At 41.6% G+C, this 288,358-nt stretch overlaps 2 long non-coding RNA genes across 5 annotated transcripts; one reads left to right on the top strand and one right to left on the bottom strand.

Annotated features, from left to right (window-relative positions):
* Positions 1-11,715: 11,715 nt before the first annotated feature.
* On the top strand, positions 11,716-13,477 carry LOC139061825 (uncharacterized). Of its 4 annotated transcripts, none has more exons than XR_011515566.1 (3): positions 11,716-12,595; positions 12,736-12,916; positions 13,126-13,477. It is a non-coding gene; the product is annotated as an uncharacterized lncRNA (long non-coding RNA). The 4 variants fall into 4 exon arrangements; XR_011515626.1 differs by having other exon boundaries at positions 13,254-13,477; XR_011515518.1 differs by having other exon boundaries at positions 11,716-12,916.
* Positions 13,478-13,678: 201 nt separating this feature from the next.
* LOC139061700 (uncharacterized) lies at positions 13,679-14,641 on the bottom strand. Its single transcript, XR_011515479.1, has 2 exons — positions 14,175-14,641; positions 13,679-13,826 (listed from the first exon to the last, which is right to left on the bottom strand). It is a non-coding gene; the product is annotated as an uncharacterized lncRNA (long non-coding RNA).
* Positions 14,642-288,358: the final 273,717 nt, after the last annotated feature.

The following is a 288,358-nucleotide window of genomic DNA, read 5'->3' on the forward strand; positions in this document are numbered from 1 at the left end:
TTTAAATGGCACCCAGAATTATATTGCACGAAGCACAATTTCACATCATTCTGGGTTCATTTGTGTGAAAACAAGGTCCAATCAGGCTGAAACGTTACAGGAAGGTAGAATCTATTGAGTTGTAAGTTATCTGAACGTTTCAAGATGATCGCACATTCCTATAGGGGGTCAAACCATGTCTCAAAGGTCACCGGGCCTGGTGTCATTTTAAAGAAGCAGTCCAGTTACACATTTGTGGGCTTATAACTTGGCTTCTGAATGTCCTAGAGAGATCAGGTTTGTTTTAGTGTACTCCAATCAACAGCCCCTACAACCACAAAAAGAAATGGAGTCATTAGCACTTAAGGTTTTTAAATGGCACCCAGAATTATGTTGCACGAAGCACAATTTCACATCATTCTGGGTTCATTTGTGTGAAAACAAGGTCCAATCAGGCTGAAACGTTACAGGGAGGTAGAATCTATTGAGTTGTAAGTGATCTGAACGTTTCAAGATGATAGCACATTCCTATAGGGGGTCAAACCATGTCCCAAAGGTCACCGGGCCTGGTGTCACTTTAAAGAAGTAGTCCAGTTACACCTTTGTGGGCTTATAACTTGGCTTCTGAATGTCCTAGAGAGGTTAGGTTTGTTTTACTGTACTCCAATCAACAGCCCCTACAACCACAAAAAACAATGGAGTCATTAGAACTTATGGTTTTTAAATGGCACCTAGAATTATGCTGCACTAAGCACAATTTCACATCATTCTGGGTTCATTTGTGTGAAAACAAGGTCCAATCAGGCTGAAACGTTACAGGAAGGTAGAATCTATTGAGTTGTAAGTGATCTGAACGTTTCATGATGATAGCACTTTCCTAAGGGGGTCAAACCATGTCCCAAAGGTCACCGGATCTGGTGTCAATTTAAAGAAGTAGTCCAGTTACACATTTGTGGGCTTATAACTTGGCTTCTGAATGTCCTAGAGAGATCAGGTTTGTTTTAGTGTACTCCAACCAAACAGCCCCTACAACCACAAAAGGAATGGAGTCATTAGCACTTATGGTTTTTAAATGGCACCCAGAATTATGTTGCACGAAGCACAATTTCACATCATTCTGGGTCCATTTGTGTGAAAACAAGGTCCAATCAGGCTGAAACGTTACAAGAAGGTAGAATCTATTGAGTTGTAAGTGATCTGAACGTTTCATGATGATCGCACATTCCTATAGGGGGTCAAACCATGTCCCAAAGGTCACCGGGCCTGGAGTCACTTTAAAGAAGTAGTCCAGTTACACCTTTGTGGGCTTATAACTTGGCTTCTGAATGTCCTAGAGAGATCAGGTTTGTTTTAGCGTACTCCAATCAACAGCCCCTACAACCTCAAAAAGGAATGGAGTCATTAGCACTTAAGGTTTGTAAATGGCACCCAGAATTATGTTGCACGAAGCACAATTTCACATCATTCTGGGTCCATTTGTGTGAAAACAAGGTCCAATCAGGCTGAAACACTACAATAAGGTAGAATCTATTGAGTTGTAAGTGATCTGAACGTTTCAAGATGATCGCACATTCCTACAGGGGGTCAAACCATGTCCCAAAGGTCACCGGATCTGGTGTCAATTTAAAGAAGTAGTCCAGTTACACATTTGTGGGCTTATAACTTGGCTTCTGAATGTCCTAGAGAGGTTAGGTTTGTTTTAGTGTACTCCAATCAACAGCCCCTACAACCACAAAAAGGAATGGAGTCATTAGCACTTATGGTTTGTAAATGGCACCCAGAATTATGTTGCACGAAGCACAATTTCACATCATTCTGGGTTCATTTGTGTGAAAACAAGGTCCAATCAGGCTGAAACGTTACAGGAAGGTAGAATCTATTGAGTTGTAAGTGATCTGAACGTTTCATGATGATAGCACTTTCCTAAGGGGGTCAAACCATGTCCCAAAGGTCACCGGATCTGGTGTCAATTTAAAGAAGTAGTTCAGTTACACATTTGTGGGCTTATAACTTGGCTTCTGAATGTCCTAGAGAGATCAGGTTTGTTTTAGTGTACTCCAATCAACAGCCCCTACAACCACAAAAATGAATGGAGTCATTAGCACTTATGGTTTGTAAATGGCACCCAGAATTATGTTGCACGAAGCACAATTTCACATCATTCTGGGTCCATTTGTGTGAAAACAAGGTCCAATCAGGCTGAAACGTTACAGGAAGGTAGAATCTATTGAGTTGTAAGTGATCTGAATGTTTCATGATGATAGCACTTTCCTAAGGGGGTCAAACCATGTCCCAAAGGTCACCGGATCTGGTGTCACTTTAAAGAAGTAGTCCAGTTACACCTTTGTGGGCTTATAACTTGGCTTCTGAATGTCCTAGAGAGATCAGGTTTGTTTTAGTGTACTCCAATCAACAGCCCCTACAACCTCAAAAAGGAATGGAGTCATTAGCACTTAAGGTTTGTAAATGGCACCCAGAATTATGTTGCACGAAGCACAATTTCACATCATTCTGGGTCCATTTGTGTGAAAACAAGGTCCAATCAGGCTGAAACGCTACAATAAGGTAGAATCTATTGAGTTGTAAGTGATCTGAACGTTTCAAGATGATCGCACATTCCTACAGGGGGTCAAACCATGTCCCAAAGGTCACCGGATCTGGTGTCAATTTAAAGAAGTAGTCCAGTTACACATTTGTGGGCTTATAACTTGGCTTCTGAATGTCCTAGAGAGGTTAGGTTTGTTTTAGTGTACTCCAATCAACAGCCCCTACAACCACAAAAAGGAATGGAGTCATTAGCACTTATGGTTTGTAAATGGCACCCAGAATTATGTTGCACGAAGCACAATTTCACATCATTCTGGGTTCATTTGTGTGAAAACAAGGTCCAATCAGGCTGAAACGTTACAGGAAGGTAGAATCTATTGAGTTGTAAGTGATCTGAACGTTTCATGATGATAGCACTTTCCTAAGGGGGTCAAACCATGTCCCAAAGGTCACCGGATCTGGTGTCAATTTAAAGAAGTAGTTCAGTTACACATTTGTGGGCTTATAACTTGGCTTCTGAATGTCCTAGAGAGATCAGGTTTGTTTTAGTGTACTCCAATCAACAGCCCCTACAACCACAAAAATGAATGGAGTCATTAGCACTTATGGTTTGTAAATGGCACCCAGAATTATGTTGCACGAAGCACAATTTCACATCATTCTGGGTCCATTTGTGTGAAAACAAGGTCCAATCAGGCTGAAACGTTACAGGAAGGTAGAATCTATTGAGTTGTAAGTGATCTGAATGTTTCATGATGATAGCACTTTCCTAAGGGGGTCAAACCATGTCCCAAAGGTCACCGGATCTGGTGTCAATTTAAAGAAGTAGTTCAGTTACACATTTGTGGGCTTATAACTTGGCTTCTGAATGTCCTAGAGAGATCAGGTTTGTTTTAGTGTACTCCAATCAACAGCCCCTACAACCACAAAAAGGAATAAGGTCATTAGCACTTATGATTTGTAAATGGCACCCAGAATTATGTTGCACGAAGCACAATTCACATCATTCTGGGTCCATTTGTGTGAAAACAAGGTCCATTCAGGCTGAAACATTACAAGAAGGTAGAATCTATTGAGTTGTAATTGAACTGAACGTTTCATGATGATCGCACATTCCTATAGGGGGTCAAACCATGTCCCAAAGGTCACCGGGCCTGGTGTCACTTCAAAGAAGTAGTCCAGTTACACCTTTCTGGGCTTATAACTTGGCTTCTGAATGTCCTAGAGAGATCATGTTTATTTTAGTATACTCCAATCAACAGCCCCTACAACCACAAAAAGGAATGGAGTCATTAGCACTTATGGTTTTTAAATGGCACCCAGAATTATGCTGCACTAAGCACAATTTCACATCATTCTGGGTTCATGTGTAAGAAAACAAGGTCCAATCAGGCTGAAACGTTACAGGAAGGTAGAATCTATTGAGTTGTAAGTGATCTGAACGTTTCATGATGATAGCACTTTCCTAAGGGGGTCAAACCATGTCCCAAAGGTCACCGGATCTAGTGTCAATTTAAAGAAGTAGTCCAGTTACACCTTTGTGGGCTTATAACTTGGCTTCTGAATGTCCTAGAGAGATCAGGTTTGTTTTAATGTACTCCACCCAACAGCCCCTACAACCACAAAAAGGAATCGAGTCATTAGCACTTATGGTTTGTAAATGGCACCCAGAATTATGTTGCACGAAGCACAATTTCACATCATTCTGGGTCCATTTGTGTGAAAACAAGGTCCAATCAGGCTGAAACGCTACAAGAAGGTAGAATATATTGAGTTGTAAGTGATCTGAACGTTTCAAGATGATCGCACATTCCTATAGGGGGTAAAACCATGTCCCAAAGGTCACCGGGCCTGGTGTCACTTTAAATAAGTTGTCCAGTTACACCTATGTGGGCTTATAACTTGGCTTCTGAATGTCCTAGAGAGATCAGGTTTGTTTTAGTGTACTCCAATCAACAGCCCCTACAACCACAAAAAGGAATGGAGTCATTAGCACTTATGGTTTGTAAATGGCACCCAGAATTATGATGCACGAAGCACAATTTCACATCATTCTGGGTCCATTTGCTTGAAAACAAGGTCCAATCAGGATGAAACGCTACAGGAAGGTAGAATCTATTGAGTTGTAAGTGATCTGAACGTTTCAAGATGATCGCACATTCCTATAGGGGGTCAAACCATGTCCCAAAGGTCACCGGGCCTGGTGTCACTTTAAATAAGTTGTCCAGTTACACCTTTGTGGGCTTATAACTTGGCTTCTGAATGTCCTAGAGAGATCAGGTTTGTTTTAGTGTACTCCAATCAACAGCCCCTACAACCACAAAAAGGAATGGAGTCATTAGCACTTATGGTTTGTAAATGGCACCCAGAATTATGATGCACGAAGCACAATTTCACATCATTCTGGGTCCATTTGCTTGAAAACAAGGTCCAATCAGGATTAAACGCTACAGGAAGGTAGAATCTATTGAGTTGTAAGTGATCTGAACGTTTCATGATGATAGCACTTTCCTAAGGGGGTCAAACCATGTCACAAAGGTCACCAGATCTGGTGTCAATTTAAATAAGTAGTCCAGTTACACATTTGTGGGCTTATAACTTGGCTTCTGAATGTCCTAGAGAGATCAGGTTTGTTTTAATGTACTCCAATCAACAGCCCCTACAACCACAAAAAGGAATGGAGTCATTAGCACTTATGGTTTGTAAATGGCACCCAGAATTATGTTGCACGAAGCACAATTTCACATCATTCTGGGTTCATTTGTGTGAAAACAAGGTCCAATCAGGCTGAAACGTTACAGGAAGGTAGAATCTATTGAGTTGCAAGTGATCTGAACATTTCATGATGATAGCACTTTCCTAAGGGGGTCAAACCATGTCCCAAAGGTCACCAGATCTGGTGTCACTTTAAAGAAGTAGTCCAGTTACACATTTGTGGGCTTATAACTTGGCTTCTGAATGTCCTAGAGAGATCAGGTTTGTTTTAATGTACTCCAATCAACAGCCCCTACAACCACAAAAAGGAATGGAGTCATTAGCACTTATGGTTTGTAAATGGCACCCAGAATTATGCTGCACGAAGCACAATTTCACATCATTCTGGGTCCATTTGTGTGAAAACAAGGTCCAATCAGGATGAAACGCTACAGGAAGGTAGAATCTATTGAGTTGTAAGTGATCTGAACGTTTCATGATGATAGCTCTTTCCTAAGGGGGTCAAACCATGTCCCAAAGGTCACCGGATCTGGTGTCAATTTAAAGAAGTAGTCCAGTTACACATTTGTGGGCTTATAACTTGGCTTCTGAATATCCTAGAGAGATCAGGTTTGTTTTAGTGTACTCCAATCAACAGCCCCTACAACCTCAAAAAGGAATAAAGTCATTAGCACTTATGGTTTTTAAATGGCACCCAGAATTATGTTGCACGAAGCACAATTTCACATCATTCTGGGTTCATTTGTGTGAAAACAAGGTCCAATCAGGCTGAAATGTTACAGGAAGGTAGAATCTATTGAGTTGTAAGTGATCTGAACGTTTCATGATGATAGCACTTTCCTAAGGGGGTCAAACCATGTCCCAAAGGTCACCGGATCTGGTGTCAATTTAAAGAAGTAGTCCAGTTCCACCTTTATGGACTTATAACTTGGCTTCTGAATGTCCTAGAGAGATCAGGTTTGTTTTAGTATACTCCAATCAACAGCCCTTACATCCACAAAAAGGAATGGAGTCATTGGCACTTATGGTTTTTAAATGGAACCCAGAATTATGCTGCACGAAGCACAATTTCACATCATTCTGGGTTCATTTGTGTGAAAACAAGGTCCAATCAGGCTGAAACGTTACAGGAAGGTAGAATCTATTGAGTTGTAAGTGATCTGAACGTTTCAAGATGATCGCACATTCCTATAGGGGGTCAAACCATGTCCCAAAGGTCACCGGGCCTGGTGTCACTTTAAAGAAGCAGTCCAGTTACACCTTTGTGGGCTTATAACTTGGCTTCTGAATGTCCTAGAGAGGTTAGGTTTGTTTGAGTGTACTCCAATCAACAGCCCCTACAACCACAAAAAGGAATGGAGTCATTAGCACTTAAGGTTTGTAAATGGCACCCAGAATTATGTTGCACGAAGCACAATTTCACATCATTCTGGGTCCATTTGTGTGAAAACAAGGTCCAATCAGGCTGAAACGCTACAAGAAGGTAGAATCTATTGAGTTGTAAGTGATCTGAACGTTTCATGATGATAGCACTTTCCTAAGGGGGTCAAACCATGTCCCAAAGGTCACCGGATCTGGTGTCAATTTAAAGTAGTCCAGTTACACCTTTGTGGGCTTATAACTTGGCTTCTGAATGTCCTAGAGAGATCAGGTTTGTTTTAGTATACTCCAATCAACAGCCCCTACAACCACAAAAAGGAATGGAGTCATTAGCACTTATGGTTTGTAAATGGCACCCAGAATTATGTTGCACGAAGCACAATTTCACATCATTCTGGGTTCATTTGTGTGAAAACAAGGTCCAATCAGGCTGAAATGTTACAGGAAGGTAGAATCTATTGAGTTGTAAGTGATCTGAACGTTTCAAGATGATCCCACATTCCTATAGGGGGTCAAGCCATGTCCCAAATTTCACCGGGCCTGGTGTCACTTTAAAGAAGCAGTCCAGTTACACCTTTGTGGGCTTATAACTTGGCTTCTGAATGTCCTAGAGAGGTTAGGTTTGTTTTAATGTACTCCAATCAACAGCCCCTACAACCACAAAAGTGAATGGAGTCGTTAGCACTTAAGGTTTGTAAATGGCACCCAGAATTATGTTGCACGAAGCACAATTTCACATCATTCTGGGTCCATTTGTGTGAAAACAAGGTCCAATCAGGCTGAAACGCTACAACATGGTAGAATCTATTGAGTTGTAAGTGATCTGAACGTTTCATGATGATAGCACTTTCCTAAGGGGGTCAAACCATGTCCCAAAGGTCACCGGATCTGGTGTCAATTTAAAGAAGTAGTCCAGTTACACATTTGTGGGCTTATAACGTGGCTTCTGAATGTCCTAGAGAGATCAGTTTTTTTTAATGTACTCCAATCAACAGCCCCTACAACCACAAAAAGGAATGGAGTCATTAGCACTTATGGTTTTTAAATGGCACCCAGAATTATGTTGCACGAAGCACAATTTCACATCATTCTGGGTTCATTTGTGTGAAAACAAGGTCCAATCAGGCTGAAATGTTACAGGAAGGTAGAATCTATTGAGTTGTAAGTGATCTGAACGTTTCAAGATGATCCCACATTCCTCTAGGGGGTCAAGCCATGTCCCAAATTTCACCGAGCCTGGTGTCACTTTAAAGAAGCAGTCCAGTTACACCTTTGTGGGCTTATAACTTGGCTTCTGAATGTCCTAGAGAGGTTAGGTTTGTTTTAATGTACTCCAATCAACAGCCCCTACAACCACAAACGTGAATGGAGTCATTAGCACTTAAGGTTTGTAAATGGCACCCAGAATTATGTTGCACGAAGCACAATTTCACATCATTCTGGGTCCATTTGTGTGAAAACAAGGTCCAATCAGGCTGAAACGCTACAACAAGGTAGAATCTATTGAGTTGTAAGTGATCTGAACGTTTCATGATGATAGCACTTTCCTAAGGGGGTCAAACCATGTCCCAAAGGTCACCGGATCTGGTGTCAATTTAAAGAAGTAGTCCACTTACACCTTTGTGGGCTTATAACTTGGCTTCTGAATGTCCTAGAGAGATCAGGTTTGTTTTAGTATACTCCAATCAACAGCCCCTACAACCACAAAAAGGAATGGAGTCATTAGCACTTATGGTTTTTAAATGGCACCCAGAATTATGTAGCACGAAGCACAATTTCACATCATTCTGGGTTCATTTGTGTGAAAACAAGGTCCAATCAGGCTGAAATGTAACAGGAAGGTAGAATCTATTGAGTTGTAAGTGATCTGAACGTTTCATGATGATAGCACTTTCCTAAGGGGGTGAAACCATGTCCCAAAGGTCACCGGGCCTGGTGTCACTTTAAAGAAGTAGTCCAGTTACACCTTTGTGGGCTTATAACTTGGCTTCTGAATGTCCTAGAGAGGTTAGGTTTGTTTTAGTGTTCTCCAATCAACAGCCCCTACAACCACAAAAAGGAATGGAGTCATTAGCACTCATGGTTTGTAAATGGCACCCAGAATTATGTTGCACGAAGCACAATTTCACATCATTCTGGGTTCATTTGTGTGAAAACAAGGTCCAATCAGGCTGAAAGAATCTATTGAGTTGTAAGTGATCTGAACGTTTCATGATGATAGCACTTTCCTAAGGGGGTCAAACCATGTCCCAAAGGTCACCGGGCCTGGTGTCACTTTAAAGAAGTAGTCCAGTTACACCTTTGTGGGCTTATAACTTGGTTTCTGAATGTCCTAGAGAGGTTAGGTTTGTTTTAGTGTACTCCAATCAACAGCCCTTACAACCACAAAAAGGAATGGAGTCATTGGCACTTATGGTTTTTAAATGGCACCCAGAATTATGTTGCACGAAGCACAATTTCACATCATTCTGGGTTCATTTGTGTGAAAACAAGGTCCAATCAGGCTGAAACGTTACAGGAAGGTAGAATCTATTGAGTTGTAAGTGATCTGAATGTTTCAAGATGATCGCACTTTCCTATAGGGGTTCAAACCATGTTCCAAAGGTCACCGGGCCTGGTGTCACTTTAAAGAAGCAGTCCAGTTACACCTTTGTGGGCTTATAACTTGGCTTCTGAATGTCCTAGAGAGGTTAGGTTTGTTTGAGTGTACTCCAATCAACAGCCCCTACAACCACAAAAAGGAATGGAGTCATTAGCACTTAAGGTTTGTAAATGGCACCCAGAATTATGTTGCACGAAGCACAATTTCACATCATTCTGGGTCCATTTGTGTGAAAACAAGGTCCAATCAGGCTGAAACGCTACAAGAAGGTAGAATCTATTGAGTTGTAAGTTATCTGAACGTTTCATGATGATAGCACTTTCCTAAGGGGGTCAAACCATGTCCCAAAGGTCACCGGATCTGGTGTCAATTTAAAGTAGTCCAGTTACACCTTTGTGGGCTTATAACTTGGCTTCTGAATGTCCTAGAGAGATCAGGTTTGTTTTAGTATACTCCAATCAACAGCCCCTACAACCACAAAAAGGAATGGAGTCATTAGCACTTATGGTTTGTAAATGGCACCCAGAATTATGTTGCAAGAAGCACAATTTCACATCATTCTGGGTTCATTTGTGTGAAAACAAGGTCCAATCAGGCTGAAATGTTACAGGAAGGTAGAATCTATTGAGTTGTAAGTGATCTGAACGTTTCATCATGATAGCACTTTCCTAAGGGGGTCAAACCATGTCCCAAAGGTCACCGGATCTGGTGTCAATTTAAAGAAGTAGTCCAGTTACACATTTGTGGGCTCATAACGTGGCTTCTGAATGTCCTAGAGAGATCAGGTTTTTTTTAATGTACTCCAATCAACAGCCCCTACAACCACAAAAAGGAATGGAGTCATTAGCACTTATGGTTTGTAAATGGCACCCAGAATTATGTTGCACGAAGCACAATTTCACATCATTCTGGGTTCATTTGTGTGAAAACAAGGTCCAATCAGGCTGAAATGTTACAGGAAGGTAGAATCTATTGAGTTGTAAGTGATCTGAACGTTTCAAGATGATCCCACATTCCTATAGGGGGTCAAGCCATGTCCCAAATTTCACCGGGCCTGGTGTCACTTTAAAGAAGCAGTCCAGTTACACCTTTGTGGGCTTATAACTTGGCTTCTGAATGTCCTAGAGAGGTTAGGTTTGTTTAAATGTACTCCAATCAACAGCCCCTACAACCACAAAAGTGAATGGAGTCATTAGCACTTAAGGTTTGTAAATGGCACCCAGAATTATGTTGCACGAAGCACAATTTCACATCATTCTGGGTCAATTTGTGTGAAAACAAGGTCCAATCAGGCTGAAACGCTACAACAAGGTAGAATCTATTGAGTTGTAAGTGATCTGAACGTTTCATGATGATAGCACTTTCCTAAGGGGGTCAAACCATGTCCCAAAGGTCACCGGATCTGGTGTCAATTTAAAGAAGTAGTCCACTTACACCTTTGTGGGCTTATAACTTGGCTTCTGAATGTCCTAGAGAGATCAGGTTTGTTTTAGTATACTCCAATCAACAGCCCCTACAACCACAAAAAGGAATGGAGTCATTAGCACTTATGGTTTTTATATGGCACCCAGAATTATGTTGCACGACGCACAATTTCACATCATTCTGGGTTCATTTGTGTGAAAACAAGGTCCAATCAGGCTGAAATGTAACAGGAAGGTAGAATCTATTGAGTTGTAAGTTATCTGAACGTTTCATGAATATAGCACTTTCCTAAGGGGGTCAAACCATGTCCCAAAGGTCACCGGGCCTGGTGTCACTTTAAAGAAGCAGTCCAGTTACACCTTTGTGGGCTTATAACTTGGCTTCTGAATGTCCTAGAGAGGTTAGGTTTGTTTTAGTGTTCTCCAATCAACAGCCCCTACAACCACAAAAAGGAATGGAGTCATTAGCACTCATGGTTTGTAAATGGCACCCAGAATTATGTTGCACGAAGCACAATTTCACATCATTCTGGGTTCATTTGTGTGAAAACAAGGTTCAATCAGGCTGAAAGAATCTATTGAGTTGTAAGTGATCTGAACGTTTCATGATGATAGCACTTTCCTAAGGGGGTCAAACCATGTCCCAAAGGTCACCGGGCCTGGTGTCACTTTAAAGAAGTAGTCCAGTTACACCTTTGTGGGCTTATAACTTGGTTTCTGAATGTCCTAGAGAGGTTAGGTTTGTTTTAGTGTACTCCAATCAACAGCCCCTACAACCACAAAAAGGAATGGAGTCATTAGCACTTAAAGAGCAAGTAACGTCTAAATTAACTTTTTTTTGCTGATGAACTGTATAAATGAGTGTCTAATAGTGTTTTAAATGTGTGCATTCTTTATTTTAGCATTTTGGTGCATTTTCTTTAAAAATTAAAAATTCTGTCTAAAAACCACAGTAATGCGCCACCTTCAGCTGAAAACATAGAATTTGAGTCATTTTGAATAAATTTTAGCCAATGGCTAAAAAGTAAAGTACTACGTAAACCAGTAGAGTACTACGTAGCAGGTCCGTGCCAAAGTTATAAAAGCAACGAGCGTCTCGGCCACGCCCTGTGGCGAGTGGGAGTTGGATTTGCAAGCGAGTGTAGGAGGTCAGCGGTAGTTCAGCATTAGCATATAGCATTAGCATATCCTAGTCTTTAGCATATCTTTTAGTGTTATAAATACTTATTTAGTGTTAGCTTGGCTGTTGTATATTATAGTTTAGTTAGTGTTTGGCTGTTAGTGTAATTGGGAAAGTATTTCGGGTTTAGTGTTCCATATCGTCTTAGTATTGGTGAGTAGGTGTAGTGTAGTATGGTTGCGGTGACTCTGTGGGCATTTTACCCGCGATTCTGCACGTCTCCGTTTGAAGAGGGAGGCTGCCCACCGTGGCTCTTCCGCGATTTAGATGCAGCCCACCGACTCTGCTCCCCCACCACGGCGGGCTCCAGTCTGAGGTGAGTCAGCTAAATAAACGTTTTAACATCTTCTAAAGACAATTCCCTACCTAAATGCAAAGTCTGAGAGACGTGGTTCACTTCCTTTAGCTAGTCAGTCGGCAATTCTGCAACAGTGACTCTAACTGACGCAGCACTTGTTGACAGCATTACAGCGTGAAATCCAGCTTGTGACCCGGTTCTGTGAGGAATTCTGTTCAGGAGGTCGCATTTCAGGCTCTCCACATCATATGTGACTGACTTTTACGTTATAACAACGATCACACACTAGGAATGTTATAAAGCGCCTATATAGGAGATTCTTTTGTATATTATCTGACTATAAACTCCAACAACAATGTGCTTCTATTTTTTTTTTCAGGCTAAATCTGCCCAAGACACTGGCTGTCAGACTGATTTAGCTGCATGAATGTACTTGTCCAGGCTGATGTGAAACCTTCCCTGTAGCAAAGGTGAATTATTTTTAATAATCTTCTATGCAAACATTTTATTATCACCTTCTAGTTTTAATTTGTTTTACAGATTATTTTTACACGTGATTTTATGCTCTTTTAAACATTTATAAATGTGCTGCTTCTTTGTTTTTACATAGCCAGCCAGAATGGAGTTCACAGCCGCAGTGTGTCTGGTGACCCACGGGGACCATGATGAAAATTCATCTTCCAGAAGGTCCCAGAGCGTCCAGACCCCCTGAAAAGACCAAGGTGTGAGGTGTCTGCTGTTGATTCCAGCTTCCACCTCAGTGACAGTGCAAGCTCAGTGAACTGTTCAAGGTAAAAAAAAAAAATTAAAACATTTCAGAATTTTTAAGATATTAACAATTAAATAAGTATGTGATTACATCATGACAGAGGCTACTGATTCTGCCCCCGTGACACTTGGTGGTGACGTGTAAGCTGATTCTCCAGGAAAATAACTTTTACATTAAATATTTTGTTTTTGCTATCAAAAGTAAATTAACTAATAACCTGCATTATTGCAGGACATTCAGCAAAATATGGACTACACCATGAGGCAGGCACATGTTAATACTCTATAAGAGCACATAAGGTGAGCAACACCACATATTGTACACTGTCCTGAATTTGTTTTCTTTCTGCATCTCATTAGCCTGGCTGATCACCTGATAACTCCTGTCATCTGGTTGTGACAGCATGAGGATGTCCTCACACACCTGTAACCTATCAGCTCATCTGGCAGAATAGAGAGAGAAGAGACAACACCACATCTCCTGTTCCTGGAAAGCCTTCAGCCTTCCTTCGATGACTGAGAACCTCCATCAGCTCTGTCTCCTGTCTGCCTACAATTATTATAATAAATATTGTGTTTGACAAGTTTTTTGTGCTGCCAAATATCTCATTTAGATTCCAGTTTTGATATTTTAATGGATATTTATAAATTACATTGAATATCACATTTTTGTTGCATGTTTAACTAGCTATTGTGATTAATTAAACTAGCACCTCACTGTTAAAAGCTCGTTCTAATTTCAAGCATGTTTAAGTATTTATGGACATGAACAAAAACAGGAAAAATATAAATTGAGATTTATTTAATTAATATAACAAATAAGGGGGAAAGAGTCATTGAAAGGCACATTCTTCTGGAAGTTCCTGATCCTGAGGACACCAGCAGAGGAGACCAGCTGCAGACACCAGAGACCAGCTGCAGACACCAGAGGACCTAGAACCGAGAGAGCAGCTGTTATTAGTAAATAAATAAAGAAATCAGGGCAGTTTTAGTGGGCTGAACACATTACAGAATAATTTTCTCATGGGGTATTTTCATAACTTTATATGCAGCAGACTGTACCTTGAGCCCAGGGCTACCGGAGAGCTATCCAGCATGTTTCAGTGGATTTTCCTGCTTTAACAGGTTAGATTAGCTGTTAAGCAGCTCAGCTATTTGTTGCTGATTAAAACCAGGTGTGCTGAAGCAGATAAACCTCTAAAACATGCTGAATACTAGCTTTTTGGGGCCGTGGAGACAAACCCTGCAGCTAATCCAATGCTATGGCTAACGGCTACTTACCTTTCAGAGGTGATTCTGTTGGGTCGGTTCTGGGAGTTTCAGGCAACTCACAAGCTCAAAACAATAAGACTCAGGTCCGCTTGTCTCCTCCAAATAGACTTGGTCCCTTTCTTCTCGGGTGTCTGTAAGGAGGGGGAGAAACGTCCTCCACTTCTATCAACTGCTCAGAGTAAAGGGAGCTAGCTTCGTCTAGTTAGCCATCGTCTTCGTCACTGCCGTGGCTCCGCCCTCTCGGTCCTCCAGGCAACGCCTACTAATGTTGCATTTTTTAAAATTGATACGTGGGTGGAGAAGGACTCCGAGGCTCAATTGACCCGCTCTTTAAGGTTTGTAAATGGCACCCAGAATTATGTTGCACGAAGCACAATTTCACATCATTCTGGGTCCATTTGTGTGAAAACAAGGTCCAATCAGGCTGAAATGTTACAGGAAGGTAGAATCTATAGAGTTGTAAGTGATCTGAACGTTTCATGATGAAAGCACTTTCCTAAGGGGGTCAAACCATGTCCCAAAGGTCACCGGATCTGGTGTCAATTTAAAGAAGTAGTCCAGTTACACCTTTGTGGGCTTATAACTTGGCTTCTGAATGTCCAAGAGAGATCAGGTTTGTTTTAGTATACTCCAATCAACAGCCCCTACAACCACAAAAAGGAATGGAGTCATTAGCACTTATGGTGTTTAAATGGCACCCAGAATTATGTTGCACGAAGCACAATTTCACATCATTCTGGGTTCATTTGTGTGAAAACAAGGTCCAATCAGGCTCAAACGCTACAAGAAGGTAGAATCTATTGAGTTGTAAGTGATCTGAACGTTTCATGATGATAGCACTTTCCTAAGGGGGTCAAACCATGTCCCAAAGGTCACCGGGCCTGGTGTCACTTTAAAGAAGTAGTCCAGTTACACCTTTGTGGGCTTATAACTTGGCTTCTGAATGTCCTAGAGAGATCAAGTTTGTTTAAATGTACTCCAATCAACAGCCCCTACAACCACAAAAAGGAATGGAGTCACTTGCACTTATGGTTTGTAAATGGCACCCAGACTTATGTTGCACGAAGCACAATTTCACATCATTCTGGGAACATTTGTGTGAAAACAAGGTCCAATCAGGCTAAAACGCTACAAGAAGGTAGAATCTATTGAGTTGTAAGTAATCTGAACGTTTCAAGATGATCGCACATTCCTATAGGGGGTAAAACCATGTCCCAAAGGTCACCGGGCCTGGTGTCACTTTAAAGAAGTAGTCCAGTTACACCTTTGTGGGCTTATAACTTGGCTTCTGAATGTCCTAGAGAGGTTAGGTTTGTTTTAGTGTACTCCAATCAACAGCCTCTACAACCACAAAAAGGAATGTAGTCATTAGCACTTATGGTTTGTAAATGGCACCCATAATTATGTTGCACGAAGCACAATTTCACATCATTCTGGGTTCATTTGTGTGAAAACAAGGTCCAATCAGGCTGAAATGTTACAGGAAGGTAGAATCTATTGAGTTGTAAGTGATCTGAACGTTTCATGATGATAGCACTTTCCTAAGGGGGTCAAACCATGTCCCAAAGGTCACCGGATCTGGTGTCAATTTAAAGAAGTAGTCCAGTTACACCTTTGTGGGCTTATAATTTGGCTTCTGAATGTCCTAGAGAGATCAGGTTTGTTTTAGTATACTCCAATCAACAGCCCCTACAACCACAAAAAGGAATGGAGTCATTAGCACTTATGGTGTTTAAATGGCACCCAGAATTATGTTGCACGAAGCACAATTTCACATCATTCTGGGTTCATTTGTGTGAAAACAAGGTCCAATCAGGCTGAAACGCTACAAGAAGGTAGAATCTATTGTGTTGTAAGTGATCTGAACGTTTCATGATGATAGCACTTTCCTAAGGGGGTCAAACCATGTCCCAAAGGTCACCGGGCCTGGTGTCACTTTAAAGAAGTAGTCCAGTTACACCTTTGTGGGCTTATAACTTGGCTTCTGAATGTCCTAGAGAGATCAGGTTTGTTTAAATGTACTCCAATTAACAGCCCCTACAACCACAAAAAGGAATGGAGTCATTAGCACTTATGGTTTGTAAATGGCACCCAGAATTATGTTGCACGATGCACAATTTCACATCATTCTGGGAACATTTGTGTGAAAACAAGGTCCAATCAGGCTGAAACGCTACAAGCAGGTAGAATCTATTGAGTTGTAAGAGATCTGAACGTTTCAAGATGATCGCACATTCCTATAGGGGGTAAAACCATGTCCCAAAGGTCACCGGGCCTGGTGTCACTTTAAAGAAGTAGTCCAGTTACACCTTTGTGGGCCTATAACTAGGCTTCTGAATGTCCTAGAGAGGTTAGGTTTGTTTTAAAGTACTCCAATCAACAGCCCCTACAACCACAAAAAGGAATGGAGTCATTAGCACTTATGGTTTGTAAATGGCACCCAGAATTATGTTGCACGAAGCACAATTTCACATCATTCTGGGTTCATTTGTGTGAAAACAAGGTCCAATCAGGCTGAAACGTTACAGGAAGGTAGAATCTATTGAGTTGTAAGTGATTTGAACGTTTCATGATGACAGGACTTTCCTAAGGGGGTCAAACCATGTCCCAGAGGTCACCGGATCTGGTGTCAATTTAAAGAAGTAGTCCAGTTACACATTTGTGGGCTTATAACTTGGCTTCTGAATGTCCTAGAGAGATCAGGTTTGTTTTAGTGTACTCCAATCAACATCTCCTACAACCTCAAAAAGGAATGGAGTCATTAGCACTTATGGTTTTTAAATGGCACCCAGAATTATGCTGCACTAAGCACAATTTCACAACATTCTGGGTTCATTTGTGTGAAAACAAGGTCCAATCAGGCTGAAACGTTACAGGAAGGTAGAATCTATCGAGTTGTAAGTGATTTGAACGTTTCATGATGATAGCACTTTCCTAACGGGGTCAAACCATGTCCCAGAGGTCACCGGATCTGGTGTCAATTTAAAGAAGTATTCCAGTTACACATTTGTGGGCTTATAACTTGGCTTCTGAATGTCCTAGAGAGATCAGGTTTGTATTAATGTACTCCAACCAACAGCCCCTACAACCACAAAAAGGAATGGAGTCATTAGCACTTATGGTTTGTAAATGGCACCCAGAATTATGTTGCACGAAGCACAATTTCACATCATTCTGGGTCCATGTGTGTGAAAACAAGGTCCAATCAGGCTGAAACGTTACAAGAAGATAGAATATATTGAGTTGTAAGTGATCTGAACGTTTCATGATGATCGCACATTCCTATAGGGGGTCAAACCATGTCCCAAAGGTCACCGGGCCTGGTGTCACTTTAAAGAGGTAGTCCAGTTACACCTTTGAGGGCTTATAACTTGGCTTCTGAATATCCTAGAGAGATCAGGTTTATTTTAGTGTACTCCAATCAACAGCCCCTACAACCTCAAAAAGGAATGGAGTCATTAGCACTTATGGTTTGTAAATGGCACCCAGAATTATGTTGCACGAAGCACAATTTCACATGATTCTGGGTTCATTTGTGTGAAAACAAGGTCCAATCAGGCTGAAATGTTACAGGAAGGTAGAATCTATTGAGTTGTAAGTGATCTGAACGTTTCATGATGATAGCACTTTCCTAAGGGGGTCAAACCATGTCCCAAAGGTCACCGGATCTGGTGTCAATTTAAAGAAGTATTCCAGTTACACCTTTGTGGGCTTATAACTTGGCTTCTGAATGTCCAAGAGAGATCAGGTTTGTTTTAGTATACTCCAATCATGAGCCCCTACAACCACAAAAAGGAATGGAGGCATTGGCACTTATGGTTTTTAAATGGCACCCAGAATTATGTTGCATGAAGCACACTTTCACATCATTCTGGGTTCATTTGTGTGAAAACAAGGTCCAATCAGGCTGAAACGTTACAGGAAGGTAAAATCTATTGAGTTGTAAGTGATCTGAACGTTTCAAGATGATCGCACATTCCTATAGGGGGTCAAACCATGTCCCAAAGGTCACCGGGCCTGGTGTCACTTTAAAGAAGCAGTCCAGTTACACCTTTGTGGGCTTATAACTTGGCTTCTGAATGTCCTAGAGAGGTTAGGTTTGTTTTAGTGTTCTCCAATCAACAGTCCCTACAACCACAAAAAGGAATGGAGTCATTAGCACTTATGGTTTGTAAATGGCACCCAGAATTATGTTGCACGAAGCACAATTTCACATCATTCTGGGTCCATTTGTGTGAAAACAAGGTCCAATCAGGCTGAAACGTTACAGGAAGGTAGAATCTATTGAGTTGTAAGCAATCTGAACATTTCATGATGATATCACTTTCCTAAGGGGGTCAAACCATGTCCCAAAGGTCACCGGATCTGGTGTCAATTTAAAGAAGTAGTCCAGTTACACATTTGTGGGCTTATAACTTGGCTTCTGAATGTCCTAGAGAGATCCGGTTTGTTTTAATGTACTCCAACCAACAGCCCCTACAACCACAAAAAGGAATGGAGTCATTAGCACTTATGGTTTGTAAATGGCACCCAGAATTATGCTGCACTAAGCACAATTTCACATCATTCTGGGTTCATTTGTGTGAAAACAAGGTCCAATCAGGCTGAAACGTTACAAGAAGGTAGAATCTATTGAGTTGTAAGTGATCTGAACGTTTCATGATGATCGCACATTCCTATAGGGGGTCAAACCATGTCCCAAAGGTCACCGGGCCTGGTGTCACTTTAAAGAAGTAGTCCATTTACACCTTTGAGGGCTTATAACTTGGCTTCTGAATGTCCAAGAGAGATCAGGTTTGTTTTAGTGTACTCCAATCAACAGCCCCTACAATCTCAAAAAGGAATGGAGTCATTAGCACTTATGGTTTTTAAATGGCACCCAGAATTATGTTGCACGAAGCACAATTTCACATCATTCTGGGTTCATTTGTGTGAAAACAAGGTCCAATCAGGCTGAAATGTTACAGGAAGGTAGAATCTATTGAGTTGTAAGTGATCTGAAGGTTTCATGATGATAGCACTTTCCTAAGGGGGTCAAACCATGTCTCAAAGGTCACCGGATCTGGTGTCAATTTAAAGAAGTAGTCCAGTTACACCTTTGTGGGCTTATAACTTGGCTTCTGAATGTCCTAGAGAGATCAGGTTTGTTTTAGTATACTCCAATCAACAGCCCCTACAACCCAAAAAGGAATGGAGTCATTAGCACTTATGGTTTTTAAATGACACCCAGAATTATGTTGCACGAAGCACAATTTCATATCATTCTGGGTTCATTTGTGTGAAAACAAGGTCCAATCAGGCTGAAACGTTACAGGAAGGTAGAAACTATTGAGTTGTAAGTGATCTGAACGTTTCAAGATGATCGCACATTCCTATAGGCGGTCAAACCATGTCCCAAAGGTCACCGGGTCTGGTGTCACCTTAAAGAAGTAGTCCAGTTACACCTTTGTGGGCTTATAACTTGGCTTCTGAATGTCCTATAGAGGTTAGGTTTGTTTTAGTGTACTCCAATCAACAGCACCTACAACCACAAAAAGGAATGGAGTCATTAGCACTTATGGTTTGTAAATTGCACCCAGAATTATGCTGCACAAAGCACAATTTCACATCATTCTGGGTTCATTTGTGTGAAAACAAGGTCCAATAAGGCTGAAACGTTACAAGAAGGTAGAATCTATTGAGTTGTAAGTGATCTGAACGTTTCATGATGATAGCACTTTCCTAAGGGGGTCAAACCATGTCCCAAAGGTCACCGGATCTGGTGTCAAGTTAAAGAAGTAGTCCAGTTACACATTTGTGGGCTTATAACTTGGCTTCTGAATGTCCTAGAGAGATCAGGTTTGTTTTAATGTACTCCAACCACCAGCCCCTACAACCACAAAAAGGAATGGAGTCATTAGCACTTATGGTTTGTAAATGGCACCCAGAATTATGTTGCACGAAGCACAATTTCACATCATTCTGGGTTCATTTGTGTGAAAACAAGGTCCAATCAGGCTGAAACGTTACAGGAAGGTAGAATCTATTGAGTTGTAAGTGATCTGAACGTTTCAAGATGATCGCACATTCCTATAGGGGGTCAAACCAATTCCCAAAGGTCACCGGGCCTGGTGTCATTTTAAAGAAGCAGTCCAGTTACACATTTGTGGGCTTATAACTTGGCTTCTAAATGTCCTAGAGAGATCAGGTTTGTTTTAGTGTACTCCAATCAACAGCCCCTACAACCACAAAAAGGAATGGAGTCATTAGCACTTAAGGTTTTTAAATGGCACCCAGAATTATGTTGCACGAAGCACAATTTCACATCATTCTGGGTTCATTTGTGTGAAAACAAGGTCCAATCAGGCTGAAACGTTACATGAAGGTAGAATCTATTGAGTTGTAAGTGATCTGAACGTTTCAAGATGATAGCACATTCCTATAGGGGGTCAAACCATGTCCCAAAGGTCACCGGGCCTGGTGTCACTTTAAAGAAGTAGTTCAGTTACACCTTTGTGGGCTTATAACTTGGCTTCTGAATGTCCTAGAGAGGTTAGGTTTGTTTTAGTGTACCCAATCAACAGCCCCTACAACCACAAAAAACAATGGAGTCATTAGAACTTATGGTTTTTAAATGGCACCTAGAATTATGCTGCACTAAGCACAATTTCACATCATTCTGGGTTCATTTGTGTGAAAACAAGGTCCAATCAGGCTGAAACGTTACAGGAAGGTAGAATCTATTGAGTTGTAAGTGATCTGAACGTTTCATGATGAGAGCACTTTCCTAAGGGGGTCAAACCATGTCCCAAAGGTCACCGGATCTGGTGTCAATTTAAAGAAGTAGTCCAGTTACACATTTGTGGGCTTATAACTTGGCTTCTGAATGTCCTAGAGAGATCAGGTTTGTTTTAGTGTACTCCAACCAACAGCCCCTACAACCACAAAAAGGAATGGAGTCATTAGCACTTATGGTTTTTAAATGGCACCCAGTATTATGTTGCACGAAGCACAATTTCACATCATTCTGGGTCCATTTGTGTGAAAACAAGGTCCAATCAGGCTGAAACGTTACAAGAAGGTAGAATCTATTGAGTTGTAAGTGATCTGAACGTTTCATGATGATCGCACATTCCTATAGGGGGTCAAACCATGTCCCAAAGGTCACCAGGCCTGGAGTCACTTTAAAGAAGTAGTCCAGTTACACCTTTGAGGGCTTATAACTTGGCTTCTGAATGTCCTAGAGAGATCAGGTTTGTTTTAGTGTACTCCAATCAACAGCCCCTACAACCACAAAAAGGAATGGAGTCATTAGCACTTAAGGTTTGTAAATGGCACCCAGAATTATGTTGCACGAAGCACAATTTCACATCATTCTGGGTCCATTTGTGTGAAAACAAGGTCCAATCAGGCTGAAACGCTACAATAAGGTAGAATCTATTGAGTTGTAAGTGATCTGAACGTTTCAAGATGATCGCACATTCCTACAGGGGGTCAAACCATGTCCCAAAGGTCACCGGATCTGGTGTCAATTTAAAGAAGTAGTCCAGTTACACATTTGTGGGCTTATAACTTGGCTTCTGAATGTCCTAGAGAGGTTAGGTTTGTTTTAGTGTACTCCAATCAACAGCCCCTACAACCACAAAAAGGAATGGAGTCATTAGCACTTATGGTTTGTAAATGGCACCCAGAATTATGTTGCACAAAGCACAATTTCACATCATTCTGGGTTCATTTGTGTGAAAACAAAGTCCAATCAGGCTGAAACGTTACAGGAAGGTAGAATCTATTGAGTTGTAAGTGATCTGAACGTTTCATGATGATAGCACTTTCCTAAGGGGGTCAAACCATGTCCCAAAGGTCACCGGATCTGGTGTCAATTTAAAGAAGTAGTTCAGTTACACATTTGTGGGCTTATAACTTGGCTTCTGAATGTCCTAGAGAGATCAGGTTTGTTTTAGTGTACTCCAATCAACAGCCCCTACAACCACAAAAATGAATGGAGTCATTAGCACTTATGGTTTGTAAATGGCACCCAGAATTATGTTGCACGAAGCACAATTTCACATCATTCTGGGTCCATTTGTGTGAAAACAAGGTCCAATCAGGCTGAAACGTTACAGGAAGGTAGAATCTATTGAGTTGTAAGTGATCTGAATGTTTCATGATGATAGCACTTTCCTAAGGGGGTCAAACCATGTCCCAAAGGTCACCGGATCTGGTGTCAATTTAAAGAAGTAGTTCAGTTACACATTTGTGGGCTTATAACTTGGCTTCTGAATGTCCTAGAGAGATCAGGTTTGTTTTAGTGTACTCCAATCAACAACCCCTACAACCACAAAAAGGAATGGAGTCATTAGCACTTATGGTTTCTAAATGGCCCAGAATTATGCTGCACGAAGCACAATTTCACATCATTCTGGGTTCATTTGTGTGAAAACAAGGTCCAATCAGGCTGAATGGTTACAGGAAGGTAGAATCTATTGAGTTGTAAGTGATCTGAACGTTGCATGATGATAGCACTTTCCTAAGGGGGTCAAACCATGTCCCAAAGGTCACCGGATCTGGTGTCAATTTAAAGAAGTAGTCCAGTTACACCTTTGTGGGCTTATAACTTGGCTTCTGAATGTCCTAGAGAGATCAGGTTTGTTTTAATGTACTCCAACCAACAGCCCCTACAACCACAAAAAGGAATGGAGTCATTAGCACTTATGGTTTGTAAATGGCACCCAGAATTATGTTGCACGAAGCACAATTTCACATCATTCTGGGTCCATTTGTGTGAAAACAAGGTCCAATCAGGCTGAAACGCTACAAGAAGGTAGAATCTATTGAGTTGTAAGTGATTTGAACGTTTCAAGATGATCGCACATTCCTATAGGGGGTAAAACCATGTCCCAAAGGTCACCGGGCCTGGTGTCACTTTAAATAAGTTGTCCAGTTACACCTTTGTGGGCTTATAACTTGGCTTCTGAATGTCCTGGAGAGATCAGGTTTGTTTTAGTGTACTCCAATCAACAGCCCCTACAACCACAAAAAGGAATGGAGTCATTAGCACTTATGGTTTGTAAATTGCACCCAGAATTATGATGCACGAAGCACAATTTCACATCATTCTGGGTCCATTTGTGTGAAAACAAGGTCCAATCAGGATGAAACGCTACAGGAAGGTAGAATCTATTGAGTTGTAAGTGATCTGAACGTTTCATGATGATAGCTCTTTCCTAAGGGGGTCAAACCATGTCCCAAAGGTCACCGGATCTGGTGTCAATTTAAAGAAGTAGTCCAGTTACACATTTGTGGGCTTATAACTTGGCTTCTGAATGTCCTAGAGAGATCAGGTTTGTTTTAGTGTACTCCAATCAACAGCCCCTACAACCACAAAAAGGAATGGAGTCATTAGCACTTATGGTTTTTAAATGGCACCCAGAATTATGTTGCACGAAGCACAATTTCACATCATTCTGGGTTAATTGTGTGAAAACAAGGTCCAATCAGGCTGAAATGTTACAGGAAGGTAGAATCTATTGAGTTGTAAGTGAGCTGAACGTTTCAAGATGATCGCACATTCCTAAAGGGGGTCAAACCATGTCCCAAAGGTCACCGGGCCTGGTGTCACTTTAAAGAAGTAGTCCAGTTACACCTTTGTGGGCTTATAACTTGGCTTCTGAATGTCCTAGAGAGGTTAGGTTTGTTTTATTGTTCTCCAATCAACAGCCCCTACAACCACAAAAAGGAATGGAGTCATTAGCACTTATGGTTTGTAAATGGCACCCAGAATTATGTTGCACGAAGCACAATTTCACATCATTCTGGGTTCATTTGTGTGAAAACAAGGTCCAATCAGACTGAAACGTTACAGGAAGGTAGAATCTATTGAGTTGTAAGTGATCTGAACGTTTCATGATGATAGCACTTTCCTAAGGAGGTCAAACCATGTCACAAAGGTCACCAGATCTGGTGTCAATTTAAAGAAGTAGTCCAGTTACACATTTGTGGGCTTATAACTTGGCTTCTGAATGTCCTAGAGAGATCAGGCTTGTTTTAATGTACTCGAACCAACAGCCCCTACAACCACAAAAAGAAATGGAGTCATTAGCACTTATGGTTTGTAAATGGCACCCAGAATTATGTTGCACGAAGCACAATTTCACATCATTCTGGGTCCATTTGTGTGAAAACAAGGTCCATTCAGGCAGAAACATTACAAGAAGGTAGAATCTATTGAGTTGTAAGTGATCTGAACGTTTCATGATGATCGCACATTCCTATAGGGGGTCAAACCATGTCCCAAAGGTCACCGGGCCTGGTGTCACTTTAAAGAAGTAGTCCAGTTACACCTTTCTGGGCTTATAACTTGGCTTCTGAATGTCCTAGAGAGATCAGGTTTGTTTTAGTATACTCCAATCAACAGCCCCTACAACCACAAAAAGGAATGGAGTCATTAGCACTTATGGTTTTTAAATGGCACCCAGAATTATGCTGCACTAAGCACAATTTCACATCATTCTGGGTTCATTTGTGTGAAAACAAGGTCCAATCAGGCTGAAACGTTACAGGAAGGTAGAATCTATTGAGTTGTAAATGATCTGAACGTTTCATGATGATAGCACTTTCCTAAGGGGGTCAAACCATGTCCCAAAGGTCACCGGATCTAGTGTCAATTTAAAGAAGTAGTTCAGTTACACATTTGTGGGCTTATAACTTGGCTTCTGAATGTCCTAGAGAGATCAGGTTTGTTTTAGTGTACTCCAATCAACAGCCCCTACAACCACAAAAATGAATGAAGTCATTAGCACTTATGGTTTGTAAATGGCACCCAGAATTATGTTGCACGAAGCACAATTTCACATCATTCTGGGTCCATTTGTGTGAAAACAAGGTCCAATCAGGCTGAAACGTTACAGGAAGGTAGAATATATTGAGTTGTAAGTGATCTGAATGTTTCATGATGATAGCACTTTCCTAAGGGGGTCAAACCATGTCCCAAAGGTCACCGGATCTGGTGTCAATTTAAAGTAGTAGTTCAGTTACACATTTGTGGGCTTATAACTTGGCTTCTGAATGTCCTAGAGAGATCAGGTTTGTTTTAGTGTACTCCAATCAACAGCCCCTACAACCACAAAAAGGAATGGAGTCATTAGCACTTAAGGTTTGTAAATGGCACCCAGAATTATGTTGCACGAAGCACAATTTCACATCATTCTGGGTTCATTTGTGTGAAAACAAGGTCCAATCAGGCTGAAACGCTACAAGAAGGTAGATTCTATTGAGTTGTAAGTGATCTGAACGTTTCAAGATGATCACACATTCCTATAGGGGGTCAAACCATGTCCCAAAGGTCACCGGGCCTGGTGTCACTTTAAAGAAGTAGTCCAGTTACACCTTTGTGGGCTAATAACTTGGCTTCTGAATGTCCTAGAGAGGTTAGGTTTGTTTTAGTGTTCTCCAATCAACAGCCCCTACAACCACAAAAAGGAATGGAGTCATTAGCACTTATGGTTTGTAAATGGCACCCAGAATTATGTTGCACGAAGCACAATTTCACATCATTCTGGGTCCATTTGTGTGAAAACAAGGTCCAATCAGGCTTAATGGTTACAGGAAGGTAGAATCTATTGAGTTGTAAGTGATCTGAACGTTGCATGATGATAGCACTTTCCTAAGGGGGTCAAACCATGTCCCAAAGGTCACCAGATCTGGTGTCAATTTAAAGAAGTAGTCCAGATACACATTTGTGGGCTTATAACTTGGCTTCTGAATGTCCTAGAGAGATCAGGTTTGTTTTAATGTACTCCAACCAACAGCCCCTACAACCACAAAAAGGAATAAAGTCATTAGCACTTATGGTTTGTAAATGGCACCCAGAATTATGTTGCACGAAGCACAATTCACATCATTCTGGGTCCATTTGTGTGAAAACAAGGTCCATTCAGGCTGAAACATTACAAGAAGGTAGAATCTATTGAGTTGTAATTGATCTGAACGTTTCATGATGATCGCACATTCCTATAGGGGGTCAAACCATGTCCCAAAGGTCACCGGGCCTGGTGTCACTTTAAAGAAGTAGTCCAGTTTCACCTTTCTGGGCTTATAACTTGGCATCTGAATGTCCTAGAGAGATCAGGTTTGTTTTAGTATACTCCAATCAACAGCCCCTACAACCACAAAAAGGAATGGAGTCATTAGCACTTATGGCTTTTAAATGGCACCCAGAATTATGCTGCACTAAGCACAATTTCACATCATTCTGGGTTCATGTGTGTGAAAACAAGGTCCAATCAGGCTGAAACGTTACAGGAAGGTAGAATCTATTGAGTTGTAAGTGATCTGAACGTTTCATGATGATAGCACTTTCCTAAGGGGGTCAAACCATGTCCCAAAGGTCACCGGATCTGATGTCAATTTAAAGAAGTAGTCCAGTTACACCTTTGTGGGCTTATAACTTGGCTTCTGAATGTCCTAGAGAGATCAGGTTTGTTTTAATGTACTCCAACCAACAGCCCCTACAACCACAAAAAGGAATAAAGTCATTAGCACTTATGGTTTGTAAATGGCACCCGGAATTATGTTGCACGAAGCACAATTTCACATCATTCTGGGTCCATTTGTGTGAAAACAAGGTCCAATCAGGCTGAAACGCTACAAGAAGGTAGAATCTATTGAGTTGTAAGTGATCTGAACGTTTCAAGATGATCGCACATTCCTATAGGGGGTAAAACCATGTCCCAAAGGTCACCGGGCCTAGTGTCACTTTAAATAAGTTGTCCAGTTACACCTTTGTGGGCTTATAACTTGGCTTCTGAATGTCCTAGAGAGATCAGGTTTGTTTTAGTGTACTCCAATCAACAGCCCCTACAACCACAAAAAGGAATGGAGTCATTAGCACTTATGGTTTGTAAATGGCACCCAGAATTATGATGCACGAAGCACAATTTCACATCATTCTGGGTCCATTTGTGTGAAAACAAGGTCCAATCAGGATGAAACGCTACAGGAAGGTAGAATCTATTGAGTTGTAAGTGATCTGAACGTTTCATGATGATAGCTCTTTCCTAAGGGGGTCAAACCATGTCCCAAAGGTCACCGGATCTGGTGTCAATTTAAAGAAGTAGTCCAGTTACACATTTGTGGGCTTATAACTTGGCTTCTGAATGTCCTAGAGAGATCAGATTTGTTTTAGTGTACTCCAATCAACAGCCCCTACAACCACAAAAAGGAATGGAGTCATTAGCACTTATGGTTTTTAAATGGCACCCAGAATTATGTTGCACGAAGCACAATTTCACATCATTCTGGGTTAATTTGTGTGAAAACAAGGTCCAATCAGGCTGAAATGTTACAGGAAGGTAGAATCTATTGAGTTGTAAGTGAGTTGAACGTTTCAAGATGATCGCACATTCCTATAGGGGGTCAAACCATGTCCCAAAGGTCACCGGGCCTGGTGTCACTTTAAAGAAGTAGTCCAGTTACACCTATGTGGGCTTATAACTTGGCTTCTGAATGTCCTAGAGAGGTTAGGTTTGTTTAAGTGTTCTCCAATCAACAGCCCCTACAACCACAAAAAGGAATGGAGTCATTAGCACTTATGGTTTGTAAATGGCACCCAGAATTATGTTGCACGAAGCACAATTTCACATCATTCTGGGTTCATTTGTGTGAAAACAAGGTCCAATCAGACTGAAACGTTACAGGAAGGTAGAATCTATTGAGTCGTAAGTGATCTGAACGTTTCCCGATGATAGCACTTTCCTAAGGGGGTCAAACCATGTCACAAAGGTCACCAGATCTGGTGTCAATTTAAAGAAGTAGTCCAGTTACACATTTGTGGGCTTATAACTTGGCTTCTGAATGTCCTAGAGAGATCAGGTTTGTTTTAATGTACTCCAACCAACAGCCCCTACAACCACAAAAAGGAATGGAGTCATTAGCACTTATGGTTTGTAAATGGCACCCAGAATTATGTTGCACGAAGCACAATTTCACATCATTCTGGGTCCATTTGTGTGAAAACAAGGTCCATTCAGGCAGAAACATTACAAGAAGGTAGAATCTATTGAGTTGTAAGTGATCTGAACATTTCATGATGATCGCACATTCCTATAGGGGGTCAAACCATGTCCCAAAGGTCACCGGGCCTGGTGTCACTTTAAAGAAGTAGTCCAGTTACACATTTCTGGGCTTATAACTTGGCTTCTGAATGTCCTAGAGAGATCAGGTTTGTTTTAGTATACTCCAATCAACAGCCCGTACAACCACAAAAAGGAATGGAGTCATTAGCACTTATGGTTTTTAAATGGCACCCAGATTTATGCTGCACTAAGCACAATTTCACATCATTCTGGGTTCATTTGTGTGAAAACAAGGTCCAATCAGGCTGAAACGTTACAGGAAGGTAGAATCTATTGAGTTGTAAGTGATCTGAACGTTTCATGATGATAGCACTTTCCTAAGGGGGTCAAACCATGTCCCAAAGGTCACCGGATCTGGTGTCAATTTAAAGAAGTAGTCCAGTTACACCTTTGTGGGCTTATAACTTGGCTTCTGAATGTCCTAGAGAGATCAGGTTTGTTTTAATGTACTCCAACCAACAGCCCCTACAACCACAAAAAGCAATGGAGTCATTAGCACTTATGGTTTGTAAATGGCACCCAGAATTATGTTGCACGAAGCACAATTTCACATCATTCCGGGTCCATTTGTGTGAAAACAAGGTCCAATCAGGCTGAAACGCTACAAGAAGGTAGAATATATTGAGTTGTAAGTGATCTGAATGTTTCAAGATGATCGCACATTCCTATAGGGGGTAAAACCATGTCCCAAAGGTCACCGGGCCTGGTGTCACTTTAAAGAAGTAGTCCAGTTACACCTTTGTGGGCTTATAACTTGGCTTCTGAATGTCCTAGAGAGGTTAGGTTTCTTTTATTGTACTCCAATCAACAGCCCCCACAACCACAAAAAGTAATGGAGTCATTAGCACTTATGGTTTGTAAATGGCACCCAGAATTATGTTGCACGAAGCACAATTTCACATCATTCTGGGTTCATTTGTGTGAAAACAAGGTCCAGTCAGGCTGAAACGTTACAGGAAGGTAGAATCTATTGAGTTGCAAGTGATCTGAACATTTCATGATAATAGCACTTTCCAAAGGGGGTCAAACCATGTCCCAAAGGTCACCAGATCTGGTGTCACTTTAAAGAAGTAGTCCAGTTACACATTTGTGGGCTTATAACTTGGCTTCTGAATGTCCTAGAGAGATCAGGTTTTTTTAATGTACTCCAATCAACAGCCCCTACAACCACAAAAAGGAATGGAGTCATTAGCACTTATGGTTTGTAAATGGCACCCAGAATTATGCTGCACGAAGCACAATTTCACATCATTCTGGGTCCATTTGTGTGAAAACAAGGTCCAATCAGGATGAAACGCTACAGGAAGGTAGAATCTATTGAGTTGTAAGTGATCTGAACGTTTCATGATGATAGCTCTTTCCTAAGGGGGTCAAACCATGTCCCAAAGGTCACCGGGCCTGGTGTCACTTTAAAGAAGCAGTCCAGTTACACCTTTGAGGGCTTATAACTTGGCTTCTGAATGTCCTAGAGAGATCAGGTTTGTTTTAGTGTACTCCAACCAACAGCCCCTACAACCACAAAAAGGAATAGAGTCATTAGCACTTATGGTTTTTAAATGGCACCCAGAATTATGTTGCACGAAGCACAATTTCACATCATTCTGGGTTCATTTGTGTGAAAACAAGGTCCAATCAGGCTGAAATGTTACAGGAAGGTAGAATCTATTGAGTTGTAAGTGATCTGAACGTTTCATGATGATAGCACTTTCCTAAGGGGGTCAAACCATGTCCCAAAGGTCACCGGATCTGGTGTCAATTTAAAGAAGTAGTCCAGTTACACCTTTGTGGACTTATAACTTGGCTTCTGAATGTCCTAGAGAGATCAGGTTTGTTTTAGTATACTCCAATCAACAGCCCTTACAACCACAAAAAGGAATGGAGTCATTGGCACTTATGGTTTTTAAATGGCACCCAGAATTATGTTGCACGAAGCACAATTTCACATCATTCTGGGTTCATTTGTGTGAAAACAAGGTCCAATCAGGCTGAAACGTTACAGGAAGGTAGAATCTATTGAGTTGTAAGTGATCTGAACGTTTCAAGATGATCGCACATTCCTATAGGGGGTAAAACCATGTCCCAAAGGTCACCGGGCCTGGTGTCACTTTAAAGAAGCAGTCCAGTTACACCTTTGTGGGCTTATAACTTGGCTTCTGAATGTCCTAGAGAGGTTAGGTTTGTTTGAGTGTACTCCAATCAACAGCCCCTACAACCACAAAAAGGAATGGAGTCATTAGCACTTAAGGTTTGTAAATGGCACCCAGAATTATGTTGCACGAAGAACAATTTCACATCATTCTGGGTCCATTTGTGTGAAAACAAGGTCCAATCAGGCTGAAACGTTACAGGAAGGTAGAATCTATTGAGTTGTAAGTGATCTGAACGTTTCATGATGATAGCACTTTCCTAAGGGGGTCAAACCATGTCCCAAAGGTCACCGGATCTGGTGTCAATTTAAAGTAATCCAGTTACACCTTTGTGGGCTTATAACTTGGCTTCTGAATGTCCTAGAGAGATCAGGTTTGTTTTAGTATACTCCAATCAACAGCCCCTACAACCACAAAAAGGAATGGAGTCATTAGCACTTATGGTTTGTAAATGGCACCCAGAATTATGTTGCACGAAGCACAATTTCACATCATTATGGGTTCATTTGTGTGAAAACAAGGTCCAATCAGGCTGAAATGTTACAGGAAGGTAGAATCTATTGAGTTGTAAGTGATCTGAACGTTTCATCATGATAGCACTTTCCTAAGGGGGTCAAACCATGTCCCAAAGGTCACCGGATCTGGTGTCAATTTAAAGTAGTCCAGTTACACATTTGTGGGCTTATAACGTGGCTTCTGAATGTCCTAGAGAGATCAGGTTTTTTTTAATGTAGTCAAATCAACAGCCCCTACAACCACAAAAAGGAATGGAGTCATTAGCACTTATGGTTTGTAAATGGCACCCAGAATTATGTTGCATGAAGCACAATTTCACATCATTCTGGGTTCATTTGTGTGAAAACAAGGTCCAATCAGGCTGAAATGTTACAGGAAGGTAGAATCTATTGAGTTGTAAGTGATCTGAACGTTTCAAGATGATCCCACATTCCTATAGGGGGTCAAGCCATGTCCCAAATTTCACCGGGCCTGGTGTCACTTTAAAGAAGCAGTCCAGTTACACCTTTGTGGGCTTATAACTTGGCTTCTGAATGTCCTAGAGAGGTTAGGTTTGTTTTAGTGTACTCCAATCAACAGCCCCTACAACCACAAAAGTGAATGGAGTCATTAGCACTTAAGGTTTGTAAATGGCACCCAGAATTATGTTGCACAAAGCACAATTTCACATCATTCTGGGTTCATTTGTGTGAAAACAAGGTCCAATCGGGCTGAAAGAATCTATTGAGTTGTAAGTGATCTGAACGTTTCATGATGATAGCACTTTCCTAAGGGGGTCAAACCATGTCCCAAAGGTCACCGGGCCTGGTGTCACTTTAAAGAAGTAGTCCAGTTACACATTTGTGGGCTTATAACTTGGCTTCTGAATGTCCTAGAGAGGTTAGGTTTGTTTTAGTGTACTCCAATCAACAGCCCCTACAACCACAAAAAGGAATGGAGTCATTAGCACTTAAGGTTTGTAAATGGCACCCAGAATTATGTTGCACGAAGCACAATTTCACATCATTCTGGGTCCATTTGTGTGAAAACAAGGTCCAATCAGGCTGAAATGCTACAAGAAGGTAGAATCTATTGAGTTGTAAGTGATCTGAACGTTTCAAGATGATCGCACATTCCTATAGGGGGTAAAGCCATGTCCCAAAGGTCACCGGGCCTGATGTCACTTTAAAGAAGTAGTCCAGTTACACCTTTGAGGGCTTATACCTTGGCTTCTGAATGTCCTAGAGAGATCAGGTTTGTTTTAGTGTACTCCAATCAACAGCCCCTACAACCACAAAAAGGAATGGAGTCATTAGCACTTAAGGTTTGTAAATGTCACCCAGAATTATGTTGCACGAAGCACAATTTCACATCATTCTGGGTTCATTTGTGTGAAAACAAGGTCTAATCAGGCTGAAACGCTACAAGAAGGTAGAATCTATTGAGTTGTAAGTGATCTGAACGTTTCAAGATGATCACACATTCCTATAGGGGGTCAAACCATGTCCCAAAGGTCACCGGGCCTGGTGTCACTTTAAAGAAGTAGTCCAGTTACACCTTTGTGGGCTAATAACTTGGCTTCTGAATGTCCTAGAGAGGTCAGGGTTTGTTTTAGTGTTCTCCAATCAACAGCCCCTACAACCACAAAAAGGAATGGAGTCATTAGCACTTATGGTTTGTAAATGGCACCCAGAATTATGTTGCACGAAGCACAATTTCACATCATTCTGGGTCCATTTGTGTGAAAACAAGGTCCAATCAGGCTGAATTGTTACAGGAAGGTAGAATCTATTGAGTTGTAAGTGATCTGAACGTTGCATGATGATAGCACTTTCCTAAGGGGGTCAAACCATGTCCCAAAGGTCACCGGATCTGGTGTCAATTTAAAGAAGTAGTCCAGTTACACCTTTGTGGGCTTATAACTTGGCTTCTGAATGTCCTAGAGAGATCAGGTTTGTTTTAATGTACTCCAACCAACAGCCCCTACAACCACAAAAAGGAATGGAGTCATTAGCACTTATGGTTTGTAAATGGCACCCAGAATTATGTTGCACGAAGCACAATTTCACATCATTCTGGGTCCATTTGTGTGAAAACAAGGTCCAATCAGGCTGAAACGCTACAAGAAGGTAGAATCTATTGAGTTGTAAGTGATCTGAACGTTTAAAGATGATCGCACATTCCTATAGGGGGTAAAACCATGTCCCAAAGGTCACCGGGCCTGGTGTCACTTTAAATAAGTTGTCCAGTTAAGCCTTTGTGGGCTTATAACTTGGCTTCTGAATGTCCTAGAGAGATCAGGTTTGTTTTAGTGTACTCCAATCAACAGCCCCTACAACCACAAAAAGGAATGGAGTCATTAGCACTTATGGTTTGTAAATGGCACCCAGAATTATGATGCACGAAGCACAATTTCACATCATTCTGGGTCCATTTGTGTGAAAACAAGGTCCAATCAGGATGAAACGCTACAGGAAGGTAGAATCTATTGAGTTGTAAGTGATCTGAACGTTTCATGATGATAGCTCTTTCCTAAGGGGGTCAAACCATGTCCCAAAGGTCACCGGATCTGGTGTCAATTTAAAGAAGTAGTCCAGTTACACATTTGTGGGCATATAACTTGGCTTCTGAATGTCCTAGAGAGATCAGGTTTGTTTTAGTGTACTCCAATCAACAGCCCCTACAACCACAAAAAGGAATGGAGTCATTAGCACTTATGGTTTTTAAATGGCACCCAGAATTATGTTGCACGAAGCACAATTTCACATCATTCTGGGTTAATTTGTGTGAAAACAAGGTCCAATCAGGCTGAAATGTTACAGGAAGGTAGAATCTATTGAGTTGTAAGTGAGCTGAACGTTTCAAGATGATCGCACATTCCTAAAGGGGGTCAAACCATGTCCCAAATGTCACCGGGCCTGGTGTCACTTTAAAGAAGTAGTCCAGTTACACCTTTGTGGGCTTATAACTTGGCTTCTGAATGTCCTAGAGAGGTTAGGTTTGTTTTAGTGTTCTCCAATCAACAGCCCCTACAACCACAAAAAGGAATGGAGTCATTAGCACTTATGGTTTGTAAATGGCACCCAGAATTATGTTGCACGAAGCACAATTTCACATCATTCTGGGTTCATTTGTGTGAAAACAAGGTCAAATCAGACTGAAACGTTACAGGAAGGTAGAATCTATTGAGTTGTAAGTGATCTGAACGTTTCATGATGATAGCACTTTCCTAAGGAGGTCAAACCATGTCACAAAGGTCACCAGATCTGGTGTCAATTTAAAGAAGTAGTCCAGTTACACATTTGTGGGCTTATAACTTGGCTTCTGAATGTCCTAGAGAGATCAGGTTTGTTTTAATGTACTCCAACCAACAGCCCCTACAACCACAAAAAGGAATGGAGTCATTAGCACTTATGGTTTGTAAATGGCACCCAGAATTATGTTGCACGAAGCACAATTTCACATCATTCTGGGTCCATTTGTGTGAAAACAAGGTCCATTCAGGCAGAAACATTACAAGAAGGTAGAATCTATTGAGTTGTAAGTGATCTGAACGTTTCATGATGATCGCACATTCCTATAGGGGGTCAAACCATGTCCCAAAGGTCACCGGGCCTGGTGTCACTTTAAAGAAGTAGTCCAGTTACACCTTTCTGGGCTTATAACTTGGCTTCTGAATGTCCTAGAGAGATCAGGTTTGTTTTAGTATACTCCAATCAACAGCCCCTACAACCACAAAAAGGAATGGAGTCATTAGCACTTATGGTTTTTAAATGGCACCCAGAATTATGCTGCACTAAGCACAATTTCACATCATTCTGGGTTCATTTGTGTGAAAACAAGGTCCAATCAGGCTGAAACGTTACAGGAAGGTAGAATCTATTGAGTTGTAAGTGATCTGAACGTTTCATGATGATAGCACTTTCCTAAGGGGGTCAAACCATGTCCCAAAGGTCACCGGATCTGGTGTCAATTTAAAGAAGTAGTTCAGTTACACATTTGTGGGCTTAAAACTTGGCTTCTGAATGTCCTAGAGAGATCAGGTTTGTTTTAGTGTACTCCAATCAACAGCCCCTACAACCACAAAAAGGAATGGAGTCATTAGCACTTAAGGTTTGTAAATGGCACCCAGAATTATGTTGCACGAAGCACAATTTCACATCATTCTGGGTTCATTTGTGTGAAAACAAGGTCCAATCAGGCTGAAACGCTACAAGAAGGTAGAATCTATTGAGTTGTAAGTGATCTGAACGTTTCAAGATGATCGCACATTCCTATAGGGGGTAAAACCATGTCCCAAAGGTCACCGGGCCTAGTGTCACTTTAAATAAGTTGTCCAGTTACACCTTTGTGGGCTTATAACTTGGCTTCTGAATGTCCTAGAGAGATCAGGTTTTTTTTAGTGTACTCCAATCAACAGCCCCTACAACCACAAAAAGGAATGGAGTCATTAGCACTTATGGTTTGTAAATGGCACCCAGAATTATGATGCACGAAGCACAATTTCACATCATTCTGGGTCCATTTGTGTGAAAACAAGGTCCAATCAGGATGAAACACTACAGGAAGGTAGAATCTATTGAGTTGTAAGTGATCTGAACGTTTCATGATGATAGCTCTTTCCTAAGGGGGTCAAACCATGTCCCAAAGGTCACCGGATCTGGTGTCAATTTAAAGAAGTAGTCCAGTTACACATTTGTGGGCTTATAACTTGGCTTCTGAATGTCCTAGAGAGATCAGATTTGTTTTAGTGTACTCCAATCAACAGCCCCTACAACCACAAAAAGGAATGGAGTCATTAGCACTTATGGTTTTTAAATGGCACCCAGAATTATGTTGCACGAAGCACAATTTCACATCATTCTGGGTTAATTTGTGTGAAAACAAGGTCCAATCAGGCTGAAATGTTACAGGAAGGTAGAATTTATTGAGTTGTAAGTGAGTTGAACGTTTCAAGATGATCGCACATTCCTATAGGGGGTCAAACCATGTCCCAAAGGTCACCGGGCCTGGTGTCACTTTAAAGAAGTAGTCCAGTTACACCTATGTGGGCTTATAACTTGGCTTCTGAATGTCCTAGAGAGGTTAGGTTTGTTTAAGTGTTCTCCAATCAACAGCCCCTACAACCACAAAAAGGAATGGAGTCATTAGCACTTATGGTTTGTAAATGGCACCCAGAATTATGTTGCACGAAGCACAATTTCACATCATTCTGGGTTCATTTGTGTGAAAACAAGGTCCAATCAGACTGAAACGTTACAGGAAGGTAGAATCTATTGAGTCGTAAGTGATCTGAACGTTTCCCGATGATAGCACTTTCCTAAGGGGGTCAAACCATGTCACAAAGGTCACCAGATCTGGTGTCAATTTAAAGAAGTAGTCCAGTTACACATTTGTGGGCTTATAACTTGGCTTCTGAATGTCCTAGAGAGATCAGGTTTGTTTTAATGTACTCCAACCAACAGCCCCTACAACCACAAAAAGGAATGGAGTCATTAGCACTTATGGTTTGTAAATGGCACCCAGAATTATGTTGCACGAAGCACAATTTCACATCATTCTGGGTCCATTTGTGTGAAAACAAGGTCCATTCAGGCAGAAACATTACAAGAAGGTAGAATCTATTGAGTTGTAAGTGATCTGAACGTTTCATGATGATCGCACATTCCTATAGGGGGTCAAACCATGTCCCAAAGGTCACCGGGCCTGGTGTCACTTTAAAGAAGTAGTCCAGTTACACCTTTCTGGGCTTATAACTTGGCTTCTGAATGTCCTAGAGAGATCAGGTTTGTTTTAGTATACTCCAATCAACAGCCCCTACAACCACAAAAAGGAATGGAGTCATTAGCACTTATGGTTTTTAAATGGCACCCAGATTTATGCTGCACTAAGCACAATTTCACATCATTCTGGGTTCATTTGTGTGAAAACAAGGTCCAATCAGGCTGAAACGTTACAGGAAGGTAGAATCTATTGAGTTGTAAGTGATCTGAACGTTTCATGATGATAGCACTTTCCTAAGGGGGTCAAACCATGTCCCAAAGGTCACCGGATCTGGTGTCAATTTAAAGAAGTAGTCCAGTTACACCTTTGTGGGCTTATAACTTGGCTTCTGAATGTCCTAGAGAGATCAGGTTTGTTTTAATGTACTCCAACCAACAGCCCCTACAACCACAAAAAGCAATGGAGTCATTAGCACTTATGGTTTGTAAATGGCACCCAGAATTATGTTGCACGAAGCACAATTTCACATCATTCTGGGTTCATTTGTGTGAAAACAAGGTCCAGTCAGGCTGAAACGTTACAGGAAGGTAGAATCTATTGAGTTGCAAGTGATCTGAACATTTCATGATAATAGCACTTTCCAAAGGGGGTCAAACCATGTCCCAAAGGTCACCAGATCTGGTGTCACTTTAAAGAAGTAGTCCAGTTACACATTTGTGGGCTTATAACTTGGCTTCTGAATGTCCTAGAGAGATCAGGTTTGTTTTAATGTACTCCAATCAACAGCCCCTACAACCACGAAAAGGAATGGAGTCATTAGCACTTATGGTTTGTAAATGGCACCCAGAATTATGCTGCACGAAGCACAATTTCACATCATTCTGGGTTCATTTGTGTGAAAACAAGGTCCAATCAGGATGAAACGCTACAGGAAGGTAGAATCTATTGAGTTGTAAGTGATCTGAACGTTTCATGATGATAGCTCTTTCCTAAGGGGGTCAAACCATGTCCCAAAGGTCACCGGATCTGGTGTCAATTTAAAGTAATCCAGTTACACATTTGTGGGCTTATAACTTGGCTTCTGAATGTCCTAGAGAGATCAGGTTTGTTTTAGTGTACTCCAATCAACAGCCCCTACAACCTCAAAAAGGAATAGAGTCATTAGCACTTATGGTTTTTAAATGGCACCCAGAATTATGTTGCACGAAGCACAATTTCACATCATTCTGGGTTCATTTGTGTGAAAACAAGGTCCAATCAGGCTGAAATGTTACAGGAAGGTAGAATCTATTGAGTTGTAAGTGATCTGAACGTTTCATGATGATAGCACTTTCCTAAGGGGGTCAAACCATGTCCCAAAGGTCACCGGATCTGGTGTCAATTTAAAGAAGTAGTCCAGTTACACCTTTGTGGACTTATAACTTGGCTTCTGAATGTCCTAGAGAGATCAGGTTTGTTTTAGTATACTCCAATCAACAGCCCTTACAACCACAAAAAGGAATGGAGTCATTGGCACTTATGGTTTTTAAATGGCACCCAGAATTATGTTGCACGAAGCACAATTTCACATCATTCTGGGTTCATTTGTGTGAAAACAAGGTCCAATCAGGCTGAAACGTTACAGGAAGGTAGAATCTATTGAGTTTTAAGTGATCTGAACGTTTCAAGATGATCGCACATTCCTATAGGGGGTAAAACCATGTCCCAAAGGTCACCGGGCCTGGTGTCACTTTAAAGAAGCAGTCCAGTTACACCTTTGTGGGCTTATAACTTGGCTTCTGAATGTCCTAGAGAGGTTAGGTTTGTTTGAGTGTACTCCAGTCAACAGCCCCTACAACCACAAAAAGGAATGGAGTCATTAGCACTTAAGGTTTGTAAATGGCACCCAGAATTATGTTGCACGAAGAACAATTTCACATCATTCTGGGTCCATTTGTGTGAAAACAAGGTCCAATCAGGCTGAAACGTTACAGGAAGGTAGAATCTATTGAGTTGTAAGTGATCTGAACGTTTCATGATGATAGCACTTTCCTAAGGGGGTCAAACCATGTCCCAAAGGTCACCGGATCTGGTGTCAATTTAAAGTAATCCAGTTACACCTTTGTGGGCTTATAACTTGGCTTCTGAATGTCCTAGAGAGACCAGGTTTGTTTTAGTATACTCCAATCAACAGCCCCTACAACCACAAAAAGGAATGGAGTCATTAGCACTTATGGTTTGTAAATGGCACCCAGAATTATGTTGCACGAAGCACAATTTCACATCATTCTGGGTTCATTTGTGTGAAAACAAGGTCCAATCAGGCTGAAATGTTACAGGAAGGTAGAATCTATTGAGTTGTAAGTGATCTGAACGTTTCATCATGATAGCACTTTCCTAAGGGGGTCAAACCATGTCCCAAAGGTCACCGGATCTGGTGTCAATTTAAAGTAGTCCAGTTACACATTTGTGGGCTTATAACGTGGCTTCTGAATGTCCTAGAGAGATCAGGTTTTTTTTAATGTAGTCAAATCAACAGCCCCTACAACCACAAAAAGGAATGGAGTCATTAGCACTTATGGTTTGTAAATGGCACCCAGAATTATGTTGCATGAAGCACAATTTCACATCATTCTGGGTTCATTTGTGTGAAAACAAGGTCCAATCAGGCTGAAATGTTACAGGAAGGTAGAATCTATTGAGTTGTAAGTGATCTGAACGTTTCAAGATGATCCCACATTCCTATAGGGGGTCAAGCCATGTCCCAAATTTCACCGGGCCTGGTGTCACTTTAAAGAAGCAGTCCAGTTACACCTTTGTGGGCTTATAACTTGGCTTCTGAATGTCCTAGAGAGGTTAGGTTTGTTTTAGTGTACTCCAATCAACAGCCCCTACAACCACAAAAGTGAATGGAGTCATTAGCACTTATGGTTTGTAAATGGCACCCAGAATTATGTTGCACAAAGCACAATTTCACATCATTCTGGGTCCATTTGTGTGAAAACAAGGTCCAATCAGGCTGAAACGCTACAACAAGGTAGAATCTATTGAGTTGTAAGTGATCTGAACGTTTCATGATGATAGCACTTTCCTAAGGGGGTCAAACCATGTCCCAAAGGTCACCGGGCCTGGTGTCACTTTAAAGAAGCAGTCCAGTTACACCTTTGTGGGCTTATAACTTGGCTTCTGAATGTCCTAGAGAGGTTAGGTTTGTTTTAGTGTTCTCCAATCAACAGCCCCTACAACCACAAAAAGGAATGGAGTCATTAGCACTCATGGTTTGTAAATGGCACCCAGAATTATGTTGCACGAAGCACAATTTCACATCATTCTGGGTTCATTTGTGTGAAAACAAGGTCCCATCGGGCTGAAAGAATCTATTGAGTTGTAAGTGATCTGAACGTTTCATGATGATAGCACTTTCCTAAGGGGGTCAAACCATGTCCCAAAGGTCACCGGGCCTGGTGTCACTTTAAAGAAGTAGTCCAGTTACACATTTGTGGGCTTATAACTTGGCTTCTGAATGTCCTAGAGAGGTTAGGTTTGTTTTAGTGTACTCCAATCAACAGCCCCTACAACCACAAAAAGGAATGGAGTCATTAGCACTTAAGGTTTGTAAATGGCACCCAGAATTATGTTGCACGAAGCACAATTTCACATCATTCTGGGTCCATTTGTGTGAAAACAAGGTCCAATCAGGCTGAAACGCTACAAGAAGGTAGAATCTATTGAGTTGTAAGTGATCTGAACGTTTCAAGATGATCGCACATTCCTATAGGGGGTAAAGCCATGTCCCAAAGGTCACCGGGCCTGATGTCACTTTAAAGAAGTAGTCCAGTTACACCTTTGAGGGCTTATACCTTGGCTTCTGAATGTCCTAGAGAGATCAGGTTTGTTTTAGTGTACTCCAATCAACAGCCCCTACAACCACAAAAAGGAATGGAGTCATTAGCACTTAAGGTTTGTAAATGGCACCCAGAATTATGTTGCACGAAGCACAATTTCACATCATTCTGGGTTCATTTGTGTGAAAACAAGGTCTAATCAGGCTGAAACGCTACAAGAAGGTAGAATCTATTGAGTTGTAAGTCATCTGAACGTTTCAAGATGATCACACATTCCTATAGGGGGTCAAACCATGTCCCAAAGGTCACCGGGCCTGGTGTCACTTTAAAGAAGTAGTCCAGTTACACCTTTGTGGGCTAATAACTTGGCTTCTGAATGTCCTAGAGAGGTCAGGGTTTGTTTTAGTGTTCTCCAATCAACAGCCCCTACAACCACAAAAAGGAATGGAGTCATTAGCACTTATGGTTTGTAAATGGCACCCAGAATTATGTTGCGCGAAGCACAATTTCACATCATTCTGGGTCCATTTGTGTGAAAACAAGGTCCAATCAGGCTGAATGGTTACAGGAAGGTAGAATCTATTGAGTTGTAAGTGATCTGAACGTTGCATGATGATAGCACTTTCCTAAGGGGGTCAAACCATGTCCCAAAGGTCACCGGATCTGGTGTCAATTTAAAGAAGTAGTCCAGTTACACCTTTGTGGGCTTATAACTTGGCTTCTGAATGTCCTAGAGAGATCAGGTTTGTTTTAATGTACTCCAACCAACAGCCCCTACAACCACAAAAAGGAATGGAGTCATTAGCACTTATGGTTTGTAAATGGCACCCAGAATTATGTTGCACGAAGCACAATTTCACATCATTCTGGGTCCATTTGTGTGAAAACAAGGTCCAATCAGGCTGAAACGCTACAAGAAGGTAGAATCTATTGAGTTGTAAGTGATCTGAACGTTTAAAGATGATCGCACATTCCTATAGGGGGTAAAACCATGTCCCAAAGGTCACCGGGCCTGGTGTCACTTTAAATAAGTTGTCCAGTTACACCTTTGTGGGCTTATAACTTGGCTTCTGAATGTCCTAGAGAGATCAGGTTTGTTTTAGTGTACTCCAATCAACAGCCCCTACAACCACAAAAAGGAATGGAGTCATTAGCACTTATGGTTTGTAAATGGCACCCAGAATTATGATGCACGAAGCACAATTTCACATCATTCTGGGTCCATTTGTGTGAAAACAAGGTCCAATCAGGATGAAACGCTACAGGAAGGTAGAATCTATTGAGTTGTAAGTGATCTGAACGTTTCATGATGATAGCTCTTTCCTAAGGGGGTCAAACCATGTCCCAAAGGTCACCGGATCTGGTGTCAATTTAAAGAAGTAGTCCAGTTACACATTTGTGGGCTTATAACTTGGCTTCTGAATGTCCTAGAGAGATCAGGTTTGTTTTAGTGTACTCCAATCAACAGCCCCTACAACCACAAAAAGGAATGGAGTCATTAGCACTTAAGGTTTGTAAATGGCACCCAGAATTATGTTGCACGAAGCACAATTTCACATCATTCTGGGTCCATTTGTGTGAAAACAAGGTCCAATCAGGCTGAAACGCTACAAGAAGGTAGAATCTATTGAGTTGTAAGTGATCTGAACGTTTCAAGATGATCGCACATTCCTATAGGGGGTAAAGCCATGTCCCAAAGGTCACCGGGCCTGATGTCACTTTAAAGAAGTAGTCCAGTTACACCTTTGAGGGCTTATACCTTGGCTTCTGAATGTCCTAGAGAGATCAGGTTTGTTTTAGTGTACTCCAATCAACAGCCCCTACAACCACAAAAAGGAATGGAGTCATTAGCACTTAAGGTTTGTAAATGGCACCCAGAATTATGTTGCACGAAGCACAATTTCACATCATTCTGGGTTCATTTGTGTGAAAACAAGGTCTAATCAGGCTGAAACGCTACAAGAAGGTAGAATCTATTGAGTTGTAAGTGATCTGAACGTTTCAAGATGATCACACATTCCTATAGGGGGTCAAACCATGTCCCAAAGGTCACCGGGCCTGGTGTCACTTTAAAGAAGTAGTCCAGTTACACCTTTGTGGGCTAATAACTTGGCTTCTGAATGTCCTAGAGAGGTCAGGGTTTGTTTTAGTGTTCTCCAATCAACAGCCCCTACAACCACAAAAAGGAATGGAGTCATTAGCACTTATGGTTTGTAAATGGCACCCAGAATTATGTTGCACGAAGCACAATTTCACATCATTCTGGGTCCATTTGTGTGAAAACAAGGTCCAATCAGGCTGAATGGTTACAGGAAGGTAGAATCTATTGAGTTGTAAGTGATATGAACGTTGCATGATGATAGCACTTTCCTAAGGGGGTCAAACCATGTCCCAAAGGTCACCGGATCTGGTGTCAATTTAAAGAAGTAGTCCAGTTACACCTTTGTGGGCTTATAACTTGGCTTCTGAATGTCCTAGAGAGATCAGGTTTGTTTTAATGTACTCCAACCAACAGCCCCTACAACCACAAAAAGGAATGGAGTCATTAGCACTTATGGTTTGTAAATGGCACCCAGAATTATGTTGCACGAAGCACAATTTCACATCATTCTGGGTCCATTTGTGTGAAAACAAGGTCCAATCAGGCTGAAACGCTACAAGAAGGTAGAATCTATTGAGTTGTAAGTGATCTGAACGTTTAAAGATGATCGCACATTCCTATAGGGGGTAAAACCATGTCCCAAAGGTCACCGGGCCTGGTGTCACTTTAAATAAGTTGTCCAGTTACACCTTTGTGGGCTTATAACTTGGCTTCTGAATGTCCTAGAGAGATCAGGTTTGTTTTAGTGTACTCCAATCAACAGCCCCTACAACCACAAAAAGGAATGGAGTCATTAGCACTTATGGTTTGTAAATGGCACCCAGAATTATGATGCACGAAGCACAATTTCACATCATTCTGGGTCCATTTGTGTGAAAACAAGGTCCAATCAGGATGAAACGCTACAGGAAGGTAGAATCTATTGAGTTGTAAGTGATCTGAACGTTTCATGATGATAGCTCTTTCCTAAGGGGGTCAAACCATGTCCCAAAGGTCACCGGATCTGGTGTCAATTTAAAGAAGTAGTCCAGTTACACATTTGTGGGCTTATAACTTGGCTTCTGAATGTCCTAGAGAGATCAGGTTTGTTTTAGTGTACTCCAATCAACAGCCCCTACAACCACAAAAAGGAATGGAGTCATTAGCACTTATGGTTTTTAAATGGCACCCAGAATTATGTTGCACGAAGCACAATTTCACATCATTCTGGGTTAATTTGTGTGAAAACAAGGTCCAATCAGGCTGAAATGTTACAGGAAGGTAGAATCTATTGAGTTGTAAGTGAGCTGAACGTTTCAAGATGATCGCACATTCCTAAAGGGGGTCAAACCATGTCCCAAAGGTCACCGGGCCTGGTGTCACTTTAAAGAAGTAGTCCAGTTACACCTTTGTGGGCTTATAACTTGGCTTCTGAATGTCCTAGAGAGGTTAGGTTTGTTTTAGTGTTCTCCAATCAACAGCCCCTACAACCACAAAAAGGAATGGAGTCATTAGCACTTATGGTTTGTAAATGGCACCCAGAATTATGTTGCACGAAGCACAATTTCACATCATTCTGGGTTCATTTGTGTGAAAACAAGGTCAAATCAGACTGAAACGTTACAAGAAGGTAGAATCTATTGAGTTGTAAGTGATCTGAACGTTTCATGATGATAGCACTTTCCTAAGGAGGTCAAACCATGTCACAAAGGTCACCAGATCTGGTGTCAATTTAAAGAAGTAGTCCAGTTACACATTTGTGGGCTTATAACTTGGCTTCTGAATGTCCTAGAGAGATCAGGTTTGTTTTAATGTACTCCAACCAACAGCCCCTACAACCACAAAAAGGAATGGAGTCATTAGCACTTATGGTTTGTAAATGGCACCCAGAATTATGTTGCACGAAGCACAATTTCACATCATTCTGGGTCCATTTGTGTGAAAACAAGGTCCATTCAGGCAGAAACATTACAAGAAGGTAGATTCTATTGAGTTGTAAGTGATCTGAACGTTTCAAGATGATCACACATTCCTATAGGTGGTCAAACCATGTCCCAAAGGTCACCGGGCCTGGTGTCACTTTAAAGAAGTAGTCCAGTTACACCTTTGTGGGCTAATAACTTGGCTTCTGAATGTCCTAGAGAGGTTAGGTTTGTTTTAGTGTTCTCCAATCAACAGCCCCTACAACCACAAAAAGGAATGGAGTCATTAGCACTTATGGTTTGTAAATGGCACCCAGAATTATGTTGCACGAAGCACAATTTCACATCATTCTGGGTCCATTTGTGTGAAAACAAGGTCCAATCAGGCTGAATGGTTACAGGAAGGTAGAATCTATTGAGTTGTAAGTGATCTGAACGTTGCATGATGATAGCACTTTCCTAAGGGGGTCAAACCATGTCCCAAAGGTCACCAGATCTGGTGTCAATTTAAAGAAGTAGTCCAGATACACATTTGTGGGCTTATAACTTGGCTTCTGAATGTCCTAGAGAGATCAGGTTTGTTTTAATGTACTCCAACCAACAGCCCCTACAACCACAAAAAGGAATAAAGTCATTAGCACTTATGGTTTGTAAATGGCACCCAGAATTATGTTGCACGAAGCACAATTCACATCATTCTGGGTCCATTTGTGTGAAAACAAGGTCCATTCAGGCTGAAACATTACAAGAAGGTAGAATCTATTGAGTTGTAATTGATCTGAACGTTTCATGATGATCGCATATTCCTATAGGGGGTCAAACCATGTCCCAAAGGTCACCGGGCCTGGTGTCACTTTAAAGAAGTAGTCCAGTTACACCTTTCTGGGCTTATAACTTGGCTTCTGAATGTCCTAGAGAGATCAGGTTTGTTTTAGTATACTCCAATCAAGAGCCCCTACAACCACAAAAAGGAATGGAGTCATTAGCACTTATGGCTTTTAAATGGCACCCAGAATTATGCTGCACTAAGCACAATTTCACATCATTCTGGGTTCATGTGTGTGAAAACAAGGTCCAATCAGGCTGAAACGTTACAGGAAGGTAGAATCTATTGAGTTGTAAGTGATCTGAACGTTTCATGATGATAGCACTTTCCTAAGGGGGTCAAACCATGTCCCAAAGGTCACCGGATCTGGTGTCAATTTAAAGAAGTAGTCCAGTTACACATTTGTGGGCTTATAACTTGGCTTCTGAATGTCCTAGAGAGATCAGGTTTGTTTTAGTGTACTCCAATCAACAGCCCCTACAACCACAAAAAGGAATGGAGTCATTAGCACTTATGGTTTTTAAATGGCACCCAGAATTATGTTGCACGAAGCACAATTTCACATCATTCTGGGTTAATTTGTGTGAAAACAAGGTCCAATCAGGCTGAAATGTTACAGGAAGGTAGAATCTATTGAGTTGTAAGTGAGCTGAACGTTTCAAGATGATCGCACATTCCTATAGGGGGTCAAACCATGTCCCAAAGGTCACCGGGCCTGGTGTCACTTTAAAGAAGTAGTCCAGTTACAGTGGGCTTATAACTTGGCTTCTGAATGTCCTAGAGAGGTTAGGTTTGTTTTAGTGTTCTCCAATCAACAGCCCCTACAACCACAAAAAGGAATGGAGTCATTAGCACTTATGGTTTGTAAATGGCACCCAGAATTATGTTGCACGAAGCACAATTTCACATCATTCTGGGTTCATTTGTGTGAAAACAATGTCCAATCAGACTGAAACGTTACAGGAAGGTAGAATCTATTGAGTTGTAAGTGCTCTGAACGTTTCATGATGATAGCACTTTCCTAAGGGGGTCAAACCATGTCACAAAGGTCACCAGATCTGGTGTCAATTTAAAGAAGTAGTCCAGTTACACATTTGTGGGCTTATAACTTGGCTTCTGAATGTCCTAGAGAGATCAGGTTTGTTTTAATGTACTCCAACCAACAGCCCCTACAACCACAAAAAGGAATGGAGTCATTAGCACTTATGGTTTGTAAATGGCACCCAGAATTATGTTGCACGAAGCACAATTTCACATCATTCTGGGTCCATTTGTGTGAAAACAAGGTCCATTCAGGCAGAAACATTACAAGAAGGTAGAATCTATTGAGTTGTAAGTGATCTGAACGTTTCATGATGATCGCACATTCCTATAGGGGGTCAAACCATGTCCCAAAGGTCACCGGGCCTGGTGTCACTTTAAAGAAGTAGTCCAGTTACACCTTTCTGGGCTTATAACTTGGCTTCTGAATGTCCTAGAGAGATCAGGTTTGTTTTAATGTACTCCAACCAACAGCCCCTACAACCACAAAAAGCAATGGAGTCATTAGCACTTATGGTTTGTAAATGGCACCCAGAATTATGTTGCACGAAGCACAATTTCACATCATTCCGGGTCCATTTGTGTGAAAACAAGGTCCAATCAGGCTGAAACGCTACAAGAAGGTAGAATCTATTGAGTTGTAAGTGATCTGAATGTGTCAAGATGACCGCACATTCCTATAGGGGGTAAAACCATGTCCCAAAGGTCACCGGGCCTGGTGTCACTTTAAAGAAGTAGTCCAGTTACACCTTTGTGGGCTTATAACTTGGCTTCTGAATGTCCTAGAGAGGTTAGGTTTGTTTTATTGTACTCCAATCAACAGCCCCTACAACCACAAAAAGGAATGGAGTCATTAGCACTTATGGTTTGTAAATGGCACCCAGAATTATGTTGCACGAAGCACAATTTCACATCATTCTGGGTTCATTTGTGTGAAAACAAGGTCCAATCAGGCTGAAACGTTACAGGAAGGTAGAATCTATTGAGTTGCAAGTGATCTGAACGTTTCATGATGATAGCACTTTCCTAAGGGGGTCAAACCATGTCCCAAAGGTCACCGGATCTGGTGTCAATTTAAAGAAGTAGTCCAGTTACACCTTTGTGGACTTATAACTTGGCTTCTGAATGTCCTAGAGAGATCAGGTTTGTTTTACTATACTCCAATCAACAGCCCTTACAACCACAAAAAGGAATGGAGTCATTGGCACTTATGGTTTTTAAATGGCACCCAGAATTATGTTGCACGAAGCACAATTTCACATCATTCTGGGTTCATTTGTGTGAAAACAAGGTCCAATCAGGCTGAAACGTTACAGGAAGGTAGAATCTATTGAGTTGTAAGTGATCTGAACGTTTCAAGATGATCGCACATTCCTATAGGGGGTAAAACCATGTCCCAAAGGTCACCGGGCCTGGTGTCACTTTAAAGAAGCAGTCCAGTTACACCTTTGTGGGCTTATAACTTGGCTTCTGAATGTCCTAGAGAGGTTAGGTTTGTTTGAGTGTACTCCAATCAACAGCCCCTACAACCACAAAAAGGAATGGAGTCATTAGCACTTATGGTTTGTAAATGGCACCCAGAATTATGTTGCACGAAGCACAATTTCACATCATTCTGAGTCCATTTGTGTGAAAACAAGGTCCAATCAGGCTGAAACGCTACAAGAAGGTAGAATCTATTGAGTTGTAAGTGATCTGAACGTTTCATGATGATAGCACTTTCCTAAGGGGGTCAAACCATGTCCCAAAGGTCACCGGATCTGGTGTCAATTTAAAGTAGTCCAGTTACACCTTTGTGGGCTTATAACTTGGCTTCTGAATGTCCTAGAGAGATCAGGTTTGTTTTAGTATACTCCAATCAACAGCCCCTACAACCACAAAAAGGAATGGAGTCATTAGCACTTATGGTTTGTAAATGGCACCCAGAATTATGTTGCACGAAGCACAATTTCACATCATTCTGTGTTCATTTGTGTGAAAACAAGGTCCAATCAGGCTGAAATGTTACAGGAAGGTAGAATCTATTGAGTTGTAAGTGATCTGAACGTTTCAGCATGATAGCACTTTCCTAAGGGGGTCAAACCATGTCCCAAAGGTCACCGGATCTGGTGTCAATTTAAAGTAGTCCAGTTACACATTTGTGGGCTTATAACGTGGCTTCTGAATGTCCTAGAGAGATCAGGTTTTTTTTAATGTAGTCCAATCAACAGCCCCTACAACCACAAAAAGGAATGGAGTCATTAGCACTTATGGTTTGTAAATGGCACCCAGAATTATGTTGCATGAAGCACAATTTCACATCATTCTGGGTTCATTTGTGTGAAAACAAGGTCCAATTAGGCTGAAATGTTACAGGAAGGTAGAATCTATTGAGTTGTAAGTGATCTGAACGTTTCAAGATGATCCCACATTCCTATAGGGGGTCAAGCCATGTCCCAAATTTCACCGGGCCTGGTGTCACTTTAAAGAAGCAGTCCAGTTACACCTTTGTGGGCTTATAACTTGGCTTCTGAATGTCCTAGAGAGGTTAGGTTTGTTTTAGTGTACTCCAATCAACAGCCCCTACAACCACAAAAGTGAATGGAGTCATTAGCACTTAAGGTTTGTAAATGGCACCCAGAATTATGTTGCACGAAGCACAATTTCACATCATTCTGGGTCCATTTGTGTGAAAACAAGGTCCAATCAGGCTGAAACGCTACAACAAGGTAGAATCTATTGAGTTGTAAGTGATCTGAACGTTTCATGATGATAGCACTTTCCTAAGGGGGTCAAACCATGTCCCAAAGGTCACCGGATCTGGTGTCAATTTAAAGAAGTAGTCCACTTACACCTTTGTGGGCTTATAACTTGGCTTCTGAATGTCCTAGAGAGATCAGGTTTGTTTTAGTATACTCCAATCAACAGCCCCTACAACCACAAAAAGGAATGGAGTCATTAGCACTTATGGTTTTTAAATGGCACCCAGAATTATGTTGCACGAAGCACAATTTCACATCATTCTGGGTTCATTTGTGTGAAAACAAGGTCCAATCAGGCTGAAATGTAACAGGAAGGTAGAATCTATTGAGTTGTAAGTGATCTGAACGTTTCATGATGATAGCACTTTCCTAAGGGGGTCAAACCATGTCCCAAAGGTCACCGGGCCTGGTGTCACTTTAAAGAAGCAGTCCAGTTACACCTTTGTGGGCTTATAACTTGGCTTCTGAATGTCCTAGAGAGGTTAGGTTTGTTTTAGTGTACTCCAATCAACAGCCCCTACAACCACAAAAAGGAATGGAGTCATTAGCACTTAAGGTTTGTAAATGGCACCCAGAATTATGTTGCACGAAGCACAATTTCACATCATTCTGGGTCCATTTGTGTGAAAACAAGGTCCAATCAGGCTGAAACGCTACAAGAAGGTAGAATCTATTGAGTTGTAAGTGATCTGAACGTTTCAAGATGATCGCACATTCCTATAGGGGGTAAAGCCATGTCCCAAAGGTCACCGGGCCTGATGTCACTTTAAAGAAGTAGTCCAGTTACACCTTTGAGGGCTTATACCTTGGCTTCTGAATGTCCTAGAGAGATCAGGTTTGTTTTAGTGTACTCCAATCAACGGCCCCTACAACCTCTAAAAGGAATGGAGTCATTAGCACTTATGGTTTTTAAATGGCACCCAGAATTATGTTGCACGAAGCACAATTTCACATCATTCTGGGTTCATTTGTGTGAAAACAAGGTCCAATCAGGCTGAAATGTTACAGGAAGGTAGAATCTATTGAGTTGTAAGTGATCTGAACGTTTCAAGATGATCCCACATTCCTATAGGGGGTCAAGCCATGTCCCAAATTTCACCGGGCCTGGTGTCACTTTAAAGAAGCAGTCCAGTTACACCTTTGTGGGCTTATAACTTGGCTTCTGAATGTCCTAGAGAGGTTAGGTTTGTTTTAGTGTACTCCAATCAACAGCCCCTACAACCACAAAAGTGAATGGAGTCATTAGCACTTAAGGTTTGTAAATGGCACCCAGAATTATGTTGCACGAAGCACAATTTCACATCATTCTGGGTCCATTTGTGTGAAAACAAGGTCCAATCAGGCTGAAACGCTACAACAAGGTAGAATCTATTGAGTTGTAAGTGATCTGAGCGTTTCATGATGATAGCACTTTCCTAAGGGGGTCAAACCATGTCCCAAAGGTCACCGGATCTGGTGTCAATTTAAAGAAGTAGTCCACTTACACCTTTGTGGGCTTATAACTTGGCTTCTGAATGTCCTAGAGAGATCAGGTTTGTTTTAGTATACTCCAATCAACAGCCCCTACAACCACAAAAAGGAATGGAGTCATTAGCACTTATGGTTTTTAAATGGCACCCAGAATTATGTTGCACGAAGCACAATTTCACATCATTCTGGGTTCATTTGTGTGAAAACAAGGTCCAATCGGGCTGAAAGAATCTATTGAGTTGTAAGTGATCTGAACGTTTCATGATGATAGCACTTTCCTAAGGGGGTCAAACCATGTCCCAAAGGTCACCGGGCCTGGTGTCACTTTAAAGAAGTAGTCCAGTTACACATTTGTGGGCTTATAACTTGGCTTCTGAATGTCCTAGAGAGGTTAGGTTTGTTTTAGTGTACTCCAATCAACAGCCCCTACAACCACAAAAAGGAATGGAGTCATTAGCACTTAAGGTTTGTAAATGGCACCCAGAATTATGTTGCACGAAGCACAATTTCACATCATTCTGGGTCCATTTGTGTGAAAACAAGGTCCAATCAGGCTGAAATGTTACAGGAAGGTAGAATCTATTGAGTTGTAAGTGATCTGAACGTTTCATGATGATAGCACTTTCCTAAGGGGGTCAAACCATGTCCCAAAGGTCACCGGATCTGGTGTCAATTTAAAGAAGTAGTCCAGTTACACCTTTGTGGGCTTATAACTTGGTTTCTGAATGTCCTAGAGAGGTTAGGTTTGTTTTAGTGTACTCCAATCAACAGCCCCTACAACCACAAAAAGGAATGGAGTCATTAGCACTTAAGGTTTGTAAATGGCACCCAGAATTATGTTGCACGAAGCACAATTTCACATCATTCTGGGTCCATTTGTGTGAAAACAAGGTCCAATCAGGCTGAAATGTTACAGGAAGGTAGAATCTATTGAGTTGTAAGTGATCTGAACGTTTCATGATGAAAGCACTTTCCTAAGGGGGTCAAACCATGTCCCAAAGGTCACAGGATCTGGTGTCAATTTAAAGAAGTAGTCCAGTTACACCTTTGTGGGCTTATAACTTGGCTTCTGAATGTCCAAGAGAGATCAGGTTTGTTTTAGTATACTCCAATCAACAGCCCCTACAACCACAAAAAGGAATGGAGTCATTAGCACTTATGGTGTTTAAATGGCACCCAGAATTATGTTGCACGAAGCACAATTTCACATCATTCTGGGTTCATTTGTGTGAAAACAAGGTCCAATCAGGCTCAAACGCTACAAGAAGGTAGAATCTATTGAGTTGTAAGTGATCTGAAAGTTTCATGATGATAGCACTTTCCTAAGTGGGTCAAACCATGTCCCAAAGGTCACCGGGCCTGGTGTCACTTTAAAGAAGTAGTCCAGTTACACCTTTGTGGGCTTATAACTTGGCTTCTGAATGTCCTAGAGAGATCAGGTTTGTTTAAATGTACTCCAATCAACAGCCCCTACAACCACAAAAAGGAATGGAGTCACTTGCACTTATGGTTTGTAAATGGCACCCAGACTTATGTTGCACGAAGCACAATTTCACATCATTCTGGGAACATTTGTGTGAAAACAAGGTCCAATCAGGCTTAAACGCTACAAGAAGGTAGAATCTATTGAGTTGTAAGTGATCTGAACGTTTCATGATGATAGCACTTTCCTAAGGGGGTCAAACCATGTCCCAAAGGTCACCGGATCTGGTGTCAATTTAAAGAAGTAGTCCAGTTACACCTTTGTGGGCTTATAACTTGGCTTCTGAATGTCCTAGAGAGATCAGGTTTGTTTAAATGTACTCCAATCAACAGCCCCTACAACCACAAAAAGGAATGGAGTCATTAGCACTTATGGTTTGTAAATGGCACCCAGACTTATGTTGCACAAAGCACAATTTCACATCATTCTGGGAACATTTATGTGAAAACAAGGTCCAATCAGGCTGAAACGCTACAAGAAGGTAGAATCTATTGAGTTGTAAGTGATCTGAACGTTTCAAGATGATCGCACATTCCTATAGGGGGTAAAACCATGTCCCAAAGGTCACCGGGCCTGGTGTCACTTTAAAGAAGTAGTCCAGTTACACCTTTGTGGGCTTATAACTTGGCTTCTGAATGTCCTAGAGAGGTTAGGTTTGTTTTAGTGTTCTCCAATCAACAGCCCCTACAACCTCAAAAAGGAATGGAGTCATTAGCACTTATGGTTTGTAAATGGCACCCAGAATTATGTTGCACGAAGCACAATTTCACATCATTCTGGGTCCATGTGTGTGAAAACAAGGTCCAATCAGGCTGAAACGTTACAAGAAGGTAGAATCTATTGAGTTGTAAGTGATCTGAACGTTTCAAGATGATCGCACTTTCCTAAGGGGGTCAAACCATGTCCCAAAGGTCACCGGATCTGGTGTCAATTTAAAGAAGTAGTCCAGTTACACCTTTGTGGGCTTATAACTTGGCTTCTGAATGTCCAAGAGAGATCATGTTTGTTTTAGTATACTCCAATCATGAGCCCCTACAACCACAAAAAGTAATGGAGGCATTAGCACTTATGGTTTTTAAATGGCACCCAGAATTATGTTGCATGAAGCACAATTTCACATCATTCTGGGTTCATTTGTGTGAAAACAAGGTCCAATCAGGCTGAAACGTTACAGGAAGGTAAAATCTATTGAGTTGTAAGTGATATGAACGTTTCAAGATGATCGCACATTCCTATAGGGGGTCAAACCATGTCCCAAAGGTCACCGGGCCTGGTGTCACTTTAAAGAAGCAGTCCAGTTACACCTTTGTGGGCATATAACTTGGCTTCTGAATGTCCTAGAGAGGTTAGGTTTGTTTTAGTGTTCTCCAATCAACAGCCCCTACAACCTCAAAAAGGAATGGAGTCATTAGCACTTATGGTTTTTAAATGGCACCCAGAATTATGTTGCAGGTAGCACAATTTCACATCATTCTGGGTTCATTTGTGTGAAAACAAGAACCAATCAGGCTGAAACGTTACAGGAAACTAAAATCTATTGAGTTGTAAGTGATCTGAACGTTTCAAGATGATCGCACATTCCTATAGGGGGTCAAACCATGTCCCAAAGGTCACCGGGCCTGGTGTCACTTTAAAGAAGCAGTCCAGTTACACATTTGTGGGCTTATAACTTGGCTTCTGAATGTCCTAGAGAGGTTAGGTTTGTTTTAGTGTTCTCCAATCAACAGCCCCTACAAGCACAAAAAGGAATGGAGTCATTAGCACTTATGGTTTGTAAATGGCACGCAGAATTATGTTGCACGAAGCACAATTTCACATCATTCTGGGTTCATTTGTGTGAAAACAAGGTCCAATCAGGCTGAAACGTTACAGAAAGGTTGAATCTATTGAGTTGTAAGTGATCTGAACGTTTCATGATGATAGCACTTTCCTAAGGGGGTCAAACCATGTCCCAAATGTCACCGGATCTGGGGTCACTTTAAAGAAGTAGTCCAGTTACACCTTTGTGGGCTTATAATTTGGCTTTTGAATGTCCTAGAGAGATAAGGGTTGTTTTAGTGTACTCCAATCAACAGCCCCTACAACCACAAAAAGGAATGGAGTCATTAGCACTTAAGGTTTGTAAAGGGCACCCAGAATTATGCTGCACTAAGCAAAATTTCACATCATTCTGGGTTCATTTGTGTGAAAACAAGGTCCAATCAGGCTGAAACGTTACAAGAAGGTCGAATCTATTGAGTTGTAAGTGATCTGAACGTTTCATGACGATCGCACATTCCTATAGGGGGTCAAACCATGTCCCAAAGGTCACCGGGCCTGGTGTCACTTTAAAGAAGTAGTCCATTTACACCTTTGAGGGCTTATAACTTGGCTTCTGAATGTCCTAGAGAGATCAGGTTTGTTTTAGTGTACTCCAATCAACAGCCTCTACAACCTCAAAAAGGAATGGAGTCATTAGCACTTATGGTTTTTAAATGGCACCCAGAATTATGTTGCACGAAGCACAATTTCACATCATTCTGGGTTCATTTGTGTGAAAACAAGGTCCAATCAGGCTGAAATGTTACAGGAAGGTAGAATCTATTGAGTTGTAAGTGATCTGAACGTTTCATGATGATAACACTTTCCTAAGGGGTCAAACCATGTCCCAAAGGTCACCGGATCTGGTGTCAATTTAAAGAAGTAGTCCAGTTACACCTTTGTGGGCTTATAACTTGGCTTCTGAATGTCCTAGAGAGATCAGGTTTGTTTTAGTATACTCCAATCAACAGCCCCTACAACCCAAAAAGGAATGGAGTCATTAGCACTTATGGTTTTTAAATGACACCCAGAATTATGTTGCACGAAGCACAATTTCACATCATTCTGGGTTCATTTGTGTGAAAACAAGGTCCAATCAGGCTGAAACGTTACAGGAAACTAAAATCTATTGAGTTGTAAGTGATCTGAACGTTTCAAGATGATCGCACATTCCTATAGGTGGTCAAACCATGTCCCAAAGGTCACCGGGTCTGGTGTCACCTTAAAGAAGTAGTCCAGTTACACCTTTGTGGGCTTATAACTTGGCTTCTGAATGTCCTAGAGAGGTTAGGTTTGTTTTAGTGTACTCCAATCAACAGCCCCTACAACCACAAAAAGGAATGGAGTCATTAGCACTTATGGTTTTTAAATGGCACCCAGAATTATGCTGCACAAAGCACAATTTCACATCATTCTGGGTTCATTTATGTGAAAACAAGGTCCAATCAGGCTGAAACGTTACAGGAAGGTAGAATCTATTGAGTTGTAAGTGGTCTGAACGTTTCATGATGATAGCACTTTCCTAAGGGGGTCAAACCATGTCCCAAAGGTCACCGGATCTGGTGTCAATTTAAAAAAGTAGTCCAGTTACACATTTGCGGGCTTATAACTTGGCTTCTGAATGTCCTAGAGAGATCAGGTTTGTTTTAATGTACTCCAACCAACAGCCCCTACAACCACAAAAAGGAATGGAGTCATTAGCACTTATGGTTTGTAAATGGCACTCAGAATTATGTTGCACGAAGCACAATTTCACATCATTCTGGGTTCATTTGTGTGAAAACAAGGTCCAATCAGGCTGAAACGTTACAGGAAGGTAGAATCTATTGAGTTGTAAGTGATCTCAACGTTTCATGATGATAGCACTTTCCTAAGGGGGTCAAACCACGTCCCAAAGGTCACCGGATCTGGTGTCAATTTAAAGAAGTAGTCCAGTTACACCTCTGTGGGCTTATAACTTGGCTTCTGAATGTCCTAGAGAGATCAGGTTTGTTTTAGTATACTCCAATCAACAGCCCCTACAACCACAAAAAGGAATGGAGTCATTAGCACTTATGATTTTTAAATGGCACCCAGAATTATGTTGCACGAAGCACAATTTCACATCATTCTGGGTTCATTTGTGTGAAAACAAGGTCCAATCAGGCTGAAATGTTACAGGAAGGTAGAATCTATTGAGTTGTAAGTGATCTGAACGTTTCATGATGATAACACTTTCCTAAGGGGTCAAACCATGTCCCAAAGGTCACCGGATCTGGTGTCAATTTAAAGAAGTAGTCCAGTTACACCTTTGTGGGCTTATAACTTGGCTTCTGAATGTCCTAGAGAGATCAGGTTTGTTTTAGTATACTCCAATCAACAGCCCCTACAACCCAAAAAGGAATGGAGTCATTAGCACTTATGGTTTTTAAATTACACCCAGAATTATGTTGCACGAAGCACAATTTCACATCATTCTGGGTTCATTTGTGTGAAAACAAGGTCCAATCAGGCTGAAACGTTACAGGAAACTAAAATCTATTGAGTTGTAAGTGATCTGAACGTTTCAAGATGATCGCACATTCCTATAGGTGGTCAAACCATGTCCCAAAGGTCACCGGGTCTGGTGTCACCTTAAAGAAGTAGTCCAGTTACACCTTTGTGGGCTTATAACTTGGCTTCTGAATGTCCTAGAGAGGTTAGGTTTTTTTTAGTGTACTCCAATCAACAGCCCCTACAACCACAAAAAGGAATGGAGTCATTAGCACTTATGGTTTGTAAATGGCACCCAGAATTATGCTGCACAAAGCACAATTTCACATCATTCTGGGTTCATTTATGTGAAAACAAGGTCCAATCAGGCTGAAACGTTACAGGAAGGTAGAATCTATTGAGTTGTAAGTGGTCTGAACGTTTCATGATGATAGCACTTTCCTAAGGGGGTCAAACCATGTCCCAAAGGTCACCGGATCTGGTGTCAATTTAAAAAAGTAGTCCAGTTACACATTTGCGGGCTTATAACTTGGCTTCTGAATGTCCTAGAGAGATCAGGTTTGTTTTAATGTACTCCAACCAACAGCCCCTACAACCACAAAAAGGAATGGAGTCATTAGCACTTATGGTTTGTAAATGGCACTCAGAATTATGTTGCACGAAGCACAATTTCACATCATTCTGGGTTCATTTGTGTGAAAACAAGGTCCAATCAGGCTGAAACGTTACAGGAAGGTAGAATCTATTGAGTTGTAAGTGATCTCAACGTTTCATGATGATAGCACTTTCCTAAGGGGGTCAAACCACGTCCCAAAGGTCACCGGATCTGGTGTCAATTTAAAGAAGTAGTCCAGTTACACCTCTGTGGGCTTATAACTTGGCTTCTGAATGTCCTAGAGAGATCAGGTTTGTTTTAGTATACTCCAATCAACAGCCCCTACAACCACAAAAAGGAATGGTGTCATTAGCAGTTATGGTTTTTAAATGGCACCCAGAATTATATTGCACGAAGCACAATTTCACATCATTCTGGGTTCATTTGTGTGAAAACAAGGTCCAATCAGGCTGAAACGTTACAGGAAGGTAGAATCTATTGAGTTGTAAGTTATCTGAACGTTTCAAGATGATCGCACATTCCTATAGGGGGTCAAACCATGTCCCAAAGGTCACCGGGCCTGGTGTCACCTTAAAGAAGCAGTCCAGTTACACATTTGTGGGCTTATAACTTGGCTTCTGAATGTCCTAGAGAGGTTAGGTTTGTTTTAGTGTTCTCCAATCAACAGCCCCTACAACCACAAAAAGGAATGGAGTCATTAGCACTTATGGTTTGTAAATGGCACCCAGAATTATGCTGCACAAAGCACAATTTCACATCATTCTGGGTTCATTTGTGTGAAAACAAGGTCCAATCAGGCTGAAACGTTACAACAAGGTAGAATCTATTGAGTTGTAAGTGATCTGAACGTTTCATGATGATAGCGCTTTCCTAAGGGGGTCAAACCATGTCCCAAAGGTCACCGGGCCTGGTGTCACTTTAAAGAAGTAGTCCAGTTACACCTTTGTGGGCTTATAACTTGGCTTCTGAATGTCCTAGAGAGATCAGGTTTGTTTAAATGTACTCCAACCAACAGCCCCTACAACCACAGAAAGGAATGGAGTCATTAGCACTTATGGTTTGTAAATGGCACCCAGACTTATGTTGCACAAAGCACAATTTCACATCATTCTGGGAACATTTGTGTGAAAACAAGGTCCAATCAGGCTTAAACGCTACAAGAAGGTAGAATCTATTGAGTTGTAAGTGATCTGAACGTTTCATGATGATAGCACTTTCCTAAGGGGGTCAAACCATGTCCCAAAGGTCACCGGATCTGGTGTCAATTTAAAGAAGTAGTCCAGTTACACCTTTGTGGGCTTATAACTTGGCTTCTGAATGTCCTAGAGAGATCAGGTTTGTTTAAATGTACTCCAATCAACAGCCCCTACAACCACAAAAAGGAATGGAGTCATTAGCACTTATGGTTTGTAAATGGCACCCAGAATTATGTTGCAGGTAGCACAATTTCACATCATTCTGGGTCCATTTGTGTGAAAACAAGGTCCAATCAGGCTGAAACGCTACAAGAAGGTAGAATCTATTGAGTTGTACGTGATCTGAACGTTTCAAGATGATCGCACATTCCTATAGGGGGTAAAGCCATGCCCCAAAGGTCACCGGGCCTGATGTCACTTTAAAGAAGTAGTCCAGTTACACCTTTGAGGGCTTATACCTTGGCTTCTGAATGTCCTAGAGAGATCAGGTTTGTTTTAGTGTACTCCAATCAACGGCCCCTACAACCTCTAAAAGGAATGGAGTCATTAGCACTTATGGTTTTTAAATGGCACCCAGAATTATGTTGCACGAAGCACAATTTCACATCATTCTGGGTTCATTTGTGTGAAAACAAGGTCCAATCAGGCTGAAATGTTACAGGAAGGTAGAATCTATTGAGTTGTAAGTGATCTGAACGTTTCATGATGAAAGCACTTTCCTAAGGGGGTCAAACCATGTCCCAAAGGTCACAGGATCTGGTGTCAATTTAAAGAAGTAGTCCAGTTACACCTTTGTGGGCTTATAACTTGGCTTCTGAATGTCCAAGAGAGATCAGGTTTGTTTTAGTATACTCCAAGCAACAGCCCCTACAACCACAAAAAGGAATGGAGTCATTAGAACTTATGGTGTTTAAATGGCACCCAGAATTATGTTGCACGAAGCACAATTTCACATCATTCTGGGTTCATTTGTGTGAAAACAAGGTCCAATCAGGCTCAAACGCTACAAGAAGGTAGAATCTATTGAGTTGTAAGTGATCTGAAAGTTTCATGATGATAGCACTTTCCTAACGGGGTCAAACCATGTCCCAAAGGTCACCGGGCCTGGTGTCACTTTAAAGAAGTAGTCCAGTTACACCTTTGTGGGTTTATAACTTGGCTTCTGAATGTCCTAGAGAGATCAGGTTTATTTAAATGTACTCCAATCAACAGCCCCTACAACCACAAAAAGGAATGGAGTCACTTGCACTTATGGTTTGTAAATGGCACCCAGACTTATGTTGCACGAAGCACAATTTCACATCATTCTGGGAACATTTGTGTGAAAACAAGGTCCAATCAGGCTAAAACGCTACAAGAAGGTAGAATCTATTGAGTTGTAAGCGATCTGAACGTTTCAAGATGATCGCACATTCCTATAGGGGGTAAACATATGTCCCAAAGGTCACCGGGCCTGGTGTCACTTTAAAGAAGTAGTCCAGTTACACCTTTGTGGGCTTATAACTTGGCTTCTGAATGTCCTAGAGAGGTTAGGTTTGTTTTAGTGTACTCCAATCAACAGCCCTTACAACCACAAAAAGGAATGGAGTCATTAGCATATATGGTTTGTAAATGGCACCCATAATTATGTTGCACGAAGAACAATTTCACATCATTCTGGGTTCATTTGTGTGAAAACAAGGTCCAATCAGGCTGAAATGTTACAGGAAGGTAGAATATATTGAGTTGTAAGTGATCTGAACGTTTCATGATGATAGCCCTTTCCTAAGGGGGTCAAACCATGTCCCAAAGGTCACCGGATCTGGTGTCAATTTAAAGAAGTAGTCCAGTTACACCTTTGTGGGCTTATAATTTGGCTTCTGAATGTCCTAGAGAGATCAGGTTTGTTTTAGTATACTCCAATCAACAGCCCCTACAACCACAAAAAGGAATGGAGTCATTAGCACTTATGGTGTTTAAATGGCACCCAGAATTATGTTGCACGAAGCACAATTTCACATCATTCTCGGTTCATTTGTGTGAAAACAAGGCCCAATCAGGCTGAAACGCTACAAGAAGGTAGAATCTATTGGGTTGTAAGTGATCTGAACGTTTCATGATGATAGCACTTTCCTAAGGGGGTCAAACCATGTCCCAAAGGTCACCGGGCCTGGTGTCACCTTAAAGAAGCAGTCCAGTTACACATTTGTGGGCTTATAACTTGGCTTCTGAATGTCCTAGAGAGGTTAGGTTTGTTTTAGTGTTCTCCAATCAACAGCCCCTACAACCACAAAAAGGAATGGAGTCATTAGCACTTATGGTTTGTAAATGGCACCCAGAATTATGCTGCACAAAGCACAATTTCACATCATTCTGGGTTCATTTGTGTGAAAACAAGGTCCAATCAGGCTGAAACGTTACAACAAGGTAGAATCTATTGAGTTGTAAGTGATCTGAACGTTTCATGATGATAGCGCTTTCCTAAGGGGGTCAAACCATGTCCCAAAGGTCACCGGGCCTGGTGTCACTTTAAAGAAGTAGTCCAGTTACACCTTTGTGGGCTTATAACTTGGCTTCTGAATGTCCTAGAGTGATCAGGTTTGTTTAAATGTACTCCAACCAACAGCCCCTACAACCACAGAAAGGAATGGAGTCATTAGCACTTATGGTTTGTAAATGGCACCCAGACTTATGTTGCACAAAGCACAATTTCACATCATTCTGGGAACATTTGTGTGAAAACAAGGTCCAATCAGGCTTAAACGCTACAAGAAGGTAGAATCTATTGAGTTGTAAGTGATCTGAACGTTTCATGATGATAGCACTTTCCTAAGGGGGTCAAACCATGTCCCAAAGGTCACCGGATCTTGTGTCAATTTAAAGAAGTAGTCCAGTTACACCTTTGTGGGCTTATAACTTGGCTTCTGAATGTCCTAGAGAGATCAGGTTTGTTTAAATGTACTCCAATCAACAGCCCCTACAACCACAAAAAGGAATGGAGTCATTAGCACTTATGGTTTGTAAATGGCACCCAGAATTATGTTGCAGGTAGCACAATTTCACATCATTCTGGGTCCATTTGTGTGAAAACAAGGTCCAATCAGGCTGAAACGCTACAAGAAGGTAGAATCTATTGAGTTGTACGTGATCTGAACGTTTCAAGATGATCGCACATTCCTATAGGGGGTAAAGCCATGCCCCAAAGGTCACCGGGCCTGATGTCACTTTAAAGAAGTAGTCCAGTTACACCTTTGAGGGCTTATACCTTGGCTTCTGAATGTCCTAGAGAGATCAGGTTTGTTTTAGTGTACTCCAATCAACGGCCCCTACAACCTCTAAAAGGAATGGAGTCATTAGCACTTATGGTTTTTAAATGGCACCCAGAATTATGTTGCACGAAGCACAATTTCACATCATTCTGGGTTCATTTGTGTGAAAACAAGGTCCAATCAGGCTGAAATGTTACAGGAAGGTAGAATCTATTGAGTTGTAAGTGATCTGAATGTTTCATGATGAAAGCACTTTCCTAAGGGGGTCAAACCATGTCCCAAAGGTCACAGGATCTGGTGTCAATTTAAAGAAGTAGTCCAGTTACACCTTTGTGGGCTTATAACTTGGCTTCTGAATGTCCAAGAGAGATCAGGTTTGTTTTAGTATACTCCAAGCAACAGCCCCTACAACCACAAAAAGGAATGGAGTCATTAGAACTTATGGTGTTTAAATGGCACCCAGAATTATGTTGCACGAAGCACAATTTCACATCATTCTGGGTTCATTTGTGTGAAAACAAGGTCCAATCAGGCTCAAACGCTACAAGAAGGTAGAATCTATTGAGTTGTAAGTGATCTGAAAGTTTCATGATGATAGCACTTTCCTAAGGGGGTCAAACCATGTCCCAAAGGTCACCGGGCCTGGTGTCACTTTAAAGAAGTAGTCCAGTTACACCTTTGTGGGTTTATAACTTGGCTTCTGAATGTCCTAGAGAGATCAGGTTTATTTAAATGTACTCCAATCAACAGCCCCTACAACCACAAAAAGGAATGGAGTCACTTGCACTTATGGTTTGTAAATGGCACCCAGACTTATGTTGCACGAAGCACAATTTCACATCATTCTGGGAACATTTGTGTGAAAACAAGGTCCAATCAGGCTAAAACGCTACAAGAAGGTAGAATCTATTGAGTTGTAAGCGATCTGAACGTTTCAAGATGATCGCACATTCCTATAGGGGGTAAACATATGTCCCAAAGGTCACCGGGCCTGGTGTCACTTTAAAGAAGTAGTCCAGTTACACCTTTGTGGGCTTATAACTTGGCTTCTGAATGTCCTAGAGAGGTTAGGTTTGTTTTAGTGTACTCCAATCAACAGCCCTTACAACCACAAAAAGGAATGGAGTCATTAGCATATATGGTTTGTAAATGGCACCCATAATTATGTTGCACGAAGAACAATTTCACATCATTCTGGGTTCATTTGTGTGAAAACAAGGTCCAATCAGGCTGAAATGTTACAGGAAGGTAGAATATATTGAGTTGTAAGTGATCTGAACGTTTCATGATGATAGCCCTTTCCTAAGGGGGTCAAACCATGTCCCAAAGGTCACCGGATCTGGTGTCAATTTAAAGAAGTAGTCCAGTTACACCTTTGTGGGCTTATAATTTGGCTTCTGAATGTCCTAGAGAGATCAGGTTTGTTTTAGTATACTCCAATCAACAGCCCCTACAACCACAAAAAGGAATGGAGTCATTAGCACTTATGGTGTTTAAATGGCACCCAGAATTATGTTGCACGAAGCACAATTTCACATCATTCTCGGTTCATTTGTGTGAAAACAAGGCCCAATCAGGCTGAAACGCTACAAGAAGGTAGAATCTATTGGGTTGTAAGTGATCTGAACGTTTCATGATGATAGCACTTTCCTAAGGGGGTCAAACCATGTCCCAAAGGTCACCGGATCTGGTGTCAATTTAAAGAAGTAGTCCAGTTACACCTTTGTGGGCTTATAACTTGGCTTCTGAATGTCCTAGAGAGATCAGGTTTGTTTTAGTATACTCCAATCAACAGCCCCTACAACCACAAAAAGGAATGGAGTCATTAGCACTTATGGTGTTTAAATGGCACCCAGAATTATGTTGCACGAAGCACAATTTCACATCATTCTGGGTTCATTTGTGTGAAAACAAGGTCCAATCAGGCTGAAACGCTACAAGAAGGTAGAATCTATTGAGTTGTAAGCGATCTGAACGTTTCATGATGATAGCACTTTCCTAAGGGGGTCAAAACATGTCCCAAAGGTCACCGGGCCTGGTGTCACTTTAAAGAAGTAGTCCAGTTACACCTTTGTGGGCTTATAACTTGGCTTCTGAATGTCCTAGAGAGATCAGGTTTGTTTAAATGTACTCCAACCAACAGCCCCTACAACCACAAAAAGGAATGGAGTCATTAGCACTTATGGTTTGTAAATGGCACCCAGACTTATGTTGCACGAAGCACAATTTCACATCATTCGGGGAACATTTGTGTGAAAACAAGGTCCAATCAGGCTTAAACGCTACAAGAAGGTAGAATCTATTGAGTTGTAAGTGATCTGAACGGTTCATGATGATAGAACTTTCCTAAGGGGGTCAAACCATGTCCCAAAGGTTACCGGATCTGGTGTCAATTTAAAGAAGTAGTCCAGTTACACCTTTGTGGGCTTATAACTTGGCTTCTGAATGTCCTAGAGAGATCAGGTTTGTTTAAATGTACTCCAATCAACAGCCCCTACAACCACAAAAAGGAATGGAGTCATTAGCACTTATGGTTTGTAAATGGCACCCAGACTTATGTTGCACAAAGCACAATTTCACATCATTCTGGGAACATTTATGTGAAAACAAGGTCCAATCAGGCTGAAACGCTACAAGAAGGTAGAATCTATTGAGTTGTAAGTGATCTGAACGTTTCAAGATGATCGCACATTCCTATAGGGGGTAAAACCATGTCCCAAAGGTCACCGGGCCTGGTGTCACTTTAAAGAAGTAGTCCAGTTACACCTTTGTGGGCTTATAACTTGGCTTCTGAATGTCCTAGAGAGGTTAGGTTTGTTTTAGTGTTCTCCAATCAACAGCCCCTACAACCTCAAAAAGGAATGGAGTCATTAGCACTTATGGTTTGTAAATGGCACCCAGAATTATGTTGCACGAAGCACAATTTCACATCATTCTGGGTCCATGTGTGTGAAAACAAGGTCCAATCAGGCTGAAACGTTACAAGAAGGTAGAATCTATTGAGTTGTAAGTGATCTGAACGTTTCATGATGATCACACATTCCTATAGGGGGTCAAACCATGTCCCAAAGGTCACCGGGCCTGGTGTCACTTTAAAGAGGTAGTCCAGTTACACCTTTGACGGCTTATAACTTGGCTTCTGAATATCCTAGAGAGATCAGGTTTGTTTTAGTGTACTCCAATCAACAGCCCCTACAACCTCAAAAAGGAATGGAGTCATTAGCACTTATGGTTTGTAAATGGCACCCAGAATTATGTTGCACGAAGCACAATTTCACATGATTATGGGTTCATTTGTGTGAAAACAAGGTCCAATCAGGCTAAAATGTTACAGGAAGGTAGAATCTATTGAGTTGTAAGTGATCTGAACGTTTCATGATGATAGCACTTTCCTAAGGGGGTCAAACCATGTCCCAAAGGTCACCGGATCTGGTGTCAATTTAAAGAAGTAGTCCAGTTACACCTTTGTGGGCTTATAACTTGGCTTCTGAATGTCCAAGAGAGATCATGTTTGTTTTAGTATACTCCAATCATGAGCCCCTACAACCACAAAAAGTAATGGAGGCATTAGCACTTATGGTTTTTAAATGGCACCCAGAATTATGTTGCATGAAGCACAATTTCACATCATTCTGGGTTCATTTGTTTGAAAACAAGGTCCAATCAGGCTGAAACGTTACAGGAAGGTAAAATCTATTGAGTTGTAAGTGATCTGAACGTTTCAAGATGATCGCACATTCCTATAGGGGGTCAAACCATGTCCCAAAGGTCACCGGGCCTGGTGTCACTTTAAAGAAGCAGTCCAGTTACACCTTTGTGGGCATATAACTTGGCTTCTGAATGTCCTAGAGAGGTTAGGTTTGTTTTAGTGTTCTCCAATCAACAGCCCCTACAACCTCAAAAAGGAATGGAGTCATTAGCACTTATGGTTTTTAAATGGCACCCAGAATTATGTTGCAGGTAGCACAATTTCACATCATTCTGGGTTCATTTGTGTGAAAACAAGAACCAATCAGGCTGAAACGTTACAGGAAACTAAAATCTATTGAGTTGTAAGTGATCTGAACGTTTCGAGATGATCGCACATTCCTATAGGGGGTCAAACCATGTCCCAAAGGTCACCGGGCCTGGTGTCACTTTAAAGAAGCAGTCCAGTTACACATTTGTGGGCTTATAACTTGGCTTCTGAATGTCCTAGAGAGGTTAGGTTTGTTTTAGTGTTCTCCAATCAACAGCCCCTACAACCACAAAAAGGAATGGAGTCATTAGCACTTATGGTTTGTAAATGGCACGCAGAATTATGTTGCACGAAGCACAATTTCACATCATTCTGGGTTCATTTGTGTGAAAACAAGGTCCAATCAGGCTGAAACGTTACAGAAAGGTTGAATCTATTGAGTTGTAAGTGATCTGAACGTTTCATGATGATAGCACTTTCCTAAGGGGGTCAAACCATGTCCCAAAGGTCACCGGATCTGGTGTCACTTTAAAGAAGTAGTCCAGTTACACCTTTGTGGGCTTATAATTTGGCTTCTGAATGTCCTAGAGAGATAAGGTTTGTTTTAGTGTACTCCAATCAACAGCCCCTACAACCACAAAAAGGAATGGAGTCATTAGCACTTAAGGTTTGTAAAGGGCACCCAGAATTATGCTGCACTAAGCAAAATTTCACATCATTCTGGGTTCATTTGTGTGAAAACAAGGTCCAATCAGGCTGAAACGTTACAAGAAGGTCGAATCTATTGAGTTGTAAGTGATCTGAACGTTTCATGACGATCGCACATTCCTATAGGGGGTCAAACCATGTCCCAAAGGTCACCGGGCCTGGTGTCACTTTAAAGAAGTAGTCCATTTACACCTTTGAGGGCTTATAACTTGGCTTCTGAATGTCCTAGAGAGATCAGGTTTGTTTTAGTGTACTCCAATCAACAGCCTCTACAACCTCAAAAAGGAATGGAGTCATTAGCACTTATGGTTTTTAAATGGCACCCAGAATTATGTTGCACGAAGCACAATTTCACATCATTCTGGGTTCATTTGTGTGAAAACAAGGTCCAATCAGGCTGAAATGTTACAGGAAGGTAGAATCTATTGAGTTGTAAGTGATCTGAACGTTTCATGATGATAGCACTTTCCTAAGGGGGTCAAAGCACGTCCCAAAGGTCACCGGATCTGGTGTCAATTTAAAGAAGTAGTCCAGTTACACCTCTGTGGGCTTATAACTTGGCTTCTGAATGTCCTAGAGAGATCAGGTTTGTTTTAGTATACTCCAATCAACAGCCCCTACAACCACAAAAAGGAATGGAGTCATTAGCAGTTATGGTTTTTAAATGGCACCCAGAATTATATTGCACGAAGCACAATTTCACATCATTCTGGGTTCATTTGTGTGAAAACAAGGTCCAATCAGGCTGAAACGTTACAGGAAGGTAGAATCTATTGAGTTGTAAGTTATCTGAACGTTTCAAGATGATCGCACATTCCTATAGGGGGTCAAACCATGTCCCAAAGGTCACCGGGCCTGGTGTCACCTTAAAGAAGCAGTCCAGTTACACATTTGTGGGCTTATAACTTGGCTTCTGAATGTCCTAGAGAGGTTAGGTTTGTTTTAGTGTTCTCCAATCAACAGCCCCTACAACCACAAAAAGGAATGGAGTCATTAGCACTTATGGTTTGTAAATGGCACCCAGAATTATGCTGCACAAAGCACAATTTCACATCATTCTGGGTTCATTTGTGTGAAAACAAGGTCCAATCAGGCTGAAACGTTACAACAAGGTAGAATCTATTGAGTTGTAAGTGATCTGAACGTTTCATGATGATAGCACTTTCCTAAGGGGGTCAAACCATGTCCCAAAGGTCACCGGGCCTGGTGTCACTTTAAAGAAGTAGTCCAGTTACACCTTTGTGGGCTTATAACTTGGCTTCTGAATGTCCTAGAGAGATCAGGTTTGTTTAAATGTACTCCAACCAACAGCCCCTACAACCACAAAAAGGAATGGAGTCATTAGCACTTATGGTTTGTAAATGGCACTCAGACTTATGTTGCACGAAGCACAATTTCACATCATTCTGGGAACATTTGTGTGAAAACAAGGTCCAATCAGGCTTAAACGCTACAAGAAGGTAGAATCTATTGAGTTGTAAGTGATCTGAACGTTTCATGATGATAGCACTTTCCTAAGGGGGTCAAACCATGTCCCAAAGGTCACCGGATCTGGTGTCAATTTAAAGAAGTAGTCCAGTTACACCTTTGTGGGCTTATAACTTGGCTTCTGAATGTCCTAGAGAGATCAGGTTTGTTTAAATGTGCTCCAATCAACAGCCCCTACAACCACAAAAAGGAATGGAGTCATTAGCACTTATGGTTTGTAAATGGCACCCAGACTTATGTTGCACGAAGCACAATTTCACATCATTCTGGGAACATTTGTGTGAAAACAAGGTCCAATCAGGCTGAAACGTTACAAGAAGGTAGAATCTATTGAGTTGTAAGTGATCTGAACGTTTCATGATGATCGCACATTCCTATAGGGGGTCAAACCATGTCCCAAAGGTCACCGGGCCTGGTGTCACTTTAAAGAGGTAGTCCAGTTACAAATTTGAGGGCTTATAACTTGGCTTCTGAATATCCTAGAGAGATCAGGTTTGTTTTAGTGTACTCCAATCAACAGCCCCTACAACCTCAAAAAGGAATGGAGTCATTAGCACTTATGGTTTGTAAATGGCACCCAGAATTATGTTGCACGAAGCACAATTTCACATGATTCTGGGTTCATTTGTGTGAAAACAAGGTCCAATCAGGCTGAAATGTTACAGGAAGGTAGAATCTATTGAGTTGTAAGTGATCTGAACGTTTCATGATGATAGCACTTTCCTAAGGGGGTCAAACCATGTCCCAAAGGTCACCGGATCTGGTGTCAATTTAAAGAAGTAGTCCAGTTACACCTTTGTGGGCTTATAACTTGGCTTCTGAATGTCCAAGAGAGATCATGTTTGTTTTAGTATACTCCAATCATGAGCCCCTACAACCACAAAAAGTAATGGAGGCATTAGCACTTATGGCTTTTAAATGGCACCCAGAATTATGTTGCATGAAGCACAATTTCACATCATTCTGGGTTCATTTGTGTGAAAACAAGGTCCAATCAGGCTGAAACGTTACAGGAAGGTAAAATCTATTGAGTTGTAAGTGATCTGAACGTTTCAAGATGATCGCACATTCCTATAGGGGGTCAAACCATGTCCCAAAGGTCACCGGGCCTGGTGTCACTTTAAAGAAGCAGTCCAGTTACACCTTTGTGGGCATATAACTTGGCTTCTGAATGTCCTAGAGAGGTTAGGTTTGTTTTAGGGTTCTCCAATCAACAGCCCCTACAACCTCAAAAAGGAATGGAGTCATTAGCACTTATGGTTTTTAAATGGCACCCAGAATTATGTTGCAGGTAGCACAATTTCACATCATTCTGGGTTCATTTGTGTGAAAACAAGAACCAATCAGGCTGAAACGTTACAGGAAACTAAAATCTATTGAGTTGTAAGTGATCTGAACGTTTCAAGATGATCGCACATTCCTATAGGGGGTCAAACCATGTCCCAAAGGTCACCGGGCCTGGTGTCACTTTAAAGAAGCAGTCCAGTTACACATTTGTGGGCTTATAACTTGGCTTCTGAATGTCCTAGAGAGGTTAGGTTTGTTTTAGTGTTCTCCAATCAACAGCCCCTACAACCACAAAAAGGAATGGAGTCATTAGCACTTATGGTTTGTAAATGGCACGCAGAATTATGTTGCACGAAGCACAATTTCACATCATTCTGGGTTCATTTGTGTGAAAACAAGGTCCAATCAGGCTGAAACGTTACAGAAAGGTTGAATCTATTGAGTTGTAAGTGATCTGAACGTTTCATGATGATAGCACTTTCCTAAGGGGGTCAAACCATGTCCCAAAGGTCACCGGATCTGGTGTCACTTTAAAGAAGTAGTCCAGTTACACCTTTGTGGGCTTATAATTTGGCTTCTGAATGTCCTAGAGAGATAAGGTTTGTTTTAGTGTACTCCAATCAACAGCCCCTACAACCACAAAAAGGAATGGAGTCATTAGCACTTAAGGTTTGTAAAGGGCACCCAGAATTATGCTGCACTAAGCAAAATTTCACATCATTCTGGGTTCATTTGTGTGAAAACAAGGTCCAATCAGGCTGAAACGTTACAAGAAGGTCGAATCTATTGAGTTGTAAGTGATCTGAACGTTTCATGACGATCGCACATTCCTATAGGGGGTCAAACCATGTCCCAAAGGTCACCGGGCCTGGTGTCACTTTAAAGAAGTAGTCCATTTACACCTTTGAGGGCTTATAACTTGGCTTCTGAATGTCCTAGAGAGATCAGGTTTGTTTTAGTGTACTCCAATCAACAGCCTCTACAACCTCAAAAAGGAATGGAGTCATTAGCACTTATGGTTTGTAAATGGCACCCAGAATTATGTTGCACGAAGCACAATTTCACATCATTCTGGGTTCATTTGTGTGAAAACAAGGTCCAATCAGGCTGAAACGTTACAGGAAGGTAGAATCTATTGAGTTGTAAGTTATCTGAACGTTTCAAGATGATCGCACATTCCTATAGGGGGTCAAACCATGTCCCAAAGGTCACCGGGCCTGGTGTCACCTTAAAGAAGCAGTCCAGTTACACATTTGTGGGCTTATAACTTGGCTTCTGAATGTCCTAGAAGATTAGGTTTGTTTTAGTGTTCTCCAATCAACAGCCCCTACAACCACAAAAAGGAATGGAGTCATTAGCACTTATGGTTTGTAAATGGCACCCAGAATTATGCTGCACAAAGCACAATTTCACATCATTCTGGGTTCATTTGTGTGAAAACAAGGTCCAATCAGGCTGAAACGTTACAACAAGGTAGAATCTATTGAGTTGTAAGTGATCTGAACGTTTCAAGATGAACGCACATTCCTATAGGGGGTCAAACCATGTCCCAAAGGTCACCGGGCCTGGTGTCACTTTAAAGAAGTAGTCCAGTTACACCTTTGTGGGCTTATAACTTGGCTTCTGAATGTCCTAGAGAGGTTAGGTTTGTTTTAGTGTTCTCCAATCAACAGCCCCTACAACCACAAAAAGGAATGGAGTCATTAGCACTTATGGTTTGTAAATGGCACCCAGAATTTTGTTGCACGAAGCACAATTTCACATCATTCTGGGTTCATTTGTGTGAAAACAAGGTCCAATCAGGCTGAAACGTTACAGGAAGATAGAATCTATTGAGTTGTAAGTGATCTGAACGTTTCATGATGATAGCACTTTCCTAAGGGGGTCAAACCATGTCACAAAGGTCACCAGATCTGGTGTCAATTTAAAGAAGTAGTCCAGTTACACATTTGTGGGCTTATAACTTGGCTTCTGAATGTCCTAGAGAGATCAGGTTTGTTTTAATGTACTCCAACCAACAGCCCCTACAACCACAAAAAGGAATGGAGTCATTAGCACTTATGGTTTGTAAATGGCACCCAGAATTATGTTGCACGAAGCACAATTTCACATCATTCTGGGTCCATTTGTGTGAAAACAAGGTCCATTCAGGCTGAAACGTTACAAGAAGGTAGAATCTATTGAGTTGTAAGTGATCTGAACGTTTCATGATGATCGCACATTCCTATAGGGGGTCAAACCATGTCCCAAAGGTCACCGAGCCAGGTGTCACTTTAAAGAAGTAGTCCAGTTACACCTTTGTGGGCTTATAACTTGGCTTCTGAATGCCCTAGAGAGATCAGGTTCTTTTTAGTATACTCCAATCAACAGCCCCTACAACCACAAAAAGGAATGGAGTCATTAGCACTTATGGTTTTTAAATGGCACCCAGAATTATGTTGCACGAAGCACAATTTCACATCATTCTGGGTTCATTTATGTGAAAACAAGGTCCAATCAGGCTGAAACGTTACAGGAAGGTAGAATCTATTGAGTTGTAAGTGATCTGAACGTTTCATGATGATAGCACTTTCCTAAGTGGGTCAAACCATGTCCCAAAGGTCACCAGATCTAGTGTCACTTTAAAGAAGTAGTCCAGTTACACCTTTGTGGGCTTATAACTTGGCTTCTGATTGTCCTAGAGAGGTTAGGTTTGTTTTAGTGTACTCCAATCAACAGCCCCTACAACCAAAAAAAGCAATGGAGTCATTAGAACTTATGGTTTTTAAATGGCACCCAGAATGATGCTGCACTAAGCACAATTTCACATCATTCTGGGTTCATTTGTGTGAAAACAAGGTCCAATCAGGCTGAAATGTTACAGGAAGGTAGAATCTATTGAGTTGTAAGTGATCTGAACGTTTCATGATGATAGCACTTTCCTAAGGGGGTCAAACCATGTCCCAAAGGTCACCGGATCTGGTGTCAATTTAAAGAAGTAGTCCAGTTACACCTTTGTGGGCTTATAACTTGGCTTCTGAATGTCCAAGAGAGATCATGTTTGTTTTAGTATACTCCAATCATGAGCCCCTACAACCACAAAAAGTAATGGAGGCATTAGCACTTATGGTTTTTAAATGGCACCCAGAATTATGTTGCATGAAGCACAATTTCACATCATTCTGGGTTCATTTGTGTGAAAACAAGGTCCAATCAGGCTGAAACGTTACAGGAAGGTAAAATCTATTGAGTTGTAAGTGATCTGAACGTTTCAAGATGATCGCACATTCCTATAGGGGGTCAAACCATGTCCCAAAGGTCACCGGGCCTGGTGTCACTTTAAAGAAGCAGTCCAGTTACACCTTTGTGGGCATATAACTTGGCTTCTGAATGTCCTAGAGAGGTTAGGTTTGTTTTAGGGTTCTCCAATCAACAGCCCCTACAACCTCAAAAAGGAATGGAGTCATTAGCACTTATGGTTTTTAAATGGCACCCAGAATTATGTTGCAGGTAGCACAATTTCACATCATTCTGGGTTCATTTGTGTGAAAACAAGAACCAATCAGGCTGAAACGTTACAGGAAACTAAAATCTATTGAGTTGTAAGTGATCTGAACGTTTCAAGATGATCGCACATTCCTATAGGGGGTCAAACCATGTCCCAAAGGTCACCGGGCCTGGTGTCACTTTAAAGAAGCAGTCCAGTTACACATTTGTGGGCTTATAACTTGGCTTCTGAATGTCCTAGAGAGGTTAGGTTTGTTTTAGTGTTCTCCAATCAACAGCCCCTACAACCACAAAAAGGAATGGAGTCATTAGCACTTATGGTTTGTAAATGGCACGCAGAATTATGTTGCACGAAGCACAATTTCACATCATTCTGGGTTCATTTGTGTGAAAACAAGGTCCAATCAGGCTGAAACGTTACAGAAAGGTTGAATCTATTGAGTTGTAAGTGATCTGAACGTTTCATGATGATAGCACTTTCCTAAGGGGGTCAAACCATGTCCCAAAGGTCACCGGATCTGGTGTCACTTTAAAGAAGTAGTCCAGTTACACCTTTGTGGGCTTATAATTTGGCTTCTGAATGTCCTAGAGAGATAAGGTTTGTTTTAGTGTACTCCAATCAACAGCCCCTACAACCACAAAAAGGAATGGAGTCATTAGCACTTAAGGTTTGTAAAGGGCACCCAGAATTATGCTGCACTAAGCAAAATTTCACATCATTCTGGGTTCATTTGTGTGAAAACAAGGTCCAATCAGGCTGAAACGTTACAAGAAGGTCGAATCTATTGAGTTGTAAGTGATCTGAACGTTTCATGACGATCGCACATTCCTATAGGGGGTCAAACCATGTCCCAAAGGTCACCGGGCCTGGTGTCACTTTAAAGAAGTAGTCCATTTACACCTTTGAGGGCTTATAACTTGGCTTCTGAATGTCCTAGAGAGATCAGGTTTGTTTTAGTGTACTCCAATCAACAGCCTCTACAACCTCAAAAAGGAATGGAGTCATTAGCACTTATGGTTTGTAAATGGCACCCAGAATTATGTTGCACGAAGCACAATTTCACATCATTCTGGGTTCATTTGTGTGAAAACAAGGTCCAATCAGGCTGAAACGTTACAGGAAGGTAGAATCTATTGAGTTGTAAGTTATCTGAACGTTTCAAGATGATCGCACATTCCTATAGGGGGTCAAACCATGTCCCAAAGGTCACCGGGCCTGGTGTCACCTTAAAGAAGCAGTCCAGTTACACATTTGTGGGCTTATAACTTGGCTTCTGAATGTCCTAGAAGATTAGGTTTGTTTTAGTGTTCTCCAATCAACAGCCCCTACAACCACAAAAAGGAATGGAGTCATTAGCACTTATGGTTTGTAAATGGCACCCAGAATTATGCTGCACAAAGCACAATTTCACATCATTCTGGGTTCATTTGTGTGAAAACAAGGTCCAATCAGGCTGAAACGTTACAACAAGGTAGAATCTATTGAGTTGTAAGTGATCTGAACGTTTCAAGATGAACGCACATTCCTATAGGGGGTCAAACCATGTCCCAAAGGTCACCGGGCCTGGTGTCACTTTAAAGAAGTAGTCCAGTTACACCTTTGTGGGCTTATAACTTGGCTTCTGAATGTCCTAGAGAGGTTAGGTTTGTTTTAGTGTTCTCCAATCAACAGCCCCTACAACCACAAAAAGGAATGGAGTCATTAGCACTTATGGTTTGTAAATGGCACCCAGAATTTTGTTGCACGAAGCACAATTTCACATCATTCTGGGTTCATTTGTGTGAAAACAAGGTCCAATCAGGCTGAAACGTTACAGGAAGATAGAATCTATTGAGTTGTAAGTGATCTGAACGTTTCATGATGATAGCACTTTCCTAAGGGGGTCAAACCATGTCACAAAGGTCACCAGATCTGGTGTCAATTTAAAGAAGTAGTCCAGTTACACATTTGTGGGCTTATAACTTGGCTTCTGAATGTCCTAGAGAGATCAGGTTTGTTTTAATGTACTCCAACCAACAGCCCCTACAACCACAAAAAGGAATGGAGTCATTAGCACTTATGGTTTGTAAATGGCACCCAGAATTATGTTGCACGAAGCACAATTTCACATCATTCTGGGTCCATTTGTGTGAAAACAAGGTCCATTCAGGCTGAAACGTTACAAGAAGGTAGAATCTATTGAGTTGTAAGTGATCTGAACGTTTCATGATGATCGCACATTCCTATAGGGGGTCAAACCATGTCCCAAAGGTCACCGAGCCAGGTGTCACTTTAAAGAAGTAGTCCAGTTACACCTTTGTGGGCTTATAACTTGGCTTCTGAATGCCCTAGAGAGATCAGGTTCTTTTTAGTATACTCCAATCAACAGCCCCTACAACCACAAAAAGGAATGGAGTCATTAGCACTTATGGTTTTTAAATGGCACCCAGAATTATGTTGCACGAAGCACAATTTCACATCATTCTGGGTTCATTTATGTGAAAACAAGGTCCAATCAGGCTGAAACGTTACAGGAAGGTAGAATCTATTGAGTTGTAAGTGATCTGAACGTTTCATGATGATAGCACTTTCCTAAGTGGGTCAAACCATGTCCCAAAGGTCACCAGATCTAGTGTCACTTTAAAGAAGTAGTCCAGTTACACCTTTGTGGGCTTATAACTTGGCTTCTGATTGTCCTAGAGAGGTTAGGTTTGTTTTAGTGTACTCCAATCAACAGCCCCTACAACCTCAAAAAGGAATGGAGTCATTAGCACTTATGGTTTTTAAATGGCACCCAGAATGATGCTGCACTAAGCACAATTTCACATCATTCTGGGTCCATTTGTGTGAAAACAAGGTCCAATCAGGCTGAAACGCTACAAGAAGGTAGAATCTATTGAGTTTTAAGTGATCTGAACATTTCAAGATGATCGCACATTCCTATAGGGGGTAAAACCATGTCCCACAGGTCACCGGGCCTGGTGTCACTTTAAAGACGTAGTCCAGTTACACCTTTGTGGGCTTATAACTTGGCTTCTGAATGTCCTAGAGAGGTTAGGTTTGTTTTAGTGTACTCCAATCAACAGCCCCTACAACCACATAAAGGAATGGAGTCATTAGCACTTATGGTTTGTAAATGGCACCCAGAATTATGTTGCACGAAGCACAATTTCACATCATTCTGGGTTCATTTGTGTGAAAACAGGGTCCAATCAGGCTGAAACGTTACAGGAAGGTAGAATCTATTGAGTTGTAAGTGATATGAACGTTTCATGATGATAGCACTTTCCTAAGGGGGTCAAACTATGTCCCAAAGGTCACCGGATCTGGTGTCAATTTAAAGAAGTAGTCCAGTTACACATTTGTGGGCTTATAACTTGGCTTCTGAATGTCCTAGAGAGATCAGGTTTGTTTTAATGTACTCCAATCAACAGCCCCTACAACCACAAAAAGGAATGGAGTCATTAGCACTTATGGTTTGTAAATGGCACCCAGAATTATGTTGCACGAAGCACAATTTCACATCATTCTGGGTCCATTTGTGTGAAAACAAGGTCCAATCAGGCGGACACGCTACACGAAGGTAGAATCTATTGAGTTGTAAGTGATCTGAACTTTTCAAGATGATCGCACATTCCTATAGGGGGTCAAACCATGTCCCAAAGGTCACCGGGCCTGGTGTCACTTTAAAGAAGCAGTCCAGTTACACCTTTGTGGGCTTATAACTTGGCTTCTGAATGTCCTAGAGAGGTTAGGTTTGTTTTAGTGTTCTCCAATCAACAGCCCCTACAACCACAAAAAGGAATGGAGTCATTAGCACTTATGGTTTGTAAATGGCACCCAGAATTATGTTGCACGAAGCACAATTTCACATCATTCTGGGTTCATTTGTGTGAAAACAAGGTCCAATCAGGCTGAAACGTTACAGGAAGGTAGAATCTATTGAGTTGAAAGTGATCTGAACGTTTCATGATGATAGCACTTTCCTAAGGGGGTCAAACCATGTCCCAAAGGTCACCGGATCTGGTGTCAATTTAAAGAAGTAGTCCAGTTACACATTTGTGGGCATATAATTTGGCTTCTGAATGTCCTAGAGAGATAAGGTTTGTTTTAGTGTACTCCAATCAACAGCCCCTACAACCACAAAAAGGAATGGAGTCATTAGCACTTAAGGTTTGTAAAGGGCACCCAGAAATATGCTGCAATAATCAAAATTTCACATCATTCTGGGTTCATTTGTGTGAAAACAAGGTCCAATCAGGCTGAAAGGTTACAAGAAGGTCGAATCTATTGAGTTGTAAGTGATCTGAACGTTTCATGATGATCGCACATTCCTATAGGGGGTCAAATCATGTCCCAAAGGTCACCGGGCCTGGTGTCACTTTAAAGAAGTAGTCCATTTACACCTTTGAGGGCTTATAACTTGGCTTCTGAATGTCCTAGAGAGATCAGGTTTGTTTTAGTGTACTCCAATCAACAGCCTCTACAACCTCAAAAAGGAATGGAGTCATTAGCACTTATGGTTTTTAAATGGCACCCAGAATTATGTTGCACGAAGCACAATTTCACATCATTCTGGGTTCATTTGTGTGAAAACAAGGTCCAATCAGGCTGAAATGTTACAGGAATGTAGAATCTATTGAGTTGTAAGTGATCTGAACGTTTCATGATGATAGCACTTTCCTAAGGGGGTCAAACCATGTCCCAAAGGTCATCAGATCTGGTGTCAATTTAAAGAAGTAGTCCAGTTACACCTTTGTGGGCTTATAACTTGGCTTCTGAATGTCCTAGAGAGATCAGGTTTGTTTTAGTATACTCCAATCAACAGCCCCTACAACCCAAAAAGGAATGGAGTCATTAGCACTTATGGTTTTTAAATGGCACCCAGAATTATGCTGCACTAAGCACAATTTCACATCATTCTGGGTTCATTTGTGTGAAAACAAGGTCCAATCAGGCTGAAACGTTACAAGAAGGTAGAATCTATTTAGTTGTATGTGATCTGAACGTTTCATGATGATCGCACATTCCTATAGGGGGTCAAACCATGTCCCAAAGGTCACCGGGTCTGGTGTCACTTTAAAGAAGTAGTCCATTTACACCTTTGAGGGCTTATAACTTGGCTTCTGAATGTCCTAGAGAGATCAGGTTTGTTTTAGTGTACTCCAATCAACAGCCCCTACAACCCCAAAAAGGAATGGAGTCATTAGCATTTATGGTTTTTAAATGGCACCCAGAATTATGTTGCAGGTAGCACAATTTCACATCATTCTGGGTTCATTTGTGTGAAAACAAGGTCCAATCAGGCTGAAACGTTACAGGAAACTAAAATCTATTGAGTTGTAAGTGATCTGAACGTTTCAAGATGATCGCACATTCCTATAGGTGGTCAAACCATGTCCCAAAGGTCACCGGGTCTGGTGTCACCTTAAAGAAGTAGTCCAGTTACACCTTTGTGGGCTTATAACTTGGCTTCTGAATGTCCTAGAGAGGTTAGGTTTGTTTTAGTGTACTCCAATCAACAGCCCCTACAACCACAAAAAGGAATGGAGTCATTAGCACCTATGGTTTGTAAATGGCACCCAGAATTATGCTGCACAAATCACAATTTCACATCATTCTGGGTTCATTTATGTGAAAACAAGGTCCAATCAGGCTGAAACGTTACAGGAAGGTAGAATCTATTTAGGTGTAAGTGATCTGAACGTTTCATGATGATAGCACTTTCCTAAGGGGGTCAAACCATGTCCCAAAGGTCACCGGATCTGGTGTCAATTTAAAAAAGTAGTCCAGTTACACATTTGCGGGCTTATAACTTGGCTTCTGAATGTCCTAGAGAGATCAGGTTTGTTTTAATGTACTCCAACCAACAGCCCCTACAACCACAAAAAGGAATGGAGTCATTAGCACTTATGGTTTGTAAATGGCACCCAGAATTATGTTGCACGAAGCACAATTTCACATCATTCTGGGTTCATTTGTGTGAAAACAAGGTCCAATCAGGCTGAAACGTTACAGGAAGGTAGAATCTATTGAGTTGTAAGTGATCTGAACGTTTCATGATGATAGCACTTTCCTAAGGGGGTCAAACCATGTCCCAAAGGTCACCGGATCTGGTGTCAATTTAAAGAAGTAGTCCAGTTACACCTTTGTGGGCTTATAACTTGGCTTCTGAATGTCCTAGAGAGATCAGGTTTGTTTTAGTATACTCCAATCAACAGCCCCTACAACCACAAAAAGGAATGGAGTCATTAGCACTTATGGTTTTTAGATGGCACCCAGAATTATATTGCACGAAGCACAATTTCACATCATTCTGGGTTCATTTGTGTGAAAACAAGGTCCAATCAGGCTGAAACGTTACAGGAAGGTAGAATCTATTGAGTTGTAAGCTATCTGAACGTTTCAAGATGATCGCACATTCCTATAGGGGGTCAAACCATGTCCCAAAGGTCACCGGGCCTGGTGTCACCTTAAAGAAGCAGTCCAGTTACACATTTGTGGGCTTATAACTTGGCTTCTGAATGTCCTAGAGAGGTTAGGATTGTTTTAGTGTTCTCCAATCAACAGCCCCTACAACCACAAAAAGGAATGGAGTCATTAGCACTTATGGTTTGTAAATGGCACCCAGAATTATGCTGCACAAAGCACAATTTCACATCATTCTGGGTTCATTTGTGTGAAAACAAGGTCCAATCAGGCTGAAACGTTACAACAAGGTAGAATCTATTAAGTTGTAAGTGATCTGAACGTTTCAAGATGATCGCACATTCCTATAGGGGGTCAAACCATGTCCCAAAGGTCACCGGATCTGGTGTCACTTTAAAGAAGTAGTCCAGTTACACCTTTGTGGGCTTATAACTTGGCTTCTGAATGTCCTAGAGAGGTTAGGTTTGTTTTAGTGTTCTCCAATCAACAGCCCCTAAAACCACAAAAAGGAATGGAGTCATTAGCACTTATGGTTTGTAAATGGCACCCAGAATTATGTTGCACGAAGCACAATTTCACATCATTCTGGGTCCATTTGTGTGAAAACAAGGTCCATTCAGGCTGAAACGTTACAAGAAGGTAGAATCTATTCAGTTGTAAGTGATCTGAACGTTTCATGATGATCGCACATTCCTATAGGGGGTCAAACCATGTCCCAAAGGTCACCGAGCCAGGTGTCACTTTAAAGAAGTAGTCCAGTTACACCTTTGTGGGCTTATAACTTGGCTTCTGAATGTCCTAGAGAGATCAGGTTCTTTTTAGTATACTCCAATCAACAGCCCCTACAACCACAAAAAGGAATGGAGTCATTAGCACTTATGGTTTGTAAATGGCACCCAGAATTATGTTGCACGAAGCACAATTTCACATCATTCTGGGTTCATTTATGTGAAAACAAGGTCCAGTCAGGCTGAAACGTTACAGGAAGGTAGAATCTATTGAGTTGTAAGTGATATGAACGTTTCATGATGATAGCACTTTCCTAAGGGGGTCAAACCATGTCCCAAAGGTCACCAGATCTGGTGTCATTTTAAAGAAGTAGTCCAGTTACCCATTTGTGGGCTTATAACTTGGCTTCTGAATGTCCTAGAGAGATCAGGTTTGTTTTAGTGTACTCCAATCAACAGCCCCTACAACCACAAAAAGGAATGGAGTCATTAGCACTTAAGGTTTGTAAATGGCACCCAGAATTATGTTGCACGAAGCACAATTTCACATCATTCCTAGTTCATTTCTGTGAAAACAAGGTCCAATCAGGCTGAAACGTTACAGGAAGGTAGAATCTATTGAGTTGTAAGTGATCTGAACGTTTCAAGATGATCGCACATTCCTATAGGGGGTCAAACCATGTCCCAAAGGTCACCGGGCCTGGTGTCACTTTAAAGAAGTAGTCCAGTTACACCTTTGTGGGCTTATAACTTGGCTTCTGATTGTCCTAGAGAGGTTAGGTTTGTTTTAGTGTACTCCAATCAACAGCCCCTACAACCTCAAAAAGCAATGGAGTCATTAGAACTTATGGTTTTTAAATGGCACCCAGAATGAAGCTGCACTAAGCACAATTTCACATCATTCTGGGTTCATTTGTGTGAAAACAAGGTCCAATCAGGCTGAAACGTTACAACAAGGTAGAATCTATTGAGTTGTAAGTGATCTGAACGTTTCAAGATGATCGCACATTCCTATAGGGGGTCAAACCATGTCCCAAAGGTCACCGGATCTGGTGTCACTTTAAAGAAGTAGTCCAGTTACACCTTTGTGGGCTTATAACTTGGCTTCTGAATGTCCTAGAGAGGTTAGGTTTGTTTTAGTGTTCTCCAATCAACAGCCCCTAAAACCACAAAAAGGAATGGAGTCATTAGCACTTATGGTTTGTAAATGGCACCCAGAATTATGTTGCACGAAGCACAATTTCACATCATTCTGGGTCCATTTGTGTGAAAACAAGGTCCATTCAGGCTGAAACGTTACAAGAAGGTAGAATCTATTCAGTTGTAAGTGATCTGAACGTTTCATGATGATCGCACATTCCTATAGGGGGTCAAACCATGTCCCAAAGGTCACCGAGCCAGGTGTCACTTTAAAGAAGTAGTCCAGTTACACCTTTGTGGGCTTATAACTTGGCTTCTGAATGTCCTAGAGAGATCAGGTTCTTTTTAGTATACTCCAATCAACAGCCCCTACAACCACAAAAAGGAATGGAGTCATTAGCACTTATGGTTTGTAAATGGCACCCAGAATTATGTTGCACGAAGCACAATTTCACATCATTCTGGGTTCATTTATGTGAAAACAAGGTCCAGTCAGGCTGAAACGTTACAGGAAGGTAGAATCTATTGAGTTGTAAGTGATCTGAACGTTTCATGATGATAGCACTTTCCTAAGGGGGTCAAACCATGTCCCAAAGGTCACCAGATCTGGTGTCATTTTAAAGAAGTAGTCCAGTTACCCATTTGTGGGCTTATAACTTGGCTTCTGAATGTCCTAGAGAGATCAGGTTTGTTTTAGTGTACTCCAATCAACAGCCCCTACAACCACAAAAAGGAATGGAGTCATTAGCACTTAAGGTTTGTAAATGGCACCCAGAATTATGTTGCACGAAGCACAATTTCACATCATTCTGGGTTCATTTCTGTGAAAACAAGGTCCAATCAGGCTGAAACGTTACAGGAAGGTAGAATCTATTGAGTTGTAAGTGATCTGAACGTTTCAAGATGATCGCACATTCCTATAGGGGGTCAAACCATGTCCCAAAGGTCACCGGGCCTGGTGTCACTTTAAAGAAGTAGTCCAGTTACACCTTTGTGGGCTTATAACTTGGCTTCTGATTGTCCTAGAGAGGTTAGGTTTGTTTTAGTGTACTCCAATCAACAGCCCCTACAACCTCAAAAAGCAATGGAGTCATTAGAACTTATGGTTTTTAAATGGCACCCAGAATGAAGCTGCACTAAACACAATTTCACATCATTCTGGGTTCATTTGTGTGAAAACAAGGTCCAATCAGGCTGAAACGTTACAGGAAGGTAGAATCTATTGAGTTGTAAGTGATCTGAACGTTTCATGATGATCGCACATTCCTATAGGGGGTCAAACCATGTCCCAAAGGTCACCGGGCCTGGTGTCACTTTAAAGAAGTAGTCCAGTTACACCTTTGAGGGCTTATAACTTGGCTTCTGAATGTCCTAGAGAGATCAGGTTTGTTTTAGTGTACTCCAATCAACAGCCCCTACAACCTCAAAAAGGAATGGAGTCATTAGCACTTAAGGTTTGTAAATGGCACCCAGAATTATGTTGCACGAAGCACAATTTCACATCATTCTGGGTCCATTTGTGTGAAAACAAGGTCCAATCAGGCTGAAACGCTACAAGAAGGTAGAATCTATTGAGTTTTAAGTGATCTGAACATTTCAAGATGATCGCACATTCCTATAGGGGGTAAAACCATGTCCCAAAGGTCACCGGGCCTGGTGTCACTTTAAAGAAGTAGTCCAGTTACACCTTTGTGGGCTTATAACTTGGCTTCTGAATGTCCTAGAGAGGTTAGGTTTGTTTTAGTGTACTCCAATCAACAGCCCCTACAACCAAAAAAAGGAATGGAGTCATTAGCACTTATGGTTTGTAAATGGCACCCAGAATTATGTTGCACGAAGCACAATTTCACATCATTCTGGGTCCATTTGTGTGAAAACAAGGTCCAATCAGGCGGACACGCTACAGGAAGGTAGAATCTATTGAGTTGTAAATGATCTGAACGTTTCATGATGATAGCTCTTTCCTAAGGGGGTCAAACCATGTCCCAAAGGTCACCGGATCTGGTGTCAATTTAAAGAAGTAGTCCAGTTACACATTTGTGGGCTTATAACTTGGCTTCTGAATGTCCTAGAGAGATCAGGTTTGTTTTAGTGTACTCCAATCAATAGCCCCTACAACCACAAAAAGGAATTGAGTCATTAGCACTTATGGTTTTTAAATGGAACCCAGAATTATGTTGCACGAAGCACAATTTCACATCATTCTGGATTCATTTGTGTGAAAACAAGGTCCAATCAGGTTGAAATGTTACAGGAAGGTAGAATCTATTGAGTTGTAAGTGATCTGAACGTTTCATGATGATAGCACTTTCCTAAGGGGGTCAAACCATGTCCCAAAGGTCACCGGATCTGGTGTCAATTTAAAGAAGTAGTCCAGTTACACCTTTGTGGGCTTATAACTTGGCTTCTGAATGTCCTAGAGAGATCAGGTTTGTTTTAATGTACTCCAATCAACAGCCCCTACAACCACAAAAAGGAATGGAGTCATTAGCACTTATGGTTTGTAAATGGCACCCAGAATTAATTTGCACGAAGCACAATTTCACATCATTCTGGGTCCATTTGTGTGAAAACAAGGTCCAATCAGGCGGACACGCTACAGGAAGGTAGAATCTATTGAGTTGTAAATGATCTGAACGTTTCATGATGATAGCTCTTTCCTAAGGGGGTCAAACCATGTCCCAAAGGTCACCGGATCTGGTGTCAATTTAAAGAAGTAGTCCAGTTACACATTTGTGGGCTTATAACTTGGCTTCTGAATGTCCTAGAGAGATCAGGTTTGTTTTAGTGTACTCCAATCAACAGCCCCTACAACCACAAAAAGGAATTGAGTCATTAGCACTTATGGTTTTTAAATGGAACCCAGAATTATGTTGCATGAAGCACAATTTCACATCATTCTGGATTCATTTGTGTGAAAACAAGGTCCAATCAGGCTGAAATGTTACAGGAAGGTAGAATCTATTGAGTTGTAAGTGATCTGAACGTTTCATGATGATCGCACATTCCTATAGGGGGTCAAACCATGTCCCAAAGGTCACCGGATCTGGTGTCAATTTAAAGAAGTAGTCCAGTTACACCTTTGTGGGCTTATAACTTGGCTTCTGAATGTCCTAGAGAGATCAGGTTCTTTTTATTATACTCTAATCAACAGCCCCTACAACCACAAAAAGGAATGGAGTCATTAGCACTTATGGTTTTTAAATGGCACCCAGAATTATGTTGCACGAAGCACAATTTCACATCATTCTGGGTCCATTTGTGTGAAAACAAGGTCCAATCAGGCTGAAACGTTACAAGAAGGTAGAATCTATTGATTTGTAAGTGATCTGAACGTTTCATGATGATCGCACATTCCTATAGTGGGTAAAACCATGTCCCAAAGGTTACCGGGCCTGGTGTCACTTTAAAGAAGTAGTCCAGTTACACCTTTGTGGGCTTATAACTTGGCTTCTGAATGTCCTAGAGAGGTTAGGTTTGTTTTAGTGTACTCCAATCAACAGCCCCTACAACCAAAAAAGGAATGGAGTCATTAGCACTTATGGTTTGTAAATGGCACCCAGAATTATGTTGCACGAAGCACAATTTCACATCATTCTGGGTTAATTTGTGTGAAAACAAGGTCCAATCAGGCTGAAACGTTACAGGAAGGTAGAATCTATTGAGTTGTAAGTGATCTGAACGTTTCATGATGATAGCACTTTCCTAAGGGGGTCAAACCATGTCCCAAAGGTCACCGGATCTGGTGTCAATTTAAAGAAGTAGTCCAGTTACACATTTGTGGGCTTATAACTTGGCTTCTGAATGTCCTAGAGAGATCAGGTTTGTTTTAATGTACTCCAATCAACAGCCCCTACAACCACAAAAAGGAATGGAGTCATTAGCACTTATGGTTTGTAAATGGCACCCAGAATTATGTTGCACGAAGCACAATTTCACATCATTCTGGGTCCTTTTGTGTGAAAACAAGGTCCAATCAGGCGGACACGCTACAGGAAGATAGAATCTATTGAGTTGTAAGTGATCTGAACGTTTCATGGTGATAGCTCTTTCCTAAGGGGGACAAACCATGTCCCAAAGGTCACCGGATCTGGTGTCAATTTAAAGAAGTAGTCCAGTTACACATTTGTGGGCTTATAACTTGGCTTCTGAATGTCCTAGAGAGATCAGGTTTGTTTTATTGTACTCCAATCAACAGCCCCTACAACCACAAAAAGGACTGGAGTCATTAGCACTTATGGTTTGTAAATGGCACCCAGAATTATATTGCACGAAGCACAATTTCACATCATTCTGGGTCCATTTGTGTGAAAACAAGGTCCAATCAGGCTGAAAAGTTACAGGAAGGTAGAATCTATTGAGTTGTAAGTGATCTGAACGTTTCAAGATGATCACACATTCCTATAGGGGGTCAAACCATGTCCCAAAGGTCACCGGGCCTGGTGTCACTTTAAAGAAGTAGTCCAGTTACACCTTTGTGGGCAAATAACTTGACTTCTGAATGTCCTAGAGAGATCAGGTTCTTTTTAGTATACTCCAATCAACAGCCCCTACAACCACAAAAAGGAATGGAGTCATTAGCACTTATGGTTTTTAAATGGCACCCAGAATTATGTTGCACGAAGCACAATTTCACATCATTCTGGGTTCATTTATGTGAAAACAAGGTCCAATCAGGCTGAAACTTTACAGGAAGGTAGAATCTATTGAGTTGTAAGTGATCTGAACGTTTCATGATGATAGCACTTTCCTAAGGGGGTCAAACCATGTCCCAAAGGTCACCAGATCTGGTGTCATTTTAAAGAAGTAGTCCGGTTACACATTTGTGGGCTTATAACTTGGCTTCTGAATGTCCTAGAGAGATCAGGTTTGTTTTAGTGTACTCCAATCAACAGCCCCTACAACCACAAAAAGGAATGGAGTCATTAGCACTTAAGGTTTGTAAATGGCACCCAGAATTATGTTGCACGAAGCACAATTTCACATCATTCTGGGTTCATTTGTGTGAAAACAAGGTCCAATCAGGCTGAAACGTTACAGGAAGGTAGAATCTATTGAGTTGTGAGTGATCTGAACGTTTCATGATGATAGCACTTTCCTAAGGGGGTCAAACCATGTCCCAAAGGTCACCGGATCTGGTGTCAATTTAAAGAAGAAGTCCAGTTACACATTTGTGGGCTTATAACTTGGCTTCTGAATGTCCTAGAGAGATCAGGTTTGTTTTAATGTACTCCAACCAACAGCCCCTACAACCACAAAAAGGAATGGAGTCATTAGCACTTATGGTTTGTAAATGGCACCCAGAATTATGTTGCACGAATCACAATTTCACATCATTCTGGGTCCATTTGTGTGAAAACAAGGTCCAATCAGGCTGAAACGTTACAAGAAGGTAGAATCTATTGATTTGTAAGTGATCTGAACGTTTCATGATGATCGCACATTCCTATAGGGGGTCAAACCATGTCCCAAAGGTCACCGGGCCTGGTGTCACTTTAAAGAAGTAGTCCAGTTACACCTTTGAGGGCTTATAACTTGGCTTCTGAATGTCCTAGAGAGATCAGGTTTGTTTTAGTGTACTCCAATCAACAGCCCCTACAACCTCAAAAAGGAATGGAGTAATTAGCACTTATGGTCTGTAAATGGCACCCAGAATTATGTTGCACGAAGCACAATTTCACATCATTCTGGGTCCATTTGTGTGAAAACAAGGTCCAATCAGGCTGAAACGTTACAAGAAGGTAGAATCTATTGATTTGTAAGTGATCTGAACGTTTCATGATGATTGCACATTCCTATAGGGGGTAAAACCATGTCCCAAAGGTCACCGGGCCTGGTGTCACTTTAAAGAAGTAGTCCAGTTACACCTTTGAGGGCTTATAACTTGGCTTCTGAATGTCCTAGAGAGGTTAGGTTTGTTTTAGTGTACTCCAATCAACAGCCCCTACAACCAAAAAAAGGAATGGAGTCATTAGCACTTATGGTTTGTAAATGGCACCCAGAATTATGTTGCACGAAGCACAATTTCACATAATTCTGGGTTCATTTGTGTGAAAACAAGGTCCAATCAGGCTGAAACATTACAGGAAGGTAGAATCTATTGAGTTGTAAGTGATCTGAACGTTTCATGATGATAACACTTTCCTAAGGGGGTCAAACCATGTCCCAAAGGTCACCGGATCTGGTGTCAATTTAAAGAAGTAGTCCAGTTACACATTTGTGGGCTTATAACTTGGCTTCTGAATGTCCTAGAGAGATCAGGTTTGTTTTAATGTACTCCAATCAACAGCCCCTACAACCACAAAAAGGAATGGAGTCATTAGCACTTATGGTTTGTAAATAGCACCCAGAATTATGTTGCACGAAGCACAATTTCACATCATTCTGGGTCCATTTGTGTGAAAACAAGGTCCAATCAGGTGGACACGCTACAGGAAGGTAGAATCTATTGAGTTGTAAGTGATCTGAACGTTTCATGATGATAGCTCTTTCCTAAGGGGGTCAAACCATGTCCCAAAGGTCACCGGATCTGGTGTCAATTTAAAGAAGTAGTCCAGTTACACATTTGTGGGCTTATAACTTGGCTTCTGAATGTCCTAGAGAGATCAGGTTTGTTTTAGTGTACTCCAATCAACAGCCCCTACAACCACAAAAAGGAATGGAGTCATTAGCACTTATGGTTTGTAAATGGCACCCAGAATTATATTGCACGAAGCACAATTTCACATCATTCTGGGTCCATTTGTGTGAAAACAAGGTCCAATCAGGCTGAAACGTTACAGGAAGGTAGAAACTATTGAGTTGTAAGTGATCTGAACGTTTCATGATGATAGCACTTTCCTAAGGGGGTCAAACCATGTCCCAAAGGTCACCGGATCTGGTGTCAATTTAAAGAAGTAGTTCAGTTACACATTTGTGGGCTTATAACTTGGCTTCTGAATGTCCTAGAGAGATCAGGTTTGTTTTAGTGTACTCCAATCAACAGCCCCTAAAACCACAAAAATGAATGGCGTCATTAGCACTTATGGTTTGTAAATGGCACCCAGAATTATGTTGCACGAAGCACAATTTCACATCATTCTGGGTCCATTTGTGTGAAAACAAGGTCCAATCAGGCTGAAACATTACAGGAAGGTAGAATCTATTGAGTTGTAATTGATCTGAACGTTTCATGATGATAGCACTTTCCTAAGGGGGTCAAACCATGTCCCAAAGGTCACCGGATCTGGTGTCAATTTAAAGAAGTAGTTCAGTTACACATTTGTGGGCTTATAACTTGGCTTCTGAATGTCCTAGAGAGATCAGGTTTGTTTTAGTGTACTCCAATCAACAGCCCCTACAACCACAAAAAGGTATGGAGTCATTAGCACTTAAGGTTTGTAAATGGCACCCAGAATTATGTTGCACGAAGCACAATTTCACATCATTCTGGGTTCATTTGTGTGAAAACAAGGTCCAATCAGGCTGAAACGCTACAAGAGGGTAGAATCTATTGAGTTGTGAGTGATCTGAACGTTTCAAGATGATCACACATTCCTATAGGGGGTCAAACCATGTCCCAAAGGTCACCGGGCCTGGTGTCACTTTAAAGAAGTAGTCCAGTTACACCTTTGTGGGCTAATAACTTGGCTTCTGAATGTCCTAGAGAGGTTAGGTTTGTTTTAGTTTTCTCCAATCAGCAGCCCCTACAACCACAAAAAGGAATGGAGTCATTAGCACTTATGGTTTGTAAATGGCACCCAGAATTATGTTGCACGAAGCACAATTTCACATCATTCTGGGTTCATTTGTGTGAAAACAAGGTCCAATCAGACTGAAATGTTACAGGAAGGTAGAATCTATTGAGTTGTAAGTGATCTGAACGTTTCATGATGATAGCACTTTCCTAAGGCCGTCAAACCATGTCCCAAAGGTCACCGGATCTGGTGTCAATTTAAAGAAGTAGTCCAGTTACACATTTGTGGGCTTATAACGTGGCTTCTGAATGTCCTAGAGAGATCAGGTTTGTTTTAGTGTACTCCAATCAACAGCCCCTACAACCACAAAAAGGAATGGAGTCATTAGCACTTATGGTTTGTAAATGGCACCCAGAATTATGTTGCACGAAGCACAATTTCACATCATTCTGGGTCAATTTGTGTGAAAACAAGGTCCAATCAGGCTGAAACGTTACAGGAAGGTAGAATCTATTGAGTTGTAAGTGATCTGAACGTTTCATGATGATAGCACTTTCCTAAGGGGGTCAAACCATGTCCCAAAGGTCACCGGATCCGGTGTCAATTTAAAGAAGTAGTCCAGTTACACATTTGTGGGCTTATAACTTGGCTTCTGAATATCCTAGAGAGATCAGGTTCGTTTTAATGTACTCCAACCAACAGCCCCTACAACCACAAAAAGGAATGGAGTCATTAGCACTTATGGTTTGTAAATGGCACCCAGAATTATGTTGCACGAAGCACAATTTCACATCATTCTGGGTCAATTTGTGTGAAAACAAGGTCCAATCAGGCCAAAATGTTACAGGAAGGTAGAATCTATTGAGTTGTAAGTGATCTGAACGTTTCATGATGATAGCACTTTCCTAAGGGGGTCAAACCATGTCCCAAAGGTCACCGGATCTGGTGTCAATTTAAAGAAGTATTCCAGCTACACCTTTGTGGGCTTATAACTTGGCTTCTGAATGTCCTAGAGAGATCAGGTTTGTTTTAGTATACTCCAATCAACATCCCCTACAACCACAAAAAGGAATGGAGTCATTAGCACTTATGGTTTTTAAATGGCACCCAGAATTATGCTGCACTAAGCACAATTTCACATCATTCTGGGTTCATTTGTGTGAAAACAAGGTCCAATCAGACCGAAACGTTACAGGAAGGTAGAATCTATTGAGTTGTAAGTGATCTGAACGTTTCATGATGATAGCACTTTCCTAAGGGGGTCAAACCATGTCACAAAGGTCACCAGATCTGGTGTCAATTTAAAGAAGTAGTCCAGTTACACCTTTGTGGGCTAATAACTTGGCTTCTGAATGTCCTAGAGAGGTTAGGTTTGTTTTAGTGTTCTCCAATCAACAGCCCCTACAACCACAAAAAGGAATGGAGTCATTAGCACTTATGGTTTGTAAATGGCACCCAGAATTATGTTCCACGAAGCACAATTTCACATCATTCTGTGTTCATTTGTGTGCAAACAAGGTCCAATCAGGCTGAAATGTTACAGGAAGGTAGAATCTATTGAGTTGTAAGTGATCTGAACGTTTCAAGATGATCACACATTCCTATAGGAGGTCAAACCATGTCCCAAAGGTCACCGGGCCTGGTGTCACTTTAAAGAAGTAGTCCAGTTACACCTTTGTGGGCTAATAACTTGGCTTCTGAATGTCCTAGAGAGGTTAGTTTTGTTTTAGTGTTCTCCAATCAACAGCCCCTACAACCACAAAAAGGAATGGAGTCATTAGCACTTATGGTTTGTAAATGGCACCCAGAATTATGTTCCACGAAGCACAATTTCACATCATTCTGGGTCTATTTGTGTGAAAACAATGTCCAATCAGGCTGAAATGTTACAGGAAGGTAGAATCTATTGAGTTGTAAGTGATCTGAACGTTTCATGATGATAGCACTTTCCTAAGGGGGTCAAACCATGTCCCAAAGATCACCGGATCTGGTGTCAATTTAAAGAAGTAGTCCAGTTACACCTTTGTGGGCTTATAACTTGGCTTCTGAATGTCCTAGAGAGATCAGGTTTGTTTTAGTATACTCCAATCAACAGCCCCTACAACCACAAAAAGGAATGGAGTCATTAGCACTTATGGTTTGTAAATGGCACCCAGAATTATGTTGCACGAAGCACAATTTCACATCATTCTGGGTTCATTTGTGTGAAAACAAGGTCCAATCAGACTGAAACGTTACAGGAAGGTAGAATCTATTGAGTTGTAAGTGATCTGAACGTTTCATGATGATAGCACTTTCCTAAGGGGGTCAAACCATGTCACAAAGGTCACCAGATCTGGTGTCAATTTAAAGAAGTAGTCCAGTTACACATTTGTGGGCTTATAACTTGGCTTCTGAATGTCCTAGAGAGATCAGGTTGGATTTAGTATACTACAATCAACAGCCCCTACAACCACAAAAAGGAATGGAGTCATTAGCACTTAAGGTTTTTAAATGGCACCCAGAATTATGATGCACTAAGCACAATTTCACATCATTCTGGGTTCATTTGTGTGAAAACAAGGTCCAATCAGGCTGAAACGTTACAGGAAGGTAGAATCTATTGAGTTGTAAGTGATCTGAACGTTTCATGATGATATCACTTTCCTAAGGGGGTCAAACCATGTCCCAAAGGTCACCGGATCTGATGTCAATTTAAAGAAGTAGTCCAGTTACACATTTGTGGGCTTGTAACTTGGCTTCTGAATGTCCTAGAGATATCAGGTTTGTTTTAGTGTACTCCAATCAACAGCCCCTACAACCACAAAAAGGTATGGAGTCATTAGCACTTAAGGTTTGTAAATGGCACCCAGATTTATGTTGCACGAAGCACAATTTCACATCATTCTGGGTTCATTTGTGTGAAAACAAGGTCCAATCAGGCTGAAACGCTACAAGAGGGTAGAATCTATTGAGTTGTGAGTGATCTGAACGTTTCAAGATGATCACACATTCCTATAGGGGGTCAAACCATGTCCCAAAGGTCACCGGGCCTGGTGTCACTTTAAAGAAGTAGTCCAGTTACACCTTTGTGGGCTAATAACTTGGCTTCTGAATGTCCTAGAGAGGTTAGGTTTGTTTTAGTTTTCTCCAATCAGCAGCCCCTACAACCACAAAAAGGAATGTAGTCATTAGCACTTATGGTTTGTAAATGGCACCCAGAATTATGTTGCACGAAGCACAATTTCACATCATTCTGGGTTACTTTGTGTGAAAACAAGGTCCAATCAGACTGAAACGTTACAGGAAGGTAGAATCTATTGAGTTGTAAGTGATCTGAACGTTTCATGATGATAGCACTTTCCTAAGGCCGTCAAACCATGTCCTAAAGGTCACCGGATCTGGTGTCAATTTAAAGAAGTAGTCCAGTTACACATTTGTGGGCTTATAACGTGGCTTCTGAATGTCCTAGAGAGATCAGGTTTGTTTTAGTATACTCCAATCAACAGCCCCTACAACCACAAAAAGGAATGGAGTCATTAGCACTTATGGTTTGTAAATGGCACCCAGAATTATGTTGCACGAAGCACAATTTCACATCATTCTGGGTCAATTTGTGTGAAAACAAGGTCCAATCAGGCTGAAACGTTACAGGAAGGTAGAATCTATTGAGGTGTAAGTGATCTGAACGTTTCATGATGATAGCACTTTCCTAAGGGGGTCAAACCATGTCCCAAAGGTCACCGGATCTGGTGTCAATTTAAAGAAGTAGTCCAGTTACACATTTGTGGGCTTATAACTTGGCTTCTGAATGTCCTAGAGAGATCAGGTTCGTTTTAATGTACTCCAACCAACAGCCCCTACAACCACAAAAAGGAATGGAGTCATTAGCACTTATGGTTTGTAAATGGCACCCAGAATTATGTTGCACGAAGCACAATTTCACATCATTCTGGGTCAATTTGTGTGAAAACAAGGTCCAATCAGGCCAAAATGTTACAGGAAGGTAGAATCTATTGAGTTGTAAGTGATCTGAACGTTTCATGATGATAGCACTTTCCTAAGGGGGTCAAACCATGTCCCAAAGGTCACCGGATCTGGTGTCAATTTAAAGAAGTATTCCAGCTACACCTTTGTGGGCTTATAACTTGGCTTCTGAATGTCCTAGAGAGATCAGGTTTGTTTTAGTATACTCCAATCAACAGCCCCTACAACCACAAAAAGGAATGGAGTCATTAGCACTTATGGTTTTTAAATGGCACCCAGAATTATGCTGCACTAAGCACAATTTCACATCATTCTGGGTTCATTTGTGTGAAAACAAGGTCCAATCAGACTGAAACGTTACAGGAAGGTAGAATCTATTGAGTTGTAAGTGATCTGAACGTTTCATGATGATAGCACTTTCCTAAGGGGGTCAAACCATGTCACAAAGGTCACCAGATCTGGTGTCAATTTAAAGAAGTAGTCCAGTTACACCTTTGTGGGCTAATAACTTGGCTTCTGAATGTCCTAGAGAGGTTAGGTTTGTTTTAGTGTTCTCCAATCAACAGCCCCTACAACCACAAAAAGGAATGGAGTCATTAGCACTTATGGTTTTTAAATGGCACCCAGAATTATGTTCCACGAAGCACAATTTCACATCATTCTGTTTTCATTTGTGTGCAAACAAGGTCCAATCAGGCTGAAATGTTACAGGAAGGTAGAATCTATTGAGTTGTAAGTGATCTGAATGTTTCAAGATGATCACACATTCCTATAGGGGGTCAAACAGTGTCCCAAAGGTCACCGGGCCTGGTGTCACTTTAAAGAAGTAGTCCAGTTACACCTTTGTGGGCTAATAACTTGGCTTCTGAATGTCCTAGAGAGGTTAGTTTTATTTTAGTGTTCTCCAATCAACAGCCCCTACAACCACAAAAAGGAATGGAGTCATTAGCACTTATGGTTTGTAAATGGCACCCAGAATTATGTTCCACGAAGCACAATTTCACATCATTCTGGGTCTATTTGTGTGAAAACAATGTCCAATCAGGCTGAAATGTTACAGGAAGGTAGAATCTATTGAGTTGTAAGTGATCTGAACGTTTCATGACGATAGCACTTTCCTAAGGGGGTCAAACCATGTCCCAAAGATCACCGGATCTGGTGTCAATTTAAAGAAGTAGTCCAGTTACACCTTTGTGGGCTTATAACTTGGCTTCTGAATGTCCTAGAGAGATCAGGTTTGTTTTAGTATACTCCAATCAACAGCCCCTACAACCACAAAAAGGAATGGAGTCATTAGCACTTATGGTTTGTAAATGGCACCCAGAATTATGTTGCACGAAGCACAATTTCACATCATTCTGGGTTCATTTGTGTGAAAACAAGGTCCAATCAGACTGAAACGTTACAGGAAGGTAGAATCTATTGAGTTGTAAGTGATCTGAACGTTTCATGATGATAGCACTTTCCTAAGGGGGTCAAACCATGTCACAAAGGTCACCGGATCTGGTGTCAATTTAAAGAAGTAGTCCAGTTACACATTTGTGGGCTTATAACTTGGCTTCTGAATGTCCTAGAGAGATCAGGTTGGATTTAGTATACTACAATCAACAGCCCCTACAACCACAAAAAGGAATGGAGTCATTAGCACTTATGGTTTGTAAATGGCACCCAGAATTTTGCTGCACAAAGCACAATTTCACATCATTCTGGGTTCATTTGTGTGAAAACGAGGTCCAATCAGGCTGAAATGTTACAGGATGGTAGAATCTATTGAGTTGTAAGTGATCTGAACGTTTCATGATGATAGCACTTTCCTAAGGGGGTCAAACCATGTCCCAAAGGTCACGGGATCTGGTGTCAATTTAAAGAAGTAGTCCAGTTACACCTTTGTGGGCTTATAACTTGGCTTCTGAATGTCCTAGAGAGATCAGGTTTGTTTTAGTATACTCCAATCAACAGCCCCTACAACCACAAAAAGGAATGGAGTCATTAGCACTTATGGTTTTTAAATGGCACCCAGAATTATGTTGCACGAAGCACAATTTCACATCATTCTGGGTTAATTTGTGTGAAAACAAGGTCCAATCAGGCTGAAACGTTACAGGAAGGTAGAATCTATTGAGTTGTAAGTGATCTGAACGTTTCAAGATGATTGCACATTCCTATAAGGGGTTAAACCATGTCCCAAAGGTCACCGGGCCTGGTGTCACTTTAAAGAAGTAGTCCAGTTACACCTTTGTGGGCTTATAACTTGGCTTCTGAATGTCCTAGAGAGATCAGGTTTGTTTTAGTATACTCCAATCAACAGCCCCTACAACCACAAAAAGGAATGGAGTCATTAGCACTTATGGTTTTTAAATGGCACCCAGAATTATGTTGCACGAAGCACAATTTCACATCATTCTGGGTTAATTTGTGTGAAAACAAGGTCCAATCAGACTGAAACGTTACAGCAAGGTAGAATCTATTGAGTTGTAAGTGATCTGAACGTTTCATGAGGATAGCACTTTCCTAAGGGGGTCAAACCATGTCACAAAGGTCACCAGATCTGGTGTCAATTTAAAGAAGTAGTCCAGTTACACAATTGTAGGCTTATAACTTGGCTTCTGAATGTCCTAGAGAGATCAGGTTTGTCATCGTCGTCTTCCTCCGCTAATCCGGGTCCGGGTCGCGGGGGCAGCATCCCAATTAGGGAGCTCCAGGCCGTCCTCTCCCCGGCCTTGTCCACCAGCTCCTCCGGCAGGACCCCAAGGCGTTCCCGGACCAGATTGGAGATGTACCCTCTCCAACGTGTCCTGGGTCGACCCGGGGGCCTTCTGCCGGCAGGACATGCCCGAAACACCTCCCCGGGGAGGCGTCCAGGAGGCATCCTGACCAGATGCCCAAACCACCTCAACTGGCTCCTTTCGATCCGGAGGAGCAGCGGTTCTACTCCGAGTCCCTCCCGAATGTCCGAGCTCCTCACCCTATCTCTAAGGCTGAGCCCGGCCACCCTACGGAGGAAACTCATTTCGGCCGCTTGTATCCGCAATCTCGTTCTTTCGGTCATTACCCAAAGCTCATGACCATAGGTGAGGATTGGGACGTAGATCGACCGGTAAATCGAGAGCCTGGCTTTCTGGCTCAGCTCCCTCTTCCCCACGACAGATCGGCTCAGCGTCCGCATCACTGCAGACGCCGAACCAATCCGCCTGTCGATCTCCCGATCCCTCCTACCCTCACTCGTGAACAAGACCCCGAGATACTTAAACTCCTCCACTTGAGGTAGGACCTCTCCCCCGACCCGGAGGTGGCAAGCCACCCTTTTCCGGTCGAGAACCATGGTCTCAGATTTGGAGGTGCTGATCCTCATCCCAGCCGCTTCACATTCGGCCGTGAACCTACCCAGCAAGAGCTGAAGGTCAGAGCTGGATGAAGCTTGGAGAACCACATCATCCGCAAAAAGCAGAGACGAGATTCTCCTGCCACCAAACTCGACACACTCCACACCACGGCTGCGTCTAGAAATTCTGTCCATAAAAGTGATGAACAGAACCGATGACAAAGGGCAGCCCTGGCGGAGTCCAACCCTCACTGGGAACAGGTCCGACTCACTACCGGCTATGCGGACCAAACTCACGCTCCTCTGGTAAAGGGACTGAATGGCCCTTAACAGAAAGCCACCCACCCCATACTCCTGGAGCGTCCCCCACAGGGTGCCCCTGGGGACACGGTCATAAGCCTTCTCCAAATCCACAAAGCACATGTGGATTGGTTGGGCAAACTCCCATGCCCCCTCCATCACCCTTGCAAGGGTATAGAGCTGGTCCACAGTTCCACGGCCAGGACGAAAACCACATTGCTCCTCCTCTATCTGAGATTCAACTATCGATCGGACCCTCCTCTCCAGTACCTTGGAGTAGACCTTTCCAGGGAGGCTGAGGAGTGTGATCCCCCTATAGTTGGAACACACCCTCAGGTCACCCTTCTTAAAGATGGGGACCACCACCCCGGTCTGCCACTCCCTAGGAACTGCCCCCGATGACCACGCAATGTTGTAGAGACGTGTCAACCATGACAGCCCTACAACATCCACAGCCTTGAGATACCCAGGACGAACCTCATCTGCCCCCGGGGCTCCGCCGCTGTGTAGTTGTTTGACTACCTCAGCAACTTCTGCCCCCAAGATCGGACAGTCCATCCCCAGGCCTCCCAGCTCTGGTTCCTCCTCGGAATGCGCATTGGTGGGATTGAGGAGCTCCTCAAAGTATTCCTTCCACCGTCCGACTATAGCCTCAGTTGACGTCAGCAGCTCCCCATCCCCACTGTAAACAGTGTGAGCGAGTTGCTGCCTTCCTCTCCTGAGGCGCCGGACAGTTTGCCAGAACCTCTTTGGAGCCGATCGATAGTCTTTCTCCATGGCCTCACCAAACTCCTCCCACGCCCGAGATTTTGCCTCGGCAACTGCCACTGCTGCACCCCGCTTGGCTATCCGGTACCTGTCTGCTGCCTCCGGAGACCCACAGACCAGCCACGCCCTGTAGGCCTCCTTCTTCAGCCTGACGGCTCCCCGAACCTCTGGTGTCCACCAGCGGGTACGGGGGTTGCCACCACGACTGGCACCGGCCACCTTACGACCACAGCTAGCAACAGCCGCCTCGACAATCGCAGAGTGGAACAAGGCCCACTCGGACTCAATGTCCCCCACTGCTCTCGGGACGTGGTCAAAGCTCTGCCGGAGGTGGGAGTTGAAGACCGTCTTGACAGGTTCTTCTGCCAGGCGTTCCCAGCAGACCCTCACTATGCGTTTGGGTCTGCCAGGTCTACGCGGCATGTTCCCTTGCCATCTGATCCAACTCACCACCAGGTGGTGATCAGTTGACAGCTCCGCCCCTCTCTTCACTCGGGTGTCCAAAACATACGGCCGCAGGTCAGATGATACGACTACAAAATCTATCATCGACCTGTGACCTAGGCTGCCCTGGTACCAAGTGTACCGGTGGGCATCCTTATGTTCGAACATGGTGTTCGTTATGGCCAAACTGCGGCTTGCACAGAAGTCCAATAACAAAACACCGCTCGAGTTCTGATCAGGTGGGCCGTTCCTCCCAATCACACCCCTCCAGGTCAAGCTGTCATTGCCCACGTGAGCATTGAAGTCCCCCAGCAGGACAATGGAGTCCCCTGATGGAGCACTATCTAGCACTCCTCTCAGGGACTCCAAAAAGGGTGGGTACTCTGAACTGATATTTGGCCCATAAGCACAAACAACAGTCAGGACCCGTTCCCCGACCCGAAGGCGCAAGGAAGCTACCCTTTTGTCCCCCGGGGTAAACCCCAACACACAGGCAGAGAGTCTCGGGGCTAACAAAAAGCCAACCCCAGCCCTCCGCCTCTCACCCGGAGCAACTCCAGCAAAGTAGAGTGTCCAACCCCTCTCAAGGTCTCGGGTTCCAGAGCCAATGCTATGTGTCGAGGTGAGTCCGACTATATCTAGCCGGTACCGCTCAACCTCTGCCACAAGCTCCGGCTCCTTCCCCGCCAGCGAGGTGACGTTCCATGTCCCAAAAACTAGTTTTCTTGTCCGGGGATTGGACCGCCAAGGCTCCCGCCTTGGTCTGCCACCCGATTCACATTGCACCGGACCCTTCATGTTCCTCCTGCGGGTGGTGGGTCCACAGTTGGACGAGCCCATGTATCCGGTTCGGGCTGGGCCCGGCCGGGCCCCATGGGCGAAAGCCCGGCCACCAGGCGCTCGCTCACGGGCCCCAACCCCAGGCCTGGCTCCAGGGTGGGACCCCGGTAACCCTCCGGGCCGGGTACTCCGACTCTTCGTTTTAACCGCCATGAAAGATCCTTCGAACCGTTCTTTGTCTCACCCTTCACCTAAGACCAATTTGTCATGGGAGACCCTACCAGGGGCACTAAGTGCCCCAGACAACATAGCTCCTAGGATCATTAGGGCACTCAAACTCCTCCACCACGATAAGGTGACGGTTCAAGGAGGAGGAGATCAGGTTTGTTTTAATGTAATCCAACCAACAGCCCCTACAACCACAAAATGGAATGGAGTCATTAGCACTTATGGTTTGTAAATGGCACCCAGAATTATGTTGCACGAAGCACAATTTCACATCATTCTGGGTCCATTTGTGTGAAAACAAGGTCCATTCAGGCTGAAACATTACAAGAAGGTAGAATCTATTGAGTTGTAAGTGATCTGAACGTTTCATGATGATCGCAAATTCCTATAGGGGGTCAAACCATGTCCCAAAGGTCACCGGGCCTGGTGTCACTTTAAAGAAGTAGTCCAGTTACACCTTTGTGGGCTTATAACTTGGCTTCTGAATGTCCTAGAGAGATCAGGTTTGTTTTAATGTACTCCAACCAACAGCCCCTACAACCTCAAAAAGGAATGGAGTCATTAGCACTTAAGGTTTGTAAATGGCACCCAGGATTATGTTGCACGAAGCACAATTTCACATCATTCTGGGTTCATTTGTGTGAAAACAAGGTCCAATCAGGCTGAAACGCTACAACAAGGTAGAATCTATTGAGTTGTAAGTGATCTGAACGTTTCAAGATGATCGCACATTCCTAAGGGGGTCAAATCATGTCCCAAAGGTCACCGGATCTGGTGTCACTTTAAAGAAGTAGTCCAGTTACACATTTGTGGGCTTATAACTTGGCTTCTGAATGTCCTAGAGAGATCAGGTTTGTTTTAATGTACTCCAATCAACAGCCCCTACAACCACAAAAAGGAATGGAGTCATTAGCACTTATGGTTTGTAAATGGCACCCAGAATTATGTTGCACGAAGCACAATTTCACATCATTCTGGGTCCATTTGTGTGAAAACAAGGTCCAATCAGGATGAAACGCTACAGGAAGGTAGAATCTATTGAGTTGTAAGTGATCTGAATGTTTCATGATGATAGCTCTATCCTAAGGGGGTCAAACCATGTCCCAAAGGTCACCGGATCTGGTGTCAATTTAAAGAAGTAGTCCAGTTACACATTTGTGGGCTTATAACTTGGCTTCTGAATGTCCTAGAGAGATCAGGTTTGTTTTAGTGTACTCCAATCAACAGCCCCTACAACCACAAAAAGGAATTGAGTCAATAGCACTTATGGTTTGTAAATGGAACCCAGAATTATGTTGCACGAAGCACAATTTCACATCATTCTGGGTCCATTTGTGTGAAAACAAGGTCCAATCAGGCTGAAACGTTACAGGAAGGTAGAATCTATTGAGTTGTAAGTGATCTGAACGTTTCATGATGATAGCCCTTTCCTAAGGGGGTCAAACCATGTCCCAAAGGTCACCGGATCTGGTGTCAATTTAAAGAAGTAGTTCAGTTACACATTTGTGGGCTTATAACTTGGCTTCTGAATGTCCTAGAGAGATCAGGTTTGTTTTAGTGTACTCCAATCAACAGCCCCTACAACCACAAAAAGGAATGGAGTCATTAGCACTTATGGTTTGTAAATGGCACCCAGAATTATGTTGCACGAAGCACAATTTCACATAATTCTGGGTCCATTTGTGTGAAAACAAGGTCCAATCAGGCTGAAACGTTACAGGAAGGTAGAATCTATTGAGTTGTAAGTGATCTGAACGTTTCATGATGATAGCACTTTCCTAAGAGGTCAAACCATGTCCCAAAGGTCACCGGATCTGGTGTCAATTTAAAGAAGTAGTTCAGTTACACATTTGTGGGCTTATAACTTGGCTTCTGAATGTCCTAGAGAGATCAGGTTTGTTTTAGTGTACTCCAATCAACAGCCCCTACAACCACAAAAAGGAATGGGGTCATTAGCACTTAAGGTTTGTAAATGTCACCCAGAATTATGTTGCACGAAGCACAATTTCACATCATTCTGGGTTCATTTGTGTGAAAACAAGGTCCAATCAGGCTGAAACGCTATAAGAAGGTAGAATCTATTGAGTTGTAAGTGATCTGAACGTTCCAAGATGATCACACATTCCTATAGGGGGTCAAACCATGTCCCAAAGGTCACCGGGCCTGGTGTCACTTTAAAGAAGTAGTCCAGTTACACCTTTGTGGGCTTATAACTTGGCTTCTGAATGTCCAAGAGAGGTTAGGTTTGTTTTAGTGTTCTCCAATCAACAGCCCCTACAACCACAAAAAGGAATGGAGTCATTAGCACTTATGGTTTGTAAATGGCACGCAGAATTATGTTGCACGAAGCACAATTTCACATCATTCTGGGTTCATTTGTGTGAAAACAAGGTCCAATCAGGCTGAAACGTTACAGGAAGGTAGAATCTATTGAGTTGTAAGTGATCTGAACGTTTCATGATGATAGCACTTTCCTAAGGGGGTCAAACCATGTCCCAAAGGTCACCGGATCTGGTGTCAATTTAAAGAAGTTGTCCAGTTACACCTTTGAGGGCTTATAACTTGGCTTCTGAATGTCCTAGAGAGATCAGGTTTGTTTTAGTATACTCCAATCAACAGCCCCTACAACCACAAAAAGGAATGGAGTCATTAGCACTTATGGTTTGTAAATTGCACCCAGAATGATGTTGCATGAAGCACAATTTCACATCATTCTGGGTCCATTTGTGTGAAAACAAGGTCCAATAAGGCTGAAACGCTACAAGAAGGTAGAATCTATTGAGTTGTAAGTGATCTGAACATTTCAAGATGATCGCACATTCCTATAGGGGGTAAAACCATGTCCCAAAGGTCACCGGGCCTGGTGTCACTTTAAAGAAGTAGTCCAGTTACACCTTTGTGGGCTTATAACTTGGCTTCTGAATGTCCTAGAGAGGTTAGGTTTGTTTTAGTGTACTCCAATCAACAGCCCCTACAACCACAAAAAGGAATGGAGTCATTAGCACTTATGGTTTGTAAATGGCACCCAGAATTATGTTGCACAAAGCACAATTTCACATCATTCTCGGTTCATTTGTGTGAAAACAAGGTCCAATCAGGCTGAAACGTTACAGGAAGGTAGAATCTATTGAGTTGTAAGTGATCTGAACGTTTCATGATGATAGCACTTTCCTAAGGGGGTCAAACCATGTCCCAAAGGTCACCGGATCTGGTGTCAATTTAAAGAAGTAGTCCAGTTACACATTTGTGGGCTTATAACTTGGCTTCTGAATGTCCTAGAGAGATCAGGTTTGTTTTAATGTACTCCAACCAACAGCCCCTACAACCACAAAAATGAATGGAGTCATTAGCACTTATGGTTTGTAAATGGCACCCAGAATTATGCTGCACTAAGCACAATTTCACATCATTCTGGGTTCATTTGTGTGAAAACAAGGTCCAATCGGGCTGAAACGTTACAAGAAGGTATAATCTATTGAGTTGTAAGTGATCTGAACGTTTCATGATGATCGCACATTCCTATAGGGGGTCAAACCATGTCCCAAAGGTCACCGGGCCGGGTGTCACTTTAAAGAAGTAGTCCATTTACACGTTTGAGGGCTTATAACTTGGCTTCTGAATGTCCTAGAGAGATCAGGTTTGTTTTAGTGTACTCCAATCAACAGCCCCTACAACCTCAAAAAGGAATGGAGTCATTAGCACTTATGGTTTTTAAATGGCACCCAGAATTATGTTGCACGAAGCACAATTTCACATCATTCTGGGTTCATTTGTGTGAAAACAAGGTCCAATCAGGCTGAGACGTTACAGGAAGGTAGAATCTATTGAGTTGTAAGTGATCTGGACGTTTCATGATGATAGCACTTTCCTAAGGGGGTCAAACCATGTCCCAAAGGTCACCGAATCTGGTGTCAATTTAAAGAAGTAGTCCAGTTACACCTTTGTGGGCTAATAACTTGGCTTCTGAATGTCCTAGAGATATCAGATTTGTTTTAGTGTACTCCAATCAACAGCCCCTACAACCACAAAAAGGAATGGAGTCATTAGCACTTAAGGTTTGTAAATGGCACCCAGAATTATGTTGCACGAAACACAATTTCACATCATTCTGGGTTCATTTGTGTGAAAACAAGGTCCAATCAGGCTGAAACGTTACAGGAAGGTAGAATCTATTGAGTTGTAAGTGATCTGAACGTTTCATGATGATAGCACTTTCCTAAGGGGGTCAAACCATGTCCCAAAGGTCACCGGATCTGGTGTCAATTTAAAGAAGTAGTCCAGTTACACCTTTGAGGGCTTATAACTTGGCTTCTGAATGTCCTAGAGAGATCAGGTTTGTTTTAGTATACTCCAATCAACAGCCCCTACAACCACAAAAAGGAATGGAGTCATTAGCACTTATGGTTTGTAAATGGCACCCAGAATTATGTTGCATGAAGCACAATTTCACATCATTCTGGGTCCATTTGTGTGAAAACAAGGTCCAATCAGGCTAAAACGCTACAAGAAGGTAGAATCTATTGAGTTGTAAGTGATCTGAACGTTTCAAGATGATCGCACATTCCTATAGGGGGTAAAACCATGTCCCAAAGGTCACCGGGCCTGGTGTCACTTTAAAGAAGTAGTCCAGTTACACCTTTGTGGGCTTATAACTTGGCTTCTGAATGTCCTAGAGAGGTTAGGTTTGTTTTAGTGTTCTCCAATCAACAGCCCCTACAACCACAAAAAGGAATGGAGTCATGAGCACTTATGGTTTGTAAATGGCACCCAGAATTATGTTGCACAAAGCAGAATTTCACATCATTCTCGGTTCATTTGTGTGAAAACAAGGTCCAATCAGGCTGAAACGTTACAAGAAGGTAGAATCTATTGAGTTGTAAGTGATCTGAACGTTTCATGTGATAGCACTTTCCTAAGGGGGTCAAACCATGTCCCAAAGGTCACCGGATCTGGTGTCAATTTAAAGAAGTAGTCCAGTTACACATTTGTGGGCTTATAACTTGGCTTCTGAATGTCCTAGAGAGATCAGGTTTGTTTTAATGTACTCCAACCAACAGCCCCTACAACCACAAAAAGGAATGGAGTCATTAGCACTTATGGTTTGTAAATGGCACCCAGAATTATGCTGCACTAAGCACAATTTCACATCATTCTGGGTTCATTTGTGTGAAAACAAGGTCCAATCAGGCTGAAACGTTACAGGAAAGTAGAGTCTATTGAGTTGTAAGTGATCTGAACGTTTCATGATGATAGCACTTTCCTAAGGGGGTCAAACCATGTCCCAAAGGTCACCGGATCTGGTGTCAATTTAAAGTAGTCCAGTTACACATTTGTGGGCTTATAAATTGGCTTCTGAATGTCCTAGAGAGATCAGGTTTGTTTTAATGTACTCCAACCAACAGCCCCTACAACCACAAAAAGGAATGGAGTCATTAGCACTTATCGTTTGTAAATGGCACCCAGAATTATGTTGCACGAAGCACAATTTCACATCATTCTGGGTCCATTTTTGTGAAAACAAGGTCCAATCAGGCTGAAACGTTACAAGAAGGTAGAATCTATTGAGTTGTAAGTGATCTGAACGTTTCATGATGATCGCACATTCCTATAGGGGGTCAAACCATGTCCCAAAGGTCACCGGGCCTGGTGTCACTTTAAAGAAGTAGTCCAGTTACACCTTTGAGGGCTTATAACTTGGCTTCTGAATGTCCTAGAGAGATCAGATTTATTTTAGTGTACTCCAATCAACAGCCCCTACAACCTCAAAAAGGAATGGAGTCATTAGCACTTAAGGTTTGTAAATGGCACCCAGAAATATGTTGCACGAAGCACGATTTCACATCATTCTGGGTCCATTTGTGTGAAAACAAGGTCCAATCAGGCTGAAACGCTACAAGAAGGTAGAATCTATTGAGTTGTAAGTGATCTGAACGTTTCATGATGATCGCACATTCCTATAGGGGGTCAAACCATGTCCCAAAGGTCACCGGGCCTGGTGTCACTTTAAAGAAGTAGTCCAGTTACACCTTTGAGGAATTATAACTTGGCTTCTGAATGTCCTAGAGAGATCAGGTTTGTTTTAATGTACTCCAATCAACAGCCCCTAAAACCACAAAAAGGAATGGAGTCATTAGCACTTATGGTTTGTAAATGGCACCCAGAATTATGTTGCACGAAGCACAATTTCACATCATTCTGGGTCCATTTGTGTGAAAACAAGGTCCAATCAGGCTGAAAAGCTACAGGAAGGTAGAATCTATTGAGTTGTAAGTGATCTGAACGTTTCATGATGATAGCTCTTTCCTAAGTGGGTCAAACCATGTCCCAAAGGTCACCGGATCTGGTGTCAATTTAAAGAAGTAGTCCAGTTAAAAATTTGTGGGCTTATAACTTGGCTTCTGAATGTCCTAGAGAGATCAGGTTTGTTTTAGTGTACTCCAATCAAGAGCCCCTACAACAACAAAAATGAATGGAGTCATTAGCACTTATGGTTTGTAAATGGCACCCAGAATTATGTTGCACGAAGCACAATTTCACATCATTCTGGGTCCATTTGTGTGAAAACAAAGTCCAATCAGGCTGAAACGTTACAGGAAGGTAGAATATATTGAGTTGTAAGTGATCTGAACGTTTCATGATGATAGCACTTTCCTAAGGGGGTCAAACCATGTCCCAAAGGTCACCGGATCTGGTGTCAATTTAAAGAAGTAGTTCAGTTACACATTTGTGGGCTTATAACTTGACTTCTGAATGTCCTAGAGAGATCAGGTTTGTTTTAGTGTACTCCAATCAACAGCCCCTACAACCACAAAAAGGAATGGAGTCATTAGCACTTATGGTTTGTAAATGGCACCTAGAATTATGCTGCACGAAGCACAATTTAACATCATTCTGAGTCCATTTGTGTGAAAACAAGGTCCAGTCAGGCTGAAACGCTACAAGAAGGTAGAATCTATTGAGTTGTAATTGATCTGAACGTTTCATGATGATAGATCTTTCCTAAGGGGGTCAAACCATGTCCCAAAGGTCACCGGATCTGGTGTCAATTTAAAGAAGTAGTCCAGTTACACCTTTGTGGGCTTATAACTTGGCTTCTGAATGTCCTAGAGAGATCAGGTTTGTTTTAGTATACTCCAATCAACAGCCCCTACAACCACAAAAAGGAATGGAGTCATTAGCACTTATGGTTTGTAAATGGCACCCAGAATTATGTTGCACGAAGCACAATTTCACATCATTCTGGGTCCATTTGTGTGAAAACAAGGTCCAATCAGGCTGAAACGCTACAAGAAGGTAGAATCTATTGAGTTGTAAGTGAACTGAATGTTTCAAGATGATCTCACATTCCTATAGGGGGTAAAACCATGTCCCAAAGGTCACCGGGCCTGGTGTCACTTTAAAGAAGTAGTCCAGTTACACCTTTGTGGGCTTATAACTGGGCATCTGAATGTCCTAGAGAGGTTAGGTTTGTTTTAGTGTACTCCAATCAACAGCCCCTACAACCACAAAAAGGAATGGAGTCATTAGCACTTATGGTTTGTAAATGGCACCCAGAATTATGTTGCACGAAGCACAATTTCACATCATTCTGGGTTCATTTGTGTGAAAACAAGGTCCAATCAGGCTGAAACGTTACAGGAAGGTAGAATCTATTGAGTTGTAAGTGATCTGAACGTTTCATGATGATAGCACTTTCCTAAGGGGGTCAAACCATGTCCCAAAGGTCACCGGATCTGGTGTCAATTTAAATAAGTAGTCCAGTTACACCTTTGTGGGCTTATAACTTGGCTTCTGAATGTCCTAGAGAGGTTAGGTTTGTTTTAGTATACTCCAATCAACAGCCCCTACAACCACAAAAAGGAATGGAGTCATTAGCACTTAAGGTTTGTAAATGGCACCCTGAATTATGTTGCACGAAGCACAATTTCACATCATTCTGGGTCCATTTGTGTGAAAACAAGGTCCAATCAGGCTGAAATGCTACAAGAAGGTAGAATCTATAGAGTTGTAAGTGATCTGAACGTTTCAAGATGATCGCACATTCCTATAGGGGGTAAAACCATGTCCCAAAGGTCACCGGGCCTGGTGTCACTTTAAAGAAGTAGTCCAGTTACACCTTTGTGGGCTTATAACTTGGCTTCTGAATGTCCTAGAGAGGTTAGGTTTGTTTTAGTGTACTCCAATCAACAGCCCCTACAACCACATAAAGGAATGGAGTCATTAGCACTTATGGTTTGTAAATGGCACCCAGAATTATGTTGCACGAAGCACAATTTCACATCATTCTGGGTTCATTTGTGTGAAAACAGGGTCCAATCAGGCTGAAACGTTACAGGAAGGTAGAATCTATTGAGTTGTAAGTGATCTGAACGTTTCATGATGATAGCACTTTCCTAAGGGGGTCAAACCATGTCCCAAAGGTCACCGGATCTGGTGTCAATTTAAAGAAGTAGTCCAGTTACACATTTGTGGGCTTATAACTTGGCTTCTGAATGTCCTAGAGAGATCAGGTTTGTTTTAATGTACTCCAATCAACAGCCCCTACAACCACAAAAAGGAATGGAGTCATTAGCACTTATGGTTTGTAAATGGCACCCAGAATTATGTTGCACGAAGCACAATTTCACATCATTCTTGGTCCATTTGTGTGAAAACAAGGTCCAATCAGGCTGAAACGTTACAAGAAGGTAGAATCTATTGAGTTGTAAGTGATCTGAACGTTTCATGATGATCGCACATTCCTATAGGGGGTCAAACCATGTCCCAAAGGTCACCGGGCCTGGTGTCACTTTAAAGAAGTAGTCCAGTTACACCTTTGAGGGCTTATAACTTGGCTTCTGAATGTCCTAGAGAGATCAGGTTTGTTTTATTGTACTCCAATCAACAGCCCCTACAACCTCAAAAAGGAATGGAGTCATTAGCACTTAAGGTTTGTAAATGGCACCCAGAATTATGTTGCACGAAGCACAATTTCACATCATTCTGGGTCCATTTGTGTGAAAACAAGGTCCAATCAGGCTGAAACGCTACAAGAAGGTAGAATCTATTGAGTTGTAAGTGATCTGAACATTTCAAGATGATCGCACATTCCTATAGGGGGTAAAACCATGTCCCAAAGGTCACCGGGCCTGGTGTCACTTTAAAGAAGTAGTCCAGATACACCTTTGTGGGCTTATAACTTGGCTTCTGAATGTCCTAGAGAGGTCAGGTTTGTTTTAGTGTACTCCAATCAACAGCCCCTGCAACCACAAAAAGGAATGGAGTCATTAGCACTTATGGTTTGTAAATTGCACCCAGAATTATGTTGCACGAAGCACAATTTCACATCATTCTGGGTTCATTTGTGTGAAAACAAGGTCCAATCAGGCTAAAACGTTACAGGAAGGTAGAATCTATTGAGTTGTAAGTGATCTGAACGTTTCATGATGATAGCACTTTCCTAAGAGGGTCAAACCATGTCCCAAAGGTCAACGGATCTGGTGTCAATTTAAAGAAGTAGTCCAGTTACACATTTGTGGGCTTATAACTTGGCTTCTGAATGTCCTAGAGAGATCAGGTTTGTTTTAGTGTACTCCAATCAACAGCCCCTACAACAACAAAAAGGAATGGAGTCATTAGCACTTATGGTTTGTAAATGGCACCCAGAATTATGTTGCACGAAGCACAATTTCACATCATTCTGGGTCCATTTGTGTGAAAACAAAGTCCAATCAGGCTGAAACGTTACAGGAAGGTAGAATCTATTGAGTTGTAAGTGATCTGAACGTTTCATGATGATAGCACTTTCCTAAGGGGGTCAAACCATGTCCCAAAGGTCACCGGATCTGGTGTCAATTTAAAGAAGTAGTTCAGTTACACATTTGTGGGCTTATAACTTGGCTTCTGAATGTCCTAGAGAGATCAGGTTTGTTTTAGTGTACTCCAATCAACAGCCCCTACAACCACAAAAAGGAATGGAGTCATTAGCACTTATGGTTTGTAAATGGCACCCAGAATTATGTTGCACGAAGCACAATTTCACATCATTCTGGGTCCATTTGTGTGAAAACAAGGTCCAATCAGGCTGAAACGTTACAGGAAGGTAGAATCTATTGAGTTGTAAGTGATCTGAACGTTTCATGATGATAGCACTTTCCTAAGGGGGTCAAACCATGTCCCAAAGGTCACCGGATCTGGTGTCAATTTAAAGAAGTAGTTCAGTTACACATTTGTGGGCTTATAACTTGGCTTCTGAATGTCCTAGAGAGATCAGGTTTGTTTTAGTGTACTCCAATCAACAGCCCCTACAACCACAAAAAGGAATGGAGTCATTAGCACTTAAGGTTTGTAAATGGCACCCAGAATTATGTTGCACGAAGCACAATTTCACATCATTCTGGGTTCATTTGTGTGAAAACAAGGTACAATCAGGCTGAAACGCTACAAGAAAGTAGAATCTATTGAGTTGTAAGTGATCTGAACGTTTCAAGATGATCACACATTCCTATAGGGGGTCAAACCATGTCCCAAAGGTCACCGGGCCTGGTGTCACTTTAAAGAAGTAGTCCAGTTACACCTTTGTGGGCTTATAACTTGGCTTCTGAATGTCCTAGAGAGGTTAGGTTTGTTATAGTGTTCTCCAATCAACAGCCCCTACAACCACAAAAAGGAATGGAGTCATTAGCACTTATGGTTTGTAAATGGCACCCAGAATTATGTTGCACGAAGCACAATTTCACATCATTCTGGGTTCATTTGTGTGAAAACAAGGTCCAATCAGGCTGAAACGTTACAGAAAGGTAGAATCTATTGAGTTGTAAGTGATCTGAACGTTTCATGATGATAGCACTTTCCTAAGGGGGTCAAACCATGTCCCAAAGGTCACCGGATCTGGTGTCACTTTAAAGAAGTAGTCCAGTTACACCTTTGAGGGCTTATAACTTGGCTTCTGAATATCCTAGAGAGATCAGGTTTGTTTTAGTGTACTCCAATCAACAGCCCCTACAACCTCAAAAAGGAATGGAGTCATTAGCACTTATGGTTTTTAAATGGCACCCAGAATTATGTTGTACAAAGCACAATTTCACATCATTCTGGGTTCATTTGTGTGAAAACATGGTCCAATCAGGCTGAAATGTTACAGGAAGGTAGAATCTATTGAGTTGTAAGTGATCTGAACGTTTCATGATGATCGCACATTCCTCTAGGGGGTCAAACCATGTCCCAAAGGTCACCGGGCCTGGTGTCACTTTAAAGAAGCAGTCCAGTTACACATTTGTGGGCTTATAACTTGGCTTCTGAATGTCCTAGAGAGGTTAGGTTTGTTTTAGTGTTCTCCAATCAACAGCCCCTACAACCACAAAAAGGAATGGAGTCATTAGCACTTAAGGTTTGTAAATGGCACCCAGAATTATGTTGCACGAAGCACAATTTCACATCATTCTGGGTCCATTTGTGTGAAAACAAGGTCCAATCAGGCTGAAATGCTACAACAAGGTAGAATATATTGAGTTGTAAGTGATCTGAAAGTTTCATGATGATAGCACTTTCCTAAGGGGGTCAAACCATGTCCCAAAGGTCACCGGATCTGGTGTCAATTTAAAGAAGTAGTCCAGTTACACCTTTGTGGGCTTATAACTTGGCTTCTGAATGTCCTAGAGAGATAAGGTTTGTTTTAGTATACTCCAATCAACAGCCCCTACAACCACAAAAAGGAATGGAGTCATTAGCACTTATGGTTTTTAAATGGCACCCAGAATTATGTTGCACGAAGCACAATTTCACATCATTCTGGGTTCATTTGTGTGAAAACAAGGTCCAATCAGGCTGAAATGTTACAGGAAGGTAGAATCTCTTGAGTTGTAAGTGATCTGAACGTTTCATGATGATAGCACTTTCCTAAGGGGGTCAAACCATGTCCCAAAGGTCACCGGATCTGGTGTCAATTTAAAGAAGTAGTCCAGTCACACATTTGTGGGCTTATAACTTGGCTTCTGAATGTCCTAGAGAGATCAGGTTTGTTTTAATGTACTCCAATCAACAGCCCCTACAACCACAAAAAGGAATGGAGTCATTAGCACTTATGGTTTGTAAATGGCACCCAGAATTATGTTGCACGAAGCACAATTTCACATCATTCTTGGTCCATTTGTGTGAAAACAAGGTCCAATCAGGCTGAAACGTTACAAGAAGGTAGAATCTATTGAGTTGTAAGTGATCTGAACGTTTCATGATGATAGCACTTTCCTAAGGGGGTCAAACCATGTCCCAAAGGTCACCGGATCTGGTGTCAATTTAAAGAAGTAGTTCAGTTACACATTTGTGGGCTTATAACTTGGCTTCTGAATGTCCTAGAGAGATCAGGTTTGTTTTAGTGTACTCCAATCAACAGCCCCTACAACCACAAAAAGGAATGGAGTCATTAGCACTTAAGGTTTGTAAATGGCACCCAGAATTATGTTGCACGAAGCACAATTTCACTTCATTCTGGGTTCATTTGTGTGAAAACAAGGTCCAATCAGGCTGAAACGCTACAAGAAGGTAGAATCTATTGAGTTGTAAGTGATCTGAACGTTTCAAGATGATCACACATTCCTATAGGGGGTCAAACCATGTCCCAAAGGTCACCGGGCCTGGTGTCACTTTAAAGAAGTAGTCCAGTTACACCTTTGTGGGCTTATAACTTGGCTTCTGAATGTCCTAGAGAGGTTAGGTTTGTTATAGTGTTCTCCAATCAACAGCCCCTACAACCACAAAAAGGAATGGAGTCATTAGCACTTATGGTTTGTAAATGGCACCCAGAATTATGTTGCACGATGCACAATTTCACATCATTCTGGGTTCATTTGTGTGAAAACAAGGTCCAATCAGGCTGAAACGTTACAGGAAGGTAGAATCTATTGAGTTGTAAGTGATCTGAACGTTTCATGATGATAGCACTTTCCTAAGGGGGTCAAACCATGTCCCAAAGGTCACCGGATCTGGTGTCACTTTAAAGAAGTAGTCCAGTTACACCTTTGAGGGCTTATAACTTGGCTTCTGAATATCCTAGATAGATCAGGTTTGTTTTAGTGTACTCCAATCAACAGCCCCTACAACCTCAAAACGGAATGGAGTCATTACCACTTATGGTTTTTAAATGGCACCCAGAATTATGTTGTACAAAGCACAATTTCACATCATTCTGGGTTCATTTGTGTGAAAACAAGGTCCAATCAGGCTGAAATGTTACAGGAAGGTAGAATCTATTGAGTTGTAAGTGATCTGAACGTTTCATGATGATCGCACATTCCTCTAGGGGGTCAAACCATGTCCCAAAGGTCACCGGGCCTGGTGTCACTTTAAAGAAGCAGTCCAGTTACACCTTTGTGGGCTTATAACTTGGCTTCTGAATTTCCTAGAGAGGTTAGGTTTGTTTTAGTGTTCTCCAATCAACAGCCCCTACAACCACAAAAAGGAATGGAGTCATTAGCACTTAAGGTTTGTAAATGGCACCCAGAATTATGTTGCACGAAGCACAATTTCACATCATTCTGGGTCCATTTGTGTGAAAACAAGGTCCAATCAGGCTGAAACGCTACAACAAGGTAGAATCTATTGAGTTGTAAGTGATCTGAACGTTTCATGATGATAGCACTTTCCTAAGGGGGTCAAACCATGTCCCAAAGGTCACCGGATCTGGTGTCAATTTAAAGTAGTCCAGTTACACCTTTGTGGGCTTATAACTTGGCTTCTGAATGTCCTAGAGAGATAAGGTTTGTTTTAGTACACTCCAATCAACAGCCCCTACAACCACAAAAAGGAATGGAGTCATTAGCACTTATGGTTTTTAAATGGCACCCAGAATTATGTTGCACGAAGCACAATTTCACATCATTCTGGGTTCATTTGTGTGAAAACAAGGTCCAATCAGGCTGAAATGTTACAGGAAGGTAGAATCTATTGAGTTGTAAGTGATCTGAACGTTTCATGATGATAGCACTTTCCTAAGGGGGTCAAACCATGTCCCAAAGGTCACCGGATCTGGTGTCAATTTAAAGAAGTAGTCCAGTCACACATTTGTGGGCTTATAACTTGGCTTCTGAATGTCCTAGAGAGATCAGGTTTGTTTTAATGTACTCCAATCAACAGCCCCTACAACCACAAAAAGGAATGGAGTCATTAGCACTTATGGTTTGTAAATGGCACCCAGAATTATGTTGCACGAAGCACAATTTCACATCATTCTTGGTCCATTTGTGTGAAAACAAGGTCCAATCAGGCTGAAACGTTACAAGAAGGTAGAATCTATTGAGTTGTAAGTGATCTGAACGTTTCATGATGATCGCACATTCCTATAGGGGGTCAAACAGTGTCCCAAAGGTCACCGGGCCTGGTGTCACTTTAAAGAAGTAGTCCAGTTACACCTTTGTGGGCTTATAACTTGGCTTCTGAATGTCCTAGAGAGGTTAGGTTTGTTATAGTGTTCTCCAATCAACAGCCCCTACAACCACAAAAAGGAATGGAGTCATTAGCACTTATGGTTTGTAAATGGCACCCAGAATTATGTTGCACGAAGCACAATTTCACATCATTCTGGGTTCATTTGTGTGAAAACAAGGTCCAATCAGGCTGAAACGTTACAGAAAGGTAGAATCTATTGAGTTGTAAGTGATCTGAACATTTCATGATGATAGCACTTTCCTAAGGGGGTCAAACCATGTCCCAAAGGTCACCGGATCTGGTGTCACTTTAAAGAAGTAGTCCAGTTACACCTTTGAGGGCTTATAACTTGGCTTCTGAATATCCTAGAGAGATCAGGTTTGTTTTAGTGTACTCCAATCAACAGCCCCTACAACCTCAAAAAGGAATGGAGTCATTAGCACTTATGGTTTTTAAATGGCACCCAGAATTATGTTGTACAAAGCACAATTTCACATCATTCTGGGTTCATTTGTGTGAAAACATGGTCCAATCAGGCTGAAATGTTACAGGAAGGTAGAATCTATTGAGTTGTAAGTGATCTGAACGTTTCATGATGATCGCACATTCCTCTAGGGGGTCAAACCATGTCCCAAAGGTCACCGGGCCTGGTGTCACTTTAAAGAAGCAGTCCAGTTACACCTTTGTGGGCTTATAACTTGGCTTCTGAATGTCCTAGAGAGGTTAGGTTTGTTTTAGTGTTCTCCAATCAACAGCCCCTACAACCACAAAAAGGAATGGAGTCATTAGCACTTAAGGTTTGTAAATGGCACCCAGAATTATGTTGCACGAAGCACAATTTCACATCATTCTGGGTCCATTTGTGTGAAAACAAGGTCCAATCAGGCTGAAACGCTACAACAAGGTAGAATATATTGAGTTGTAAGTGATCTGAAAGTTTCATGATGATAGCACTTTCCTAAGGGGGTCAAACCATGTCCCAAAGGTCACCGGATCTGGTGTCAATTTAAAGAAGTAGTCCAGTTACACCTTTGTGGGCTTATAACTTGGCTTCTGAATGTCCTAGAGAGGTTAGGTTTGTTATAGTGTTCTCCAATCAACAGCCCCTACAACCACAAAAAGGAATGGAGTCATTAGCACTTATGGTTTGTAAATGGCACCCAGAATTATGTTGCACGAAGCACAATTTCACATCATTCTGGGTTCATTTGTGTGAAAACAAGGTCCAATCAGGCTGAAACGTTAAAAAAAGGTAGAATCTATTGAGTTGTAAGTGATCTGAACGTTTCATGATGATAGCACTTTCCTAAGGGGGTCAAACCATGTCCCAAAGGTCACCGGATCTGGTGTCACTTTAAAGAAGTAGTCCAGTTACACCTTTGAGGGCTTATAACTTGGCTTCTGAATATCCTAGAGAGATCAGGTTTGTTTTAGTGTACTCCAATCAACAGCCCCTACAACCTCAAAAAGGAATGGAGTCATTAGCACTTATGGTTTGTAAATGGCACCCAGAATTATGTTGCACGAAGCACAATTTCACATCATTCTGGGTCCATTTGTGTGAAAACAAGGTCCAATCAGGCTGAAACGTTACAGGAAGGTAGAATCTATTGAGTTGTAAGTGATCTGAACGTTTCATGATGATAGCACTTTCCTAAGGGGGTCAAACCATGTCCCAAAGGTCACCGGATCTGGTGTCAATTTAAAGAAGTAGTTCAGTTACACATTTGTGGGCTTATAACTTGGCTTCTGAATGTGTTAGAGAGATCAGGTTTGTTTTAGTGTACTCCAATCAACAGCCCCTACAACCACAAAAAGGAATGGAGTCATTAGCACTTAAGGTTTGTAAATGGCACCCAGAATTATGTTGCACGAAGCACAATTTCACTTCATTCTGGGTTCATTTGTGTGAAAACAAGGTCCAATCAGGCTGAAACGCTACAAGAAGGTAGAATCTATTGAGTTGTAAGTGATCTGAACGTTTCATGATGATAGTGCTTTCCTAAGAGGGTCAAACCATGTCCCAAAGGTCACCGGATCTGGTGTCACTTTAAAGAAGTAGTCCAGTTACACCTTTGTGGGCTTATAACTTGGCTTCTGAATGTCCTAGAGAGGTTAGGTTTGTTATAGTGTTCTCCAATCAACAGCCCCTACAACCACAAAAAGGAATGGAGTCATTAGCACTTATGGTTTGTAAATGGCACCCAGAATTATGTTGCACGAAGCACAATTTCACATCATTCTGGGTTCATTTGTGTGAAAACAAGGTCCAATCAGGCTGAAACGTTACAGGAAGGTAGAATCTATTGAGTTGTAAGTGATCTGAACGTTTCATGATGATAGCACTTTCCTAAGGGGGTCAAACCATGTCCCAAAGGTCACCGGATCTGGTGTCAATTTAAAGTAGTCCAGTTACACCTTTGTGGGCTTATAACTTGGCTTCTGAATGTCCTAGAGAGATAAGGTTTGTTTTAGTATACTCCAATCAACAGCCCCTACAACCACAAAATGAATGGAGTCATTAGCACTTATGGTTTGTAAATGGCACCCAGAATTATGTTGCACGAAGCACAATTTCACATCATTCTTGGTCCATTTGTGTGAAAACAAGGTCCAATCAGGCTGAAACGTTACAAGAAGGTAGAATCTATTGAGTTGTAAGTGATCTGAACGTTTCATGATGATCGCACATTCCTATAGGGGGTCAAACCATGTCCCAAAGGTCACCGGGCCTGGTGTCACTTTAAAGAAGTAGTCCAGTTACACCTTTGTGGGCTTATAACTTGGCTTCTGAATGTCCTAGAGAGGTTAGGTTTGTTATAGTGTTCTCCAATCAACAGCCCCTACAACCACAAAAAGGAATGGAGTCATTAGCACTTATGGTTTGTAAATGGCACCCAGAATTATGTTGCACGAAGCACAATTTCACATCATTCTGGGTTCATTTGTGTGAAAACAAGGTCCAATCAGGCTGAAACGTTACAGGAAGGTAGAATCTATTGAGTTGTAAGTGATCTGAACGTTTCATGATGATAGCACTTTCCTAAGGGGGTCAAACCATGTCCCAAAGGTCACCGGATCTGGTGTCACTTTAAAGAAGTAGTCCAGTTACACCTTTGAGGGCTTATAACTTGGCTTCTGAATATCCTAGATAGATCAGGTTTGTTTTAGTGTACTCCAATCAACAGCCCCTACAACCTCAAAAAGGAATGGAGTCATTACCACTTATGGTTTTTAAATGGCACCCAGAATTATGTTGTACAAAGCACAATTTCACATCATTCTGGGTTCATTTGTGTGAAAACAAGGTCCAATAAGGCTGAAATGTTACAGGAAGGTAGAATCTATTGAGTTGTAAGTGATCTGAACGTTTCATGATGATCGCACATTCCTCTAGGGGGTCAAACCATGTCCCAAAGGTCACCGGGCCTGGTGTCACTTTAAAGAAGCAGTCCAGTTACACCTTTGTGGGCTTATAACTTGGCTTCTGAATTTCCTAGAGAGGTTAGGTTTGTTTTAGTGTTCTCCAATCAACAGCCCCTACAACCACAAAAAGGAATGGAGTCATTAGCACTTAAGGTTTGTAAATGGCACCCAGAATTATGTTGCACGAAGCACAATTTCACATCATTCTGGGTCCATTTGTGTGAAAACAAGGTCCAATCAGGCTGAAACGCTACAACAAGGTAGAATCTATTGAGTTGTAAGTGATCTGAACGTTTCATGATGATAGCACTTTCCTAAGGGGGTCAAACCATGTCCCAAAGGTCACCGGATCTGGTGTCAATTTAAAGTAGTCCAGTTACACCTTTGTGGGCTTATAACTTGGCTTCTGAATGTCCTAGAGAGATAAGGTTTGTTTTAGTATACTCCAATCAACAGCCTCTACAACCACAAAAAGGAATGGAGTCATTAGCACTTATGGTTTTTAAATGGCACCCAGAATTATGTTGCACGAAGCACAATTTCACATCATTCTGGGTTCATTTGTGTGAAAACAAGGTCCAATCAGGCTGAAATGTTACAGGAAGGTAGAATCTATTGAGTTGTAAGTGATCTGAACGTTTCATGATGATAGCACTTTCCTAAGGGGGTCAAACCATGTCCCAAAGGTCACCGGATCTGGTGTCAATTTAAAGAAGTAGTCCAGTCACACATTTGTGGGCTTATAACTTGGCTTCTGAATGTCCTAGAGAGATCAGGTTTGTTTTAATGTACTCCAATCAACAGCCCCTACAACCACAAAAAGGAATGGAGTCATTAGCACTTATGGTTTGTAAATGGCACCCAGAATTATGTTGCACGAAGCACAATTTCACATCATTCTTGGTCCATTTGTGTGAAAACAAGGTCCAATCAGGCTGAAACGTTACAAGAAGGTAGAATCTATTGAGTTGTAAGTGATCTGAACGTTTCATGATGATCGCACATTCCTATAGGGGGTCAAACCATGTCCCAAAGGTCACCGGGCCTGGTGTCACTTTAAAGAAGTAGTCCAGTTACACCTTTGTGGGCTTATAACTTGGCTTCTGAATGTCCTAGAGAGGTTAGGTTTGTTATAGTGTTCTCCAATCAACAGCCCCTACAACCACAAAAAGGAATGGAGTCATTAGCACTTATGGTTTGTAAATGGCACCCAGAATTATGTTGCACGAAGCACAATTTCACATCATTCTGGGTTCATTTGTGTGAAAACAAGGTCCAATCAGGCTGAAACGTTACAGAAAGGTAGAATCTATTGAGTTGTAAGTGATCTGAACGTTTCATGATGATAGCACTTTCCTAAGGGGGTCAAACCATGTCCCAAAGGTCACCGGATCTGGTGTCACTTTAAAGAAGTAGTCCAGTTACACCTTTGAGGGCTTATAACTTGGCTTCTGAATATCCTAGAGAGATCAGGTTTGTTTTAGTGTACTCCAATCAACAGCCCCTACAACCTCAAAAAGGAATGGAGTCATTAGCACTTATGGTTTTTAAATGGCACCCAGAATTATGTTGTACAAAGCACAATTTCACATCATTCTGGGTTCATTTGTGTGAAAACATGGTCCAATCAGGCTGAAATGTTACAGGAAGGTAGAATCTATTGAGTTGTAAGTGATCTGAACGTTTCATGATGATCGCACATTCCTCTAGGGGGTCAAACCATGTCCCAAAGGTCACCGGGCCTGGTGTCACTTTAAAGAAGCAGTCCAGTTACACCTTTGTGGGCTTATAACTTGGCTTCTGAATGTCCTAGAGAGGTTAGGTTTGTTTTAGTGTTCTCCAATCAACTGCCCCTACAACCACAAAAAGGAATGGAGTCATTAGCACTTAAGGTTTGTAAATGGCACCCAGAATTATGTTGCACGAAGCACAATTTCACATCATTCTGGGTCCATTTGTGTGAAAACAAGGTCCAATCAGGCTGAAACGCTACAACAAGGTAGAATATATTGAGTTGTAAGTGATCTGAAAGTTTCATGATGATAGCACTTTCTTAAGGGGGTCAAACCATGTCCCAAAGGTCACCGGATCTGGTGTCAATTTAAAGAAGTAGTCCAGTTACACCTTTGTGGGCTTATAACTTGGCTTCTGAATGTCCTAGAGAGGTTAGGTTTGTTATAGTGTTCTCCAATCAACAGCCCCTACAACCACAAAAAGGAATGGAGTCATTATTACTTATGGTTTGTAAATGGCACCCAGAATTATGTTGCACGAAGCACAATTTCACATCATTCTGGGTTCATTTGTGTGAAAACAAGGTCCAATCAGGCTGAAACGTTACAGAAAGGTAGAATCTATTGAGTTGTAAGTGATCTGAACGTTTCATGATGATAGCACTTTCCTAAGGGGGTCAAACCATGTCCCAAAGGTCACCGGATCTGGTGTCACTTTAAAGAAGTAGTCCAGTTACACCTTTGAGGGCTTATAACTTGGCTTCTGAATATCCTAGAGAGATCAGGTTTGTTTTAGTGTACTCCAATCAACAGCCCCTACAACCTCAAAAAGGAATGGAGTCATTAGCACTTATGGTTTTTAAATGGCACCCAGAATTATGTTGTACAAAGCACAATTTCACATCATTCTGGGTTCATTTGTGTGAAAACATGGTCCAATCAGGCTGAAATGTTACAGGAAGGTAGAATCTATTGAGTTGTAAGTGATCTGAACGTTTCATGATGATAGCACTTTCCTAAGGGGGTCAAACCATGTCCCAAAGGTCACCGGATCTGGTGTCAATTTAAAGAAGTAGTTCAGTTACACATTTGTGGGCTTATAACTTGGCTTCTGAATGTCCTAGAGAGATCAGGTTTGTTTTAGTGTACTCCAATCAACAGTCCATACAACCACAAAAAGGAATGGAGTCATTAGCACTTATGGTTTGTAAATGGCACCCAGAATTATGTTGCACGAAGCACAATTTCACATCATTCTGGGTCCATTTGTGTGAAAACAAGGTCCAATCAGGCTGAAACGTTACAGGAAGGTAGAATCTATTGAGTTGTAAGTGATCTGAACGTTTCATGATGATAGCACTTTCCTAAGGGGGTCAAACCATGTCCCAAAGGTCACCGGATCTGGTGTCAATTTAAAGAAGTAGTTCAGTTACACATTTGTGGGCTTATAACTTGGCTTCTGAATGTCCTAGAGAGATCAGGTTTGTTTTAGTGTACTCCAATCAACAGCCCCTACAACCACAAAAAGGAATGGAGTCATTAGCACTTAAGGTTTGTAAATGGCACCCAGAATTATGTTGCACGAAGCACAATTTCACTTCATTCTGGGTTCATTTGTGTGAAAACAAGGTCCAATCAGGCTGAAACGCTACAAGAAGGTAGAATCTATTGAGTTGTAAGTGATCTGAACGTTTCAAGATGATCACACATTCCTATAGGGGGTCAAACCATGTCCCAAAGGTCACCGGGCCTGGTGTCACTTTAAAGAAGTAGTCCAGTTACACCTTTGTGGGCTTATAACTTGGCTTCTGAATGTCCTAGAGAGGTTAGGTTTGTTATAGTGTTCTCCAATCAACAGCCCCTACAACCACAAAAAGGAATGGAGTCATTAGCACTTATGGTTTGTAAATGGCACCCAGAATTATGTTGCACGAAGCACAATTTCACATCATTCTGGGTTCATTTGTGTGAAAACAAGGTCCAATCAGGCTGAAACGTTACAGGAAGGTAGAATCTATTGAGTTGTAAGTGATCTGAACGTTTCATGATGATAGCACTTTCCTAAGGGGGTCAAACCATGTCCCAAAGGTCACCGGATCTGGTGTCACTTTAAAGAAGTAGTCCAGTTACACCTTTGAGGGCTTATAACTTTGCTTCTGAATATCCTAGATAGATCAGGTTTGTTTTAGTGTACTCCAATCAACAGCCCCTACAACCTCAAAAAGGAATGGAGTCATTACCACTTAAGGTTTGTAAATGGCACCCAGAATTATGTTGCACGAAGCACAATTTCACATCATTCTGGGTCCATTTGTGTGAAAACAAGGTCCAATCAGGCTGAAACGCTACAACAAGGTAGAATCTATTGAGTTGTAAGTGATCTGAACGTTTCATGATGATAGCACTTTCCTAAGGGGGTCAAACCATGTCCCAAAGGTCACCGGATCTGGTGTCAATTTAAAGTAGTCCAGTTACACCTTTGTGGGCTTATAACTTGGCTTCTGAATGTCCTAGAGAGATAAGGTTTGTTTTAGTATACTCCAATCAACAGCCCCTACAACCACAAAAAGGAATGGAGTCATTAGCACTTATGGTTTTTAAATGGCACCCAGAATTATGTTGCACGAAGCACAATTTCACATCATTCTGGGTTCATTTGTGTGAAAACAAGGTCCAATCAGGCTGAAATGTTACAGGAAGGTAGAATCTATTGAGTTGTAAGTTATCTGAACGTTTCATGATGATAGCACTTTCCTAAGGGGGTCAAACCATGTCCCAAAGGTCACCGGATCTGGTGTCAATTTAAAGAAGTAGTCCAGTCACACATTTGTGGGCTTATAACTTGGCTTCTGAATGTCCTAGAGAGATCAGGTTTGTTTTAATGTACTCCAATCAACAGCCCCTACAACCACAAAAAGGAATGGAGTCATTAGCACTTATGGTTTGTAAATGGCACCCAGAATTATGTTGCACGAAGCACAATTTCACATCATTCTTGGTCCATTTGTGTGAAAACAAGGTCCAATCAGGCTGAAACGTTACAAGAAGGTAGAATCTATTGAGTTGTAAGTGATCTGAACGTTTCATGATGATCGCACATTCCTATAGGGGGTCAAACCATGTCCCAAAGGTCACCGGGCCTGGTGTCACTTTAAAGAAGTAGTCCAGTTACACCTTTGTGGGCTTATAACTTGGCTTCTGAATGTCCTAGAGAGGTTAGGTTTGTTATAGTGTTCTCCAATCAACAGCCCCTACAACCACAAAAAGGAATGGAGTCATTAGCACTTATGGTTTGTAAATGGCACCCAGAATTATGTTGCACGAAGCACAATTTCACATCATTCTGGGTTCATTTGTGTGAAAACAAGGTCCAATCAGGCTGAAACGTTACAGAAAGGTAGAATCTATTGAGTTGTAAGTGATCGGAACGTTTCATGATGATAGCACTTTCCTAAGGGGGTCAAACCATGTCCCAAAGGTCACCGGATCTGGTGTCACTTTAAAGAAGTAGTCCAGTTACACCTTTGAGGGCTTATAACTTGGCTTCTGAATATCCTAGAGAGATCAGGTTTGTTTTAGTGTACTCCAATCAACAGCCCCTACAACCTCAAAAAGGAATGGAGTCATTAGCACTTATGGTTTTTAAATGGCACCCAGAATTATGTTGTACAAAGCACAATTTCACATCATTCTGGGTTCATTTGTGTGAAAACATGGTCCAATCAGGCTGAAATGTTACAGGAAGGTAGAATCTATTGAGTTGTAAGTGATCTGAACGTTTCATGATGATCGCACATTCCTCTAGGGGGTCAAACCATGTCCCAAAGGTCACCGGGCCTGGTGTCACTTTAAAGAAGCAGTCCAGTTACACCTTTGTGGGCTTATAACTTGGCTTCTGAATGTCCTAGAGAGGTTAGGTTTGTTTTAGTGTTCTCCAATCAACAGCCCCTACAACCACAAAAAGGAATGGAGTCATTAGCACTTAAGGTTTGTAAATGGCACCCAGAATTATGTTGCACGAAGCACAATTTCACATCATTCTGTGTCCATTTGTGTGAAAACAAGGTCCAATCAGGCTGAAACGCTACAACAAGGTAGAATATATTGAGTTGTAAGTGATCTGAAAGTTTCATGATGATAGCACTTTCCTAAGGGGGTCAAACCATGTCCCAAAGGTCACCGGATATGGTGTCAATTTAAAGAAGTAGTCCAGTTACACCTTTGTGGGCTTATAACTTGGCTTCTGAATGTCCTAGAGAGATAAGGTTTGTTTTAGTATACTCCAATCAACAGCCCCTACAACCACAAAAAGGAATGGAGTCATTAGTACTTATGGTTTTTAAATGGCACCCAGAATTATGTTGCACGAAGCACAATTTCACATCATTCTGGGTTCATTTGTGTGAAAACAAGGTCCAATCAGGCTGAAATGTTACAGGAAGGTAGAATCTCTTGAGTTGTAAGTGATCTGAACGTTTCATGATGATAGCACTTTCCTAAGGGGGTCAAACCATGTCCCAAAGGTCACCGGATCTGGTGTCAATTTAAAGAAGTAGTCCAGTCACACATTTGTGGGCTTATAACTTGGCTTCTGAATGTCCTAGAGAGATCAGGTTTGTTTTAATGTACTCCAATCAACAGCCCCTACAACCACAAAAAGGAATGGAGTCATTAGCACTTATGGTTTGTAAATGGCACCCAGAATTATGTTGCACGAAGCACAATTTCACATCATTCTTGGTCCATTTGTGTGAAAACAAGGTCCAATCAGGCTGAAACGTTACAAGAAGGTAGAATCTATTGAGTTGTAAGTGATCTGAACGTTTCATGATGATCGCACATTCCTATAGGGGGTCAAACCATGTCCCAAAGGTCACCGGGCCTGGTGTCACTTTAAAGAAGTAGTCCAGTTACACCTTTGAGGGCTTATGACTTGGCTTCTGAATGTCCTAGAGAGATCAGGTTTGTTTAAGTGTACTCCAATCAACAGCCCCTACAACCTCAAAAAGGAATGGAGTCATTAGCACTTAAGGTTTGTAAATGGCACCCAGAATTATGTTGCACGAAGCACAATTTCACATCATTCTGGGTCCATTTGTGTGAAAACAAGGTCCAATCAGGCTGAAACACTACAAGAAGGTAGAATCTATTGAGTTGTAAGTGATCTGAACGTTTCAAGATGATCACACATTCCTATAGGGGGTCAAACCATGTCCCAAAGGTCACCGGGCCTGGTGTCACTTTAAAGAAGTAGTCCAGTTACACCTTTGTGGGCTTATAACTTGGCTTCTGAATGTCCTAGAGAGGTTAGGTTTGTTATAGTGTTCTCCAATCAACAGCCCCTACAACCACAAAAAGGAATGGAGTCATTAGCACTTATGGTTTGTAAATGGCACCCAGAATTATGTTGCACGAAGCACAATTTCACATCATTCTGGGTTCATTTGTGTGAAAACAAGGTCCAATCAGGCTGAAACGTTACAGGAAGGTAGAATCTATTGAGTTGTAAGTGATCTGAACGTTTCATGATGATAGCACTTTCCTAAGGGGGTCAAACCATGTCCCAAAGGTCACCGGATCTGGTGTCACTTTAAAGAAGTAGTCCAGTTACACCTTTGAGGGCTTATAACTTGGCTTCTGAATATCCTAGATAGATCAGGTTTGTTTTAGTGTACTCCAATCAACAGCCCCTACAACCTCAAAAGGAATGGAGTCATTACCACTTATGGTTTTTAAATGGCACCCAGAATTATGTTGTACAAAGCACAATTTCACATCATTCTGGGTTCATTTGTGTGAAAACAAGGTCCAATCAGGCTGAAATGTTACAGGAAGGTAGAATCTATTGAGTTGTAAGTGATCTGAACGTTTCATGATGATCGCACATTCCTCTAGGTGGTCAAACCATGTCCCAAAGGTCACCGGGCCTGGTGTCACTTTAAAAAAGCAGTCCAGTTACACCTTTGTGGGCTTATAACTTTGCTTCTGAATGTCCTAGAGAGGTTAGGTTTGTTTTAGTGTTCTCCAATCAACAGCCCCTACAACCACAAAAAGGAATGGAGTCATTAGCACTTAAGGTTTGTAAATGGCACCCAGAATTATGTTGCACGAAGCACAATTTCACATCATTCTGGGTCCATTTGTGTGAAAACAAGGTCCAATCAGGCTGAAACGCTACAACAAGGTAGAATCTATTGAGTTGTAAGTGATCTGAACGTTTCATGATGATAGCACTTTCCTAAGGGGGTCAAACCATGTCCCAAAGGTCACCGGATCTGGTGTCAATTTAAAGTAGTCCAGTTACACCTTTGTGGGCTTATAACTTGGCTTCTGAATGTCCTAGAGAGATAAGATTTGTTTTAGTATACTCCAATCAACAGCCCCTACAACCACAAAAAGGAATGGAGTCATTAGCACTTATGGTTTTTAAATGGCACCCAGAATTATGTTGCACGAAGCACAATTTCACATCATTCTGGGTTCATTTGTGTGAAAACAAGGTCCAATCAGGCTGAAATGTTACAGGAAGGTAGAATCTATTGAGTTGTAAGTGATCTGAACGTTTCATGATGATAGCACTTTCCTAAGGGGGTCAAACCATGTCCCAAACGTCACCGGATCTGGTGTCAATTTAAAGAAGTAGTCCAGTTACACCTTTGTGGTCTTTTAGCTTGGCTTCTGAATGTCCTAGAGAGGTCAGGTTTGTTTTAGTGTACTCCATTCAACAGCCCCTACAACCACAAAAAGGAATGGAGTCATTAGCACTTATGGTTTGTAAATTTCACCCAGAATTATGTTGCACGAAGCACAATTTCACATCATTCTGGGTTCATTTGTGTGAAAACAAGGTCCAATCAGGCTGAAACGTTACAAGAAGGTAGAATCTATTGAGTTGTAAGTGATCTGAACGTTTCATGATGATCGCACATTCCTATAGGGGGTCAAACCATGTCCCAAAGGTCACCGGGCCTGGTGTCACTTTAAAGAAGTAGTCCAGTTACACCTTTGTGGTCTTTTAGCTTGGCTTCTGAATGTCCTAGAGAGGTCAGGTTTGTTTTAGTGTACTCCATTCAACAGCCCCTACAACCACAAAAAGGAATGGAGTCATTAGCACTTATGGTTTGTAAATTTCACCCAGAATTATGTTGCACGAAGCACAATTTCACATCATTCTGGGTTCATTTGTGTGAAAACAAGGTCCAATCAGGCTGAAACGTTACAGGAAGGTAGAATCTATTGAGTTGTAAGTGATCTGAACGTTTCATGATGATAGCACTTTCCTATAGGGGGTCAAACCATGTCCCAAAGGTCACCGGATCTGGTGTCACTTTAAAGAAGTAGTCCAGTTACACCTTTGAGGGCTTATAACTTGGCTTCGGAATATCCTAGAGAGATCAGGTTTGTTTTAGTGTACTCCAATCAACAGCCCCTACAACCTCAAAAAGGAATGGAGTCATTAGCACTTATGGTTTTTAAATGGCACCCAGAATTATGTTGTACAAAGCACAATTTCACATCATTCTGGGTTCATTTGTGTGAAAACAAGGTCCAATCAGGCTGAAATGTTACAGGAAGGTAGAATCTATTGAGTTGTAAGTGATCTGAACGTTTCATGATGATCGCACATTCCTCTAGGGGGTCAAACCATGTCCCAAAGGTCACCGGGCCTGGTGTCACTTTAAAGAAGCAGTCCAGTTACACCTTTGTGGGCTTATAACTTGGCTTCTGAATGTCCTAGAGAGGTTAGGTTTGCTTTAGTGTTCTCCAATCAACAGCCCCTACAACCACAAAAAGGAATGGAGTCATTAGCACTTAAGGTTTGTAAATGGCACCCAGAATTATGTTGCACGAAGCACAATTTCACATCATTCTGGGTCCATTTGTTTGAAAACAAGGTCCAATCAGGCTGAACCGCTACAACAAGGTAGAATCTATTGAGTTGTAAGTGATCTGAACGTTTCATGATGATAGCACTTTCCTAAGGGGGTCAAACCATGTCCCAAAGGTCACCGGATCTGGTGTCAATTTAAAGTAGTCCAGTTACACCTTTGTGGGCTTATAACTTGGCTTCTGAATGTCCTAGAGAGATAAGGTTTGTTTTAGTATACTCCAATCAACAGCCCCTACAACCACAAAAAGGAATGGAGTCATTAGCACTTATGGTTTTTAAATGGCACCCAGAATTATGTTGCACGAAGCACAATTTCACATCATTCTGGGTTCATTTGTGTGAAAACAAGGTCCAATCAGGCTGAAATGTTACAGGAAGGTAGAATCTATTGAGTTGTAAGTGATCTGAACGTTTCATGATGATAGCACTTTCCTAAGGGGGTCAAACCATGTCCCAAAGGTCACCGGATCTGGTGTCAATTTAAAGAAGTAGTCCAGTCACACATTTGTGGGCTTATAACTTGGCTTCTGAATGTCCTAGAGAGATCAGGTTTGTTTTAATGTACTCCAATCAACAGCCCCTACAACCACAAAAAGGAATGGAGTCATTAGCACTCATGGTTTGTAAATGGCACCCAGAATTATGTTGCACGAAGCACAATTTCACATCATTCTTGGTCCATTTGTGTGAAAACAAGGTCCAATCAGGCTGAAACGTTACAAGAAGGTAGAATCTATTGAGTTGTAAGTGATCTGAACGTTTCATGATGATCGCACATTCCTATAGGGGGTCAAACCATGTCCCAAAGGTCACCGGGCCTGGTGTCACTTTAAAGAAGTAGTCCAGTTACACCTTTGTGGTCTTTTAGCTTGGCTTCTGAATGTCCTAGAGAGGTCAGGTTTGTTTTAGTGTACTCCATTCAACAGCCCCTACAACCACAAAAAGGAATGGAGTAATTAGCACTTATGGTTTGTAAATGTCACCCAGAATTATGTTGCACGAAGCACAATTTCACATCATTCTGGGTTCATTTGTGTGAAAACAAGGTCCAATCAGGCTGAAACGTTACAGGAAGGTAGAATCTATTGAGTTGTAAGCGATCTGAACGTTTCATGATGATAGCACTTTCCTATAGGGGGTCAAACCATGTCCCAAAGGTCACCGGATCTGGTGTCACTTTAAAGAAGTAGTCCAGTTACACCTTTGAGGGCTTATAACTTGGCTTCGGAATATCCTAGAGAGATCAGGTTTGTTTTAGTGTACTCCAATCAACAGCCCCTACAACCTCAAAATGGAATGGAGTCATTAGCACTTATGGTTTTTAAATGGCACCCAGAATTATGTTGTACAAAGCACAATTTCACATCATTCTGGGTTCATTTGTGTGAAAACAAGGTCCAATCAGGCTGAAATGTTACAGGAAGGTAGAATCTATTGAGTTGTAAGTGATCTGAACGTTTCATGATGATCGCACATTCCTCTAGGGGGTCAAACCATGTCCCAAAGGTCACCGGGCCTGGTGTCACTTTAAAGAAGCAGTCCAGTTACACCTTTGTGGGCTTATAACTTGGCTTCTGAATGTCCTAGAGAGGTTAGGTTTGCTTTAGTGTTCTCCAATCAACAGCCCCTACAACCACAAAAAGGAATGGAGTCATTAGCACTTAAGGTTTGTAAATGGCACCCAGAATTATGTTGCACGAACCACAATTTCACATCATTCTGGGTCCATTTGTTTGAAAACAAGGTCCAATCAGGCTGAAACGCTACAACAAGGTAGAATCTATTGAGTTGTAAGTGATCTGAAAGTTTCATGATGATAGCACTTTCCTAAGGGGGTCAAACCATGTCCCAAAGGTCACCGGATCTGGTGTCAATTTAAAGAAGTAGTCCAGTTACACCTTTGTGGTCTTATAACTTGGCTTCTGAATGTCCTAGAGAGGTCAGGTTTGTTTTAGTGTACTCCATTCAACAGCCCCTACAACCACAAAAAGGAATGGAGTCATTAGCACTTATGGTTTGTAAATAGCACCCAGAATTATGTTGCACGAAGCACAATTTCACATCATTCTGGGTTCATTTGTGCGAAAACAAGGTCAAATCAGGCTGAAACGGTACAGGAAGATAGAATCTATTGAGTTGTAAGTGATCTGAACGTTTCATGATGATAGCACTTTCCTAAGAGGGTCAAATCATGTCCCAAAGGTCACCGGATCTGGTGTCAATATAAAGAAGTAGTCCAGTTACACATTTGTGGGCTTATAACTTGGCTTCTGAATGTCCTAGAGAGATCAGGTTTGTTTTAATGTACTCCAATCAACAGCCCCTACAACCACAAAAAGGAATGGAGTCATTAGCACTTATGGTTTGTAAATGGCACCCAGAATTATGTTGCACGAAGCACAATTTCACATCATTCTGGGTCCATTTGTGTGAAAACAAGGTCCAATCAGGCTGAAACGCTACAAGAAGGTAGAATCTATTGAGTTGTAAGTGATCTGAACGTTTCAAGATGATCACACATTCCTATAGGGGGTCAAACCATGTCCCAAAGGTCACCGGGCCTGGTGTCACTTTAAAGAAGTAGTCCAGTTACACCTTTGTGGGCTTATAACTTGGCTTCTGAATGTCCTAGAGAGGTTAGGTTTGTTATAGTGTTCTCCAATCAACAGCCCCTACAACCACAAAAAGGAATGGAGTCATTAGCACTTATGGTTTGTAAATGGCACCCAGAATTATGTTGCACGAAGCACAATTTCACATCATTCTGGGTTCATTTGTGTGAAAACAAGGTCCAATCAGGCTGAAACGTTACAGGAAGGTAGAATCTATTGAGTTGTAAGTGATCTGAACGTTTCATGATGATAGCACTTTGCTAAGGGGGTCAAACCATGTCCCAAAGGTCACCGGATCTGGTGTCAATTTAAAGAAGTAGTCCAGTTACACCTTTGTGGGCTTATAACTTGGCTTCTGAATGTCCTAGAGAGATAAGGTTTGTTTTAGTATACTCCAATCAACAGCCCCTACAACCACAAAAAGGAATGGAGTCATTAGCACTTATGGTTTTTAAATGGCACCCAAAATTATGTTGCACAAAGCACAATTTCACATTATTCTGGGTTCATTTGTGTGAAAACAAGGTCCAATCAGGCTGAAATGTTACAGGAAGGTAGAATCTCTTGAGTTGTAAGTGATCTGAACGTTTCATGATGATAGCACTTTCCTAAGGGGGTCAAACCATGTCCCAAAGGTCACCGGATCTGGTGTCAATTTAAAGAAGTAGTCCAGTCACACATTTGTGGGCTTATAACTTGGCTTCTGAATGTCCTAGAGAGATCAGGTTTGTTTTAATGTACTCCAATCAACAGCCCCTACAACCACAAAAAGGAATGGAGTCATTAGCACTTATGGTTTGTAAATGGCACCCAGAATTATGTTGCACGAAGCACAATTTCACATCATTCTTGGTCCATTTGTGTGAAAACAAGGTCCAATCAGGCTGAAACATTACAAGAAGGTAGAATCTATTGAGTTGTAAGTGATCTGAACGTTTCATGATGATCGCACATTCCTATAGGGTGTAAAACCATGTCCCAAAGGTCACCGGGCCTGGTGTCACTTTAAAGAAGTAGTCCAGTTACACCTTTGTGGTCTTATAACTTGGCTTCTGAATGTCCTAGAGAGGTCAGGTTTGTTTTAGTGGACTCCATTCAACAGCCCCTACAACCACAAAAAGGAATGGAGTCATTAGCACTTATGGTTTGTAAATGGCACCCAGAATTATGTTGCACGAAGCACAATTTCACATCATTCTGGGTTCATTTGTGTGAAAACAAGGTCAAATCAGGCTGAAACGGTACAGGAAGGTAGAATCTATTGAGTTGTAAGTGATCTGAACATTTCATGATGATAGCACTTTCCTAAGAGGGTCAAACCATGTCCCAAAGGTCACCGGATCTGGTGTCAATATAAAGAAGTAGTCCAGTTACACATTTGTGGGCTTATAACTTGGCTTCTGAATGTCCTAGAGAGATCAGGTTTGTTTTAATGTACTCCAATCAACAGCCCCTACAACCACAAAAAGGAATGGAGTCATTAGCACTTATGGTTTGTAAATGGCACCCAGAATTATGTTGCACGAAGCACAATTTCACATCATTCTGGGTCCATTTGTGTGAAAACAAGGTCCAATCAGGCTGAAACGTTACATGAAGGTAGAATCTATTGAGTTGTAAGTGATCTGAACGTTTCATGATGATAGCACTTTCCTAAGGGGGTCAAACCATGTCCCAAAGGTCACCGGATCTGGTGTCAATTTAAAGAAGTAGTTCAGTTACACATTTGTGGGCTTATAACTTGGCTTCTGAATGTCCTAGAGAGATCAGGTTTGTTTTAGTGTACTCCAATCAACAGCCCCTACAACCACAAAAAGGAATGGAGTCATTAGCACTTAAGGTTTGTAAATGGCACCCAGAATTATGTTGCACGAAGCACAATTTCACTTCATTCTGGGTTCATTTGTGTGAAAACAAGGTCCAATCAGGCTGAAACGCTACAAGAAGGTAGAATCTATTGAGTTGTAAGTGATCTGAACGTTTCAAGATGATCACACATTCCTATAGGGGGTCAAACCATGTCCCAAAGGTCACCGGGCCTGGTGTCACTTTAAAGAAGTAGTCCAGTTACACCTTTGTGGGCTTATAACTTGGCTTCTGAATGTCCTAGAGAGGTTAGGTTTGTTATAGTGTTCTCCAATCAACAGCCCCTACAACAACAAAAAGGAATGGAGTCATTAGCACTTATGGTTTGTAAATGGCACCCAGAATTATGTTGCACGAAGCACAATTTCACATCATTCTGGGTTCATTTGTGTGAAAACAAGGTCCAATCAGGCTGAAACGTTACAGGAAGGTAGAATCTATTGAGTTGTAAGTGATCTGAACGTTTCATGATGATAGCACTTTCCTAAGGGGGTCAAACCATGTCCCAAAGGTCACCGGATCTGGTGTCACTTTAAAGAAGTAGTCCAGTTACACCTTTGAGGGCTTATAACTTGGCTTCTGAATATCCTAGAGAGATAAGGTTTGTTTTAGTGTACTCCAATCAACAGCCCCTACAACCTCAAAAAGGAATGGAGTCATTAGCACTTATGGTTTTTAAATGGCACCCAGAATTATGTTGTACAAAGCACAATTTCACATCATTCTGGGTTCATTTGTGTGAAAACAAGGTCCAATCAGGCTGAAATGTTACAGGAAGGTAGAATCTATTGAGTTGTAAGTGATCTGAACGTTTCATGATGATCGCACATTCCTCTAGGGGGTCAAACCATGTCCCAAAGGTCACCGGGCCTGGTGTCACTTTAAAGAAGCATTCCAGTTACACCTTTGTGTGCTTATAACTTGGCTTCTGAATGTCCTAGAGAGGTTAGGTTTGTTTTAGTGTTCTCCAATCAACAGCCCCTACAACTACAAAAAGGAATGGAGTCATTAGCACTTAAGGTTTGTAAATGGCACCCAGAATTATGTTGCACGAAGCACAATTTCACATCATTCTGGGTCCATTTGTGTGAAAACAAGGTCCAATCAGGCTGAAACGCTACAACAAGGTAGGATCTATTGAGTTGTAAGTGATCTGAACGTTTCATGATGATAGCACTTTCCTAAGGGGGTCAAACCATGTCCCAAAGGTCACCGGATCTGGTGTCAATTTAAAGAAGTAGTCCAGTTACACCTTGGTGGGCTTATAACTTGGCTTCTGAATGTCCAAGAGAGATAAGGTTTGTTTTAGTATACTCCAATCAACAGCCCCTACAACCACAAAAAGGAATGGAGTCATTAGCACTTATGGTTTTTAAATGGCACCCAGAATTATGTTGCACGAAGCACAATTTCACATCATTCTGGGTTCATTTGTGTGAAAACAACGTCCAATCAGGCTGAAATGTTACAGGAAGGTAGAATCTATTGTGTTTTAAGTGATCTGAACATTTCATGACGATAGCACTTTCCTAAGGGGGTCAAACCATGTCCCAAAGGTCACCGGATCTGGTGTCAATTTAAAGAAGTAGTCCAGTCACACATTTGTGGGCTTATAACTTGGCTTCTGAATGTCCTAGAGAGATCAGGTTTGTTTTAATGTACTCCAATCAACAGCCCCTACAACCACAAAAAGGAATGGAGTCATTAGCACTTATGGTTTGTAAATGGCACCCAGAATTATGTTGCACGAAGCACAATTTAACATCATTCTTGGTCCATTTGTGTGAAAACAAGGTCCAATCAGGCTGAAACGTTACAAGAAGGTAGAATCTATTGAGTTGTAAGTGATCTGAACATTTCAAGATGATCGCACATTCCTATAGGGTGTAAAACCATGTCCCAAAGGTCACCGGGCCTGGTGTCACTTTAAAGAAGTAGTCCAGTTACACCTTTGTAGTCTTTTAACTTGGCTTCTGAATGTCCTAGAGAGGTCAGGTTTGTTTTAGTGTACTCCATTCAACAGCCCCTACAACCACAAAAAGGAATGGAGTCATTAGCACTTATGGTTTGTAAATGGCACCCAGAATTATGTTGCACGAAGCACAATTTCAAATCATTCTGGGTTCATTTGTGTGAAAACAAGGTCCAATCAGGCTGAAACGCTACAGGAAGGTAGAATCTATTGAGTTGTAAGTGATCTGAATGTTTCATGATGATAGCTCTTTCCTAAGGGGGTCAAACCATGTCCCAAAGGTCACCGGATCTGGTGTCAATTTAAAGAAGTAGTCCAGTTACACATTTGTGGGCTTATAACTTGGCTTCTGAATGTCCTAGAGAGATCAGGTTTGTTTTAGTGTACTCCAATCAACAGCCCCTACAACCACAAAAATGAATGAAGTCATTAGCACTTATGGTTTGTAAATGGCACCCAGAATTATGTTGCACGAAGCACAATTTCACATCATTCTGGGTCCATTTGTGTGAAAACAAGGTCCAATCAGGCTTAAACGTTACAGGAAGGTAGAATCTATTGAGTTGCAAGTGATCTGAACATTTCATGATGATAGCACTTTCCTAAGGGGGTCAAACCATGTCCCAAAGGTCACCGGATCTGGAGTCAATTTAAAGAAGTAGTTCAGTTACACATTTGTGGGCTTATAACTTGGCTTCTGAATGTCCTAGAGAGATCAGGTTTGATTTAGTGTACTCCAATCAACAGCCTCTACAACCACAAAAAGGAATGGAGTAATTAGCACTTAAGGTTTGTAAATGGCACCCAGAATTATGTTGCACGAAGCACAATTTCACATCATTCTGGGTTTATTTGTGTGAAAACAAGGTCCAATCAGGCTGAAAAGCTACAAGAAGGTAGAATCTATTGAGTTGTAAGTGATCTGAACGTTTCAAGATGATCACACATTCCTATAGGGGGTAAAACTTTGTCCCAAAGGTCACCGGGCCTGGTGTCACTTTAAAGAAGTAGTCCTGTTACACCTTTGTGGGCTTATAACTTGGCTTCTAAATGTCCTAGACAGGTTAGGTTTGTTTTAGTGTTCTCCAATCAACAGCCCCTACAAACACAAAAAGGAATGGAGTCATTAGCACTTATGGTTTGTAAATGGCACCCAGAATTATGTTGCACGAAGCACAATTTCACATCATTCTGGGTTCATTTGTGTGAAAACAAGGTCCAATCAGGCTGAAACATTACAGGAAGGTAGAATCTATTGAGTTGTAAGTGATCTGAACGTTTCATGATGATAGCACTTTCCTAAGGGGGTCAAACCATGTCCCAGAGATCACCGGATCTGGTGTCAATTTAAAGTAGTCCAGTTACACATTTGTGGGCTTATAACTTGGCTTCTGAATGTCCTAGAGAGATCAGGTTTGTTTTAGTATACTCCAATCAACAGCCCCTACAACCACAAAAAGGAATGGAGTCATTAGCACTAATGGTTTGTAAATGGCACCCAGAATTATGTTGCACGAAGCACAATTTCACATCATTCTGGGTCCATTTGTGTGAAAACAAGGTCCAATCAGGCTGAAACGCTACAAGAAGGTAGAATCTATTGAGTTGTAAGTGATCTGAACGTTTCAAGATGATCGCACATTCCTATAGGGGGTAAAACCATGTCCCAAAGGTCACCGGGCCTGGTGTCACTTTAAAGAAGTTGTCCAGTTACACCTTTGTGGGCTTATAACTTGGCTTCTGAATGTCCTAGAGAGGTTAGGTTTGTTTTAGTGTACTCCAACAGCCCCTACAACCACAAAAAGGAATGGAGTCATTAGCACTTAAAGTTTGTAAATGGCACCCAGAATGATGTTGCACGAAGCACAATTTCACATCATTCTGGGTCCATTTGTGTGAAAACAAGGTCCAATCAGGCTGAAACGCTACAAGAAGGTAGAATCTATTGAGTTGTAAGTGATCTGAACGTTTCATGATGATAGCACTTTCCTAAGGGGGTCAAACCATGTCCCAAAGGTCACCGGATCTGGTGTCAATTTAAAGAAGTAGTCCAGTTACACATTTGTGGGCTTATAACTTGGCTTCTGAATGTCCTAGAGAGATCAGGTTTGTTTTAATGTACTCCAACCAACAGCCCCTACAACCACAAAAAGGAATGGAGTCATTAGCACTTATGGTTTTTAAATGGCACCCAGAATTATGCTGCACTAAGCACAATTTCACATCATTCTGGGTTAATTTGTGTGAAAACAAGGTCCAATAAGGCTGAAACGTTACAAGAAGGTAGAATCTATTGAGTTGTAAGTGATCTGAACGTTTCATGATGATCGCACATTCCTATAGGGGGTCAAACCATGTCCCAAAGGTCACAGGGCCGGGTGTCACTTTAAAGAAGTAGTCCATTTACACCTGTAACGTTTCAGCCTGATTGGACCTTGTTTTCACACAAATGAACCCAGAATGATGTGAAATTGTGCTTCGTGCAACATAATTCTGGGTGCCATTTAAAAACCATAAGTGCTAATGACTCCATTCCTTTTTGAGGTTGTAGGGGCTGTTGATTGGAGTACACTAAAACAAACCTGATCTCTTTAGGACATTCAGAAGCCAAGTTATAAGCCCTCAAAGGTGTAACTGGACTACTTCTTTAAAGTGACACCAGGCCCGGTGACCTTTGGGACATGGTTTTACCCCCTTAGGAAAGTGCTATCATCATGAAATGTTCAGATCACTTACAACTCAATAGATTCTACCTTCCTGTAACGTTTCAGCCTGATTGGACCTTGTTTTCACACAAATGAACCCAGAATGATGTGAAATTGTGCTTCGTGCAACATAATTCTGGGTGCCATTTACAAACCATAAGTGCTAATGACTCCATTCCTTTTTGTGGTTGTAGGGGCTGTTGATTGGAGAACACTAAAACAAACCTAACCTCTCTAGGACATTCAGAAGCCAAGTTATAAGCCCACAAAGGTGTAACTGGACTGCTTCTTTAAAGTGACACCAGGCCCGGTGACCTTTGGGACATGGTTTGACCCCCTTAGGAAAGTGCTATCATAATGAAAGGCTCAGATCACTTACAACTCAATAGATTCTACCTTCTTGTAGCGTTTCAGCCTGATTGGACCTTGTTTTCACACAAATGAACCCAGAATGATGTGAAATTGTGCTTCGTGCAACATAATTCTGGGTGCCATTTAAAAACCATAAGTGCTAATGACTCCATTCCTTTTTGAGGTTGTAGGGGCTGTTGATTGGAGTACACTAAAACAAACCTGATCTCTTTAGGACATTCAGAAGCCAAGTTATAAGCCCACAAAGGTGTAACTGGACTACTTCTTTAAATTGACACCAGATCCGGTGACCTTTGGGACATGGTTTGACCCCCTTAGGAAAGTGCTATCATCATGAAACGTTCAGATCACTTACAACTCAATAGATTCTACCTTCCTGTAACATTTCAGCCTGATTGGACCTTGTTTTCACACAAATGAACCCAGAATGATGTGAAATTGTGCTTCGTGCAACATAATTCTGGGTGCCATTTAAAAACCATAAGTGCTAATGACTCCATTCCTTTTTGAGGTTGTAGGGGCTGTTGATTGGAGTACACTAAAACAAACCTGATCTCTTTAGGACATTCAGAAGCCAAGTTATAAGCCCTCAAAGGTGTAACTGGACTACTTCTTTAAAGTGACACCAGGCCCGGTGACCTTTGGGACATGGTTTTACCCCCTTAGGAAAGTGCTATCATCATGAAATGTTCAGATCACTTACAACTCAATAGATTCTACCTTCCTGTAACGTTTCAGCCTGATTGGACCTTGTTTTCACACAAATGAACCCAGAATGATGTGAAATTGTGCTTCGTGCAACATAATTCTGGGTGCCATTTACAAACCATAAGTGCTAATGACTCCATTCCTTTTTGTGGTTGTAGGGGCTGTTGATTGGAGAACACTAAAACAAACCTAACCTCTCTAGGACATTCAGAAGCCAAGTTATAAGCCCACAAAGGTGTAACTGGACTGCTTCTTTAAAGTGACACCAGGCCCGGTGACCTTTGGGACATGGTTTGACCCCCTTAGGAAAGTGCTATCATAATGAAACGCTCAGATCACTTACAACTCAATAGATTCTACCTTCTTGTAGCGTTTCAGCCTGATTGGACCTTGTTTTCACACAAATGAACCCAGAATGATGTGAAATTGTGCTTCGTGCAACATAATTCTGGGTGCCATTTAAAAACCATAAGTGCTAATGACTCCATTCCTTTTTGAGGTTGTAGGGGCTGTTGATTGGAGTACACTAAAACAAACCTGATCTCTTTAGGACATTCAGAAGCCAAGTTATAAGCCCACAAAGGTGTAACTGGACTACTTCTTTAAATTGACACCAGATCCGGTGACCTTTGGGACATGGTTTGACCCCCTTAGGAAAGTGCTATCATCATGAAACGTTCAGATCACTTACAACTCAATAGATTCTACCTTCCTGTAACATTTCAGCCTGATTGGACCTTGTTTTCACACAAATGAACCCAGAATGATGTGAAATTGTACTTCGTGCAACATAATTCTGGGTGCCATTTAAAAACCATAAGTGCTAATGACTCCATTCCTTTTTGAGGTTGTAGGGGCTATTGATTGGAGTACACTAAAACAAACCTGATCTCTTTAGGACATTCAGAAGCCAAGTTATAAGCCCTCAAAGGTGTAACTGGACTACTTCTTTAAAGTGACACCAGGCCCGGTGACCTTTGGGACATGGTTTGACCCCCTTAGGAAAGTGCTATCATCATGAAATGTTCAGATCACTTACAACTCAATAGATTCTACCTTCCTGTAACGTTTCAGCCTGATTGGACCTTGTTTTCACACAAATGAACCCAGAATGATGTGAAATTGTGCTTCGTGCAACATAATTCTGGGTGCCATTTACAAACCATTAGTGCTAATGACTCCATTCCTTTTTGTGGTTGTAGGGGCTGTTGATTGGAGAACACTAAAACAAACCTAACCTCTCTAGGACATTCAGAAGCCAAGTTATAAGCCCACAAAGGTGTAACTGGACTGCTTCTTTAAAGTGACACCAGGCCCGGTGACCTTTGGGACATGGTTTGACCCCCTTAGGAAAGTGCTATCATCATGAAACGCTCAGATCACTTACAACTCAATAGATTCTACCTTCTTGTAGCGTTTCAGCCTGATTGGACCTTGTTTTCACACAAATGAACCCAGAATGATGTGAAATTGTGCTTCGTGCAACATAATTCTGGGTGCCATTTACAAACCATAAGTGCTAATGACTCCATTCCTTTTTGTGGTTGTAGGGGCTGTTGATTGGAGTACATTAAAACAAACCTGATCTCTCTAGGACATTCAGAAGCCAAGTTATAAGCCCACAAATGTGTAACTGGACTACTTCTTTAAATTGACACCAGATCCGGTGACCTTTGGGACATGGTTTGACCCCCTTAGGAAAGTGCTATCATCATGAAACGTTCAGATCACTTACAACTCAATAGATTCTACCTTCCTGTAACATTTCAGCCTGATTGGACCTTGTTTTCACACAAATGAACCCAGAATGATGTGAAATTGTGCTTCGTGCAACATAATTCTGGGTGCCATTTAAAAACCATAAGTGCTAATGACTCCATTCCTTTTTGTGGTTGTAGGGGCTGTTGATTGGAGTATACTAAAACAAACCTGATCTCTCTAGGACATTCAGAAGCCAAGTTATTAAGCCCACAAAGGTGTAACTGGACTACTTATTTAAATTGACACCAGATCCGGTGACCTTTGGGACATGGTTTGACCCGCTTAGGAAAGTGCTATCATCATGAAACATTCAATCACTTACAACTCAATAGATTCTACCTTGTTGTAGCGTTTCAGCCTGATTGGACCTTGTTTTCACACAAATGAACCCAGAATGATGTGAAATTGTGCTTCGTGCAACCTAATTCTGGGTGCCATTTAAAAACCATAAGTGCTAATGACTCCATTCCTTTTTGTGGTTGTAAGGGCTGTTGATTGGAGTATACTAAAACAAACCTGATCCCTCTAGGACATTCAGAAGCCAAGTTATAAGCCCACAAAGGTGTAACTGGACTACTTTAAATTGACACCAGATCCGGTGACCTTTGGGACATGGTTTGACCCCCTTAGGAAAGTGCTATCATCATGAAACCTTCAGATCACTTACAACTCAATAGATTCTACCTTCCTGTAATGTTTCAGCCTGATTGGACCTTGTTTTCACACAAATGAACCCAGAATGATGTGAAATTGTACTTCGTGCAACATAATTCTGGGTGCCATTTACAAACCATAAGTGCTAATGACTCCATTCCTTTTTGTGGTTGTAGGGGCTGTTGATTGGAGAACACTAAAACAAACCTAACCTCTCTAGGACATTCAGAAGCAGAGTTATAAGCCCACAAAGGTGTAACTGGACTGCTTCTTTAAAGTGACACCAGGCCCGGTGACCTTTGGGACATGGTTTGACCCCCTAGAGGAATGTGCGATCATCTTGAAACGTTCAGATCACTTACAACTCAATAGATTCTACCTTATTGTAGCGTTTCAGCCTGATTGGACCTTGTTTTCACACAAATGAACCCAGAATGATGTGAAATTGTACTTCGTGCAACATAATTCTGGGTGCCATTTACAAACCATAAGTGCTAATGACTCCATTCCTTTTTGTGGTTGTAGGGGCTGTTGGTTGGAGTACATTAAAACAAACCTGATCTCTCTAGGACATTCAGAAGCCAAGTTATAAGCCCACAAAGGTGTAACTGGACTGCTTCTTTAAAGTGACACCAGGCCCGGTGACCTTTGGGACATGGTTTGACCCCCTTAGGAAAGTGCTATCATCATGAAACGCTCAGATCACTTACAACTCAATAGATTCTACCTTCCTGTAACATTTCAGCCTGATTGGACCTTGTTTTCACACAAATGAACCCAGAATGATGTGAAATTGTGCTTCGTACAACATTAATTCTGGGTGCTATTTAAAAACCATAAGTGCTAATGACTCCATTCCTTTTTGAGGTTGTAGGGGCTTTTTATTTGGAGGACACTAAAACAAACCTGATCTCTCTAGGATATTCAGAAGCCAAGTTATAAGCCCTCAAAGGTGTAACTGGACTACTTCTTTAAAGTGACACCAGGCCCGGTGACCTTTGGGACATGGTTTGACCCCCTATAGGAATGTGCGATCATTATGAAACGTTCAGATCACTTACAACTCAATAGATTCTACCTTCTTGTAACGTTTCAGCCTTATTGGACCTTGTTTTCACACAAATGGACCCAGAATGATGTGAAATTGTGCTTCGTGCAACATAATTCTGGGTGCCATTTACAAACCATAAGTGCTAATGACTCCATTCCTTTGTGGGTTGTAGGGGCTGTTGATTGGAGTATACTATAACAAACCTGATCTCTCTAGGACATTCAGAAGCCAAGTTATAAGCCCACAAAGGTGTAACTGGACTACTTCTTTAAATTTACACCAGATCCTTGGACATTTGGGACATGGTTTGACCCCCTTAGGAAAGTGCTATCATCATGAAACGTTCAGATCACTTACAACTCAATAGATTCTACCTTCCTGTAACATTTCAGCCTGATTGGACCTTGTTTTCACACAAATGAACCCAGAATGATGTGAAACTGTTCTTCGTGCAACATAATTCTGGGTGCCATTTAAAAACCATAAGTGCTAATGACTCCATTCCTTTTTGAGGTTGTAGGGGCTGTTGATTGGAGTACACTAAAAAAAACCTGATCTCTCTAGGACATTCAGAAGCCAAGTTATAAGCCCTCAAATGTGTAAATGGACTACTTCTTTAAAGTGACACCCGGCCCTGTGACCTTTGGGACATGGTTTGACCCCCTATAGGAATGTGCGATCATCATGAAACGTTCAGATCACTTACAACTCAATAGATTCTACCTTCTTGTAACGTTTCAGCCTGATTGGACCTTGTTTTCACACAAATGAACCCAGAATGATGTGAAAATGTGCTTAGTGCAGCATAATTCTGGGTGCCATTTACAAACCATAAGTGCTAATGACTCCATTCCTTTTTGTGGTTGTAGGGGCTGTTGGTTGGAGTACATTAAAACAAACCTGATCTCTCTAGGACATTCAGAAGCCAAGTTATAAGCCCACAAATGTGTAACTGGACTACTTCTTTAAATTGACACCAGACCCGGTGACCTTTGGGACATGGTTTGACCCCCTTAGGAAAGTGCTATCATCATGAAATGTTCAGATCACTTACAACTCAATAGATTCTACCTTCCTGTAACGTTTCAGCCTGATTGGACCTTGTTTTCACACAAATGAACCCAGAATGATGTGAAATTGTGCTTTGTGCAACATAATTCTGGGTGCCATTTACAAACCATAAGTGCTAATGACTCCATTCCTTTTTGTGGTTGTAGGGGCTGTTGATTGGAGTACACTAAAACAAACCTAACCTCTCTAGGACATTCAGAAGCCAAGTTATAAGCCCACAAAGGTGTAACTGGACAACTTCTTTAAAGTGACACCAGGCCCGGTGACCTTTGGGACATGGTTTTACCCCGTATAGGAATGTGTGATCATCTTGAAACGTTCAGATCACTTACAACTCAATAGATTCTACCTTCTTGTAGCGTTTCAGCCTGATTGGACGTTGTTTTCACACAAATGGACCCAGAATGATGTGAAATTGTGCTTCGTGCAACATAATTCTGGGTGCCATTTAAAAACCATAAGTGCTAATGACTCCATTCCTTTTTGAGGTTGTAGGGGCTGTTGATTGGAGTACACTAAAACAAACCTGATCTCTCTAGGACATTCAGAAGCCAAGTTATAAGCCCTCAAAGGTGTAAATGGACTACTTCTTTAAAGTTACACCCGGCCCGGTGACCTTTGGGACATGGTTTTACCCCCTATAGGAATGTGTGATCATCTTGAAACGTTCAGATCACTTACAACTCAATAGATTCTACCTTCTTGTAGCGTTTCAGCCTGATTGGACCTTGTTTTCACACAAATGAACCCAGAATGATGTGAAATTGTGCTTCGTGCAACATAATTCTGGGTGCCATTTACAAACCTTAAGTGCTAATGACTCCATTCCTTTTTGTGGTTGTAGGGGCTGTTGATTGGAGTACACTAAAACAAACCTGATCTCTCTTGGACATTCAGAAGCCAAGTTATAAGCCCACAAATGTGTAACTGGACTACTTCTTTAAATTGACACCAGATCCGGTGACCTTTGGGACATGGTTTGACCCCCTTAGGAAAGTGCTATCATCATGAAACGTTCAGATCACTTACAACTCAATAGATTCTACCTTCCTGTAACGTTTCAGCCTGATTGGACCTTGTTTTCACACAAATGAACCCAGAATGATGTGAAATTGTGCTTTGTGCAACATAATTCTGGGTGCCATTTACAAACCATAAGTGCTAATGACTCCATTCCTTTTTGTGGTTGTAGCGGCTGTTGATTGGAGTATACTAAAACAAACCTGATCTCTCTAGGACATTCAGAAGCCGAGTTATAAGCCCACAAAGGTGTAACTGGACTACTTCTTTAAATTGACACCAGATCCGGTGACCTTTGGGACATGGTTTGACCCCCTTAGGAAAGTGCTATCTTCATGAAATGTTCAGATCACTTACAACTCAATAGATTCTACCTTCCTGTAACGTTTCAGCCTTATTGGACCTTGTTTTCACACAAATGAACCCAGAATGATGTGAAATTGTGCTTCGTGCAACATAATTCTGGGTGCCATTTACAAACCATAAGTGCTAATGACTCCATTCCTTTTTGTGGTTGTAGGGGCTGTTGATTGGAGAACACTAAAACAAATCTAACCTCTCTAGGACATTCAGAAGCCAAGTTATAAGCCCACAAAGGTGTAACTGGACTACTTCTTTAAAGTGACACCAGGCCCGGTGATCTTTGGGACATGGTTTGACCCCCTATAGGAAAGTGTGATCATCTTGAAACGTTCAGATCACTTACAACTCAATAGATTCTACCTTCTTGTAGCGTTTCAGCCTGATTGGACCTTGTTTTCACACAAATGAACCCAGAATGATGTGAAATTGTGCTTCGTGCAACATAATTCTGGGTGCCATTTACAAACCTTAAGTGCTAATGACTCCATTCCTTTTTGTGGTTGTAGGGGCTGTTTATTGGAGTATACTAAAACAAACCTGATCTCTCTAGGACATTCAGAAGCCAAGTTATAAGCCCACAAATGTCGAACTGAACTACTTCTTTAAATTGACACCAGATCCGGTGACCTTTGGGACATGGTTTGACCCCCTTACGAAAGTGCTATCATCATGAAACGTTCAGATCACTTACAACTCAATAGATTCTACCTTCCTGTAACGTTTAAGCCTGATTGGACCTTGTTTTCACACAAATGGACCCAGAATGATGTGAAATTGTGCTTCGTGCAACATAATTCTGGGTGCCATTTACAAACCATAAGTGCTAATGACTCCATTCCTTTTTGTGGTTGTAGGGGCTGTTGATTGGAGTACACTAAAACAAACCTGATCTCTCTAGGACATTCAGAAGCCAAGTTATAAGCCCACAAATGTGTAACTGGACTACTTCTTTAAATTGACACCAGATCCGGTGACCTTTGGGACATGGTTTGACCCCCTTAGGAAAGGGCTATCATCATGAAACGTTCAGATCACTTGCAACTCAATATATTCTACCTTCCTGTAGCGTTTCAGCCTGATTGGACCTTGTTTTCACACAAATGGACCCAGAATGCTGTGAAATTGTGCTTCGTGCAACATAATTCTGGGTGCCATTTACAAACCATAAGTGCTAATGACTCCATTCCTTTTTGTGGTTGTAGGGGCTGTTGATTGGAGTACATTAAAACAAACCTGATCTCTCTAGGACATTCAGAAGCCAAGTTATATGCCCACAAATGTGTAACTGGACTACTTCTTTAAATTGACACCAGATCCGGTGACCTTTGGGACATGGTTTGACCCTCTTAGGAAAGCGCTATCATCATGAAACGTTCAGATCCCTTACAACTCAATAGATTCTACCTTCCTGTAACGTTTCAGCCTGATTGGACCTTGTTTTCACACAAATAAACCCAGAATGATGTGAAATTGTGCTTCGTGCAACTTAATTCTGGGTGCCATTTACAAACCATAAGTGCTAATGACTCCATTCCTTTTTGTGGTTGTAGGGGCTTTTGGTTGGAGTACATTAAAACAAACCTAACCTCTCTAGGACATTCAGAAGCCAAGTTATAAGCCCACAAAGGTGTAACTGGACTACTTCTTTAAAGTGACACCAGGCCCGGTGACCTTTGGGACATGGTTTTACCCCCTATAGGAATGTGTGATCATCTTGAAACGTTCAGATCACTTACAACTCAATAGATTCTACCTTCTTGTAGCATTTCAGCCTGATTGGACCTTGTTTTCACACAAATGGACCCAGAATGATGTGAAATTGTGCTTCGTGCAACATAATTCTGGGTGCCATTTACAAACCTTAAGTGCTAATGACTCCATTCACTTTTGTGGTTGTAGGGGCTGTTGATTGGAGTACACTAAAACAAACCTAACCTCTCTAGGACATTCAGAAGCCAAGTTATAAGCCCACAAAGGTGTAACTGGACTGCTTCTTTAAAGTGACACCAGGCCCGGTGAAATTTGGGACATGGCTTGACCCCCTATAGGAATGTGGGATCATCTTGAAACGTTCAGATCACTTACAACTCAATAGATTCTACCTTCCTGTAACATTTCAGCCTGATTGGACCTTGTTTTCACACAAATGAACCCAGAATGATGTGAAATTGTGCTTCATGCAACATAATTCTGGGTGCCATTTACAAACCATAAGTGCTAATGACTCCATTCCTTTTTGTGGTTGTAGGGGCTGTTGATTTGACTACATTAAAAAAAACCTGATCTCTCTAGGACATTCATAAGCCAAGTTATAAGCCCACAAATGTGTAACTGAACTACTTCTTTAAATTGACACCAGATCCGGTGACCTTTGGGACATGGTTTGACCCCCTTACGAAAGTGCTATCATCATGAAACGTTCAGATCACTTACAACTCAATAGATTCTACCTTCCTGTAACGTTTAAGCCTGATTGGACCTTGTTTTCACACAAATGGACCCAGAATGATGTGAAATTGTGCTTCGTGCAACATAATTCTGGGTGCCATTTACAAACCATAAGTGCTAATGACTCCATTCCTTTTTGTGGTTGTAGGGGCTGTTGATTGGAGTACACTAAAACAAACCTGATCTCTCTAGGACATTCAGAAGCCAAGTTATAAGCCCACAAATGTGTAACTGGACTACTTCTTTAAATTGACACCAGATCCGGTGACCTTTGGGACATGGTTTGACCCCCTTAGGAAAGGGCTATCATCATGAAACGTTCAGATCACTTGCAACTCAATATATTCTACCTTCCTGTAGCGTTTCAGCCTGATTGGACCTTGTTTTCACACAAATGGACCCAGAATGCTGTGAAATTGTGCTTCGTGCAACATAATTCTGGGTGCCATTTACAAACCATAAGTGCTAATGACTCCATTCCTTTTTGTGGTTGTAGGGGCTGTTGATTGGAGAACACTAAAACAAACCTAACCTCTCTAGGACATTCAGAAGCCAAGTTATAAGCCCACAAAGGTGTAACTGGACTGCTTCTTTAAAGTGACACCAGGCCCGTTGACCTTTGGGACATGGTTTGACCCCCTAGAGGAATGTGCGATCATCATGAAACGTTCAGATCACTTACAACTCAATAGATTCTACCTTCCTGTAACATTTCAGCCTGATTGGACCTTGTTTTCACACAAATGAACCCAGAATGATGTGAAAATGTGCTTTGTACAACATAATTCTGGGTGCCATTTAAAAACCATAAGTGCTAATGACTCCATTCCTTTTTGAGGTTGTAGGGGCTGTTGATTGGAGTACACTAAAACAAACCTGATCTCTCTAGGATATTCAGAAGCCAAGTTATAAGCCCTCAAAGGTGTAACTGGACTACTTCTTTAAAGTGACACCAGGTCCGGTGACCTTTGGGACATGGTTTGACCCCCTATAGGAAAGTGCGATCATCATGAAACGTTCAGATCACTTACAACTCAATAGATTCTACCTTCTTGTAGCGTTTCAGCCTGATTGGACCTTGTTTTCACACAAATGAACCCAGAATGATGTGAAATTGTGCTTTGTGAAACATAATTCTGGGTGCCATTTACAAACCATAAGTGCTAATGACTCCATTCCTTTTTGTGGTTGTAGGGGCTGTTGATTGGAGTACACTAAAACAAACCTAACCTCTCTAGGACATTCAGAAGCCAAGTTATAAGCACACAAAGGTGTAACTGGACTACTTCTTTAAAGTGACACCAGGCCCAGTGACCTTTGGGACATGGTTTTACCCCCTATAGGAATGTGCAATCATCTTGAAACGTTCAGATCACTTACAACTCAATAGATTCTACCTTCTTGTAACATTTCAGCCTGATTGGACCTTGTTTTCACACAAATGGACCAAGAATGATGTGAAATTGTGCTTCGTGCAACATAATTCTGGGTGCCATTTACAAACCATAAGTGCTAATGACTCAATTCCTTTTTGTGGTTGTAGGGGCTGTTGATTGGAGTACTTTAAAACAAACCTGATCTCTCTAGGACATTCAGAAGCCAAGTTATAAGCCCACAAATGTGTAATTGGACTACTTCTTTAAAGTGACACCAGATCCGGTGACCTTTGGGACATGGTTTGACCCCCTTAGGAAAGTGCTATCATCATGAAACGTTCAGATCACTTACAACTCAATATATTCTACCTTCCTGTATATTTCAGCCTGATTGGACCTTGTTTTCACACAAATGAACCCAGAATGATGTGAAATTGTGCTTCGTGCAACGTAATTCTGGGTGCCATTTACAAACCATAAGTGCTAATGACTCCATTCCTTTTTGTGGTTGTAGGGGCTGTTGATTGGAGAACACTAAAACAAACCTAACCTCTCTAGGACATTCAGAAGCCAAGTTATAAGCCCACAAAGGTGTAACTGGACTGCTTCTTTAAAGTGACACCAGGCCCGGTGACCTTTGGGACATAGTTTGACCCCCTAGAGGAATGTGCGATCATCATGAAACGTTCAGATCACTTACAACTCAATAGATTCTACCTTCCTGTAACATTTCAGCCTGATTGGACCTTGTTTTCACACAAATGAACCCAGAATGATGTGAAATTGTGCTTTGTACAACATAATTCTGGGTGCCAGTTAAGAACCATAAGTGCTAATGACTCCATTCCTTTTTGAGGTTGTAGGGGCTGTTGATTGGAGTACACTAAAACAAACCTGATCTCTCTAGGATATTCAGAAGCCAAGTTATAAGCCCTCAAAGGTGTAACTGGACTACTTCTTTAAAGTGACACCAGGCCCGGTGACCTTTGGGACATGGTTTGACCCCCTATAGGAATGTCCGATCATCATGAAACGTTCAGATCACTTACAACTCAATAGATTCTACCTTCTTGTAGCGTTTCAGCCTGATTGGACCTTGTTTTCACACAAATGAACCCAGAATGATGTGAAATTGTGCTTTGTGCAACATAATTCTGGGTGCCATTTACAAACCATAAGTGCTAATGACTCCATTCCTTTTTGTGGTTGTAGGGGCTGTTGATTGGAGTACACTAAAACAAACCTAACCTCTCTAGGACATTCAGAAGCCAAGTTATAAGCCCACAAATGTGTAACTGGACTACTTCTTTAAAGTGACACCAGGCCCGGTGACCTTTGGGACATGGTTTTACCCACTATAGGAATGTGCGATCATCTTGAAACGTTCAGATCACTTACAACTCAATAGATTCTACCTTCTTGTAGCGTTTCAGCCTGATTGGACCTTGTTTTCACACAAATGGACCCAGAATGATGTGAAATTGTGCTTCGTGCAACATAATTCTGGGTGCCATTTACAAACCATAAGTGCTAATGACTCCATTCCTTTTTGTGGTTGTAGGGGCCGTTGATTGGAGTATACTAAAACAAACCTGATCTCTCTAGGACATTCAGAAGCCAAGTTATAAGCCCACAAAGGTGTAACTGGACTACTTCTTTAAATTGACACCAGATCCGGTGACCTTTGGGACATGGTTTGACCCCCTTAGGAAAGTGCTATCATCATGAAACGTTCAGATCACTTACAACTCAATAGATTCTACCTTCCTGTAACGTTTCAGCCTGATTGGACCTTGTTTTCACACAAATGAACCCAGAATGATGTGAAATTGTGCTTCGTGCAACATAATTCTGGGTGCCATTTACAAACCATAAGTGCTAATGCCTCCAGTCCTTTTTGTGGTTGTAGGGGCTGTTGATTGGAGAGCACTAAAACAAACCTAACCTCTCTAGGACATTCAGAAGCCAAGTTATAAGCCCACAAAGGTGTAACTGGACTACTTCTTTAAAGTGACACCAGGCCCGGTGACCTTTGGGACATGGTTTGACCCCCTATAGGATTGTCTGATCATCTTGAAACGTTCAGATCACTTACAACTCAATAGATTCTACCTTCTTGTAGCGTTTCAGCCTGATTGGACCTTGTTTTCACACAAATGAACCCAGAATGATGTGAAATTGTGCTTCGTGCAACATAATTCTGGGTGCCATTTACAAACCTTAAGTGCTAATGACTCCATTCCTTTTTGTGGTTGTAGGGGCTGTTGATTGGAGTACACTAAAACAAACCTGATCTCTCTAGGACATTCAGAAGCCAAGTTATAAGCCCACAAATGTGTAACTGAACTACTTCTTTAAATTGACACCAGATCCGGTGACCTTTGGGACATGGTTTGACCCCCTTAGGAAAGTGCTATCATCATGAAACGTTCAGATCACTTACAACTCAATAGATTCTACCTTCCTATAACGTTTCAGCCTGATTGGACCTTGTTTTCACACAAATGGACCCAGAATGATGTGAAATTGTGCTTCGTGCAACATAATTCTGGGTGCCATTTACAAACCATAAGTGCTAATGATTCCATTCCTTTTTGTGGTTGTAGGGGCTGTTAATTGGAGTACACTAAAACAAACCTGATCTCTCTAGGACATTCAGAAGCCAAGTTATAAGCCCACAAATGTGTAACTGAACTACTTCTTTAAATTGACACCAGATCCGGTGTCCTTTGGGACATGGTTTGACCCCCTTAGGAAAGTGCTATCATCATGAAACGTTCAGATCACTTACAACTCAATAGATTCTACCTTCCTGTAACGTTTCAGCCTGATTGGACCTTGTTTTCACACAAATGGACCCAGAATGATGTGAAATTGTGCTTCGTGCGACATAATTCTGGGTGCCATTTACAACCATAAGTGCTAATGACTCCATTCCTTTTTGTTGTTGTAGGGGCTGTTGATTGGAGTACACTAAAACAAACCTGATCTCTCTAGGACATTCAGACTCCAAGTTATAAGCCCACAAATGTGTAACTGGACTACTTCTTTAAATTGACACCAGATCCGGTGACCTTTGGGACATGGTTTGACCCCCTTAGGAAAGAGCTATCATCATGAAACGTTCAGATCACTTACAACTCAATAGATTCTACCTTCCTGTAGCGTTTCAGCCTGATTGGACCTTGTTTTCACACAAATGGACCCAGAATGATGTGAAATTGTGCTTCGTGCAACATAATTCTGGGTGCCATTTACAAACCATAAGTGCTAATGACTCCATTCCTTTTTGTGGTTGTAGGGGCTGTTGATTGGAGTACATTAAAACAAACCTGATCTCTCTAGGACATTCAGAAGCCAAGTTATAAGCACACAAATGTGTAACTGGACTACTTCTTTAAATTGACACCAGATCCGGTGACCTTTGGGACATGGTTTGACCCCCTTAGGAAAGTGCTATCATCATGAAACGTTCAGATCACTTACAACTCAATAGATTCTACCTTCCTGTAACGTTTCAGCCTGATTGGACCTTGTCTTCACACAAATGAACCTAGAATGATGTGAAATTGTGCTTCGTGCAACATAATTCTGGGTGCCATTTACAAACCATAAGTGCTAATGACTCCATTCCTTTATTTGGTTGTAGGGGCTGTTGATTGGAGTACACTAAAACAAACCTAACCTCTGTAGGACATTTAGAAGCCAAGTTATAAGCCCACAAAGGTGTAACTGGACTACTTCTTTAAAGTGACACCAGGCCCGGTGACCTTTGGGACATGGTTTTACCCCCTATAGGAATGTGCGATCATCTTGAAACGTTCAGATCACTTACAACTCAATAGATTCTACCTTCTTGTAGCGTTTCAGCCTGATTGGACCTTGTTTTCACACAAATGGACCCAGAATGATGTGAAATCGTGCTTCGTGCAACATATTTCTGGGTGCCATTTACAAACCTTAAGTGCTAATGACTCCATTCCTTTTTGAGGTTGTAGGGGCTGTTGATTGGAGTACACTAAAACAAACCTGATCTCTCTAGGACATTCAGAAGCCAAGTTATAAGCCCTCAAAGGTGTAACTGGACTACTTCTTTAAAGTGACACCAGGCCCGGTGACCTTTGGGACATGGTTTTTCCCCCTATAGGAATGTGCGATCATCATGAAACGTTCAGATCACTTACAACTCAATAGATTCTACCTTCTTGTAACGTTTCAGCCTGATTGGACCTTGTTTCCACACAAATGAACCCTAGAATGATGTGAAATTGTGCTTCGTGCAACATAATTCTGGGTGCCATTTAAAAACCATAAGTGCTAATGACTCCATTCCTTTTAGTGGTAACGGGGGCTGTTAATTGGAGTACTCTAAAACAAACCTGACCTCTCTAGGATATTCAGAAGCCAAGTTATAAGCCCACAAAGGTGTAACTGGACTACTTCTTTAAAGTGACACCAGGCCCGGTGACCTTTGGGACATGGTTTGACCCCCTATAGGAATGTGCGATCATCATGAAACGTTCAGATCACTTACAACTCAATAGATTCTACCTTCTTGTAACGTTTCAGCCTGATTGGACCTTGTTTTCACACAAATGGACCCAGAATGATGTGAAATTGTGCTTCGTGCAACATAATTCTGGGTGCCATTTACAAACCATAAGAGCTAATGACTCCATTCCTTTTTGTGGTTGTAGGGGCTGTTGATTGGAGTACACTAAAACAAACCTGATCTCTCTAGGACATTCAGAAGCCAAGTTATAAGCCCACAAATGTGTAACTGGACTACTTCTTTAAATTGACACCTGATCCGGTGACCTTTGGGACATTGTTTGACCCCCTTAGGAAAGTGCGATCATCTTGAAACGTTCAGATCACTTACAACTAAATAGATTCTACCTTCTTGTAACGTTTCAGCCTGATTGGACCTTGTTTTCACACAAATGGACCCAGAATGATGTGAAATTGTGCTTCGTGTAACATAATTCTGGTCGCCATTTACAAACCATAAGTGCTAATGACTCCATTCCATTTTGTGGTTGTAGGGGCTGTAGATTGGAGTACACTAAAACAAACCTGACCTCTCTAGGACATTCAGAAGCCAAGTTATAAGCCCACAAAGGTGTAACTGGACTACTTCTTTAAAGTGACACCAGGCCCGGTGACCTTTGGGACATGGTTTGACCCACTATAGGAATGTGCGATCATCTTGAAACGTTCAGATCACTTACAACTCAATAGATTCTACCTTCTTGTAACGTTTCAGCCTGATTGGACCTTGTTTTCACACAAATGGACCCAGAATGATGTGAAATTGTGCTTCGTGCAACATAATTCTGGGTGCCATTTACAAACCATAAGTGCTAATGACTCCATTCCTTTTTGGGTTGTAGGGGCTGTTGATTGGAGTACACTAAAACAAACCTGATCTCTCTAGGACATTCAGAAGCCAAGTTATAAGCCCTCAAAGGTGTTAATGGACTACTTCTTTAAAGTGACACCAGGCCCGGTGACCTTTGGGACATGGTTTGACCCCCGATAGGAATGTGCGATCATCATGAAACGTTCAGATCACTTACAACTCAATAGATTCTACCTTCCTGTAACGTTTCATCCTGATTGGACCTTGTTTTCACACAAATGAACCCAGAATGATGTGAAATTGTGCTTAGTGCAACATCATTCTGGATGCCATTTAAAAACCATAAGTGCTAATGACTCCATTCCTTTTAGAGGTTGTAGAGGCTGTTGATTGGAGTACACTAAAACAAACCTCATCTCTCTAGGACATTCAGAAGCCAAGTTATAAGCCCTCAAAGGTGTAAATGGACTACTTCTTTAAAGTGACACCAGGCCCGGTGACCTTTGGGACATGGTTTGACCCCCTATAGGAATGTGTGATCATCATGAAACGTTCAGATCACTTACAACTCAATAGATTCTACCTTCTTGTAACGTTTCAGCCTGATTGGACCTTGTTTTCACACAAATGAACCCAGAATGATGTGAAATTGTGCTTCGTGCAACATAATTCTGGGTGCCATTTAAAAACCATAAGTGCTAATGACTCCATTCCTTTTAGTGGTAACGGGGGCTGTTAATTGGAGTACTCTAAAACAAACCTGACCTCTCTAGGATATTCAGAAGCCAAGTTATAAGCCCACAAAGGTGTAACTGGACTACTTCTTTAAAGTGACACCAGGCCCGGTGACCTTTGGGACATGGTTTGACCCCCTATAGGAATGTGCGATCATCATGAAACGTTCAGATCACTTACAACTCAATAGATTCTACCTCCTTGTAACGTTTCAGCCTGATTGGACCTTGTTTTCACACAAATGGACCCAGAATGATGTGAAATTGTGCTTCGTGCAACATAATTCTGGGTGCCATTTACAAACCATAAGTGCTAATGACTCCATTCCTTTTTGTGGTTGTAGGGGCTGTTGATTGGAGTACACTAAAACAAACCTGATCTCTCTAGGACATTCAGAAGCCAAGTTATAAGCCCACAAATGTGTAACTGGACTACTTCTTTAAATTGACACCTGATCCGGTGACCTTTGGGACATTGTTTGACCCCTTAGGAAAGTGCGATCATCTTGAAACGTTCAAATCACTTACAACTAAATAGATTCTACCTTCTTGTAACGTTTCAGCCTGATTGGACCTTGTTTTCACACAAATGGACCCAGAATGATGTGAAATTGTGCTTCGTGTAACATAATTCTGGGTGCCATTTACAAACCATAAGTGCTAATGACTCCATTCCTTTTTGTGGTTGTAGGGGCTGTAGATTGGAGTACACTAAAACAAACCTGACCTCTCTAGGACATTCAGAAGCCAAGTTATAAGCCCACAAAGGTGTAACTGGACTACTTCTTTAAAGCGACACCAGGCCCGGTGACCTTTGGGACATGGTTTGACACAATATAGGAATGTGCGATCATCTTGAAACGTTCAGATCACTTACAACTCAATAGATTCTACCTTCTTGTAACGTTTCAGCCTGATTGGACCTTGTTTTCACACAAATGGACCCAGAATGATGTGAAATTGTGCTTCGTGCAACATAATTCTGGGTGCCATTTACAAACCATAAGTGCTAATGACTCCATTCCTTTTTGGGTTGTAGGGGCTGTTGATTGGAGTACACTAAAACAAACCTGATCTCTCTAGGACATTCAGAAGCCAAGTTATAAGCCCTCAAAGGTGTAAATGGACTACTTCTTTAAAGTGACACCAGGCCCGGTGACCTTTGGGACATGGTTTGACCCCCGATAGGAATGTGCGATCATCATGAAACGTTCAGATCACTTACAACTCAATAGATTCTACCTTCCTGTAACGTTTCAGCCTGATTGGACCTTGTTTTCACACAAATGAACCCAGAATGATGTGAAATTGTGCTTAGTGCAACATCATTCTGGATGCCATTTAAAAACCATAAGTGCTAATGACTCCATTCCTTTTAGAGGTTGTAGAGGCTGTTGATTGGACTACACTAAAACAAACCTGATCTCTCTAGGACATTCAGAAGCCAAGTTATAAGCCCTCAAAGGTGTAAATGGACTACTTCTTTAAATTGACACCAGGCCCGGTGACCTTTGGGACATGGTTTGACCCCCGATAGGAATGTTCGATCATCATGAAACGTTCAGATCACTTACAACTCAATAGATTCTACCTTCTTGTAACGTTTCAGCCTGATTGGACCTTGTTTTCACACAAATGAACCCAGAATGATGTGAAATTGTGCTTAGTGCAGCATAATTCTGGGTGCCATTTACAAACCATAAGTGTTAATGACTCCATTCCTTTTTGTGGTTGTAGGGGCTGTTGGTTGGAGTACATTAAAACAAACCTGATCTCTCTAGGACATTCAGAAGCCAAGTTATAAGCCCACAAATGTGTAACTGGACTACTTCTTTAAATTGACACCAGATCCGGTAACCTTTGTGACAAGGTTTGACCCCCTTAGGAAAGTGCTATCATCATGAAACGTTCAGATCACTTACAACTCAATAGATTCTACCTTCCTGTAACGTTTCAGCCTGATTGGACCTTGTTTTCACACAAATGAACCCAGAATGATGTGAAATTGTGCTTCGTGCAACATAATTCTGGGTGCCATTTACAAACCATAAGTGCTAATGACTCCATTCCTTTTTTTGGTTGTAGGGGCTGTTGATTGGAGTAAACTAAAACAAACCTAACCTCTCTAGGACATTCAGAAGCCAAGTTATAAGCCCACAAAGGTGTAACTGGACTACTTCTTCAAAGTGACACCAGGCCCGGTGACCTTTGGGACATGGTTTTACCCCCTATAGGAATGTGCGATCATCTTGAAACGTTCAGATCACTTACAACTCAATAGATTCTACCTTCTTGTAGCGTTTCAGCCTGATTGGACCTTGTTTTCACACAAATGGACCCAGAATGATGTGAAATTGTGCTTCGTGCAACATAATTCTGGGTGCCATTTACAAACCATAAGTGTTAATGACTCCATTCCTTTTTGTGGTTGTAGGGGCTGTTGATTGGAGTACATTAAAACAAACCTGATCTCTCTAGGACATTCAGAAGCCAAGATATAAGCCCACAAATGTGTAACTGGACTACTTCTTTAAATTGACACCAGATCCGGTGACCTTTGGGACATGGTTTGACCCCCTTAGGAAAGTGCTATCATCATGAAACGTTCAGATCACTTACAACTCAATAGATTCTACCTTCCAGTAACGTTTCAGCCTGATTGGACCTTGTTTTCACACAAATGCACCCAGAATGATGTGAAATTGTGCTTTGTGCAACATAATTCTGGGTGCCATTTACAAACCATAAGTGCTAATGACTCCATTCCTTTTTGTTGTTGTAGGGGCTGTTGATTGGAGTACATTAAAACAAACCTGATCTCTCTAGGACATTCAGAAGCCAAGATATAAGCCCACAAAGGTGTAACTGGACTACTTCTTTAAAGTGACACCAGGCCCGGTGACCTTTGGGACATGGTTTTACCCCCTATAGGAATGTGTGATCATCTTGAAACGTTCAGATCACTTACAACTCAATAGATTCTACCTTCCTGTAACGTTTCAGCCTGATTGGACCTTGTTTTCACACAAATGAACCCAGAATGATGTGAAATTGTGCTTCGTGCAACATCTTTCTGGGTGCCATTTAAAAACCATAAGTGCTAATGACTCCATTCCTTTTTGTGGTTGTAGGGGCTGTTGATTGGAGTATACTAAAACAAACCTGATCTCTCTTGGACATTCAGAAGCCAAGTTATAAGCCCACAAAGGTGTAACTGGACTAATTCTTTAAATTGACACCAGATCCGGTGACCTTTGGGACATGGTTTGACCCCCTTAGGAAAGTGCTATCATCATGAAACGTTCAGATCACTTACAACTCAATATATTCTACCTTCCTGTAACGTTTCAGCCTGATTGGACCTTGTTTTCACACAAATGAACCCAGAATGATGTGAAATTGTGCTTCGTGCAACATAATTCTGGGTGCCATTTACAAACCATAAGTGCTAATGACTCCATTCATTTTTGTGGTTGTAGGGGCTAATGATTAGAGAACACTAAAACAAACCTAACCTCTCTAGGACATTCAGAGGCCAAGTTATAAGCCCACAAAGGTGTAACTGGACTACTTCTTTAAAGTGACACCAGGCCCGGTGACCTTTGGGACATGGTTTGACCCCCTATAGGAATGTGCGATCATCTTGAAACGTTCAGATCACTTACAACTCAATAGATTCTACCTTCCTGTAGCGTTTCAGCCTGATTGGATCTTGTTTTCACACAAATGAACCCAGAATGATGTGAAATTGTGCTTCGTGCAAAATAATTCTGGGTGCCATTTACAAACCTTAAGTGCTAATGACTCCATTCCTTTTTGTGGTTGTAGGGGCTGTTAATTGGAGTACACTAAAACAAACCTGATCTCTCTAGGACATTCAGAAGCCAAGTTATAAGCCCACAAATGTGTAACTGAACTACTTCTTTAAATTGACACCAGATCCGGTGAACTTTGGGACATGGTTTGACCCCCTTAGGAAAGTGCTATCATCATGAAACGTTCAGCTCACTTACAACTCAATAGATTCTACCTTCCTGTAATGTTTCAGCCTGATTGGACCTTGTTTTCACACAAATGGACCCAGAATGATGTGAAATTGTGCTTTGTGCAACATAATTCTGGGTGCCATTTACAAACCATAAGTGCTAATGACTCCATTCCTTTTTGTTGTTGTAGGGGCTGTTGATTGTAGTATACTAAAACAAACCTGATCTCTCTAGGACATTCAGAAGCCAAGTTATAAGCCCACAAATGTGTAACTGGACTACTTCTTTAAATTGACACCAGATCCGGTGACCTTTGGGACATGGTTTGACCCCTTTAGGAAAGTGCTATCATCATGAAACGTTCAGATCATTTTCAACTCAATAGATTCTACCTTCCTGTAACGTTTCAGCCTGATTGGACCTTGTTTTCACACAAATGAACCCAGAATGATGTGAAATTGTGTTTCGTGCAACATAATTCTGGGTGCCATTTACAAACCATAAGTGCTAATGACTCCATTCCTTTTTGTGGTTGTAGGGGCTGTTGATTGGAGAACACTAAAACAAACCTAACCTCTCTAGGACATTCAGAAGCCAAGTTATAAGCCCACAAAGGTGTAACTGGACTACTTCTTTAAAGTGACACCAGGCCCGGTGACCTTTGGGACATGGTTTGACCCCCTATAGGAATGTGTGATCATCATGAAACGTTCAGATCACTTACAACTCAATAGATTCTACCTTCTTGTAACGTTTCAGCCTGATTGGACCTTGTTTTCACACAAATGAACCCAGAATGATGTGAAATTGTGCTTCGTGCAACATAATTCTGGGTGCCATTTAAAAACCATAAGTGCTAATGACTCCATTCCTTTTAGTGGTAACGGGGGCTGTTAATTGGAGTACTCTAAAACAAACCTGACCTCTCTAGGATATTCAGAAGCCAAGTTATAAGCCCACAAAGGTGTAACTGGACTACTTCTTTAAAGTGACACCAGGCCCGGTGACCTTTGGGACATGGTTTGACCCCCTATAGGAATGTGCGATCATCATGAAACGTTCAGATCACTTACAACTCAATAGATTCTACCTCCTTGTAACGTTTCAGCCTGATTGGACCTTGTTTTCACACAAATGGACCCAGAATGATGTGAAATTGTGCTTCGTGCAACATAATTCTGGGTGCCATTTACAAACCATAAGTGCTAATGACTCCATTCCTTTTTGTGGTTGTAGGGGCTGTTGATTGGAGTACACTAAAACAAACCTGATCTCTCTAGGACATTCAGAAGCCAAGTTATAAGCCCACAAATGTGTAACTGGACTACTTCTTTAAATTGACACCTGATCCGGTGACCTTTGGGACATTGTTTGACCCCTTAGGAAAGTGCGATCATCTTGAAACGTTCAAATCACTTACAACTAAATAGATTCTACCTTCTTGTAACGTTTCAGCCTGATTGGACCTTGTTTTCACACAAATGGACCCAGAATGATGTGAAATTGTGCTTCGTGTAACATAATTCTGGGTGCCATTTACAAACCATAAGTGCTAATGACTCCATTCCTTTTTGTGGTTGTAGGGGCTGTAGATTGGAGTACACTAAAACAAACCTGACCTCTCTAGGACATTCAGAAGCCAAGTTATAAGCCCACAAAGGTGTAACTGGACTACTTCTTTAAAGCGACACCAGGCCCGGTGACCTTTGGGACATGGTTTGACACAATATAGGAATGTGCGATCATCTTGAAACGTTCAGATCACTTACAACTCAATAGATTCTACCTTCTTGTAACGTTTCAGCCTGATTGGACCTTGTTTTCACACAAATGGACCCAGAATGATGTGAAATTGTGCTTCGTGCAACATAATTCTGGGTGCCATTTACAAACCATAAGTGCTAATGACTCCATTCCTTTTTGGGTTGTAGGGGCTGTTGATTGGAGTACACTAAAACAAACCTGATCTCTCTAGGACATTCAGAAGCCAAGTTATAAGCCCTCAAAGGTGTAAATGGACTACTTCTTTAAAGTGACACCAGGCCCGGTGACCTTTGGGACATGGTTTGACCCCCGATAGGAATGTGCGATCATCATGAAACGTTCAGATCACTTACAACTCAATAGATTCTACCTTCCTGTAACGTTTCAGCCTGATTGGACCTTGTTTTCACACAAATGAACCCAGAATGATGTGAAATTGTGCTTAGTGCAACATCATTCTGGATGCCATTTAAAAACCATAAGTGCTAATGACTCCATTCCTTTTAGAGGTTGTAGAGGCTGTTGATTGGACTACACTAAAACAAACCTGATCTCTCTAGGACATTCAGAAGCCAAGTTATAAGCCCTCAAAGGTGTAAATGGACTACTTCTTTAAATTGACACCAGGCCCGGTGACCTTTGGGACATGGTTTGACCCCCGATAGGAATGTTCGATCATCATGAAACGTTCAGATCACTTACAACTCAATAGATTCTACCTTCTTGTAACGTTTCAGCCTGATTGGACCTTGTTTTCACACAAATGAACCCAGAATGATGTGAAATTTTGCTTAGTGCAGCATAATTCTGGGTGCCATTTACAAACCATAAGTGTTAATGACTCCATTCCTTTTTGTGGTTGTAGGGGCTGTTGGTTGGAGTACATTAAAACAAACCTGATCTCTCTAGGACATTCAGAAGCCAAGTTATAAGCCCACAAATGTGTAACTGGACTACTTCTTTAAATTGACACCAGATCCGGTAACCTTTGTGACAAGGTTTGACCCCCTTAGGAAAGTGCTATCATCATGAAACGTTCAGATCACTTACAACTCAATAGATTCTACCTTCCTGTAACGTTTCAGCCTGATTGGACCTTGTTTTCACACAAATGAACCCAGAATGATGTGAAATTGTGCTTCGTGCAACATAATTCTGGGTGCCATTTACAAACCATAAGTGCTAATGACTCCATTCCTTTTTTTGGTTGTAGGGGCTGTTGATTGGAGTAAACTAAAACAAACCTAACCTCTCTAGGACATTCAGAAGCCAAGTTATAAGCCCACAAAGGTGTAACTGGACTACTTCTTCAAAGTGACACCAGGCCCGGTGACCTTTGGGACATGGTTTTACCCCCTATAGGAATGTGCGATCATCTTGAAACGTTCAGATCACTTACAACTCAATAGATTCTACCTTCTTGTAGCGTTTCAGCCTGATTGGACCTTGTTTTCACACAAATGGACCCAGAATGATGTGAAATTGTGCTTCGTGCAACATAATTCTGGGTGCCATTTACAAACCATAAGTGTTAATGACTCCATTCCTTTTTGTGGTTGTAGGGGCTGTTGATTGGAGTACATTAAAACAAACCTGATCTCTCTAGGACATTCAGAAGCCAAGATATAAGCCCACAAATGTGTAACTGGACTACTTCTTTAAATTGACACCAGATCCGGTGACCTTTGGGACATGGTTTGACCCCCTTAGGAAAGTGCTATCATCATGAAACGTTCAGATCACTTACAACTCAATAGATTCTACCTTCCAGTAACGTTTCAGCCTGATTGGACCTTGTTTTCACACAAATGCACCCAGAATGATGTGAAATTGTGCTTTGTGCAACATAATTCTGGGTGCCATTTACAAACCATAAGTGCTAATGACTCCATTCCTTTTTGTTGTTGTAGGGGCTGTTGATTGGAGTACATTAAAACAAACCTGATCTCTCTAGGACATTCAGAAGCCAAGATATAAGCCCACAAAGGTGTAACTGGACTACTTCTTTAAAGTGACACCAGGCCCGGTGACCTTTGGGACATGGTTTTACCCCCTATAGGAATGTGTGATCATCTTGAAACGTTCAGATCACTTACAACTCAATAGATTCTACCTTCCTGTAACGTTTCAGCCTGATTGGACCTTGTTTTCACACAAATGAACCCAGAATGATGTGAAATTGTGCTTCGTGCAACATCTTTCTGGGTGCCATTTAAAAACCATAAGTGCTAATGACTCCATTCCTTTTTGTGGTTGTAGGGGCTGTTGATTGGAGTATACTAAAACAAACCTGATCTCTCTTGGACATTCAGAAGCCAAGTTATAAGCCCACAAAGGTGTAACTGGACTAATTCTTTAAATTGACACCAGATCCGGTGACCTTTGGGACATGGTTTGACCCCCTTAGGAAAGTGCTATCATCATGAAACGTTCAGATCACTTACAACTCAATATATTCTACCTTCCTGTAACGTTTCAGCCTGATTGGACCTTGTTTTCACACAAATGAACCCAGAATGATGTGAAATTGTGCTTCGTGCAACATAATTCTGGGTGCCATTTACAAACCATAAGTGCTAATGACTCCATTCATTTTTGTGGTTGTAGGGGCTAATGATTAGAGAACACTAAAACAAACCTAACCTCTCTAGGACATTCAGAGGCCAAGTTATAAGCCCACAAAGGTGTAACTGGACTACTTCTTTAAAGTGACACCAGGCCCGGTGACCTTTGGGACATGGTTTGACCCCCTATAGGAATGTGCGATCATCTTGAAACGTTCAGATCACTTACAACTCAATAGATTCTACCTTCCTGTAGCGTTTCAGCCTGATTGGATCTTGTTTTCACACAAATGAACCCAGAATGATGTGAAATTGTGCTTCGTGCAAAATAATTCTGGGTGCCATTTACAAACCTTAAGTGCTAATGACTCCATTCCTTTTTGTGGTTGTAGGGGCTGTTAATTGGAGTACACTAAAACAAACCTGATCTCTCTAGGACATTCAGAAGCCAAGTTATAAGCCCACAAATGTGTAACTGAACTACTTCTTTAAATTGACACCAGATCCGGTGAACTTTGGGACATGGTTTGACCCCCTTAGGAAAGTGCTATCATCATGAAACGTTCAGCTCACTTACAACTCAATAGATTCTACCTTCCTGTAATGTTTCAGCCTGATTGGACCTTGTTTTCACACAAATGGACCCAGAATGATGTGAAATTGTGCTTTGTGCAACATAATTCTGGGTGCCATTTACAAACCATAAGTGCTAATGACTCCATTCCTTTTTGTTGTTGTAGGGGCTGTTGATTGTAGTATACTAAAACAAACCTGATCTCTCTAGGACATTCAGAAGCCAAGTTATAAGCCCACAAATGTGTAACTGGACTACTTCTTTAAATTGACACCAGATCCGGTGACCTTTGGGACATGGTTTGACCCCTTTAGGAAAGTGCTATCATCATGAAACGTTCAGATCATTTTCAACTCAATAGATTCTACCTTCCTGTAACGTTTCAGCCTGATTGGACCTTGTTTTCACACAAATGAACCCAGAATGATGTGAAATTGTGTTTCGTGCAACATAATTCTGGGTGCCATTTACAAACCATAAGTGCTAATGACTCCATTCCTTTTTGTGGTTGTAGGGGCTGTTGATTGGAGAACACTAAAACAAACCTAACCTCTCTAGGACATTCAGAAGCCAAGTTATAAGCCCACAAAGGTGTAACTGGACTACTTCTTTAAAGTGACACCAGGCCCGGTGACCTTTGGGACATGGTTTGACCCCCTATAGGAATGTGCGATCATCTTGAAACGTTCAGATCACTTACAACTCAATAGATTCTACCTTCTTGTAGCGTTTCAGCCTGATTGGACCTTGTTTTCACACAAATGAACCCAGAATGATGTGAAATTGTGCTTCGTGCAACATAATTCTGGGTGCCATTTACAAACCTTAAGTGCTAATGACTCCATTCCTTTTTGTGGTTGTAGGGGCTGTTGATTGGAGTACACTAAAACAAACCTGATCTCTCTAGGACATTCAGAAGCCAAGTAATAAGCCCACAAATGTGTAACTGAACTACTTCTTTAAATTGACACCAGATCCGGTGACCTTTGGGACATGGTTTGACCCCCTTAGGAAAGTGCTATCATCATGAAACGTTCAGATCACTTACAACTCAATAGATTCTACCTTCCTTATAACGTTTCAGCCTGATTGGACCTTGTTTTCACACAAATGGACCCAGAATGATGTGAAATTGTGCTTCGTGCAACTTAATTCTGGGTGCCATTTACAAACCATAAGTGCTAATGACTCCATTCCTTTTTGTGGTTGTAGGGGCTGTTGATTGGCGTACACTAAAACAAACCTGATCTCTCTAGGACATTCAGAAGCCAAGTTATAAGCCCTCAAAGGTGTAAATGGACTACTTCTTTAAAGTGACACCCGGCCCGTTGACCTTTGGGACATGGTTTGACCCCCTATAGGAATGTGCGATCATCATGAAACGTTCAGATCACTTACAACTCAATAGATTCTACCTTCTCGTAACGTTTCAGCCTGATTGGACCTTGTTTTCACACAAATGAACCCAGAATGATGTGAAATTGTGCTTAGTGCAGCATAATTCTGGGTGCCATTTACAAACCATAAGTGCTAATGACTCCATTCCTTTTTGTGGTTGTAGGGGCTGTTGATTGGAGTACACTAAAACAAACCTGATCTCTCTAGGACATTCAGAAGCCAAAGTATAAGCCCACAAATGTGTAACTGGACTACTTCTTTAAATTGACACCAGATCCGGTGACCTTTGGGACATGGTTTGACCCCCTTAGGAAAGTGCTATCATCATGAAACGTTCAGATCACTTACAACTCAATAGATTCTACCTTCTCGTAACGTTTCAGCCTGATTGGACCTTGTTTTCACACAAATGAACCCAGAATGATGTGAAATTGTGCTTAGTGCAGCATAATTCTGGGTGCCATTTACAAACCATAAGTGCTAATGACTCCATTCCTTTTTGTGGTTGTAGGGGCTGTTGATTGGAGTACACTAAAACAAACCTGATCTCTCTAGGACATTCAGAAGCCAAAGTATAAGCCCACAAATGTGTAACTGGACTACTTCTTTAAATTGACACCAGATCCGGTGACCTTTGGGACATGGTTTGACCCCCTTAGGAAAGTGCTATCATCATGAAACGTTCAGATCACTTACAACTCAATAGATTCTACCTTCCTGTAACGTTTCAGCCTGATTGGACCTTGTTTTCACACAAATGAACCCAGAATGATGTGAAATTGTGCTTCGTGCAACATAATTCTGGGTGCCATTTACAAACCATAAGTGCTAATGACTCCATTCCTTTTTGTGGTTGTAGGGGCTGTTGATTGGAGTACACTAAAACAAACCTGATCTCTCTAGGACATTCAGAAGCCAAAGTATAAGCCCACAAATGTGTAACTGGACTACTTCTTTAAATTGACACCAGATCCGGTGACCTTTGGGACATGGTTTGACCCCCTTAGGAAAGTGCTATCATCATGAAACGTTCAGATCACTTACAACTCAATAGATTCTACCTTCCTGTAACGTTTCAGCCTGATTGGACCTTGTTTTCACACAAATGAACCCAGAATGATGTGAAATTGTGCTTCGTGCAACATAATTCTGGGTGCCATTTACAAACCATAAGTGCTAATGACTCCATTCCTTTTTGTGGTTGTAGGGGCTGTTGATTGGAGTACACTAAAACAAACCTAACCTCTCTAGGACATTCAGAAGCCAAGTTATAAGCCCCCAAAGGTGTAACTGGACTACTTCTTTAAAGTGACACCAGGCCCGGTGACCTTTGGGACATGGTTTGAACCCCTATAGGAATGTGCGATCATCTTGAAACGTTCAGATCACTTACAACTCAATAGATTCTACCTTCTTGTAGCGTTTCAGCCTGATTGGACCTTGTTTTCACACAAATGGACCCAGAATGATGTGAAATTGTGCTTCGTGCAACATAATTCTGGGTGCCATTTACAAACCTTTAGTGCTAATGACTCCATTCCCATTTTGAGGTTGTAGGGGCTGTTGATTGGAGTACACTAAAACAAACCTGATCTCTCTAGGACATTCAGAAGCCAAAATATAAGCCCTCAAAGGTGTAACTGGACTACTTCTTTAAAGTGACACCAGGCCCGGTGACCTTTGGGACATGGTTTGACCCCCTATAGGAATGTGCGATCATCATGAAACGTTCAGATCACTTACAACTCAATAGATTCTACCTTCTTGTAACGTTTCAGCCTGATTGGACCTTGTTTTCACACAAATGAACCCAGAATGATGTGAAATTGTGCTTAGTGCAGCATAATTCTGGGTGCCATTTACAAACCATAAGTGCTAATGACTCCATTCCTTTTTGTGGTTGTAGGGGCTGTTGGTTGGAGTACATTAAAACAAACCTGATCTCTCTAGGACATTCAGAAGTCAAAGTATAAGCCCACAAATGTGTAACTGGACTACTTCTTTAAATTGACACCAGATCCGGTGACCTTTGGGACATGGTTTGACCCCCTTAGGAAAGTGCTATCATCATGAAACGTTCAGATCACTTACAACTCAATAGATTCTACCTTCCTGTAACGTTTCAGCCTGATTGGACCTTGTTTTCACACAAATGAACCCAGAATGATGTGAAATTGTGCTTCGTGCAACATAATTCTGGGTGCCATTTACAAACCATAAGTGCTAATGACTCCATTCCTTTTTGTGGTTGTAGGGGCTGTTGATTGGAGTACACTAAAACAAACCTGATCTCTCTAGGACATTCAGAAGCCAAAGTATAAGCCCACAAATGTGTAACTGGACTACTTCTTTAAATTGACACCAGATCCGGTGACCTTTGGGACATGGTTTGACCCCCTTAGGAAAGTGCTATCATCATGAAACGTTCAGATCACTTACAACTCAATAGATTCTACCTTCCTGTAACGTTTCAGCCTGATTGGACCTTGTTTTCACACAAATGAACCCAGAATGATGTGAAATTGTGCTTCGTGCAACATAATTCTGGGTGCCATTTACAAACCATAAGTGCTAATGACTCCATTCCTTTTTGTGGTTGTAGGGGCTGTTGATTGGAGTACACTAAAAGAAACCTAACCTCTCTAGGATATTCAGAAGCCAAGTTATAAGCCCACAAAGGTGTAACGGGACTGCTTCTTTAAAGTGACACCAGGCCCGGTGACCTTTGGGACATGGTTTGACCCCCTATAGGAATGTGCGATCATCTTGAAACGTTCAGATCACTTACAACTCAATAGATTCTACCTTTCTGTAACGTTTCAGCCTGATTGGACCTTGTTTTAACACAAATGAACCCAGAATGATGTGAAATTGTGCTTCGTGCAACATAATTCTGGGTGCCATTTACAAACCATAAGTGCTAATGACTCCATTCCTTTTTGTGGTTGTAGGGGCTGTTGATTGGAGAACACTAAAACAAACCTAACCTCTCTAGGACATTCAGAAGCCAAGTTATAAGCCCACAAAGGTGTAACTGGACTACTTCTTTAAAGTGACACCAGGCCCGGTGACCTTTGGGACATGATTTGACCCCCTATAGGAATGTGCGATCATCTTGAAACGTTCAGATCACTAACAACTCAATAGATTCTACCTTCTTGTAGGGTTTCAGCCTGATTGGACCTTGTTTTCACACAAATGAACCCAGAATGATGTGAAATTGTGCTTCGTGCAACATAATTCTGGGTGCCATTTACAAACCATAAGTGCTAATGACTCCATTCCTTTTTGTGGTTGTAGGGGCTGTTGATTGGAGTACACTAAAACAAACCTAACCTCTCTAGGACATTCAGAAGCCAAGTTATAAGCCCACAAAGGTGTAACTGGACTACTTCTTTAAAGTGACACCAGGCCCGGTGACCTTTGGGACATGGTTTGAACCCCTATAGGAATGTGCGATCATCTTGAAACGTTCAGATCACTTACAACTCAATAGATTCTACCTTCTTGTAGCGTTTCAGCCTGATTGGACCTTGTTTTCACACAAATGGACCCAGAATGATGTGAAATTGTTCTTCGTGCAACATAATTCTGGGTGCCATTTACAAACCTTTAGTGCTAATGACTCCATTCCCATTTTGAGGTTGTAGGGGCTGTTGATTGGAGTACACTAAAACAAACCTGATCTCTCTAGGACATTCAGAAGCCAAGTTATAAGCCTTCAAAGGTGTAACTGGACTACTTCTTTAAAGTGACACCAGGCCCGGTGACCTTTGGGACATGGTTTGACCCCCTATAGGAATGTGCGATCATCATGAAACGTTCAGATCACTTACAACTCAATAGATTCTACCTTCTTGTAACGTTTCAGCCTGATTGGACCTTGTTTTCACACAAATGGACCCAGAATGATGTGAAATTGTGCTTCGTGCAACATAATTCTGGGTGCCATTTACAAACCATAAGTGCTAATGACTCCATTCCTTTTTTTGGTTGTAGGGGCTGTTGGGTGGAGTACATTAAAACAAACCTGATCTCTCTAGGACATTCAGAAGCCAAGTTATAAGCCCACAAATGTGTAACTGGACTACTTCTTTAAATTGACACCAGATCTGGTGACCTTTGTGACATGGTTTGACCCCCTTAGGAAAGTGCTATCATCATGAAACGTTCAGATCACTTACAACTCAATAGATTCTACCTTCCTGTAACGTTTCAGCCTGATTGGACCTTGTTTACACACAAATGAACCCAGAATGATGTGAAATTGTGCTTAGTGCAGCATAATTCTGGGTGCCATTTAAAAACCATAAGTTCTAATGACTCCATTGCTTTTTTTGGTTGTAGGGTCTGTTGATTGGAGTACACTAAAACAAACCTAACCTCTCTAGGACATTCAGAAGCCAAGATATAAGCCCACAAAGGTGTAACTGGACTACTTCTTTAAAGTGACACCAGATCCGGTGACCTTTGGGACATGGTTTGACCCCCTTAGGAAAGTGCTATCATCATGAAACGTTCAGATCACTTACAACTCAATAGATTCTACCTTCCTGTAACGTTTCAGCCTGATTGGACCTTGTTTTCACACAAATGAACCCAGAATGATGTGAAATTGTGCTTCGTGCAACATAATTCTGGGTGCCATTTACAAACCATAAGTGCTAATGACTCCATTCCTTTTTGTGGTTGTAGGGGCTGTTGATTGGAGTACACTAAAACAAACCTAACCTCTCTAGGACATTCAGAAGCCAAGTTATAAGCCCACAAAGGTGTAACTGGACTTCTTCTTTAAGGTGACACCAGGCCCGGTGACCTTTGGGACATGGTTTGAACCCCTATAGGAATGTGCGATCATCTTGAAACGTTCAGATCACTTACAACTCAATAGATTCTACCTTCTTGTAGCGTTTCAGCCTGATTGGACCTTGTTTTCACACAAATGGACCCAGAATGATGTGAAATTGTGCTTCGTGCAACATAATTCTGGGTGCCATTTACAAACCTTTAATGCTAATGACTCCATTCCCATTTTGAGGTTGTAGGGGCTGTTGATTGGAGTACACTAAAACAAACCTGATCTCTCTAGGACATTCAGAAGCCAAGTTATAAGCCCTCAAAGGTGTAACTGGACTACTTCTTTAAAGTGACACCAGGCCCGGTGACCTTTGGGACATGGTTTGACCCCCTATAGGAATGTGCGATCATCATGAAACGTTCAGATCACTTACAAACTCAATAGATTCTACCTTCTTGTAACGTTTCAGCCTGATTGGACCTTGTTTTCACACAAATGGACCCAGAATGATGTGAAATTGTGCTTCGTGCAACATAATTCTGGGTGCCATTTACAAACCATAAGTGCTAATGACTCCATTCCTTTTTGTGGTTGTAGGGGCTGTTGGGTGGAGTACATTAAAACAAACCTGATCTCTCTAGGACATTCAGAAGCCAAGTTATAAGCCCACAAATGTGTAACTGGACTACTTCTTTAAATTGACACCAGATCTGGTGACCTTTGTGACATGGTTTGACCCCCTTAGGAAAGTGCTATCATCATGAAACGTTCAGATCACTTACAACTCAATACAGGTGCTGGCCAGTAAATTAGAATATCATCAAAAGGTTGAAAATATTTCAGTAATTCCATTCAAAACGTGAAACTTGTACATTATATTCATGCAATGCACACAGACCAATGTATTTCCAATGTTCATTACATTTAAATTTGATATTCATAAGTGACAACTAATGAAAACTCCAAATTTGGTATCTCAAAAAATTAGAATATTCTGAAAAGGCTGAATATAGAAGACACCTGCTGCCACTCTAATCAGCTGATTTACTCAAAACACCTGCAAAGGCCTTTAAAAGGTCCCTCAGTCTTGTTTTGAAGGCACCACAATCATGGGGAAGACTTCTGACTTAACAGCTGTCCAAAAGACAATCATTGACACCTTGCACAAGGAGGGCAATACACAAAAGGTGATTGCTAAAGAAGCTGGCTGTTCGCAGAGCTCTGTGTCCAAGCACATTAACAGACAGGCGAAGGGACGGAAAAAATGTGGTAGAAAAAAGTGTACAAGCTCTAGGGATATCCGCACCCTGCAGAGAATTGTGACGACAAACCCATTCAAAAATGTGGGGGAGATCCACAAAGAGTGGACTGCAGCTGGAGTCAGCGCTTCAAGAACCACCACGAGGAGACTCATGAAAGACATGGGATTCAGGTGTCGCATTCCGTGTGTCAAGCCACTCTTGAACAAGAAACAGCGCAAGAAGCGTCTCGCCTGGGCCAAGGACAAAAAGGACTGGACTGATGCTGAGTGGTCCAAAGTTATGTTTTCTGATGAAAGCAAGTTCTGCATTTCCTTTGGAAATCAAGGACCCAGAGTCTGGAGGAAGAGCGGAGAAGCACAGAATCCACGTTGCATGAGGTCCAGTGTAAAGTTTCCACCGTCAGTGATGGTGTGGGGTGCCATGTCATCTGCCGGTGTTGGCCCACTCTGTTTCCTGAGGTCCAGGGTCAATGCAGCCGTCTACCAGGAAGTTTGAGAGCACTTCATGCTTCCTGCTGCTGACCAACTTTATGGGGATGCAGACTTCACCTTTCAACAGGACTTGGCACCTGCACACAGTGCCAAAACCACCAGCACCTGGTTCAAGGACCATGGTATCCCTGTCCTTGATTGGCCAGCAAACTCGCCTGACCTTAACCCCATAGAAAATCTATGGGGTATTGTGAAGCGGAGGATGCAATACGCTAGACCCAACAATGCAGAGGAGCTGAAGACGACTATCAGAGCAACCTGGGCTCTCATAACACCTGAGCAGTGCCACAGACTGATCGAGTCCATGCCACGCCGCATTACTGCAGTTATTGAGGCAAAAGGAGCCCCGACTAAGTATTGAGTGCTATACATGCACATTCTTTTCATGTTCATTCTTTTCAGTTGGCCAACATTAGAGAAACAAACATTTTTTCATTGGCCTTTAGAATATTCTAATTTTCTGAGATACCAGATTTGATGTTTTCATTGGTTGTCACCTATAAATATCAAAATTAAACGTAATAAACATCGGAAATACATTGGTCTGTGTGCATTGCATGAATATAATGTACAAGTTTCACGTTTTGAATGGAATTACTGAAATATTTTCAACCTTTTGATGATATTCTAATTTACTGGCCAGCACCTGTAGATTCTACCTTCCTGTAACGTTTCAGCCTGATTGGACCTTGTTTTCACACAAATGAACCCAGAATGATGTGAAATTGTGCTTAGTGCAGCATAATTCTGGGTGCCATTTAAAAACCATAAGTTCTAATGACTCCATTGCTTTTTTGGTTGTAGGGTCTGTTGATTGGAGTACACTAAAACAAACCTAACCTCTCTAGGACATTCAGAAGCCAAGTTATAAGCCCACAAAGGTGTAACTGGACTACTTCTTTAAAGTGACACCAGGCCCGGTGACCTTTGGGACATGGTTTGACCCCCTATAGGAATGTGCGATCATCTTGAAACGTTCAGATCACTTACAACTCAATAGATTCTACCTTCTTGTAGCGTTTCAGCCTGATTGGACCTTGTTTTCACACAAATGGACCCAGAATGATGTGAAATTGTGCTTCGTGCAACATAATTCTGGGTGCCATTTACAAACCTTTAGTGCTAATGACTCCATTCCCATTTTGAGGTTGTAGGGGCTGTTGATTGGAGTACACTAAAACAAACCTGATCTCTCTAGGACATTCAGAAGCCAAGTTATAAGCCCTCAAAGGTGTAACATGACTACTTCTTTCAAGTGACACCAGGCCCGGTGACCTTTGGGACATGGTTTTACCCCCTATAGGAATGTGCGATCATCATGAAACGTTCAGATCACTTACAACTCAATAGATTCTACCTTCTTGTAACGTTTCAGCCTGATTGGACCTTGTTTTCACACAAATGGACCCAGAATGATGTGAAATTGTGCTTCGTGCAACATAATTCTGGGTGCCATTTACAAACCATAAGTGCTAATGACTCCATTCCTTTTTGTGGTTGTAGGGGCTGTTGGGTGGAGTACATTAAAACAAACCTGATCTCTCTAGGACATTCAGAAGCCAAGTTATAAGCCCACAAATGTGTAACTGGACTACTTCTTTAAATTGACACCAGATCTGGTGACCTTTGTGACTTGGTTTGACCCCCTTAGGAAAGTGCTATCATCATGAAACGTTCAGATCACTTACAACTCAATAGATTCTACCTTCCTGTAACGTTTCAGCCTGATTGGACCTTGTTTTCACACAAATGAACCCAGAATGATGTGAAATTGTGCTTAGTGCAGCATAATTCTGGGTGCCATTTAAAAACCATAAGTTCTAATGACTCCATTGCTTTTTTTGGTTGTAGGGTCTGTTGATTGGAGTACACTAAAAAGAACCTAACCTCTCTAGGACATTCAGAAGCCAAGTTATAAGCCCACAAAGGTGTAACTGGACTACTTCTTTAAAGTGACACCAGGCCCGGTGACATTTGGGACATGGTTTGACCCCCTATAGGAATGTGCGATCATCTTGAAACGTTCAGATCACTTACAACTCAATAGATTCTACCTTTCTGTAACGTTTCAGCCTGATTGGACCTTGTTTTCACATAAATGAACCCAGAAGGATGTGAAATTGTGCTTCGTGCAACATAATTCTGGGTGCCATTTACAAACCATAAGTGCTAATGACTCCATTCCTTTTTGTGGTTGTAGGGGCTGTTGATTGGAGAACACTAAAACAAACCTAACCTCTCTAGGACATTCAGAAGCCAAGTTATAAGCCCACAAATGTGTAACTGGACTACTTCTTTAAAGTGACACCAGGCCCGGTGACCTTTGGGACATGGTTTGACCCCCTATAGGAATGTGCGATCATCTTGAAACGTTCAGATCACTTACAACTCAATAGATTCTACCTTCTTGTAGGGTTTCAGCCTGATTGGACCTTGTTTTCACACAAATGAACCCAGAAATGTGAAATTGTGCTTCGTGCAACATAATTCTGGGTGCCATTTACAAACCTTAAGTGCTAATGACTCCATTCCTTTTTGTGGGTGTAGGGGCTGTTGATTGGAGTACACTAAAACAAACCTGATCTCTCTAGGACATTCAGAAGCCAAGTTATAAGCCCACAAATGTGTAACTGAACTACTTCTTAAATTTGACACCAGATCCGGTGACCTTTGGGACATGGTTTGACCCCCTTAGGAAAGTGCTATCATCATGAAACTTTCAGATCACTTACAACTCAATAGATTCTACCTTCCTGTAACGTTTCAGCCTGATTGGACCTTGTTTTCACACAAATGAACCCAGAATGATGTGAAATTGTGCTTAGTGCAGCATAATTCTGGGTGCCATCTAAAAACCATAAGTTCTAATGACTCCATTGCTTTTTTTGGTTGTAGGGTCGTTGATTGGAGTACACTAAAAAGAACCTAACCTCTCTAGGACATTCAGAAGCCAAGTTATAAGCCCACAAAGGTGTAACTGGACTACTTCTTTAAAGTGACACCAGGCCCGGTGACATTTGGGACATGGTTTGACCCCCTATAGGAATGTGCGATCATCTTGAAACGTTCAGATCACTTACAACTCAATAGATTCTACCTTTCTGTAACGTTTCAGCCTGATTGGACCTTGTTTTCACATAAATGAACCCAGAATGATGTGAAATTGTGCTTCGTGCAACATAATTCTGGGTGCCATTTACAAACCATAAGTGCTAATGACTCCATTCCTTTTTGTGGTTGTAGGGGCTGTTGATTGGAGAACACTAAAACAAACCTAACCTCTCTAGGACATTCAGAAGCCAAGTTATAAGCCCACAAATGTGTAACTGGACTACTTCTTTAAAGTGACACCAGGCCCGGTGACCTTTGGGACATGGTTTGACCCCCTATTAGAATGTGCGATCATCTTGAAACGTTCAGATCACTTACAACTCAATAGATTCTACCTTCTTGTAGGGTTTCAGCCTGATTGGACCTTGTTTTCACACAAATGAACCCAGAATTGTGAAATTGTGCTTCGTGCAACATAATTCTGGGTGCCATTTACAAACCTTAAGTGCTAATGACTCCATTCCTTTTTGTGGGTGTAGGGGCTGTTGATTGGAGTACACTAAAACAAACCTGATCTCTCTAGGACATTCAGAAGCCAAGTTATAAGCCCACAAATGTGTAACTGAACTACTTCTTAAATTTGACACCAGATCCGGTGACCTTTGGGACATGGTTTGACCCCCTTAGGAAAGTGCTATCATCATGAAACTTTCAGATCACTTACAACTCAATAGATTCTACCTTCCTGTAACGTTTCAGCCTGATTGGACCTTGTTTTCACACAAATGGACCCAGAATGATGTGAAATTGTTCTTCGTGCAACATAATTCTGGGTGCCATTTACAAACCATAAGTGCTAATGACTCCATTCCTTTTTGTGGTTGTAGGGGCTGTTGATTGGAGTACACTAAAACAAACCTGATCTCTCTAGGACATTCAGAAGCCAAGTTATAAGCCCACAAATGTGTAACTGGACTACTTCTTTAAATTGACACCAGATCCGGTGACCTTTGGGACATGGTTTGACCCCCTTAGGAAAGTGCTATCATCATGAAACGTTCAGATCACTTACAACTCAATAGATTCTACCTTCCTGTAACGTTTCAGCCTGATTGGACCTTGTTTTCACACAAATGAACCCAGAATGATGTGAAATTGTGCTTCGTGCAACATAATTCTGGGTGCCATTTACAAACCATAAGTGCTAATGACTCCATTCCTTTTTGTGGTTGTAGGGGCTGTTGATTGGAGTACACTAAAACAAACCTAACCTCTCTAGGACATTCAGAAGCCAAGTTATAAGCCCACAAAGGTGTAACTGGACTACTTCTTTAAAGTGACACCAGCCCCGGTGACCTTTGGGACATGGTTTGAACCCCTTTAGGAATGTGCGATCATCTTGAAACGTTCAGATCACTTACAACTCAATAGATTCTACCTTCTTGTAGCGTTTCAGCCTGATTGGACCTTGTTTTCACACAAATGGACCCAGAATGATGTGAAATTGTGCTTCGTGCAACATAATTCTGGGTGCCATTTACAAACCTTTAGTGCTAATGACTCCATTCCCATTTTGAGGTTGTAGGGGCTGTTGATTGGAGTACACTAAAACAAACCTGATCTCTCTAGGACATTCAGAAGCCAAGTTATAAGCCCTCAAAGGTGTAACTGGACTACTTCTTTAAAGTGACACCAGGCCCGGTGACCTTTGGGACATGGTTTGACCCCCTATAGGAATGTGCGATCATCATGAAACGTTCAGATCACTTACAACTCAATAGATTCTACCTTCTTGTAACGTTTCAGCCTGATTGGACCTTGTTTTCACACAAATGGACCCAGAATGATGTGAAATTGTGCATCGTGCAACATAATTCTGGGTGCCATTTAAAAACCATAAGGGCTAATGACTCCATTCCTTTTTGTGGTTGTAGGGGCTGTTGGGTGGAGTACATTAAAACAAACCTGATCTCTCTAGGACATTCAGAAGCCAAGTTATAAGCCCACAAATGTGTAACTGGACTACTTCTTTAAATTGACACCAGATCTGGTGACCTTTGTGACATGGGTTGACCCCCTTAGGAAAGTGCTATCATCATGAAACGTTCAGATCACTTACAACTCAATAGATTCTACCTTCCTGTAACGTTTCAGCCTGATTGGACCTTGTTTTCACACAAATGAACCCAGAATGATGTGAAATTGTGCTTAGTGCAGCATAATTCTGGGTGCCATTTAAAAACCATAAGTTCTAATGACTCCATTGCTTTTTTTGGTTGTAGGGTCTGTTGATTGGAGTACACTAAAAAGAACCTAACCTCTCTAGGACATTCAGAAGCCAAGTTATAAGCCCACAAAGGTGTAACTGGACTACTTCTTTAAAGTGACACCAGGCCCGGTGACATTTGGGACATGGTTTGACCCCCTATAGGAATGTGCGATCATCTTGAAACGTTCAGATCACTTACAACTCAATAGATTCTACCTTTCTGTAACGTTTCAGCCTGATTGGACCTTGTTTTCACATAAATGAACCCAGAAGGATGTGAAATTGTGCTTCGTGCAACATAATTCTGGGTGCCATTTACAAACCATAAGTGCTAATGACTCCATTCCTTTTTGTGGTTGTAGGGGCTGTTGATTGGAGAACACTAAAACAAACCTAACCTCTCTAGGACATTCAGAAGCCAAGTTATAAGCCCACAAATGTGTAACTGGACTACTTCTTTAAAGTGACACCAGGCCCGGTGACCTTTGGGACATGGTTTGACCCCCTATAGGAATGTGCGATCATCTTGAAACGTTCAGATCACTTACAACTCAATAGATTCTACCTTCTTGTAGGGTTTCAGCCTGATTGGACCTTGTTTTCACACAAATGAACCCAGAAATGTGAAATTGTGCTTCGTGCAACATAATTCTGGGTGCCATTTACAAACCTTAAGTGCTAATGACTCCATTCCTTTTTGTGGGTGTAGGGGCTGTTGATTGGAGTACACTAAAACAAACCTGATCTCTCTAGGACATTCAGAAGCCAAGTTATAAGCCCACAAATGTGTAACTGAACTACTTCTTAAATTTGACACCAGATCCGGTGACCTTTGGGACATGGTTTGACCCCCTTAGGAAAGTGCTATCATCATGAAACTTTCAGATCACTTACAACTCAATAGATTCTACCTTCCTGTAACGTTTCAGCCTGATTGGACCTTGTTTTCACACAAATGAACCCAGAATGATGTGAAATTGTGCTTAGTGCAGCATAATTCTGGGTGCCATCTAAAAACCATAAGTTCTAATGACTCCATTGCTTTTTTTGGTTGTAGGGTCGTTGATTGGAGTACACTAAAAAGAACCTAACCTCTCTAGGACATTCAGAAGCCAAGTTATAAGCCCACAAAGGTGTAACTGGACTACTTCTTTAAAGTGACACCAGGCCCGGTGACATTTGGGACATGGTTTGACCCCCTATAGGAATGTGCGATCATCTTGAAACGTTCAGATCACTTACAACTCAATAGATTCTACCTTTCTGTAACGTTTCAGCCTGATTGGACCTTGTTTTCACATAAATGAACCCAGAATGATGTGAAATTGTGCTTCGTGCAACATAATTCTGGGTGCCATTTACAAACCATAAGTGCTAATGACTCCATTCCTTTTTGTGGTTGTAGGGGCTGTTGATTGGAGAACACTAAAACAAACCTAACCTCTCTAGGACATTCAGAAGCCAAGTTATAAGCCCACAAATGTGTAACTGGACTACTTCTTCAAAGTGACACCAGGCCCGGTGACCTTTGGGACATGGTTTGACCCCCTATTAGAATGTGCGATCATCTTGAAACGTTCAGATCACTTACAACTCAATAGATTCTACCTTCTTGTAGGGTTTCAGCCTGATTGGACCTTGTTTTCACACAAATGAACCCAGAATTGTGAAATTGTGCTTCGTGCAACATAATTCTGGGTGCCATTTACAAACCTTAAGTGCTAATGACTCCATTCCTTTTTGTGGGTGTAGGGGCTGTTGATTGGAGTACACTAAAACAAACCTGATCTCTCTAGGACATTCAGAAGCCAAGTTATAAGCCCACAAATGTGTAACTGAACTACTTCTTAAATTTGACACCAGATCCGGTGACCTTTGGGACATGGTTTGACCCCCTTAGGAAAGTGCTATCATCATGAAACTTTCAGATCACTTACAACTCAATAGATTCTACCTTCCTGTAACGTTTCAGCCTGATTGGACCTTGTTTTCACACAAATGGACCCAGAATGATGTGAAATTGTTCTTCGTGCAACATAATTCTGGGTGCCATTTACAAACCATAAGTGCTAATGACTCCATTCCTTTTTGTGGTTGTAGGGGCTGTTGATTGGAGTACACTAAAACAAACCTGATCTCTCTAGGACATTCAGAAGCCAAGTTATAAGCCCACAAATGTGTAACTGGACTACTTCTTTAAATTGACACCAGATCCGGTGACCTTTGGGACATGGTTTGACCCCCTTAGGAAAGTGCTATCATCATGAAACGTTCAGATCACTTACAACTCAATAGATTCTACCTTCCTGTAACGTTTCAGCCTGATTGGACCTTGTTTTCACACAAATGAACCCAGAATGATGTGAAATTGTGCTTCGTGCAACATAATTCTGGGTGCCATTTACAAACCATAAGTGCTAATGACTCCATTCCTTTTTGTGGTTGTAGGGGCTGTTGATTGGAGTACACTAAAACAAACCTAACCTCTCTAGGACATTCAGAAGCCAAGTTATAAGCCCACAAAGGTGTAACTGGACTACTTCTTTAAAGTGACACCAGCCCCGGTGACCTTTGGGACATGGTTTGAACCCCTTTAGGAATGTGCGATCATCTTGAAACGTTCAGATCACTTACAACTCAATAGATTCTACCTTCTTGTAGCGTTTCAGCCTGATTGGACCTTGTTTTCACACAAATGGACCCAGAATGATGTGAAATTGTGCTTCGTGCAACATAATTCTGGGTGCCATTTACAAACCTTTAGTGCTAATGACTCCATTCCCATTTTGAGGTTGTAGGGGCTGTTGATTGGAGTACACTAAAACAAACCTGATCTCTCTAGGACATTCAGAAGCCAAGTTATAAGCCCTCAAAGGTGTAACTGGACTACTTCTTTAAAGTGACACCAGGCCCGGTGACCTTTGGGACATGGTTTGACCCCCTATAGGAATGTGCGATCATCATGAAACGTTCAGATCACTTACAACTCAATAGATTCTACCTTCTTGTAACGTTTCAGCCTGATTGGACCTTGTTTTCACACAAATGGACCCAGAATGATGTGAAATTGTGCATCGTGCAACATAATTCTGGGTGCCATTTAAAAACCATAAGGGCTAATGACTCCATTCCTTTTTGTGGTTGTAGGGGCTGTTGGGTGGAGTACATTAAAACAAACCTGATCTCTCTAGGACATTCAGAAGCCAAGTTATAAGCCCACAAATGTGTAACTGGACTACTTCTTTAAATTGACACCAGATCTGGTGACCTTTGTGACATGGTTTGACCCCCTTAGGAAAGTGCTATCATCATGAAACGTTCGGATCACTTACAACTCAATAGATTCTACCTTCCTGTAACGTTTCAGCCTGATTGGACCTTGTTTTCACACAAATGAACCCAGAATGATGTGAAATTGTGCTTAGTGCAGCATAATTCTGGGTGCCATTTAAAAACCATAAGTTCTAATGACTCCATTGCTTTTTTTGGTTGTAGGGTCTGTTGATTGGAGTACACTAAAACAAACCTAACCTCTCTAGGACATTCAGAAGCCAAGTTATAAGCCCACAAAGGTGTAACTGGACTACTTCTTTAAATTGACATGAGATCCGTTTACCTTTGGGACATGGTTTGACCCCCTTAGGAAAGTGCTATCATCATGAAATGTTCAGATCACTTACAACTCAATAGATTCTACCTTCCTGTAACGTTTCAGCCTGATTGGACCTTGTTGTCACACAAATGAACCCAGAATATGTGAAATTGTGCTTCGTGCAACAAAATCCTGGGTGCCATTTAAAAACCATAAGGGCTAATGACTCCATTCCTTTTTGTGGTTGTAGGGGCTGTTGATTGGAGTATACTAAAACAAACCTGATCTCTCTAGGACATTCAGAAGCCAAGTTATAAGCCCACAAATTCGTAACTGGACTACTTCTTTAAATTGACACCAGATCTGGTGACCTTTGTGACATGGTTTGACCCCCTTAGGAAAGTGCTATCATCATGAAACGTTCAGATCACTTACAACTCAATAGATTCTACCTTCCTGTAACGTTTCAGCCTGATTGGACCTTGTTTTCAAACAAATGAACCCAGAATGATGTGAAATTGTGCTTCGTGCAACATAATTCTGGGTGCCATTTACAAACCATAAGTGCTAATGACTCCATTCCTTTTTGTGGTTGTAGGGGCTGTTGATTGGAGTATACTAAAACAAACCTGATCTCTCTAGGACATTCAGAAGCCAAGTTATAAGCCCACAAAGGTGTAACTGGACTACTTCTTTAAATTGACACCAGATCCGGTGACCATTGGGACATGGTTTGACCCCCTTAGGAAAGTGCTATCATCATGAAACGTTCAGATCACTTACAACTCAATAGATTCTACCTTCCTGTAAGATTTCAGCCTGATTGGACCTTGTTTTCATACAAATGGACCCAGAATGATGTGAAATTGTGCTTTGTGCAACATAATTCTGGGTGCCATTTACAAACCATAAGTGCTAATGACTCCATTCCTTTTTGTGGTTGTAGGGGCTGTTGATTGGAGAACAGTAAAACAAACCTAACCTCTCTAGGACATTCAGAAGCCAAGTTATAAGCCCACAAAGGTGTAACTGGACTGCTTCTTTAAGGTGACACCAGGCCCGGTGACCTTTGGGACATGGTTTGACCCCCTATAGGAAAGTGCTATCATCATGAAACGTTCAGATCACTTACAACTCAATAGATTCTACCTTCCTGTAAGATTTCAGCCTGATTGGACCTTGTTTTCACACAAATGGACCCAGAATGATGTGAAATTGTGCTTTGTGCAAAATAATTCTGGGTGCCATTTACAAACCATAAGTGCTAATGACTCCATTCCTTTTTGTGGTTGTAGGGGCTGTTGGGTGGAGTACATTAAAACAAACCTGATCTCTCTAGGACATTCAGAAGCCAAGTTATAAGCCCACAAATGTGTAACTGGACTACTTCTTTAAATTGACACCAAATCTGGTGACCTTTGGGACATGGTTTGACCCCCTTAGGAAAGTGCTATCATCATGAAACGTTCAGATCACTTACAACTCAATAGATTCTACCTTCCTGTAACGTTTCAGCCTGATTGGACCTTGTTTTCACACAAATGAACCCAGAATGATGTGAAATTGTGCTTAGTGCAGCATTATTCTGGGTGCCATTTAAAAACCATAAGTTCTAATGACTCCATTGCTTTTTTTGGTTGTTGGGTCTGTTGATTGGAGTACACTAAAACAAACCTAACCTCTCTAGGACACTCAGAAGCCAAGTTATAAGCCCACAAAGGTGTAACTGGACTACTTCTTTAAAGTGACACCAGGCCCGGTGACATTTGGGACATGGTTTGACCCCCTATAGGAATGTTCGATCATCTTGAAACGTTCAGATCACTTACAACTCAATAGATTCTACCTTTCTGTAACGTTTCAGCCTGATTGGACCTTGTTTTCACATAAATGAACCCAGAATGATGTGAAATTGTGCTTCGTGCAACATAATTCTGGGTGCCATTTACAAACCATAAGTGCTAATGACTCCATTCCTTTTTGTGGTTGTAGGGGCTGTTGATTGGAGAACACTAAAACAAACCTAACCTCTCTAGGACATTCAGAAGCCAAGTTATAAGCCCACAAATGTGTAACTGGACTACTTCTTTAAAGTGACACCAGGCCCGGTGACCTTTGGGACATGGTTTGACCCCCTATAGGAATGTGCGATCATCTTGAAACGTTCAGATCACTTACAACTCAATAGATTCTACCTTCTTGTAACGTTTCAGCCTGATTGGACCTTGTTTTCACACAAATGAACCCAGAATGATGTGAAATTGTGCTTCGTGCAACATAATTCTGGGTGCCATTTACAAACCATAAGTGCAAATGACCCCATTCCTTTTTGTGGTTTTAGGGGCTGTTGATTGGAGTACATTAAAACAAACCTGATCTCTCTAGGACATTCAGAAGCCAAGTTATAAGCCCTCAAAGGTGTAACTGGACTACTTCTTTAAAGTGACACCAGGCCCGGTGACCTTTGGGACATGGTTTGACCCCCTATAGGAATGTGCGATCATCATGAAACGTTCAGATCACTTACAACTCAATAGATTCTACCTTCTTGTAACGTTTCAGCCTGATTGGACCTTGTTTTCACACAAATGGACCCAGAATGATGTGAAATTGTGCATCGTGCAACATAATTCTGGGTGCCATTTACAAACCATAAGTGCTAATGACTCCATTCCTTTTTGTGGTTGTAGGGGCTGTTGGGTGGAGTACATTAAAACAAACCTGATCTCTCTAGGACATTCAGAAGCCAAGTTATAAGCCCACAAAGGTGTAACTGGACTACTTCTTTAAATTGACACCAGATCCGGTGACCATTGGGACATGGTTTGACCCCCTTAGGAAAGTGCTATCATCATGAAACGTTCAGATCACTTACAACTCAATAGATTCTACCTTCCTGTAAGATTTCAGCCTGATTGGACCTTGTTTTCATACAAATGGACCCAGAATGATGTGAAATTGTGCTTTGTGCAACATAATTCTGGGTGCCATTTACAAACCATAAGTGCTAATGACTCCATTCCTTTTTGTGGTTGTAGGGGCTGTTGATTGGAGAACAGTAAAACAAACCTAACCTCTCTAGGACATTCAGAAGCCAAGTTATAAGCCCACAAAGGTGTAACTGGACTGCTTCTTTAAGGTGACACCAGGCCCGGTGACCTTTGGGACATGGTTTGACCCCCTATAGGAAAGTGCTATCATCATGAAACGTTCAGATCACTTACAACTCAATAGATTCTACCTTCCTGTAAGATTTCAGCCTGATTGGACCTTGTTTTCACACAAATGGACCCAGAATGATGTGAAATTGTGCTTTGTGCAAAATAATTCTGGGTGCCATTTACAAACCATAAGTGCTAATGACTCCATTCCTTTTTGTGGTTGTAGGGGCTGTTGGGTGGAGTACATTAAAACAAACCTGATCTCTCTAGGACATTCAGAAGCCAAGTTATAAGCCCACAAAGGTGTAACTGGACTACTTCTTTAAATTGACATGAGATCCGGTGACCTTTGGGACATGGTTTGACCCCCTTAGGAAAGTGCTATCATCATGAAATGTTCAGATCACTTACAACTCAATAGATTCTACCTTCCTGTAACGTTTCAGCCTGATTGGACCTTGTTGTCACACAAATGAACCCAGAATATGTGAAATTGTGCTTCGTGCAACAAAATCCTGGGTGCCATTTAAAAACCATAAGGGCTAATGACTCCATTCCTTTTTGTGGTTGTAGGGGCTGTTGATTGGAGTATACTAAAACAAACCTGATCTCTCTAGGACATTCAGAAGCCAAGTTATAAGCCCACAAAGGTGTAACTGGACTAATTCTTTAAAGTGACACCAGGCCCGGTGACCTTTGGGACATGGTTTGACCCCCTATAGGAATGTGCGATCATCTTGAAACGTTCAGATCACTTACAACTCAATAGATTCTACCTTCTTGTAACGTTTCAGCCTGAATGGACCTTGTTTTCACACGAATGAACCCAGAATGATGTGAAATTGTGCTTCGTGCAACATAATTCTGGGTGCCATTTACAAACCATAAGTGCTAATGACTCCATTCCTTTTTGTGGTTGTAGGGGCTGTTGGTTGGAGTACATTAAAACAAACCTGATCTCTCTAGGACATTCAGAAGCCAAGTTATAAGCCCACAAATTCGTAACTGGACTACTTCTTTAAATTGACACCAGATCTGGTGACCTTTGTGACATGGTTTGACCCCCTTAGGAAAGTGCTATCATCATGAAACGTTCAGATCACTTACAACTCAATAGATTCTACCTTCCTGTAACGTTTCAGCCTGATTGGACCTTGTTTTCAAACAAATGAACCCAGAATGATGTGAAATTGTGCTTCGTGCAACATAATTCTGGGTGCCATTTACAAACCATAAGTGCTAATGACTCCATTCCTTTTTGTGGTTGTAGGGGCTGTTGATTGGAGTATACTAAAACAAACCTGATCTCTCTAGGACATTCAGAAGCCAAGTTATAAGCCCACAAAGGTGTAACTGGACTACTTCTTTAAATTGACACCAGATCCGGTGACCATTGGGACATGGTTTGACCCCCTTAGGAAAGTGCTATCATCATGAAACGTTCAGATCACTTACAACTCAATAGATTCTACCTTCCTGTAAGATTTCAGCCTGATTGGACCTTGTTTTCATACAAATGGACCCAGAATGATGTGAAATTGTGCTTTGTGCAACATAATTCTGGGTGCCATTTACAAACCATAAGTGCTAATGACTCCATTCCTTTTTGTGGTTGTAGGGGCTGTTGATTGGAGAACAGTAAAACAAACCTAACCTCTCTAGGACATTCAGAAGCCAAGTTATAAGCCCACAAAGGTGTAACTGGACTGCTTCTTTAAGGTGACACCAGGCCCGGTGACCTTTGGGACATGGTTTGACCCCCTATAGGAAAGTGCTATCATCATGAAACGTTCAGATCACTTACAACTCAATAGATTCTACCTTCCTGTAAGATTTCAGCCTGATTGGACCTTGTTTTCACACAAATGGACCCAGAATGATGTGAAATTGTGCTTTGTGCAAAATAATTCTGGGTGCCATTTACAAACCATAAGTGCTAATGACTCCATTCCTTTTTGTGGTTGTAGGGGCTGTTGGGTGGAGTACATTAAAACAAACCTGATCTCTCTAGGACATTCAGAAGCCAAGTTATAAGCCCACAAATGTGTAACTGGACTACTTCTTTAAATTGACACCAAATCTGGTGACCTTTGTGACATGGTTTGACCCCCTTAGGAAAGTGCTATCATCATGAAACGTTCAGATCACTTACAACTCAATAGATTCTACCTTCCTGTAACGTTTCAGCCTGATTGGACCTTGTTTTCACACAAATGAACCCAGAATGATGTGAAATTGTGCTTAGTGCAGCATTATTCTGGGTGCCATTTAAAAACCATAAGTTCTAATGACTCCATTGCTTTTTTTGGTTGTAGGGTCTGTTGATTGGAGTACACTAAAACAAACCTAACCTCTCTAGGACACTCAGAAGCCGAGTTATAAGCCCACAAAGGTGTAACTGGACTACTTCTTTAAAGTGACACCAGGCCCGGTGACATTTGGGACATGGTTTGACCCCCTATAGGAATGTTCGATCATCTTGAAACGTTCAGATCACTTACAACTCAATAGATTCTACCTTCTTGTAGGGTTTAGGCCTGATTGGACCTTGTTTTCACACAAATGAACCCAGAAATGTGAAATTGTGCTTCGTGCAACATAATTCTGGGTGCCATTTACAAACCTTAAGTGCTAATGACTCCATTCCTTTTTGTGGTTGTAGGGGCTGTTGATTGGAGTACACTAAAACAAACCTGATCTCTCTAGGACATTCAGAAGCCAAGTTATAAGCCCACAAATGTGTAACTGAACTACTTCTTAAATTTGACACCAGATCCGGTGACCTTTGGGACATGGTTTGACCCCCTTAGGAAAGTGCTATCATCATGAAACTTTCAGATCACTTACAACTCAATAGATTCTACCTTCCTGTAACGTTTCAGCCTGATTGGACCTTGTTTTCACACAAATGGACCCAGAATGATGTGAAATTGTTCTTCGTGCAACATAATTCTGGGTGCCATTTACAAACCATAAGTGCTAATGACTCCATTCCTTTTTGTGGTTGTAGGGGCTGTTGATTGGAGTACACTAAAACAAACCTGATCTCTCTAGGACATTCAGAAGCCAAGTTATAAGCCCACAAATGTGTAACTGGACTACTTCTTTAAATTGACACCAGATCCGGTGACCTTTGGGACATGGTTTGACCCCCTTAGGAAAGTGCTATCATCATGAAACGTTCAGATCACTTACAACTCAATAGATTCTACCTTCCTGTAACGTTTCAGCCTGATTGGACCTTGTTTTCACACAAATGAACCCAGAATGATGTGAAATTGTGCTTCGTGCAACATAATTCTGGGTGCCATTTACAAACCATAAGTGCTAATGACTCCATTCCTTTTTGTGGTTGTAGGGGCTGTTGATTGGAGTACACTAAAACAAACCTAACCTCTCTAGGACATTCAGAAGCCAAGTTATAAGCCCACAAAGGTGTAACTGGACTACTTCTTTAAAGTGACACCAGGCCCGGTGACCTTTGGGACATGGTTTGACCCCCTATAGGAATGTGCGATCATCATGAAACGTTCAGATCACTTACAACTCAATAGATTCTACCTTCCTGTAACGTTTCAGCCTGATTGGACCTTGTTGTCACACAAATGAACCCAGAATATGTGAAATTGTGCTTCGTGCAACAAAATTCTGGGTGCCATTTACAAACCATAAGTGCTAATGACTCCATTCCTTTTTGTGGTTGTAGGGGCTGTTGGTTGGAGTACATTAAAACAAACCTGATCTCTCTAGGACATTCAGAAGCCAAGTTATAAGCCCACAAATTCGTAACTGGACTACTTCTTTAAATTGACACCAGATCTGGTGACCTTTGTGACATGGTTTGACCCCCTTAGGAAAGTGCTATCATCATGAAACGTTCAGATCACTTACAACTCAATAGATTCTACCTTCCTGTAACGTTTCAGCCTGATTGGACCTTGTTTTCAAACAAATGAACCCAGAATGATGTGAAATTGTGCTTCGTGCAACATAATTCTGGGTGCCATTTACAAACCATAAGTGCTAATGACTCCATTCCTTTTTGTGGTTGTAGGGGCTGTTGATTGGAGAACACTAAAACAAACCTAACCTCTCTAGGACATTCAGAAGCCAAGTTATAAGCCCACAAAGGTGTAACTGGACTACTTCTTTAAATTGACACCAGATCCGGTGACCATTGGGACATGGTTTGACCCCCTTAGGAAAGTGCTATCATCATGAAACGTTAAGATCACTTACAACTCAATAGATTCTACCTTCCTGTAAGATTTCAGCCTGATTGGACCTTGTTTTCACACAAATGGACCCAGAATGATGTGAAATTGTGCTTTGTGCAACATAATTCTGGGTGCCATTTACAAACCATAAGTGCTAATGACTCCATTCCTTTTTGTGGTTGTAGGGGCTGTTGATTGGAGAACAGTAAAACAAACCTAACCTCTCTAGGACATTCAGAAGCCAAGTTATAAGCCCACAAAGGTGTAACTGGACTGCTTCTTTAAGGTGACACCAGGCCCGGTGACCTTTGGGACATGGTTTGACCCCCTATAGGAAAGTGCTATCATCATGAAACGTTCAGATCACTTACAACTCAATAGATTCTACCTTCTTGTAACGTTTCAGCCTGATTGGACCTTGTTTTCACACAAATGGACCCAGAATGATGTGAAATTGTGCTTCGTGCAACATAATTCTGGGTGCCATTTACAAACCTTTAGTGCTAATGACTCCATTCCCATTTTGAGGTTGTAGGGGCTGTTGATTGGAGTACACTAAAACAAACCTGATCTCTTTAGGACATTCAGAAGCCAAGTTATAAGCCCTCAAAGGTGTAACTGGACTACTTCTTTAAAGTGACACCAGGCCCGGTGACCTTTGGGACATGGTTTGACCCCCTATAGGAATGTGCGATCATCATGAAACATTCAGATCACTTACAACTCAATAGAATCTACCTTCTTGTAACGTTTCAGCCTGATTGGACCTTGTTTTCACACAAATGGACCCAGAATGATGTGAAATTGTGCATCGTGCAACATAATTCTGGGTTCCATTTACAAACCATAAGTGCTAATGACTCCATTCCTTTTTGTGGTTGTAGGGGCTGTTGGGTGGAGTACATTAAAACAAACCTGATCTCTCTAGGACATTCAGAAGCCAAGTTATAAGCCCACAAATGTGTAACTGGACTACTTCTTTAAATTGACACCAGATCTGGTGACCTTTGTGACATGGTTTGACCCCCTTAGGAAAGTGCTATCATCATAAAACGTTCAGATCACTTACAACTCAATAGATTCTACCTTCCTGTAACGTTTCAGCCTGATTGGACCTTGTTTTCACACAAATGAACCCAGAATGATGTGAAATTGTGCTTCGTGCAACATAATTCTGGGTGCCATTTACAAACCATAAGTGCTAATGACTCCATTCCTTTTTGTGGTTGTAGGGGCTGTTGGTTGGAGTACATTAAAACAAACCTGATCTCTCTAGGACATTCAGAAGCCAAGTTATAAGCCCACAAATTCGTAACTGGACTACTTCTTTAAATTGACACCAGATCTGGTGACCTTTGTGACATGGTTTGACCCCCTTAGGAAAGTGCTATCATCATGAAACGTTCAGATCACTTACAACTCAATAGATTCTACCTTCCTGTAACGTTTCAGCCTGATTGGACCTTGTTTTCAAACAAATGAACCCAGAATGATGTGAAATTGTGCTTCGTGCAACATAATTCTGGGTGCCATTTACAAACCATAAGTGCTAATGACTCCATTCCTTTTTGTGGTTGTAGGGGCTGTTGATTGGAGTATACTAAAATAAACCTGATCTCTCTAGGACATTCAGAAGCCAAGTTATAAGCCCACAAAGGTGTAACTGGACTACTTCTTTAAATTGACACCAGATCCGGTGACCATTGGGACATGGTTTGACCCCCTTAGGAAAGTGCTATCATCATGAAACATTCAGATCACTTACAACTCAATAGATTCTACCTTCCTGTAAGATTTCAGCCTGATTGGACCTTGTTTTCACACAAATGGACCCAGAATGATGTGAAATTGTGCTTTGTGCAACATAATTCTGGGTGCCATTTACAAACCATAAGTGCTAATGACTCCATTCCTTTTTGTGGTTGTAGGGGCTGTTGATTGGAGAACAGTAAAACAAACCTAACCTCTCTAGGACATTCAGAAGCCAAGTTATAAGCCCACAAAGGTGTAACTGGACTGCTTCTTTAAGGTGACACCAGGCCCGGTGACCTTTGGGACATGGTTTGACCCCCTATAGGAAAGTGCTATCATCATGAAACGTTCAGATCACTTACAACTCAATAGATTCTACCTTCCTGTAAGATTTCAGCCTGATTGGACCTTGTTTTCACACAAATGGACCCAGAATGATGTGAAATTGTGCTTTGTGCAAAATAATTCTGGGTGCCATTTACAAACCATAAGTGCTAATGACTCCATTCCTTTTTGTGGTTGTAGGGGCTGTTGGGTGGAGTACATTAAAACAAACCTGATCTCTCTAGGACATTCAGAAGCCAAGTTATAAGCCCACAAATGTGTAACTGGACTACTTCTTTAAATTGACACCAAATCTGGTGACCTTTGTGACATGGTTTGACCCCCTTAGGAAAGTGCTATCATCATGAAACGTTCAGATCACTTACAACTCAATAGATTCTACCTTCCTGTAACGTTTCAGCCTGATTGGACCTTGTTTTCACACAAATGAACCCAGAATGATGTGAAATTGTGCTTAGTGCAGCATTATTCTGGGTGCCATTTAAAAACCATAAGTTCTAATGACTCCATTGCTTTTTTTGGTTGTAGGGTCTGTTGATTGGAGTACACTAAAACAAACCTAACCTCTCTAGGACACTCAGAAGCCGAGTTATAAGCCCACAAAGGTGTAACTGGACTACTTCTTTAAAGTGACACCAGGCCCGGTGACATTTGGGACATGGTTTGACCCCCTATAGGAATGTTCGATCATCTTGAAACGTTCAGATCACTTACAACTCAATAGATTCTACCTTCTTGTAGGGTTTAGGCCTGATTGGACCTTGTTTTCACACAAATGAACCCAGAAATGTGAAATTGTGCTTCGTGCAACATAATTCTGGGTGCCATTTACAAACCTTAAGTGCTAATGACTCCATTCCTTTTTGTGGTTGTAGGGGCTGTTGATTGGAGTACACTAAAACAAACCTGATCTCTCTAGGACATTCAGAAGCCAAGTTATAAGCCCACAAATGTGTAACTGAACTACTTCTTAAATTTGACACCAGATCCGGTGACCTTTGGGACATGGTTTGACCCCCTTAGGAAAGTGCTATCATCATGAAACTTTCAGATCACTTACAACTCAATAGATTCTACCTTCCTGTAACGTTTCAGCCTGATTGGACCTTGTTTTCACACAAATGGACCCAGAATGATGTGAAATTGTTCTTCGTGCAACATAATTCTGGGTGCCATTTACAAACCATAAGTGCTAATGACTCCATTCCTTTTTGTGGTTGTAGGGGCTGTTGATTGGAGTACACTAAAACAAACCTGATCTCTCTAGGACATTCAGAAGCCAAGTTATAAGCCCACAAATGTGTAACTGGACTACTTCTTTAAATTGACACCAGATCCGGTGACCTTTGGGACATGGTTTGACCCCCTTAGGAAAGTGCTATCATCATGAAACGTTCAGATCACTTACAACTCAATAGATTCTACCTTCCTGTAACGTTTCAGCCTGATTGGACCTTGTTTTCACACAAATGAACCCAGAATGATGTGAAATTGTGCTTCGTGCAACATAATTCTGGGTGCCATTTACAAACCATAAGTGCTAATGACTCCATTCCTTTTTGTGGTTGTAGGGGCTGTTGATTGGAGTACACTAAAACAAACCTAACCTCTCTAGGACATTCAGAAGCCAAGTTATAAGCCCACAAAGGTGTAACTGGACTACTTCTTTAAAGTGACACCAGGCCCGGTGACCTTTGGGACATGGTTTGACCCCCTATAGGAATGTGCGATCATCATGAAACGTTCAGATCACTTACAACTCAATAGATTCTACCTTCTTGTAACGTTTCAGCCTGATTTGACCTTGTTTTCACACAAATGGACCCAGAATGATGTGAAATTGTGCATCGTGCAACATAATTCTGGGTGCCATTTACAAACCATAAGTGCTAATGACTCCATTCCTTTTTGTGGTTGTAGGGGCTGTTGGGTGGAGTACATTAAAACAAACCTGATCTCTCTAGGACATTCAGAAGCCAAGTTATAAGCCCACAAATGTGTAACTGGACTACTTCTTTAAATTGACACCAGATCTGGTGACCTTTGTGACATGGTTTGACCCGCTTAGGAAAGTGCTATCATCATGAAACGTTCAGATCACTTACAACTCAATAGATTCTACCTTCCTGTAACGTTTCAGCCTGATTGGACCTTGTTTTCACACAAATGAACCCAGAATGATGTGAAATTGTGCTTAGTGCAGCATAATTCTGGGTGCCATTTAAAAACCATAAGTTCTAATGACTCCATTGCTTTTTTTGGTTGTAGGGTCTGTTGATTGGAGTACACTAAAACAAACCTAACCTCTCTAGGACATTCAGAAGCCAAGCTATAAGCCCACAAAGGTGTAACTGGACTACTTCTTTAAATTGACATGAGATCCGGTGACCTTTGGGACATGGTTTGACCCCCTTAGGAAAGTGCTATCATCATGAAACGTTCAGATCAGTTACAACTCAATAGATTCTACCTTCCTGTAACGTTTCAGCCTGATTGGACCTTGTTGTCACACAAATGAACCCAGAATATGTGAAATTGTGCTTCGTGCAAAAAAAATTCTGGGTGCCATTTACAAACCATAAGTGCTAATGACTCCATTCCTTTTTGTGGTTGTAGGGGCTGTTGGTTGGAGTACATTAAAACAAACCTGATCTCTCTAGGACATTCAGAAGCCAAGTTATAAGCCCACAAATTCGTAACTGGACTACTTCTTTAAATTGACACCAGATCTGGTGACCTTTGTGACATGGTTTGACCCCCTTAGGAAAGTGCTATCATCATGAAACGTTCAGATCACTTACAACTCAATAGATTCTACCTTCCTGTAACGTTTCAGCCTGATTGGACCTTGTTTTCAAACAAATGAACCCAGAATGATGTGAAATTGTGCTTCGTGCAACATAATTCTGGGTGCCATTTACAAACCATAAGTGCTAATGACTCCATTCCTTTTTGTGGTTGTAGGGGCTGTTGATTGGAGAACACTAAAACAAACCTAACCTCTCTAGGACATTCAGAAGCCAAGTTATAAGCCCACAAAGGTGTAACTGGACTACTTCTTTAAATTGACACCAGATCCGGTGACCATTGGGACATGGTTTGACCCCCTTAGGAAAGTGCTATCATCATGAAACGTTAAGATCACTTACAACTCAATAGATTCTACCTTCCTGTAAGATTTCAGCCTGATTGGACCTTGTTTTCACACAAATGGACCCAGAATGATGTGAAATTGTGCTTTGTGCAACATAATTCTGGGTGCCATTTACAAACCATAAGTGCTAATGACTCCATTCCTTTTTGTGGTTGTAGGGGCTGTTGATTGGAGAACAGTAAAACAAACCTAACCTCTCTAGGACATTCAGAAGCCAAGTTATAAGCCCACAAAGGTGTAACTGGACTGCTTCTTTAAGGTGACACCAGGCCCGGTGACCTTTGGGACATGGTTTGACCCCCTATAGGAAAGTGCTATCATCATGAAACGTTCAGATCACTTACAACTCAATAGATTCTACCTTCTTGTAACGTTTCAGCCTGATTGGACCTTGTTTTCACACAAATGGACCCAGAATGATGTGAAATTGTGCTTCGTGCAACATAATTCTGGGTGCCATTTACAAACCTTTAGTGCTAATGACTCCATTCCCATTTTGAGGTTGTAGGGGCTGTTGATTGGAGTACACTAAAACAAACCTGATCTCTTTAGGACATTCAGAAGCCAAGTTATAAGCCCTCAAAGGTGTAACTGGACTACTTCTTTAAAGTGACACCAGGCCCGGTGACCTTTGGGACATGGTTTGACCCCCTATAGGAATGTGCGATCATCATGAAACATTCAGATCACTTACAACTCAATAGAATCTACCTTCTTGTAACGTTTCAGCCTGATTGGACCTTGTTTTCACACAAATGGACCCAGAATGATGTGAAATTGTGCATCGTGCAACATAATTCTGGGTTCCATTTACAAACCATAAGTGCTAATGACTCCATTCCTTTTTGTGGTTGTAGGGGCTGTTGGGTGGAGTACATTAAAACAAACCTGATCTCTCTAGGACATTCAGAAGCCAAGTTATAAGCCCACAAATGTGTAACTGGACTACTTCTTTAAATTGACACCAGATCTGGTGACCTTTGTGACATGGTTTGACCCCCTTAGGAAAGTGCTATCATCATAAAACGTTCAGATCACTTACAACTCAATAGATTCTACCTTCCTGTAACGTTTCAGCCTGATTGGACCTTGTTTTCACACAAATGAACCCAGAATGATGTGAAATTGTGCTTCGTGCAACATAATTCTGGGTGCCATTTACAAACCATAAGTGCTAATGACTCCATTCCTTTTTGTGGTTGTAGGGGCTGTTGGTTGGAGTACATTAAAACAAACCTGATCTCTCTAGGACATTCAGAAGCCAAGTTATAAGCCCACAAATTCGTAACTGGACTACTTCTTTAAATTGACACCAGATCTGGTGACCTTTGTGACATGGTTTGACCCCCTTAGGAAAGTGCTATCATCATGAAACGTTCAGATCACTTACAACTCAATAGATTCTACCTTCCTGTAACGTTTCAGCCTGATTGGACCTTGTTTTCAAACAAATGAACCCAGAATGATGTGAAATTGTGCTTCGTGCAACATAATTCTGGGTGCCATTTACAAACCATAAGTGCTAATGACTCCATTCCTTTTTGTGGTTGTAGGGGCTGTTGATTGGAGTATACTAAAATAAACCTGATCTCTCTAGGACATTCAGAAGCCAAGTTATAAGCCCACAAAGGTGTAACTGGACTACTTCTTTAAATTGACACCAGATCCGGTGACCATTGGGACATGGTTTGACCCCCTTAGGAAAGTGCTATCATCATGAAACATTCAGATCACTTACAACTCAATAGATTCTACCTTCCTGTAAGATTTCAGCCTGATTGGACCTTGTTTTCACACAAATGGACCCAGAATGATATGAAATTGTGCTTTGTGCAACATAATTCTGGGTGCCATTTACAAACCATAAGTGCTAATGACTCCATTCCTTTTTGTGGTTGTAGGGGCTGTTGATTGGAGAACAGTAAAACAAACCTAACCTCTCTAGGACATTCAGAAGCCAAGTTATAAGCCCACAAAGGTGTAACTGGACTGCTTCTTTAAGGTGACACCAGATCTGGTGACCTTTGTGACATGTTTTGACCCACTTAGGAAAGTGCTATCATCATGAAACGTTCAGATCACTTACAACTCAATATATTCTACCTTCCTGTAACTTTTCAGCCTGATTGGACTTTGTTTTCACACAAATGGACCCAGAATGATGTGAAATTGTGCTTAGTGCAGCATAATTCTGGGTGCCATTTAAAAACCATAAGTTCTAATGACTCCATTGCTTTTTTTGGTTGTAGGGTCTGTTGATTGGAGTACACTAAAACAAACTAACCTCTCTAGGACACTCAGAAGCCAAGTTATAAGCCCACAAAGGTGTAACTGGACTACTTCTTTAAAGTGACACCAGGCCCGGTGACATTTGGGACATGGTTTGACCCCCTATAGGAATGTTCGATCATCTTGAAACGTTCAGATCACTTACAACTCAATAGATTCTACCTTCTTGTAGGGTTTCAGCCTGATTGGACCTTGTTTTCACACAAATGAACCCAGAAATGTGAAATTGTGCTTCGTGCAACATAATTCTGGGTGCCATTTACAAACCTTAAGTGCTAATGACTCCATTCCTTTTTGTGGTTGTAGGGGCTGTTGATTGGAGTACACTAAAACAAACCTGATCTCTCTAGGACATTCAGAAGCCAAGTTATAAGCCCACAAATGTGTAACTGAACTACTTCTTAAATTTGACACCAGATCCGGTGACCTTTGGGACATGGTTTGACCCCCTTAGGAAAGTGCTATCATCATGAAACTTTCAGATCACTTACAACTCAATAGATTCTACCTTCCTGTAATGTTTCAGCCTGATTGGACCTTGTTTTCACACAAATGGACCCAGAATGATGTGAAATTGTTCTTCGTGCAACATAATTCTGGGTGCCATTTACAAACCATAAGTGCTAATGACTCCATTCCTTTTTGTGGTTGTAGGGGCTGTTGATTGGAGTACACTAAAACAAACCTGATCTCTCTAAGACATTCAGAAGCCAAGTTATAAGCCCACAAATGTGTAACTGGACTACTTCTTTAAATTGACACCAGATCCGGTGACCTTTGGGACATGGTTTGACCCCCTTAGGAAAGTGCTATCATCATGAAACGTTCAGATCACTTACAACTCAATAGATTCTACCTTCCTGTAACGTTTCAGCCTGATTGGACCTTGTTTTCACACAAATGAACCCAGAATGATGTGAAATTGTGCTTCGTGCAACATAATTCTGGGTGCCATTTACAAACCATAAGTGCTAATGACTCCATTCCTTTTTGTGGTTGTAGGGGCTGTTGATTGGAGTACACTAAAACAAACCTAACCTCTCTAGGACATTCAGAAGCCAATTTATAAGCCCACAAAGGTGTAACTGGACTACTTCTTTAAAGTGACACCAGCCCCGGTGCCCTTTGGGACATGGTTTGAACCCCTATAGGAATGTGTGATCATCTTGAAACGTTCAGATCACTTACAACTCAATAGATTCTACCTTCTTGTAGCGTTTCAGCCTGATTGGACCTTGTTTTCACACAAATGGACCCAGAATGATGTGAAATTGTGCTTCGTGCAACATAATTCTGGGTGCCATTTACAAACCTTTAGTGCTAATGACTCCATTCCCATTTTGAGGTTGTAGGGGCTGTTGATTGGAGTACACTAAAACAAACCTGATCTCTCTAGGACATTCAGAAGCCAAGTTATAAGCCCTCAAAGGTGTAACTGGACTACTTCTTTAAAGTGACACCAGGCCCGGTGACCTTTGGGACATGGTTTGACCCCCTATAGGAATGTGCGATCATCATGAAACGTTCAGATCACTTACAACTCAATATATTCTACCTTCTTGTAACGTTTCAGCCTGATTGGACCTTGTTTTCACACAAATGGACCCAGAATGATGTGAAATTGTGCATCGTGCAACATAATTCTGGGTGCCATTTACAAACCATAAGTGCTAATGACTCCATTCCTTTTTGTGGTTGTAGGGGCTGTTGGGTGGAGTACATTAAAACAAACCTGATCTCTCTAGGACATTCAGAAGCCAAGTTATAAGCCCACAAATGTGTAACTGGACTACTTCTTTAAATTGACACCAGATCTGGTGACCTTTGTGACATGGTTTGACCCCCTTAGGAAAGTGCTATCATCATGAAACGTTCAGATCACTTACAACTCAATAGATTCTACCTTCCTGTAACGTTTCAGCCTGATTGGACCTTGTTTTCACACAAATGAACCCAGAATGATGTGAAATTGTGCTTAGTGCAGCATAATTCTGGGTGCCATTTAAAAACCATAAGTTCTAATGACTCCATTGCTTTTTTTGGTTGTAGGGTCTGCTGATTGGAGTACACTAAAACAAACCTAACCTCTCTAGGACATTCAGAAGCCAAGTTATAAGCCCACAAAGGTGTAACTGGACTACTTCTTTAAATTGACATGAGATCCGGTGACCTTTGGGACATGGTTTGACCCCCTTAGGAAAGTGCTATCATCATGAAACGTTCAGATCACTTACAACTCAATAGATTCTACCTTCCTGTAACGTTTCAGCCTGATTGGACCTTGTTGTCACACAAATGAACCCAGAATATGTGAAATTGTGCTTCGTGCAACAAAATTCTGGGTGCCATTTACAAACCATAAGTGCTAATGACTCCATTCCTTTTTGTGGTTGTAGGGGCTGTTGGTTGGAGTACATTAAAACAAACCTGATCTCTCTAGGACATTCAGAAGCCAAGTTATAAGCCCACAAATTCGTAACTGGACTACTTCTTTAAATTGACACCAGATCTGGTGACCTTTGTGACATGGTTTGACCCCCTTAGGAAAGTGCTATCATCATGAAACGTTCAGATCACTTACAACTCAATAGATTCTACCTTCCTGTAACGTTTCAGCCTGATTGGACCTTGTTTTCAAACAAATGAACCCAGAATGATGTGAAATTGTGCTTCGTGCAACATAATTCTGGGTGCCATTTACAAACCATAAGTGCTAATGACTCCATTCCTTTTTGTGGTTGTAGGGGCTGTTGATTGGAGTATACTAAAACAAACCTGATCTCTCTAGGACATTCAGAAGCCAAGTTATAAGCCCACAAAGGTGTAACTGGACTACTTCTTTAAATTTACACCAGATCCGGTGACCATTGGGACATGGTTTGACCCCCTTAGGAAAGTGCTATCATCATGAAACGTTCAGATCACTTACAACTCAATAGATTCTACCTTCCTGTAAGATTTCAGCCTGATTGGACCTTGTTTTCACACAAATGGACCCAGAATGATGTGAAATTGTGCTTTGTGCAACATAATTCTGGGTGCCATTTACAAACCATAAGTGCTAATGACTCCATTCCTTTTTGTGGTTGTAGGGGCTGTTGATTGGAGAACAGTAAAACAAACCTAACCTCTCTAGGACATTCAGAAGCCAAGTTATAAGCCCACAAAAGTGTAACTGGACTGCTTCTTTAAGGTGACACCAGGCCCGGTGACCTTTGGGACATGGTTTGACCCCCTATAGGAAAGTGCTATCATCATGAAACGTTCAGATCACTTACAACTCAATAGATTCTACCTTCTTGTAACGTTTCAGCCTGATTGGACCTTGTTTTCACACAAATGGACCCAGAATGATGTGAAATTGTGCTTCGTGCAACATAATTCTGGGTGCCATTTACAAACCTTTAGTGCTAATGACTCCATTCCCATTTTGTGGTTGTAGGGGCTGTTGATTGGAGTACACTAAAACAAACCTGATCTCTTTAGGACATTCAGAAGCCAAGTTATAAGCCCTCAAAGGTGTAACTGGACTACTTCTTTAAAGTGACACCAGGCCCGGTGACCTTTGGGACATGGTTTGACCCCCTATAGGAATGTGCGATCATCATGAAACGTTCAGATCACTTACAACTCAATATATTCTACCTTCTTGTAACGTTTCAGCCTGATTGGACCTTGTTTTCACACAAATGGACCCAGAATGATGTGAAATTGTGCATCGTGCAACATAATTCTGGGTGCCATTTACAAACCATAAGTGCTAATGACTCCATTCCTTTTTGTGGTTGTAGGGGCTGTTGGGTTGAGTACATTAAAACAAACCTGATCTCTCTAGGACATTCAGAAGCCAAGTTATAAGCCCACAAATGTGTAACTGGACTACTTCTTTAAATTGACACCAGATCTGGTGACCTTTGTGACATGGTTTGACCCCCTTAGGAAAGTGCTATCATCATGAAACGTTCAGATCACTTACAACTCAATAGATTCTACCTTCCTGTAACGTTTCAGCCTGATTGGACCTTGTTTTCACACAAATGAACCCAGAATGATGTGAAATTGTGCTTAGTGCAGCATAATTCTGGGTGCCATTTAAAAACCATAAGTTCTAATGACTCCATTGCTTTTTTTGGTTGTAGGGTCTGCTGATTGGAGTACACTAAAACAAACCTAACCTCTCTAGGACATTCAGAAGCCAAGTTATAAGCCCACAAAGGTGTAACCGGACTACTTCTTTAAATTGACATGAGATCCGGTGACCTTTGGGACATGGTTTGACCCCCTTAGGAAAGTGCTATCATCATGAAACGTTCAGATCACTTACAACTCAATAGATTCTACCTTCCTGTAACGTTTCAGCCTGATTGGACCTTGTTGTCACACAAATGAACCCAGAATATGTGAAATTGTGCTTCGTGCAACAAAATTCTGGGTGCCATTTACAAACCATAAGTGCTAATGACTCCATTCCTTTTTGTGGTTGTAGGGGCTGTTGGTTGGAGTACATTAAAACAAACCTGATCTCTCTAGGACATTCAGAAGCCAAGTTATAAGCCCACAAATTCGTAACTGGACTACTTCTTTAAATTGACACCAGATCTGGTGACCTTTGTGACATGGTTTGACCCCCTTAGGAAAGTGCTATCATCATGAAACGTTCAGATCACTTACAACTCAATAGATTCTACCTTCCTGTAACGTTTCAGCCTGATTGGACCTTGTTTTCAAACAAATGAACCCAGAATGATGTGAAATTGTGCTTCGTGCAACATAATTCTGGGTGCCATTTACAAACCATAAGTGCTAATGACTCCATTCCTTTTTGTGGTTGTAGGGGCTGTTGATTGGAGTATACTAAAACAAACCTGATCTCTCTAGGACATTCAGAAGCCAAGTTATAAGCCCACAAAGGTGTAACTGGACTACTTCTTTAAATTTACACCAGATCCGGTGACCATTGGGACATGGTTTGACCCCCTTAGGAAAGTGCTATCATCATGAAACGTTCAGATCACTTACAACTCAATAGATTCTACCTTCCTGTAAGATTTCAGCCTGATTGGACCTTGTTTTCACACAAATGGACCCAGAATGATGTGAAATTGTGCTTTGTGCAACATAATTCTGGGTGCCATTTACAAACCATAAGTGCTAATGACTCCATTCCTTTTTGTGGTTGTAGGGGCTGTTGATTGGAGAACAGTAAAACAAACCTAACCTCTCTAGGACATTCAGAAGCCAAGTTATAAGCCCACAAAAGTGTAACTGGACTGCTTCTTTAAGGTGACACCAGGCCCGGTGACCTTTGGGACATGGTTTGACCCCCTATAGGAAAGTGCTATCATCATGAAACGTTCAGATCACTTACAACTCAATAGATTCTACCTTCTTGTAACGTTTCAGCCTGATTGGACCTTGTTTTCACACAAATGGACCCAGAATGATGTGAAATTGTGCTTCGTGCAACATAATTCTGGGTGCCATTTACAAACCTTTAGTGCTAATGACTCCATTCCCATTTTGTGGTTGTAGGGGCTGTTGATTGGAGTACACTAAAACAAACCTGATCTCTTTAGGACATTCAGAAGCCAAGTTATAAGCCCTCAAAGGTGTAACTGGACTACTTCTTTAAAGTGACACCAGGCCCGGTGACCTTTGGGACATGGTTTGACCCCCTATAGGAATGTGCGATCATCATGAAACGTTCAGATCACTTACAACTCAATAGATTCTACCTTCTTGTAACGTTTCAGCCTGATTGGACCTTGTTTTCACACAAATGGACCCAGAATGATGTGAAATTGTGCATCGTGCAACATAATTCTGGGTGCCATTTACAAACCATAAGTGCTAATGACTCCATTCCTTTTTGTGGTTGTAGGGGCTGTTGGGTGGAGTACATTAAAACAAACCTGATCTCTCTAGGACATTCAGAAGCCAAGTTATAAGCCCACAAATGTGTAACTGGACTACTACTTTAAATTGACACCAGATCTGGTGACCTTTGTGACATGGTTTGACCCCCTTAGGAAAGTGCTATCATCATGAAACGTTCAGATCACTTACAACTCAATAGATTCTACCTTCCTGTAACGTTTCAGCCTGATTGGACCTTGTTTTCACACAAATGAACCCAGAATGATGTGAAATTGTGCTTAGTGCAGCATAATTCTGGGTGCCATTTAAAAACCATAAGTTCTAATGACTCCATTGCTTTTTTTGGTTGTAGGGTCTGTTGATTGGAGTACACTAAAACAAACCTAACCTCTCTAGGACATTCAGAAGCCAAGTTATAAGCCCACAAAGGTGTAACTGGACTACTTCTTTAAATTGACATGAGATCCGGTGACCTTTGGGACATGGTTTGACCCCCTTAGGAAAGTGCTATCATCATGAAACGTTCAGATCACTTACAACTCAATAGATTCTACCTTCCTGTAACGTTTCAGCCTGATTGGACCTTGTTGTCACACAAATGAACCCAGAATATGTGAAATTGTGCTTCGTGCAACAAAATTCTGGGTGCCATTTACAAACCATAAGTGCTAATGACTCCATTCCTTTTTGTGGTTGTAGGGGCTGTTGGTTGGAGTACATTAAAACAAACCTGATCTCTCTAGGACATTCAGAAGCCAAGTTATAAGCCCACAAATTCGTAACTGGACTACTTCTTTAAATTGACACCAGATCTGGTGACCTTTGTGACATGGTTTGACCCCCTTAGGAAAGTGCTATCATCATGAAACGTTCAGATCACTTACAACTCAATAGATTCTACCTTCCTGTAACGTTTCAGTCTGATTGGACCTTGTTTTCAAACAAATGAACCCAGAATGATGTGAAATTGTGCTTCGTGCAACATAATTCTGGGTGCCATTTACAAACCATAAGTGCTAATGACTCCATTCCTTTTTGTGGTTGTAGGGGCTGTTGATTGGAGTATACTAAAACAAACCTGATCTCTCTAGGACATTCAGAAGCCAAGTTATAAGCCCACAAAGGTGTAACTGGACTACTTCTTTAAATTGACACCAGATCCGGTGACCATTGGGACATGGTTTGACCCCCTTAGGAAAGTGCTATCATCATGAAACGTTCAGATCACTTACAACTCAATAGATTCTACCTTCCTGTAAGATTTCAGCCTGATTGGACCTTGTTTTCACACAAATGGACCCAGAATGATGTGAAATTGTGCTTTGTGCAACATAATTCTGGGTGCCATTTACAAACCATAAGTGCTAATGACTCCATTCCTTTTTGTGGTTGTAGGGGCTGTTGATTGGAGAACAGTAAAACAAACCTAACCTCTCTAGGACATTCAGAAGCCAAGTTATAAGCCCACAAAAGTGTAACTGGACTGCTTCTTTAAGGTGACACCAGGCCCGGTGACCTTTGGGACATGGTTTGACCCCCTATAGGAAAGTGCTATCATCATGAAACGTTCAGATCACTTACAACTCAATAGATTCTACCTTCTTGTAACGTTTCAGCCTGATTGGACCTTGTTTTCACACAAATGGACCCAGAATGATGTGAAATTGTGCTTCGTGCAACATAATTCTGGGTGCCATTTACAAACCTTTAGTGCTAATGACTCCATTCCCATTTTGTGGTTGTAGGGGCTGTTGATTGGAGTACACTAAAACAAACCTGATCTCTTTAGGACATTCAGAAGCCAAGTTATAAGCCCTCAAAGGTGTAACTGGACTACTTCTTTAAAGTGACACCAGGCCCGGTGACCTTTGGGACATGGTTTGACCCCCTATAGGAATGTGCGATCATCATGAAACGTTCAGATCACTTACAACTCAATAGATTCTACCTTCTTGTAACGTTTCAGCCTGATTGGACCTTGTTTTCACACAAATGGACCCAGAATGATGTGAAATTGTGCATCGTGCAACATAATTCTGGGTGCCATTTACAAACCATAAGTGCTAATGACTCCATTCCTTTTTGTGGTTGTAGGGGCTGTTGGGTGGAGTACATTAAAACAAACCTGATCTCTCTAGGACATTCAGAAGCCAAGTTATAAGCCCACAAATGTGTAACTGGACTACTACTTTAAATTGACACCAGATCTGGTGACCTTTGTGACATGGTTTGACCCCCTTAGGAAAGTGCTATCATCATGAAACGTTCAGATCACTTACAACTCAATAGATTCTACCTTCCTGTAACGTTTCAGCCTGATTGGACCTTGTTTTCACACAAATGAACCCAGAATGATGTGAAATTGTGCTTAGTGCAGCATAATTCTGGGTGCCATTTAAAAACCATAAGTTCTAATGACTCCATTGCTTTTTTTGGTTGTAGGGTCTGTTGATTGGAGTACACTAAAACAAACCTAACCTCTCTAGGACATTCAGAAGCCAAGTTATAAGCCCACAAAGGTGTAACTGGACTACTTCTTTAAATTGACATGAGATCCGGTGACCTTTGGGACATGGTTTGACCCCCTTAGGAAAGTGCTATCATCATGAAACGTTCAGATCACTTACAACTCAATAGATTCTACCTTCCTGTAACGTTTCAGCCTGATTGGACCTTGTTGTCACACAAATGAACCCAGAATATGTGAAATTGTGCTTCGTGCAACAAAATTCTGGGTGCCATTTACAAACCATAAGTGCTAATGACTCCATTCCTTTTTGTGGTTGTAGGGGCTGTTGGTTGGAGTACATTAAAACAAACCTGATCTCTCTAGGACATTCAGAAGCCAAGTTATAAGCCCACAAATTCGTAACTGGACTACTTCTTTAAATTGACACCAGATCTGGTGACCTTTGTGACATGGTTTGACCCCCTTAGGAAAGTGCTATCATCATGAAACGTTCAGATCACTTACAACTCAATAGATTCTACCTTCCTGTAACGTTTCAGTCTGATTGGACCTTGTTTTCAAACAAATGAACCCAGAATGATGTGAAATTGTGCTTCGTGCAACATAATTCTGGGTGCCATTTACAAACCATAAGTGCTAATGACTCCATTCCTTTTTGTGGTTGTAGGGGCTGTTGATTGGAGTATACTAAAACAAACCTGATCTCTCTAGGACATTCAGAAGCCAAGTTATAAGCCCACAAAGGTGTAACTGGACTACTTCTTTAAATTGACACCAGATCCGGTGACCATTGGGACATGGTTTGACCCCCTTAGGAAAGTGCTATCATCATGAAACGTTCAGATCACTTACAACTCAATAGATTCTACCTTCCTGTAAGATTTCAGCCTGATTGGACCTTGTTTTCACACAAATGGACCCAGAATGATGTGAAATTGTGCTTTGTGCAACATAATTCTGGGTGCCATTTACAAACCATAAGTGCTAATGACTCCATTCCTTTTTGTGGTTGTAGGGGCTGTTGATTGGAGAACAGTAAAACAAACCTAACCTCTCTAGGACATTCAGAAGCCAAGTTATAAGCCCACAAAAGTGTAACTGGACTGCTTCTTTAAGGTGACACCAGGCCCGGTGACCTTTGGGACATGGTTTGACCCCCTATAGGAAAGTGCTATCATCATGAAACGTTCAGATCACTTACAACTCAATAGATTCTACCTTCTTGTAACGTTTCAGCCTGATTGGACCTTGTTTTCACACAAATCGACCCAGAATGATGTGAAATTGTGCTTCGTGCAACATAATTCTGGGTGCCATTTACAAACCTTTAGTGCTAATGACTCCATTCCCATTTTGAGGTTGTAGGGGCTGTTGATTGGAGTACACTAAAACAAACCTGATCTCTTTAGGACATTCAGAAGCCAAGTTATAAGCCCTCAAAGGTGTAACTGGACTACTTCTTTAAAGTGACACCAGGCCCGGTGACCTTTGGGACATGGTTTGACCCCCTATAGGAATGTGCGATCATCATGAAACATTCAGATCACTTACAACTCAATAGAATCTACCTTCTTGTAATGTTTCAGCCTGATTGGACCTTGTTTTCACACAAATGGACCCAGAATGATGTGAAATTGTGCATCGTGCAACATAATTCTGGGTTCCATTTACAAACCATAAGTGCTAATGACTCCATTCCTTTTTGTGGTTGTAGGGGCTGTTGGGTGGAGTACATTAAAACAAACCTGATCTCTCTAGGACATTCAGAAGCCAAGTTATAAGCCCACAAATGTGTAACTGGACTACTTCTTTAAATTGACACCAGATCTGGTGACCTTTGTGACATGGTTTGACCCCCTTAGGAAAGTGCTATCATCATAAAACGTTCAGATCACTTACAACTCAATAGATTCTACCTTCCTGTAACGTTTCAGCCTGATTGGACCTTGTTTTCACACAAATGAACCCAGAATGATGTGAAATTGTGCTTAGTGCAGCATAATTCTGGGAGCCATTTAAAAACCATAAGTTCTAATGACTCCATTGCTTTTTTTGGTGGTAGGGTCTGTTGATTGGAGTACACTAAAACAAACCTAACCTCTCTAGGACATTCAGAAGCCAAGTTATAAGCCCACAAAGGTGTAACTGGACTACTTCTTTAAATTGACATGAGATCCGGTGACCTTTGGGACATGGTTTGACCCCCTTAGGAAAGTGCTATCATCATGAAACGTTCAGATCACTTACAACTCAATAGATTCTACCTTCCTGTAACGTTTCAGCCTGATTGGACCTTGTTGTCACACAAATGAACCCAGAATATGTGAAATTGTGCTTTGTGCAACAAAATTCTGGGTGCCATTTAAAAACCATAAGGGCTAATGACTTCATTCCTTTTTGTGGTTGTAGGGGCTCTTGATTGGAGTATACTAAAACAAACCTGATCTCTCTAGGACATTCAGAAGCCAAGTTATAAGCCCACAAAGGTGTAACTGGACTAATTCTTTAAAGTGACACCAGGCCCGGTGACCTTTGGGACATGGTTTGACCCCCTATAGGAATGTGCGATCATCTTGAAACGTTCAGATCACTTACAACTCAATAGATTCTACCTTCTTGTAACGTTTCAGCCTGAATGGACCTTGTTTTCACACAAATGGACCCAGAATGATGTGAAATTGTGCTTCGTGCAACATAATTCTGGGTGCCATTTACAAACCATAAGTGCTAATGACTCCATTCCTTTTTGTGGTTGTAGGGGCTGTTGGTTGGAGTACATTAAAACAAACCTGATCTCTCTAGGACATTCAGAAGCCAAGTTATAAGCCCACAAATTCGTAACTGGACTACTTCTTTAAATTGACACCAGATCTGGTGACCTTTGTGACATGGTTTGACCCCCTTAGGAAAGTGCTATCATCATGAAACGTTCAGATCACTTACAACTCAATAGATTCTACCTTCCTGTAACGTTTCAGCCTGATTGGACCTTGTTTTCAAACAAATGAACCCAGAATGATGTGAAATTGTGCTTCGTGCAACATAATTCTGGGTGCCATTTACAAACCATAAGTGCTAATGACTCCATTCCTTTTTCTGGTTGTAGGGGCTGTTGATTGGAGTATACTAAAATAAACCTGATCTCTCTAGGACATTCAGAAGCCAAGTTATAAGCCCACAAAGGTGTAACTGGACTACTTCTTTAGATTGACACCAGATCCGGTGACCATTGGGACATGGTTTGACCCCCTTAGGAAAGTGCTATCATCATGAAACGTTCAGATCACTTACAACTCAATAGATTCTACCTTCCTGTAAGATTTCAGCCTGATTGGACCTTGTTTTCACACAAATGGACCCAGAATGATGTGAAATTGTGCATCGTGCAACATAATTCTGGGTTCCATTTACAAACCATAAGTGCTAATGACTCCATTCCTTTTTGTGGTTGTAGGGGCTGTTGGGTGGAGTACATTAAAACAAACCTGATCTCTCTAGGACATTCAGAAGCCAAGTTATAAGCCCACAAATGTGTAACTGGACTACTTCTTTAAATTGACACCAGATCTGGTGACCTTTGTGACATGGTTTGACCCCCTTAGGAAAGTGCTATCATCATAAAACGTTCAGATCACTTACAACTCAATAGATTCTACCTTCCTGTAACGTTTCAGCCTGATTGGACCTTGTTTTCACACAAATGAACCCAGAATGATGTGAAATTGTGCTTCGTGCAACATAATTCTGGGTGCCATTTACAAACCATAAGTGCTAATGACTCCATTCCTTTTTGTGGTTGTAGGGGCTGTTGATTGGAGAACAGTAAAACAAACCTAACCTCTCTAGGACATTCAGAAGCCAAGTTATAAGCCCACAAAGGTGTAACTGGACTGCTTCTTTAAGGTGACACCAGGCCCGGTGACCTTTGGGACATGGTTTGACCCCCTATAGGAAAGTGCTATCATCATGAAACGTTCAGATCACTTACAACTCAATAGATTCTACCTTGTAACGTTTCAGCCTGATTGGACCTTGTTTTCACACAAATGGACCCAGAATGATGTGAAATTGTGCATCGTGCAACATAATTCTGGGTTCCATTTACAAACCATAAGTGCTAATGACTCCATTCCTTTTTGTGGTTGTAGGGGCTGTTGGGTGGAGTACATTAAAACAAACCTGATCTCTCTAGGACATTCAGAAGCCAAGTTATAAGCCCACAAATGTGTAACTGGACTACTTCTTTAAATTGACACCAGATCTGGTGACCTTTGTGACATGGTTTGACCCCCTTAGGAAAGTGCTATCATCATAAAACGTTCAGATCACTTACAACTCAATAGATTCTACCTTCCTGTAACGTTTCAGCCTGATTGGACCTTGTTTTCACACAAATGAACCCAGAATGATGTGAAATTGTGCTTAGTGCAGCATAATTCTGGGAGCCATTTAAAAACCATAAGTTCTAATGACTCCATTGCTTTTTTTGGTGGTAGGGTCTGTTGATTGGAGTACACTAAAACAAACCTAACCTCTCTAGGACATTCAGAAGCCAAGTTATAAGCCCACAAAGGTGTAACTGGACTACTTCTTTAAATTGACATGAGATCCGGTGACCTTTGGGACATGGTTTGACCCCCTTAGGAAAGTGCTATCATCATGAAACGTTCAGATCACTTACAACTCAATAGATTCTACCTTCCTGTAACGTTTCAGCCTGATTGGACCTTGTTGTCACACAAATGAACCCAGAATATGTGAAATTGTGCTTTGTGCAACAAAATTCTGGGTGCCATTTAAAAACCATAAGGGCTAATGACTTCATTCCTTTTTGTGGTTGTAGGGGCTCTTGATTGGAGTATACTAAAACAAACCTGATCTCTCTAGGACATTCAGAAGCCAAGTTATAAGCCCACAAAGGTGTAACTGGACTAATTCTTTAAAGTGACACCAGGCCCGGTGACCTTTGGGACATGGTTTGACCCCCTATAGGAATGTGCGATCATCTTGAAACGTTCAGATCACTTACAACTCAATAGATTCTACCTTCTTGTAACGTTTCAGCCTGAATGGACCTTGTTTTCACACAAATGGACCCAGAATGATGTGAAATTGTGCTTCGTGCAACATAATTCTGGGTGCCATTTACAAACCATAAGTGCTAATGACTCCATTCCTTTTTGTGGTTGTAGGGGCTGTTGGTTGGAGTACATTAAAACAAACCTGATCTCTCTAGGACATTCAGAAGCCAAGTTATAAGCCCACAAATTCGTAACTGGACTACTTCTTTAAATTGACACCAGATCTGGTGACCTTTGTGACATGGTTTGACCCCCTTAGGAAAGTGCTATCATCATGAAACGTTCAGATCACTTACAACTCAATAGATTCTACCTTCCTGTAACGTTTCAGCCTGATTGGACCTTGTTTTCAAACAAATGAACCCAGAATTATGTGAAATTGTGCTTCGTGCAACATAATTCTGGGTGCCATTTACAAACCATAAGTGCTAATGACTCCATTCCTTTTTCTGGTTGTAGGGGCTGTTGATTGGAGTATACTAAAATAAACCTGATCTCTCTAGGACATTCAGAAGCCAAGTTATAAGCCCACAAAGGTGTAACTGGACTACTTCTTTAGATTGACACCAGATCCGGTGACCATTGGGACATGGTTTGACCCCCTTAGGAAAGTGCTATCATCATGAAACGTTCAGATCACTTACAACTCAATAGATTCTACCTTCCTGTAAGATTTCAGCCTGATTGGACCTTGTTTTCACACAAATGGACCCAGAATGATGTGAAATTGTGCATCGTGCAACATAATTCTGGGTTCCATTTACAAACCATAAGTGCTAATGACTCCATTCCTTTTTGTGGTTGTAGGGGCTGTTGGGTGGAGTACATTAAAACAAACCTGATCTCTCTAGGACATTCAGAAGCCAAGTTATAAGCCCACAAATGTGTAACTGGACTACTTCTTTAAATTGACACCAGATCTGGTGACCTTTGTGACATGGTTTGACCCCCTTAGGAAAGTGCTATCATCATAAAACGTTCAGATCACTTACAACTCAATAGATTCTACCTTCCTGTAACGTTTCAGCCTGATTGGACCTTGTTTTCACACAAATGAACCCAGAATGATGTGAAATTGTGCTTCGTGCAACATAATTCTGGGTGCCATTTACAAACCATAAGTGCTAATGACTCCATTCCTTTTTGTGGTTGTAGGGGCTGTTGATTGGAGAACAGTAAAACAAACCTAACCTCTCTAGGACATTCAGAAGCCAAGTTATAAGCCCACAAAGGTGTAACTGGACTGCTTCTTTAAGGTGACACCAGGCCCGGTGACCTTTGGGACATGGTTTGACCCCCTATAGGAAAGTGCTATCATCATGAAACGTTCAGATCACTTACAACTCAATAGATTCTACCTTGTAACGTTTCAGCCTGATTGGACCTTGTTTTCACACAAATGGACCCAGAATGATGTGAAATTGTGCTTCGTGCAACATAATTCTGGGTGCCATTTACAAACCTTTAGTGCTAATGACTCCATTCCCATTTTGAGGTTGTAGGGGCTGTTGATTGGAGTACACTAAAACAAACCTGATCTCTTTAGGACATTCAGAAGCCAAGTTATAAGCCCTCAAAGGTGTAACTGGACTACTTCTTTAAAGTGACACCAGGCCCGGTGACCTTTGGGACATGGTTTGACCCCCTATAGGAAAGTGCGATCATCATGAAACATTCAGATCACTTACAACTCAATAGATTCTACCTTCTTGTAACGTTTCAGCCTGATTGGACCTTGTTTTTACACAAATGGACCCAGAATGATGTGAAATTGTGCATCGTGCAACATAATTCTGGGTGCCATTTACAAACCATAAGTGCTAATGACTCCATTCCTTTTTGTGGTTGTAGGGGCTGTTGGGTGGAGTACATTAAAACAAACCTGATCTCTCTAGGACATTCAGAAGCCAAGTTATAAGCCCACAAATGTGTAACTGGACTACTTCTTTAAATTGACACCAGATCTGGTGACCTTTGTGACATGGTTTGACCCCCTTAGGAAAGTGCTATCATCATAAAACGTTCAGATCACTTACAACTCAATAGATTCTACCTTCCTGTAACGTTTCAGCCTGATTGGACCTTGTTTTCACACAAATGAACCCAGAATGATGTGAAATTGTGCTTAGTGCAGCATAATTCTGGGTGCCATTTAAAAACCATAAGTTCTAATGACTCCATTGCTTTTTTTGCTTGTAGGGTCTGTTGATTGGAGTACACTAAAACAAACCTAACCTCTCTAGGACATTCAGAAGCCAAGTTATAAGCCCACAAAGGTGTAACTGGACTACTTCTTTAAATTGACATGAGATCCGGTGACCTTTGGGACATGGTTTGACCCCCTTAGGAAAGTGCTATCATCATGAAACGTTCAGATCACTTACAACTCAATAGATTCTACCTTCCTGTAACGTTTCAGCCTGATTGGACCTTGTTGTCACACAAATGAACCCAGAATATGTGAAATTGTGCTTCGTGCAACAAAATTCTGGGTGCCATTTAAAAACCATAAGGGCTAATGACTCCATTCCTTTTTGTGGTTGTAGGGGCTGTTGATTGGAGTATACTAAAACAAACCTGATCTCTCTAGGACATTCAGAAGCCAAGTTATAAGCCCACAAAGGTGTAACTGGACTAATTCTTTAAAGTGACACCAGGCCCGGTGACCTTTGGGACATGGTTTGACCCCCTATAGGAATGTGCGATCATCTTGAAACGTTCAGATCACTTACAACTCAATAGATTCTACCTTCTTGTAACGTTTCAGCCTGAATGGACCTTGTTTTCACACAAATGGACCCAGAATGATGTGAAATTGTGCTTCGTGCAACATAATTCTGGGTGCCATTTACAAACCATAAGTGCTAATGACTCCATTCCTTTTTGTGGTTGTAGGGGCTGTTGGTTGGAGTACATTAAAACAAACCTGATCTCTCTAGGAAATTCAGAAGCCAAGTTATATGCCCACAAATTCGTAACTGGACTACTTCTTTAAATTGACACCAGATCTGGTGACCTTTGTGACATGGTTTGACCCCCTTAGGAAAGTGCTATCATCATGAAACGTTCAGATCACTTACAACTCAATAGATTCTACCTTCCTGTATCGTTTCAGCCTGATTGGACCTTGTTTTCAAACAAATGAACCCAGAATGATGTGAAATTGTGCTTCGTGCAACATAATTCTGGGTGCCATTTACAAACCATAAGTGCTAATGACTCCATTCCGTTTTGTGGTTGTAGGGGCTGTTGATTGGAGTATACTAAAACAAACCTGATCTCTCTAGGACATTCAGAGGCCAAGTTATAAGCCCACAAAGGTGTAACTGGACTACTTCTTTAAATTGACACCAGATCCAATGACCATTGGGACATGGTTTGACCCCCTTAGGAAAGTGCTATCATCATGAAACGTTCAGATCACTTACAACTCAATAGATTCTACCTTCCTGTAAGATTTCAGCCTGATTGGACCTTGTTTTCACACAAATGGACCCAGAATGATGTGAAATTGTGCTTCGTGCAACATAATTCTGGGTGCCATTTACAAACCATAAGTGCTAATGACTCCATTCCTTTTTGTGGTTGTAGGGGCTGTTGATTGGAGAACAGTAAAACAAACCTAACCTCTCTAGGACATTCAGAAGCCAAGTTATAAGCCCACAAAGGTGTAACTGGACTGCTTCTTTAAGGTGACACCAGGCCCGGTGACCTTTGGGACATGGTTTGACCCCCTATAGGAAAGTGCTATCATCATGAAACGTTCAGATCACTTACAACTCAATAGATTCTACCTTCTTGTAACGTTTCAGCCTGATTGGACCTTGTTTTCACACAAATGGACCCAGAATGATGTGAAATTGTGCTTCGTGCAACATAATTTTGGGTGCCATTACAAACCATAAGTGCTAATGACTCCATTCCTTTTTCTGGTTGTAGGGGCTGTTGATTGGAGTATACTAAAATAAACCCGATCTCTCTAGGACATTCAGAAGCCAAGTTATAAGCCCACAAAGGTGTAACTGGACTACTTCTTAAGATTGACACCAGATCCGGTGACCATTGGGACATGGTTTGACCCCCTTAGGAAAGTGCTATCATCATGAAACGTTCAGATCACTTACAACTCAATAGATTCTACCTTCCTGTAAGACTTCAGCCTGATTGGACCTTGTTTTCACACAAATAGACCCAGAATGATGTGAAATTGTGCTTTGTGCAACATAATTCTGGGTGCCATTTACAAACCATAAGTGCTAATGACTCCATTCCTTTTTGTGGTTGTAGGGGCTGTTGATTGGAGAACAGTAAAACAACCCTAACCTCTCTAGGACATTCAGAAGCCAAGTTATAAGCCCACAAAGGTGTAACTGGACTGCTTCTTTAAGGTGACACCAGGCCCGGTGACCTTTGGGACATGGTTTGACCCCCTATAGGAAAGTGCTATCATCATGAAACGTTCAGATCACTTACAACTCAATAGATTCTACCTTCTTGTAACGTTTCAGCCTGATTGGACCTTGTTTTCACACAAATGGACCCAGAATGATGTGAAATTGTGCTTCGTGCAACATAATTCTGGGTGCCATTTACAAACCTTTAGTGCTAATGACTCCATTCCCATTTTGAGGTTGTAGGGGCTGTTGATTGGAGTACACTAAAACAAACCTGATCTCTTTAGGACATTCAGAAGCCAAGTTATAAGCCCTCAAAGGTGTAACTGGACTACTTCTTTAAAGTGACACCAGGCCCGGTGACCTTTGGGACATGGTTTGACCCCCTATAGGAAAGTGCGATCATCATGAAACATTCAGATCACTTACAACTCAATAGATTCTACCTTCTTGTAACGTTTCAGCCTGATTGGACCTTGTTTTTACACAAATGGACCCAGAATGATGTGAAATTGTGCATCGTGCAACATAATTCTGGGTGCCATTTACAAACCATAAGTGCTAATGACTCCATTCCTTTTTGTGGTTGTAGGGGCTGTTGGGTGGAGTACATTAAAACAAACCTGATCTCTCTAGGACATTCAGAAGCCAAGTTATAAGCCCACAAATGTGTAACTGGACTACTTCTTTAAATTGACACCAGATCTGGTGACCTTTGTGACATGGTTTGACCCCCTTAGGAAAGTGCTATCATCATAAAACGTTCAGATCACTTACAACTCAATAGATTCTACCTTCCTGTAACGTTTCAGCCTGATTGGACCTTGTTTTCACACAAATGAACCCAGAATGATGTGAAATTGTGCTTAGTGCAGCATAATTCTGGGTGCCATTTAAAAACCATAAGTTCTAATGACTCCATTGCTTTTTTTGGTTGTAGGGTCTGTTGATTGGAGTACACTAAAACAAACCTAACCTCTCTAGGACATTCAGAAGCCAAGTTATAAGCCCACAAAGGTGTAACTGGACTACTTCTTTAAATTGACATGAGATCCGGTGACCTTTGGGACATGGTTTGACCCCCTTAGGAAAGTGCTATCATCATGAAACGTTCAGATCACTTACAACTCAATAGATTCTACCTTCCTGTAACGTTTCAGCCTGATTGGACCTTGTTGTCACACAAATGAACCCAGAATATGTGAAATTGTGCTTCGTGCAACAAAATTCTGGGTGCCATTTAAAAACCATAAGGGCTAATGACTCCATTCCTTTTTGTGGTTGTAGGGGCTGTTGATTGGAGTATACTAAAACAAACCTGATCTCTCTAGGACATTCAGAAGCCAAGTTATAAGCCCACAAAGGTGTAACTGGACTAATTCTTTAAAGTGACACCAGGCCCGGTGACCTTTGGGACATGGTTTGACCCCCTATAGGAATGTGCGATCATCTTGAAACGTTCAGATCACTTACAACTCAATAGATTCTACCTTCTTGTAACGTTTCAGCCTGAATGGACCTTGTTTTCACACAAATGGACCCAGAATGATGTGAAATTGTGCTTCGTGCAACATAATTCTGGGTGCCATTTACAAACCATAAGTGCTAATGACTCCATTCCTTTTTGTGGTTGTAGGGGCTGTTGGTTGGAGTACATTAAAACAAACCTGATCTCTCTAGGAAATTCAGAAGCCAAGTTATAAGCCCACAAATTCGTAACTGGACTACTTCTTTAAATTGACACCAGATCTGGTGACCTTTGTGACATGGTTTGGCCCCCTTAGGAAAGTGCTATCATCATGAAACGTTCAGATCACTTACAACTCAATAGATTCTACCTTCCTGTATCGTTTCAGCCTGATTGGACCTTGTTTTCAAACAAATGAACCCAGAATGATGTGAAATTGTGCTTCGTGCAACATAATTCTGGGTGCCATTTACAAACCATAAGTGCTAATGACTCCATTCCGTTTTGTGGTTGTAGGGGCTGTTGATTGGAGTATACTAAAACAAACCTGATCTCTCTAGGACATTCAGAGGCCAAGTTATAAGCCCACAAAGGTGTAACTGGACTACTTCTTTAAATTGACACCAGATCCAATGACCATTGGGACATGGTTTGACCCCCTTAGGAAAGTGCTATCATCATGAAACGTTCAGATCACTTACAACTCAATAGATTCTACCTTCCTGTAAGATTTCAGCCTGATTGGACCTTGTTTTCACACAAATGGACCCAGAATGATGTGAAATTGTGCTTCGTGCAACATAATTCTGGGTGCCATTTACAAACCATAAGTGCTAATGACTCCATTCCTTTTTGTGGTTGTAGGGGCTGTTGATTGGAGAACAGTAAAACAAACCTAACCTCTCTAGGACATTCAGAAGCCAAGTTATAAGCCCACAAAGGTGTAACTGGACTGCTTCTTTAAGGTGACACCAGGCCCGGTGACCTTTGGGACATGGTTTGACCCCCTATAGGAAAGTGCTATCATCATGAAACGTTCAGATCACTTACAACTCAATAGATTCTACCTTCTTGTAACGTTTCAGCCTGATTGGACCTTGTTTTCACACAAATGGACCCAGAATGATGTGAAATTGTGCTTCGTGCAACATAATTTTGGGTGCCATTTACAAACCATAAGTGCTAATGACTCCATTCCTTTTTGTGGTTGTAGGGACTGTTGGGTGGAGTACATTAAAACAAACCTGATCTCTCTATGACATTCAGAAGCCAAGTTATAAGCCCACAAATGTGTAACTGGACTACTTCTTTAAATTGACACCAGATCTGGTGACCTTTGGGACATGGTTTGACCCCCTTAGGAAAGTGCTATCATCATGAAACGTTCAGATCACTTACAACTCAATAGATTCTACCTTCCTGTAACGTTTCAGCCTGATTGGACCTTGTTTTCACACAAATGAACCCAGAATGATGTGAAATTGTGCTTAGTGCAGCATAATTCTGGGTGCCATTTAAAAACCATAAGTGCTAATGACTCCATTGCTTTTTTTGGTTGTAGGGTCTGTTGATTGGAGTACACTAAAACAAACCTAACCTCTCTAGGACATTCAGAAGCCAAGTTATAAGCCCACAAAGGTGTAACTGGACTACTTTTTTAAATTGACATGAGATCCGGTGACCTTTGGACATGGTTTGACCCCCTTAGGAAAGTGCTATCATCATGAAAGGTTCAGATCACTTACAACTCAATGGATTCTACCTTCCTGTAACGTTTCAACCTGATTGGAGCTTGTTGTCACACAAATGAACCCAGAATATGTGAAATTGTGCTTCGTGCAACAAAATTCTGGGTGCCATTTAAAAACTATAAGGGCTAATGACTCCATTCCTTTTTGTGGTTGTAGGGGCTGTTGGACATGGTTTGACCCCCTTAGGAAAGTGCTATCATCATGAAACGTTCAGATCACTTACAACTCAATAGATTCTACCTTCCTGTAACATTTCAGCCTGATTGGACCTTGTTTTCACACAAATGAACCCAGAATGATGTTAAATTGTGCTTCGCGCAACATATTTCTGGGTGCCATTTAAAAACCATAAGTGCTAATGACTCCATTCCTTTTTGAGTTTGTAGGGGCTGTTGATTGGAGTACACTAAAACAAACCTGATCTCTCTAGGATATTCAGAAGCAAAGTTAAAAGCCCTCAAATGTGTAACTGGACTACTTCTTTATAGTGACACCAGGCCCGGTGACCTTTGGGACATGGTTTTACCACCTATAGGAATGTGCGATCATCATGAAACGTTCAGATCACTTACAACTCAATAGATTCTACCTTCTTGTAACGTTTCAGCCTGATTGGACCTTGTTTTCACAAAAATGGACCCAGAATGATGTGAAATTGTATTTCGTGCAACATAATTCTGGGTGCCATTTACAAACCATAAGTGCTAATGACTCCATTCCTTTTTGTGGTTGTAGGGGCTGTTGGTTGGAGTACATTAAAAAAAACTGATCTCTCTAGGACATTCAGAAGCCAAGTTATAAGCCCACAAATGTGTAACTGGACTACTTCTTTAAATTGACACCAGATCCGGTGACCTTTGGGACATGGTTTGACCCCCTTAGGAAAGTGCTATCATCATGAAACGTTCAGATCACTTACAACTCAATAGATTCTACCTTCCTGTAACGTTTCAGCCTTATTGGACCTATTTTTCACACAAATGAACCCAGAATGATGTGAAATTGTGCTTAGGGCAGCATAATTCTGGGTGCCATTTAAAAACCATAAGTTCTAATGACTCCATTGCTTTTTGTGGTTGTAGGGGCTGTTGATTGGAGTACACTAAAACAAACCTAACCTCTCTAGGACATTCAGAAGCCAAGTTATAAGCCCACAAAGGTGTAACTGAACTACTTCTTTAAAGTGACACCAGGCCCGGTGACCTTTGGGACATGGTTTTACCACCTATAGGAATGTGCGATCATCATGAAACGTTCAGATCACTTACAACTTAATAGATTCTACCTTCCTGTAACGTTTCAGCCTGATTGGACCTTGTTTTCACACAAATGAACCCAGAATGATGTGAAATTGTGCTTCGTGCAACATAATTCTGGGTGCCATTTACAAACCTTAAGTGCTAATGACTCCATTCCTTTTTGTGGTTGTAGGGGCTGTTGATTGGAGTATACTAAAACAAACCTGATCTCTCTAGGACATCCAGAAGCCAAGTTATAAGCCCACAAAGGTGTAACTGGACTACTTCTTTAAAGTGACACCAGGCCCGGTGACCTTTGGGACATGGTTTGACCCCCTATGGGAATGTGCGATCATCATGAAACGTTCAGATCACTTACAACTCAATAGATTCTACCTTCTTGTAACGTTTCAGCCTGAATGGACCTTGTTTTCACAAAAATGGACCCAGAATGATGTGAAATTGTGCTTCGTGCAACATAATTCTGGGTGCCATTTACAAACCATAAGTGCTAATGACTCCATTCCTTTTTGTGGTTGTAGGGGCTGTTGGTTGGAGTACATTAAAACAAACCTGATCTCTCTAGGACATTCAGAAGCCAAGTTATAAGCCCACAAATGTGTAACTGGACTACTTCTTTAAATTGTCACCAGATCCGGTGACCTTTGGGACATGGTTTGACCCCCTTAGGAAAGTGCTATCATCATGAAACGTTCAGATCACTTACAACTCAATAGATTCTACCTTCCTGTAACGTTTCAGCCTGACTGGACCTTGTTTTCACACAAATGAACCCAGAATGATGTGAAATTGTGCTTCGTGCAACATAATTCTGGGTGCCATTTACAAACCTTAAGTGCTAATGACTCCATTCCTTTTTGTGGTTGTAGGGGCTGTTGATTGGAGTATACTAAAACAAACCTGATCTCTCTAGGACATCCAGAAGCCAAGTTATAAGCCCACAAAGGTGTAACTGGACTACTTCTTTAAAGTGACACCAGGCCCGGTGACCTTTGGGACATGGTTTGACCCCCTATGGGAATGTGCGATCATCATGAAACGTTCAGATCACTTACAACTCAATAGATTCTACCTTCTTGTAACGTTTCAGCCTGAATGGACCTTGTTTTCACACAAATGGACCCAGAATGATGTGAAATTGTGCTTCGTGCAACATAATTCTGGGTGCCATTTACAAACCATAAGTGCTAATGACTCCATTCCTTTTTGTGGTTGTAGGGGCTGTTGGTTGGAGTACATTAAAACAAACCTGATCTCTCTTGGACATTCAGAAGCCAAGTTATAAGCCCACAAATGTGTAACTGGACTACTTCTTTAAATTGACACCAGATCCGGTGACCTTTGGGACATGGTTTGACCCCCTTAGGAAAGTGCTATCATCATGAAACGTTCAGATCACTTACAACTCAATAGATTCTACCTTCCTGTAACGTTTCAGCCTGATTGGACCTTGTTTTCACACAAATGAACCCAGAATGATGTGAAATTTTGCTTAGTGCAGCATAATTCTGGGTGCCCTTTACAAACCTTAAGTGCTAATGACTCCATTCCTTTTTGTGGTTGTAAGGGCTGTTGATTGGAGTACACTAAAACAAACCTTATCTCTCTAGGACATTCAGAAGCCAAGTTATAAGCCCACAAATGTGTAACTGGACTACTTCTTTAAATTGACACCAGATCCGGTGCCCTTTTGACATGGTTTGACCCCCTTAGGAAAGTGCTATCATCATGAAACGTTCAGATCACTTACAACTCAATAGATTCTACCTTCCTGTAACGTTTCAGCCTGATTGGACCTTGTTTTCACACAAATGAACCCAGAATGATGTGAAATTTTGCTTAGTAAAGTATAATTCTGGGTGCCCTTTACAAACCTTAAGTGCTAATGACTCCATTCCTTTTTGTGGTTGTAAGGGCTGTTGATTGGAGTACACTAAAACAAACCTTATCTCTCTAGGACATTCAGAAGCCAAGTTATAAGCCCACAAATGTGTAACTGGACTACTTCTTTAAATTGACACCAGATCCGGTGCCCTTTTGACATGGTTTGACCCCCTTAGGAAAGTGCTATCATCATGAAACGTTCAGATCACTTACAACTAAATAGATTCTACCTTCTTGTAACGTTTCAGCCTGATTGGACCTTGTTTTGACACAATGGACCCAGAATGATGTGAAATTGTGCTTTGTGCAACATATTTCTGGGTGCCATTTAAAAACAATAAGTGCTAATGACTCCATTCCTTTTTGTGGTTGTAGGGGCTGTTGATTGGAGTACACTAAAACAAACCTGATCTCTCTAGGACATTCAGAAGCCAAGTTATAAGCCCACAAATGTGTAACTGGACTACTTCTTTAAATTGACACCAGATCCGGTGACCTTTGGGACATGGATTGATCCCCTTAGGAAAGTGCTATCATCATGAAACGTTCAGATCACTTACAACTCAATAGATTCTACCTTCCTGTAACATTTCAGCCTGATTGGACCTTGTTTTCACACAAATGAACCCAGAATGATGTGAAATTGTGCTTCGTGCAACATAATACTGGGTGCCATTTAAAAACCATAAGTGCTAATGACTCCATTCCTTTTTGTGGTTGTAGGGGCTGTTGATTGGAGTACACTGAAACAAACCTGATCTCTCTAGGACATTCAGAAGCCAATGTAAGGTTATGAAGTCCATGGTTTTCAACTCCATACAGCTGCCCCCTGTGCACAATAACACCGTGTAGAAAAACCAAGGTCGGGTGTTCCTCAGACTGTTTACATTCCAGGAGAAGAGTCCGAAGGAGAAGAAGAAACTTTACTTAATCAAAGTACTTTTTTTGTGATTAAAATTATTAAGCACAACAGATGTTGATCAACAATAATCAAGTGAATGATCTGTGAAATAAATATGTCATTAATTATGTTTAATGAAAACAGGACTACGGCACAGACATACTGATCCTCATCTCCATAGAAACGCATGACACATTGTTCCAACCAATCAGAGCTTTCGGCTGCCGCAGGAGAATCTGGTGTTGACTTCAAGTGTCCAATCCACTTTACTAAAACTTAAAACAATTCAGAGATATAAAACAAGGCAACGCCATTTTAAGCCAGTTCCATTTTGACTTCAGTTCTATTCACCATCATCCTAAAGAAAAGCGGAGCCTGGCCAGATGTGTTTTCTTTAAACTAAGAACTGTGAAACGGGAGATGTTCGTCGTTTAACAACCAGACGACGTCCTTTCAAAATAAGAGCACCTGCTGACGCCGACGAACGGTACCGGGGTCGACCCTCCAGACGGGCTTTGAAACGTTGTGATCGCTGCACCGACAGCTCCATCGTACATCCGAGGTCTCCAGACCTGGCATTTCCTGATCTACCTGGGAGACCCCCCACTGGGTACGTACACGGCAAAATAGCGGCTCATGTCATCACTTTATAAGCCTCGTGATATCTAGTCATAACAAAGACGACCAGATTCGATTACGTCAGCCTAGAGAATCTGAACCAGACACACACACACACCCACACACGCACCAACACAACTTCCGAATCCATTCTCATCCATCACAGAGTAGTCCTGGTAGATTGTTTAGAATTTATAAATCAGTGATTAAAGATTCTCAAACGATCCCATCTCTCTCTTTTCTTGTCTCAAAGTCAATACAGAGTGTTTAATTAAACTCCCTGATGATAAAAACAGCCTATTCTTCTGTTTATAAAAAGTGAACTACTAACAGTGTATTAAAATACAACTTTAGATAGTTACATCACTTTGATTCCATTACACCAAGTTATAAGCCCACAAATGTGTAACTGGACTACTTCTTTAAAATGACACCAGATCCGGTGACCTCTGGGACATGGTTTGACCCCCTTAGGAAAGTGCTATCATCATGAAACGTTCAGATCACTTACAACTCAATAGATTCTACCTTCCTGTAACGTTTCAGCCTGATTGGACCTTGTTTTCACACAAATGAACCCAGAATGATGTGAAATTGTGCTTCGTGCAACATAATTCTGGGTGCCATTTAAAAACCATAAGTGCTAATGACTCCATTCCTTTTTGTGATTGTAGGGGCTGTTGATTGGAGTATACTAAAACAAACCTGATCTCTCTAGGACATTCAGAAGCCAAGTTATAAGCCCACAAAGGTGTAACTGGACTACTTCTTTAAAGTGACACCAGGCCCGGTGACCTTTGGGACATGGTTTGACCCCCTATAGGAATGTGCGGTCATCATGAAACGTTCAGATCACTTACAACACAATAGATTCTACCTTCCTGTAACGTTTCAGCCTGATTGGACCTTGTTTTCACACAAATGAACCCAGAATGATGTGAAATTGTGCTTTGTGCAGCATAATTCTGGGTGCCATTTACAAACCATAAGTGCTAATGACTCCATTCCTTTTTGTGGTTGTAGGGGCTGTTGATTGGAGAACACTAAAACAAACCTAACCTCTCTAGGACATTCAGAAGCCAAGTTTTAAGCCCACAAAGGTGTAACTGGACTACTTCTTTAAGGTGACACCAGGCCCGGTGACCTTTGGGACATGGTTTGACCCCCTTAGGAAAATGCGATCATCTTGAAACGATCAGATCACTTACAACTCAATAGATTCTACCTTCCTGTAACGTTTCAGCCTGATTGGACCTTGTTTTCACACAAATGAACCCAGAATGATGTGAAATTTTGCTTAGTGCAGCATAATTCTGGGTGCCCTTTACAAACCTTAAGTGCTAATGACTCCATTCCTTTTTGTGGTTATAGGGGCTGTTGATTGGAGTACACTAAAACAAACCTTATCTCTCTAGGACATTCAGAAGCCAAGTTATAAGCCCACAAATGTGTAACTGGACTACTTTAAATTGACACCAGATCCGGTGACCTTTGGGACATGGTTTGACCCCCTTAGGAAAGTGCTATCATCATGAAACGTTCAGATCTCTTACAACTCAATAGATTCTACCTTCCTGTAACGTTTCAGCCTTATTGGACCTATTTTTCACACAAATGAACCCAGAATGATGTGAAATTGTGCTTAGGGCAGCATAATTCTGGGTGCCATTTAAAAACCATAAGTTCTAATGACTCCATTGCTTTTTGTGGTTGTAGGGGCTGTTGATTGGAGTACACTAAAACAAACCTAACCTCTCTAGGACATTCAGAAGCCAAGTTATAAGCCCACAAAGGTGTAACTGAACTACTTCTTTAAAGTGACACCAGGCCCGGTGACCTTTGGGACATGGTTTTACCACCTATAGGAATGTGCGATCATCATGAAACGTTCAGATCACTTACAACTTAATAGATTCTACCTTCCTGTAACGTTTCAGCCTGATTGGACCTTGTTTTCACACAAATGAACCCAGAATGATGTGAAATTGTGCTTCGTGCAACATAATTCTGGGTGCCATTTACAAACCTTAAGTGCTAATGACTCCATTCCTTTTTGTGGTTGTAGGGGCTGTTGATTGGAGTATACTAAAACAAACCTGATCTCTCTAGGACATCCAGAAGCCAAGTTATAAGCCCACAAAGGTGTAACTGGACTACTTCTTTAAAGTGACACCAGGCCCGGTGACCTTTGGGACATGGTTTGACCCCCTATGGGAATGTGCGATCATCATGAAACGTTCAGATCACTTACAACTCAATAGATTCTACCTTCTTGTAACTTTTCAGCCTGATTGGACCTTGTTTTCACACAAATGAACCCAGAATGATGTGAAATTTTGCTTAGTGCAGCATAATTCTGGGTGCCCTTTACAAACCTTAAGTGCTAATGACTCCATTCCTTTTTGTGGTTATAGGGGCTGTTGATTGGAGTACACTAAAACAAACCTTATCTCTCTAGGACATTCAGAAGCCAAGTTATAAGCCCACAAATGTGTAACTGGACTACTTTAAATTGACACCAGATCCGGTGACCTTTGGGACATGGTTTGACCCCCTTAGGAAAGTGCTATCATCATGAAACGTTCAGATCTCTTACAACTCAATAGATTCTACCTTTCTGTAACATTTCAGCCTGATTGGACCTTGTTTTCACACAAATAAACCCAGAATGATGTGAAATTGTGCTTCGTGCAACATAATTCTGGGTGCCATTTAAAACCATAAGTGCTAATGACTCCATTCCTTTTTGGATTGTAGGGGCTGTTTATTGTAGTATACTAAAACAAACCTGATCTCTCTAGGACATTCAGAAGCCAAGTTATAAGCCCACAAAGGTGTAACTGGACTACTTCTTTAAATTGACACCAAATCCGGTGACCTTTGGGACATGGTTTGACCCCCTTAGGAAAGTGCTATCATCATGAAACGTTCAGATCACTTACAACTCAATAGATTCTACCTTCCTGTAACATTTCATCCTGATTGGACCTTGTTTTCACACAAATGAACCCAGAATGATGTGAAATTGTGCTTCGTGCAACATAATTCTGGGTGCCATTTAAAAATCATAAGTGCTAATTACTCCATTCCTTTTTGAGGATGTAGGGGCTGTTGATTGGAGTACACTAAAACAAACCTGATCTCTCTAGGACATTCAGAAGCCAAGTTATAAGCCCTCAAAGGTGTAAATGGACTACTTCTTTAAAGTGACACCAGGCCCGGTGACCTTTGGGACATGGTTTGACCCCCTATAGGAACTAGGCACTTATGGTTTTTAAATGGCACCCAGAATTATGTTGCACGAAGCACAATTTCACATCATTCTGGGTTCATTTGTGTGACAACAAGGTCCAATCAGGCTGAAATGTTACAGGAAGGTAGAATCTATTGAGTTGTAAGTGATCTGAACGTTTCATGATGATAGCACTTTCCTAAGGGGGTAAAACCATGTCCCAAAGGTCACCGGATCTGGTGTCAATTTAAAGAAGTAGTCCAGTTACACATTTGTGGGCTTATAACTTGGCTTCTGAATGTCCTAGAGAGACCAGGTTTGTTTTAATGTACTCCAACCAACAGCCCCTACAACCACAAAAAGGAATGGAGTCATTAGCACTTATGGTTTGTAAATGGCACCCAGAATTATGTTGCACGAAGCACAATTTCACATCATTCTGGGTTCATTTGTGTGAAAACAAGGTCCAATCCGGCTGAAATGTTACAGGAAGGTAGAATCTATTGAGTTGTAAGTGATCTGAACGTTTCATGATGATAGCACTTTCCTAAGGGGGGTCAAACCATGCCCCAAAGGTCACCGGCTCTGGTGTCAATTTAAATAAGTAGTCCAGTTACACCTTTGTGGGCTTATAACTTGGCTTCTGAATGTCCTAGAGAGGTTAGTTTTGTTTTAGTGTACTCCAATCAACAGCCCCTACAACCACAAAAAGTAATGGAGTCATTAGCACTTAAGGTTTGTAAATGGCACCCAGAATTATGTTGCACGAAGCACAATTTCACATCATTCTGGGTCCATTTGTTTGAAAACAAGGTCCAATCAGGCTAAAACGATACAACAAGGTTGAATCTATTGAGTTGTAAGTGATCTGAACGTTTCATGATGATAGCACTTTCCTAAGGGGGTCAAACCATGTCCCAAAGGTCACCGGATCTGGTGTCAATTTAAAGAAGTAGTCCACTTACACCTTTGTGGGCTTATAACTTGGCTTCTGAATGTCCTAGAGAGATCAGGTTTGTTTTAGTATACTCCAATCAACAGCCCCTACAACCACAAAAAGGAATGGAGTCATTAGCACTTATGGTTTTTAAATGGCACCCAGAATTATGTTGCACTAAGCACAATTTCACATCATTCTGGGTTCATTTGTGTGAAAACAAGGTCCAATCAGGCTGAAATGTTACAGGAAGGTAGAATCTATTGAGTTGTAAGTGATCTGAACGTTTCATGATGATAGCACTTTCCCAAGGGGGTCAAACCATGTCCCAAAGGTCACTGGGCCTGGTGTCACTTTAAAGAATCAGTCCAGTTACACCTTTGTGGGCTTATAACTTGGCTTCTGAATGTCCTAGAGAGGTTAGGTTTGTTTTAGTGTTCTCCAATCAACAGCCCCTACAACCACAAAAAGGAATGGAGTCATTAGCACTTATGGTTTGTAAATGGCACCCAGAATTATGTTGCACGAAGCACAATTCCACATCATTCTGGGTTCATTTGTGTGAAAACAAGGTCCAATCAGGCTGAAAGAATGTATTGAGTTGTAAGTGATCTGAACGTTTCATGATGATAGCACTTTCCCTAAGGGGGTCAAACCATGTCCCAAAGGTCACCGGGCCTGGTGTCACTTTAAAGAAGTAGTCCAGTTACACCTTTGTGGGCTTATAACTTGGCTTCTGAATGTCCTAGAGAGGTTAGGTTTGTTTTAGTGTACTCCAATCAACAGCCCCTACAACCACAAAAAGTAATGGAGTCATTAGCACTTAAGGTTTGTAAATGGCACCCAGAATTATGTTGCACGAAGCACAATTTCAGATCATTCTGGGTTCATTTGTGTGAAAACAAGGTCCAATCAGGCTGAAACGCTACAAGAAGGTAGAATCTATTGAGTTGTAAGTGATCTGAACGTTTCATGATGATAGCACTTTCCTAAGGGGGTCAAACCATGTCCCAAAGGTCACCGGGCCTGGTGTCACTTTAAAGAAGTAGTCCAGTTACACCTTTGAGGGCTTATACCTTGGCTTCTGAATGTCCTAGAGAGATCAGGTTTGTTTTAGTGTACTCCAATCAACAGCCCCTACAACCTCAAAAAGGAATGGCGTCATTAGCACTTATGGTTTTTAAATGGCACCCAGAATTATGTTGCACGAAGCACAATTTCACATCATTCTGGGTTCATTTGTGTGAAAACAAGGTCCAATCAGGCTGAAATGTTACAGGAAGGTAGAATCTATTGAGTTGTAAGTGATCTAAACGTTTCATGATTATAGCACTTTCCTAAGGGGGTCAAACCATGTCCCAAAGGTCACCGGATCTGGTGTCAATTTAAAGAAGTAGTCCAGTTACACCTTTGTGGGCTTATAACTTGGCTTCTGAATGTCCTAGAGAGATCAGGTTTGTTTTAGTATACTCCAATCAACAGCCCCTACAACCACAAAAAGGAATGGAGTCATTAGCACTTATGGTGTTTAAATGGCACCCAGAATTATGTTGCACGAAGCACAATTTCACATCATTCTGGGTTCATTTGTGTGAAAACAAGGTCCAATCAGGCTGAAACGTTACAGGAAGGTAGAATCTATTGAGTTGTAAGTGATCTGAACGTTTCATGATGATAGCACTTTCCTAAGGGGGTCAAACCATGTCCCAAAGGTCACCGGGCCTGGTGTCACTTTAAAGAAGTAGTCCAGTTACACCTTTGTGGGCTTATAACTTGGCTTCTGAATGTCCTAGAGAGGTTAGGTTTGTTTTAGTGTACTCCAATCAACAGCCCATACAACAACAAAAAGGAATGGAGTCATTAGCACTTAAGGTTTGTAAATGGCACCCAGAACTATGTTGCACGAAGCACAATTTCACATCATTCTGGGTCCATTTGTGTGAAAACAAGGTCCAATCAGGCTGAAACGCTACAAGAAGGTAGAATATATTGAGTTGTAAGTGATCTGAACGTTTCAAGATGATCACACATTCCTATAGGTGGTAAAACCATGTCCCAAAGGTCACCGGGCCTGGTGTCACTTTAAAGAAGTAGTCCAGTTACACCTTTGAGGGCTTATAACTTGGCTTCTGAATGTCCTAGAGAGGTTAGGTTTGTTTTAGTGTACTCCAATCAACAGCCCCTACAACCACAAAAAGGAATGGAGTCATTAGCACTTATGGTTTGTAAATGGCACCCAGAATTATGTTGCACGAAGCACAATTTCACATCATTCTGGGTCCATTTGTGTGAAAACAAGGTCCAATCAGGCTAAAACGATACAACAAGGTTGAATCTATTGAGTTGTAAGTGATCTGAACGTTTCATGATGATAGCACTTTCCTAAGGGGGTCAAACCATGTCCCAAAGGTCACCGGATTCGGTGTCAATTTAAAGAAGTAGTCCACTTACACCTTTGTGGGCTTATAACTTGGCTTCTGAATGTCCTAGAGAGATCAGGTTTGTTTTAGTATACTCCAATCAACAGCCCCTACAACCACAAAAAGGAATGGAGTCATTAGCACTTATGGTTTTTAAATGGCACCCAGAATTATGTTGCACGAAGCACAATTTCACATCATTCTGGGTTCATTTGTGTGAAAACAAGGTCCAATCAGGCTGAAATGTTACAGGAAGGTAGAATCTATTGAGTTGTAAGTGATCTGAACGTTTCATGATGATAGCACTTTCCCAAGGGGGTCAAACCATGTCCCAAAGGTCACCGGGCCAGGGGTCACTTTAAAGAATCAGTCCAGTTACACCTTTGTGGGCTTATAACTTGGCTTCTGAATGTCCTAGAGAGGTTAGGTTTGTTTTAGTGTTCTCCAATCAACAGCCCCTACAACCACAAAAAGGAATGGAGTCATTAGCACTTATGGTTTGTAAATGGCACCCAGAATTATGTTGCACGAAGCACAATTCCACATCATTCTGGGTTCATTTGTGTGAAAACAAGGTCCAATCAGGCTGAAAGAATGTATTGAGTTGTAAGTGATCTGAACGTTTCATGATGATAGCACTTTCCTAAGGGGGTCAAACCATGTCCCAAAGGTCACCGGGCCTGGTGTCACTTTAAAGAAGTAGTCCAGTTACACCTTTGTGGGCTTATAACTTGGCTTCTGAATGTCCTAGAGAGGTTAGGTTTGTTTTAGTGTACTCCAATCAACAGCCCCTACAACCACAAAAAGTATTGGAGTCATTAGCACTTAAGGTTTGTAAATGGCACCCAGAATTATGTTGCACGAAGCACAATTTCACATCATTCTGGGTTCATTTGTGTGAAAACAAGGTCCAATCAGGCTGAAACGCTACAAGAAGGTAGAATCTATTGAGTTGTAAGTGATCTGAACGTTTCATGATGATAGCACTTTCCTAAGGGGGTCAAACCATGTCCCAAAGGTCACCGGATCTGGTGTCAATTTAAAGAAGTAGTCCAGTTACACCTTTGTGGGCTTATAACTTGGCTTCTGAATGTCCTAGAGAGATCAGGTTTGTTTTAGTATACTCCAATCAACAGCCCCTACAACCACAAAAAGGAATGGAGTCATTAGCACTTATGGTGTTTAAATGGCACCCAGAATTATGTTGCACGAAGCACAATTTCACATCATTCTGGGTTCATTTGTGTGAAAACAAGGTCCAATCAGGCTGAAACGTTACAGGAAGGTAGAATCTATTGAGTTGTAAGTGATCTGAACGTTTCATGATGATAGCACTTTCCTAAGGGGGTCAAACCATGTCCCAAAGGTCACCGGGCCTGGTGTCACTTTAAAGAAGTAGTCCAGTTACACCTTTGTGGGCTTATAACTTGGCTTCTGAATGTCCTAGAGAGGTTAGGTTTGTTTTAGTGTACTCCAATCAACAGCCCATACAACAACAAAAAGGAATGGAGTCATTAGCACTTAAGGTTTGTAAATGGCACCCAGAACTATGTTGCACGAAGCACAATTTCACATCATTCTGGGTCCATTTGTGTGAAAACAAGGTCCAATCAGGCTGAAACGCTACAAGAAGGTAGAATATATTGAGTTGTAAGTGATCTGAACGTTTCAAGATGATCACACATTCCTATAGGTGGTAAAACCATGTCCCAAAGGTCACCGGGCCTGGTGTCACTTTAAAGAAGTAGTCCAGTTACACCTTTGAGGGCTTATAACTTGGCTTCTGAATGTCCTAGAGAGGTTAGGTTTGTTTTAGTGTACTCCAATCAACAGCCCCTACAACCACAAAAAGGAATGGAGTCATTAGCACTTATGGTTTGTAAATGGCACCCAGAATTATGTTGCACGAAGCACAATTTCACATCATTCTGGGTCCATTTGTGTGAAAACAAGGTCCAATCAGGCTAAAACGATACAACAAGGTTGAATCTATTGAGTTGTAAGTGATCTGAACGTTTCATGATGATAGCACTTTCCTAAGGGGGTCAAACCATGTCCCAAAGGTCACCGGATCTGGTGTCAATTTAAAGAAGTAGTCCACTTACACCTTTGTGGGCTTATAACTTGGCTTCTGAATGTCCTAGAGAGATCAGGTTTGTTTTAGTATACTCCAATCAACAGCCCCTACAACCACAAAAAGGAATGGAGTCATTAGCACTTATGGTTTTTAAATGGCACCCAGAATTATGTTGCACGAAGCACAATTTCACATCATTCTGGGTTCATTTGTGTGAAAACAAGGTCCAATCAGGCTGAAATGTTACAGGAAGGTAGAATCTATTGAGTTGTAAGTGATCTGAACGTTTCATGATGATAGCACTTTCCCAAGGGGGTCAAACCATGTCCCAAAGGTCACCGGGCCAGGGGTCACTTTAAAGAATCAGTCCAGTTACACCTTTGTGGGCTTATAACTTGGCTTCTGAATGTCCTAGAGAGGTTAGGTTTGTTTTAGTGTTCTCCAATCAACAGCCCCTACAACCACAAAAAGGAATGGAGTCATTAGCACTTATGGTTTGTAAATGGCACCCAGAATTATGTTGCACGAAGCACAATTCCACATCATTCTGGGTTCATTTGTGTGAAAACAAGGTCCAATCAGGCTGAAAGAATGTATTGAGTTGTAAGTGATCTGAACGTTTCATGATGATAGCACTTTCCTAAGGGGGTCAAACCATGTCCCAAAGGTCACCGGGCCTGGTGTCACTTTAAAGAAGTAGTCCAGTTACACCTTTGTGGGCTTATAACTTGGCTTCTGAATGTCCTAGAGAGGTTAGGTTTGTTTTAGTGTACTCCAATCAACAGCCCCTACAACCACAAAAAGTATTGGAGTCATTAGCACTTAAGGTTTGTAAATGGCACCCAGAATTATGTTGCACGAAGCACAATTTCACATCATTCTGGGTTCATTTGTGTGAAAACAAGGTCCAATCAGGCTGAAACGCTACAAGAAGGTAGAATCTATTGAGTTGTAAGTGATCTGAACGTTTCATGATGATAGCACTTTCCTAAGGGGGTCAAACCATGTCCCAAAGGTCACCGGGCCTGGTGTCACTTTAAAGAAGTAGTCCAGTTACACCTTTGAGGGCTTATACCTTGGCTTCTGAATGTCCTAGAGAGATCAGGTTTGTTTTAGTGTACTCCAATCAACAGCCCCTACAACCTCAAAAAGGAATGGCGTCATTAGCACTTATGGTTTTTAAATGGCACCCAGAATTATGTTGCACGAAGCACAATTTCACATCATTCTGGGTTCATTTGTGTGAAAACAAGGTCCAATCAGGCTGAAATGTTACAGGAAGGTAGAATCTATTGAGTTGTAAGTGATCTGAACGTTTCATGATTATAGCACTTTCCTAAGGGGGTCAAACCATGTCCCAAAGGTCACCGGATCTGGTGTCAATTTAAAGAAGTAGTCCAGTTACACCTTTGTGGGCTTATAACTTGGCTTCTGAATGTCCTAGAGAGATCAGGTTTGCTTTAGTATACTCCAATCAACAGCCCCTACAACCACAAAAAGGAATGGAGTCATTAGCACTTATGGTGTTTAAATGGCACCCAGAATTATGTTGCACGAAGCACAATTTCACATCATTCTGGGTTCATTTGTGTGAAAACAAGGTCCAATCAGGCTGAAACGTTACAGGAAGGTAGAATCTATTGAGTTGTAAGTGATCTGAACGTTTCATGATGATAGCACTTTCCTAAGGGGGTCAAACCATGTCCCAAAGGTCACCGGGCCTGGTGTCACTTTAAAGAAGTAGTCCAGTTACACCTTTGTGGGCTTATAACTTGGCTTCTGAATGTCCTAGAGAGGTTAGGTTTGTTTTAGTGTACTCCAATCAACAGCCCATACAACCACAAAAAGGAATGGAGTCATTAGCACTTAAGGTTTGTAAATGGCACCCAGAACTATGTTGCACGAAGCACAATTTCAATCCTCCTCCTTGAACCGTCACCTTATCGTGGTGGAGGAGTTTGAGTGCCCTAATGATCCTAGGAGCTATGTTGTCTGGGGCACTTAGTGCCCCTGGTAGGGTCTCCCATGACAAATTGGTCTTAGGTGAAGGGTGAGACAAAGAACGGTTCGAAGGATCTTTCATGGCGGTGATAACGAAGAGTCGGAGTACCCGGCCCGGAGGGTTACCGGGGTCCCACCCTGGAGCCAGGCCTGGGGTTGGGGCCCGTGAGCGAGCGCCTGGTGGCCGGGCTTTCGCCCATGGGGCCCGGCCGGGCCCAGCCCGAACCGGATACATGGGCTCGTCCAACTGTGGACCCACCACCCGCAGGAGGAACATGAAGGGTCCGGTGCAGTGTGGATCGGGTGGCAGACCAAGGCGGGAGCCTTGGCGGTCCAATCCCCGGACAAGGAAACTAGTTTTTGGGACATGGAACGTCACCTCGCTGGCGGGGAAGGAGCCGGAGCTTGTGGCAGAGGTTGAGCGGTACCGGCTTGATATAGTCGGACTCACCTCGACACATTGCATTGGCTCTGGAACCCGAGACCTGGAGAGGGGTTGGACACTCTACTTTGCTGGAGTTGCTCCGGGTGAGAGGCGGAGGGCTGGGGTTGGCTTTTTGTTAGCCCCGAGACTCTCTGCCTGTGTGTTGGGGTTTACGCCGGGGGACAAGAGGGTAGCTTCCTTGCGCCTTCGGGTCGGGGAACGGGTCCTGACTGTTGTTTGTGCTTATGGGCCAAATATCAGTTCAGAGTACCCACCCTTTTTGGAGTCCCTGGGACGAGTGCTAGATAGTACTCCATCAGGGGACTCCATTGTCCTGCTGGGGGACTTCAATGCTCACGTGGGCAATGACAGCTTGACCTGGAGGGGTGTGATTGGGAGGAACGGCCCACCTGATCAGAACTCGAGCGGTGTTTTGTTATTGGACTTCTGTGCAAGCCGCAGTTTGGCCATAACGAACACCATGTTCGAACATAAGGATGCCCACCGGTACACTTGGTACCAGGGCAGCCTAGGTCACAGGTCGATGATAGATTTTGTAGTCGTATCATCTGACCTGCGACCGTATGTTTTGGACACCCGAGTGAAGAGAGGGGCGGAGCTGTCAACTGATCACCACCTGGTGGTGAGTTGGATCAGATGGCAAGGGAACATGCCGCGTAGACCTGGCAGACCCAAACGCATAGTGAGGGTCTGCTGGGAACGCCTGGCAGAAGAACCTGTCAAAACGGTCTTCAACTCCCACCTCCGGCAGAGCTTTGACCACGTCCCGAGAGCAGTGGGGGACATTGAGTCCGAGTGGGCCTTGTTCCACTCTGCGATTGTCGAGGCGGCTGTTGCTAGCTGTGGCCGTAAGGTGGCCGGTGCCAGTCGTGGTGGCAACCCCCGTACCCGCTGGTGGACACCAGAGGTTCGGGGAGCCGTCAGGCTGAAGAAGGAGGCCTACAGGGCGTGGCTGGTCTGTGGGTCTCCGGAGGCAGCAGACAGGTACCGGATAGCCAAGCGGGGTGCAGCAGTGGCAGTTGCCGAGGCAAAATCTCGGGCGTGGGAGGAGTTTGGTGAGGCCATGGAGAAAGACTATCGATCGGCTCCAAAGAGGTTCTGGCAAACTGTCCGGCGCCTCAGGAGAGGAAGGCAGCAACTCGCTCACACTGTTTACAGTGGGGGTGGGGAGCTGCTGACGTCAACTGAGGCTATAGTCGGACGGTGGAAGGAATACTTTGAGGAGCTCCTCAATCCCACCAATGCGCATTCCGAGAAGGAACCAGAGCTGGGAGGCCTGGGGATGGACTGTCCAATCTCGGGGGCAGAAGTTGCTGAGGTAGTCAAACAACTACACAGCGGCGGAGCCCCGGGGGCGGATGAGGTTCGTCCTGGGTATCTCAAGGCTATGGATGTTGTAGGGCTGTCATGGTTGACACGTCTCTACAACATTGCGTGGTCATCGGGGGCAGTTCCTAGGGAGTGGCAGACCGGGGTGGTGGTCCCCATCTTTAAGAAGGGTGACCTGAGGGTGTGTTCCAACTATAGGGGGATCACACTCCTCAGCCTCCCTGGAAAGGTCTACTCCAAGGTACTGGAGAGGAGGGTCCGATCGATAGTTGAATCTCAGATAGAGGAGGAGCAATGTGGTTTTCGTCCTGGCCGTGGAACTGTGGACCAGCTCTATACCCTTGCAAGGGTGATGGAGGGGGCATGGGAGTTTGCCCAACCAATCCACATGTGCTTTGTGGATTTGGAGAAGGCTTATGACCGTGTCCCCAGGGGCACCCTGTGGGGGACGCTCCAGGAGTATGGGGTGGGTGGCTTTCTGTTAAGGGCCATTCAGTCCCTTTACCAGAGGAGCGTGAGTTTGGTCCGCATAGCCGGTAGTAAGTCGGACCTGTTCCCAGTGAGGGTTGGACTCCGCCAGGGCTGCCCTTTGTCACCGGTTCTGTTCATCACTTTTATGGACAGAATTTCTAGACGCAGCCGTGGTGTGGAGTGTGTCGAGTTTGGTGGCAGGAGAATCTCGTCTCTGCTTTTTGCGGATGATGTGGTCCTCCTAGCTTCATCCAGCTCTGACCTTCAGCTCTTGCTGGGTAGGTTCGCGGCCGAATGTGAAGCGGCTGGGATGAGGATCAGCACCTCCAAATCTGAGACCATGGTTCTCGACCGGAAAAGGGTGGCTTGCCACCTCCGGGTCGGGGGAGAGGTCCTACCTCAAGTGGAGGAGTTTAAGTATCTCGGGGTCTTGTTCACGAGTGAGGGTAGGAGGGATCGGGAGATCGACAGGCGGATTGGTTCGGCATCTGCAGTGATGCGGACGCTGAGCCGATCTGTCGTGGGGAAGAGGGAGCTGAGCCAGAAAGCCAGGCTCTCGATTTACCGGTCGATCTACGTCCCAATCCTCACCTATGGTCATGAGCTTTGGGTAATGACCGAAAGAACGAGATCGCGGATACAAAAGGCCGAAATGAGTTTCCTCCGTAGGGTGGCCGGGCTCAGCCTTAGAGATAGGGTGAGGAGCTCGGACATTCGGGAGGGACTCGGAGTAGAACCGCTGCTCCTCCGGATCGAAAGGAGCCAGTTGAGGTGGTTTGGGCATCTGGTCAGGATGCCTCCTGGACGCCTCCCTGGGGAGGTGTTTCGGGCATGTCCTGCCGGCAGAAGGCCCCCGGGGCGACCCAGGACACGTTGGAGAAGTTACATCTCCAATCTGGTCCGGGAACGCCTTGGGGTCCTGCCGGAGGAGCTGGTGGACAAGGCCGGGGAGAGGACGGCCTGGAGCTCCCTAGTTGGGATGCTGCCCCCGCGACCCGGACCCGGATAAGCGGAGGAAGACGAGACGAGACGAGACAATTTCACATCATTCTGGGTCCATTTGTGTGAAAACAAGGTCCAATCAGGCTGAAACGCTACAAGAAGGTAGAATCTATTGAGTTGTAAGTGATCTGAACGTTTCAAGATGATCACACATTCCTATAGGTGGTAAAACCATGTCCCAAAGGTCACCGGGCCTGGTGTCAATTTAAAGAAGTAGTCCAGTTACACCTTTGTGGGCTTATAACTTGGCTTCTGAATGTCCTAGAGAGATCAGGTTTGTTTAAATGTACTCCAACCAACAGCCCCTACAACCACAAAAAGGAATGGAGTCATTAGCACTTATGGTTTGTAAATGGCACCCAGACTTATGTTGCACGAAGCACAATTTCACATCATTCTGGGTTCATTTGTGTGAAAACAAGGTCCAATCAGGCTGAAACGTTACAGGAAGGTAGAATCTATTGAGTTGTAAGTGATCTGAACGTTTCATGATGATAGCACTTTCCTAAGGGGGTCAAACCATGTCCCAAAGGTCACCGGATCTGGTGTCAATTTAAAGAAGTAGTCCAGTTACACCTTTGTGGGCTTATAACTTGGCTTCTGAATGTCCTAGAGAGATCAGGTTTGTTTAAATGTACTCCAACCAACAGCCCCTACAACCACAAAAAGGAATGGAGTCATTAGCACTTATGGTTTGTAAATGGCACCCAGACTTATGTTGCACGAAGCACAATTTCACATCATTCTGGGAACATTTGTGTGAAAACAAGGTCCAATCAGGCTGAAACGCTCCAAGAAGGTAGAATCTATTGAGTTGTAAGTGATCTGAACGTTTCATGATGATAGCACTTTCCTAAGGGGGTCAAACCATGTCCCAAAGGTCACCGGATCTGGTGTCAATTTAAAGAAGTAGTCCAGTTACACCTTTGTGGGCTTATAACTTGGCTTCTGAATGTCCTAGAGAGATCAGGTTTGTTTTAGTATACTCCAATCAACAGCCCCTACAACCACAAAAAGGAATGGAGTCATTAGCACTTATGGTGTTTAAATGGCACCCAGAATTATGTTGCACGAAGCACAATTTCACATCATTCTGGGTTCATTTGTGTGAAAACAAGGTCCAATCAGGCTGAAACGCTACAAGAAGGTAGAATCTATTGAGTTGTAAGTGATCTGAACGTTTCATGATGATAGCACTTTCCTAAGGGGGTCAAACCATGTCCCAAAGGTCACCGGGCCTGGTGTCACTTTAAAGAAGCAGTCCAGTTACACCTTTGTGGGCTTATAACTTGGCTTCTGAATGTCCTAGAGAGATCAGGTTTGTTTTAGTATACTCCAATCAACAGCCCCTACAACCACAAAAAGGAATGGAGTCATTAGCACTTATGGTGTTTAAATGGCACCCAGAATTATGTTGCACGAAGCACAGTTTCACATCATTCTGGGTTCATTTGTGTGAAAACAAGGTCCAATCAGGCTGAAACGCTACAAGAAGGTAGAATCTATTGAGTTGTAAGTGATCTGAACGTTTCATGATGATAGCACTTTCCTAAGGGGGTCAAACCATGTCCCAAAGGTCACCGGGCCTGGTGTCACTTTAAAGAAGTAGTCCAGTTACACCTTTGTGGGCTTATAACTTGGCTTCTGAATGTCCTAGAGAGATCAGGTTTGTTTAAATGTACTCCAACCAACAGCCTCTACAACCACAAAAAGGAATGGAGTCATTAGCACTTATGGTTTGTAAATGGCACCCAGACTTATGTTGCACGAAGCACAATTTCACATCATTCTGGGAACATTTGTGTGAAAACAAGGTCCAATCAGGCTGAAACGCTACAAGAAGGTAGAATCTATTGAGTTGTAAGTGATCTGAACGTTTCATGATGATAGCACTTTCCTAAGGGGGTCAAACCATGTCCCAAAGGTCACCGGATCTGGTGTCAATTTAAAGAAGTAGTCCAGTTACACCTTTGTGGGCTTATAACTTGGCTTCTGAATGTCCTAGAGAGATCAGGTTTGTTTTAGTATACTCCAATCAACAGCTCCTACAACCACAAAAAGGAATGGAGTCATTAGCACTTATGGTGTTTAAATGGCACCCAGAATTATGTTGCACGAAGCACAATTTCACATCATTCTGGGTTCATTTGTGTGAAAACAAGGTCCAATCAGGCTGAAACGCTACAAGAAGGTAGAATCTATTGAGTTGTAAGTGATCTGAACGTTTCATGATGATAGCACTTTCCTAAGGGGGTCAAACAATGTCCCAAAGGTCACCGGGCCTGGTGTCACTTTAAAGAAGTAGTCCAGTTACACCTTTGTGGGCTTATAACGTGGCTTCTGAATGTCCTAGAGAGATCAGGTTTGTTTAAATGTACTCCAACCAACAGCCCCTACAACCACAAAAAGGAATGGAGTCATTAGCACTTATGGTTTGTAAATGGCACCCAGACTTATGTTGCACGAAGCACAATTTCACATCATTCTGGGAACATTTGTGTGAAAACAAGGTCCAATCAGGCTGAAACGCTCCAAGAAGGTAGAATCTATTGAGTTGTAAGTGATCTGAACGTTTCATGATGATAGCACTTTCCTAAGGGGGTCAAACCATGTCCCAAAGGTCACCGGATCTGGTGTCAATTTAAAGAAGTAGTCCAGTTACACCTTTGTGGGCTTATAACTTGGCTTCTGAATGTCCTAGAGAGGTTAGGTTTGTTTTAGTGTACTACAATCAACAGCCCCTACAACCACAAAAAGTAATGGAGTCATTAGCACTTATGGTTTGTAAATGGCACCCAGAATTATGTTGCACGAAGCACAATTTCACATCATTCTGGGTTCATTTCTGTGAATACAAGGTCCAATCAGGCTGAAACGCTACAAGAAGGTAGAATCTATTGAGTTGTAAGTGATCTGAACGTTTCATGATGATAGCACTTTCCTAAGGGGGTCAAACCATGTCCCAAAGGTCACCGGATCTGGTGTCAATTTAAAGAAGTAGTCCAGTTACACCTTTGTGGGCTTATAACTTGGCTTCTGAATGTCCTAGAGAGATCAGGTTTGTTTTAGTATACTCCAATCAACAGCTCCTACAACCACAAAAAGGAATGGAGTCATTAGCACTTATGGTGTTTAAATGGCACCCAGAATTATGTTGCACGAAGCACAATTTCACATCATTCTGGGTTCATTTGTGTGAAAACAAGGTCCAATCAGGCTGAAACGCTACAAGAAGGTAGAATCTATTGAGTTGTAAGTGATCTGAACGTTTCATGATGATAGCACTTTCCTAAGGGGGTCAAACAATGTCCCAAAGGTCACCGGGCCTGGTGTCACTTTAAAGAAGTAGTCCAGTTACACCTTTGTGGGCTTATAACGTGGCTTCTGAATGTCCTAGAGAGATCAGGTTTGTTTAAATGTACTCCAACCAACAGCCCCTACAACCACAAAAAGGAATGGAGTCATTAGCACTTATGGTTTGTAAATGGCACCCAGACTTATGTTGCACGAAGCACAATTTCACATCATTCTGGGAACATTTGTGTGAAAACAAGGTCCAATCAGGCTGAAACGCTCCAAGAAGGTAGAATCTATTGAGTTGTAAGTGATCTGAACGTTTCATGATGATAGCACTTTCCTAAGGGGGTCAAACCATGTCCCAAAGGTCACCGGATCTGGTGTCAATTTAAAGAAGTAGTCCAGTTACACCTTTGTGGGCTTATAACTTGGCTTCTGAATGTCCTAGAGAGGTTAGGTTTGTTTTAGTGTACTACAATCAACAGCCCCTACAACCACAAAAAGTAATGGAGTCATTAGCACTTATGGTTTGTAAATGGCACCCAGAATTATGTTGCACGAAGCACAATTTCACATCATTCTGGGTTCATTTGTGTGAATACAAGGTCCAATCAGGCTGAAACGCTACAAGAAGGTAGAATCTATTGAGTTGTAAGTGATCTGAACGTTTCATGATGATAGCACTTTCCTAAGGGGGTCAAACCATGTCCCAAAGGTCACCGGATCTGGTGTCAATTTAAAGAAGTAGTCCAGTTACACCTTTGTGGGCTTATAACTTGGCTTCTGAATGTCCTAGAGAGATCAGGTTTGTTTTAGTATACTCCAATCAACAGCCCCTACAACCACAAAAAGGAATGGAGTCATTAGCACTTATGGTGTTTAAATGGCACCCAGAATTATGTTGCACGAAGCACAGTTTCACATCATTCTGGGTTCATTTGTGTGAAAACAAGGTCCAATCAGGCTGAAACGCTACAAGAAGGTAGAATCTATTGAGTTGTAAGTGATCTGAACGTTTCATGATGATAGCACTTTCCTAAGGGGGTCAAACCATGTCCCAAGGTCACCGGGCCTGGTGTCACTTTAAAGAAGTAGTCCAGTTACACCTTTGTGGGCTTATAACTTGGCTTCTGAATGTCCTAGAGAGATCAGGTTTGTTTAAATGTACTCCAACCAACAGCCTCTACAACCACAAAAAGGAATGGAGTCATTAGCACTTATGGTTTGTAAATGGCACCCAGACTTATGTTGCACGAAGCACAATTTCACATCATTCTGGGAACATTTGTGTGAAAACAAGGTCCAATCAGGCTGAAACGCTACAAGAAGGTAGAATCTATTGAGTTGTAAGTGATCTGAACGTTTCATGATGATAGCACTTTCCTAAGGGGGTCAAACCATGTCCCAAAGGTCACCGGATCTGGTGTCAATTTAAAGAAGTAGTCCAGTTACACCTTTGTGGGCTTATAACTTGGCTTCTGAATGTCCTAGAGAGATCAGGTTTGTTTTAGTATACTCCAATCAACAGCTCCTACAACCACAAAAAGGAATGGAGTCATTAGCACTTATGGTGTTTAAATGGCACCCAGAATTATGTTGCACGAAGCACAATTTCACATCATTCTGGGTTCATTTGTGTGAAAACAAGGTCCAATCAGGCTGAAACGCTACAAGAAGGTAGAATCTATTGAGTTGTAAGTGATCTGAACGTTTCATGATGATAGCACTTTCCTAAGGGGGTCAAACAATGTCCCAAAGGTCACCGGGCCTGGTGTCACTTTAAAGAAGTAGTCCAGTTACACCTTTGTGGGCTTATAACTTGGCTTCTGAATGTCCTAGAGAGATCAGGTTTGTTTAAATGTACTCCAACCAACAGCCCCTACAACCACAAAAAGGAATGGAGTCATTAGCACTTATGGTTTGTAAATGGCACCCAGACTTATGTTGCACGAAGCACAATTTCACATCATTCTGGGAACATTTGTGTGAAAACAAGGTCCAATCAGGCTGAAACGCTCCAAGAAGGTAGAATCTATTGAGTTGTAAGTGATCTGAACGTTTCATGATGATGGCACTTTCCTAAGGGGGTCAAACCATGTCCCAAAGGTCACCGGATCTGGTGTCAATTTAAAGAAGTAGTCCAGTTACACCTTTGTGGGCTTATAACTTGGCTTCTGAATGTCCTAGAGAGATCAGGTTTGTTTTAGTATACTCCAATCAACAGCCCCTACAACCACAAAAAGGAATGGAGTCATTAGCACTTATGGTGTTTAAATGGCACCCAGAATTATGTTGCACGAAGCACAATTTCACATCATTCTGGGTTCATTTGTGTGAAAACAAGGTCCAATCAGGCTGAAACGCTACAAGAAGGTAGAATCTATTGAGTTGTAAGTGATCTGAACGTTTCATGATGATAGCACTTTCCTAAGGGGGTCAAACCATGTCCCAAAGGTCACCGGGCCTGGTGTCACTTTAAAGAAGTAGTCCAGTTACACCTTTGTGGGCTTATAACTTGGCTTCTGAATGTCCTAGAGAGGTTAGGTTTGTTTTAGTGTACTACAATCAACAGCCCCTACAACCACAAAAAGGAATGGAGTCATTAGCACTTATGGTTTGTAAATGGCACCCAGAATTATGTTGCACGAAGCACAATTTCACATCATTCTGGGTTCATTTGTGTGAATACAAGGTCCAATCAGGCTGAAACGCTACAAGAAGGTAGAATCTATTGAGTTGTAAGTGATCTGAACGTTTCATGATGATAGCACTTTCCTAAGGGGGTCAAACCATGACCCAAAGGTCACCGGATCTGGTGTCAATTTAAAGAAGTAGTCCAGTTACACCTTTGTGGGCTTATAACTTGGCTTCTGAATGTCCTAGAGAGATCAGGTTTGTTTTAGTATACTCCAATCAACAGCCCCTACAACCACAAAAAGGAATGGAGTCATTAGCACTTATGGTGTTTAAATGGCACCCAGAATTATGTTGCACGAAGCACAATTTCACATCATTCTGGGTTCATTTGTGTGAAAACAAGGTCCAATCAGGCTGAAACGCTACAAGAAGGTAGAATCTATTGAGTTGTAAGTGATCTGAACGTTTCATAATGATAGCACTTTCCTAAGGGGGTCAAACCATGTCCCAAAGGTCACCGGGCCTGGTGTCACTTTAAAGAAGTAGTCCAGTTACACCTTTGTGGGCTTATAACTTGGCTTCTGAATGTCCTAGAGAGATCAGGTTTGTTTAAATGTACTCCAACCAACAGCCTCTACAACCACAAAAAGGAATGGAGTCATTAGCACTTATGGTGTTTAAATGGCACCCAGAATTATGTTGCACGAAGCACAATTTCACATCATTCTGGGTTCATTTGTGTGAAAACAAGGTCCAATCAGGCTGAAACGCTACAAGAAGGTAGAATCTATTGAGTTGTAAGTGATCTGAACGTTTCATGATGATAGCACTTTCCTAAGGGGGTCAAACCATGTCCCAAAGGTCACCGGGCCTGGTGTCACTTTAAAGAAGCAGTCCAGTTACACCTTTGTGGGCTTATAACTTGGCTTCTGAATGTCCTAGAGAGGTTAGGTTTGTTTTAGTGTACTACAGTCAACAGCCCCTACAACCACAAAAAGTAATGGAGTCATTAGCACTTATGGTTTGTAAATGGCACCCAGAATTATGTTGCACGAAGCACAATTTCACATCATTCTCGGTTCATTTGTGTGAAAACAAGGTCCAATCAGGCTGAAACGTTACAGGAAGGTAGAATCTATTGAGTTGTAAGTGATTTGAACGTTTCATGATGATAGCACTTTCTTAAGGGGGTCAAACCATGTCCCAGAGGTCACCGGATCTGGTGTCAATTTAAAGAAGTAATCCAGTTACTCATTTGTGGGCTTATAACTTGGCTTCTGAATGTCCTAGAGAGATCAGGTTTGTTTTAATGTACTCCAACCAACAGCCCCTACAACCACAAAAAGGAATGGAGTCATTAGCACTTATGGTTTGTAAATGGCACCCAGAATTATGCTGCACTAAGCACAATTTCACATCATTCTGGGTTCATTTGTGTGAAAACAAGGTCCAATCAGGCTGAAACGTTACAAGAAGGTAGAATCAATTGAGTTGTAAGTGATCTGAACGTTTCATGATGATCGCACATTCCTATAGGGGGTCAAACCATGTCCCAAAGGTCACCGGGCCTGTTGTCACTTTAAAGAAGTAGTCCATTTACACCTTTGAGGGCTTATAACTTGGCTTCTGAATGTCCTAGAGAGATCAGGTTTGTTTTAGTGTACTCCAATCAACAGCCCCTACAACCTCAAAAAGGAATGGAGTCATTAGCACTTATGGTTTTTAAATGGCACCCAGAATTATGTTGCACGAAGCACAATTTCACATCATTCTGGGTTCATTTGTGTGAAAACAAGGTCCAATCAGGCTGAAATGTTACAGGAAGGTAGAATCTATTGAGTTGTAAGTGGTCTGAACATTTCTTGATGATAGCACTTTCCTAAGGGGGTCAAACCATGTCCCAAAGGTCACCGGGCCTGGTGTCACTTTAAAGAAGTAGTCCAGTTACACCTTTGAGGGCTTATAACTTGGCTTCTGAATATCCTAGAGAGATCAGGTTTGTTTTAATGTACTCCAATCAACAGCCCCTACAACCTCAAAAAGGAATGGAGTCATTAGCACTTATGGTTTTTAAATGGCACCCAGAATTATGTTGCACGAAGCACAATTTCACATCATTCTGGGTTCATTTGTGTGAAAACAAGGTCCAATCAGGCTGAAATGTTACAGGAAGGTAGAATCTATTGAGTTGTAAGTGATCTGAATGTTTCATGATGATAGCACTTTCCTAAGGCGGTCAAACCATGTCCCAAAGGTCCCCGGATCTGGTGTCAATTTAAAGAAGTAGTCCAGTTACACCTTTGTGGGCTTATAACTTGGCTTCTGAATGCCCTAGAGAGATCAGGTTTGTTTTAGTATACTCCAATCAACAGCCCCTACAACCACAAAAAGGAATGGAGTCATTAGCACTTATGGTTTTTAAATGGCACCCAGAATTATGTTGCACGAAGCACAATTTCACATCATTCTGGGTTCATTTGTGTGAAAACAAGGTCCAATCAGGATGAAACGTTACAGGAAACTAAAATCTATTGAGTTGTAAGTGATCTGAACGTTTCAAGATGATCACACATTCCTATAGGGGGTCAAACCATGTCCCAAAGGTCACCGGGCCTGGTGTCACTTTAAAGAAGCAGTCCAGTTACACCTTTGTGGGCTTATAACTTGGCTTCTGAATGTCCTAGAGAGGTTAGGTTTGTTTTAGTGTTCTCCAATCAACAGCCCCTACAACCACAAAAAGGAATGGAGTCATTAGCACTTATGGTTTGTAAATGGCACCCAGAATTATGTTGCACGAAGCACAATTTCACATCATTCTGGGTTCATTTGTGTGAAAACAAGGTCCAATCAGGCTGAAACGTTACAGGAAGGTAGAATCTATTGAGATGTAAGCGATCAGAACGTTTCATGATGATAGCACTTTCCTAAGGGGGTCAAACCATGTCCCAAAGGTCACCGGATCTGGTGTCAATTTAAAGAAGTAGTCCAGTTACACATTTGTGGGCTTATAACGTGGCTTCGGAATGTCCTAGAGAGATCAGGTTTGTTTTAATGTACTCCAACCAATAGCCCCTACAACCACAAAAAGGAATGGAGTCATTAGCACTTATGGTTTGTAAATGGCACCCAGAATTATGCTGCACTAAGCACAATTTCACATCATTCTGGGTTCATTTGTGTGAAAACAAGGTCCAATCAGGCTGAAACGTTACAGGAAGGTAGAATCTATTGAGTTGTAAGTGATCTGAACGTTTCATGATGATAGCACTTTCCTATAGGGGGTCAAACCATGTCCCAAAGGTCACCGGGCCTGGTGTCACTTTAAAGAAGTAGTCCATTTACACCATTAAGGGCTTATAACTTGGCTTCTGAATGTCCTAGAGAGATCAGGTTTGTTTTAGTGTACTCCAATCAACAGCCCCTACAACCACAAAAAGGAATGGAGTCATTAGCACTTATCGTTTTTAAATGGCACCCAGAATTATGTTGCACGAAGCACAATTTCACATCATTCTTGGTTCATTTGTGTGAAAACAAGGTCCAATCAGGCTGAAATGTTACAGGAAGGTAGAATCTATTGAGTTGTAAGTGATCTGAACGTTTCATGATGATAGCACTTTCCTAATGGGGTCAAACAATGTCCCAAAGGTCACCGGATCTGGTGTCAATTTAAAGAAGTAGTCCAGTTACACCTTTGTGGGCTTATAACTTGGCTTCTGGATGTCCTAGAGAGATCAGGTTTGTTTTAGTATACTCCAATCAACAGCCCCTACAACCCAAAAAGGAATGGAGTCATTAGCACTTATGGTTTTTAAATGACACCCAGAATTATGTTGCACGAAGCACAATTTCACATCATTCTGGGTTCATTTGTGTGAAAACAAGGTCCAATCAGGCTGAAACGTTACAGAAAGGTAGAATCTATTGAGTTGTAAGTGATCTGAACGTTTCATGATGATAGCACTTTCCTAAGGGGGTCAAACCATGTCCCAAAGGTCACCGGATCTAGTGTCAATTTAAAGAAGTAGTCCAGTTACACATTTGTGGGCTTATAATTTGGCTTCTGAATGTCCTAGAGAGGTTAGGTTTGTTTTAGTGTACTCCAATCAACAGCCCCTACAACCACAAAAAGGAATGGAGTCATTAGCACTTAAGGTTTGTAAAGGGCACCCAGAATTATGCTGCACTAAGCAAAATTTCACATCATTCTGGGTTCATTTGTGTGAAAACAAGGTCCAATCACGCTGAAACGTTACAGGAAGGTAGAATCTATTGAGTTGTAAGTGATCTGAACGTTTCAAGATGATCGCACATTCCTATAGGGGGTCAAACCATGTCCCAAAGGTCACCGGGTCTGGTGTCACCTTAAAGAAGTAGTCCAGTTACACCTTTGAGGGCTTATAACTTGGCTTCTGAATGTCCTAGAGAGATCAGGTTTGTTTTAGTGTACTCCAATCAACAGCCCCTACAACCACAAAAAGGAATGGAGTCATTAGTACTTATGGTTTGTAAATGGCACCCAGAATTATGCTGCACAAAGCACAATTTCACATCATTCTGGGTTCATTTGTGTGAAAACAAGGTCCAATCAGGCTGAAACGTTACAGGAAGGTAGAATCTATTGAGTTGTAAGTGATCTGAACGTTTCATGATGATAGCACTTTCCTAAGGGGGTCAAACCATGTCCCAAAGGTCACCGGATCTGGTGTCAATTTAAAGAAGTAGTCCAGTTACACCTTTGTGGGCTTATAACTTGGCTTCTGAATGTCCTAGAGAGGTTAGGTTTGTTTTAGTGTACTCCAATCAACAGCCCCTACAACCACAAAAAGCAATGGAGTCATTAGAACTTATGGTTTTTAAATGGCACCCAGAATTATGCTGCACTAAGCACAATTTCACATCATTCTGGGTTCATTTGTGTGAAAACAAGGTCCAATCAGGCTGAAACGTTACAGGAAGGTAGAATCTATTGAGTTGTAAGTGATCTGAACGTTTCATGATGATAGCACTTTCCTAAGGGGGTCAAACCAAGTCCCAAAGGTCACCGGGCCTGGTGTCACTTTAAAGAAGTAGTCCAGTTACACCTTTGAGGGCTTATAACTTGGCTTCTGAATGTCCTAGAGAGATCATGTTTGTTTTAGTGTACTCCAATCAACAGCCCATACAAACTCAAAAAGGAATGGAGTCATTAGCACTTATGGTTTTTAAATGGCACCCAGAATTATGTTGCACGAAGCACAATTTCACATCATTCTGGGTTCATTTGTGTGAAAACAAGGTCCAATCAGGCTCAAATGTTACAGGAAGGTAGAATCTATTGAGTTGTAAGTGATCTGATCGTTTCATGATGATAGCACTTTCCTAAGGGGGTCAAACCATGTCCCAAAGGTCACCGGATCTGGTGTCAATTTAAAGAAGTAGTCCAGTTACACCTTTGTGGGCCTATAACTTGGCTTCTGAATGTCCTAGAGAGATCAGGTTTGTTTTAGTATACTCCAATCAACAGCCCCTACAACCACAAAAAGGAATGGAGTCATTAGCACTTATGGTGTTTAAATGGCACCCAGAATTATGTTGCACGAAGCACAATTTCACATCATTCTGGGTTCATTTGTGTGAAAACAAGGTCCAATCAGACTGAAAAGCTACAAGAAGGTAGAATCTATTGAGTTGTAAGTGATCTGAACGTTTCATGATGATAGCACTTTCCTAAGAGGGTCAAACCATGTCCCAAAGGTCACCGGATCTGGTGTCAATTTAAAGAAGTAGTCCAGTTACACCTTTGTGGGCTTATAACTTGGCTTCTGAATGTCCTAGAGAGATCAGGTTTGTTTAAATGTAATCCAATCAACAGCCCCTACAACCACAAAAAGGAATGGAGTCATTAGCACTTATGGTTTGTAAATGGCACCCAGACTTATAATGCACGAAGCACAATTTCACATCATTCTGGGAACATTTGTGTGAAAACAAGGTCCAATCAGGCTGAAACGCTACAAGAAGGTAGAATCTATTGAGTTGTAAGTGATCTGAACGTTTCAAGATGATCGCACATTCCTATAGGGGGTAAAACCATGTCCCAATGGTCACCGGGCCTGGTGTCACTTTAAAGAAGTGGTCCAGTTACACCTTTGTGGGCTTATAACTTGGCTTCTGAATGTCCTGGAGAGGTTAGGTTTTTTTTAGTGTACTACAATCAACAGCCCCTACAACCACAAAAAGGAATGGAGTCATTAGCACTTATGGTTTGTAAATGGCACCCAGAATTATGTTGCACGAAGCACAATTTCACATCATTCTGGGTTCATTTGTGTGAAAACAAGGTCCAATCAGGCTGAAACGTTACAGGAAGGTAGAATCTATTGAGTTGTAAGTGATTTGAACGTTTCATGATGATAGCACTTTCCTAAGGGGGTCAAACCATGTCCCAAAGGTCACCGAATCTGGTGTCAATTTAAAGAAGTAGTCCAGTTACACATTTGTGGGCTTATAACTTGGCTTCTGAATGTCCTAGAGAGATCAGATTTGTTTTAATGTACTCCAACCAACAGCCCCTACAACCACAAAAAGGAATGGAGTCATTTTCACTTATGGTTTGTAAATGGCACCCAGAATTATGTTGCACGAAGCACAATTTCACATCATTCTGGGTCCTTTTGTGTGAAAACAAGGTCCAATCAGGCTGAAACGTTACAAGAAGGTAGAATCTATTGAGTTGTAAGTGATCTGAACGTTTCATGATGATCGCACATTCCTATAGGGGGTCAAACCATGTCCCAAAGGTCACCGGGCCTGGTGTCACTTTAAAGAGGTAGTCCAGTTACACCTTTGAGGGCTTATAACTTGGCTTCTGAATATCCTAGAGAGATCAGGTTTGTTTTAGTGTACTCCAATCAACAGCCCATACAAACTCAAAAAGGAATGGAGTCATTAGCACTTATGGTTTTTAAATGGCACCCAGAATTATGTTGCATGAAGCACAATTTCACATCATTCTGGGTTCATTTGTGTGAAAACAAGGTCCAATCAGGCTGAAATGTTACAGGAAGGTAGAATCTATTGAGTTGTAAGTGATCTGATCGTTTCATGATGATAGCACTTTCCTAAGGGGGTCAAACCATGTCCCAAAGGTCACCGGATCTGGTGTCAATTTAAAGAAGTAGTCCAGTTACACCTTTGTGGGCTTATAACTTGGCTTCTGAATGTCCAAGAGAGATCAGGTTTGTTTTAGTAGACTCCAATCAACAGCCCCTACAACCACAAAAAGGAATGGAGTCATTAGCACTTAAGGTTTTTAAATGGCACCCAGAATTATGTTGCACGAAGCACAATTTCACATCATTCTGGGTTCATTTGTGTGAAAACAAGGTCCAATCAGGCTGAAACGTTACAGGAAGGTAAAATCTATTGAGTTGTAAGTGATCTGAACGTTTCAAGATGATCGCACATTCCTATAGGGGGTAAAACCATGTCCCAAAGGTCACCGGGCCTGGTGTCACTTTAAAGAAGTAGTCCAGTTACACCTTTGTGGGCTTATAACTTGGCTTCTGAATGTCCTAGAGAGGTTAGGTTTATTTTAGTGTTCTCCAATCAACAGCCCCTACAACCACAAAAAGTAATGGAGTCATTAGCACTTATGGTTTGTAAATGGCACCCAGAATTATGTTGCACGAAGCACAATTTCACATCATTCTGGGTTCATTTGTGTGAAAACAAGGTCCAATCAGGCTGAAACGTTACAGGAAGGTAGAATCTATTGAGTTGTAAGCAATCTGAACGTTTCATGATGATAGCACTTTCCTAAGGGGGTCAAACCATGTCCCAAAGGTCACCGGATCTGGTGTCAATTTAAAGAAGTAGTCCAGTTACACATTTGTGGGCTTATAACTTGGCTTCTGAATGTCCTAGAGAGATCAGGTTTGTTTTAATGTACTCCAACCAACAGCCCCTACAACCACAAAAAGGAATGGAGTCATTAGCACTTATGGTTTGTAAATGGCACCCAGAATTATGCTGCACTAAGCACAATTTCACATCATTCTGGGTTCATTTGTGTGAAAACAAGGTCCAATCAGGCTGAAACGTTACAAGAAGGTAGAATCTATTGAGTTGTAAGTGATCTGAACGTTTCATGATGATTGCACATTCCTATAGGGGGTCAAACCATGTCCCAAAGGTCACCGGGCCTGGTGTCACTTTAAAGCAGTAGTCCATTTACACCTTTGAGGGCTTATAACTTGGCTTCTGAATGTCCTAGAGAGATCAGGTTTGTTTTAGTGTACTCCAATCAACAGCCCCTACAACCTCAAAAAGGAATGGAGTCATTAGCACTTATGGTTTTTAAATGGCACCCAGAATTATGTTGCACGAAGCACAATTTCACATCATTCTGGGTTCATTTGTGTGAAAACAAGGTCCAATCAGGCTGAAATGTTCCAGGAAGGTAGAATATATTGAGTTGTAAGTGATCTGAACGTTTCATGATGATAGCACTTTCCTAAGGGGGTCAAAAAATGTCCCAAATGTCACCGGGCCTGGTGTCACTTTAAAGAAGTAGTCCAGTTACACCTTTGAGGGCTTATAACTTGGCTTCTGAATATCCTAGAGAGATCAGGTTTGTTTTAGTGTACTCCAATCAACAGCCCCTACAACCTCAAAAAGGAATGGAGTCATTAGCACTTATGGTTTTTAAATGGCACCCAGAATTATGTTGCACGAAGCACAATTTCACATCATTCTGGGTTCATTTGTGTGAAAACAAGGTCCAATCAGGCTGAAATGTTACAGGAAGGTAGAATCTATTGAGTTGTAAGTGATCTGAACGATTCATGATGATAGCACTTTCCTAAGGCGGTCAAACCATGTCCCAAAGGTCCCCGGATCTGGTGTCAATTTAAAGAAGTAGTCCAGTTACACCTTTGTGGGCTTATAACTTGGCTTCTGAATGTCCTAGAGAGGTTAGGTTTGTTTTAGTGTTCTCCAATCAACAGCCCGTACAACCACAAAAAGGAATGGAGTCATTCGCACTTATGGTTTGTAAATGGCACCCAGAATTATGTTGCACGAAGCACAATTTCACATCATTCTGGGTTCATTTGTGTGAAAACAAGGTCCAATCAGGCTGAAATGTTACAGGAAGGTAGAATCTATTGAGTTGTAAGCGATCTGAACGTTTCATGATGATAGCACTTTCCTAAGGGGGTCAAACCATGTCCCAAAAGTCACCGGATCTGGTGTCAATTTAAAGAAGTAGTCCAGTTACACATTTGTGGGCTTATAACTTGGCTTCTGAATGTCCTAGAGAGATCAGGTTTGTTTTAATGTACTCCAACCAACAGCCCCTACAACCACAAAAAGGAATGGCGTCATTAGCACTTATGGTTTGTAAATGGCACCCAGAATTATGCTGCACTAAGCACAATTTCACATCATTCTGGGTTCATTTGTGTGAAAACAAGGTCCAATCAGGCTGAAACGTTACAAGAAGGTAGAATCTATTGAGTTGTAAGTGATCTGAACGTTTCATGATGATCGCACATTCCTATAGGGGGTCAAACCATGTCCCAAAGGTCACCGGCCTGGTGTCACTTTAAAGAAGCAGTCCATTTACACCTTTGAGGGCTTATAACTTGGCTTCTGAATGTCCTAGAGAGATCAGGTTTGTTTTAGTGTACTCCAATCAACAGCCCCTACAACCTCAAAAAGGAATGGAGTCATTAGCACTTATGGTTTTTAAATGGCACCCAGAATTATGTTGCACGAAGCACAATTTCACATCATTCTGGGTTCATTTGTGTGAAAACAAGGTCCAATCAGGCTGAAATGTTACAGGAAGGTAGAATCTATTGAGTTGTAAGTGATCTGAACGTTTCATGATGATAGCACTTTCCTAAGGGGGTCAAACCATGTCCCAAAGGTCACCGGGCCTGGTGTAAATTTAAAGAAGTAGTCCAGTTACACCTTTGTGGGCTTATAACTTGGCTTCTGAATGCCCTCGAGAGATCAGGTTTGTTTTAGTGTACTCCAATCAACAGCCCCTACAACCACAAAAAGGAATGGAGTCATTAGCACTTATGGTTTGTAAATGGCACCCAGAATTATGTTGCACGAAGCACAATTTCACATCATTCTGGGTTCATTTGTGTGAAAACAAGGTCCAATCAGGCTGAAACATTACAGGAAACTAAAATCTATTGAGTTGTAAGTGATCTGAACGTTTCAAGATGATCACACATTCCTATAGGGGGTCAAACCATGTCCCAAAGGTCACCGGGCCTGGTGTCACTTTAAAGAAGCAGTCCAGTTACACCTTTGTGGGCTTATAACTTGGCTTCTGAATGTCCTAGAGAGGTTAGGTTACTTTTAGTGTTCTCCAATCAACAGCCCCTACAACCACAAAAAGGAATGGAGTCATTAGCACTTATGGTTTGTAAATGGCACCCAGAATTATGTTGCACGAAGCACAATTTCACATCATTCTGGGTCCATTTGTGTGAAAACAAGGTCCAATCAGGGTGAAACGTTACAGAAAGGTAGAATCTATTGAGTTGTAAGTGATCTGAACGTTTCATGATGATAGCACTTTCCTAAGGGGGTCAAACCATGTCCCAAAGATCACCGGATCTGGTGTCACCTTAAAGAAGTAGTCCAGTTACAACTTTGTGGGCTTATAATTTGGCTTCTGAATGTCCTAGAGAGATAAGGTTTGTTTTAGTGTACTCCAATCAACTGCCCCTACAACCACAAAAAGGAATGGAGTCATTAGCACTTAAGGTTTGTAAAGGGCACCCAGAATTATGCTGCACTAATCAAAATTTCACATCATTCTGGGTTCATTTGTGTGAAAACAAGGTCCAATCAGGCTGAAACGTTACAGGAAGGTAGAATCTATTGAGTTGTAAGCGATCGGAACGTTTCATGATGATAGCACTTTCCTAAGGGGGTCAAACCATGTCCCAAAGGTCACCGGATCTGGTGTCAATTTAAAGAAGTAGTCCAGTTACACATTTGTGGGCTTATAACTTGGCTTCTGAATGTCCTAGAGAGATCAGGTTTGTTTTAATGTACTCCAACCAACAGCCCCTACAACCACAAAAAGGAATGGAGTCATTAGCACTTATGGTTTGTAAATGGCACCCAGAATTATGTTGCACGAAGCACAATTTCACATCATTCTGGGTCCATTTGTGTGAAAACAAGGTCCAATCAGGGTGAAACGTTACAGAAAGGTAGAATCTATTGAGTTGTAAGTGACCTGAACGTTTCATGATGATAGCCCTTTCCTAAGGGGGTCAAACCATGTCCCAAAGGTCACCGGATCTGGTGTCACCTTAAAGAAGTAGTCCAGTTACAACTTTGTGGGCTTATAAATTGGCTTCTGAATGTCCTAGAGAGATAAGGTTTGTTTTAGTGTACTCCAATCAACAGCCCCTACAACCACAAAAAGGAATGGAGTCATTAGCACTTAAGGTTTGTAAAGGGCACCCAGAATTATGCTGCACTAAGCAAAATTTCACATCATTCTGGGTTCATTTGTGTGAAAACAAGGTCCAATCAGGCTGAAACGTTACAGGAAGGTAGAATCTATTGAGTTGTAAGTGATCTGAACGTTTCAAGATGATCGCACATTCCTATAGGGGGTCAAACCATGTCCCAAAGGTCACCGGGTCTGGTGTCACCTTAAAGAAGTAGTCCAGTTACAACTTTGTGGGCTTATAACTTGGCTTCTGAATGTCCTAGAGAGGTTAGGTTTGTTTTAGTCTTCTCCAATCAACAGCAACTACAACAACAAAAAGGAATGGAGTCATTAGCACTTATGGTTTTTAAATGGCACCCAGAATTATGTTGCACGAAGCACAATTTCACATCATTCTGGGTTCATTTGTGTGAAAACAAGGTCCAATCAGGCTGAAACGTTACAGGAAGGTAGAATCTATTGAGTTGTAAGTGATCTGAACGATTCAAGATGATCGCACATTCCTATAGGATGTCAAACCATGTCCCAAAGGTCACCGGGCCTGGTGTCACTTTAAAGAAGTAGTCCAGTTACACCTTTGTGGGCTTATAACTTGGCTTCTGAATGTCCTAGAGAGGTTAGGTTTGTTTTAGTGTTCTCCAATCAACAGCCCCTACAACCACAAAAAGGAATGGAGTCATTAGCACTTATGGTTTGTAAATGGCACCCAGAATTATGTTGCACGAAGCACAATTTCACATCATTCTGGGTCCATTTGTGTGAAAACAAGGTCCAATCAGGCTGAAACGTTACAGAAAGGTAGAATCTATTGAGTTGTAAGTGATCTGAACGTTTCATGATGATAGCACTTTCCTAAGGGGGTCAAACCATGTCCCAAAGGTCACCGGATCTGGTGTCAATTTAAAGAAGTAGTCCAGTTACACATTTGTGGGCTTATAATTTGGCTTCTGAATGTCCTAGAGAGATAAGGTTTGTTTTAGTGTACTCCAATCAACAGCCCCTACAACCACAAAAAGGAATGGAGTCATTAGCACTTAAGGTTTGTAAAGGGCACCCAGAATTATGCTGCACTAAGCAAAATTTCACATCATTCTGGGTTCATTTGTGTGAAAACAAGGTCCAATCAGGCTGAAACGTTACAGGAAGGTAGAATCTATTGAGTTGTAAGTGATCTGAACGTTTCAAGATGATCGCACATTCCTATAGGGGGTCAAACCATGTCCCAAAGGTCACCGGGTGTGGTGTCACCTTAAAGAAGTAGTCCAGTTACAACTTTGTGGGCTTATAACTTGGCTTCTGAATGTCCTAGAGAGGTTAGGTTTGTTTTAGTGTACTCCAATCAACAGCCCCTACAACCACAAGAAGGAATGGAGTCATTAGCACTTATGGTTTGTAAATGGCACCCAGAATTATGCTGCACAAAGCACAATTTCACATCATTCTGGGTTCATTTGTGTGAAAACAAGGTCCAATCAGGCTGAAACGTTACAGGAAGGTAGAATCTATTGAGTTGTAAGTGATCTGAACGTTTCATGATGATAGCCCTTTCCTAAGGGGGTCAAACCATGTCCCAAAGGTCACCGGATCTGGTGTCAATTTAAAGTAGTAGTCCAGTTACACATTTGTGGGCTTATAACTTGGCTTCTGAATGTCCTAGAGAGATCAGGTTTGTTTTAGTATACTCCAATCAACAGCCCCTACAACCACAAAAAGGAATGGAGTCATTAGCACTTATGGTTTTTAAATGGCACCCAGAATTATATTGCACGAAGCACAATTTCACATCATTCTGGGTTCATTTGTGTGAAAACAAGGTCCAATCAGGCTGAAACGTTACAGGAAGGTAGAATCTATTGAGTTGTAAGTTATCTGAACGTTTCAAGATGATCGCACATTCCTATAGGGGGTCAAACCATGTCCCAAAGGTCACCGGGCCTGGTGTCACTTTAAAGAAGCAGTCCAGTTACACCTTTGTGGGCTTATAACTTGGCTTCTGAATGTCCTAGAGAGGTTAGGTTTGTTTTAGTGTTCTCCAATCAACAGCCCCTACAACCACAAAAAGGAATGGAGTCTTTAGCACTTATGGTTTTTAAGTGGCACCTTGAATTATGTTGCACGAAGCACAATTTCACATCATTCTGGGTTCATTTGTGTGAAAACAAGGTCCAATCAGGCTGAAACGTTACAGGAAGGTAGAATCTATTGAGTTGTAAGTGATCTGAACGTTTCAAGATGATCGCACATTCCTATAGGGTGTCAAACCATGTCCCAAAGGTCACCGGGCCTGGTGTCACTTTAAAGAAGTAGTCCAGTTACACCTTTGTGGGCTTATAACTTGGCTTCTGAATGTCCTAGAGAGGTTAGGTTTGTTTTAGTGTACTCCAATCAACAGCCCCTACAACCACAAAAAGCAATGGAGTCATTAGAACTTATGGTTTTTAAATGGCACCCAGAATTATGTTGCACGAAGCACAATTTCACATCATTCTGGGTCCATTTGTGTGAAAACAAGGTCCAATCAGGCTGAAACGTTACAGAAAGGTAGAATCTATTGAGTTGTAAGTGATCTGAACGTTTCATGATGATAGCACTTTCCTAAGGGTGTCAAACCATGTCCCAAAGGTCACCGGATCTGGTGTCACTTTAAAGAAGTAGTCCAGTTACACATTTGTGGGCTTATAATTTGGCTTCTGAATGTCCTAGAGAGATAAGGTTTGTTTTAGTGTACTCCAATCAACAGCCCCTACAACCACAAAAAGGAATGGAGTCATTAGCACTTAAGGTTTGTAAAGGGCACCCAGAATTATGCTGCACTAAGCAAAATGTCACATCATTCTGGGTTCATTTGTGTGAAAACAAGGTCCAATCAGGCTGAAACGTTACAGGAAGGTAGAATCTATTGAGTTGTAAGTGATCTGAACGTTTCAAGATGATCGCACATTCCTATAGGGGGTCAAACCATGTCCCAAAGGTCACCGGGTCTGGTGTCACCTTAAAGAAGTAGTCCAGTTACAACTTTGTGGGCTTATAACTTGGCTTCTGAATGTCCTAGAGAGGTTAGGTTTGTTTTAGTGTACTCCAATCAACAGCCCCTACAACCACAAGAAGGAATGGAGTCATTAGCACTTATGGTTTGTAAATGGCACCCAGAATTATATTGCACGAAGCACAATTTCACATCATTCTGGGTTCATTTGTGTGAAAACAAGGTCCAATCAGGCTGAAACGTTACAGGAAGGTAGAATCTATTGAGTTGTAAGTTATCTGAACGTTTCAAGATGATCGCACATTCCTATAGGGGGTCAAACCATGTCCCAAAGGTCACCGGGCCTGGTGTCACCTTAAAGAAGCAGTCCAGTTACACCTTTGTGGGCTTATAACTTGGCTTCTGAATGTCCTAGAGAGGTTAGGTTTGTTTTAGTGTTCTCCAATCAACAGCCCCTACAACCACAAAAAGGAATGGAGTCATTAGCACTTATGGTTTTTAAATGGCACCCAGAATTATGTTGCACGAAGCACAATTTCACATCATTCTGGGTTCATTTGTGTGAAAACAAGGTCCAATCAGGCTGAAACGTTACAGGAAGGTAGAATCTATTGAGTTGTAAGTGATCTGAACGTTTCATGATGATAGCACTTTCCTAAGGGGGTCAAACCATGTCCCAAAGGTCACCGGATCTGGTGTCAATTTAAAGAAGTAGTCCAGTTACACATTTGTGGGCTTATAACTTGGCTTCTGAATGTCCTAGAGAGATCAGGTTTGTTTTAATGTACTCCAACCAACAGCCCCTACAACCCCAAAAAGGAATGGAGTCATTAGCACTTATGGTTTGTAAATGGCACCCAGAATTATGTTGCAAGAAGTACAATTTCACATCATTCTGGGTTCATTTGTGTGAAAACAAGGTCCAATCAGGCTGAAACTTTACAGGAAGGTAGAATCTATTGAGTTGTAAGTGATCTGAAGGTTTCATGATGATAGCACTTTCCTAAGGGGGTCAAACCATGTCCCAAAGGTCACCGGGCCTGGTGTCACTTTAAAGAAGTAGTCCAGTTACACCTTTGAGGGCTTATAACTTGGCTTCTGAATGCCCTAGAGAGATCAGGTTTGTTTTAGTGTACTCCAATCAACAGCCCCTACAACCTCAAAAAGGAATGGAGTCATTAGCACTTAAGGTTTGTAAATGGCACCCAGAATTATGTTGCACGAAGCACAATTTCACATCATTCTGGGTCCATTTGTGTGAAAACAAGGTCCAATCAGGCTGAAACGTTACAGGAAGGTAGAATCTATTGAGTTGTAAGTGATCTGAACGTTTCATGATGATAGCATTTTCCTAAGGGGGTCAAACCATGTCCCAAAGGTCACCGGATCTGGTGTCAATTTAAAGAAGTAGTCCAGTTACACATTTGTGGGCTTATAACTTGGCTTCTGAATGTCCTAGAGAGATCAGGTTTGTTTTAATGTACTCCAACCAACAGCCCCTACAACCACAAAAAGCATTGGAGTCATTAGAACTTATGGTTTTTAAATGGCACCCAGAATTATGCTGCACTAAGCACAATTTCACATCATTCTGGGTTCATTTGTGTGAAAACAAGGTCCAATCAGGCTGAAACGTTACAGGAAGGTAGAATCTATTGAGTTGTAAGTGATCTGAACGTTTCATGATGATAGCACTTTCCTAAGGGGGTCAAACCATGTACCAAATGTCACCGGATCTGGTGTCAATTTAAAGAAGAAGTCCAGTTACACATTTGTGGGCTTATAACTTGGCTTCTGAATGTCCTAGAGAGATCAGGTTTGTTTTAATGTACTCCAACCAACAGCCCCTACAACCCCAAAAAGGAATGGAGTCATTAGCACTTATGGTTTGTAAATGGCACCCAGAATTATGTTGCACGAAGCACAATTTCACATCATTCTGGGTTCATTTGTGTGAAAACAAGGTCCAATCAGGCTGAAACGTTACAGGAAGGTAGAATCTATTGAGTTGTAAGTGATCTGAAGGTTTCATGATGATAGCACTTTCCTAAGGGGGTCAAACCATGTCCAAAAGGTCACCTTGCCTGGTGTCACTTTAAAGAAGTAGTCCAGTTACACCTTTGAGGGCTTATAACTTGGCTTCTGAATGCCCTAGAGAGATCAGGTTTGTTTTAGTGTACTCCAATCAACAGCCCCTACAACCTCAAAAAGGAATGGAGTCATTAGCACTTAAGGTTTGTAAATGGCACCCAGAATTATGTTGCACGAAGCACAATTTCACATCATTCTGGGTCCATTTGTGTGAAAACAAGGTCCAATCAGGCTGAAACGTTACAGGAAGGTAGAATCTATTGAGTTGTAAGTGATCTGAACGTTTCATGATGATAGCACTTTCCTAAAGGGGTCAATCCATGTCCGAAAGGTCACCGGATCTGGTGTCAATTTAAAGAAGTAGTCCAGTTACACATTTGTGGGCTTATAACTTGGCTTCTGAATGTCCTAGAGAGATCAGGTTTGTTTTAATGTACTCCAACCAACAGCCCCTACAACCACAAAAAGGAATGGAGTCATTAGCACTTATGGTTTGTAAATGGCACCCAGAATTATGTTGCACAAAGCACAATTTCACATCATTTTGGGAACATTTGTGTGAAAACAAGGTCCAATCAGGCTGAAACGTTACAGGAAGGTAGAATCTATTGAGTTGTAAGTGATCTGAACGTTTCATGATGATAGCACTTTCCTAAGGGGGTCAAACCATGTCCCAAAGGTCACCGGATCTGGTGTCAATTTAAAGATGTAGTCCAGTTACACCTTTGTGGGCTTATAACTTGGCTTCTGAATGTCCTAGAGAGATCAGGTTTGTTTTAGTATACTCCAATCAACAGCCCCTACAACCACAAAAAGGAATGGAGTCATTAGCACTTATGGTTTTTAAATGGCACCCAGAATTATATTGCACGAAGCACAATTTCACATCATTCTGGGTTCATTTGTGTGAAAACAAGGTCCAATCAGGCTGAAACGTTACAGGAAGGTAGAATCTATTGAGTTGTAAGTTATCTGAACGTTTCAAGATGATCGCACATTCCTATAGGTGGTCAAACCATGTCCCAAAGGTCACCGGGCCTGGTGTCACCTTAAAGAAGCAGTCCAGTTACACCTTTGTGGGCTTATAACTTGGCTTCTGAATGTCCTAGAGAGATCAGGTTTGTTTTAATGTACTCCAACCAACAGCCCCTACAACCACAAAAAGCATTGGAGTCATTAGAACTTATGGTTTTTAAATGGCACCCAGAATTATGCTGCACTAAGCACAATTTCACATCATTCTGGGTTCATTTGTGTGAAAACAAGGTCCAATCAGGCTGAAACGTTACAGGAAGGTAGAATCTATTGAGTTGTAAGTGATCTGAACGTTTCATGATGATAGCACTTTCCTAAGGGGGTCAAACCATGTCCCAAAGGTCACCGGATCTGGTGTCAATTTAAAGAAGAAGTCCAGTTACACATTTGTGGGCTTATAACTTGGCTTCTGAATGTCCTAGAGAGATCAGGTTTGTTTTAATGTACTCCAACCAACAGCCCCTACAACCCCAAAAAGGAATGGAGTCATTAGCACTTATGGTTTGTAAATGGCACCCAGAATTATGTTGCACGAAGCACAATTTCACATCATTCTGGGTTCATTTGTGTGAAAACAAGGTCCAATCAGGCTGAAACGTTACAGGAAGGTAGAATCTATTGAGTTGTAAGTGATCTGAAGGTTTCATGATGATAGCACTTTCCTAAGGGGGTCAAACCATGTCCAAAAGGTCACCTTGCCTGGTGTCACTTTAAAGAAGTAGTCCAGTTACACCTTTGAGGGCTTATAACTTGGCTTCTGAATGCCCTAGAGAGATCAGGTTTGTTTTAGTGTACTCCAATCAACAGCCCCTACAACCTCAAAAAGGAATGGAGTCATTAGCACTTAAGGTTTGTAAATGGCACCCAGAATTATGTTGCACGAAGCACAATTTCACATCATTCTGGGTCCATTTGTGTGAAAACAAGGTCCAATCAGGCTGAAACGTTACAGGAAGGTAGAATCTATTGAGTTGTAAGTGATCTGAACGTTTCATGATGATAGCACTTTCCTAAAGGGGTCAATCCATGTCCCAAAGGTCACCGGATCTGGTGTCAATTTAAAGAAGTAGTCCAGTTACACATTTGTGGGCTTATAACTTGGCTTCTGAATGTCCTAGAGAGATCAGGTTTGTTTTAATGTACTCCAACCAACAGCCCCTACAACCACAAAAAGGAATGGAGTCATTAGCACTTATGGTTTGTAAATGGCACCCAGAATTATGTTGCACGAAGCACAATTTCACATCATTTTGGGAACATTTGTGTGAAAACAAGGTCCAATCAGGCTGAAACGTTACAGGAAGGTAGAATCTATTGAGTTGTAAGTGATCTGAACGTTTCATGATGATAGCACTTTCCTAAGGGGGTCAAACCATGTCCCAAAGGTCACCGGATCTGGTGTCAATTTCAAGATGTAGTCCAGTTACACCTTTGTGGGCTTATAACTTGGCTTCTGAATGTCCTAGAGAGATCAGGTTTGTTTTAGTATACTCCAATCAACAGCCCCTACAAACACAAAAAGGAATGGAGTCATTAGCACTTATGGTTTTTAAATGGCACCCAGAATTATATTGCACGAAGCACAATTTCACATCATTCTGGGTTCATTTGTGTGAAAACAAGGTCCAATCAGGCTGAAACGTTACAGGAAGGTAGAATCTATTGAGTTGTAAGTTATCTGAACGTTTCAAGATGATCGCACATTCCTATAGGTGGTCAAACCATGTCCCAAAGGTCACCGGGCCTGGTGTCACCTTAAAGAAGCAGTCCAGTTACACCTTTGTGGGCTTATAACTTGGCTTCTGAATGTCCTAGAGAGATCAGGTTTGTTTTAATGTACTCCAACCAACAGCCCCTACAACCACAAAAAGCATTGGAGTCATTAGAACTTATGGTTTTTAAATGGCACCCAGAATTATGCTGCACTAAGCACAATTTCACATCATTCTGGGTTCATTTGTGTGAAAACAAGGTCCAATCAGGCTGAAACGTTACAGGAAGGTAGAATCTATTGAGTTGTAAGTGATCTGAACGTTTCATGATGATAGCACTTTCCTAAGGGGGTCAAACCATGTCCCAAAGGTCACCGGATCTGGTGTCAATTTAAAGAAGAAGTCCAGTTACACATTTGTGGGCTTATAACTTGGCTTCTGAATGTCCTAGAGAGATCAGGTTTGTTTTAATGTACTCCAACCAACAGCCCCTACAACCCCAAAAAGGAATGGAGTCATTAGCACTTATGGTTTGTAAATGGCACCCAGAATTATGTTGCACGAAGCACAATTTCACATCATTCTGGGTTCATTTGTGTGAAAACAAGGTCCAATCAGGCTGAAACGTTACAGGAAGGTAGAATCTATTGAGTTGTAAGTGATCTGAAGGTTTCATGATGATAGCACTTTCCTAAGGGGGTCAAACCATGTCCAAAAGGTCACCTTGCCTGGTGTCACTTTAAAGAAGTAGTCCAGTTACACCTTTGAGGGCTTATAACTTGGCTTCTGAATGCCCTAGAGAGATCAGGTTTGTTTTAGTGTACTCCAATCAACAGCCCCTACAACCTCAAAAAGGAATGGAGTCATTAGCACTTAAGGTTTGTAAATGGCACCCAGAATTATGTTGCACGAAGCACAATTTCACATCATTCTGGGTCCATTTGTGTGAAAACAAGGTCCAATCAGGCTGAAACGTTACAGGAAGGTAGAATCTATTGAGTTGTAAGTGATCTGAACGTTTCATGATGATAGCACTTTCCTAAAGGGGTCAATCCATGTCCCAAAGGTCACCGGATCTGGTGTCAATTTAAAGAAGTAGTCCAGTTACACATTTGTGGGCTTATAACTTGGCTTCTGAATGTCCTAGAGAGATCAGGTTTGTTTTAATGTACTCCAACCAACAGCCCCTACAACCACAAAAAGGAATGGAGTCATTAGCACTTATGGTTTGTAAATGGCACCCAGAATTATGTTGCACGAAGCACAATTTCACATCATTTTGGGAACATTTGTGTGAAAACAAGGTCCAATCAGGCTGAAACGTTACAGGAAGGTAGAATCTATTGAGTTGTAAGTGATCTGAACGTTTCATGATGATAGCACTTTCCTAAGGGGGTCAAACCATGTCCCAAAGGTCACCGGATCTGGTGTCAATTTCAAGATGTAGTCCAGTTACACCTTTGTGGGCTTATAACTTGGCTTCTGAATGTCCTAGAGAGATCAGGTTTGTTTTAGTATACTCCAATCAACAGCCCCTACAAACACAAAAAGGAATGGAGTCATTAGCACTTATGGTTTTTAAATGGCACCCAGAATTATATTGCACGAAGCACAATTTCACATCATTCTGGGTTCATTTGTGTGAAAACAAGGTCCAATCAGGCTGAAACGTTACAGGAAGGTAGAATCTATTGAGTTGTAAGTTATCTGAACGTTTCAAGATGATCGCACATTCCTATAGGTGGTCAAACCATGTCCCAAAGGTCACCGGGCCTGGTGTCACCTTAAAAAAGCAGTCCAGTTACACCTTTGTGGGCTTATAACTTGGCTTCTGAATGTCCTAGAGAGGTTAGGTTTGTTTTAGTGTTCTCCAAACAACAGCCCCAAAAACCACAAAAAGGAATGGAGTCATTAGCACTTATGGTTTTTAAATGGCACCCAGAATTATGTTGCACGAAGCACAATTTCACATCATTCTGGGTTCATTTGTGTGAAAACAAGGTCCAATCAGGCTGAAACGTTACAGGAAGGTAGAATCTATTGAGTTGTAAGTGATCTGAACGTTTCATGATGATAGCCTTTCCTAAGGGGGTCAAACCATGTCCCAAAGGTCACCAGAACTGGTGTCATTTTAAAGAAGTAGTCCAGTTACACATTTGTGGGCTTATAACTTGGCTTCTGAATTTCCTAGAGAGATCAGGTTTGTTTTAGTGTACTCCAATCAACAGCCCCTACAGCCACAAAAAGGAATGGAGTCATTAGCACTTATGGTTTGTAAATGGCACCCAGAATTATGTTGCACGAAGAACAATTTCACATCATTCTGGGTTCATTTGTGTGAAAACAAGGTCCAATCAGGCTGAAACGTTACAGGAAGGTAGAATCTATTGAGTTGTAAGTGATCTGAACGTTTCAAGATGATCACACATTCCTTAGGGGGTCAAACCATGTCCCAAAGGACACCGGGCCTGGTGTCACTTTAAAGAAGTAGTCCAGTTACACCTTTGTGGGCTTATAACTTTGCTTCTGAATGTCCTAGAGAGGTTAGGTTTGTTTTAGTGTACTCCAATCAACAGCCCCTACAACCACAAAAAGCAATGGAGTCATTAGAACTTATGGTTTTTAAATGGCACCGAGAATTATGCTGCACTAAGCACAATTTCACATCATTCTGGGTTCATTTGTGTGAAAACAAGGTCCAATCAGGCTGAAACGTTACAGGAAGGTAGAATCTATTGAGTTGTAAGTGATCTGAACGTTTCATGATGATAGCACTTTCCTAAGGGGGTCGAACCATGTCCCAAAGGTCACCGGGCCTGGTGTCACTTTAAAGAAGTAGTCCAGTTACACCTTTGAGGGCTTATAACTTGGCTTCTGAATGTCCTAGAGAGATCAGGTTTGTTTTAGTGTACTCCAATCAACAGCCCCTACAACCTCAAAAAGGAATGGAGTCATTAGCACTTAAGGTTTGTAAATGGCACCCAGAATTATGTTGCACAAAGCACAATTTCACATCATTCTGGGTCCATTTGTGTGAAAACAAGGTCCAATCAGGCTGAAACGCTACAAGAAGATAGAATTTATTGAGTTGTAAGTGATCTGAACGTTTCAAGATGATCGCACATTCCTATAGGGGGTCAAACCATGTCCCAAAGCTCACCGGATCTGGTGTCAATTTAAAGAAGTAGTCCAGTTACACCTTTGTGGGCTTATAACTTGGCTTCTGAATGTCCTAGAGAGGTTAGGTTTGTTTTAGTGTACTCCAATCAACAGCCCCTACAACCACAAAAAGGAATGGAGTCATTAGCACTTATGGTTTGTAAATGGCACCCAGAATTATGTTGCACGAAGCACAATTTCACATCATTCTGGGTTCATTTGTGTGAAAACAAAGTCCAATCAGGCTGAAACGTTACAGGAAGGTAGAATCTATTGAGTTGTAAGTGATCTGAACGTTTCATGATGATAGCACTTTCCTAAGGGGGTCAAACCATGTCCCAAAGGTCACCGGATCTGGTGTCAATTTAAAGAAGTAGTCCAGTTACACATTTGTGGGCTTATAACTAGGCTTCTGAATGTCCTAGAGAGATCAGGTTTGTTTTAATGTACTCCAATCAACAGCCCCTACAACCACAAAAAGGAATGGAGTCATTAGCACTTATGGGTTGTAAATGTTACCCAGAATTATGTTGCACGAAGCACAATTTCACATCATTCTGGGTCCATTTGTGTGAGAACAAGGTCCAATCAGGCTGAAACGCTACAGGAAGGTAGAATCTATTGAGTTGTAAGTGATCTGAACGTTTCATGATGATAGCTCTTTCCTAAGGGGGTCAAACCATGTCCCAAAGGTCACCGGATCTGGTGTCAATTTAAAGAAGTAGTCCAGTTAGACATTTGTGGGCTTATAACTTGGCTTCTGAATGTCCTAGAGAGATCAGGTTTGTTTTAGTGTACTCCAATCAACAGCCCCTACAACCCCAAAAAGGAATGGAGTCATTAGCACTTATGGTTTGTAAATGGCACCCAGAATTATGTTGCACTATGCACAATTTCACATCATTCTGGGTCCATTTGTGTGAAAACAAGGTCCAATCAGGCTGAAACGTTACAGGAAGGTAGAATCTATTGAGTTGTAAGTGATCTGAATGTTTCATGATGATAGCACTTTCCTAAGGGGGTCAAACCATGTCCCAAAGGTCACCGGATCTGGTGTCAATTTAAAGAAGTAGTTCAGTTACACATTTGTGGGCTTATAACTTGGCTTCTGAATGTCCTAGAGAGATCAGGTTTGTTTTAGTGTACTCCAATCAACAGCCCCTACAACCACAAAAAGGAATGGAGTCATTAGCACTTAAGGTTTGTAAATGGCACACAGAATTATGTTGCACGAAGCACAATTTCACATCATTCTGGGTTCATTTGTGTGAAAACAAGGTCCAATCAGGCTGAAACGCTACAAGAAGGTAGAATCTATTGAGTTGTAAGTGATCTGAACGTTTCAAGATGATCACACATTCCTATAGGGGGTCAAACCATGTCCCAAAGGTCACCGGGCCTGGTGTCACTTTAAAGAAGTAGTCCAGTTACACCTTTGTGGGCTAATAACTTGGCTTCTGAATGTCCTAGAGAGGTTAGGTTTGTTTTAGTGTTCTCCAATCAACAGCCCCTACAACCACAAAAAGGAATGGAGTCATTAGCACTTATGGTTTCTAAATGGCACCGAGAATTATGTTGCACGAAGCACAATTTCACATCATTCTGGGTCCATTTGTGTGAAAACAAGGTCCAATCAGGCTGAAATGTTACAGGAAGGTAGAATCTATTGAGTTGTAAGTGATCTGAACGTTTCATGATGATAGCACTTTCCTAAGGGGGTCAAACCATGTCCCAAAGGTCACCGGATCTGGTGTCAATTTAAAGATGTAGTCCAGTTACACCTTTGTGGGCTTATAACTTGGCTTCTGAATGTCCTAGAGAGATCAGGTTTGTTTTAGTATACTCCAATCAACAGCCCCTACAACCACAAAAAGGAATGGAGTCATTAGCACTTATGGTTTTTAAATGGCACCCAGAATTATATTGCACGAAGCACAATTTCACATCATTCTGGGTTCATTTGTGTGAAAACAAGGTCCAATCAGGCTGAAACGTTACAGGAAGGTAGAATCTATTGAGTTGGAAGTTATCTGAACGTTTCAAGATGATCGCACATTCCTATAGGGGGTCAAACCATGTCCCAAAGGTCACCGGGCCTGGTGTCACCTTAAAGAAGCAGTCCAGTTACACCTTTGTGGGCTTATAACTTGGCTTCTGAATGTCCTAGAGAGGTTAGGTTTGTTTTAGTGTTCTCCAATCAACAGCCCCTACAACCACAAAAAGGAATGGAGTCATTAGCACTAATGGTTTTTAAATGGCACCCAGAATTATGTTGCACGAAGCACAATTTCACATCATTCTGGGTTCATTTGTGTGAAAACAAGGTCCAATCAGGCTGACACGTTACAGGAAGGTAGAATCTATTGAGTTGTAAGTGATCTGAACGTTTCATGATGATAGCACTTTCCTAAGGGGGTCAAACCATGTCCCAAAGGTCACCAGATCTGGTGTCATTTTAAAGAAGTAGTCCAGTTACACATTTGTGGGCTTATAACTTGGCTTCTGAATTTCCTAGAGAGATCAGGTTTGTTTTAGTGTACTCCAATCAACAGCCCCTACAACCACAAAAAGGAATGGAGTCATTAGCACTTATGGTTTGTAAATGGCACCCAGAATTATGTTGCACGAAGCACAATTTCACATCATTCTGGGTTCATTTGTGTGAAAACAAGGTCCAATCAGGCTGAAACGTTACAGGAAGGTAGAATCTATTGAGTTGTAAGTGATCTGAACGTTTCAAGATGATCGCACATTCCTTAGGGGGTCAAACCATGTCCCAAAGGTCACCGGGCCTGGTGTCACTTTAAAGAAGTAGTCCAGTTACACCTTTGAGGGCTTATAACTTGGCTTCTGAATGTCCCTGAGAGATCAGGTTTGTTTTAGTGTACTCCAATCAACAGCCCCTACAACCTCAAAAAGGAATGGAGTCATTAGCACTTAAGGTTTGTAAATGGCACCCAGAATTATGTTGCACGAAGCACAATTTCACATCATTCTGGGTCCATTTGTGTGAAAACAAGGTCCAATCAGGCTGAAACGCTACAAGAAGGTAGAATTTATTGAGTTGTAAGTGATCTGAACGTTTCAAGATGATCGCACATTCCTATAGGGGGTCAAACCATGTCCCAAAGGTCACCGGATCTGGTGTCAATTTAAAGAAGTAGTCCAGTTACACCTTTGTGGGCTTATAACTTGGCTTCTGAATGTCCTAGAGAGGTTAGGTTTGTTTTAGTGTACTCCAATCAACAGCCACTACAACCACAAAAAGGAATGGAGTCATTAGCACTTATGGTTTGTAAATGGCACCCAGAATTATGTTGCACGAAGCACAATTTCACATCATTCTGGGTTCATTTGTGTGAAAACAAAGTCCAATCAGGCTGAAACGTTACAGGAAGGTAGAATCTATTGAGTTGTAAGTGATCTGAACGTTTCATGATGATAGCACTTTCCTAAGGGGGTCAAACCATGTCCCAAAGGTCACCAGATCTGGTGTCAATTTAAAGAAGTAGTCCAGTTACACATTTGTGGGCTTATAACTAGGCTTCTGAATGTCCTAGAGAGATCAGGTTTGTTTTAATGTACTCCAATCAACAGCCCCTAAAACCACAAAAAGGAATGGAGTCATTAGCACTTATGGGTTGTAAATGTCACCCAGAATTATGTTGCACGAAGCACAATTTCACATCATTCTGGGTCCATTTGTGTGAAAACAAGGTCCAATCAGGCTGAAACGCTACTGGAAGGTAGAATCTATTGAGTTGTAAGTGATCTGAACGTTTCATGATGATAGCTCTTTCCTAAGGGGGTCAAACCATGTCCCAAAGGTCACCGGATCTGGTGTCAATTTAAAGAAGTAGTCCAGTTACACATTTGTGGGCTTATAACTTGGCTTCTGAATGTCCTAGAGAGATCAGGTTTGTTTTAGTGTACTCCAATCAACAGCCCCTACAACCACAAAAAGGAATGGAGTCATTAGCACTTATGGTTTGTAAATGGCACCATGAATTATATTGCACGAAGCACAATTTCACATCATTCTGGGTCCATTTGTGTGAAAACAAGGTCCAATCAGGCTGAAACGTTACAGGAAGGTAGAATCTATTGAGTTGTAAGTGATCTGAACGTTTCATGATGATAGCACTTTCCTACGGGGGTCAAACCATGTCCCATAGGTCACCGGATCTGGTATCAATTTAAAGAAGTAGTTCAGTTACACATTTGTGGGCTTATAACTTGGCTTCTGAATGTCCTAGAGAGATCAGGTTTGTTTTAGTGTACTCCAATCAACAGCCCCTACAACCACAAAAATGAATGGAGTCATTAGCACTTATGGTTTGTAAATGGCACCCAGAATTATGTTGCACTAAGCACAATTTCACATCATTCTGGGTCCATTTGTGTGAAAACAAGGTCCAATCAGGCTGAAACGTTACAGGAAGGTAGAATCTATTGAGTTGTAAGTGATCTGAACGTTTCATGATGATAGCACTTTCCTAAGGGGGTCGAACCATGTCCCAAAGGTCACCGGGCCTGGTGTCACTTTAAAGAAGTAGTCCAGTTACACCTTTGAGGGCTTATAACTTGGCTTCTGAATGTCCCTGAGAGATCAGGTTTGTTTTAGTGTACTCCAATCAACAGCACCTACAACCTCAAAAAGGAATGGAGTCATTAGCACTTAAGGTTTGTAAATGGCACCCAGAATTATTCTGCACTAAGCACAATTTCACATCATTCTGGGTTCATTTGTGTGAAAACAAGGTCCAATCAGGCTGAAACGTTACAGGAAGGTAGAATCTATTGAGTTGTAAGTGATCTGAACGTTTCATGATGATAGCACTTTCCTAAGGGGGTCAAACCATGTCCCAAAGGTCACCGGGCCTGGTGTCACTTTAAAGAAGTAGTCTAGTTACACCTTTGAGGGCTTATAACTTGGCTTCTGAATGTCCCTGAGAGATCAGGTTTGTTTTAGTGTACTCCAATCAACAGCCCCTACAACCTCAAAAAGGAATGGAGTCATTAGCACTTAAGGTTTGTAAATGGCACCCAGAATTATGTTGCACGAAGCACAATTTCACATCATTCTGGGTCCATTTGTGTGAAAACAAGGTCCAATCAGGCTGAAACGCTACAAGAAGGTAGAATTTATTGAGTTGTAAGTGATCTGAACGTTTCAAGATGATCGCACATTCCTATAGGGGGTCAAACCATGTCCCAAAGGTCACCGGATCTGGTGTCAATTTAAAGAAGTAGTCCAGTTACACCTTTGTGGGCTTATAACTTGGCTTCTGAATGTCCTAGAGAGGTTAGGTTTGTTTTAGTGTACTCCAATCAACAGCCACTACAACCACAAAAAGGAATGGAGTCATTAGCACTTATGGTTTGTAAATGGCACCCAGAATTATGTTGCACGAAGCACAATTTCACATCATTCTGGGTTCATTTGTGTGAAAACAAAGTCCAATCAGGCTGAAACGTTACAGGAAGGTAGAATCTATTGAGTTGTAAGTGATCTGAACGTTTCATGATGATAGCACTTTCCTAAGGGGGTCAAACCATGTCCCAAAGGTCACCAGATCTGGTGTCAATTTAAAGAAGTAGTCCAGTTACACATTTGTGGGCTTATAACTAGGCTTCTGAATGTCCTAGAGAGATCAGGTTTGTTTTAATGTACTCCAATCAACAGCCCCTACAACCACAAAAAGGAATGGAGTCATTAGCACTTATGGGTTGTAAATGTCACCCAGAATTATGTTGCACGAAGCACAATTTCACATCATTCTGGGTCCATTTGTGTGAAAACAAGGTCCAATCAGGCTGAAACGCTACAGGAAGGTAGAATCTATTGAGTTGTAAGTGATCTGAACGTTTCATGATGATAGCTCTTTCCTAAGGGGGTCAAACCATGTCCCAAAGGTCACCGGATCTGGTGTCAATTTAAAGAAGTAGTCCAGTTACACATTTGTGGGCTTATAACTTGGCTTCTGAATGTCCTAGAGAGATCAGGTTTGTTTTAGTGTACTCCAATCAACAGCCCCTACAACCACAAAAAGGAATGGAGTCATTAGCACTTATGGTTTGTAAATGGCACCATGAATTATATTGCACGAAGCACAATTTCACATCATTCTGGGTCCATTTGTGTGAAAACAAGGTCCAATCAGGCTGAAACGTTACAGGAAGGTAGATTCTATTGAGTTGTAAGTGATCTGAACGTTTCATGATGATAGCACTTTCCTACGGGGGTCAAACCATGTCCCATAGGTCACCGGATCTGGTATCAATTTAAAGAAGTAGTTCAGTTACACATTTGTGGGCTTATAACTTGGCTTCTGAATGTCCTAGAGAGATCAGGTTTGTTTTAGTGTACTCCAATCAACAGCCCCTACAACCACAAAAAGGAATGGAGTCATTAGCACTTAAGGTTTGTAAATGGCACACAGAATTATGTTGCACGAAGCACAATTTCACATCATTCTGGGTTCATTTGTGTAAAAACAAGGTCCAATCAGGCTGAAACGCTACAAGAAGGTAGAATCTATTGAGTTGTAAGTGATCTGAACGTTTCATGATGATAGCACTTTCCTAAGGGGGTCAAACCATGTCCCAAAGGTCACCAGATCTGGTGTCAATTTAAAGTAGTAGTCCAGTTACACATTTGTGGGCTTATAACTAGGCTTCTGAATGTCCTAGAGAGATCAGGTTTGTTTTAATGTACTCCAATCAACAGCCCCTACAACCACAAAAAGGAATTGAGTCATTAGCACTTATGGGTTGTAAATGTCACCCAGAATTATGTTGCACGAAGCACAATTTCACATCATTCTGGGTCCATTTGTGTGAAAACAAGGTCCAATCAGGCTGAAACGCTACAGGAAGGTAGAATCTATTGAGTTGTAAGTGATCTGAACGTTTCATGATGATAGCTCTTTCCTAAGGGGGTCAAACCATGTCCCAAAGGTCACCGGATCTGGTGTCAATTTAAAGAAGTAGTCCAGTTACACATTTGTGGGCTTATAACTTGGCTTCTGAATGTCCTAGAGAGATCAGGTTTGTTTTAGTGTACTCCAATCAACAGCCCCTACAACCACAAAAAGGAATGGAGTCATTAGCACTTATGGTTTGTAAATGGCACCATGAATTATATTGCACGAAGCACAATTTCACATCATTCTGGGTCCATTTGTGTGAAAACAAGGTCCAATCAGGCTGAAACGTTACAGGAAGGTAGAATCTATTGAGTTGTAAGTGATCTGAACGTTTCATGATGATAGCACTTTCCTACGGGGGTCAAACCATGTCCCATAGGTCACCAGATCTGGTATCAATTTAAAGAAGTAGTTCAGTTACACATTTGTGGGCTTATAACTTGGCTTCTGAATGTCCTAGAGAGATCAGGTTTGTTTTAGTGTACTCCAATCAACAGCCCCTACAACCACAAAAAGGAATGGAGTCATTAGCACTTAAGGTTTGTAAATGGCACACAGAATTATGTTGCACGAAGCACAATTTCACATCATTCTGGGTTCATTTGTGTGAAAACAAGGTCCAATCAGGCTGAAACGCTACAAGAAGGTAGAATCTATTGAGTTGTAAGTGATCTGAACGTTTCAAGATGATCACACATTCCTATAGGGGGTCAAACCATGTCCCAAAGGTCACCGGGCCTGGTGTCACTTTAAAGAAGTAGTCCAGTTACACCTTTGTGGGCTAATAACTTGGCTTCTGAATGTCCTAGAGAGGTTAGGTTTGTTTTAGTGTTCTCCAATCAACAGCCCCTACAACCACAAAAAGGAATGGAGTCATTAGCACTTATGGTTTGTAAATGGCACCCAGAATTATGTTGCACGAAGCACAATTTCACATCATTCTGGGTCTATTTGTGTGAAAACAAGGTCCAATCAGGCTGAAACGTTACAGGAAGGTAGAATCTATTGAGTTGTAAGTGATCTGAACGTTTCATGATGATAGCACTTTCCTAAGGGGGTCAAACCATGTCCCAAAGGTCACCGGATCTGGTGTCAATTTAAAGAAGTAGTCCAGTTACACCTTTGTGGGCTTATAACTTGGCTTCTTAATGTCCTAGAGAGGTTAGGTTTGTTTTAGTGTACTCCAATCAACAGCCACTACAACCACAAAAAGGAATGGAGTCATTAGCACTTATGGTTTGTAAATGGCACCCAGAATTATGTTGCACGAAGCACAATTTCACATCATTCTGGGTTCATTTGTGTGAAAACAAAGTCCAATCAGGCTGAAACGCTACAGGAAGGTAGAATCTATTGAGTTGTAAGTGATCTGAACGTTTCATGATGATAGCTCTTTCCTAAGGGGGTCAAACCATGTCCCAAAGGTCACCGGATCTGGTGTCAATTTAAAGAAGTAGTCCAGTTACACATTTGTGGGCTTATAACTTGGCTTCTGAATGTCCTAGAGAGATCAGGTTTGTTTTAGTGTACTCCAATCAACAGCCCCTACAACCACAAAAAGGAATGGAGTCATTAGCACTTAAGGTTTGTAAATGGCACACATAATTATGTTGCATGAAGCACAATTTCACATCATTCTGGGTTCATTTGTGTGAAAACAAGGTCCAATCAGGCTGAAACGCTACAAGAAGGTAGAATCTATTGAGTTGTAAGTGATCTGAACGTTTCAAGATGATCACACATTCCTATAGGGGGTCAAACCATGTCCCAAAGGTCACCGGGCCTGGTGTCACTTTAAAGAAGTAGTCCAGTTACACCTTTGTGGGCTAATAACTTGGCTTCTGAATGTCCTAGAGAGGTTAGGTTTGTTTTAGTGTTCTCCAATCAACAGCCCCTACAACCACAAAAAGGAATGGAGTCATTAGCACTTATGGTTTGTAAATGGCACCCAGAATTATGTTGCACGAAGCACAATTTCACATCATTCTGGGTCTATTTGTGTGAAAACAAGGTCCAATCAGGCTGAAACGTTACAGGAAGGTAGAATCTATTGAGTTGTAAGTGATCTGAACGTTTCATGATGATAGCACTTTCCTAAGGGGGTCAAACCATGTCCCAAAGGTCACCGGATCTGGTGTCAATTTAAAGAAGTAGTCCAGTTACACATTTGTGGGCTTATAACTTGGCTTCTGAATGTCCTAGAGAGATCAGGTTTGTTTTAATGTACTCCAACCAACAGCCCCTACAACCACAAAAAGGAATGGAGTCATTAGCACTTATGGTTTGTAAATGGCACCCAGAATTATGTTGCACGAAGCACAATTTCACATCATTCTGGGCCCATTTGTGTGAAAACAAGGTCCAATCAGGCTGAAATGTTACAGGAAGGTAGAATCTATTGAGTTGTAAGTGATCTGAACGTTTCATGATGATAGCTCTTTCCTAAGGGGGTCAAACCATGTCCCAAAGGTCACCGGATCTGGTGTCAATTTAAAGAAGTAGTCCAGTTAGACATTTGTGGGCTTATAACTTGGCTTCTGAATGTCCTAGAGAGATCAGGTTTGTTTTAGTGTACTCCAATCAACAGCCCCTACAACCACAAAAAGGAATGGAGTCATTAGCACTTATGGTTTGTAAATGGCACCCAGAATTATGTTGCACGAAGCACAATTTCACATCAATCTGGGCCCATTTGTGTGAAAACAAGGTCCAATCAGGCTGAAATGTTACAGGAAGGTAGAATCTATTGAGTTGTAAGTGATCTGAACGTTTCATGATGATAGCTCTTTCCTAAGGGGGTCAAACCATGTCCCAAAGGTCACCGGATCTGGTGTCAATTTAAAGAAGTAGTCCAGTTAGACATTTGTGGGCTTATAACTTGGCTTCTGAATGTCCTAGAGAGATCAGGTTTGTTTTAGTGTACTCCAATCAACAGCCCCTACAACCACAAAAAGGAATGGAGTCATTAGCACTTATGGTTTGTAAATGGCACCATGATTTATATTGCACGAAGCACAATTTCACATCATTCTGGGTCCATTTGTGTGAAAACACGGTCCAATCAGGCTGAAACGTTACAGGAAGGTAGAATCTATTGAGTTGTAAGTGATCTGAATGTTTCATGATGATAGCACTTTCCTAAGGGGGTCAAACCATGTCCCAAAGGTCACCGGATCTGGTATCAATTTAAAGAAGTAGTTCAGTTACACATTTGTGGGCTTATAACTTGGCTTCTGAATGTCCTAGAGAGATCAGGTTTGTTTTAGTGTACTCCAATCAACAGCCCCTACAACCACAAAAATGAATGGAGTCATTAGCACTTATGGTTTGTAAATGGCACCCAGAATTATGTTGCACTAAGCACAATTTCACATCATTCTGGGTCCATTTGTGTGAAAACAAGGTCCAATCAGGCTGAAACATTACAGGAAGGTAGAATCTATTGAGTTGTAAGTGATCTGAATGTTTCATGATGATAGCACTTTCCTAAGGGGGTCAAACCATGTCCCAAAGGTCACCGGATCTGGTGTCAATTTAAAGAAGTAGTTCAGTTACACATTTGTGGGCTTATAACTTGGCTTCTGAATGTCCTAGAGAGATCAGGTTTGTTTTAGTGTACTCCAATCAACAGCCCCTACAACCACAAAAAGGAATGGAGTCATTAGCACTTAAGGTTTGTAAATGGCACACAGAATTATGTTGCACGAAGCACAATTTCACATCATTCTGGGTTCATTTGTGTGAAAACAAGGTCCAATCAGGCTGAAACGCTACAAGAAGGTAGAATCTATTGAGTTGTAAGTGATCTGAACGTTTCAAGATGATCACACATTCCTATAGGGGGTCAAACCATGTCCCAAAGGTCACCGGGCCTGGTGTCACTTTAAAGAAGTAGTCCAGTTACACCTTTGTGGGCTAATAACTTGGCTTCTGAATGTCCTAGAGATTTTAGGTTTGTTTTAGTGTTCTCCAATCAACAGCCCCTACAACCACAAAAAGGAATGGAGTCATTAGCACTTATGGTTTGTAAATGGCACCGAGAATTATGTTGCTCGAAGCACAATTTCACATCATTCTGGGTCCATTTGTGTGAAAACAAGGTCCAATCAGGCTGAAACGTTACAGGAAGGTAGAATCTATTGAGTTTTAAGTGATCTGAACGTTTCATGATGATAGCACTTTCCTAAGGGGGTCAAACCATGTCCCAAAGGTCACCGGATCTGGTGTCAATTTAAAGAAGTAGTCCAGTTACACATTTGTGGGCTTATAACTTGGCTTCTGAATGTCCTAGAGAGATCAGGTTTGTTTTAGTGTACTCCAATCAACAGCCCCTACAACCACAAAAAGGAATGGAGTCATTAGCACTTAAGGTTTGTAAATGGCACACAGAATTATGTTGCACGAAGCACAATTTCACATCATTCTGGGTTCATTTGTGTGAAAACAAGGTCCAATCAGGCTGAAACGCTACAAGAAGGTAGAATCTATTGAGTTGTAAGTGATCTGAACGTTTCAAGATGATCACACATTCCTATAGGGGGTCAAACCATGTCCCAAAGGTCACCGGGCCTGGTGTCACTTTAAAGAAGTAGTCCAGTTACACCTTTGTGGGCTAATAACTTGGCTTCTGAATGTCCTAGAGAGGTTAGGTTTGTTTTAGTGTTCTCCAATCAACAGCCCCTACAACCACAAAAAGGAATGGAGTCATTAGCACTTATGGTTTGTAAATGGCACCCAGAATTATGTTGCACGAAGCACAATTTCACATCATTCTGGGTCTATTTGTGTGAAAACAAGGTCCAATCAGGCTGAAACGTTACAGGAAGGTAGAATCTATTGAGTTGTAAGTGATCTGAACGTTTCATGATGATAGCACTTTCCTAAGGGGGTCAAACCATGTCCCAAAGGTCACCGGATCTGGTGTCAATTTAAAGAAGTAGTCCAGTTACACCTTTGTGGGCTTATAACTTGGCTTCTTAATGTCCTAGAGAGGTTAGGTTTGTTTTAGTGTACTCCAATCAACAGCCACTACAACCACAAAAAGGAATGGAGTCATTAGCACTTATGGTTTGTAAATGGCACCCAGAATTATGTTGCACGAAGCACAATTTCACATCATTCTGGGTTCATTTGTGTGAAAACAAAGTCCAATCAGGCTGAAACGCTACAGGAAGGTAGAATCTATTGAGTTTTAAGTGATCTGAACGTTTCATGATGATAGCACTTTCCTAAGGGGGTCAAACCATGTCCCAAAGGTCACCGGATCTGGTGTCAATTTAAAGAAGTAGTCCAGTTACACATTTGTGGGCTTATAACTTGGCTTCTGAATGTCCTAGAGAGATCAGGTTTGTTTTAATGTACTCCAACCAACAGCCCCTACAACCACAAAAAGGAATGGAGTCATTAGCACTTATGGTTTGTAAATGGCACCCAGAATTATGTTGCACGAAGCACAATTTCACATCATTCTGGGTCCATTTGTGTGAAAACAAGGTCCAATCAGGCTGAAATGTTAAAGGAAGGTAGAATCTATTGAGTTGTAAGTGATCTGAACGTTTCATGATGATAGCACTTTCCTAAGGGGGTCAAACCATGTCCCAAAGGTCACCAGATCTGGTGTCAATTTAAAGAAGTAGTCCAGTTACACCTTTGTGGGCTTATAACTTGGCTTCTGAATGTCCTAGAGAGATCAGGTTTGTTTTAGTGTACTCCAATCAACAGCCCCTACAACCACAAAAAGGAATGGAGTCATTAGCACTTATGCTTTGTAAATGGCACCCAGAATTATGTTGCACGAAGCACAATTTCACATCATTCTGGGTTCATTTGTGTGAAAACAAGGTCCAATCAGGCTGAAACGTTACAGGAAGGTAGAATCTATTGAGTTGTAAGTGATCTGAACGTTTCATGATGATAGCACTTTCCTAAGTGGGTCAAACCATGTCCCAAAGGTCACCGGATCTGGTGTCAATTTAAAGATGTAGTCCAGTTACACCTTTGTGGGCTTATAACTTGGCTTCTGATTGTCCTAGAGAGATCAGGTTTGTTTTAGTATACTCCAATCAACAGCCCCTACAACCACAAAAAGGAATGGAGTCATTAGCACTTATGGTTTTTAAATGGCACCCAGAATTATATTGCACGAAGCACAATTTCACATCATTCTGGGTTCATTTGTGTGAAAACAAGGTCCAATCAGGCTGAAACGTTACAGGAAGGTAGAATCTATTGAGTTGGAAGTTATCTGAACGTTTCAAGATGATCGCACATTCCTATAGGGGGTCAAACCATGTCCCAAAGGTCACCGGGCCTGGTGTCACCTTAAAGAAGCAGTCCAGTTACACCTTTGTGGGCTTATAACTTGGCTTCTGAATGTCCTAGAGAGGTTAGGTTTGTTTTAGTGTTCTCCAATCAACAGCCCCTACAACCACAAAAAGGAATGGAGTCATTAGCACTAATGGTTTTTAAATGGCACCCAGAATTATGTTGCACGAAGCACAATTTCACATCATTCTGGGTTCATTTGTGTGAAAACAAGGTCCAATCAGGCTGAAACGTTACAGGAAGGTAGAATCTATTGAGTTGTAAGTGATCTGAACGTTTCATGATGATAGCACTTTCCTAAGGGGGTCAAACCATGTCCCAAAGGTCACCAGATCTGGTGTCATTTTAAAGAAGTAGTCCAGTTACACATTTGTGGGCTTATAACTTGGCTTCTGAATTTCCTAGAGAGATCAGGTTTGTTTTAGTGTACTCCAATCAACAGCCCCTACAACCACAAAAAGGAATGGAGTCATTAGCACTTATGGTTTGTAAATGGCACCCAGAATTATGTTGCACGAAGCACAATTTCACATCATTCTGGGTTCATTTGTGTGAAAACAAGGTCCAATCAGGCTGAAACGTTACAGGAAGGTAGAATCTATTGAGTTGTAAGTGATCTGAACGTTTCAAGATGATCGCACATTCCTTAGGGGGTCAAACCATGTCCCAAAGGTCACCGGGCCTGGTGTCACTTTAAAGAAGTAGTCCAGTTACACCTTTGTGGGCTTATAACTTGGCTTCTGAATGTCCTAGAGAGGTTAGGTTTGTTTTAGTGTACTCCAATCAACAGCCCCTACAACCACAAAAAGCAATGGAGTCATTAGAACTTAAGGTTTGTAAATGGCACCCAGAATTATGCTGCACTAAGCACAATTTCACATCATTCTGGGTTCATTTGTGTGAAAACAAGGTCCAATCAGGCTGAAACGTTACAGGAAGGTAGAATCTATTGAGTTGTAAGTGATCTGAACGTTTCATGATGATAGCACTTTCCTAAGGGGGTCAAACCATGTCCCAAAGGTCACCGGGCCTGGTGTCACTTTAAAGAAGTAGTCCAGTTACACCTTTGAGGGCTTATAACTTGGCTTCTGAATGTCCCTGAGAGATCAGGTTTGTTTTAGTGTACTCCAATCAACAGCCCCTACAACCTCAAAAAGGAATGGAGTCATTAGCACTTAAGGTTTGTAAATGGCACCCAGAATTATGTTGCACGAAGCACAATTTCACATCATTCTGGGTCCATTTGTGTGAAAACAAGGTCCAATCAGGCTGAAACGCTACACGAAGGTAGAATTTATTGAGTTGTAAGTGATCTGAATGTTTCAAGATGATCGCACATTCCTATAGGGGGTCAAACCATGTCCCAAAGGTCACCGGATCTGGTGTCAATTTAAAGAAGTAGTCCAGTTACACCTTTGTGGGCTTATAACTTGGCTTCTGAATGTCCTAGAGAGGTTAGGTTTGTTTTAGTGTACTCCAATAAACAGCCCCTACAACCACAAAAAGGAATGGAGTCATTAGCACTTATGGGTTGTAAATGTCACCCAGAATTATGTTGCACGAAGCACAATTTCACATCATTCTGGGTCCATTTGTGTGAAAACAAGGTCCAATCAGGCTGAAACGCTACAGGAAGGTAGAATCTATTGAGTTGTAAGTGATCTGAACGTTTCATGATGATAGCTCTTTCCTAAGGGGGTCAAACCATGTCCCAAAGGTCACCGGATCTGGTGTCAATTTAAAGAAGTAGTCCAGTTACACATTTGTGGGCTTATAACTTGGCTTCTGAATGTCCTAGAGAGATCAGGTTTGTTTTAGTGTACTCCAATCAACAGCCCCTACAACCACAAAAAGGAATGGAGTCATTAGCACTTATGGTTTGTAAATGGCACCATGAATTATATTGCACAAAGCACAATTTCACATCATTCTGGGTCCATTTGTGTGAAAACAAGGTCCAATCAGGCTGAAACGTTACAGGAAGGTAGAATCTATTGAGTTGTAAGTGATCTGAACGTTTCATGATGATAGCACTTTCCTACGGGGGTCAAACCATGTCCCATAGGTCACCGGATCTGGTATCAATTTAAAGAAGTAGTTCAGTTACACATTTGTGGGCTTATAACTTGGCTTCTGAATGTCCTAGAGAGATCAGGTTTGTTTTAGTGTACTCCAATCAACAGCCCCTACAACCACAAAAATGAATGGAGTCATTAGCACTTATGGTTTGTAAATGGCACCCAGACTTATGTTGCACTAAGCACAATTTCACATCATTCTGGGTCCATTTGTGTGAAAACAAGGTCCAATCAGGATGAAACGTTACAGGAAGGTAGAATCTATTGAGTTGTAAGTGATCTGAATGTTTCATGATGATAGCACTTTCCTAAGGGGGTCAAACCATGTCCCAAAGGTCACCGGATCTGGTGTCAATTTAAAGAAGTAGTTCAGTTACACATTTGTGGGCTTATAACTTGGCTTCTGAATGTCCTAGAGAGATCAGGTTTGATTTAGTGTACTCCAATCAACAGCCCCTACAACCACAAAAAGGAATGGAGTCATTAGCACTTAAGGTTTGTAAATGGCACACAGAATTATGTTGCACGAAGCACAATTTCACATCATTCTGGGTTCATTTGTGTGAAAACAAGGTCCAATCAGGCTGAAACGCTACAAGAAGGTAGAATCTATTGAGTTGTAAGTGATCTGAACGTTTCAAGATGATCACACATTCCTATAGGGGGTCAAACCATGTCCCAAAGGTCACCGGATCTGGTGTCAATTTAAAGAAGTAGTCCAGTTACACCTTTGTGGGCTTATAACTTGGCTTCTGAATGTCCTAGAGAGGTTAGGTTTGTTTTAGTGTACTCCAATCAACAGCCCCTACAACCACAAAAAGGAATGGAGTCATTAGCACTTATGGTTTGTAAATGGCACCCAGAATTATGTTGCACGAAGCACAATTTCACATCATTCTGGGTTCATTTGTGTGAAAACAAAGTCCAATCAGGCTGAAACGTTACAGGAAGGTAGAATCTATTGAGTTGTAAGTGATCTGAACGTTTCATGATGATAGCACTTTCCTAAGGGGATCAAACCATGTCCCAAAGGTCACCAGATCTGGTGTCAATTTAAAGAAGTAGTCCAGTTACACATTTGTGGGCTTATAACTAGGCTTCTGAATGTCCTAGAGAGATCAGGTTTGTTTTAATGTACTCCAATCAACAGCCCCTACAACCACAAAAAGGAATGGAGTCATTAGCACTTATGGGTTGTAAATGTCACCCAGAATTATGTTGCACGAAGCACAATTTCACATCATTCTGGGTCCATTTGTGTGAAAACAAGGTCCAATCAGGCTGAAACGCTACAGGAAGGTAGAATCTATTGAGTTGTAAGTGATCTGAACGTTTCATGATGATAGCTCTTTCCTAAGGGGGTCAAACCATGTCCCAAAGGTCACCGGATCTGGTGTCAATTTAAATAAGTAGTCCAGTTACACATTTGTGGGCTTATAACTTGGCTTCTGAATGTCCTAGAGAGATCAGGTTTGTTTTAGTGTACTCCAATCAACAGCCCCTACAACCACAAAAAGGAATGGAGTCATTAGCACTTATGGTTTGTAAATGGCACCATGAATTATATTGCACAAAGCACAATTTCACATCATTCTGGGTCCATTTGTGTGAAAACAAGGTCCAATCAGGCTGAAACGTTACAGGAAGGTAGAATCTATTGAGTTGTAAGTGATCTGAACGTTTCATGATGATAGCACTTTCCTACGGGGGTCAAACCATGTCCCATAGGTCACCGGATCTGGTATCAATTTAAAGAAGTAGTTCAGTTACACATTTGTGGGCTTATAACTTGGCTTCTGAATGTCCTAGAGAGATCAGGTTTGTTTTAGTGTACTCCAATCAACAGCCCCTACAACCACAAAAATGAATGGAGTCATTAGCACTTATGGTTTGTAAATGGCACCCAGACTTATGTTGCACTAAGCACAATTTCACATCATTCTGGGTCCATTTGTGTGAAAACAAGGTCCAATCAGGATGAAACGTTACAGGAAGGTAGAATCTATTGAGTTGTAAGTGATCTGAATGTTTCATGATGATAGCACTTTCCTAAGGGGGTCAAACCATGTCCCAAAGGTCACCGGATCTGGTGTCAATTTAAAGAAGTAGTTCAGTTACACATTTGTGGGCTTATAACTTGGCTTCTGAATGTCCTAGAGAGATCAGGTTTGATTTAGTGTACTCCAATCAACAGCCCCTACAACCACAAAAAGGAATGGAGTCATTAGCACTTAAGGTTTGTAAATGGCACACAGAATTATGTTGCACGAAGCACAATTTCACATCATTCTGGGTTCATTTGTGTGAAAACAAGGTCCAATCAGGCTGAAACGCTACAAGAAGGTAGAATCTATTGAGTTGTAAGTGATCTGAACGTTTCAAGATGATCACACATTCCTATAGGGGGTCAAACCATGTCCCAAAGGTCAGCGGGCCTGGTGTCACTTTAAAGAAGTAGTCCAGTTACACCTTTGTGGGCTAATAACTTGGCTTCTGAATGTCCTAGAGAGGTTAGGTTTGTTTTAGTGTTCTCCAATCAACAGCCCCTACAACCACAAAAAGGAATGGAGTCATTAGCACTTATGGTTTGTAAATGGCACCCAGAATTATGTTGCACGAAGCACAATTTCACATCATTCTGGGTCTATTTGTGTGAAAACAAGGTCCAATCAGGCTGAAACGTTACAGGAAGGTAGAATCTATTGAGTTGTAAGTGATCTGAACGTTTCATGATGATAGCACTTTCCTAAGGGGGTCAAACCATGTCCCAACGGTCACCGGATCTGGTGTCAATTTAAAGAAGTAGTCCAGTTACACATTTGTGGGCTTATAACTTGGCTTCTGAATGTCCTAGAGAGATCAGGTTTGTTTTAATGTACTCCAACCAACAGCCCCTACAACCACAAAAAGGAATGGAGTCATTAGCACTTAAGGTTTGTAAATGGCACACAGAATTATGTTGCACGAAGCACAATTTCACATCATTCTGGGTTCATTTGTGTGAAAACAAGGTCCAATCAGGCTGAAACGCTACAAGAAGGTAGAATCTATTGAGTTGTAAGTGATCTGAACGTTTCAAGATGATCACACATTCCTATAGGGGGTCAAACCATGTCCCAAAGGTCACCGGGCCTGGTGTCACTTTAAAGAAGTAGTCCAGTTACACCTTTGTGGGCTAATAACTTGGCTTCTGAATGTCCTAGAGATTTTAGGTTTGTTTTAGTGTTCTCCAATCAACAGCCCCTACAACCACAAAAAGGAATGGAGTCATTAGCACTTATGGTTTGTAAATGGCACCGAGAATTATGTTGCTCGAAGCACAATTTCACATCATTCTGGGTCCATTTGTGTGAAAACAAGGTCCAATCAGGCTGAAACGTTACAGGAAGGTAGAATCTATTGAGTTTTAAGTGATCTGAACGTTTCATGATGATAGCACTTTCCTAAGGGGGTCAAACCATGTCCCAAAGGTCACCGGATCTGGTGTCAATTTAAAGAAGTAGTCCAGTTACACATTTGTGGGCTTATAACTAGGCTTCTGAATGTCCTAGAGAGATCAGGTTTGTTTTAATGTACTCCAATCAACAGCCCCTACAACCACAAAAAGGAATGGAGTCATTAGCACTTATGGGTTGTAAATGTCACCCAGAATTATGTTGCACGAAGCACAATTTCACATCATTCTGGGTCCATTTGTGTGAAAACAAGGTCCAATCAGGCTGAAACGCTACAGGAAGGTAGAATCTATTGAGTTGTAAGTGATCTGAACGTTTCATGATGATAGCTCTTTCCTAAGGGGGTCAAACCATGTCCCAAAGGTCACCGGATCTGGTGTCAATTTAAATAAGTAGTCCAGTTACACATTTGTGGGCTTATAACTTGGCTTCTGAATGTCCTAGAGAGATCAGGTTTGTTTTAGTGTACTCCAATCAACAGCCCCTACAACCACAAAAAGGAATGGAGTCATTAGCACTTATGGTTTGTAAATGGCACCATGAATTATATTGCACAAAGCACAATTTCACATCATTCTGGGTCCATTTGTGTGAAAACAAGGTCCAATCAGGCTGAAACGTTACAGGAAGGTAGAATCTATTGAGTTGTAAGTGATCTGAACGTTTCATGATGATAGCACTTTCCTACGGGGGTCAAACCATGTCCCATAGGTCACCGGATCTGGTATCAATTTAAAGAAGTAGTTCAGTTACACATTTGTGGGCTTATAACTTGGCTTCTGAATGTCCTAGAGAGATCAGGTTTGTTTTAGTGTACTCCAATCAACAGCCCCTACAACCACAAAAATGAATGGAGTCATTAGCACTTATGGTTTGTAAATGGCACCCAGACTTATGTTGCACTAAGCACAATTTCACATCATTCTGGGTCCATTTGTGTGAAAACAAGGTCCAATCAGGATGAAACGTTACAGGAAGGTAGAATCTATTGAGTTGTAAGTGATCTGAATGTTTCATGATGATAGCACTTTCCTAAGGGGGTCAAACCATGTCCCAAAGGTCACCGGATCTGGTGTCAATTTAAAGAAGTAGTTCAGTTACACATTTGTGGGCTTATAACTTGGCTTCTGAATGTCCTAGAGAGATCAGGTTTGATTTAGTGTACTCCAATCAACAGCCCCTACAACCACAAAAAGGAATGGAGTCATTAGCACTTAAGGTTTGTAAATGGCACACAGAATTATGTTGCACGAAGCACAATTTCACATCATTCTGGGTTCATTTGTGTGAAAACAAGGTCCAATCAGGCTGAAACGCTACAAGAAGGTAGAATCTATTGAGTTGTAAGTGATCTGAACGTTTCAAGATGATCACACATTCCTATAGGGGGTCAAACCATGTCCCAAAGGTCAGCGGGCCTGGTGTCACTTTAAAGAAGTAGTCCAGTTACACCTTTGTGGGCTAATAACTTGGCTTCTGAATGTCCTAGAGAGGTTAGGTTTGTTTTAGTGTTCTCCAATCAACAGCCCCTACAACCACAAAAAGGAATGGAGTCATTAGCACTTATGGTTTGTAAATGGCACCCAGAATTATGTTGCACGAAGCACAATTTCACATCATTCTGGGTCTATTTGTGTGAAAACAAGGTCCAATCAGGCTGAAACGTTACAGGAAGGTAGAATCTATTGAGTTGTAAGTGATCTGAACGTTTCATGATGATAGCACTTTCCTAAGGGGGTCAAACCATGTCCCAACGGTCACCGGATCTGGTGTCAATTTAAAGAAGTAGTCCAGTTACACATTTGTGGGCTTATAACTTGGCTTCTGAATGTCCTAGAGAGATCAGGTTTGTTTTAATGTACTCCAACCAACAGCCCCTACAACCACAAAAAGGAATGGAGTCATTAGCACTTAAGGTTTGTAAATGGCACACAGAATTATGTTGCACGAAGCACAATTTCACATCATTCTGGGTTCATTTGTGTGAAAACAAGGTCCAATCAGGCTGAAACGCTACAAGAAGGTAGAATCTATTGAGTTGTAAGTGATCTGAACGTTTCAAGATGATCACACATTCCTATAGGGGGTCAAACCATGTCCCAAAGGTCACCGGGCCTGGTGTCACTTTAAAGAAGTAGTCCAGTTACACCTTTGTGGGCTAATAACTTGGCTTCTGAATGTCCTAGAGATTTTAGGTTTGTTTTAGTGTTCTCCAATCAACAGCCCCTACAACCACAAAAAGGAATGGAGTCATTAGCACTTATGGTTTGTAAATGGCACCGAGAATTATGTTGCTCGAAGCACAATTTCACATCATTCTGGGTCCATTTGTGTGAAAACAAGGTCCAATCAGGCTGAAACGTTACAGGAAGGTAGAATCTATTGAGTTTTAAGTGATCTGAACGTTTCATGATGATAGCACTTTCCTAAGGGGGTCAAACCATGTCCCAAAGGTCACCGGATCTGGTGTCAATTTAAAGAAGTAGTCCAGTTACACATTTGTGGGCTTATAACTTGGCTTCTGAATGTCCTAGAGAGATCAGGTTTGTTTTAGTGTACTCCAATCAACAGCCCCTACAACCACAAAAAGGAATGGAGTCATTAGCACTTAAGGTTTGTAAATGGCACACAGAATTATGTTGCACGAAGCACAATTTCACATCATTCTGGGTTCATTTGTGTGAAAACAAGGTCCAATCAGGCTGAAACGCTACAAGAAGGTAGAATCTATTGAGTTGTAAGTGATCTGAACGTTTCAAGATGATCACACATTCCTATAGGGGGTCAAACCATGTCCCAAAGGTCACCGGGCCTGGTGTCACTTTAAAGAAGTAGTCCAGTTACACCTTTGTGGGCTAATAACTTGGCTTCTGAATGTCCTAGAGAGGTTAGGTTTGTTTTAGTGTTCTCCAATCAACAGCCCCTACAACCACAAAAAGGAATGGAGTCATTAGCACTTATGGTTTGTAAATGGCACCCAGAATTATGTTGCACGAAGCACAATTTCACATCATTCTGGGTCTATTTGTGTGAAAACAAGGTCCAATCAGGCTGAAACGTTACAGGAAGGTAGAATCTATTGAGTTGTAAGTGATCTGAACGTTTCATGATGATAGCACTTTCCTAAGGGGGTCAAACCATGTCCCAAAGGTCACCGGATCTGGTGTCAATTTAAAGAAGTAGTCCAGTTACACCTTTGTGGGCTTATAACTTGGCTTCTTAATGTCCTAGAGAGGTTAGGTTTGTTTTAGTGTACTCCAATCAACAGCCACTACAACCACAAAAAGGAATGGAGTCATTAGCACTTATGGTTTGTAAATGGCACCCAGAATTATGTTGCACGAAGCACAATTTCACATCATTCTGGGTTCATTTGTGTGAAAACAAAGTCCAATCAGGCTGAAACGCTACAGGAAGGTAGAATCTATTGAGTTTTAAGTGATCTGAACGTTTCATGATGATAGCACTTTCCTAAGGGGGTCAAACCATGTCCCAAAGGTCACCGGATCTGGTGTCAATTTAAAGAAGTAGTCCAGTTACACATTTGTGGGCTTATAACTTGGCTTCTGAATGTCCTAGAGAGATCAGGTTTGTTTTAATGTACTCCAACCAACAGCCCCTACAACCACAAAAAGGAATGGAGTCATTAGCACTTATGGTTTGTAAATGGCACCCAGAATTATGTTGCACGAAGCACAATTTCACATCATTCTGGGTCCATTTGTGTGAAAACAAGGTCCAATCAGGCTGAAATGTTAAAGGAAGGTAGAATCTATTGAGTTGTAAGTGATCTGAACGTTTCATGATGATAGCACTTTCCTAAGGGGGTCAAACCATGTCCCAAAGGTCACCAGATCTGGTGTCAATTTAAAGAAGTAGTCCAGTTACACCTTTGTGGGCTTATAACTTGGCTTCTGAATGTCCTAGAGAGATCAGGTTTGTTTTAGTGTACTCCAATCAACAGCCCCTACAACCACAAAAAGGAATGGAGTCATTAGCACTTATGCTTTGTAAATGGCACCCAGAATTATGTTGCACGAAGCACAATTTCACATCATTCTGGGTTCATTTGTGTGAAAACAAGGTCCAATCAGGCTGAAACGTTACAGGAAGGTAGAATCTATTGAGTTGTAAGTGATCTGAACGTTTCATGATGATAGCACTTTCCTAAGTGGGTCAAACCATGTCCCAAAGGTCACCGGATCTGGTGTCAATTTAAAGATGTAGTCCAGTTACACCTTTGTGGGCTTATAACTTGGCTTCTGATTGTCCTAGAGAGATCAGGTTTGTTTTAGTATACTCCAATCAACAGCCCCTACAACCACAAAAAGGAATGGAGTCATTAGCACTTATGGTTTTTAAATGGCACCCAGAATTATATTGCACGAAGCACAATTTCACATCATTCTGGGTTCATTTGTGTGAAAACAAGGTCCAATCAGGCTGAAACGTTACAGGAAGGTAGAATCTATTGAGTTGGAAGTTATCTGAACGTTTCAAGATGATCGCACATTCCTATAGGGGGTCAAACCATGTCCCAAAGGTCACCGGGCCTGGTGTCACCTTAAAGAAGCAGTCCAGTTACACCTTTGTGGGCTTATAACTTGGCTTCTGAATGTCCTAGAGAGGTTAGGTTTGTTTTAGTGTTCTCCAATCAACAGCCCCTACAACCACAAAAAGGAATGGAGTCATTAGCACTAATGGTTTTTAAATGGCACCCAGAATTATGTTGCACGAAGCACAATTTCACATCATTCTGGGTTCATTTGTGTGAAAACAAGGTCCAATCAGGCTGAAACGTTACAGGAAGGTAGAATCTATTGAGTTGTAAGTGATCTGAACGTTTCATGATGATAGCACTTTCCTAAGGGGGTCAAACCATGTCCCAAAGGTCACCAGATCTGGTGTCATTTTAAAGAAGTAGTCCAGTTACACATTTGTGGGCTTATAACTTGGCTTCTGAATTTCCTAGAGAGATCAGGTTTGTTTTAGTGTACTCCAATCAACAGCCCCTACAACCACAAAAAGGAATGGAGTCATTAGCACTTATGGTTTGTAAATGGCACCCAGAATTATGTTGCACGAAGCACAATTTCACATCATTCTGGGTTCATTTGTGTGAAAACAAGGTCCAATCAGGCTGAAACGTTACAGGAAGGTAGAATCTATTGAGTTGTAAGTGATCTGAACGTTTCAAGATGATCGCACATTCCTTAGGGGGTCAAACCATGTCCCAAAGGTCACCGGGCCTGGTGTCACTTTAAAGAAGTAGTCCAGTTACACCTTTGTGGGCTTATAACTTGGCTTCTGAATGTCCTAGAGAGGTTAGGTTTGTTTTAGTGTACTCCAATCAACAGCCCCTACAACCACAAAAAGCAATGGAGTCATTAGAACTTAAGGTTTGTAAATGGCACCCAGAATTATGCTGCACTAAGCACAATTTCACATCATTCTGGGTTCATTTGTGTGAAAACAAGGTCCAATCAGGCTGAAACGTTACAGGAAGGTAGAATCTATTGAGTTGTAAGTGATCTGAACGTTTCATGATGATAGCACTTTCCTAAGGGGGTCAAACCATGTCCCAAAGGTCACCGGGCCTGGTGTCACTTTAAAGAAGTAGTCCAGTTACACCTTTGAGGGCTTATAACTTGGCTTCTGAATGTCCCTGAGAGATCAGGTTTGTTTTAGTGTACTCCAATCAACAGCCCCTACAACCTCAAAAAGGAATGGAGTCATTAGCACTTAAGGTTTGTAAATGGCACCCAGAATTATGTTGCACGAAGCACAATTTCACATCATTCTGGGTCCATTTGTGTGAAAACAAGGTCCAATCAGGCTGAAACGCTACACGAAGGTAGAATTTATTGAGTTGTAAGTGATCTGAATGTTTCAAGATGATCGCACATTCCTATAGGGGGTCAAACCATGTCCCAAAGGTCACCGGATCTGGTGTCAATTTAAAGAAGTAGTCCAGTTACACCTTTGTGGGCTTATAACTTGGCTTCTGAATGTCCTAGAGAGGTTAGGTTTGTTTTAGTGTACTCCAATCAACAGCCCCTACAACCACAAAAAGGAATGGAGTCATTAGCACTTATGGTTTGTAAATGGCACCCAGAATTATGTTGCACGAAGCACAATTTCACATCATTCTGGGTTCATTTGTGTGAAAACAAAGTCCAATCAGGCTGAAACGTTACAGGAAGGTAGAATCTATTGAGTTGTAAGTGATCTGAACGTTTCATGATGATAGCACTTTCCTAAGGGGATCAAACCATGTCCCAAAGGTCACCAGATCTGGTGTCAATTTAAAGAAGTAGTCCAGTTACACATTTGTGGGCTTATAACTAGGCTTCTGAATGTCCTAGAGAGATCAGGTTTGTTTTAATGTACTCCAATCAACAGCCCCTACAACCACAAAAAGGAATGGAGTCATTAGCACTTATGGGTTGTAAATGTCACCCAGAATTATGTTGCACGAAGCACAATTTCACATCATTCTGGGTCCATTTGTGTGAAAACAAGGTCCAATCAGGCTGAAACGCTACAGGAAGGTAGAATCTATTGAGTTGTAAGTGATCTGAACGTTTCATGATGATAGCTCTTTCCTAAGGGGGTCAAACCATGTCCCAAAGGTCACCGGATCTGGTGTCAATTTAAAGAAGTAGTCCAGTTACACATTTGTGGGCTTATAACTTGGCTTCTGAATGTCCTAGAGAGATCAGGTTTGTTTTAGTGTACTCCAATCAACAGCCCCTACAACCACAAAAAGGAATGGAGTCATTAGCACTTATGGTTTGTAAATGGCACCATGAATTATATTGCACAAAGCACAATTTCACATCATTCTGGGTCCATTTGTGTGAAAACAAGGTCCAATCAGGCTGAAACGTTACAGGAAGGTAGAATCTATTGAGTTGTAAGTGATCTGAACGTTTCATGATGATAGCACTTTCCTACGGGGGTCAAACCATGTCCCATAGGTCACCGGATCTGGTATCAATTTAAAGAAGTAGTTCAGTTACACATTTGTGGGCTTATAACTTGGCTTCTGAATGTCCTAGAGAGATCAGGTTTGTTTTAGTGTACTCCAATCAACAGCCCCTACAACCACAAAAATGAATGGAGTCATTAGCACTTATGGTTTGTAAATGGCACCCAGACTTATGTTGCACTAAGCACAATTTCACATCATTCTGGGTCCATTTGTGTGAAAACAAGGTCCAATCAGGATGAAACGTTACAGGAAGGTAGAATCTATTGAGTTGTAAGTGATCTGAATGTTTCATGATGATAGCACTTTCCTAAGGGGGTCAAACCATGTCCCAAAGGTCACCGGATCTGGTGTCAATTTAAAGAAGTAGTTCAGTTACACATTTGTGGGCTTATAACTTGGCTTCTGAATGTCCTAGAGAGATCAGGTTTGATTTAGTGTACTCCAATCAACAGCCCCTACAACCACAAAAAGGAATGGAGTCATTAGCACTTAAGGTTTGTAAATGGCACACAGAATTATGTTGCACGAAGCACAATTTCACATCATTCTGGGTTCATTTGTGTGAAAACAAGGTCCAATCAGGCTGAAACGCTACAAGAAGGTAGAATCTATTGAGTTGTAAGTGATCTGAACGTTTCAAGATGATCACACATTCCTATAGGGGGTCAAACCATGTCCCAAAGGTCAGCGGGCCTGGTGTCACTTTAAAGAAGTAGTCCAGTTACACCTTTGTGGGCTAATAACTTGGCTTCTGAATGTCCTAGAGAGGTTAGGTTTGTTTTAGTGTTCTCCAATCAACAGCCCCTACAACCACAAAAAGGAATGGAGTCATTAGCACTTATGGTTTGTAAATGGCACCCAGAATTATGTTGCACGAAGCACAATTTCACATCATTCTGGGTCTATTTGTGTGAAAACAAGGTCCAATCAGGCTGAAACGTTACAGGAAGGTAGAATCTATTGAGTTGTAAGTGATCTGAACGTTTCATGATGATAGCACTTTCCTAAGGGGGTCAAACCATGTCCCAACGGTCACCGGATCTGGTGTCAATTTAAAGAAGTAGTCCAGTTACACATTTGTGGGCTTATAACTTGGCTTCTGAATGTCCTAGAGAGATCAGGTTTGTTTTAATGTACTCCAACCAACAGCCCCTACAACCACAAAAAGGAATGGAGTCATTAGCACTTGTGGTTTGTAAATGGCACCCAGAATTATGTTGCACGAAGCACAATTTCACATCATTCTGGGCCCATTTGTGTGAAAACAAGGTCCAATCAGGCTGAAATGTTACAGGAAGGTAGAATCTATTGAGTTGTAAGTGATCTGAACGTTTCATGATGATAGCACTTTCCTAAGGGGGTCAAACCATGTCCCAAAGGTCACCGGATCTGGTGTCAATTTAAAGAAGTAGTCCAGTTACACCTTTGTGGGCTTATAACTTGGCTTCTGATTGTCCTAGAGAGATCAGGGTTGTTTTAGTATACTCCAATCAACAGCCCCTACAACCACAACAAGGAATGGAGTCATTAGCACTTATGGTTTTTAAATGGCACCCAGAATTATGTTGCACGAAGCACAATTTCACATCATTCTGGGTTCATTTGTGTGAAAACAAGGTCCAATCAGGCTGAAACGTTACAGGAAGGTAGAATCTATTGAGTTGTAAGTGATCTGAATGTTTCATGATGATAGCACTTTCCTAAGGGGGTCAAACCATGGCCCAAAGGTCACCGGGCCTGGTGTCACTTTAAAGAAATAGTCCAGTTACACCTTTGTGGGCTTATAACTTGGCTTCTGAATTTCCTAGAGAGGTTAGGTTTGTTTTAGTGTTCTCCAATCAACAGCCCCTACAACCACAAAAATGAATGGAGTCATTAGCACTTATGGTTTGTAAATGGCACCCAGAATTATGTTGCACGAAGCACAATTTCACATCATTCTGGGTTCCTTGTGTGAAAACAAGATCCAATCAGGCTGAAACGTTACAGGAAGGTAGAATCTATTGAGTTTTAAGTGATCTGAACGTTTCATGATGATAGCACTTTCCTAAGGGGGTCAAACCATGTCACAAAGGTCACCAGATCTGGTGTCAATTTAAAGAAGTAGTCCAGTTACACATTTGTGGGCTTATAACTTGGCTTCTGAATGTCCTAGAGAGATCAGGTTTGTTTTAATGTACTCCAACAAACAGCCCCTACAACCACAAAAAGGAATGGAGTCATTAGCACTTATGGTTTGTAAATGGCACCCAGAATTATGTTGCACGAAGCACAATTTCACATCATTCTGGGTCCATTTGTGTGAAAACAAGGTCCATTCAGGCTGA

This window comes from Nothobranchius furzeri, chromosome 1, assembly GCF_043380555.1.
Source record: "Nothobranchius furzeri strain GRZ-AD chromosome 1, NfurGRZ-RIMD1, whole genome shotgun sequence".
NCBI classification, from domain to species: domain Eukaryota; kingdom Metazoa; phylum Chordata; class Actinopteri; order Cyprinodontiformes; family Nothobranchiidae; genus Nothobranchius; species Nothobranchius furzeri.